General features: G+C 43.7%; 3 protein-coding genes and 1 pseudogene across 4 annotated transcripts in view; 2 read left to right on the forward strand and 2 right to left on the reverse strand.

Moving 5' to 3' along the window:
- The first annotated feature begins 58,624 nt into the window (after positions 1-58,624).
- LOC120937823 (carbohydrate sulfotransferase 11-like) lies at positions 58,625-81,784 on the forward strand. 2 transcript variants are annotated; one of them, XM_040351323.1, is made up of 2 exons: positions 58,625-58,880; positions 80,678-81,784. In XM_040351323.1, the coding sequence occupies exons 1-2, from the start codon at positions 58,769-58,771 to the stop codon at positions 81,478-81,480; spliced, it is 915 nt and encodes a 304-aa protein (XP_040207257.1). In that variant the 5' UTR covers positions 58,625-58,768; the 3' UTR covers positions 81,481-81,784. The 2 variants fall into 2 exon arrangements, with proteins under 2 accessions (XP_040207257.1, XP_040207256.1); XM_040351322.1 differs by lacking the exon at positions 58,625-58,880 and adding an exon at positions 79,321-79,580.
- A 15,512-nt stretch (positions 81,785-97,296) lies between these two features.
- On the reverse strand, positions 97,297-222,761 carry XDH (xanthine dehydrogenase). The gene is made up of 36 exons (XM_040351324.1): positions 222,564-222,761; positions 211,715-211,772; positions 205,878-205,974; positions 201,264-201,372; positions 198,723-198,849; positions 195,368-195,429; positions 188,206-188,268; positions 187,648-187,734; positions 185,613-185,754; positions 183,254-183,346; positions 180,826-180,977; positions 176,912-177,005; positions 166,131-166,240; positions 164,231-164,415; positions 162,638-162,812; positions 156,918-157,007; positions 154,508-154,677; positions 151,665-151,788; positions 148,375-148,494; positions 143,418-143,514; positions 138,290-138,414; positions 137,013-137,146; positions 135,516-135,603; positions 131,178-131,264; positions 130,625-130,816; positions 130,296-130,441; positions 126,901-126,982; positions 123,580-123,675; positions 120,318-120,446; positions 116,239-116,313; positions 113,108-113,160; positions 106,314-106,428; positions 102,791-102,856; positions 102,493-102,681; positions 99,714-99,881; positions 97,297-97,360 (listed from the first exon to the last, which is right to left on the reverse strand). The coding sequence occupies exons 1-36, from the start codon at positions 222,642-222,644 to the stop codon at positions 97,310-97,312; spliced, it is 4,032 nt and encodes a 1,343-aa protein (XP_040207258.1). The 5' UTR covers positions 222,645-222,761; the 3' UTR covers positions 97,297-97,309.
- LOC120938404 lies at positions 212,051-212,175 on the reverse strand (annotated as a pseudogene).
- A 60,584-nt stretch (positions 222,762-283,345) lies between the features above and the next one.
- CIAO2B (cytosolic iron-sulfur assembly component 2B) overlaps positions 283,346-288,358 on the forward strand; it is a 14,292-nt gene continuing 9,279 nt past the window's right edge. The window contains exons 1-2 of the mRNA XM_040351325.1: positions 283,346-283,633; positions 286,069-286,148. Coding sequence (XP_040207259.1) covers positions 283,507-283,633; positions 286,069-286,148 — 207 coding nt within the window. The 5' untranslated portion in view covers positions 283,346-283,506. The remainder of the gene's footprint in view (positions 283,634-286,068; positions 286,149-288,358) is intronic.

Raw genomic sequence — 288,358 nt, forward strand, 5'->3', positions numbered from 1 at the left:
GTCAATTGACTTTGGGTGCAGGCACCGGCATTGTAAGGCCTCGTACACACGACCGAGGAACTCGACGGGCGATACACAACGTTTTGCTCGTCGAGTTCCTTGTGAAGCCGTCGAGAAACTCGACCAGCCAATTTTCTCCATTCCCGTCAAGGAAATAGAGAACATGCTCTCTTTTTGGCTCGTCGAGTTTCTCGACAGTTTCCTCGACGAAAATGTACACACGACCGGTTTCCTCGGCAAAAAAATATCTCCCAGCAAGTTTCTTGCTGGTTTTTGCCGAGAAACTCGGTCGTGTGTATGAGGCCTCAGTAAGGAAAACCGGCAGTGAAGCCTTCAGGCATGAGTCCCTTTGCACTTTCTGAATGGTTCCATCATCTTCTGGGACCGGTGTGTGTCCCAGAAGGCAGCAGGGGGAAGGAGGAGGTCCGAAAATGTCATTAATCAAAGATGTTCTTCTTCCTTATATATTCTGGGCAGGAAGTGAGGGAAAATTTATACACAAGCCTCGTACACACGACCGTTGGACAAACTGCCAGGAGAGCATTTGGCCGGGAATCTCGGCCGTGTGCATGCTCACTAGCATTTTTCCAATCAGGAAAACAGCCAAGAATCCCGACAGGAAAATAGAGAACCCTGCCCTCTATTTTCTCGTTGGTTTCCCGGCAGAGTGTTTCCTGCCGAGAAAACCGGTGGTCTGTATGCTTACCTGTCCCAGGTAAATCCGCGCATTGCTTGATAAGAGTTTGACGCATACGTGATAGCATACAAGCTTAGTGTGGGGTGTAGCAAGATGGCATCGAATGTGACAAACGCCGGCTCGTCGTTGTCGATGTCACCTCATTCTTGCCATTCTTGCTCCCTACTCTATTGAAAACAAAAAGATTTGACCATCCGTAAACTTTAAGGTTGGGTTTACACTATTGCGAATTGGATGCGCCCCCCTCCGCATCCAATTTGCATGTCAGGAGATTGTGACTGGATCTCTATGGAGTCGGCTCACACATCTCCAGAACGGCTCCGGTGCAATTTACACAGGAGTCCTGTGAGGCCCCGTACACACGACAGAGTTTCTCGGCAGAATTCACCGAGAAACTCGGTCAAAACCCGGATTCTGCCGAGAAACTCTGTCGTCTGTACAGTTTTGGCTCGATGGAGCCGCCAAGGAGCTCGACGAGAAAATAGAGAACATGTTCTCTATTTTCTCGTTGTTCTATGGGAGAAGGCGGCCCGCCGAGCTCCTCGGCGGCTTCATCCCAGAACTCGACGTGCTTGGCACGTCGAGTTCCTCGGCCGTGTGTACGGGGCCTCAGTCTTCTGGTCCATTCCAGGCCTGAAATCAGACTGAAATCGGACCTGAAACGATGAATGGTGATGCACCGGACCCCTGCTGTGAGCCGCTCCGTGCTGTGATATGAACCCAGCCTAAAGGACACATCACTGTAAGGTTTGCAGCTGGGTTGCTACTATACTTAGTTTATGTAAGAACTCCACTGTATTAGTGCTAACTGTAATCGCCCCACACCCAGGTAACAATTCTCTAACCCTTGTGCACCCAGAAATATATTTTGTATAAAATGCATCCCCGTGCCATGTCTTCAGTTGGTTGGGCCACTCAATGAAGTATCGGTTTCTACAAGCAGATAGTGATTGTGTTGATAGTGTCGCTATGTATACACTGTATAATACAGACAGAACCAAGGTTGATTGACGCAGGTAATGAGGTGGCTGTGATCACCATGGCTATTGATGACTTAACCTGCACACCCTGATGGGGCGTACTTCTTACTGATGGTTTTATGAATAAAATGTAACATATAATGATTAATAAAATAAACATATTTACATTCCAATCCTTTGTATTTTTTTTTCCTTTTTTTAACTGAGCTCTGCAGTACATAATATTGCAAAGGGCTAATGCCAGATCAAATTCAGGTACACGCTGCTTACATTTAAAAATAAATACATTTAATGTATTAAAGTGGAACTAAACTCTCTAAATAAACTTTAATTGTTTCCTGGTTTACTGCTCATACAACCCAGGAGTCTTCATGGGCATTTTTTTTTTCTTTCATCTGGAGGAGTTTTCTAATCTAAGCACACCCTCCTGCCTGCATGCCTGAGCTAAGGGCATATTGATTCCAGGAAGTACATGCTAAACAAATTATCTGTCCTTACTGACTATGGCCATGGCCAGAAATGCTAGGGGGGTGTTTTTCAAAGTGATTGCTCAAAAAGATGGGTGAATGTGCTTTGAATTTATAAAATGAATTAAAGCGGGAGTTCACCCGAAAACATTTTTTTAACATTAGATTGAGGCTAATTACGGGAAGCAGAATCGGGTGTTTTTTTTTTTAAACCAATGCAGTACTTACCGTTTTCGAGATAGATGTTCTCCGCCGCTTCCGGGTATGATCTTCGGGACTGGGCGTTCCTATTTGATTGACAGCCTTCCGACGGTCGCATACAGCGCGTCATGAGTTGCCGAATGTCGGTGAGGCTCTATACGGCGCCTGCACACTGACGTTTGGCTACTTTCGGAAACTCGTGACGCGTTTTATGCGACGGTCGGAAGGCTGTCAATCAAGTAGGGACGCCCAGTCCCGCAGCCCATACCCAGAAGCAGGGGAGAACATCTATCTCGAAAACGGTAAGTACTGCATTGATTTAAAAAAAAAACACCCGATTCTGCTTCTCGTAATTAGCCTCAATCTAATGTTAAAAATTGTTTTTTTTGGGTGAACCTCCACTTTAAAGAGCGTTTGCAGTTTGTGGTGCTTAGATACAGATTAGTTCCATTTTAATGACGAAGCGACATTATTCTGTGCCTTCTATATCTACCTGGGGTTCAGCTTTAAAGCCATATGCCGCGTACACACAATCACTATTTGTCATGAAAGAAAACAACGTTTTTCATCATGAAAAAAAACAAAGTTTTTCCAACTTCATCATAAAAAACGACGTTGCCCACACACCATAGTTTTTTCAAAATGCTCTAGCAAAGCGCGGTGACGTACAACACGTACGACGGCACTATAAAGGGGAAGTTCCATTCACCTTTGGGCTGCTTTAGCTGATTCCGTGTTAGTAAAAGACGATTTGCGCTTTTTTGTCTGTTACAGCGTGATGAATGTGCTTACTCCATTACGAACGCTAGCTTTACCAGAACAAGCGCTCCCGTCTCATAACTTGCTTCTGAGCATGCGCGGGTTTAAAACGTCATTTTAGCCCACACACGATCATTTTTTACAGCACAAAAAAACGACATTTTCAAAAACGACATAAAAAATTGAAGCATGTTCGAATTTTTTTTTTGTCGTTTTTCAGAAGACGGAAAACATTGTGAAGCCCACACACAATCATTTTAAATGACGTTTTTAAAAATGTCATTTTATTTCATGCCAAAAAACGACATCAAGGTTAGTCAACTGTAACAAAGAAAGGGCAGATATGTCACCACCCATCAATCTCAGAGATATATCGGCTCACCTATGGCTAACTTAAAGCTGAACAATGCAAACAGCTAAGCACACAGATGAAATTCATATAACTGTTTTACGTGCCAAAGCATTTCTTCGACTATCCATGTCAATCAGCCAATGACATCATCAGGAGACCTGATATTTTTCTGCTGCAGTTAAGTTATACTTATGGGTCTTACACCTCCCGCAGCCTGTGACTGGACACAAGCAGTAGACTGATAAACTAATTTCTCTGTCACTTTGCTCTCTCCTTCTCTTGGCACGCAGCACAATGGTATGGTCATTGTGCTGCTTCTCTGAACTCTTCTCTACAGAGGCATTGCAAGAAACTGATATTGGGTCAAATTTAGGTACTGGCACTGCATTGTTTTAAATTTTTTATATTTAATGATTTGCGTTTAAATCTGCATAGAGTTCAGCTCTAATGCCGCGTACACACCATCACTTTATGTGATGAAAAAAAACGACACTTTCTGTGAAGTAAAAAATGACGTTTTTGAAACTTCAATTTTCAAAGACGAAGTTGCCTACACACCATCGTTTTTCTCACAATGTTCTTGCAAAGTGAGGTTACGTTCCACCACGTTTTACCATTGAAGTAGCTTCTGGGCATGCGTGGATGAAAAAACGTCTTACAAAACGAAGTTTTTTGCTACACACGGTCAATTTCTGTGAAGTAAAAAGTGCACTTTTGAAAAACGACACATAAAATTGAAGCATGCTTCAATTTTTTTGGGTCGTTTTTTACAAGACATAAAACGACGTTTTCCCCCACACACAGTCAATTAAAGTGACGTTTTTAAAAACGTCATTTTTTTTCATCACATAAAGCGATGGTGTGTACGCGGCATAAGAGATCGGCAACCCAAAAATGGCTCAGTCCATAGAATGGCAGCAATAGGTATTCATAAATACAGTGTCAATCATATCCTCAGCTGGTTTTCTATCCCATTTCCATCCTTTTATGAGTTTAGAGACACAGAGTAAGAAAATATTCCAGATCTCAGAGAATGAATACATGAGAGTTGGATATTATCTTCCAGACCCCAAGGGATGCTGGGTAATGCAGTGTGTGCTAGATATGTGCATTCCCGTTCGTACGAATGTTATTTTCGTATGAAAATGTTCATTTTCGTACCCGCAGAATAATTCGACGGGATTACGAATGAGCCGCATAACGAACAACCGCAAATACGAACGAACGATCCGACAAAAATACGACAAAACGAAAACGGGAAAAGAACAAAAATGACATCTATAACAAAAGATTTGCATTCTGTATCCTGTTTGAACCCCCCCCCCTTGCTCGTATCCTCAGCCACATGTCCACATGACACCTACAACAAAAGATTTGCATTCTGTATTTTGTTTGAATCCCCTCTCTGTTCGTATCCTCAGCCGACATCCACAACAAAAGATTTGCATTCTGTATCCTGTTTGAATCCCTTCTCTGCTTGTATCCTCAGCCGTATGTTCACACGACATCCACAACAAAAGATTTGCACTCTGTATCTTGTTTGAATCCCTTCTCTGTTCGCACCCTCAGTCGTATGCTCATATGACATCCACAACAAAAGATTTGCACTCTGTATCTTGTTTGAATCCCTTCTCTGTTCGCACCCTCAGTCGTATGCACACATGACATCCACAACAAAAGACCCCTGTATTTTGAATTCCTTTTTTCTGTTCATATTTTGGATTCAACAGAATGCAAATCTTTTGCCACAGATGTCACACGAACACACAACCGAAAACACCAAATGAAAAAGGACCCAAAACACAGAATGCAAATCCCTTGCCACAGATGTAATTTTCGTTTTTTTTGAATGGGCAGTGAGTGTAGTTAGCAGCTTCTCTTTTGTGCTGAGTAGTACAGTAAAGCCAAATAAACTTTTCTGTGGATTTTCATCTGAAGGGAGATCAGTTGGCCAGACTTTTGAACCCAAAAATGGTTTTCTGATGGAGTTTAAAAACGAACAAATTTTCTGAGAACAAACGGAAAACGATCGTTTTTATGTTTGTTGTTAAAGAAGTCTGACCAAGTGTATGGGGCTTAACAATAGTTAATATGGATGAGCCACGTGTTGAAAGTGCCGCAAATCCCGCAATATATTTACGAAAGTACAAAATTACGAAAATCCTTTTTCTGTTCGTATTTTCAGTCGCATGCCCACATGACATCCACAACAAATTGTCATAGATGTCACACGAACACACGACCGAAAACACGAACAGAAAAAGGAATCCAAAACACAGAATGCAAATCATTGACGGAAATTCACGAAAATTATTGTCTAACAAGTAACGAACAGGAATTAAACAGAATAACGAACCATCCCGCATGTACGAAAATAAAACGGTAACGAAAATACGAAACGATCGGAATACGAAAAAATCTCGTCGTACGAAAAACGAACGGGAACAAACCTACGGAACGATACAAAACAGAACAAAAAAAAAAGAATTTTTTTTCTGTGCACATGTCTAGTGTGTGCTGAGTCAGATTTAAAAGAAATATAAAGAGCTTTAAGCATCCTACTCCAGGAGGGTGATAATAAGAGGAATACTGTGCTTCCTCTGCTTTTTTTTGTTAAAATGTCATAATGATCCTTAAAAACGTAAAGAAGGAATTAATTCAAAAAGTGAAGATTTGTTATATTATATTTGTTATATTGAGAAAGTGTAGAAATGCAGTACCCTTTGGTCCTAAACTACCCCTGAAGAAGAAAAGCAACTTCTGGTATATGAGTGTGCATAGGCACTCTTGTTATATAGCCTCATAGCTATTTATCTACAGGGTGAGGCCTAAAGAACTGCTGTATCTTACTGCTAGTCTCTTCAAATATGGAGAAATGTGGTTATGGCATTTTATGAAATCCGGTGGCAGGTGGTTCTCCGTTTTGGGGGTGAGGGGGCGGAAAACAAACCACACACCACCCCTATTCGTTTGGCTGATCAGTCAAACTCCCCATGCCCCCGTTGCTCGCTCGTCCACCCACCAGACCCGCACTTACCCCATCTAGGTCGTGGGCAGCTTCAGCTCCTTCCTGCATCTCCTCTTCCTCGGTGGCTTCACCATGTGTCTCCTGCTCCTCGGCGGCCAATACAATCGCTTCTCCTTTCAGCCAATCGGGTCTTAAGACACGCTTCCTGATTGGTCGGGAGGAGAATTAGGAAGACAATAGCAAATTTTAAATTGCGATTTTCACACAACTGGGTGGGCTCAGGGCTCTGCGCCCTTAGCTCACCCTTTAGTGAAGCCAATTAATGCCTCAGGCTCTAACCATGTGCTTAAAAAAAAAAAAAAACGTTGAAATCCTTGCATCCAGTGGCCTGCATGTACATTAGGGACCGAGCACATGGATTAGGGGGGATGCGCCCCTGTGCCCCTTATGAACAGGCCACTACTGACCAAATCCTTAATAGAGGTTCTAGTACCCCAGTGCCCAAAATGTAGCCTGCAGGCCACATGCAGCCTCTGCTGTGACCGTCGGGATATTGGGCCCTGTTTATTTAGCAGATTGGCAGAAGGGTGCCTGGAACTGGAATGTTATCTGTGTTTTAGCACCAGGCACTGAAAAAAGTGCACTGTGGATGGGTCTGTGCCCACGGTACAAGTAAAGTCCCCGCCTAGGGAGAGAGAGCAGTGCAGGAGGTAAGGGTGCAGGAGGTTAAAGTTCACTGCCATGGCCACCACAGGGGGAGGGAAGGGGTAATAACTTTCACTGGAGAGGTAAGGGAGGGGTGATAACTTTCACTGTCCTGACCACCGATTAAATACCAACTTATTTAGTGTGCATTGCAATTTCCTTCAAAAATTGCAACAGGAGTGAAATTTCTGGGCATTAAGGTGCATTTCAGCCCGTTCATTTTGAGTAAACAGCCTAACTTGAAACAATGCACCTCAAAGCATGAAAATGCACAGCGATTGTGTGGCCCTCTGGAAGTATTGGGTTTGCAGTTGAGGCCCTCTATCATTTTCAAATTGACCACCACTGCTCTAACATAAATAATCAAAGCATTGTCTCTACACAGAGACACAGTTTAGAACAAGGCTTGGTATGTCAGTTACGGGGGAACTAAATAGCTGCAGGGAAACCACTGGCAATACTTGTGACCACTCCTTTATTCTCTGCATTTTTGGGCACAGTTTTCAGTGTTGAGTTCCTCTTTAAATCACACATTAAGTCATAAGTCATAAGAAAAGTAAGGGAGCTTCCATTGCTGGCCTCTTTTTGAAAATGCAGGTTGCCTGGCAGTGGTGTATTTAGGTTTTGTGCTGCCCTAGGCCTGACTAAACTCGTACACCCCTACTTTAAAAATGACCCACCCCTTCCTGACAAGGCCACACCCCTTGCTGTTTAAGACCCGCCCTGAAATTTTCGAGTGGGGACTCGAGTAGTTCTGAGGGCCGGGGGGAGGCAATGTATTCCCTTAATTTGCATAGATTTCCTCTCACTTCCTGTTTGGCTATGGGGCAGGAAGTGAAGGGAAGTCTCTGCAATGGGACAGGGATGGTAAGAAATAAACTGACATGGGCTATAACCCTTCCTTACTCTCCAAAATGAAAAAAAAAAGTGTTGCCTATAGTTCTACTTTAACGGTCAATAGACAATTGACATCCGGGAAGTGGTTCTGAAATCCTGACTGGATGTCTATTGACGTCCAGCAGGATAACATGCCGGCGCGCGCCCGTGGGGGCGCGCAGCGTTCGGTGGTGCGGGGTATTAGTCTGACACCCTGCATCTCCGATCTCGGTAAAGAGCCTCCGGCGAAGGCTCTTTACCACGTGATCAGCCGTGTCCAATCATGGCTGATCACAATGTAAAAAGGAAGAGCCGTTGATCGGCTCTTCCTCACTCGCGTGTAACAGACGCGAGTAGAGGAGAGCCGATCGGCGGCTCTCTTGACAGGGAGGGTATACGCTGATTGTTTATCAGTGTAGCCCCCCTGTGGATGCCCACACTGGACCACCAGGGAAGCCACCAGGACCACCAGGGAAGGGGGCAACATGGATGGCCAGGTATGTACCACATGGCTATCCACATGTTAAAAAAATATTTGCAATAGATGCCAATCAGTGCCCACAAATGGGCACTAACTGGCAACATGGGCACAGCATAGGAACATTTAAAAAGTGATGCCCAGCAATGCCACCATCAGTGCCACCCCTCAGTGTCCATCAGTGCCACCTCTCAGTGACCATCCATGCCCATCAGTGCCCACCTATCAGTGCCCATCTGTGCCACCTATCAGTGCCACCCATAAGTACCCATCAGTGCCACCCATAAGTAGCCATCAGTGCCGCCTATGAGTGCCCATCAGTGCTGCCTATGGGTGCCCATCAGTGCCGCATACCAGCGCCGCCTATCAGTGCCCATCAGTGCCGCCTATCAGTGACCATAATCAGTGCCCATCAGTGCCACCTTTATCAGTCCCACCTCATTGGTGCCACCTTATCGGTGCCCATCAGTGCCGCCTTATCAGTGCCTGTAATTGAAGAAGAAAATTTACTTATTTACAAAAAAAATAACAGAAAAAAATTAAAACTTAATTTTTTAAAAAAATTCTGTATTTTTTTAGTTGTTGCGCAAAAAATAAAAATCGCAGAGGTGATCAAATACCACCAAAAGAAAGCTCTATTTGTGGGAACAAAATTATAAAAAAATAGTTTGGGTACAGTGTAGCATGACCGCGCAATTGTCATTCAAATTGTGACAGCGCTGAAAGCTGAAAATTGGCCTGGGCAGGAAGGTGCGTAAGTGCCTGGTATGGAAGTGGTTAAGCACAAATTTCTGATAATTTTATAGAGAGGACTAAGAAGATATAACCATGCCAGTGGTGCAGCAGAAAACATATAGCACAGTGAGGAAGGTTTGTGGTCCAGGATGATATGAGAGTCAAAATTATAAGCGGCGCCCCCCCACCCCCCAAACAGTTGCGGAATGCCGCAAGCCCGCATACCAGAAGCAGTGTGGCCGATTTATGGGGGCGCTAGACTAATTTGCCTCTCAGCCCAGTCCGCCCCATAAGACTGGCAGTGTAGCGCAAGCCGGGGGGGACTCTTTCCGTGCTGCCCCCCTGCAAAATGCTGCCCTAGGCCTGGGCCTTGTTGGCCTAGGCCAGGATACAGCGCTGTTGCCTGGCCATATCTGGCTTTAGTCTTTTTGAGTCAAGTACGTGGAACAAGCACGATGAAAATGAGAACTGCTTCTCCCTGTACTTGTTCCATGCCAGTGACACAGTGACTCATGCCAGGAACCCTACTGCCGACATCGCTGGACTCCAGGACAGGTAAGTGTTCATTTATTAAAAGCCAGCAGCTGCAGTATGTGTAGCTGCTGGCTTTTATTTTTTTTTCCCGGACCTCCTCTTTACAGGGGTTGTAAAGGTTTGTTTTTTATTTTCTAAATTGGTTCCTTTAAGCTAGTGCATTGTTGGTTCACTTACCTCTCCCTTCCATTTCCCTTCTAAATGTTTTTTTTTCTTTGTTTTCTTTGTCTGAATTTCTCACTTCCTGCTCCTCCTCAGTAAGCTATTCTGACTGACTAACCCCCAGCCAGAACGGCTCGGATGATGGGGGAAAGCTTACTGAGGAGAAACAGGAAGTGAGAAATTCAGACAAAGAAAAAAAAAACATTTAGAAGGGAAATCAAAGGAAAAGGTAAGTGAACCAACAATGCACTAGCTTAAAGGAACCTATTTAGAAAATAAAAAATGAACCTTTACAACCCCTTTAAAGAGGTTCTCCACCCTAAAGTGGAGTCCCGCTGATCGGAACCCTCCCCCCCCTCCGGTGTCACATTTGACACCTTTCAGGGGGAGGGGGGTGCAGATACCTGTCTAAAGACAGGTATTTGCACCCACTTCCGGCTACGGGCAAAAGACGGGCATTCCGTCACATCCCGTCGCCCCCCCCCCTGTTGTGTGCTGGTAACACTCGGCTCCCAGCACACAGCGGGAGCCAATCGGCGGGCGCGGCGCGACTCGCGCATGCGCCGTAGGGAACCGGGCAGTGAAGTCGCAGCGCTTCACTTCCTGGTTCCCTCAGCGTGGATGGCGGGGGGAGCAGCAGAGAGACGAGCGATCGCTCATCCTCTGCTGCGATCGGCGCTGGATTCCAGGACAGGTAAGTGTCCTAATATTAAAAGTCAGCAGCTGCAGTATTTGTAGCTGCTGGCTTTTAATATTATTTTCCCATGACACATCCGCTTTAAGGAATGGTCATGGGGAGTACTGTGTTCTCTGTTAGAGGTAGTAAAAGCCTGAAAGTGTTACAATGACACATACAACTTATAATAAATACATCTGATGTTGGCTCCTTTAAAACAGAAGGCTAGTGGTAATATTCGGTGAAAATTGGTACAGACAAAGTTCATACACATATCTGCATTTTTCTTCGGCATGGCATGTTACAGCATGGAGGATTGCCCATTTTGCGCAATATTTTAATACTATGGTTGAAAGAACAATCCAGGTAAATATTTTTTATAACTTTTGATTTAGATGGGATCTCATCCAAACATTCTTTCAATTCCGAGAAATGTCTTTCTTGAGGAGACACATCTAGAAACATTTATATCATATTAACCAAGCAGGATCTTGCTCATGCACGGGATACATACAATAAATCATAACTGAAGATGGGGGTAGGAGGAGGGTAAAATTTCCTTTTACAATAAGAACAATTAGTGCTTCTTGTTCTAAAGAATAATAAAAAATATCTCTCAAAATCATATCATCAAAATCATCAGAGGCCTCAAAACCTTCTCACAATAAACATAACACATTGTAGAACAAAATGGAGGCATGTCACTCCCAGATGTTAAACTGCTGTATACCAGACTGCTGTACACTTGATGAGAGCTTTGGATTGGCACAGACACTACAACACAAAACAGTGAGTTGGTATGGAACAATCAGTCTACACCTTTAACTTCCCTGGCGGTATGATTCTGTCTGGAATTACGTACGAAAAGCAGTATAATTATTTTGCAAGGAAATTTGGTGTTTTATACTGTAGGCCTGTAATTCTTAGGAATAACAAATTTAAATTAGGGTTGTCCCGATACCGATACTAGTATCGGTATCGGGACCGATTCTGAGTATTTGCGGGAGTACTCGTACTCCCGCAAATACCCCCGATACCGAAATAGAATACTCCCCCCCCCGCCGCCAACGCCGCCGCCAACGCATCCCGCCGCTACGCCGCATCCCCGCTGCCGCCGCCACTTGGTTAATACGGGCGGGGAACATTACAGCATTCATTTGAATAGCTGTAGTCTTTCCCGCCGCGCCGCGTATAGACACTCCCCCTTGCTCGGGTCAACTGTCCAATCCCGAGCAAGGGGGAGTGTCTATACGCAGCGCGGCGCGAATCATTACAGCTATTAAAATGAAAGCTGTGATGTTCCCCGCGCGTATTAACCAGTCGGCGGCAGCGGGGATGCGGCGGGATGCAGGTAAGGGGGACATGGCTGCATATGGGGGACATGGTTGCATATGGGGGACATGGCTGTATATGGGAGACATGGCTGGATATGGGGGGGGAGACATGGCTGCAAATGGGGGACATGGCTGCATATGGGGGGACATGGCTGGATATGGGGGTGAGACACGGCTGGATATGGGGGGAGACATGGCTGCATATGGGGGACATGGCTGGATATGGGGGGAGACATGGCTGGATATTGGGGGAAACATGGCTGGATATGGGGGGACATGGCTGGATATGGGGGGGACATGGCTGCATATGGGGGGGACATGGCTGGATATGGGGGGGACATGGCTGGATATGGGGGGGACATGGCTGGATATCGGGGGGGACATGGCTGGATATGGGGGGGGCATGGCTGGATATGGGGGGGACATGGCTGCATATATGGGGGGGACATGGCTGCATTTGTGGGGGGACATGGCTGCATTTGGGGACACATTTAAAAAAAAGTATCGGTATTCGGTATCGGCGAGTACTTGAAAAAAAGTATCGGAACTCGTACTCGGTCCTAAAAAAGTGGTATCGGGACAACCCTACTTTAAATCTGACCAAACAAGAGTCTAGTAGGCATCCCGGGTATGAATTTTTTTTAAAAACAAAATTATAAATTATAATATAATAAATAATTATAAATAATTATAACAAATAATAATATAATTATAATAAAAATTATTCAATAATGTAATCAACTCAAAATCACTGAAATTTGCTCAGTTGCAGAATTGTCGCTGTCATTACTTTTATTTTTTTATGACGAATTTCCCCACAAATCGCTATCGCACAATTCTGCAAGTGATTATAATTTATTATCGCTGTTTTCTAGCTACTCTAAAACCATTTTTGACATAAAGGGACACTTTTGGTTGCTATGGACAATCTACAGTTTTCAGGCAGAAATAAACGTTTTTATTATATAAAAGAACATGTAGGGCACTGGGCAGACCACTAGGGACAAGGGGTGTGTGTATTTTTTACATACAGTACTGTAATCTATAAGATTACAGTATACTGTATGTAATGTGTTTGTTTACTTTTTTGAATTTGGCGCCATTCTCCGCCCCCGTGCGTCGTAACGTCGCAGGGAACGGAGATTGGCGGCACACGGGGACACTGTGAATCGAGCGAGGACCCGCTCGCTCACACAGCGGGGATGCATCGCAGGATCCAGGGACAAGGTAAGTAACTTTGTCTGTGGATGCTGCGAAAGGTAAGCCGCGCACATCTACCCCGAGTGTGACTCGGGGATACCGATAGTAGCATAGAAAAACCACCCCGAGTCACGCTCGGGGATACCGCTAAGCAGGTTAAAGGGGTTTTAAAGGTACAATTTTTTTTTCCTAGATAGCTTCCTTTACCTTAGTGCAGTCCTCCTTCACTTGCCTCATCCTTCCATTTTGCTTTTAAATGTCCTTATTTCTTCTGAGAAATCCTCACTTCCTGTTCTTCTGTCTGTAACTCACCACAGTAATGCAAGGCTTTCTCCCTGGTGTGGAGTGTTGTGCTCGCCCCCTCCCTTGGACTACAGGAGAGTCAGAATGGCCACTAACACATAGCTCCTTTATCTGCAACGTAGAGAGCGTCCTCACCCGTCTGTAGTCCAAGGGAGGGGGCGAGCATGACACTCCATACCAGGGAGAAAGCCTTGCATTACTGTGTGGAGTTACAGACAGAAGAACAGGAAGTGAGGATTTCTCAGAAGAAATAAGGACATTTTAAAGCAAAATGGAAGGATGAGGTAAGTGAAGGAGGACTGCACTAAGGTAAAGGAAGCTATTTAGGGATTTTTTTTTTTACCTTTACAACCCCTTTAAATGATTCAAATCATCAAACAAATTTTATTATTACACGTCCAGCGTGTCCATCTGCGAGTCCATCCGCACCTTGCCCGGGGTTGCAGCAGTGTTTGTTTTTGGATTTGGCACCGAGAGGAGCCGGATATCCTGTGTGTTCAACTCCTCTCGTCTTGTCTCGGCTTCTCTCGATTCCTCTCGCGTGGCTGCGGGCGGAGCCGAGCGTGGCCGAGCCTAGCCGAGTGCGCAGTACACTCGGCTCGGCTCTAGGCTGCGGTGCTCAGAGACAGCGGGGATCGGCGTATATCGCGCACCCACGATTTCCCCCTGATTTTAAGGGGAAAAAAGTGCGCGTTATACGCCGATAAATACGGTAATATTTGCCAATATTCAAAGTTTGTAACCCTTACAAAAACCAACAAAAAACATTTAATTTCCCCTTTCTCCAAAGCTTTTTGCCAAAATTACACATTTCACCAAAATCTTTTAATTTCACTCATTCCTAATAGGCAGAGATAGATACATAGATATTATATTACTCTTGTGTTAGGATACATGCTTTTGTCAAACGTCTGAATTGTTGGTGAAAAGTTAGTTGATATGTTTATCTTTATGTGCCATGCATCCTGTGTGTATTTGTTTGCACAGATAAGCATCAGACTCCTGAACGAGTTAGCTGTGCCAACATATTTTTCTAAATCAGGGTCCCTTTCACATTATTGCTTACCGCATTCTCCAATCAATCTGTCACTGCAGAAAACATGAAGTTATTTTAAGTCTTTTCCTTCCCGCAGCTGCTCCAGCCCTTCCCCTGCTGCAGCGCGGCCCACAGAGCAAGTGTCCTGGACAAGGCAGCAAGTTCAAGGTGAGTTCATTCCCAAAACACGCAGAGTTTACTTTTTCCACAATCGAGCCACCGCTAGCAATGTATGGACACTATATAAACACAGCTGGGATTCTCCTAGTACAGTAAAGTCATGGGTGTCACTCGATATTCCTCCACACTATAGGTACACTTTATAAAGGGGCTTTTTTAACTCCATTGGAAGATATTGACAATCAACTCTTGAAAATTAAAAGTTAAAGCAGAACTCCATCTGTCATGCCTCCAGCAAACATGTTATAATGTTTGTTGTTTATATATTAAAGCGGATCTCCCACGCCAAAAACGATTCTTTCTGAATGGCTATTTAAAAGTTAATTTACCCTAATATGCGCAACTCACGTGTCCTGTCTCCGCATGCCGCTCCGCTGCTATACAGTGTGAAATAAAAACGTATATTCCCCCTTCCGGTTTCGGCACCATTTTAACTGTGGGCATAAGCTCACAGCCCGGCATTTCCTTGTTGCGGTGGATGCTGATGTCCCAGCATCCACCGCTCGATCTCGCGCATGCGCGCGAGCAACGGGGACCAGCGGAGAATTTTCAAACGGCCCGCCCTTTCTTTTGTTTACATCCGCGTCACCTGCAAAACGAAGTCGCGCGATGTTTGTGCTAACAGAACGGAATATGATAATCAGGGAGCTCTGACACAGGCTCCCTCCCAGCAGACACAGCGCGGAACAGGAAGCCAGAGAAAACCAGAAGGAAACCCGAGGGGCTGCAGACCGGAAGGCTCTATTTGTCACAAGGTATTGTAACACTGTTTAATATGAAAATAGCCGATTATGCATTATTTAGGAGCATTAGGAATATTAAGCGAAAGTTAAATTTAGGGTGGAGCTCCGCTTTAAATTTATCTTGAGCGCCACCTAGTGGTCAAAGTGTGCAACCCTACATTAGGGTGACCCTGCCACGCTGAATCACGTACATGTATGTGATTTTGTATTCCTGGGTAGGGAGCGTGCACCCACCACCCCGGCTGTGCTGTCATTCGCTACAGCACAAGGCGATCTGCAGGTCCTGGCCAATGATTTATGGCCAGAACCCACCAATTGGCTGAGCAAACGACAGAAGTCAGCCCTGTGTAGGTAAGCAACACAGAGCTCTCTACTGACAGCAGCGATGTGCCGGGTTTTTTCTCTCCCTGAAAAGTAAGGCGTAAAAACCAGCACATTGCATAGTAAAAACAGAACACAGTACACAACTAACAGTGTTAGGCACACATCTAACCCTTTGAGCGCCCTAGGTGTTAACCCCTTACCAGCCAGTGTCATTAGTACAGTGAAAGTGCATATTATTAGCACTGATCACTGGTGAGGTCAGTGGCAGTCAGTCTGTATCAGGTTGTCCACCGCACATCGTAATCCCATTTTGCGTCTCTGATCACCGCCATTAGTATTATAAAAAGTAAAAAAAAGTTGAAAAAGTATTCATACTCCTTGTAATTTTCCAAAAATTACAACCAAAAGCGTAAATGTATTTTATTGGGATTTTATGTGCCAGCTAGACCAACACAAAGTGGCACATAATTGTGTAGTGGAAGGAAAATTATAAATGTTTTTTTTTACAAATAAATATCTGAAAGTGTGGCGTGCGTTTGTATTCAGCCCCTTTTACTCTGATACCCCTAACTACATTCTAGTGGAACCAATTGCCTTCAGAAGTCACCTATTTAGTAAATAGAGTACACCTGTGTGTAATTTAATCTCATTATAAATACAGCTGTTCTGTGAAGTGGACCTTGTTAGAGGACCTTAGTGAACAAACGGCATCATGAAGGCCAAGGAACACACCAGACAGGTCAGGGATAAAGTTGTGGAGAAGTTTAAAGCAGGGTTAGGTTATAAAAAAATATTCCAAGCTTTGAACATCTCACAGACCACTGTTTAATCCATCATCTGAAAATGGAGAGTATGGCACAACTGCAAACCTACCAAGACTTGGCCGTCCACCTAAACTGACAGGCTGGGCAAGGAGAGCATTAATCAGAAGCAGCCAAGAGGTCCATGGGAACTGTGGAGGAGCTGCAGAGATCCACAGCTCAGGTGGGAGAATCTGTCCACAGGACAACTATCATGCCGCGTACACACGATCAGTCCATCCAATGAGAACGGACCGATGGACCGTTTTCATCGGTTAACCGATGAAACTGACTGATGGTCCGTCGCGCCTACACACCATCGGTTAAAAAAACGATCGTGTCAGAACGCGGTGACGTAAAACACAACGATGTGCTGAAAAAAACAAACTTTAATGCTTCCAAGCATGCGTCGACTTGATTCTGAGCATGCATGGATTTTTAACCGATGGTTGTGCCTACTGACGATCGTTTTTTTCCCATCGGCTAGGAATCCATCGGTTAAATTTAAAGCAAGTTGGCTTTTTTTAACCGATGGTTAAATAACCGATGGCGCCCACACACGATCGGTTTTGACCGATGAAAACGGTCCATCAGACCGTTGTCCTCTGTTTAACCTATCCTGTGTACGAGGCCTCAGTCGTGCACTCCACAAATCTGGTCTTTATGGAAGAGTGGCAAGAAGAAACACATTGTTGAAAGAAACCCATAGGAAGCCCCATTTGCAGTTTGCCATGTGGGGGACACAGCAAACATTTAAAGGAAGAAGGTGTTCTGGTCAGGTGAGACCGAAATTGAACTTATTGGTCTAAAAGCAAAGCGCTATCTGTGGCGGAAGACTAACACTACATATCATCCTGAACAAGCCATGAAACATGGTGGTGGCAGCATCATGTTGTGGGGATGCTTTTCTTAAGCAGGGGCAGGGACAGGGAAGCTGGTCAGATTTGATGGGAAGATGGATGGAGCCAAATACAGGGGAATCTGTTAGGCCCTGTACACACGATCAGTCCAAACTGATGAAAACGGACTGAAGTTCAGTTTCATCGGTTAACCGATGAAGCGGACTGATGGTCTGATGTGCCTACACACCATCAGTTCAAAAAACGATCGAGTCCAATGCGGTGACGTAAAACACAACGACGTGCAGAGAAAAATGAAGTTCAATGCTTCCAAGCATGCGTCGACTTGATTCTGCGCATGCCCGGGTTTGGAACCGATGCTTTTGCGTACTAACCATCGGTTTTGACCGATCGGTCAGGCGGCCATCGGTTCAATTTTTAAGCAAGACCGATGGGGCCCACACACACGGTCGGATTGGACCGATGAAACTGAACTCCAGTCCGTTTTCATCGGTTTGGTCCAACCGTGTGTACAAGGCCTTAGAGTCTGCAAAAGACTTGAGACTGGGGTGGAGGTTCACCTTCCAGCAGGACAACAACCCTAAACATACAGCCAGAGCTACAATGACATTGTTTACATCAAAGCATATTCATGTGTTAGAATGGTCCAGACCAAAATCCAATTGGGAATCTGTGGCAAGACTTGAAAATTGCTGTCCACAGACGCTCTCCATCCAATCGGACAGAGCTTGAGCTACTTTGCAAAGAAGAATGGACAACATTTTACTCTCTAGATGTGCAAAGCTGGTAGAGACATCCCCAAAAAGACTTGCAGCTGTAATTGCAGTGAAACGTAGTTCTAAAAAGTATTGACTAATTTTCCTTCCACTTCACAATTACACGCCACTTCGTGTTGGTCTCTCACATAAAATCCCAATAAAATACATTTACGTTTTTGTTTGTAACATAACAAAATGTGGACAATTTCAAGGGGTATGAATACTTTTTCAAGGCACTGTACCTATAGCAGTGGATTTTAATTTATTATATTGATTTATTATACTTGGACTTTGATTCACGCATTTATTATACTGATTTATTATACTTCATTACAATGTTTTGTTCTTAAAGGGATAGATCCCCATACATTTACTTGGATTCATGGTGGAAGCCTTGTTGTTATTTTGGTCATTCTTTGTTTTTTTGCCACGGCACTCTATAAATAAAATACACTTTAGCCTGTAAAAAAAATTGGGGGCACATAGGATACTTTTAGCTGCTATTGTGTATTTGTTGGACTGTCACAGGGGCATGTTGGAAGCTTTTTCTTGATCAGTGACCATAGTCAGTGAGCTGCAGCAGCTGATCAGTGCATTCCAACAGCTGCTCGTGCGGAAAAGTGTTGCTTTATTGATTTCCATAGAACAAAGGGTTGCAGGAACGAAAGGTAAGTATTTGTACTCTTTCCTTTCTCCCTTAGCAAAACAAGTGTTTAATCCATGGGGGGGGGGGAGGGGGGCAGGGTCTACTGCATGGGTAATAAAACAGCAGCACTGAGTTGGGTTTTCAAGCTAAACTCCAGGCAGATATAAAAGAAACAAATTAAAGGAGCTACTGCAGGCAGTGCAAGTACCTGAATTTTCCTCAGCATGAGCCTCCTGCAATCCTTCCACAGCAGAGCTCATATTGGGAGAGGGAGAAACAGCACCAGGAGCCAATCAGTTTTGCTAAAGTGCTCATGTGCTAAAGAGAAACGTGCTGATAGGGGGGGAAGAGCGATGTGCCAGAAAGATGAATCTATCAGTCTGCTGCTTCACCTTTTACTGTCCAAATGCAGGCTGAGGGAAGGGACAAGACCTGTAAGGCCTCGTACACACGACCGAGGAACTCGACGGGCGAAACACATCGTTTTGCTCGTCGAGTTCCTTGTTAGGCTGTCGAGGAACTCGACAAGGCAAGTTTCTCCATTCCCGTCAAGGAAATAGAGAACATGCTCTCTTTTTGGCTCGACGAGTTCCTCGACAGTTTCCTCGTCGAAAAATGTACACACGACCCGTTTCCTTGGCAAAAAAAAAACAGCAAGTTTCTTGCTGGTTTTTGCAGAGAAACTCGGTCATGTGTACGAGGCCTAAGTGTTACTGAACTGCAGCAGTGGAAAATCAGGCCTGCTGCCCCACAAGGTGTGTCAGAGCTGTGTAAATGTCAGGGCTGGATGGACAGGAAAACAAATTCTTTGGCTGGTAAAACAGCCCCCATATATGTACAGTAAAACCTTGGATTGTGAGCATAATTCCGGAAACATGCTTGTAATCCAAAGCACTTGTATATCAAAGCAAATTTCTCTATAAGAAATAATGGAAACTCAGATGATTCGTTCCACAACCATTTATTCATAAATCCTTCAGTTTATAGTCCATATAAAAAGATTATAGCAATGTGATAAGTTGTGTAACCATAAAATGTCTATCCACAAATGGAAGCCTCCACAAAGGGATTAGAAGCAAAATCCAGCAGGAGCTACAGAGTATAAAAGAGATGAGAGGCACCTCCTAAGTGTAGCAATAAGTTGTTAAATGTTGTACCTCCATTAAATGTAACCATATTGCTACACTTAGAGGCGCCTCTCTTCTCTTTTATACTCAGTTGTGACATGACGCTACTCTTATATCAAGACATCGCTTGTATATCAAGTCAAAATGTATTTAAAAATGTTACTTGCCTTGCAAAATGCTCTCAAACCAAGGTTTTGCTGTATTTAATTTGTGTATCTAGCTAATTGCCTGGAGCTTAGCTTTAATGCAACACATATTTATAATTTATTATTTGGCCTGCACTCAGAATAGATTCGCCCAGTGTTATCCTATCTTGTCCCTGTTATCTGACATCCTGTCTCCCGCTGTGACTTCTATATACACATCTCGGCCTATCCTGAGGGTTTGGTGTTCCTGTGTCAGGAGCAATGACCTGAAAAGCTCCGTACTGTACACTGCATGCCCTCTGCACTCCCCCCGCTGTCACCTGGTGATCCAGTGACGTCTTCTACCATTATTTATATATACCAGGGAGGGCTACGTCCTTGGCTGCATGCCAGACGCAGCGAGGATGTGAGAAAGAGCCGCTGGAGTAAATAAATATTAGAAGGTATCAGGGGACAACCCAGGGAAGTGCTGAACATATAGAACATTTTGACAGTGTGAGTTTTAAGAGAATACTCTAAAAGAAAAGTAAACACAAAAGTATTGATACAAAGAAGCAAATAAAGCAAAAGTTTGAATAGAAGTAGGGTTTGTTGGGACCCCAGAGGCCCAAAAAAGCCAAAAAGGTAGGTAGGGGCAGGGGGACTATAGCGGTACTAGATAAGAGAATTTGGAGGAGAATTATAGAGAGAAAGAAGCGCCGCTCCAGATGATGTACCTCAGTGGTAAGTAGATAGCCCAAAATCCGGTGGGTGCAGGCAATGCACAGAGCATAAATGGAAGAAGGGGGAATTATAGACAGCCGCACTCCAATGAAAAGTAAAAAGGTTGTGCCTTTTAATTCTGGTAAAAAACACTACAAAAGCAAAAAAAATAGCAGACAGTGGGGTAATAGAGCTAACGCATTTCACATTGATAACCAATGCTTAGTCATGAGCTATGAATAAGCATTGGTTATCAATGTGAAACGCGTTAGCTCTATTACCCCACTGTCTGCTGTTTTTTTTGCTTTTGTAGTGTTTTTTACCAGAATTAAAAGGCACAACCTTTTTACCAGAATAAAAAGGCACAACTTTTTTACTTTTCATTGGAGTGCGGCTGTCCATAATTCCCCCTTCTTCCATTTATGGAGGAGAATTATAATGAAGGTATAATACGTCTATTTTATATTGCTGTTGATGTATTTTATAAAAACTGTGTATTTCCTGTTTTGTTGATGTTACTTTCAATAAATTGATTCATTTTTTACCTTCATTATAATTCTCCTCCAAATTCTCTTATCTAGTACCGCTATAGTCCCCCTGCCCCTACCTACCTTTTTGGCTTTTTTGGGCCTCTGGGGTCCCAACAAACCCTACTTCTATTCAAACGTATTGCTTAGGATGATGGTACTATAATTTTTTGTTTATCTTATTTCTTACACTGAGAGGCTTTCATACAATCAAATAAAGCAAAAGGTTAAAACAAAAAGGTGTACCTTAACTACATAGAATAAATTCGGATTTTAATAGAAAAGAATAAAAAAAAATAGAATAGAAAGAATATAACAATTTAACTGTTTCCTGAAATTGGAATTTCAAATAGAATAAATTTGAATAGAATAGAAAATAATAGAATATAAAATAAAAGAATAGAAGAGAAAAAACAAACAATAAAATATAATAGAAAGAATATAACCATACTCCAAAATTAGAATTTTTAATAGAAAAAATTCAATTTAGAATGGAATTCAATTCAAATGCAATTTGATAAAATTTTTACTGGAATTCGAAAAATGTTAATTGATTTGAATTTGAATAAATTCAACAAATTCCGAAAACTAATTAAACAATTTTTTCATTCTGCACATGTCTTTGACAAACAGAAAAAAAATATATGAAAAATTGCAATCTTATTCTTATAGGGAAAACAATCATATATCCTCTGTGCATTTACAAAGTGAATAAAGTGCTAAATTCAATCACAAAATAAGTAAGTAAAAAGTCCCAAATTCATAAACTATCTCAAGATTGGTGTGCAAATCCAACCAGAGAAATTCTTGTCAAGTGCCGCGCCACCTACAGTATATGCATATTCCTAATGTGAAGTGAACTTTTACCATCAGCTCTTTCCTCAAAATTAATGCCCTTTATATCACATGCCCTCACTTTGGATCCGCCTACTCAGCCAGGGTTTTTTTGAACTCTAGGGGTCCTCCAGAGCAGCGTTTCCCAACCAGTGTGCCGCGGCACACTGGTGTGCCGTGAAGAGTCCCCTGGTGTGCCGCGGCAAAATGACCCCCAATATAGGCAGCTATCTGATAGCTGTGCTAGCTGTGCGGGCCTCCCGACCGCGTCTTGCCAACCGAATACGTCATCGGTTGGTATGGGAGGGTCGGGCGCACGCACTGTTACGTGTGACGTGAGAGCCGCGGGTACAGGAGAAGACTCTTCCTGGCGCGCTTTTCCCTGAGGCCTCGTACAGACGAGGGGACTTGTCCGATGAAAACGGTCCGCCGGACCGTTTTCATCTGACATGTCCGCTTGGAGATTTCGGTCTGATGGTTGTACACACCATCAAACCGAAATCCCCGCGGACAGACAGTGCGGTGACGTTGCGGTGACATTGACGCCGCCACGTCCGCAAACCAGGAAGTAAAATACTTCCACGCATTCGTCGAATCCATTACTTTAGGTGTACTAACCAGCGGACATGTCGGACGGACGGGTTTCCAGCCGACAAGTTTTAAAGCCTGCTTTAAAACTTTTGTCTGCTGGAAACGTGTCTGCTAGGCTGTACACACGGTCGGATCTGTCCGCTGAAACTGGTCTGCGGACCAGTTTCAGCAGACATGTTCGGTCGTGTGTACGAGGCCTGAGAGGGAAGAAGAACGAGTGAGTAATAGAGGTGAAACTATTTGTACCTGTCACTATGAATGTGAATGTGAATAGTTTTATTGCAGGCATGGTGTGTATAAAAAAAAAAACTACATAACACTTGGCACTTTCACAGTGACTCACTTCATTGCAGACATGGTGATTTTTTTTAAATGTTATATATTTACATGGGCTATGTGGGTTCTTATTGATAATGATAACTGTATACTTCAATACTGCAGTTTGGCCGCAGTGCAGGTGTAGCGCCGTGTACCTGCGGTTTTCATGTGGTTTCTCAGACTTATATTATGTCCCTCATTTTTGGTGTGCTTTCAGAAAATGTACCAAAAATTAATAGACATAATAGAAGTTTATGAGAAACCACATGAAAACCGCTACACCTGCGCTGCGGCCAAACTGCAGTATTGAAGTATACAGTTATCATTATCAACAATAACCCATATAACCCATCTATAATATATAAAGGAAATATTAAATCACCATGTCTGCAATGGAATGAGTCAATGTAAAAGTGTAACAAGTGTTATGTAGGTTTTTTTTTTTTTCTCACAAGAGCACAAAATTACAGATTTTAAATTGTTTGCCTGGGGTTATGGCTGAAGATATCAGCCATAACCTTGGTATTGTTTTTTTACAGACAGTGGCTGGCTTTCTCATGAACAAGAAAAGAAGTTGGGACTTTAAATGAGATGCAATTTGATGCAAACAGTAGTAAAGTAATAAATGCGTAATAACCAAGCTCAAACTTACCACCCAAACAGCAAGCCACCTTTAACTGTCTAACTGTATGTTAAAAGCAGAGGATTGGTTGCACACATTTGCAAATGCATGGATAAGCTACAGGCCACTCCATGGCTCTCTGCGTTTCTGTAGTCCTAACTAAACTGATATAGTTTCCTCAATAGGAGGAATACAAATACTAATTCCTAGGTGTCCCCGCCTCCACCTAGGAATGGTATGGTAGTGAGAAGCATTGGAAAAGACGCATAAGGGTAAATATATATATAAAAAAAATATATATATATCAAAATCGCATCTCCATCCCTGTAATATGACATAGAAATGGTTGGGGACTTTGAAGCTTGTGGGCTTCACAATGCCCAGAAGCAAGATGGAAAACGCCTGGCAGCATTTTTAAAAGTTTATCTTTTTGACGGAAACTGATCGCAACCTATATCTATAAACATATTGATTGAACATAAATAGAAAAAAAAAACGTGGAACCTCCACTTTAACGTAAGAAAATAAGTGAGATGGTAAAATCTTTTTAGTTGCATAATATTTCTGCGCACTAATAGTTGCCCAATACTTGTGTACAAACAGATATTCTCCTAAGAAAGACAAAACCTCACTTTTACTTTCGTAAATATTCAGTTTAGAGGTTTATTAACATTTTGGATTGACCGAGAGCAAAAATACAACTTGTCTAATAATTATGCACACAGTGTATCTTTATCTTCATTTATTCTTTCCTAGAATTGATTCTGACATTTGAAGCCAAAAACTGTTTTAAAGTGATATGCTGGGATTTCGCTGGGAACGAAGAAGAAAGCCTTCTATGGCTCTGGAAAATGTTGAGTTTAAAAATAAGCCAAACATTCTTTTTTTAGGCAGAAAAAAAAAAAAGAACATCGTTCATGAAAAGAGGAAAACGAGAATAATTCTCAATATTGTACAATGACATTCTTATCGCGGGGACAGACACTTGTGAGATAGCAGAGACTGAGCCTGCGCTTGTTTTTTCCCGTACTGCGCTCCCCTCCCAGGCCCGAGCCCGGAGCCTGACGCCCGCCAAATGCCATTAATTATTCCTGAGCAACTAGTGACAGCAGCAGGAACACTAACTAACACTTCCACTTGGCAGTAGGACTTCCTGAGAAGTTGATAAGCACTTCCTGTTATTTCTGTAAATGCACTATGTATCTGGGAGCTGAGACAACTGCCTGACACACCTGCGACATCAAATCTTAGAAAGATATCTCCATCCTACACCAAGCCGATGTTCACAAATGTTGGAGCAACTGTCCACTGAACAGTGGCTGCATCCAATTAGATGCAGCCACTGTTTGGGCGTTTCGGTGGTTCCGGCTGTCTGAATACAATAGCCACCAAGTAAAATTGGTCCATGCATGCTGTTTAGTGTGGATGGAGGAATCTACTGGCATTCTCTCCTTAAAGTGGTTGTATTTGTCTTCCTGACTTTTCCCTATGGGTAAGCCTAAAATAAGGCTTACCTATAGGGTGCCCACGTGTCCTGGATTGCCCGGGACTGTCCCGCAATTGACATGTCTGTCCTGGGTCCCGGGCACCTTCATTCTGGGACAATACAATGTCCCGGAATGAAATAGAGGACACAGCCACCCCTACTAACTAATAACTACATTTCCGGAACTGGTTGCTAGGGCCAGTGCTGCCTGGTATCTTGCAACCAGTAACAATTTTCTCTCAGACAGTGAGACCGGGAGCGAGGCCTGCGCCTAGTTCAGCATGGCTGTCCCCACCCACCTCGGCACCTCCTCCTTCTCCGGCACCCAGCGGCAAGCAGCAGGGACTGGTGTGATCTTAACTCTCCAGATAGTGACTCCACTCCTTCCTTCTACGCACGTGGGTCATGCAGAGGGAGTGACAGCAGCACTGCGTCTGGTGGCAGGCTATGGGTGGCAAGCGGCACTGCATCTGGTGGCAGGCTATGGGTGGCAAGCGGCACTGCATCTGGTGGCAAATGGCACATTTACCTGACAAATAACCCGCCACCAAATTCCCCATCAACCCAGAGACTACATTACCAACCGCCCCCCCCCCCCTCGTCTTTTTTGGGGGGAGGTGAGAGAGGGTGTGTGTCCCTATAAGGCAGTTTGGAAATGTGGTCACCCTACTTACCTATAGGTAGTGTAAATATCTCCTAAACTTGTGCCATTTGGAGATATCTCCCTTGTAGTGTGCTGATGATGTCATCGGCGGCGGCACATGCGCTGTGAAGAAACAGACCTCCCTGCCGTTTCTTCCCCAGCATGTGCCGTGACTGATGGCTCCCACGCGGCTCTGGCCAGTCACAAAGCCGGAGTCAGCGGCCCGGAAAGGAAAAGGGTCCAAAGATGGACGCAACCTGCACAAGGGACAGTGTGGGATTCGTTTGCAGGTAAGGGTCCCATAATGGGTTAGTAAGTATGCAATGCATACTAGCCCATTATGCTTTTAATATGCAGGGTTTGCAGGGAGCAATCAGGGTTTACTTCCTCTTTAAGTCCTCAGACTGAACAAGAGAAATCTCTAACTGTATGAACAGCTTTAGTGGACAAGTTTTCGCTTTGTAGCTTAAAGTGACTTTAAAGGTTCCTTTTTTATTTATTTTTTAAATAACGAACAAGTCATACTTACTTCCCCTGTGCAGCTAATTTTGCACAGAGTGGCCCCAAACATCCTCTTCTGGGGTCCCTCGTCAGCTCTCGCGGCTCCTCCCTGCATTAGATAACCCCCTTGGAGAAGAGCTCTCCTGAGGGGGTTACCTTGTGGGTGCGCTCCCGAGTCATACACTCGGTGTCTATAGACACCGAGTGTATGACTTGGCTCCGCCCCCGGCGCGGCTGCATCATTGGATTTGATTGACAGCAGTGGCAGCCAATGGCTGTGCTGCTATCAATCTATCAAATCAACGCCAGGACTCCGTCGAGAAAAGGATGCCGGAGACGCTTTAAGCAGGTTAACTGGCTTAGGTGAGTAAAACTGGGGGGCTGGGGGGCCGGTGATTGCCAGGTGTTTTTTCACCTTAATGCATAGGATGTATTAAGGTGAAAAAACACGAACCTTTACAACCCCTTTAACCAATTGCTATTTTTTTTTTAATTACTGTTGTAGCGCCGGGTTACTTCCAAGTACCGGTGCTGTCCAAATTTAAGGGGTACTCAGAGTGTAAGGACTCTGGGTTCAATTGCAATTTCTTAGTTAAGGTCTCTGTCTCAGCTTGGCTGTGCTGTGGGCTCATTCTGTCGCTTCTGGGGTGCTGATGCTACCCCGGGACGGCAGGTGGCAGCAGTGGAGTCGAGGTTTGAGTGCTTTCCCCAGCAGCCTATCAGGAGGGGTTTTTCCTCGCTGTGCATGCTGAGGGAGGGTATTTATGAGGCAGACGCCATTTAGGCGGGGTTCTTCTGGAGTGTGGCGCCCACCTTTAGGATGACCACATCACGGCCCCCGGTATAATGGCCTTCCAGGCTGGGGTGCGCATGCCAATGCGGTGCTCCCGGATCCGGGACCACATATGTCCGAAACCCAAAATGTAATATATCGCCATTTACCAATCATTAGATGCAGTGGCTGAGTTTGTTTTATTTTTTTAGGCCTTTTTTTTTTCTGTTTTCACCTGTGATCTGGCCATTAATACACCTCCTGTGCCCCCACTCTGGATGAATGAGAAAGGGGGGCATATTTGGACATATTTGTTAATTCTCTGACTTGTCATTTCCCGACTTAGTTGGGGTAGGGGTGGGTCAGCCACGCCTCGTGACCATGGACCTCTGGGAACCCGCCTTCTGACCTTTGACCTCTGGGGGAGGTCCCTATTCCAATTCCTGAGTCCAAGCCTTATTCTTCAAGGGGAAACCCTAACCCCAACCCTAATCCTAACCCTAACCCTAATGCCTAACCAGTTCTAACCCTAACTCTAACCCTAAGTTCCAACCCTAACCCTAAGTGCATCTCCACTTAGTGACTCTCCCCACCCTAAAACTCCTACCTTTCCCAGATCCCGCTTGGTTTGTCGGAAAAAGGGTAAAAAAAAAAAAATATTTGTCTCACTCGCTTCGCATTCTTGCCCCATAGAAACTCGTAGGATGCGCCTCTCTTTACTCGGCAGCCTTATTATTGTCAGCCTTGTAACAGAAGCAAATGGCACAGGGAGGACCCATCCCTGCAATAAACCATTGCACCCAGGGCAGCTGTCCCTCCTGCCCACCCCTTGTCCCGGCCCTGAATACAGGCATCACATCTAAGAATTGGTAAGCTGTAATATAATAAATGTTTGCTTTTGGGTTCAATATCACTTTAACACAATGTATACATAAATGTATGTATGATGCTGTTTCACACTATTATACTAGAGTATTACAGCAGACCAGGGACACTAACGTATTTTCTGGCGTATAAGACGACCTTTTAAGCTTAAAAATATCCCCCAAAAATCGGGGGTCGTCTTATACGCCGGGTATTATACCTGTATGCAGAGTCAGTCTATTGTTCAAAAGCCGCGCCTCCTCCTATTCCTGTTCCGTGATAGGTGGAACACTCAGTTTACCAGCAGAGCCTGTGTTCCGCCTATAACGGAAGCCCTCTTATCCTCGGCCTTGGACGAGAGGACCTCCATGATAGGCAGAACACTGAACACAGGCTCTGCTGGGAAACTGAGTGTTCCGCCTATCACGGAACAAGAATAGGAGGAGGCGCGCCTTTTGAACAATGGACGCCCACAGTCTGACTCTGCATGACAAGGGATAAGGTATGGAGATCGGCAAAGTGAGGCATGTAATGGGCAAAGTGAGGTGAGGCATGTAATTGGCACAGTGAGGTGAGGCATGTAATGGGCACAGTGAGGTGACGCATGTAATGGGCACAGTGAGGTGAGGCATGTAATTGGCACAGTGAGGTGAGGCATGTAATGGGCACAGTGAGGCATGTAATGGGCACAGTGAGGTGAGGCATGTAATGGGCACAGTGAGGTGAGGCATGTAATTGGCACAGTGAGGTGAGGCATGTAATGGGTACAGTGAGGTGAGGCATGTAATTGGCACAGTGAGGTGAGGCATGTAATTGGCACAGTGAGGTGAGGCATGTAATGGGCACAGTGAGGCATGTAATGGGCACAGTGAGGTGAGGCATGTAATAGGCACAGTGAGGTGAGGCATGTAATTGGCACAGTGAGGTGAGGCATGTAATGGGCACAGTGAGGCATGTAATGGGCACAGTGAGGTGAGGCATGTAATAGGCACAGTGAGGTGAGGCATGTAATTGGCACAGTGAGGTGAGGCATGTAATTGGTACTAGTCGAAAGGGGGGTAGTCTTATCTGGCGGGTATATCCCAAAACCAACCTTTTAGCTGGAAAATTAAGGGGTCGTCTTATACGCCCAGTCGCCTTATACGCCAGCAAATACGGTATATATATTCTAATGTATTTTGACTTAGCAATTGTTCTAGCTTGTTATAGGGGAAATCATTCAGATTTGTTAATATAAAGTATACCTCAGTTCACACAGGAGGCCATGGCAGCGCCACCCTTGCTCTCAGTACTGGCGGTCCGCTAATACTGATGGTGTGGGTGGCAGTGTGGTGGTCTGGTGTGCATTTTTTCTTTTCTACAGCCTAGAAATATTCAATTGCCAGACCCGCTAGATCTAAACTCACATAGCGTCCGTTTAATTTTAGAAAGAATGCTGTGTATTTTGTCACGGAATTCTTCTGTATAAATACAAATTTCCTGTGGAGCGCGGCTCCGATTCCTGTTATGGTTTCTACACCTCCATCCCAAACTGACTTCTGCTGATTGATGACGGTTCTTCATTTTGGGGCAAATCCTCCTTCCAGGATTTTTTTTTGTGTGCAAACCAGCAAATCTAAACACATTTTTTTCTGTGTATATTTTTAGACATGCCTGAGGTTTATTTTGTCCGGAAAAAAGATTTATCTGGAATTCCAGAAATAAGATGCAGGCATCATTTGTATGGCAGACGCATGTACTTACATAGGATGGAGTGTCTTCCCTTTCCTTTTGCCCTTTGCCATATATACATTAATTCATGTATGAGGAAGAAAGATGAAGAGCCCATTTCCACCCAAAACAGATATTTTACACAGTTGCTGGCAGGGTAAATCTTGTGTTGCGTTAGCCTCACCTGAATTCCCAGTTCAGACATTGCAAAGGCAAATGATAGTGCCATCTCCCCCAATGGGTTCTCCATAAAGTGGAAAAAATACATATTTGGGTGATTCAGTTCAGAGGGAGTGACAACTTGCTAATGAGGTTGTGGGAGGATCCAAGGCACAAACTTTCAGATGATGGGTATGAGTGAACATGCTGGGTTTCACCCAAAACAAAATGTATTAGTTCAGTGTGGCGTTCATCTTGGAAACGCTCCAGAAAGCATGATATCGTTTAGCAGAAAGAGACATACATTTTTTTTTAAATGTAAAGTAGCATTAAAATGATACTAAAGACTTTTTTTATAACAAAAAAACAAAAAAAAAGGTAATACTTACCTATTCTGTGCAAAGATATTGCACAGAAGGTTGCTTACATCCTGCTCTGGCAGTCGCCCTGTCCCCCTCTGGTGCTGTCATTTTTTTCCTTCTCCAAGTGCCTCCTGTAGCAAGTCAGGTGCTAAGATGTCACCTGTGCTTTCACACTCCCAGCCCAGACTGAGTGCATCTATGAAAATAATAAAATAATAATTAATAGTGCGCTAAAACCAACCTATTAATATTGCACAGTGCATAGTAATTAGTATGGCCCGGATTCACAAAGCACTTACGCCGACGTATCTCGAGATACGCCGCGTAAGTGTAAATATGCGCTGTCGTATCTATGCGCCGGACTCTGCAACCAAGATACGCCTGAAAATAGGCTTCATCCGACCGACGTAACTTTCCTACGCCGGCGTATCGTTGGCGCATATTTACGCTGGGCGCAAGTGGCGCTCCCATTGATTTCCTATTCAAATATGGAAAAGAGGGAGATACGTCGATTCACGAACGTACTTGCGCCCGGCCCATAATATACGTGGTTTGCGTAAGTCGTATGTCCGATGTAAAGTTATTCCCCATATATGAGGTGCAACTCATTCATCTCTGGTGAAGGTGGATGAATCCTGGATCTTATCTCTTCATTGGATTGTTTTTTTCTTCCACCATTGTTTTTTCACAAACTTTTTGTTATATGGACTCAATTTGTTTTGTTATTTTTTTCATTAACCTCCCTGGCGGTATGATTCTTTCAGATTTTAGGTGCTGAAAGCGGTACAATTATTTTGCATAGAAATTTGGCGTTTTAGATTGCAAGCCTGTAATTCTTAGGCCTCGTACACACCACCGGATCTATCCGCTGGAATTGATCCGCGGATCAGTTCCAGCGGATAAATCCGGTCGTCTGTACGGCCTAGCGGATATTTATACGTGGACATTTCTCGGCCAGATCGATTTCAAGCGGATATAAATTTCTTAGCATGCTAAGAAATTTATCCGCTTGAATCGGGTCCAGCGGATTGATCCGGTGGTCTGTACAGACTCACCGGATCAATCCGTCCGCTCCCTTCCCTCGCATGCGTCGTAATGATTCGACGCATGCGTGGAGGTACTTACATTCCAGCGTCGCGCACGTCGCCGCGTCATCATCGCGGCAATGGCGCGACACGTCACCGCGGATGAATTCCGCGCGGATTTTGATCCGATGGTGAGTACAGCCATCGGATCCAAATCCGGAGGAGGAATTTCCTAAGGCCTCGTGTGTACGGGGCCTTAGGAAAAACTCACCTAAATCTGTCCAAACCAGAGTCTAGTAGACGTCTCGGGTATGATAAAGTTTGAAACACAAAATCATAAATTATAATATATCAAATAATAACAAATAATAATTTAATAATAACAATACTTTTTATTCAATACATTTTAGTAAATAATATAATCAAAAACTCAGAATTTTTTCTGGGTGCATTATTAGTGGTCAGTAAATGTCTCGGGTATGGAAAATTTTAAAACAAAGTACAGCACAAAGTCGAACATCACAGTCGGGACAATAGAAACGGGTTTCTTTTCGGATTTTTCTTCCGGTGTCGTCACGCTTGGAGCAGCAAACCACACACATCCTTGTGGGTGCTGTTTTCTTTTCAGTGGGTGGAATGTGGTCCATAAAGTGACGACCAGTCAGTCGTTCAGGGTTCACAACACCAGCAGCCGACGTCCAGAACGGTTTACAGCCATTGACGTCTGGTGCTTTAGAAAGATGAGTTCTGCAACCTTCCACACAAAGTCCGCATGGACCATAGGCCTGTCACTCTTTTTTTTCAGAAGATTGAAGGCATTCCACAGGCACTGTTCCAGAAGATGCCTGAGGATTTTTTTATAATATTTTTTTTGTTGCTTCCTCATGGCTAGATAAAAGGTCATGGCCTGGTCAGCTCTGTCCACACCTCCCATGGTGTGGTTGTAGTCCAACACAACCTGTGGCTTCATCAGATCCTTTCCACCTTTGGTGTGTACCATTATGGTCGAGGTGTTATGAATTGTACTCTTAAAGCACACGTCTTTTTTGTCCCACCACTTCAGTGCCATCATTTTCCCTTTCTGCCATGCAGCTACTTCTCTTGCCCCAAGCTTTTTGTTGGCAAATGTTGATGGCATGTCTTGCCGTTTAGGCCTCACGGTCCCATATGCGTCCGTCTTGTTCAGAAGAAGGAAATCATAGAGTTCTGGGGACGTATAAAAATTGTCAGCAATGGCTCAATCAAGGAAAGAACCGAAGCGGTTGCCATTCCAAAACTACTGAATCGCTGGCAGAATTTGGTCCCTTTCCTTTCAGGACTGAATTCCAGATGTACCCAGAGCTGGATTCACATAGCATAAATGACTTAATGCCAAAGCGAGCACGCTTTGATGCAATGAACTGTATCCAGCTGAGTCTACCTTTGTAGGCCATGAGACTTTTGTCAATAGTTATGTCTCTCTCTCTGGAACATAGGTCTGCTGAAAATGATTCAAAATAAGTTTGTAAATCTTCCAAATTTTTTTCAGTTTTGGAGCTGGATGAGAACTCTCATCAAAGTCTTCATTATTTGCAAAGTGCAAATATTACATAATCAGCGAAAAAAATTATTCCGACATAACGGTGCCAAAAAAAGGAGTGGCCAATAATTTGTTGGTTGTCCAGTACCATTTCTGCAAGGGTTTCCCCACCACTCCCTGTAAAATTATAAGGCCAAGAAACTTCCAGATGTCCTCTCTGGTTCTTGATTCACATTTTCTGCGCCTTGAAAATCGCTGATGGGTAGCAGCTTGTTGCTCCTGGTAGCAGTTTGTCTCCAAAACAATTTTGGCGATAACTTCATCAGTCAAAAAAAGTTGGAGGTATGCCAAGGGATTGTCATCCTCAACATCCACTTTGATCCCAGGTGCTCCTGTAAACGGAAATCTTGGGGGCGCTACGTGCTCCGTACCGCAATCAATTGAGCACCAAGTCCGCACATCGCTGGGCACAGTCGCAGGATCATCGCTGAAATCGCTTTCTGAGTCTGATGACGAACTTCCCCATGAGTCGCTGTCACTCAACTCCTCTGCAAGCGATTCTGTATCACTGTCGCTGTTTTCCAGCAGGTTTTGAGGTGGAGGCGCGCTTTTTTGATGCCATGTTCAATGTGCAGTTTACAGTCACAAAGTACAGTAAATCTGCAGACAAGGGCACTGGGGGACAATCTAAGGTCACTGCATTTTATTTTTTATTGTAATCCAATAGGATTACATTGTATCAGTGTGTTTTCACTTTATACTTTTGAATTTGCCGCCGTTCCGCCCCCCTGCGCCGAGACGCTTGCAGGAAAGGGAATCAAGGGAACACACAGTGCATCGGGGGAAGATCCAGCCGCCGTGCACTGCGAAAATACATCGCTGGATCCCTGGGAAAAGGTAAGTCACCTCTTCCAGCATCCAGCGAGGCAATCCCGAGTGTGGCTCGGGGTTACGAATAATAGCACAAAAATATCACCCCAAGCCACACTCGGGAATACCGCCAGGCAGGTTAAGTATTTATGACTATTTATGTCATTTCATTTTTGTGATTATTCACACTACGAGCGCAACTTATGTTTATATAGTTATTTATGCACTATAGAGATATTTGATGGTTTTTGTTGCAGCTGTACACTTATGTTTTATCTCTAGTGCAGTATAACCCCCCTTATTTTTACAACCCCTTTAAAAGACCAGCTAACAGTTGCTTCGGAGTGTGTACATTCAACTGCTACTCGGGCTGATGATTTGCAAGAGCAGTGTGCAGCCCTTATGACCAGATTAATTATTGCCTTTAGGAAAAGGAAGGGCCGTAAACCTGTTAGTAAAGCCAGGGTACTTGCCATTATTACATCCCAAAACTGGGATTGTGAAGATGTGCTCTCCTCAAATGAGGATGTGGAGAGTTTGATATTTCAGACGATGATCTGCTAGTGGGAAAGAAAAAAAGTGCCAGACCTTTCATTACTAATGTCGCGTACACGCGATCATTTTTCGGCATTGAAAAAAACGTTGTTTTTAAAAAATGTCATTTAAAATGATCGTGTGTGGGCTTCACATCATTTTTCGGGTTCTGAAAAACGACAAAAGAAAAATTCCAACATGCTGCATTTTTTTACGTCGTTTTTCGGGTTGTAAAAAATGAGCGTGTGTGGGCTAAAACGACATTAAAAACCCACGCATGCTCAGAAGCAAGTTATGAGACGGGAGCGCTCGTTCTGGTAAAACTACCGTTCGTAATGGAGTAAGCACATTCATCACGCTGTAACAGACAGAAAAGCGTAAATCGTGTAACAGACACAAAATCAGCTAAAGCAGCCCAAAGGGTGGCGTCATCCGCATGGAACTTCCCCTTTATAGTGCCGTCGTACGTATTGTACGTCACCGCGCTTTGCTAGAGCTTTTTTTTTTCTAGAGGCTGAAAAACTTTGTTTTTTACATGCCGAAAAATGATCGTGTGTACGCGGCATTAGTATAGGAAAAGGCAACATGATAGAGAGGATATGGCAGATGGAGAGGTGCATTATCGCAATCCTAGAGATGTGGAATTTGAAGAAATAAGGGAGTTTACACAAACTGAACTCCATGAGCTGGCAGAACAATGCAAACAGAGGTCCGGGGAACCCCCATTGAGTTGGCTCTTATGTTTATGGGATGAAATGGCGGACAATGTTGTTTTGTCAGGCAAGGAAGCAGTGGCTATGGGAGTGTTAACACATGATCCACAATTGCATCAGGCCATGCGAAGAGCCAGAGAGTTTACTGTGAATTTTTCACTATTAGACCTCGTGAGAAATAGGATAGTCCGAGTCAGTGTTGCCAACCTACTAGATTTGAAATTTACTGACACAACACCCACAATTTACTGGCACAGCCAAGTTTTTACTGGCATATCCAAAAGTTACAAAATTACAGTTTTAAGTGCAAATTTCAGTATTTAGGCTACAAGCAAGTTACAATATGCAATTAGCAAAGTGATTTAAGGTAGATATTAAAGCGGAGTTCCACCTAAAAATGGAACTTCCGCTTAATCCACTCCTTCCCCCCTTACATGCCACATTTGGCATGTAATTTTTGTGGGGGTTTCAGGAGGAGTGGGACTTCCTGTCCCACTTCCTCCTTCCGCCGAGGGGCTGGTAAGGCGAATAGCTTAATCACCTTATTGCAGCCCCTCCCTGTAGGCGAGCGCCTGTCCAATCGGACGACGCCGCGCCACTCGCGCATGCGCAGTGGGTGCCCGGCCGTGAAGCCGAAAGCTGTCACTGCCGGGTGCCCACACTAGGAATAAAGACGTCGGCCGGCGAGGGGGGGCGAGGAGCGGAGCCCCGGCCAGCGCGTCGCTGGAACCGTGGAGCAGGTAAGTGTCTGTTTATTAAAAGCCAGCAGCTACACTTTTTGTAGCTGCTGACTTTTAATAAACTTAAAAAAAGGCTGGAACACCCCTTTAAGGCAAAAACATATTTATTTTATTTTCGATATAGTAAATAAGTAGCTCAGAAACAGGAATCGAGAGGGCAAGAAATTAGAATGGGTGGCACACACGCATGAAATTGACTCTCACAGTGACACTGACAGCAGAGTGCAGCAGCACAGATGATGGTACCTCACCAACATGACACGTCCCCTTCTGAGTCACCGTGATTCTCCCTCTCTATGGCAGGTGGTCCCTTCAGTTCACTACCGGCTTGCATTCCTCCTGTCCTGCAGACCTACACATGAGGCTCCGGCTGCTCTATTCCCTTGCGCCATGACTTCATGTGACACACTGCTGGCACAGTCCGAACACACTGTAGCAGGCACCTGGATGGTCTCGGTCAAACGGAACAGCCATATTTTTTACTGGCAACCTTTTTCTTTTACTGGCATTTACTGGCAGGAGAAAAGTGCCCATTTTTTACTGGCTGCCAGTAAAAATACTGGCGGTTGGCAACACTGGTCCGAGTATACGCTAATCTTAGTGATCTTGAAAATACCTACTCATGGAGAACAATAGGGGAGTGTATTTCCAGATTACGATGAGTTGTGTAAACAGATTAAATACGTTTCCAGAATGGATGGGTCCAGATATGAAACCCTTCACGTCTGCTCTGCACTCTAAGCTGATGAAGTCTGCGCCACTTAATCTCAGGGCTCCATTATTGTCCTTGCTGGGAGGCCTGGGATTAACCACGTGCTTACTTGGCACTTATACCCCCTGCTTGACCAGGCCAATTTTCAGCTTTAAGCGCTCTCACAATTTGAATGACAATTGCACGGTCATGCAACACTGTACCCAAATGAATTTTTTATTGTTTGTTTCACGCAAATAGAGCTTTATTTTGGTGGTATTTAATCACCAGTGTTTTTTTTTTTTGCTAAACAAAAAAACATTTTTTATATTTTGTTATACAATTTTGCAAACAGGTAATTTTTCTCCTTCACTGATGGGCACTGATAGGCTTCACTGATGAGGCAGCACTAATGGGCAGTGATGGGGCAGCACTGATCAGGAGGCACTGATGAGGCTGAACTGATGGGTGGCACTGATAAGCACTGATACTGTAGGTGGAGGTGGGCACTGATAGATGGCACTAATGGTAACCGATAGGCGGCGTTGATGGGCACTGATAGGCACTGGTAGGCATCACTAATAGGCAACATTAATACGTGACACTAATGATGAGGCACTAATTGGCAGCACTGATGGGTGGCACTGATGAGCACTGATAGGTGGCACTGATGGTCACTGATAGGCGGCACTGATAGGTGGCACTGATGGGCAGTGATAGGTGGCACTAATGCAAACTGATAGATGGCATTGATGGGCACTGATAGGCATTAATAAGCAGCATTGATAAGTGACACTGATTATCCCAGTGGGGGAGAAGACTTGGAAGGAGTGGAGGTAAGTACATTTTCTTTAATTGTTACCTACACCTAAACAAGCAATTAATTCTTGCAGTGCGCTCCGGTGTAGCTCCACTTCATAGATCATTTTTTTAGTTGCGCAGAGTTGGGTTTTAAATAAGCATTTTAATGGGCATAAAGGAGTCTATTTCATCAACCAAAGAATTAGTATTTTTCAAAACCAGTCCTGGAATTTGCAGAACAGTGCCAGACAGTAAAGCTAGATTGGTGATCACAATTTGTTCTTTTGCAATTAACAGATCTTGGACTCCTCCCCACCCCAGCCTGTAAATGGTCAGTAAAGGAGCAGCAGTACACTAATAAGGTCTTCTTTGTACTCTCCTTCTGTCAAACCCAATTGACTTCTTGTCTTGACTTCTGCCCCGGATAATGCCAAGTCCAAATTAAGCACTTCCTCTTTATTACGCTGACATTTAAAAATACATTGATTTATGTTTTAGGCTTCTTGCACACTAGAAAGCTAAAAACGACTTAAAAAATGCTGGACAAAAAATTGCTGGTGTTTAGTAGTGTTTAGCACCGTGTGTAAGCTACATTTAGTTAGCGATAAGAAGCAGGACTACTGGCATCCCTAACAACCAGTGAATAGCTAGTTGTTAAGAAGCGGGACTGGGAATGCAACCTTAACTGAGTCATCAGCTGTCAGCGGGGTTCCAGCTGAATGTAAAAAAAATTGGTGGCAATTAAAAATTGTGAAAAAAACAGCGTGGGGCGTCTCCCCCAATCCATACCAGGCCCTTCAGGTCTGGTATGGATATTAAGGGAACCCTACGCCAATTTGTTTTAAAAAAATGGCGTGAGATCTCCCTGCCTAAATCCATACCAGACCCATATCTGAGCAAGCAGCCTGGCAGGCTAGGAAAGGGGGGGGCTGAACCATACCAGGTCACAAGCACTCAACATGGAGGCAACGTGGGGGGTGCCCCCAAAGCACTTTGGCCCAGATCCACAGTGAGAAATTTCCCACGTTGTATCTTTAGTTTGAATCCTCAAACCAAGATACAACGGCATCTGGGTTTGATCTGACAGGCGTATGGCTTTGTGCGCCTTCGGAACGTAGATGCAATACTTCGGCGTCCGCTGGGTGGAGTTCGCGTCGTTTTCCGCGTCGGGTATGCTAATTAGCTATTTCCGACGATCCACGAACGTACGCGCGGCCGTCGCATTCTCTTACGTCGTCTCTAGTCGGCTTTTTCCAGCGTATAGTTAAAGCTGGTATTTTGCGGCGTATAGATAGACTTGCCATGTTAAGTATGGCGTCGTTCCCGCGTCGAAATTTGAATTTTTTTTTGGCGTAAGTCGTCCGTGAATCGGGATGGACGTAAATCACGTCTAAGTTAAAAAAATGACGTAGTTGCAACGTCATTTCGCGCAATGCACGGCGGGAAATTTTGAAACGGAGCATGCGCAGTTCATTCGGCGTGGGGACGCGCTTCATTTAAATGAAACACGCCCCCTAATCCCCGATTTGAATTCCGCCGCCAGAAATACACTACTCCGCCGTAACTTACAGCGCAAAATCTTTGAGGATTTGAAAGAATGCCAGGTAAGGTACGGCGGCGTAGCGTATCTCTGATACTCTGCGCGGGTGCAGATCTATGTGGATCTGCCCCTTTGTCCTCATGTTGATGAGGGCAAGTGCCTCTTCCCCACAACCATGGCCCGGTGGTTGTGGGGATGCAGAGGGTGACTTATCGGAATCTAGAAGCCCCCTTTAACAAGGGGGCCTTCAGATAGTGCCCCCTCCCCTATGTGAATGATACCCTAAAAAAATTGCAAAAAGCAACGCCCCTGGTTGGTAAGGATGACGGCGGCCCATCTTCTTAACGCTAATGTTACTAAACATAGCTTACGCACTGTGCTAAACACTACTAAACACTGGCAAAAAAAAAGTAAAACATTAGGGTTTTTTGTCCAGCGTTTTTAGCTTTCTAGTGTGAATAAAACCTTTGCATACATAAACTTAAATAAATTATCTTTGCAGTAAATAAAATTGAATAAAGCTATTTTGTGAAAATGTATTGTTGTCACAAGCTGCAGTGATAATGTACGCTAGCAGAAATACAAATCAATAGTGAGAAAAAAAGACATTGCGCTCAGTGCAAAAGCGCAGTGTCTTTTTCTTACTTATGAATAAAAAACTGCGAACAACTGTGTTTTTTTCTGAAGTTCAGCTCTTATGACAAAAGTAATCTCAATACATTTCTGACTGGCTGCTCTGTTTGTTCCCCTTTGCCCTCTGTTATAATTTAGTAAATACGCACAGATACATTTATTGTTCCAAAACGACGACTTCTCGCACATTTTACTCAGCATAATGGCAGACATATTTACTAACCTTGAAGTGATACAAACAAGTTATTGAAATAAAAAGTCACGGAAATTCCAGCTGTGTTGGCAAAAAGTTACATATTTTAATGGAAAGTTCTCAAAGCTGATCCAGCATTTTCTGAATACAGATGGTATCTCTGCGTGTCTAGAGTTCAGTGTCAGTATAGCCATGGTGAAAAAAGGACCCAGACCTATGGTCTAAATATAAGGGCTATAGTTGGCAGCTATATGGTTTATAAATGGTAGGACCACTATATAAGAGAAAATGATATACTGTATAGTGACAGTTCTTGCGCCTTGTCACAGTGTCAGAAAAGTGTGGTGTCACCCTGGGTTCTCACCATGCAGGTTGAGGGGCTCTAGAATATCTGTTCTGAGTGTAGAAGGTGGGTTTTGTAGTTTTCTTCAGGACTGACAACTCTGGGATTACATATACAGGGCCAGATCCACAGAGAGAGTACACCGGCGTATCTACTGATACGCCGTCGTACTTTCAAATTTCCCGTGTCGTATCTTTAGTTTGAATCCTCAAACCAAGATACCACGGCATCTGGGTTCGATCCGACAGGCGTACGGCTTCGTACGCCTTCGGATCGTAGATGTAATACTTCCGCTGGGTGGAGTTTGCGACATTTTCCGCAAATTTGCTTTTTCAGACGAACGTACGCGCGGCCGTCGCATTCTCTTACGTCGTCTCTAGTCGGCTTTTTCCGGCGTATAGTTAAAGCTGGTATTTTGCGGCGTATAGTTAGACTTGCCATGTTAAGTATGGCCGTCGTTCCCGCGTCGAAATTTGATTTTTTTTTTGCGTAAGTCGTCCGTGAATAGGGATGGACGTAATTCACGTCTAAGTTAAAAAAATGAATAAAGTGAACCTGTCACTTTACCCTGCAAAGGCAAGGGATAGTTTCTCTTTCATCCCCATTGATAACGTCAGCCTATGACGAAACGCCTCTGTGACGTGCGCTCAGTGACGCCACCGCGCTTTATACGAAACGAGGAAGGGCTCTCGTTGCCGGCCGGAAAATGCTTTTATGTCTGATTGTCTTTACATTATTGTAAGTACATTCTTTTTTATCTATTAAAATCCCTCATACGGTATCACACTATTGGTCCATTCTTTCATTCTTGGGTTAACGGGACCACGTGATCCCCCCGAGTGGACAGGCTGTCACTCTGCTTTGGTGGACTCGTTGGATAGCAGGCGCTTCCCCTCTGGAGACACCTTCCCTGGATAATTAGCGATCAGGATCCCAGAGAGAGTGGTGCACCTTATTTATGGCTATTCCCTTTTAGCCATCTGGTAAGAGGCTGTCTGTGTGGTGGTGGCTTCACTGATCAAGTATTACCCTCACCGTGGTGTTATCTGAACTGAAGTGCCAGAATTTTGCTACTCATTTTGGTGCCCTTTGCTTTTATTTGGACATCTCATATGGACTTATTCACTTATTTTGCACATATTTTTATATTGATTATTGTTCCAGCATCACGGGCTGGTTATTAGAGTTGGCGCAGTTTTTTATTTTTCTAGTTTCTCTTTAGAGCTTGTGTACAGCTTCTCAAACGCATGTGTTCAATTGCAAAATCCAGTGCTTGGCAAGAAAGGGTTGTGTTTAATGTGTTTATCTGCTTTGTTTGCAATACATACTGAAATCGAATTGAAAATCTGTGCAATGACTTGAAGGCTGTGCACAGAAGATGCCCTCCCAAGCTGACAGATTTGGAGCACTTTTGCAAGGAAGAGTGGGCAAAGATTCCCATGGCAAGATGTGCCATGCTGATAGACTCCTACACTAAAATAATTAATGCTGTCATAAAATCAAATGATGCTTCAACAAAATATTAGTTTAGGGGGGTTTTTATTTGTGCAACCACATGATCTACTTGTGGACAGTCTGCTTGCTTATCTACAGTGGGGATCGAAAGTTTGGGCACCCCAGGTAAAAATTTGTATTAATGTGCATAACGAAGCCAAGGAAAGATGGAAAAATCTCCAAAAGGCATCAAATTACAGATTAGACATTCTTATAATATGTCAAAAAAAGTAAGATTTTATTTCCATCATTTACACTTTCACAATTACAGAAAACAAAAAAATGGCGTCTGCAAAAGTTTGGGCACCCTGCAGAGTTAATATCTTGTACTGCCCCCTTTGGCAAGTATCACAGCTTGTAAACGTTTTTTTGTAGCCAGCCACGAGTCTTTCAATTCTTGTTTGAGGTATCTTTTCCCATTCTTCCTTACAAAAGTCTTCCAGTTCTTTGAGATATCTGGGCTGTCTGTCACGCACTGCTCTTTTAAGGTCTATCCATAGATTTTCAATTGTGTTGAGGTCAGGAGATTGTGAAGGCCATGGCAAAACCTTCAGTTTACGCCTCTTGATGTAATCCCCCGTGGATTTTGAGGTGTGTTTAGGATCATTATCCATTTGTAGAAGCCATCCTCTCTTTAACTTCAGCTTTTTCACAGATGGCATCAAGTTACCATCCAAAATTTGCTGAAATGTTATTGAATACGTTTTTCCTTCTACTCATGAAATGTTCCCTGTGCCACTGGCTGCAATACAACCCCAAAGCATGATTGATCCACCCCCATGCTTAACAGTTGGACAGAGGTTCTTTTCATTAAATTCTGTGCCCTTTCTTCTCCAAACGTACCTTTGCTCATTCCGGCCAAAAAGTTCTATTTTAACCTCATCGGTCCACAGAACTTGTTTCCAAAATGCATCAGGCTTGTCTATATGTTCATTTGCAAAGTTCAAAGGCTGCTTTTTGTGGTGAGGACGTAGAAGAGGTTTTCTTCTGATGACTCTTCCATGAAGACCATATTTGTACAAGTATCTCTTTATAGTGGAATAGTGTACCACAACTCCAGTGTCTGCCAATTCTTTCTGGAGGGATCGTGCAGTCAAACATGGGTTTTGAATTGCTTTTCTCACAACCCTGATAGCTGTTCTGTCTGATATTTTTCTTGGTCTTCCAGATCTTGCTTTTACTTCCACTGTTCCTGATGACTGACATTTCTTAATTACATTCCGAACAGAGGATATTGACATCTGAAAACGCTTTGCTATCTTCTTATAGCCTTCTCCAGCTTTGTGAGCGTCAACTATTTTCAGTTTCAGTTTTCTAGACAACTGCTTAGAAGAACCCATGGTGCTGATTGTTGGGGAAAGGTCAGATGAGTCTGGGCATTTAAAACCTTTGAGATTGACATCACCTGGTTTTCCCAGACAATGATTGAGAACAATCCATGACACTGGCAGGTCTCAGCTTTGCAAAGGGGGCAGTGCATGCTATAAATTCTGCAGGGTGCCCAAACTTTTGCAGACGCCATTTTTTTGTTTTCTGTAATTTTGAAAGTGTAAATGATGGAAAAAAATCTAACTTTTTTTGACATATTATAAGAATGTCTAATCTGTAATTTGATGCCTTTTGGAGATTTTTCCATCTTTCCTTGGCTTCGTTATGCACATTAATACAAATTTTTACCTGGGGTGCCCAAACTTTCGATTCCCACTGTATTTATTAGTGGACAATCAGTGCAAAGCGATGTAACTGGTTATCATTCCAATTGTGACTTTTTTTTGAGAAATCTCATTTCTACATGTTACGCTTTCAGTTCATAGTTGGAACATTGAATCTTTTCCAAACAATCTCAGAAATGGTTTTATACTAAAAAAAAATCCTATGTCTAAAGCCGTGTTAAAACGCATACAAGAAGATAAAATTCTTGAGCTCGCATCCCCCATGAGTGACATCTAAGGCTTTACTCCATTAGAATAGGATTACAAAAGGACTGAACAATGAAGGCCTATTTTTAGTTCCAGTATATATTTAAGGACTTGGCCCGTTTTCTTTGTGTATTAGAGTTGCACATCCTGATGCCCTTGTAAAACTTAATATTATTTTCCTGCCAGGATGAGAGATTCAATAATAAACGACTTAATCATGGCTCCTGTTTGGACAGAAAACAGGATAAAGGGGATCGGGGTGTTCTCGAAAAAGAGCCTTTATTCACTCCAAACTTATCTAATTATTCAACTGTTCCAAGATCAAGGTTTGTGCCAACATCTCTTTGTGAACTGCAGGGCAAAAAGTCTAACACCAACTGATGGAGTTTTAGAACAAAATTGGAAATCAGTGCTCTAGCATCACATGAGGAATTACAAATTCCAGAATGCATTAGAAATTTAAGGCTGGCAGAGTACTCTGAGATTTGTAGGTCTTCAACAGACTATTGGTTGCCATTTGTAGGTGTTTCAATGAGACCTAACATCAGATATACAGTGCCTTGAAAAAGTATTCATACCCCTTGAAATCTTGCCACATTTTATCATGTTACAACCAAAAACATAAATGTATTTTATTGGGATTTTATGTGAAGGACCAACACAAAGTGGCACATAATTGTGAAGTGGAAGGAAAATGATAAATGGTTTTCAAAAATGTTCACAAATAAATATGTGAAAAGTGTGGCGTGCATTTGTATTCATCCCCCCTAAATCAATACTTTGTAGAACCATTTTTCGCTGCAATTACAGCTGCAAGTCTTTTTGGGGATGTCTCTACCAGCTTTGCACATCTAGAGAGGGACATTTTTGCCCATTCTTCTTTGCAAAATAGCTCAAGCTCTGTCACATTGGATAGAGAGGGTCTTTGAACAGCAATTTTCAAGACTTGCCACAGATTCTCAATTGGATTTAGGTCAGGACTTTGATTGGGCCATTCTAACACATGAATATGCTTTGATCTAAACCATTCCATTGTAGCTCTGGCTGTATGTTTAGGGTCGTTGTCCTGCTGGAAGGTGAACCTCTGCCCTAGTCTCAAGTCTTTTGCAGACTATAACAGGTTTTCTTCTAAGATTGCCTTGTATATGGCTCTATTCACTCTATTCACCCTGCTGAATTGGGCTTCAGACTATTGGTACCTCAAAGTGATCCTTTTGGGACATGCATGGTCCATCAGAAGTCCCCCATCTTCTCTGATACATTTCCATTTATTTTGCCTCACACTGAGGTAAAGAAAGCATATACTCATGCTTTCCGCAAGTCACTAGTGTCGCAAAGTGCTGCTGTGCCAGTCTCTGAATGCGAGAGATTTCAGGGCAGGTGCTCGCCCCTCTTATGTTCATGAAGAGGAACAGCTTGCGGAGGCTAGTTTTAGACCTTGCACACCTAAAACAATTTTCAGCAAAGGAGAAGTTCAAGGTGGAAACATCATACCTGATTTATAGGGGGTCCAGTCAGGTGACTGTTTTTTTTCCAATAGACTTAAGATGCTTACCTTCATGTGCCCATTGTAGAAGACTTCTGCAAGACCATCTCCATCTCCAGCCATTCCGACTTTCAACATCTTCCTGTGTGTTTTCAGGGTCTTATTGGTTGTTATAGTCTTTATCAAAAACAAGGAGCATATGCCTGCCTAATTACATGGATGTCCTTGTTCTATTGTCCCAAGACAGAGGTCAGGTCGTTTCTATGCTCGGCTGGCTACTGAATCTGGTAAGGAGACACCTGTAGCCCACTCGGTCTCTTGTGGGCCTCTGGGCTCAGTTCAATAAAATCTTGGATCATTGCCTTGGCTCTGGATCCCGATATTTTGGATCTGAATATTCCTGGCCCGGTCTTCTTCCCACCTGCGTGCCTTTTAGTGACTAAAATGGTTGATACAATGGTGTCTACGGATCCGAGGATCAAGTGGAAGCTGGAGAAGGCGGTCTTTCTGGAAGGGATTTCTCCAACAGTGGGAGCCAGGAAGCAGATTTCAGGCCTTTCACCATAAATCAAAGGCAGCGTCAGTGCTCTTAGGTTAGTCAACACTATGGTGGTCTCCTATGTTAAAAGACAGCCTGAGGACTCACAGCTTGTTCTCTATTACAGGAAGCGGAGACAACGAATGGTCTCTACATGTGGAGGTTTTCAGATGCAGATGCCCTGATGGATCTTTGAAAAATGCGGTAGGACCTCTGCATTTCTTCCAGTCCTGGTCAACCTCTGGTTTTCTACGAAGACTATGGTGGACTCCTATGTTAAAAGACAGCCTGAGGACTCACAGCTGGTTCTCTATTACAGGAAGCGGAGACAACCAGAGCTTGAGCTATTTTGCAAAGAAGAATGGGCAAAAATGTCACTCTCTAGATATACAAAACTGGTAGAGACATCCCCAAAAAGACTTGCAGCTGTAATTGCAGCGAAAAATGGTTCTACAAAGTATTGATTTAGGGGGGCTGAATACAAATGCACGCCACACTTTTCACATATTTATTTGTGAACATTTTTGAAAACCATTTATCATTTTCCTTCCACTTCACAATTATGTGCCACTTTGTGTTGGTCCTTCACATAAAATCCCAATAAAATACATTTACGTTTTTGGTTGTAACAGAGGTTGTAGTGTAGTGGCAGTGATGTGCCCTTTATCGGCCAATTGGGTCATGGTTCCCCTTGCTAGCACAGTTCAGCTGCTGGAACCCAGTTCACCTTTTCCTTAGGCACGCCTTCTGTCATTGAGTTCAATTCTATATCCATGTCTAGCACGGTTGCATCTGACAGTCTGGTTCTCAAGATTGGAGGTCCTCGACTGCTCTTCCAGTGTCATCTCCACTCTCTTGAATACTAAAAGAATGAATGCAGACAACATTTATCTAGTCAAAGTTGTGTAATACATGTCTGCTGCTGACAGATCATGTGGTGATCTAGAAGTTTTAGATGTTCTAGGCTTCCTCCAGTTGGATTTAGTTCTGGCTCTATCGGTCAGCTTGTAACAGCCGCTTCCGCTGGAAGTGCGCCGCACACGTCGCTTTGCTTGAATCAGTGTTTATGCACTGCACCTGGACTACTCCTCTGCTCCATATAAAGGCATTCACTTGGCTTCCATGCCTTGTTCTATTATTGTCAGCCGTAGCTTGTCAGCTGTAGCCTGTCAGCCGTAGCCTGTCAGTCGTAGCCTGTCAGCCGTAGCTTGTCAGCCTAGCCTGTCAGCTGTAGCTCAGCTACTTTACACATGCAGCTGCCTTTACTCCCTTTGCCGGAACACCGCTCCAGGAAACGAGTACTACTTTGCTGCTAAATCTTCCTCCACAACAACATCATTGCTAGGAACTACCTTCATGCCTTGTACACCTTGCACCATGGATATTCCATCTCCTGCATTAAGATACTTACAAACGGATAAGTAGTCATTCCTTCACTTGTAGTTCTATAGGAAGATCTAATGCTAATGTTTCATCTATTACAATTGTAGTATTACAAATACCGTGTGGATATTAAGATATCTTCTGGGAGATACTATTGTGCTAAAGCTTATTTGCAAAGGAGTACCTTAAAGGGACAGCTTCCTCTAAATTACTACAGCAATGTTTACTTCACGTATGCTACTATAAATTCCTGAGCTATATTGCCTCTCATATGTAACCATTGCTACGTCTACAAATATAGCTCATGTCTGCAACTATATATACCTGAGCTATACTGCCTCTCATACGCAAGTACTATTACTCAACTAAAGTACCTGTCATATGCAAGTAAGAGTAGTCACTACTACTTCTATTTACTACGAGCTTGACATAAATACAAATCCTCATAGGCCTTGTCCTAATTGTTTTAACATGTTCGCTCTACCTTTTCCATGCTAAAGGTTGATACTATTTCATAGCATCTCCCCTAGTGGCCTAATACATCTCTACATGTTTAAGTTGATAAGATCTAGAGAACCCCAAAACTCCTGTTGCTAGGAGGGACGCCTGGGGTCCCTTACTGATAAGCACTTGCATGTAGTTGTGTATTGGGATATTGACCTTTAACTATAATCGTAAACGCTAAGCTCTGGTCGCATGTTGTAATGCGTCCATGCTTAGTAGCTCAACACCTTTTCTTGTGTGACAAAGAGATGATAGATCCCCCAAACTCCTGTTGCGAGGAGTGACGCCTGGGGCCTAATACTGAGTTGTCGCATAGAGAATCGCATTGAAATCCTTGCTAAACGCAGTTGTGGTTCACTCCGTTGACCAGTGCTCCCTCAGAGTTCAAGTGTCAGCTTTATCGGCCTTCACAGGGGTTTTCCGGTCTAGTCATCTTTCCTGTCAAAACAATTCTTCAAGGAAGCAGCTAGGCTCAGACCTCGGAGTAAGCAGAGGTTTTCCAATGGAGTCTCCCTCTTGTTCTCAATTCCCCCTTGGAAATTGGAGCGGAGTGTTTTAGGGCTGTCTCCGTTAGAGGCCTCTCTTCAAGTTCAAGTTCAAGTTTCCCGGTTATCACGTTGGCATAAAAAGCCTCAGAGATTGGTTCACTGGTCATGGAGAACTTTCTTACGTTCTTTCCAGTTGAACGAGTGGTTACCTATGCTTGACTCAATTCCCAAGGGTGAATCAATCTTCGTGGGAGCCAAGGAATTGTTCTGCCAACCTTAGAGTTCTAAATTACGTGGGAGAAAGCGTGCTGTGGCTTAGTTGGTTAAATTGCATTTCTAGTAAACAGGGAATACTGATTTGACTTCCAGCAATGCCTTCCTTAAATTTTAGGAATACCTCAGATATTGAAAAGTCATATCTACAAGCTACAACTTCCTTCAGGCTTCAGCATGACTGTTCATTCTTTTGCCAGAAAGGACAGAGAAACGTGCCTCATCTAGGGCGATTGTGGCACGGATTGTCATGGATGTTGTGTTTCTTTAAATGCAACTCTATGCATCTCTGTTGTACTCAACTTCCTGTGTGGTGTTTCCTGTTCTTGTTGGTTATTACTCAATGAACATGGCTTCTGTACAGTAATGGCTTGTGCGGTAAGTAACGGCTTGTGCTGTTTTTACTTATATCACATCAAACACGGATTGCCTAGGTCATCCAACTGACTCAAAGAGCCAAGGGCTTGGCTCCTTTTGGAGGTAATGTCTGCTCACTCAACCAGGAGTAGATCTACATCTTGGGCAGCTTTGTGTCAAGTAGCTCCCAAAGTAATTTGCAGGGCAGCTTCCTGTTCGTCTATGAACATGTTTGTGTCCCATTACTGTGTTGAACCAGCTGCCCTATCTTCAGTTAATTTTGGTTTACAAGTACTGTCGGTTGAACTCTCTTTGCTCAACATTTATTATTGTTATTTCCCACACGTATGCTGCCATGGATTCTGTCAGGAAATTTCTTATTGAATACTTACCGTAATTTTCCTTTCCTGATAGATTCCATGGTAGCAGGAGTTCCCTCCCAAATGTCTGGAGTAGGCTAGTTACAGAAAAGATTTATGGGAGAGGGGTCCTATAGGGGAGGAGTGGAGGCGGGGTTAACCCACACATATGCTGCCATGGAGTCTATCAGGAAAGGAAAATTACGATAAGTATTTGAAAGGAAATTTTCAGTTTTATTGGAGTCAAAGTAAAATGAAAAGCAATTGAGGCCTTACAATGGCCACTTGTGGTTGGTAAGTGTGCATTTTACTCTCACTTTGGTGGAGCATCTTGAATGAATGTGAATGTAATAATCTTGCGAGCTACCCAATACACCAACAAACTATTTAGTGTATATGCTGTGAAAAAAATTGTATATATATGCATGATAAATTTAGGAAGACCAGATGCTAACACTGGTCACATCCCCAAATACATGTGCAAATCAATAAATATATAGAAAGTGCAGCGCTAAGTCATGAGATAGCAGAGTGCATCTAACAAAAATAATCAATAAAAAAGCCATTAACACATAGGAAGTGCATATTGAACAAAAAATCCATAACAAAATAAGAACACACTATAAAAACTTTAGGCTTAACTGTGTAACACATCCAAATATATCAATCAGCTCCTAAATCTCTGTAAAGCCCGAGAGCCTTTACCTAGGGGAGGGCCCAGGACGGTGAAGGTATGTTTTTATTGTGTATTGCGCTGGAAGCACCTACAACATGTGAGTACCTTGTATATTTACAAATCTATTTTTAAGCTTTATGGATAGCATAGGGAAGGGTTATCACCCCTGTAACAATTGTTATGCTGTCTGTGCACCTGTTCAGAAGATTTCACCTCACTTCCGGTCCCAATGACAATTGGATTTTGAAAATTCGGGGTTATAAGGAAACAAGGATTGGTGATGAAGCATCAGTGGAAACACCCTTTTCTCATATTAACTCTTACAGGAGAGAATTTCCCTTCCTATGGGTAGATTTACTCTCACTTCCTGTTGTCTCCCTCCGTTTGTAAGTAAAAGTCGTTTGAAAGTCAGATGTTTGTAAGTAGGGGACCGCCTGTATACACTTTCTGTCACGTACTTGGTAGGAGTCTGGAATGACAAGCTTGGTCTCCCTTGTGTCTCCAACCCAAGCCCCACTGAAGGTGGAACAGATGGTGGCTAGGGTGAGGAGGAACACTAGTGCCTGTAGGTGTTGCGTGCAGAATTTGTAAGTGGAGTTGCAGGCTTGGAGGTGCAGGCAGAGCATCCGGTAAGGAGCTGGACCCAGGAAAGCTGATAGGATGGATAGCCAGCACAGGCACTCGGAGACAGCATTGAGCAAAGCAGGAGACAGGAGCAGGGTCACAAGGATAGCCGAGTTCAGTAACAAGCGGGCAGCGAGGTTACAAGGCATAGGCAGGAGCAAGGTCAGATGGGAAGCCAGGATCAGGAACCAGTAATCAGAGTAATCAGAGTCCAAAAGCAGGGTCAAGGAAAGCCAAGTTTCAGCAACAGGAATCAAGCCAGGTTTAACAGAGTTCAGAATATCAGGATACAGGGGAAGACCAGTCAGCACTTGTCAGAAGTCAGGACATCCTTTAAATAGGCCGTTTGGCACCAATTGTGGCTAAGGGCGCGTGCACGCCGTGCGATGCGCACGCATGTGCATTGGCACTTGTGAGAATGCAAGCATGCGCACATGTGCATGCCGGGTGCATTCTAACAGTCCTCTTACACTTGCTATGTGTTAATGACCTGGATTGAATATACAAGTCACATTCTTTCTGAAGCACAGTGATTGCAAAAGCTGTGAAGGACTTAGAAGTTATATATACAATTTATAATATTCTATATTTAATTGGACTGTTTGATCACTTAGACTGTTTGCTACGGAGTAGCGCCATACCTTTATATGTTTAAACAGAGTTTCACCCACATTTTTTCACTCCCCAGCATGCGGCACTAATGTGCATCCTTAAAACCAATTGCCATTTTTTTTTCCATTCACTTACTGTATTTCTCCCTCCCACTTTTTTGTCACTTTCTCCTTCAGTGGCCTGGCAATGTATGTAATTCCCAGCTTTGCATTGTCACCTGCTAGATGTGTGTCATCAATCCCAGGGGGCAATGGGCTTCGCCGGTTCGTACAAGCTATTGTACTCGCTTACGCCGCACTGCGCATGCACGAGATTGCCAGGTGCAAGCTGGGTAGCCAGCATGCACGGAATCCAGGAAGAAGGACGCTGTGGCTTCAGATGCCCATGCTGGAGATGACCGTGTTCATGTGTTGCCAACCGCCAGTATTTTTACTGGCAGCCAGTAAAAAAAAGGCAATTTTCGCCTGCCAGTAAATGTAAAAGGTTGCCAGTAAAAAATATAGCTGTGGCGCTTGGCTTGGTCCGGAGCCGGCTGGGGCCATCCGAGTGCTTGCTATAGTGTGATTGGGCAGCTCTGGCGGAGGCGGTGCCTGAGCATGTCATGTGATGTCTTGGTGCAATGGAGCCAAGCAGAGCGACCAGAGCCTCGTGTGCAGGTCTGCGATATGGGAGCAAGGCAGGCTGGGACCGGGACCGTCAGTGCTGTTTAGACTGCAGTAGACTGAAGGGACCACTGGGCTTGGAGAGAGACTGTCTCTGTGACTCAGGAGGGTATGTGTCGTGTCAGTGAGGTCTCATCATCATCTGTGTTGCTGCACACTGCTGTCTGTGACACTTTGAGAGTCAATTTAATTTGTGTGTGCCGCCCATTCTAATTTCTCGCTCCCCTGAGGCCGGTCCCTAAGCTACTTACTATATCAAAAATAAAATAGGAAATATGTTTTTGCCTTATTATCTACCTATATGCTAATTGCATATTGTATTTGTTTGTAGCCTAAATACTCAAATTTGCATTTAAAACCATAATTTTGTAAAATGTTGGGAAACGCTAGTAAAAACTTGGCTCTGCCAGTAAGTTTTGGGTGTTGTGTCAGTAAATTTCAATCTGGTAGGTTGGCAACACTGGCCGTGTTGTACAGGAACTTTACAAAGTAAGAAAAAGATGCTGCACAGATAGAAAACTGGCTATAGTTTCCAGCATACCTTTATTACACTGAAAGAGGCATCAGTATTCTCTATTCTAAAATGCATGTGGTGGCTTCCTGAAGCTTGATATTGAAAATGTTACTGTAAATGTAATCTTGACCAATTTTCTGAGACAGTCTTGAGTTTTGATGCCTGGTCGTCCTGACATGTGCAGAAGTATGTTTGCTTAATAATAGTTATGGAGAATCATGTCTAATCAATGAATCAATTGATGATGATTTTTATACGTCACATTTACAGCTAATTTTACCAGAGAAGTATTTTTATACAAAAGTCTTAAATTAAGATCTACAATAAAAAATAAAATATCTCAGGGACATCTATTCCTAATGGCCCTGAAAAATATAAAAATACCACAAGCTGGAAGACATGGGAGTCACTTCAGTGCTTCCCGACTACATCCTCCATACTCCTACATGGCGGCCGGAATCTCACATTTCTCAGTAGATTTATATCTGTTGTTTATAAAGAAAAAAAATGCTATTTAAAATTGTGTGCGACAAGCTGCAACTTACATGTTATACAACACTCAACAAATATAAAAAAGAAAAAAGTTGCGCTAAAAAAATGATATATGAAGTGCTAGTCCAACTAGCACTAATGTAACTGCACTACACCAAAAAATGTAAAAAACATAAGGTGAACACTCATGCAAAAATAACCACACACACGGAGGTGACTATGTGGTTAGAAAACCGATGAAAAGGGAAAAATCATATAAAAATTCAACTGAGTGTAATAAATAAACGCACACAGTGAAGTATAATAAACCTCCCAGGAGTGACACTTTAAAGATATGAGCATGAGAGTGTATATAAATAAAAAACTCAATAGTCCATAAATTGTGATGATCGATCCTCCACAGTGACGCAAAATCCAAAAACAAGCCTGAGGAGGAGGCGCGGCTTTTGAATAATGGATGCCCGCAGCCTGAGAAACTCTGCAAACAGGAGAAGATAGGGAGATCGTTGAGGCAGGCATAATGGCACAGTGAGGCAGGCATGCTGGCACAGTGAGGCAGGCAGACTGGCACAGTGAGGCAGGCATACTGGCACAGTGAGGCAGGCATACTGGCACAGTGAGGCATGTAATGTAATGTAATGGCACAGTGAGATTTGAAAAAAGCCTGTTTCTGTCAGTGTTTTTTCCTGTCAGCGGTTGTTCTGGCTACCCCTTAGCTTCCAGACAGACTAGTCGGAGGGGGGTCGTCTTATACGGTGAGTATATCCCAAAACCAACATTTTAGCTGGAAAATTAGGGGGTCGTCTTATACACCCAGTCGTCTTATCTGCCCAGTCGTCTTATACGCTGGCAAATACGGTAATGGGTACAAAGGTGTGAAAGCTGAAGTGGTTGAGATTACTTCTGCAAAGCATTTCATGTTGTAAACATATGATATGTACGGGGATAATTATACACCAAGACTGGAAGCTATGTAGAACATTATAAGATCCTGAATAGTGATTGTGGTTGATGAGTGTGGATTTACTGTAAGTGCAGACAGTAGTGAGCCTTGATCGCTTGTGCCATCTAGTGGACAGAGTTGGTAGTACAATACATTTGTTTGAAAAAATAGCGCTGGGCGTACGTAAATTTGTGAATCGGCGTATCTAGGTCATTTGCATATTCTACGCCGAAAACGACGGAATCGCCACCTAGCGGCCATCCTAAATATGCACCCTAAGATACGACGGTGAATGAGACTTACGCCAGTCGGATCTTAGGCTAATGTCGGCGTATCTTGCTTTCTGAATACAGAAAGAAGATACGCCGGCGCAGCTTTGAATTTACGTGGCGTATCTATAGATACGCCGGCGTAATTCAATGCTGAATGCCCTATATATTTTTTTAACTCTGTTACGATTAGAATAAATTATTAAGTGTATATACACATATATGTGATTCACCAGCAAGTTTAAACTATTTACATGAGTTTTAGCCCCCGTTCACACCTAGGCGTATATACGCCTGTAGTGTGACGCCGCTCCATCCCCAGAGGGATGATTTAACATGCACCTCTATGGAGATGGTTCACATCTCCACGCCGAACGCCAAACGACGTACGCCTGCCGCCTGAAAAAAATTCCCGGACCTTTTTTTCAGGCAGCTTTCGGCATTCGGCATAGGAGATGTGAACCATCTCCATAGAGGGGGTGAGGCTGCATTCACAATCACGGCATTTTGTCGCCGCAAATCGTGGTACAAAACGCCGCAATTTGTCGCCGCAATTCGCGGGACAAAACGCCGCGATTTTGTACGCCTAGATGTGAATGCAGCCTTAAAGTGAACCTGACAGGTAAGAAATACAGGACCCACTGCTGCTGATTTCGTTTTTTGTTTGTTACAGGGTGTGCTGCTGATCAGATTTGGGTAGGATGTTCATAGGGATGAAGAAAGGAAAAAAAGGACTTTGGCCACAAAAAGAAAAGTAAATATTTGGTGCGGCTTTATGTAAACAGCAGTTAAGCTGTAATGGTTTTAAAAAATTTACTTGACACCAATGATGTTCTTTTTTATGGAAGAGCCCTGGGGCCATCATAAAAAAAAAATACTAAATTCTGAGTTTCAAAGTCAGAATTCTGAGATTAAAAAGACAGAATTCTGTGTTTCAAAGTCAGAATTCTGAGATTAAATCTCAGAATTCTGTGTTTCAAAGTCAGAATTCTGAGATTAAATGTCAGAATTCTGAGATTAAATGTCAGAATTCTGTGTTTCAAAGTCAGAATTCTGAGATTAAAAAGACAGAATTCTGAGTTTCAAAGTCAGAATTCTGAGATTAAATGTCAGAATTCTGAGATTAAAAAGACAGAATTCTGAGTTTCAAAGTCAGAATTCTGAGATTAAATGTCAGAATTCTGAGTTTCTAAATATAGCAGTCTCTATTAGGAGGATTTTAGGAGCAATTAGCAATAATGTAATGTATTGATCTGTAAATCTATCTTAGTTACAGCATACAGTATGGGGAAGCAGGCAGTGCTGGGCTCTCTGGTTCCTCTACAGTCCCACAGTTTACTGTCATCTGCTCTAACATAAAGAGGGATGCTGAAAACGAGTGTATTGTGTGTCTGTCTGTGGGGGGGGGGGGCTGATGACACAGCTTCCATAGATAACAGAACACAATGCACCCCAACTTTTAGGAAACATTGCACTGTTGCCCCAACAAGAGGGAATTGTGAGCACCATGTGTGTCTTTGTTCAGAATGGCTTGATCATAGCAATTACATGTCTGGACTAATTCTTACAGAAAATGAACCTCATATTACACAAATCGATACCGGTATAGTGCTTGAGAAATAGCTCAATGCATAGGGTGACAGACTTGGGTTTCATATTTTGTGGGTTCGAATCCAGGAGACAGCACAATTTGTTTTTAAGTTATATATATATATACATATTATTTTATACATTGCTCTTAGATTAAAATAGAGATGTCCCAATACCAATATTAGTAAATCAATATATTGAAAATGTATATGTCTTCAAAAAATTAAGCTCTGAGCTGGATTCGAACCCAAAACTTAAAAACACAGAAGTCTATTACTCTAACCACTGAGCTATAACCCAAGTCATAAATCTCTACCGTTTTTTAGGTTTAATATGGGGTTCATTCTCTGTAAGAATTAGTCCAGACATGTAATTGCTATGATTAAGCCGTTCTGACCATAGAGACACTGCCTTCTAGCCATTCACAATTCCCTCATGTTGGGGCAACAGTGCAATGTTTCCTTAAAGTTGGGGTGCATTGTGTTCTGTTATCTATGGAAGCTGTGTCATCAACCCCCCCCACACACACACAGACACACAATACACTCGTTTTCAGCATCCCTCTTTATGTTAGAGCAGATGACAGCAAATGGAGGAACCAGAGAGCCCAGCACTGCCTGCTTCCCCATACTGTATGCTGTAACTTAAATAGATTTACAGATCTATATACAGAGCAAAAGACTTGTATGTCTGCAGAATGATGGTCTATGGGTGTTACTACATTATTCTTAATTGCTCCTAAAATCCTCCTAATAGAGACTACTATATTTAGAAACTCAGAATTCTGATATTAAATCTCTGAATTCTGACTTTGAATCTCAGAATTCTGACTTTGAAACTCAGAATTCTGACTTTGAATCTCAGAATTCTGACTTTGAATCTCAGAATTCTGACTTTGAAACTCAGAATTCTGACTTTGAAACTCAGAATTCTGACTTTTAATCTCAGAATTCTGACTTTTAATCTCAGAATTCTGACTTTTAATCTCAGAATTCTGACTTTTAATCTCAGAATTCTGACTTTGAATCTCAGAATTCTGACTTTGAAACTCAGAATTCTGACTTTTAATCTCAGAATTCTGACTTTGAAACTCAGAATTCTGACTTTTAATCTCAGAATTCAGAGTTTCGAAGTCAGAATTCAGAGATTTAATATCAGAATTCTGAGTTTCTAAATATAGTAGTCTCTATTAGGAGGATTTTAGGAGCAATTAAGAATAATGTAGTAACACCCATAGACCATCATTCTGCAGACATACAAGTCTTTTGCTCTGTATATAGATCTGTAAATCTATTTAAGTTACAGCATACAGTATGGGGAAGCAGGCAGTGCTGGGCTCTCTGGTTCCTCCATTTGCTGTCATCTGCTCTAACATAAAGAGGGATGCTGAAAACGAGTGTATTGTGTGTCTGTGTGTGTGTGGGGGGGGTTGATGACACAGCTTCCATAGATAACAGAACACAATGCACCCCAACTTTAAGGAAACATTGCACTGTTGCCCCAACATGAGGGAATTGTGAATGGCTAGAAGGCAGTGTCTCTATGGTCAGAACGGCTTAATCATAGCAATTACATGTCTGGACTAATTCTTACAGAGAATGAACCCCATATTAAACCTAAAAAACAGTAGAGATTTATGACTTGGGTTATAGCTCAGTGGTTAGAGTAATAGACTTCTGTGTTTTTAAGTTTTGGGTTCGAATCCAGCTCAGAGCTTAATTTTTTGAAGACATATACATTTTCAATATATTGATTTACTAATATTGGTATTGGGACATCTCTATTTTAATCTAAGAGCAATGTATAAAATAATATGTATATATATATATAACTTAAAAACAAATTGTGCTGTCTCCTGGATTCGAACCCACAAAATATGAAACCCAAGTCTGTCACCCAATGCATTGAGCTATTTCTCAAGCACTATACCTGTATCGATTTGTGTAATATGAGGTTCATTTTCTGTAAGAATTAGTCCAGACATGTAATTGCTATGATCAAGCCATTCTGAACAAAGACACACATTGTGCTCACAATTCCCTCTTGTTGGGGCAACAGTGCAATGTTTCCTAAAAGTTGGGGTGCATTGTGTTCTGTTATCTATGGAAGCTGTGTCATCAGCCCCCCCCCCCACAGACAGACACACAATACACTCGTTTTCAGCATCCCTCTTTATGTTAGAGCAGATGACAGTAAACTGTGGGACTGTAGAGGAACCAGAGAGCCCAGCACTGCCTGCTTCCCCATACTGTATGCTGTAACTAAGATAGATTTACAGATCAATACATTACATTATTGCTAATTGCTCCTAAAATCCTCCTAATAGAGACTGCTATATTTAGAAACTCAGAATTCTGACATTTAATCTCAGAATTCTGACTTTGAAACTCAGAATTCTGTCTTTTTAATCTCAGAATTCTGACTTTGAAACACAGAATTCTGACATTTAATCTCAGAATTCTGACATTTAATCTCAGAATTCTGACATTTAATCTCAGAATTCTGACTTTGAAACACAGAATTCTGTCTTTTTAATCTCAGAATTCTGACTTTGAAACACAGAATTCTGACATTTAATCTCAGAATTCTGACATTTAATCTCAGAATTCTGACATTTAATCTCAGAATTCTGACTTTGAAACACAGAATTCTGAGATTTAATCTCAGAATTCTGACTTTGAAACACAGAATTCTGTCTTTTTAATCTCAGAATTCTGACTTTGAAACTCAGAATTTAGTATTTTTTTTTTTTATGATGGCCCCAGGGCTCTTCCATACTTTTTTTCTAAATGTATTTGTAAAATTTGTATTAAAACATTTTTATTTTTTATTTGTTGTTAAAAGAATGGGTTTTGGCGGTGGGTGTAGCACAATAAAAAGTACTTCTTTACAGCAATGCTTGTGATTTTTCAGGAATTGCTCCAGGATTACATTATTTAGTAACATTGGGCCAGATTCACGTAGAATCGGGGAAATCTGCGGCGGCGTAACGTATCACATTTACGTTACGCCGCCGCAAGTTTTACGGGCAAGTGCTTGATTCACAAAGCACTTGACTGTAAAGTTGCGGCGACGTACCGTAAATCCCCTGGCGCAAGCCCGCCTAATTCAAATGATCCGGGTAGGGGGCGTGGATCATTTAAATTAGGCGCGTTCCCGCGACGATTGTACTGCGCATGCGCCGTCCCTAAAATTTCCCAACGTGCATTGCGCTTAATGACATCGCAAGGACGTCATTGGTTTCAACGTTAACGTAAATGGCGTCCAGCGCCATTCACGGACAACTTACGCAAACAACGGAAAATTTTCAAATTTCGATGCGGGAACGACGGCCATACTTAACATTGGATACGCCACCTAGGGGGCATGTTTATCTTTATGCCGCATATCTCTTACCAAACGTCGTAAATTTACTGTGACGGGCAAGCGTACGTTCGTGAATCAGCGTAACAACTCATTTGCATATTCTACGCCGACCGCAATGGAAGCGCCACCTAGCGGCCAGCATAAATATTGCACCCTAGGATTCGACGGCGCAGGCCGTCGTATCTTAGGCATGTTTAAGTGTATCTCAGTTTGAGAATACATTTAAACATACGACGGGCTTAGATTCGGAGTTACTGATACGCTGGCGTAACTCTTTGAGAATCTGGCCCAGTGAATATACATCCAGCTAGGTGAAGTGTAGGATTGTTCCATTTTATCACATTGGAGAGCTTGGCCTCAGCAGGGAGTACAGAGGTGAGCTGGTCACACTGCGGAGAAACAAACAGAACTTTACCCCCATATCAGACACAGGAGAAGAAGCCAGCCTGATGTTGTAGCTTTTCGTTTGCACGTGTACAATGAAGTTTTTAGTCCGAATCTCTATATTACTACTTAGCCTTGGCTTCATTTGTTTCCGGATAAAGGTGATGAATCTCACATCGTTCCAGCAAACTATGACTACCCTGGCAAGTGAGTATTTCACTTTCATTGAGTATTTAACATTATATTTTGGCTTCCCTGGTTCCTCCTTTCCCCCTCATCAACATGCTAATGAAGTGTTTTGTTTCTATTTTTAATACATACCTTAAAGTGTTACTAAACCCGGGACCCGGCATGCACTATATCTGGTCTCCCACAGTACACAGAACATGGAGATGCAATTATTTTAGTAAATATAAAATACCTTTTCGCTTTAGCAGTATATGTGTGGTTCGTTTTGTTCCGAATTAATATTCAGACGTCTTTTTCAGATATATCCAAATTCCCGAATTACAATATAAACAAATTCTACCGAATGCTCCAAATAACGTAACTAAATTCATCCGAATTTCGGAAACTCGGACTGAAATTCTAATCAAATTTTACATTGAACTCTAACTGCACAAAATACTGAAATCAAAGACTGTGGGGCAGATTCACGTACCTCGGCGCATATTTCCGCCGGGCGCAGCGTATCTAAGATACACTACGCCGCCGTAGTGTATCTTTGGCGACGTAAGGGCGCGGAATTCAAATGGATGTGATGGGGGCGTGTTTTATGTAAATACGTTGTGACCCGACGTAAACAGCGTTTTTTTTTAACGGCGCATTCGCCGTCCGTGGGGGTATCCCAGTGTGCATGCTCGAAATTAAACCGGAACAAGCCAATGCTTACGACGGTGACGTCATTCTACGCAAATCCCTATTCGCGAACGACTTACGCAAACGACGTAAAAAATTCAAAAGGCGACGCGGGAACGAAGGCCATACTTAACATTGAGTAATAGCAGGGGTAACTATACGCCGGAAAAAGCTGAACGCAAACGACGTAAAAAAATGCGCCGGCCGGACGTACGTTCGTGGATCGCCGTAACTAGCTAATTTGCATACTCGAAGCGGAATTCGACGGAAACGCCACCTAGCGGCCGCCGAAATAATGCATCTAAGATCCAACGGCGTACTAAGACGTACGCCTATCGGATTGATCCGAGATGCAGTCGTATCATGTTTTGTAGATACAAAACAAAGATACGACGCGCAAAATTTGAAATTACGCGGCGTATGTTATTGGAGTACCATTTCGAAATAATGCTGTCTTTGTTAAGCCAAAGGTGATTTAAAGAGTCATTGCAATCATTTGAGAAAGATTTTTCTTTTGTTTCTTCACTTCACTGCTTTCAAATCGAAAAAAAATTTAACATTTTAGTTTCGACCGATTAGAAAATGTATAGATTTGAACATTTCTAATCTAAAAAAAACGAAAATTCCTAATACGAATTTCGAATACCAACTGAACGATTCAACCGAATTGAACTAAACAAAATAACTAGATTAACGAATCAAAATGAAACGACAAACCACAGGACCACTTAACTCTCTATAAAAAAAAGGAGTTGTCCCCCCCTCAGGCATGATACTCCTGCGACAGCGGGCAGTTCTACCAGTACCAGACTCGGAGAGACACTCAGGGTTCTATTCCCCAGTCTTCTTAGTCCCCAAGAAGTCGGGAGGATGGAGGCCCGTCCTGGACCTAAAGAGACTGAACAAATATATTTGAATAGGGTGAATGCTCACTCAACGCGGGGAATTTCTTCTTCTTGGGCAGCTTTGGCTCGGGTCTCTCCTGAGACAATTTACAGAGCGGCTAGTTGGTCATCCTTCAACACCTTCATGTCGCACTATAGCCTAGACCCAGCACCCAGCAGTCCTTACCTCCCAAGACTTTGGGAAAAGGACACTGGTGCTATCGGTTCTGTACTTCATTAAACTTATTATTGCAGTACCCTCCCTGTAAGCTAGTTATTTACCATTGGTATGCTGCCATGGAGGCACCAGGAAAACTGAAAATTGAATACTCATCTTTCCGTAATTTTCCTTTCCTGGTGCCTACCCATGGCAGCATACACCCTCCCAGGGGCGTACCCTGCCCCATACCCTGCTCTCCGTCTGCCCCATACCCTGCTCTCTCTCTCTGCCCCATACCCTGCCCTCTCTCTCTGCCCCATACCCTGCTCTCTCTCTCATTGCCCCATACCCTGTTCTCTCTCTCTGCCCCAAACCCTGCCCCATACCCTGCTATCTGCCCCATACTATGCTCTCTCTCTCTGCCACATACCCTGCTCTCTCTCTCTCTGTCCTATACCCTGCTCTCTCCCTCTCTACCCCATACCCTGCTATCTGCCCCATACCCTGCTCTCTCTCTCTCTCTGCCCCATACCCTGCTCTCTCTCTCTCTGCCCCATACCCTGCTATCTGCCCATACCCTGTTCTCTGCCCCATGCCCTGATATCTGCCAATTCCTTGCTCTCTGCCACATGCCCTGATATATTCCCCATGCCCTGATGTCTGCCCATGCCCTGCTCTGTGCCCCCATGCCCTGCTCTTTGCCTCATACTCTGATGTGTGCCCCTGTGGCCTGTTGTCTGCCCTGCTCCATGCCCTAATGTCTGCCCCCATGCCCTGCTCTTTGCCCCATGCTCTACTCTTTGCCCCCATGCCCTGCTCTATGTCCCCATGCCCTGATGTCTTCCCCATGCTCTGATGTCTACCCCATGCCATACTCTGTGCCCCCTTGCCCTGCTCTGTGCCCCCATGCCCTGCTATATACCCTATGCCCTGCTCTATGCCCCCATGCCCTGATGTCTGCCAAATGCTCTGATATCAACCCCATGCCATGCTCTGTGCCCCCTTGCCCTGTTGTCTACCCTATGCCCTGCTCTGTGACCCCATGCCCTAAAGTGTCTGTCCCCATGCCCTGATGTCTGCCCCATGCCCTTATCTGTGCCCCCATGCCCTGATGTCTGCCTTATGCCCTTCTCTCTGCCCCCATGTCCTGATGTCTGCCCCACACCCTGCTCTGTGTCCCATGCCCTACTGTCTGCCCCCATGCCCTGCTGTCTGCCCCCATGCCCTGATGTCTGCCTCCATGCTCTGATGTGTGCCCCCATGCCCTGCTCCTCGCCCCTAGGCCCTGTTGCCTGCCCCTAGGCCCTGCTGTGTGCCCCCATGATGTGTGTGTGTGTGTGTGGCTTGAGTGTAGGCAGGGATACAGGAGGCCCCATGATCTCCTGTTGCCCGGGAGCCCCATGAGTTGTCAGTCCACCCCTGCACCCTCCCTTTTGCATAATCCTATAAGTTCTGAGGACTAGTTACAAGAATGCCTGTGGGTTGGTCGAGGGCGGAGCCATGACCATTGGTATGCTGCCATGGGTAGGCACCAGGAAAGGAAAATTGTGGAAAGGTGAGTATTCAATTTTCCGTTTTTTCGTCATGCACATGTCTAGTATAAAGCAGTCTTGGGACTTCTTTCCAGGGCTGTCTTTAACACAGGGCAAAAGGCATTGTTGTAAGGCCCAAAGCAGCTGCCCCTTGAGCCCACACTGCTCACAAATATTTCATAAGTGGATTTGGGAGGGCACAAGAAAATGTTTGCCCTGGGTCCAATCAATAATAAAAACAGCCCTGCTTCTATCAGTGATTGGTTAAAGCTTGTAGGATGAGTTTTCATTGTACTCTGACTGTCCTATGAGGCTGCAGGACCCCTGATCCTCTGTCTGGGCAGTGCTGATTGGCCCTGTGCTGATCACATGCACTCTCCCAAGAAAAATAAAACTCTCTAGCAATACACACCAAACTAAGCATGCACACTGTCCACAAAGCTCACAGTGTGCAGTGAAATCAGAGTAAGAAATTTTCAGTACAGGAGAGGAGCCTGTGCAACTTTGCAAGACTGAAGGGAAGGCTGGAGTTCAGCCTTAAAATGGGAAAAGTCTAAAATAATAAATAAGTCTGTGATTTTAAAATAATAAATTAGTAAAGTTTACATTGATACAAATGGTATGAACATGCGTGGTCAGTGTTGAAGCCTCTGCAGTGTTTTGTTTTTCTTTTCATCCCTTTTCTACCTGAGATTAGCAGCATGTTTTCTACATCAGACAGCCCCCGTCTTTCTCTATAATAAAGAGATAAATGTCAGAATTTTTAATAAGCACGGGAGGTTGGGCGCAATGATCTCTGAATCGCGCCCTTGTCTTGCTGCGGGTGTGTCTTGCGTTTTTTCCCAGAATGCCTCAGATAAGCCTCAGATAAGTCAATGAATTGTTTTTCTATCCTGTATAGATCATCACACGTGCCAAATTGGGTTAGTCACCCGACAGAGAGAACACGCACGCCGAGTACAAAACACAACTGTACACTCCTAGTACAGTGTGCAATCCTCCTACTGTACATTGTATCCCAGGCTTTACCGCACATCCTAACATACCTATCATATCAAAAACAAAATCCTTACTCTGCAAAAAATGGATCTACTCGCAGGATTATCGGATACTAGAACAATGTTACAAGGAGGGCTCAGAAAAAAAAAACAGTCGGCCAGATTCAGATAGAGATACGACGGCGTATCTCCAGATACGCCGTCGTATCTCTGAGTTCCGTCGGTCGGATCTCTGCGGCTGATTCATAGAATCAGGTTCCGCATAGATCTCCCTAAGATCCGACAGGTGTAAGTGACTTACACCATCGGATCTTAGGCTGCAATCTCACGCTGGCCACTAGGTGGCGCTTCCGTTTGTATACACAAGGAATATGCAAATGAGGAGTTACGCCGATTCAGATGCGGACGCCTGCCCGTCGTTTTTTTTTTACGTCGTTTGCGTTCGGCTTTTTCCGGCGTATAGTTTCCCCTGCTATATGCGGTGTATCCTATGTTAAGTATGGCCGTCGTTCCCGGGTCGAATTTTGAATTTTTTACGTAGTTTGCGTAAGTCATTCGCGAGTACGGATGGCCGTAATTTACGTTCACGTCGAAACCAATGACGTCCTAGCAATGCACGCTGGGAAATTTAGCGGACGGCGCATGCGCAGTTCGTTCTGCACAGGGACGCACCTGATTTAAATTCTACACGCCCCCCTAGCCGCGGAATTCCGCCGGGGGATTTACGATACGCCGCCGCAACTTTAGAGGCAAGTGCTTTCTGAATTAAGCACTTGCCTCTAAAACTTGCGCCGGCGGATCGTAAATCAGATAGGTTACGCGGATCTAAAGACTATCATATATGTCATTTTTTTTTTTGTCATTAGTTACACTGTAGCCACTTTGCTACCAGAGTCAATTTTCTATTTTTGCACACGTTAACCACTTCAATACCGTGCACTTTTACCCCCCCCCCCCTATCCAGGACAATTTTCAGCTTTCAGCGCTGTCACACTTTGAATGACAGTCATGCAACACTGTACCCAAATGAAACTAGAGCTTTATTTTGGGGGTATTTAATCACCACTGTGTTTTTTTTTTGCCAAATAAACAAACCTGTTTCTGTTATATAATTTAGCAAATACATAATTGTTCTTCATTAACCACTTAAGGACCGCCTAACGCCAATATACGTTGGCAGAATGGCACGGCTGAGCACAATCACGTAAAGGGTACGTCCCCTTTAAGTGCTTGAAGCTCCGTGACCGCGGCCGCGGTACCCGATCACCGCCGGTGTCCCGCGATCGGTCACAGGAGCTGAAGAACGGAGAGAGGTGTGTGTAAACACACCTTCCCCGTTCTTCACAGTGGCACTGTCAGAGATCGTCTGTTCCCTGATATAGGGAAAGACGATCAATGATGTCACACATCCAGCCCCGCCCCCCTACAGTTAGAAACACATACGAGGTCACACTTAACCCCTACAGCACCCCCTAGTGGTTAACTCCTAAACTGCAATTGTCATTTTCACAGTAATCAGTGCATTTTTATAGCACTTTTCGCTTTGAAAATGACAATGGTCCCAAAAATGTGTCAAAATTTTCTGATGTGTCCGCCATAATGTCACAGTCATGAAAAAAATCGCTGATCGCCGCCATTAATAGTAAAAAATAAATTATTAATACAAATGCCATAAAACTATCCCCAATTTTGTAAACGCTATAAATTTTGCGCAAACCAATCGTTAAATGTTTATTGCGATTTTTTTTACCAAGAATAGGTAGAAGAATACGTATCGGCCTAAACTGAGGGAAAAAAATATATATTTTTTGGGGATATTTATTATAGCAAAAAGTTAAAAATATTGAATTTCTTTCAAAATTGTCGCTTTATTTTTGTTTATAGCGCCAAAAATAAAAACCGCAGAGGTGATCAAATACCACCAAAAGAAAACTCTATTTGTGGGAAAAAAAGGATGCCAATTTTGTTTGGGAGCCACTTCGCACGACCGCGCAATTGTCAGTTAAAGCGACGCAGTGCCGAATCGCAAAAAGGGGCATAATGGTCCGGGTCTTAAGTGGTTAAACCTTTAAAACCCCTTTAATTTCGGCCAAAATGTATTCTGCTAAATTTCTTTGGTGAAAATAACCCAAATCAGCATATCATATTTAATCCGTAGGAAAGTTATACAGTCCACAAACTATGATATATATATGAAAATTGATTAATCCTGATGTACTGAATGCCTATCTCATTTTTTGAGGCCCAAAAATGTCAGGACAGTACAAATATCCCCCAAACTACCCCCTTTTGGAATATAGACAGTCCAAGGTATTTAGTAAGGGGCTTGGCGATTTTTTTGAATTTGTAATTTGTTGTCATAATTTTTTGGAAAAGAAAGAGATTTTAATTGTTTTTTTTTGTTTGTTTTTTAACCAAAAATATTTAGAAGAATATATATCGGCCTAAACTGGAGAATAAATGTTTTTATATATATATATATATATATATATATATATATATATATATATATATATTTGGGGGGATATTTTTTTTCAATTGTCGCTCTTTGTTTGTTTATAGCGCAAAAAATAAAAACCGCAGAGGTGATAAAATACCACCAAAAGAAAGCGCTATTTGTGGGAAAAAGGGACGTTAATTTTGTTTGAGTACAACGTCGCACGACCGCGCAACTGTCGGTTAAAGCGACGCGGTGCCGTATCGCAAAAAATGGCCTGGTTATGAAGGGGGCAAGTCCTTCTGGGGCTGAAGTGGTTAAGCACCCACCTTGTCTCCTTATTATATCATATGCCAGCGTAGAGTTCTGTCCTAACACTAATACAGTATATGTGGTACTACAAGTTCTCTTATAGGAAAGTGAAGTTGTTGTGTCTGTGCACCGCCATCTATTCGGTTTATGGTAGTCGTTGTGTTATAAGGTGCCTGTGTATTGGTATTTAGCAGTTGATGAAATAATCCTGGTAATCCGTTTGTCCTCATTGGCACAGCCCCGGCCCTTTTGTATGACTAATTGTATCTGACCTGATTCCAGGGCCAGCAACTGGTCGAGGGACGTGATGATAATCAGGGCAGACCAGGTCGTGCAGAGAGATGCCAATGACGTAACTCGGTGTGAACCAAGCTGTGTGCCAAGTGTGTGCTTCTACAACTGATTTTTATCACACGTGAGGAAGTCAGCAATTCCTCAGCATGATACATTGCATGCTTACATTGTATGCTCATTGTTGTTGATTTTAATCACATGAACACAGAAAGTCAATTATTAGCATTGTGCAATATGACCATATAGAGGAAAGTTCGGGATAAAATCTGATGCAGCACATTTTTCAGCAACATGCATAAATGTTTTACAGAGCAGTTTGTTATTGCAAGGGATTTTAGTAAACGTTATTGGAGACCCTTACCTGCTTCTGTCCTGTAGATAAGCCATACTAATGCATTTGTTCACTTCTTTCAAGCTGGGTTCACACTGGAGCACGCAGCAGCTCACAGCAGGAGTCCGGTGCGTCTCCATTCAATGTTTCAGGTACGATTTCAGCCCGAATTTGTCGCTGAATTAAGAGGTAAAATGGACCAAAGACATGCAATTTGCACCGAAACCACTGCGGAGATGTGTAAACCAACTCCATAGAGAACCAGTCACAATCTCCCGCTATGCAAATTGCATGCGGGGAAACCCAAAGCAGTAAAATCAGTCTGTATATGCAACATAGCATGTTTGTTATACTCACTGTGCAACTTAATAGGTCAATCCTCTGCTTTGTCTAAAAAGGCTGTTTTATCCTGTATGCACAGATCCCCCATTCCTGCACTGTCTATCTGGGGAAGGCCAGCTAACACAGGCAGAGTGGCTGACCTGCACATGCTCAGTTGTGTCTTTTATGCTGGAGAGAACATTTACTTTGATCAGAGCTAGCCAAGTCACATGATGCATGACATCACACTTGTGGGCGTGTATACAGGCTGCACTTGAAATCTCCTCCTTCCTGAACTCTCGGGACTAGAGAAACTGTACAGTTTATCATGTAACCGTAGTATACAGATCATCCAAAAAGGTATATAGTGGCAATATTTTAAGGTAAAAATAATATTTATAAGCTGTGGGCACTGTCGGGGGGGGGGGGGGGGGGGGGCAGATGAACTATTTTCACACTACTGGGTTTAGTAACACTTTAAAGTAGAACTATAGGCAACACTTTTTTTTTTCATTTTGGATAGAGTGGGTTATAACCCCTGTCAGGTTTTTTTTCCGCCATCTGTTTGCAGAGATTTACCTTCACTTTCTGTTCCATAGGCAAACAGGAAGTGAGAGAAAATACCTGCAAATTAAGGGAATTATTTGGGGACCCCTAGTGTCCTTATTAGAAGAGTTCCCCTCTATTACTTTTGTGGGGACAACCCAAAATTTGGGGTTTTCTTTTACTTTCAATGATAATGGTAAACAGGACAAATATAGAGGGCGCATCTCCTTAACGGAGAGCACAGACAGCAATAAAAACTAACAGGGGGTCTAGTCACTTTATCCAAAACTAAAAAAAATGTGCCTTTAGTTATACTTTAAGTTTTAGTCTAAACACAAGTTTGGGATAATCCTTGGCTATTTGGGCATTTGGGCATTTCCAGGTTTCCTGGTTCAACAGGAACCAAACGTCAGGTTTAGGAGCAGTATTACTACTACTATTGTACATTTCAATTTCCCAATGTCAGATGTTGCTAAAGTGATTGAAGAAGCCTTAGTACTGCAGGATCCCCCCAGGCCTCCCTTATTCTTACCTGAGCCCGATCCGATCCAGCGACGTGCATGAGAGCATCGACTCTCACAGCTGTCACACTCCTCATTGGGCAAATTGATAGCCGTTGGCTCCCGCTGCTGTCAATCAAATGCGGTGACGAGGGAGCGCAGGGGCGTACCAACGCGGGGGTTTCACTCAGGGTGCCACACATTGGGGGGTGTCAGGCTGGTGCTGCTTAGGGGTGTCAGACCGGCACCGCTTATTCACTGGGGGTGTCTGGGCTGGCACCTGACAGTAGCTCATAGTATGTGTGCCCGTGCCAGTTACATATATTTTGGATGGCGCTGGGTTCTGAGCCGCAGTGCACGGAGGTGCTACACGTAACATCACTTGACATCGATGTCAGCATGTTGACATGCGGCCTGCTGCCTGCACGGGCCTGGATTTACTTTAAAAGGGAAGTATTTTTTTGTTATTATTATACTTACCTAGGTAGATGCAGCATAGGTCTGATGCTGCATCTGTCCCTCTGTGCCTCTAACACTGAGAACCAACCGATCGGACACCGTTGATCGCTCGGTTCTCACAGCTTCGTGAGTAGAGAGCTGCTGACTGTGAGCCAGCAGCTCTCTGCTCTGCCCCCCCCCCATGCTCACTGAAGAACTGAGCTGTGGAGGGGGCGGGAGCGGCCGGGTCAGACTCTCAGCAGTTCACTGAGAAGAAGGTGCCAGTCTAAGGTTTCTATGGTCGTGATGGCGCCCGAGTGTAACGCCGTCAGCGTTACTTCCTCCTCATGGAGCGCAGACTTGTCACTTATGACAGTTGCGCTCCATTCAGATACACGTCCGCGTCACTTCCGGTGCGCGGACGTCTGCGCTCCACGTTGGAACGCGGAAGTGCGTTCCAACGTGCGGCGCTCAGCTCAGCCACTGCCCGGGCTATTTAAACTCCCGGGGATGGCGGCAGGGTGTTCGGATATTCCTGTTGGACCCTGCCGCCATCTGGGAAACCCTGGACAAGCTACAGACTCGCTGTAGCACCTCTCTCCACTACTTACTCCTCCAAAGTCTCCTGTGTTTCACTATCCTGCTGGATACCATCACCACCTGTGCGGACTCCCTGGTATAGATTACCTCCTGAACTGCAAGTATATTTAAATACCAAACTACTGCTGTATATAGATACCACCACCACCTGTGCAGACATTCCGGTACAGACTACCTCCTAAAACCGCAAGTATACTTGAACCCAGCTATTACAATAACATTGATTCCTAGTATATTCCAGAACTGTGTCTCTTACCTTATACTTGTTATTATATACTAGCACCAGATACAGCAGACATATTTCACTCTATTGGTACCAGTGTGGAGATATCCTACATGTAATACTACTATCCTGATTGTTGAATCTACTTAGACAAAGACTTATACTTGTAGTATCCAGATTGTTCTCATTAGTTAAGCTTAAGAGGAATTAAGCTATTACTCTTGTGTTTTGTTCCACAGAGGATATGATGATATAACCCCAAACTCTTATTGTTCAGTGAGAGTGATCTGGTGGTTCATTTCTGATAAGCCTCTACAGCTGCGGTCTAATCTCATATAGAGTCCTCTCACTGTCAGGGTCATAACATAATATCCGAACCCAAAAAGATAAAGGATATAATTACATATATCTTTTAAATGGATCCAGCTGACCTTGCAAATCATTTAGTTGCACTCTCTCAAAGAGTTGATAATCTTACTAACAACATGAATGAGTTACGTATGCAGAATGATGCTTTAAGAGATCAAAATCTGGCACAAGCCAGGCAAAGACCTGAACCAAAGGCCTGTTCACCGGAACCATTTTTTGGAGATAGAAAAAATTACAGACAATTCATTAGTTCATGTCGATTGATGTTTGAACTACAGCCACGTACTTATCATTCTGATAGGATAAAGATCCTTACATTAATTTCTTTTCTTAAAGGTGAGCCCAGGGTATGGGCGGACACCTATGTAGAAGAACACGGAGATCTCTTAGGAGATTTTGACACATTTCTTGATGAGATGTCTTTGTTATATGAAGATCCCAACAAACAGTTAACAGCTGAGAATTCAATCAGGAGTCTTAGACAGGGAAGGCGTCCTGTTGAAGATTTTATTTCAGAATTCAAATGTTGGTGCAGAGAAACTCAATGGTCTGATATTTCTCTCAGAAACCAGTTCCGTTTGGGTTTATCTGAAGCTATGAAGGATGAGTTAGCCCGTGTTGACCTACCCACTACTTTGGAAGATCTTATGCACCTCTCGGTCACTATTGATCGTCGCCTTCGCGAAAGAAAGACCGAACGTGCCACTACCTATTCTGTCACTCCCTTCAGGAGATCTAGATCACCTCCCAAAGATTCTCCAATGGATCTTAGTGTTATTAAAGGACCTTTAACCTCTGCAGAGAAACAGCGTCGCAGAGCTAACAATCTTTGCCTATATTGCTCTGCTCCTGACCACATCGTTTCCACCTGCCCTCTTCTCAAGAAGAATTCAGAAGGTAATTTCTCCCACATTAATAAATTAAATTCACCCGGAACCATATCTAATCATTATATTTTTGTTCCTCTCACCCTACAGTGGGATCAAGGAAAGATTTCCATTGAAGCAATGGTCGACAGCGGCGCATGTGGCAACTTCATTGACTCAAATGTTGTAAAAGCAAATAAAATTCCCAGTGTGTTAAAGCAGATTCCAGTGTCACTCACATTTATTGATGGTTCTAACTCTTCTTTCGGTCCAGTTACATCTCAGACAGTTCCTTTAATAGTTTCTTGTGCCAATGGCCACACAGAGACTCTCAATTTTGATATTATTTCATCTCCAGTTTTCCCTATAGTTTTAGGTTTACCATGGTTGCATCTTCATCAGCCTACTATTCTTTGGCCCACAAGATCTCTTTCTTTACAGTCTACTTACTGTACAGAATTTTGTCATCCTCCATGTATCATCTCCTTCTCAGAGATTCATCCTACTAATTTACCAGATTACTTACAAGATTTTGCTGATGTGTTCAGTAAGACTAACGCGGAGAAACTCCCTCCACATAGGATTTACGATTGTCCTATTGACTTAATTCCTGACAGTCCTATCCCTACTGCTCGGATCTACCCCCTTTCTCAACCAGAGCTTATACACCTAAAAGATTACTTGGATGAGAACCTTAAAAAAGGATTTATAAGGCCCTCCACTTCTTCTGCCAGTGCAGCTCTATTTTTTGTAAAAAATAAGGATGGATCACTTCGACCGATAATAGATTATCGATCCCTCAATAACATCACAGTAAAGAATAGATATCCATTACCACTCATTCCAGAGCTTATTGAAAGGTTACAGACAGCTAGGATCTACACAAAGCTGGACCTTAGAGGTGCTTATAATCTTATAAGGATTCGCTCTGGAGATGAGTGGAAAACTGCTTTTAAAACTCGATACGGGCTTTTCGAGTACTGTGTAATGCCTTTCGGTTTATGTAATGCCCCAGCAACTTTTCAGTGGTTTATTAACGATATTTTTCATGATCTGCTTGACATTTGTGTTGTTATCTACTTAGATGACATATTAATTTATTCTGATACTCTCGAGGAACATCACAAACATGTGCGTTGGATTCTGGAGAGACTCAGAATTCCCTCTCTATACGCAAAACTTGAGAAGTGCGTCTTCAGTCAGACTACTATCTCCTTTCTTGGTTATCAGATCACTCCAGATGGAGTTCAGATGGACCATACTAAAGTGGATTGCATTTTGTCTTGGCCTTCTCCCCAGACCAGGAAGGCCCTTCAGAGATTCCTTGGATTCTCTAATTATTATAGAAAATTCATTAAAAATTTCTCATCAATTGTGAGACCACTTACTAGTCTAACCAGTTCTAAGATACCTTTCATTTGGTCCAAGGAAGCACAGAAATCATTTGAAACACTTAAGCTTAGTTACTCTTCAGCTCCCATTCTCCAACTCCCCAATCCAATGTTTCATTTTACGTTGGAAGTTGATGCTTCACATTTTGCCTTGGGTGCTGTACTTTCCCAACGACCCACATTATCACATCCACTACATCCTGTTGCCTTTTATTCCAGAACTTTATCACCAGCTGAAAAAAACTATCCGATTGGAGAAAAGGAACTGTTAGCAATAAAGGACGCTCTCGCAAACTGGAGACACCTTCTGGAGGGTTCTACACACCCTATCACTATCCTCACTGACCATCGTAATTTACAGCATCTCAAAACTTGTAAAACTCTTTCTGCCCGTCAAGTCAGATGGAGTTTATTTTTTGATCGTTTTGATTTTGTCATTTCATACCTCCCCGGTACTCAAAATATCAAAGCAGATTCTCTATCTCGTATGAATGAAGATCAATCCATGGACATTCCACCACTTTCCATTATTCCTTCCAACCGAATTATTGGAACAACTTTGACATTCGATAAATTGCTCATTCAAACTCTTTCTAAAGATAAATCTTAACTCCCTAAAGGTCTACAACAGCAGTCTAATGGACTATTTACTTTCAACGACAAGATCTACGTTCCACCAAGTTTACAACTCACACTATTAAAACAACTCCACGATGCCCCACTTGCAGGTCATCCTGGTATTAGTAAAACCATTCTTTTACTGAAGAGAAGTTATTGGTGGCCCCATATGACAAAGACTGTTCATGATTATGTGAGTTCTTGCCACACTTGTGCAATCAACAAACATTCGAGGAAACCACCCTATGGGTTATTAACCTCCATCCCAATACCTGACAGACCTTGGGATGTTATATCTATGGATTTCATAGTAGACCTTCCTAGATCAAATGGATTTAACACCATCATGGTCACTGTTGACATATTAACCAAGATGGCCCACTTTGTACCTTTGAAAAAGTTACCTACTTCTCAAGAAACAGCAAGGGCTTTTTTATCTAATATTCTTAAATTGCATGGCCTTCCATCCCAAATCATTTCGGATCGTGGGTCACAGTTTATTTCCAAGTTTTGGAGAGCCCTTTGCCAAACCTTACAAATAGATCATCGTAGATCTACTGCTTATCATCCCCAAACAAATGGGCAAACGGAACGTGTTAACCAAACTCCTGAGCAATATTTGCGCTGTTATTGCACCCATCTTCAAGATGACTGGGTTGACTTACTTCCACATGCAGAGTTTGCATATAACAATGCTTCCAATTCATCTTCTCAGTTTTCACCCTTTTACGCAAATTATGGGTTTCATCCTAATAGTTTACCTTCTACTTTTTCTCCAAGTAATGTTCCGGCTGTTGAGAATTTCTTATCAACCATAAAAAACACTCTAAACACTCTTCGTTCTAATCTAAAGACTGCTCAAATTAGACAAAAGAAATATTACGACTCTCATAGAACAATATCACCTCCATACAAAATTGGAGATTTGGTATGGTTATCCACTCGGAATTTACGACTTAATATTCCTTCAAAAAAGCTTGGTCGTCAATATACAGGACCTTTCTCAATTTCTCATGTAATAAATAAAAATGCTGTTAGATTACTTCTACCTCCAGATTGGAAGATTCATCCATCTTTTCATGTTTCACTAATCAAGCCTTATAAATCTAACCCTTTTCCAAATAGAGATCCACAACCTCCTCCTCCAATTCAAGTTTTTGGTGAAACTGAATATCAGGTAGAGAAGATTCTTGATTCTAGGAAAAGAGGATCCTCTATTCAATATTTGATTCGTTGGAAAGGCTATTCTCCCACAGATGATTCCGGGGAATGTTCTTCAAATATTCATGCTCCTCGGCTCATTAAGCAGTTTCATCATAAATATCCTGATAAACCATGTCTCACTGGGCGCTCCGGAGGTGCCCCCTTGAGGAGGGGGGTATGTAACGCCGTCAGCGTTACTTCCTCCTCATGGAGCGCAGACTTGTCACTTATGACAGTTGCGCTCCATTCAGATACACGTCCGCGTCACTTCCGGTGCGCGGACGTCTGCGCTCCACGTTGGAACGCGGAAGTGCGTTCCAACGTGCGGCGCTCAGCTCAGCCACTGCCCGGGCTATTTAAACTCCCGGGGATGGCGGCAGGGTGTTCGGATATTCCTGTTGGACCCTGCCGCCATCTGGGAAACCCTGGACAAGCTACAGACTCGCTGTAGCACCTCTCTCCACTACTTACTCCTCCAAAGTCTCCTGTGTTTCACTATCCTGCTGGATACCATCACCACCTGTGCGGACTCCCTGGTATAGATTACCTCCTGAACTGCAAGTATATTTAAATACCAAACTACTGCTGTATATAGATACCACCACCACCTGTGCAGACATTCCGGTACAGACTACCTCCTAAAACCGCAAGTATACTTGAACCCAGCTATTACAATAACATTGATTCCTAGTATATTCCAGAACTGTGTCTCTTACCTTATACTTGTTATTATATACTAGCACCAGATACAGCAGACATATTTCACTCTATTGGTACCAGTGTGGAGATATCCTACATGTAATACTACTATCCTGATTGTTGAATCTACTTAGACAAAGACTTATACTTGTAGTATCCAGATTGTTCTCATTAGTTAAGCTTAAGAGGAATTAAGCTATTACTCTTGTGTTTTGTTCCACAGAGGATATGATGATATAACCCCAAACTCTTATTGTTCAGTGAGAGTGATCTGGTGGTTCATTTCTGATAAGCCTCTACAGCTGCGGTCTAATCTCATATAGAGTCCTCTCACTGTCAGGGTCATAACACCGAGCTTGGGCCAGCTCTGTGACATCAGCACAGAGCGGACTTCAGCCTGCTCTCTGCTAAAAAGAATTGCTTCAACTGACTTCATCTGCAGATCGAAGTTCCCTTTGATCTGTAGATGAATAAACAAAAAGATACAAAATCTATTTTTTTTTTTTTGACAGCTCCTATTGCCGGGACTTCATTTGTACTTCAGCTGCCAACAGGGGAACCCCACTGACAGCTGACAGAGTCATTCTTTGTTAAGGAAGCAGCGGTCCGCTCCTTAACAAACGGTTGTTGCCGGACCGAGCCTGAAAGTATCAGTTTTGTGTTTTGGAGCATTTGCACGAGTACCGTTACTCATACAAATGCTTAGTATCGCCACAGATACCGGTATCAGAGCAACCCTAATGTAATGTAATTTCCCATATCTGTTCTGGGTGGAATGACTTTAGGCCCCGTACTCACGACCAAACATGTCTGCTAAAACTGGTCCGCGGACCATTTTCGGGCGGATCGGACAGGTTTCCAGGAGGACAACTGTTTCCTGGACTTGCTTTAAAACAGTCCGCTGGAAACCTGTCCACCCGGACATGTACGGTCGTCTGTACAGACCTACCGTACATGTCCGGCCGCCCGCCATCCCTTGCATGCGTCGAATGACTTCGACGCATGCGTGGAAGCATTTTAAAGGCAGGCCGCCCACGTCGCCGCGTCATTGTCGCGGCGACACTGCGTCATCGACGCAGCATCACCGCGGACACGCCCCGCGTATTGTTTACGCGCGGACCTCTGTTCGATGGTGTGTATAGCCATCGAACAGAAGTCCCCGGGCAGTCCCCGGGCAGACATGTCAGATGAAAACGGTCCGCAAACCGGTTTCATCGGACATGTCTGCTCGTGAGTACTCGGCCTTAGAGTTTACTTCCTTCTTTATATCATGAAAACAGTTTCATGATATATGGTGATAAAACTGTTACATTCTGAAGTATTATTTTAGGTGGAAAAAAAACGAAGGAAAAACGACTGCTCTGGACTCGGAGAAACATTGTAAATTGATATGTATTGCTTCCACCAAAGATGTCGTATTCACCATGCTATAGCCACAGCTTGCCCCTTTTACTTCCTTAGATTCTGTAATCTTTTTTTAAAGAAATGTCTCTACAAATCACTGTCAGCTTATTAACCACTTCAGCCCCAGAAAGATTTACCCCCTTAATGACCAGGCCATTTTTTGCGATACGGCACTGCGTTAATTTACCCAAATAAAATTGATGTCCTTTTTTTTCCCACAAATAGAGCTTTCTTTTGGTGGTATTTGATCGTCTTTGCGGTTTTCATTTTTTGCGCTATAAACAAAAAAAGACTGACAATTTTGAAAAAAAAACAAACAATATTTTTTACTTTTTACTATAATACATATCCAATAAAACAAAATGTAAAAAAACTAATTTCTTCATCAGTTTAGGCCAATATGTATTCTTCTACATATCGACGCATGCGTGGAAGCATTTTAAAGGCAGGCCGCCCACGTCGCCGCGTCATTGTCGCGGCGACACCGCATCATCGACGCAGCGACACCGCGGACACGCCCCGCGTATTGTTTACGCGCGGACCTCTGTTCGATGGTGTGTACAGCCATCGAACAGAAGTCCCCGGGCAGTCCCCGGGCAGACATGTCAGATGAAAACGGTCCGCGGACCGGTTTCATCGGACATGTCTGCTCGTGAGTAATCGGCCTTAGAGTTTACTTCCTTCTTTTTGTAGCTATGATCTGCACAGTAAGGATTTTGTTTTTGATATGATAGGTATGTTAGGATGTGCGGTGCAGCCTGGGATACAATGTACAGTAGGAGGGTTGCACACTGTACTAGGAGGGCACAGTTTATGATTCATATGGTGTCATTATACCAGCTCTCTGTGTTTTGTACTCGGCGTGCGTGTTCTCTCTGTCAGGTGACTAAACCGACTTGGCACATGTGATGATCACAGGATAGAAAAACAATTCTTCCAGTTTCCCTGACTTATGCGAGGCATTCTAGGACGCGCCGTGGTCTACAAAAATGCAAGACACACCCCCAGCAAGACAAAGGCGTCATTCTGGGGTGTGAGGGGAAATGTTATAAAATAGTCAGAGATCTATCTTTATATAGATTATAGAGAAGGCTGGGGGCAGTTTGGTGTTAAAAACATGCAGCTAATGTCAGGTAGGAAACTGATCTACTTCTGAAAAAAACACAACACAGAGGCTTCAACATTTACCACATGTCATTTGTATCAATGTATACTTTACCTATTTATTATTTTGAAATCACAGTAGACTTTAATAGCGGTCAGTAGACCCAAATTGGATCCGAATGTGGCATGGGGGTCCTAGGGACCTGGCCTGGAAGTCATGGGGGAGACAGGCCTTGAGGAGAATAAGACCGATATTACCCAAGATGGGAGCTTACAGGTGTATGTTAACAGACTCAATAAAGGGGAGTGACGGGTCACAAGCAGGTGGGGCCTGATGGCTATTCCACTACTGTACTAATGCAGGGCGGAAAAAGGGGATGCTTGCCCATGGTGTCTACAAAAGAGAGTTAAAGCGGGAGTTCACCCGAAAAACAATTTTTAACATTAGATTGCGGCTCATTTTGTCTAGGGGAATCGGGTGTTTTTTTTTTAAATCGATGCAGTACTTACCGTTTTAGAGATAGATCTTCTCCGCCGCTTCCGGGTATGGTCTTCGGGACTGGGCGTTCCTATTTGATTGACAGGCTTCCGACAGGCTTCCGACGGTCGCATACATCGCGTCAAGAGTAGCCGAAAGAAGCCGAATGTTGGTGCGGCTCTATACGGTGCCTGCGCACCGACGTTCGGCTACTTTCAGAAAATCATGACGGGATGTATGCGACCGTCGGAAGTCTGTCGGAAGCCTGTCAATCAAATAGGAATGCCCAGTCCCGCAGCCCATCCCCGGAAGTGGCGGAGAAGATCGCTCTCTAAAACGGTAAGTACTGCTTCGATTTAAAAAAAACACCCGATTCCCCTTGACAAAATGAGCCTCAATCTAATGTTAAAAATTAAGTTTTTGGGTGAACCTCCACTTTAAGAGAGAACAGTATGACTATGTAAGATGTAAGAGGAGTGCCTCTATAACGCTACCTCAAGCATTTGCCCTAGGTTTGCCACTTTTTCTTCAAGCCAACCCTGAACACTTTAGCGGCGCACAGGAAAATACATCTTTTTAGCATATACTATAGGATTGTAACAGACCTGAGATACCTTTGGGCACGCCAAAGAGAATACTAATGCAGTGTGCATAGTGTCCCCTCACCCTCCTGTCAGGCCCTGTACCAAGCCACATTCTTGTCTGAATATTGTGTCTGGGTTTCAACCCGGAAACGTGATTCAAAACCTGAACTGGGTGAATCCCGGACAGGTGGCAACCCTAGTTTGCCCACAGCCTGACAGTTCATGCCCCGCCTGTTTCATTCATTGTATTTCAGTTCTATCAATTATGGACATTTAGCATTACATGTTTCCTAGGGCAGTATGCATGCAAATATAGTCTGCCTAGGTAGGAATGACCACTCCTTCAAAGTGAAATCCACCCATCAAAGCATAATAATAATTTTGAAATGTGCAAAATTCCCCCCATGCCTACTGCTTGCATCAGGGCTGTGAAGTACTGAGGCAGGGTGCGGGGATGTTTTCTGGAAGCTAGCACCAACCCAGATTCTTCCATCTGCCATGATCTGCCTGCTTTACATCAAGAAGCACAGAGACCCAGAGATGACATTGCCGGCTTTAAAATAAGGTATGTATTAAAAAGAACAAAGTTTTATTAAAAAATATTATTAGCATGCTGATGAATGGGGAAATGAGGAACAAGGGAAGGCAAAATATAAATAGAATAAACTAAAGGGGTTGTAAAGGTAATTTTTTTCCCCCTAAATAGCTTAAAGTGGAGTTCCACCCATTTTTTTTATGTTTGTCTGTGCTGCATGCCCTAATCTCATAGTGTTCAGAATGGACAATTTGTATTTATTTTGTTGCTTATAAATACCTTTATTTTGTAGTCCTTCATTACTTCCTCCTCCTTATTAGCCTAGGCTATTAAGTCACAAGGCTATTCGCAAGGGTTTCTGGGATAGGCATCATGTGTCCCAGTAGTCCTTGCAAATAGCCTATTTGCATAGTGAAGGGGCGGCAACTTCCTCTGACACTCCCGTTGCTATGGAAACCTGACTGAAACCTATTACATCGCTTGTGCAGCACTGAGCATGTACGAGATCTGCAAGGCTGAAATCCAGGAAGTCATACATTCTGGCTTCATGATGCCCACACTTAAGATGGCCACGGTCTATTTCTAGATTATAAACTAACTAAATGCTCTAACAACCTAACAAAACGAACCTTAGTTTACAGACTAACTTTACTAGACTACATTAAGCTTGTGTATTACAGGGGTATTTATATTTAAAAAGTGAAATTGTGGGTGGAACTCCCCTTTAAGGACATTTAAAAGCAAAATGGAAGGATGAGGTAAGTGAAGGAGGACTGCACTAAGGTAAAGGAAGCTATTTAGGGAAAATAAATTGTACCTTTACAACCCCTTTAAGCTTTAATCCTTTTGTATAACTGTGTACCTACAATTTTTGAAGTAGCATATTTAGGGGGGGCTCAAAACAAAAATGTTCTGCCAGATGTCTGGGATGGCATGCAAACCTGCAAACTGAAGATTGCATCCCTTTCCTCCTCTAAGGCTGCTGTGAGTTGTGTTGCACATGGCTAGCAGTGACTAGAAGAATAGAGTGCCCTCGTCTACCTTTTGCTGTACATGGAGAATACCTGTGTGCATACCTCCCAACCCGCCCGGATTCTGTGGGAACTTCACGCACAGACTGCATCCTCCCGCAGTCCCGCGAAGTGGTTAACTTTCCCGCACAGGAAGGAGAAGAAACGTTCTGAGGGGAGACATGCGAGGAGAACTGACAGGCTGTGTAGTGGTGAGTGGCAAGAACTTCACATCCATCCACGTCAACCCCCCCCCCCCCGCTCACCCATGATCGTCGCCCCCCGCGATCGTCCGCCCCCCGCGATCGTCCGCCCCCCCCGCTGAACAACTTTCAACTTCGATTGGCCGCAGTGGATCGTTAAAATGTTGGGAGGTATGCCTGTGTCACCCATTGCAAGCAAACAATGTTAAAGGACAATCTTATGTAAAGTGAACTTGTCCTTTAAATAACCCCCTTACCACCCCCCCCCCCAACCACACTCAGTGACAGCATAGTTAAATTATTATCATTATTCCTGTTTTTCAATGTACAGCCCTGCCACAGTCGCATTAAGTCTTATTGGTGGTCTCAGCTCACGGTGCCCCCCAGTAATTTAGTGGAGTAAGGAGCATATTTAAACTGTAGGTATTGCCAAAACGTTTTTTTTTTTAGTAGTGGGGGGTTAACCCCCTGTAGGGTAGAGGTACTGAAGTGCGTAGTGTAATTCCCCAAACTAGTTTATTAGGCCGTGTACACACGATCGGTTAAACCGATGAGAATGGTCTGATGGACCGTTTTCATCGGTCAAAACCGATCGTGTGTGGGCGCCATCGGTTAAAAAAAAGCCAACTTGTTTTAAATTTAACCAATGGATTCCTAACCGATAGAAAAAAAACGATCGTTAGTACGCACAACTATGGGTTAAAAATCCACGCATGCTCAGAATCAAGTCGACGCATGCTTGGAGGCATTGAACTTCGTTTTTTTCAGCACGTCATTGTGTTTTACGTCACCGCGTTCTGACACGATCGTTTTTTTTTAACCAATGGTGTTTAGGCGCGACAGGCCATCAGTCAGCTTCATCGGTTAACCGATGAAAACGGTCCATCGGTCCGTTCTCATCGGATGGACTGATTGTGTGTACGCGGCATTAGATGTTGCCACAGGTAGGGCCAGGAGCCCTTGTAGTGAAAGTAGGCAGTATGTTACCTAGGTAGCCCCTAGAGTTCCCCCAGACTAGTGAGTGTAGTATAACATAGATAGTGAGGTAGTAGAAGCCTGCCCCTGCCAATGTATTTTTTTACATAAAAAATTTCTTCCGTCTTCAGGAGATATTGAGAAGGAAACAACGGCTCCAACCATTACCATTGACACGTTCCTACATGTTCAGCAACTCCGAAAAAAGAAACTAAGAAACTTTTGCCACCAGTTTCCAGAATTGAACAACATGAATGCATCAGAAAAAGCGGATCAGCTACTGTCCACCTTGGCTGTCAGCCCTAAACTGTTCATGGTTTACTGTAAACCTTCTGATCTGGTCATTGATGATTGGGAAGAGATGATACGACGTATGGAGGAAAGAGTTGACAAGACCATACAGGGCCCTCTCGTTGAAGGTCAACCCCAGTTGTTTTCCAACAAGCTAGGAGATTACAACACCTCCACATTGAAGCATGTCCTTCGAACTTTCACCAAGGTCCTCTTTGTCAGAGATCCATTTGAAAGGCTTGTATCTAGATACATGGATGGCCATGCTGGAGAGATTCCGTTTGATGAGTTTATCGATGACAGGCTCATCGAAGAGGTTGATGAGGACAGTCTATCTACTGATTCCACGGTTAGCTTGTGTCACCCTTGCTTTATCAGATACGACTACATAGTAACATATGATTTTTTAGAATCTGAACTTTATCACATTGTCCAGAGACTGGGTTTGCCAGGGAAGCTACATTTACCACGGTCTTCCAGGGGAAAGTCTAAATTAACCTCAAGATGGCTGGCAGAGAACTTGTTCCATGGACTGAGCAGACAACTGATAAACCGACTTTCCGTAGCCTACTGGTGCGACTTGGTTGCTTTCTCTCTACATAATAGTTTGCTGTGGAATGGGTCATTTGTCACAATCAGTTAGATTATTATCATCATTGTTAATGTTATTTATTATTGAAAACAGTTTCATGATATATGGTGATAAAACTGTTACATTCTGAAGTATTATTTTAGGTGGAAAAAAACGAAGGAAAAACGACTGCTCTGGACTCGGAGAAACATTGTAAATTGATATGTATTGCTTCCACCAAAGATGTCGTATTCACAATGCTATAGCCACAGCTTGCCCCTTTTACTTCCTTAGATTCTGTGATCTTTTTTTAAAGAAATGTCTCTACAAATCACTGTCAGCTTATTAACCACTTCAGTCCCAGAAAGATTTACCCCCTTAATGACAAGGCCATTTTTTGCGATACGGCACTGCGTTAATTTACCCTAATAAAATTGATGTCCTTTTTTTTCCACAAATACAGCTTTCTTTTGGTGGTATTTGATCATCTCTGCGGTTTTTATTTTTTGCGCTATAAACAAAAAAAGACTGACAATTTTGAAAAAAAAAAACCAATATTTTTTACTTTTTACTATAATACATATCCAATAAAACAAAATGTAAAAAAACGAATTTCTTCATCAGTTTAGGCCAATATGAATTCTTCTATATATTTTTGGTAAAAAATAAATCTCAATAAGCGTATATTGATTGCGCTACGCCGACGTAACATAGAGAGGCAAGTATAGTATTCACAAAGCACTTGCTCCCTAAGTTATGGCGGCGTAACGTAAATGGGCCGGCGTAAGCTCGCTTAATTCAAAGTAGGCAGGTAGTGGGCGTGTTGTATTATAATGAATCGTGACCCCATGTAAATGCATGGCCGTACGAACGGCGCATGCTCAGAATCACGTTGCATATACTCCCTAAGATACGACGGCTCAATGGCAACGACGTGAACGTAACCTACGCCCAGCCCCATTCACGTACGACTTACGTAAACAACATAAAATCCGACAGCAGTTCCGACGTCCATACCCTAAATGACTTAGACCAGCTTTTTGGTGGTTTATCTTTACGCCGGACGTACACCTTACATAAACGGCGTATACTCATGCGACGGGCACAAGTACGGCGTATTTTGGTCATTTGCATATTCAACACGTAAATCAATGGAAGCGGCCAGCGTAAATAGGCACCCAAGATACGATGGCGTAGGAGACTTACGTCGGTCGTAGGAAGCCAAAATTCAGACGTATCTTAGTACAAGAATACGGCGCATAGATACGACGGCGCATCCATGGACTTACGCGGCGTATCATTAGATACGCCGGCGTAAGTCTATCTGAATCTGGCTACTAGTGTTTACAAAATAGGGGCTAGTTATGGCATTTTTATTATTATTATTTTTTTTTTTTACTAGTAATGGCAGTGATCAGTGATTTTTAGCAGGACTGCGACATTGCGGCGGACAGATCAGATGCTTTTGACTCTTTTTTTGGGACCAGTGACATGGAAATTGTGTTTCTGAAATTTAATTGTGGCAAATACATTAGTTATATTGCCGCTTGGCGCTTCCATGACCTGCCGGAACTCTGTATGCAGGGGGAGGGCTGAGATCCCCTGCTGACAGCCGGGAGAAGAGGAGAAGAGCAGCGGGAGATCAGATGAGCGCCGAGTGCCACTGTAACAAAGATATTTGGTACAATTAGAATACAGAAACACACACATCTTACATTATATAATACTGTAATATAAAGGATTCTAGGATTTAAAAAGCACTTTAACCGCTTCAGCCCCAGACCATTTTGGTGATCAAAGACCAGGCCACTTTTTGCGATTCGGCACTGCGTCGCTTTAACTGACAATTGTGCGGTCGTGCGACCTGGCTCCCAAACAAAATTGACGCCTTTTTTTTTTTTTTTTATTTCCAATATTTTTTATTGAAAAAGAATTTTTTTCCAAACAACTCACAAGCATCTGATAAAACAAAAAAGATATCACATAGGGTATTGGGTACAGCAAGGACAACTCCAAGTATTTCTTATATACATATAATCATAGAATGTTCAGTCGAGAGATTGGACACGAGGTCGCCTCTCGCCCCCCCCTCGCGATCCTTCTCCATGGTCGCTCCAGGGAGTGCAACCAGCAACCCGCCCTCCTCCCGCTTGAAGATATGTCCCTTTTTATGGGTATAATGCTTATGACATTGGTACCTTACCCCATCTCGTGCATATGTGGTAGTTGGATATAGGACGAGCACTTAGGACTAATTTAACTGGGTTTCCTAATATACAAGTACTGTCCATGAAAACATAGTAAAACAAAATAGATAAAACAAACTAAAACAAAACAAGATTCTCCCACATTCAGTTCCAGGGTGACGTGCGCTTATAGACCATGACAGTATCAAGTGTTGCAGATTGACATCACAACGTATAACATTGTTCGGATCCCTTTACATACATGCCCCTCCCTCAAACCAGTTCAACCATTCTTTCCACTCTCGTGATATTTTATCATAGTTACCCATGGCCGATGAGTGAAGTATTTCATATGTGCCGTGGGTATGTATGATATGAATGATTTCTGTGAACGTGGGCACCTCTGTGGACTTCCAGTGTCTCAGGATAGCGAGGCGTGTCGCCAAGATAATGTTCGAAACTATGGTCCTAAACACTGGCGGTACATTATATAGGTCTAGTGAAAGTAGCGCCATAGCCGGCGATAACGTGCAATGTGCACCCATCACTACGGCTATCAATCTCTCAGTCTGTTGCCAGACTCGGTACAGTTTGGGACATGACCACAAAATGTGGCAAAGTGACCCTTTTTCGCCACAGGCCCTCCAACAAAGTGGTGAGGTTCCAGGGAAGGGTAAGGTACCATCTTAGTACGATTTTTTGTTGCATTTCTCTTAAATTGGTACTTCTCGTAGATGCGTAGGTAAGTTTAAATGATCTTTCCCATTCCCCGGCTGTGCACTCTATCCCCAGCTCTCTTTCCCAGGCTACCATATGTTGAGACTTCTCACACACTAATTTACCTTGTAGGGTGTTGTATACAATAGATATTCCACCTGTCGAGCCCTGGTATTCCCTGTAGAACTTCAAGATCCTCCTCGGTATACCGGTAAGCAAATTTGGTGTGGTTCTCCACAGGTGGTCTATTTGCATATAGGCATATTGGTCGGAGGTTGTGAGATTATGTTCTGTTTGGAGTCTGGCAAATGACCTAATGTGGGACCCTTCCACTATGTCCTCTACATACTGAAGCCCCCTATCCATCCAGGTTGAGATCTTTAAGCTAGGTATTAGAAGTCTCAGTGCCGACAATGGAAGTTCCACCGGCGACACGTCCACCTCCCTTTTTGTGTCTCTAGACAGATACATCCATGCTCTTACCGAGGCTTGGATAGGTGGGGCTAATTTCGTGGTGAGTGAACCTGCCTTATGGGCTGTCAGTAGGAAGTTCAATAAGTTCTTCTGTGGGACCTGAGTCTCTTCTAGGTTTTTCCATACAGCCTCGGAGTCTGGCAAGAACCATTGTTTAAGTTGAGTCAGTATGGCAGCAAAATAATAATCCTGAATGTGAACGTGGCCTATCCCCCCCACTTTTCTGTGTTTGATTAGCTTACTAAATGCACATCTCGCCCTCCCTCCCTGCCATAAGTAGTTGTTAATCAGGGATTGCATAGATTTAAAGTAGGAATTTGGTATGACTATGGGGAGCGTGCGGAACAGATACAACACTTGTGGGAGGATCTGCATTTTGAAGGCAGCCAGTCTACCCAGCCATGACAGTTCTGTTTTCGCTAAAGCCTTCAATTTGGTATTTAGTGTTTCGAGAAAGGGTGTAAAGTTGGACTTCAAGAGGTCTTTAGTGCTGGGGGTTAGGGTGATGCCTAAATAGGCGATGCCCTCTTTTTTCCATACAAAGGGAACCTTCTTTTTAAGATAGCCCTCATCCTCTGATGGAATGCCCAAGTTTAGTATAAATGATTTAGACTCGTTAACTTTATAGTACGAGACTGTATTAAATGCTTTTAGAGCCTCATGTACCGCAGGTAAGGAGGTTTCTGCTTTTGATAGCATCAGGATGACATCATCAGCAAAAAGGCTGATGACATGCTCCTTCCCCCCCGCTGTGATGCCTGAGATATCAGGGTGGCTACGTAAATAGGAAGCTAGTGGTTCCATCAACAGGTTAAAAATCAATGGCGAGAGGGGGCACCCCTGCCTTGTCCCATTAGATATGGTAAACGGAGTAGACAGGGCTCCTGCTACATACACCTGTGCGGAGGGAAGGGTATACAAAGCCATCACAGCCGAGTAGATGAATCCCCTGAACCCAAACTTATCCAATACCCTGGAGAGGAATTGCCAATGAATCCTATCGAACGCCTTCTCTGCATCCAGTGCCAGGAGCAGAGAAGGCGTTCCCCCATCAACCGCCGCATGTATCACGTTGATCAAACGGCGGGTGGCATCTGATGTCTGCCGCCCCCTAGTAAATCCCGATTGGTCCCTGTCAATTAATTTGGGCAATATGTCTACTAACCTATTCGCAAGTATTTTGGCGTATATCTTTATATCGTTGTTAAGCAGCGATATTGGTCTAAAATTTTGGGGGACATCTGGTTCCTTTCCGGGTTTTGGTAGTGCCACTATCATAGCCCTCAACATTTCTGGGGGAATCAGAGACTCTGTCGCCACTGAGTTAAAAAGTTTCTCCAGATGTGGAACTAAGGTATCTTGAAAGAATTTGTAATATTCTCCCGTGAAGCCATCTGGCCCCGGAGATTTATTGTTGGGGAGATTTTTGATGACCTTGCCCACCTCTGTTTCTGTAATGGGGGAATTTAACTCATCTAATTGTTCAGGAGTGAGTTTCGGGAGGTCTACTTGTTGCAGGAATGAATCTATCAGTGAGACGGTCGGTTGGGGAGTATTAGGGTCGTCTTTAAGATTATACAGCATGCTGTAGTATCGGCTAAAGGCATCTGCTATCTCCTGGGGGTGGTAAAGCCTAGTCTTCGTCACTGGGTGAATAATAAAAGGGATCTGCGTCTTGCGTCTTTGGCCCTTAATTTTATTAGCTAGCATTTTGCCTGCTCTGTTGCCGCTAGTGTAATATTGTAGTTTCAGTCTCCTTGAAGACTTCTCAAAGTCTTCTTGGAACAACAGGCGAAGTTCAGTACGGAGCTGTGACAGTCGGGCTGTATTATTGGGGGTCATTCTACTTTTGTTTTGCCTCTCAAGAGTCTCTATTTCTGAGATTAAGTCGGTCATATGTGCCTGCCTCAACCTCTTACTCCTTGCCCCCTGTTGGATCAATATCCCTCTTGCATATGCCTTGTGGGCATTCCAAAGCACCCCTGGATCAGACACCGATGGCCCTCAATCCTGGACCTGGTCGGACCATCCTGGAACAGCCTAGGGTTCGCTCTCCAGATGCGTGCGCCTCCCTTGTTATTATTCTTGCCAATAGACAATGTGATCGAGGCATGGTCCAACCAAGTAATGGTGTTAATATGGGCATCTGTGCAATCAAACAATAAGCGTTTATCTACTAAGAACAGATCAATTCTACTATACGTCCTATGGCAGTTGGAAAAAAAAGAAAAGTCCCTTTCCTCCGCATTGAGACACCTCCAGGAGTCAAACAGTTCATGAGCCCTCAGGGAGTCTCCCAAGGATACAGGAGTCCGTTTGTGAACTGCTGTGGAGTCCACTGAGGGGTCCGGGGTGATGTTGAAATCTCCACACAGTAGAACCCTACCCTTCTCCACAGCCTTTAATTTCTTCATAACTTTATTAAAGAAACGAATCTGTCCATAGTTTGGTGCATAAATGTTCCCTATAGTGTAGGCAGTGGAGTCAATGTCACAGGTCAGGATCAAAAAGCGACCCTGGGGGTCAGTCACCAGTGAGTGCAGCTTAAAAGCTACTGAATCTCTTATAGCTATCATCACACCTTTCTTTTTCGCATCCGCATTGGCATAAAAGTAGTGTTGGAATTGGGGATGACTGCATTTAGGGGGAGAGGTCAGGGTGAAGTGAGTCTCCTGAACGCACAAGATGTCACAATGCTGGTGTATGGCTTCCTTCCACAATGAGCGCCTCTTTGCCGGGTGGTTAAGGCCCTTGGCGTTGATTGACATGAACTTTAACGCCATTTGGATATGTGGTATGGTGAGGTGGAATGAGGTGAATATTTCTTACTCACTGTCAGAAGATTGATCGTCTTTGTTGGTATATGCTGTAGACACTTTTGAGGCCATCGTTTCTTCCTGTGACCAAATGGAATGGACTCAGTGCACTCGCCGAGACGTCGGTTGGATCCGAATGGGGAGAAAAACAAGAATATAACTACAAAAGAAAAAAAACAGTCAACATAGGCGAATAGCCCAACTGATGAAAATTGAACAAGAGTGTGGCTCATGGCCACTCAGATAAACTAGGGTAGGAAAGTCCGAGCTGTAAGTAGAGTACGGACCGTACGTACTTCTCCCTTAGCAGGAGGATATAAAACAAGTCATGCCCATCCGAGCTATTTATGGGTGCGAGCATTCCTCGAATTCACTTTGTGCCAATCCTGAGGCTGTGCAGAGCGTCCTGGATTTACTGGGTCCTGAGTTTGAGGGTCAGGTGTAATCCCCCATGTTTTAAGGAAGGTCAGGCCCCTGTTCATGGAGTCAATCACATAGTCCGTTCCTTCTTTAGTGACAATTAATTTCGTCGGGAAGCCCCACTTGTAGCTAAGGTTGTGGTTCCTGAGTGCTTTTGTTATTGTGTTTAAATTCCTGCGTTTTTGCAGCGTGAATTGCGACAAGTCCGCATAAAATTGCAGACTGTCGTATGGTGCAGGGATTTTCCCTTTTGCCCTTGATGCTGCCATCAACTGTTCCTTGGTGGAGTAAAAATGAAATCTCATAATAACATCCCTGGGTATGTTCTCTGACAGGTATGAGGGTTTGGGTAATCGGTGGATCCTGTCTATATTAAAGTCCAGCTCCTTCATGTCAGGGAGGGTGGCAGTCAGAAGTTGGGAGACATATTGACGTAGATCAGCTTGTTGCACTGTCTCAGGGATCCCCCTTATCTTAACGTTGTTCCTCCTGCTTAAGTCTTCTAAATCTGCCATTTTCGTTTTAAGTGCCTCCAGCTCATCCTCCCTCCCATCATTAGCATCCACCAGGTCGTTTATTGTGTCAGCAAATTCCCCCATTTTAACTTCCACATGCGTCACTCTTTCTGTAACTGATCCCAGTTCTCTGCTAAATTTGTGGAGGCATGACACCATGTCAGTGTGTAATGAGCTTCTCAGGGAAACCAGCATCTCCTTCAGGACCGTGTCCATTACAGGTTGATTGGCCGTGGGGAAGGTGTCAAGGGATTTCCCTCGTGTCCTCCCTAGATTCCTCCCCAGAAATAGATAAAGCGCTCACCTCCTCATCTGTGGCATCCACTCTGAATCTGGACTTCTCTGGGCTTCCCGAAGAGGGTGTAGGTGGAGGAGATGTGGATGACCGAGGAGGATTGCTCCTTTTGTTATTTCTGCCGTCCGTGTGTGCCTGCGAGCGCGGGCCCGCCGTCGGCGTGGAAGTCGCTCCGGCGCCATGTTGCTTGGCCTCGAGGGGATAGAACTCCGTTAGCTTTTGGGGAAGATTCCCCGTTTTTTTTGGCTTGGTCATGCCCGCTCTGTCCGGAGCCTGTTCTGCTACCGTTCCGCCGTGCAGGGTGATGAATTGGTCGCTCGGATGGGCTGATAATAGCCGTTGTCAGCCTGCTATCTCAGGAGCTCCGCTCTCAAGCGTCCATTGCGGTCCCCGGCTAGCTCCGCCCCCCAATTGACGCCTTTTTTTTCCACAAATAGAGATTTCTTTTGGTGGTATTTGATCACCTCTGCGGTTTTTATTTATTGCGCTATAAACAAAAAAAGAGCGACAATTTTGAAAAAATTGCAATATATTTTACTTTTTGCTATAATAAATATCCCCTAAAAATCTATAAAAAAAATATTATTTTTTCCACAGTTTAGGCCGATATGTATTCTTTTACATATTTTTGGTAAAAAAAAGCGCAATAAGCGTCTATTGATTGGTTTGCGCAAAATATATAGGGCAAAATTCTCAAAAAGCTGTGCAAATTTAGTATTACCTAACTTATGTCATTTAAGTTACGGCGCCCTAAGTTGGTGTCGTAAGTGCCGTATCCACAGCGCATTTGCGCACAAAATTGCACCATCCTTAACCTAAGTTCCAAGGCGTAAGGCGTGGTTATGGCAAGTGGGAATGAAGTGGGCGTGCTTCATTGTAATGAGCTGTGACCCCATGCAAATGAAGGGCCGGCCGTACTGCGCATGCGCGCACGAATCTGGACCTCACTGGGCATGTGCAGAACTTTGCTCCTCGCAATCAGTGAGATAGGTAAAAGGCCAAGCGTACTTAGTTTGAGGATCGCCCTGTGTCTAAATAGCCCCAGTCAAACACACTTCTATTGCAAAAGTATTTCCCTGTGTTCCCTTCCTAAAGCAAGTTGCTTCTGCTTTGAACGTTTGTCAGTGTTTGTTGGTAAGATGTGTTTGTGAGAAAAGTTGTTGAGGAGTTGGAGAGTATAGTTGGTGTTTGTTTTTGATAATTTGTTATTTGTTTTGATTGTTTGCCCGTTTGTTTTTGATAAGTGTTTCTTTTTTGGTGTGTGATTGTTTTTTGTTTCCCTTTTTTGCCTGTTTGTTTTAGAATTTATAGTAGCTGTCTGTTTTTTTTTTTTTTGCTTGTTTTTCTTTTCTTTGTTGTGTGTGTGTATTGTTGATTGTTTTTTGGGTGAGTTTTCTGTTGCTGGGTGTTGTCTGTCATGGCCCCCAAGCGCAGGAAGCTAAATTTTACAGTGGCAGAGAAGCATATTCTTGCTCAGGGCATCATAAAATATGGGCGCTTTCTCCATGGCCCTGAGAGCCACAACACCACCCCGGCCAGGAGGAAGGAGATCCTTAAAAAGATCACCGATCGGATCAATGCGGCGGGGGGGGGGGGAGACCAGGACCATCACTGGAGTTAAAAAAAAAATCAATGATTTGAAGAGCGTGTCCCGGAACAAGCTGGCAACGCTGCATGCCCATACCAGGGGCACTGGAGGAGGGGGACCCTGCCCAGTCAGGATGAGTGAGGAGGAATGGGCAGTGGCCCAGTGTTTCCACCCACAGCAGGTGGTGGGCCTGCCTGGCTTTGACTCTGATCCTCTTATGAGGACAGGTAATTTTTTTAATTTTCTATCTGGTGATTAGCATGTGTGGGTGGGGGAAGGGAAGATGTGCCAAGTGTGTGGATCCACCAACCTGTGATTGTTTTGTGTCCTCCCCAGATGGCCAGGAGGTTGCAGCCCCATCAGCCCAGGAGGTTGCTGGGTCATCAGCCCAGGAGGTGGCAGCCCCATCAGCCCAGGAGGTTGCTGGGTCATCAGCCCAGGAGGTGGCACCCCCTTCAGGGCAGGAGGTGGCAGCCCCATCAGGTCAGGAGGTGGCAGCCCCATCAGGGCAGGAGGTGGCAGCCCCATCAGGGCAGGAGGTTGCTGGCCCATCAGGGCAGGAGGTTGCTGGCCCATCAGTGCAGGCTGCTGCACCACCCCCAAGACAGGCTGATGCAGAGTCCCAAGAAGGGCAGGATTCGCCATGGGAGGGGAGTGCCCACAACTCCCCTAATTTGGATGTTGAGTGGGAGGAGGATGAGGGGGAGGAAGATGAGAATATTGATATTGGCCAGCAAATCCTGATGGGCCAAGATATGACCTTTGAGTCATCCCCTGAGGGAACCCCAGAGGCGCACAGCAGTCAGGCCACCATCATGGGTGGCCCCTCCCAACCCTCCTCCAACATGCAGCAGCACCCATGGGTCACTCCAACCCCTCCTCCAAGGCCACAAGCCTCAGGGGCAAGTAGGAGGCCGACCCCGGAAACCAGGGGGGGGTTTGTGCGTCTGCCGGTCAGTCTGTTGAGGGACAATGCCCGGCAGACCCGCAGTCTGGCTGAACTAAAAAAATCTATGAGCAAGGTGGAGCACAGCCTGGGTTTAATGAGGGAGTCACTGGGTGACGTGGCCACCAACTCAGTGGGGGTCATCACGTGTTTGTGGGACCTGAAAAACGCAACAACAGGCGTGGCCCAGGAGGTGACTGCCCTCACCCAGGCTGTGCAGGCCAATACCCGGGCTGTGCAGGCCAATACCCGGGCTGGCCAGGCTAATACGGCTGACATTACTGCCTGTCTGACAAGGATAGCCGTGGCCTTGGAGGGCAGGCCAGCAGGAGGACAGACACCAGGGGAGGCTCCTTCTTCCCCTGCACAGACCCCCCCCCATGAAAATACTCCCTCCCCTGCACAGACCCCCCCATGAAAATACTCCCTCCCCTGCACAGACCGCCCCCCCCGTGAAGATCCCCCAGTCGGCCGTGGCCGTCCCCGTGGCCGTGCCCGTGGTCAGCCCAGAAGGAGCACTCGGCAACATCATTAAGTTGCAGGGGTACTTTTGTTTATTTTTTTTTATACTGTACTTATGATTTGGTTTATGTGTGTGAATGATGTGTGAATGTGGGGGGGTGGCATTCCTGAAAACATAAGGGTGTCACCCTCAGTTTTGGTGGAGTATGGATCCCCAGAACCAGGGAGAAGTCATCCTAGGTTCCTGAATGGTGTATGAATGCACAGTGACATAATTGGAGCCGTGGCGGGGCGCTCCCAAGTACCAAAGGGGGGGGGGTACTTGGATCTAATCCAATTCGATGTGCATGTGATGTGTCTGTGCTAGGGACCACAGTGACGTGTATTCATGCATTCTCATTGTGAGATAATTAATGTGCATTTTGTATCAAAAAAGACATTCTCATTGACATATAAGTAATGTGCATTTTATGTGCAAAGAAAATGTTTAAAGGTCACATAATCTCTGTGATTTTTTCTTGGCAAAGCAAAAAAATAAAGATAATTAGGGTCCATTTACTGGGCAAAGATGCCTTCAGCCAGTTGTCTCCTTATTGCCTGGCCCTCAGCAGACCGGGTAGAGGTGGTTGGGGGGGGGGGGGGGGTTGCCTGGGTGGGGGGTTAGGTCAGGACATATCTCAACATGCAGGCCCCTTCTCAGAGCAAAATTATGGAGGATGCAACATGCCCCAATAATTTGACAGACAAAGTCTGGGGAATACAAGAGTGTACCCCCAGTCTTGTCAAGGCATCTGAATCTGGACTTGAGAAGGCCAAATGTCCGCTCTACTATTGACCGGGTCTGGATGTGCACCTCGTTGAATTTGCGTTCTCCGGGTGTTTGGGGGTTCCTAAAGGGGGTCATCAGGTGGGGTCCCAACGCATATCCAGAGTCACCTGTAAGGGAAAAGACAGGAGGATATTAGTCATGCATGTGCCCCTTGTGATGTCTGCATCATGGGGGGGGCATACCTGACACCAATGTCACTCACCAATCAGCCAGCTGTCTCCATACACATTCTGCTCCAAGTCTTGGTAGATCTTGGTCTGCCGTAGAATGAAGCTGTCGTGGCACGACCCTGGAAACTTGGCACAAACGTGCCAGATGAGGCCATGGGCATCTACAATCATCTGGACGTTGATCGAATGCCAGCCTTTTCTGTTTCTGAACAGGTGTTCAGTTTCATGTGAAAAATATATATATAATTCCAATGCGCTACTGTGAGTAGACCAAAGTGTAAAAATAGTGTAAATAATATATTAAATGAATAAATATATATATAGAATACCCGGGGCAGCTATATCTAAAAGTGTTCACATAACACAAAAAGTAATAAAAAAGTAAAAAAGTGATAAGCGCTCCAGGTATGTGCAAAATGCAACCAAGGTGTATACGTAAATGAATAAACCACAATCAAAGAGATAAAGTGACCAAGCTCAAAAAGTGCAGTACGTGCCGAAAAATGATTATAAAAAAGCATATAATCTGATGTGATACATAGAGAGGATATCCAGTCCTCTAGAAGTCCATAAGCTCTGTAAAGCTAACACATAGATATATAAAAATAATATACCGATAAACAAAGTGTATATAGGATGGTTTAAAGGTGAGTGAACAAGTGTATAAAAGTGCAACAGTGGTGTTGATGGGACAGTCTATAGGTAGAGATGGTGAGATGCATCCAAAGAAGATATCTATGTAGAAGGTAGCAGTGAAACAATCCTCATTAGTCTTGTAGTGCCCTTACCATGAAGGTGCTATATGTGCGCATATAGGGATATCCCTCCGGGTCTGCGATCGTTCCTGTTCTGGGGACAGTCAGTGTATGTTGTTCCAGCAGCTGTGTTCAGTTAAGCTCTCCTGGGCGTTTGAAGAAAGGCCTGGATTCTTTCCTAGATACCTAGATAGGTATCTAGGAAAGAATCCAGGCCTTTCTTCAAACGCCCAGGAGAGCTTAACTGAACACAGCTGCTGGAACAACATACACTGACTGTCCCCAGAACAGGAACGATCGCAGACCCGGAGGGATATCCCTATATGCGCACATATAGCACCTTCATGGTAAGGGCACTACAAGACTAATGAGGATTGTTTCACTGCTACCTTCTACATAGATATCTTCTTTGGATGCATCTCACCATCTCTACCTATAGACTGTCCCATCAACACCACTGTTGCACTTTTATACACTTGTTCACTCACCTTTAAACCATCCTATATACACTTTGTTTATCGGTATATTATTTTTATATATCTATGTGTTAGCTTTACAGAGCTTATGGACTTCTAGAGGACTGGATATCCTCTCTATGTATCACATCAGATTATATGCTTTTTTATAATCATTTTTCGGCACGTACTGCACTTTTTGAGCTTGGTCACTTTATCTCTTTGATTGTGGTTTATTCATTTACGTATACACCTTGGTTGCATTTTGCACATACCTGGAGCGCTTATCACTTTTTTACTTTTTTGTTCAGTTTCATGGGGGGGCTGTAGTGCCACATGGGTGCAGTCTATCGCCCCGATGTTCCTTGGGAAGCCAGCAATGCTGTAAAAGTCAGTCATGGCTTGCAGACGCTGCTCCTCCTGGGTGGGCTTCACAAATTGATTGGTCATGCGCCGCAGTATGGCAGGGACCACCTGATGGACACATCGGCTCATTGTCGACTGCACCATCCCAGCCAGACCTCCAGATGCACGCTGGAATGAGCCACTGGATAAAAAATGGAGGGTTGCCATCACTTTATGTAGAGGTGTCAGGGCATGGGAGCGTCTGGTTGGGGTGATAAGATCCTCCTGAAGTAGTTGGGTGATCTCCAGGATGGCTTCCCTATCAAACCTGTAGTTGCCATACACCTCATAATCTGGCATTTGAAAAAGATCACGCCGTGGCCGATAAACTCTCGCCTGTGCCCTCATCCTCCTCCTCTGTGCCCTCCTCCTCCTTTGTGCCTGTAAGGCGGCAAGTGCCGTCAGAATCATTGATGCCCCTGGCATTTTTAAAGACAGATCCTTCTCAACTATAGCTCTAGTCCATGGGTGCTCAACCTGTGGCTCTCCAGCTGTTGCAAAACTACAATTCCCATAATGCCTCAGCCTTTGGGAGACATGCTTGTACCTGTCAGCGGCTTGCAATGCCTCATGGGAATTGTAGTTCCGCAACAGCTGGAGAGCCACAGGTTGAGCACCCATGCTCTAGTCACTACCTACAGCAAACCCTTCCACGGCATGTGTAAAATTAGGGCTGCTTTTATAATGTGGAAATTTAGTCAGGGAAACTAACAGGTGCGCACAGGGCGGGAAATACGCCGCATACACTTAATTTTGAGAATCGCCCTAACTCCCTCATTTGCATCTTTGCCTATCAAAAACAGCGGCGAGACTAGCGTAATTTGCGCCCGGGGATGCGCAGGTGTAACTATTTTAGGTAGGACTGAAAATACGGAAATCTGGGCTTAACTCGTTTTGAAGATCGGGCGCAAAGATACGCGCCGTGTAAATTTAGAAAACTTGAGTTAAGTCCGCGTATCTCTTTTGAGAATTTGGCCCATAGCATCTACAAAATAGGGGACTGTTTTATGGCATTTTTATTAATATTTTTTTTTACTAGTTATGGCGGCGATCAGCGATTTTTATCAGGACTGTGACATTATGGCAGACACTTCGGACACTTTTGAGACCATTTTGGGACCATTGTCATTTTTACAGCGTTCAGTGCTATAAAAATGCACTGATTACTGTAAAAATGACACTGGCAGTGAAGGGGTTAACCACTAGGTGGCGCTGCAGGGGTTAAGCGTTCTCTAGGAAGTGATTCTTACTCTTAGGGGGCGTGGCTACACGTGACTCGTCACTGATGACCATTTCCGGTCACGGGGAACGGTCATCAGTGACAGTGTCACTAGGCAGAATAGGGGAATGCCTTGTTTACAAAGGCATTCCCCTGTTCTACCCTTGCCGACCGCAATCGCAGGACTCCCGGGAACTCCCTGGGCGGCAGATTTAAAGGGACGTACCTGTACGCCAATCTGCCTGCCGTGTCATTCTGTCAACGTAAATAGTCGTGCTGCGGTTGGCAAGCGGTTAACTTAAGGCCGGGTACTAACGAGCAAACATGTACGATGAAACCGGTCCGTCGGACCGTTTCACCGTACATGTCTGCCCGAGGGCTTCTGTACGATGGCTGTACTAACCATCGTACAGAAGTCCGCGCGTAAACAATACGCGGGGCGTGGCCGCGTCATCACCGCGACGATGACACGGCGACGTGGGCGGGCCTGCCATTTAAATGCTTCCACGCATGCGTTGAACTCATTCGACGCATGCGAGGGACGGCGGGTGCTCGGACATGTACGGTAGGTCTGTACTGACGACCGTACATGTCCGAGCGGGCAGGATTCCAGCGGACGGTTTTAAAACACGTCCAGGAATATTTGTCTGCTGGGAAAAGGCCCGGCGGGCAAATGTTTGCTGGAAATCTGCCCGCTCGCGCCTACACACGACCAAACATGTATGCTGAAACTGGTCCGCGGACCAGTTTCAGCATACATGTTTGGTCGTGTGTACGGGGCCTTAGGGCTTATATTTGGGGTGGGGCTTATATTGCAGCCCTCCCCAAAAATCACAGTAGGTCTTATTTTCAGGGTAGGTCTTATTTCCAGGGAAACACGGTACAAAAGTAAGCATAAAAAATATATTAAAAGATCTTGTTTTCTGTTAAAATGAAACAAGGATATATTAACCTGCTCTGTGCACCAATATTGCACATAGCAGTCCCTTACCTTCTCTTTGTCACTACCCCGCTAAGGCTGCCCGCTCCGCCATCCTCAGGGTGCCTTAGCAAGCCATGTGCTATGGGGGTACCTGTGCATGTACACTCCCGAACCGGGCTGTGTGCATCCATTGACATGCACAGTGCCAGTAAGCCACACCCCACTCCCTCCTCACAGGAGTTTTACTGACCGATATGGAAGCCCTTTTCAACTTTGAGGATTCAGGTGAAGCCCCTCTTTGAATATATTCCCTACATGCTATACTGTACATGAGCAATTTGTAGCATGAACACCCCTGGGCCCTGGCCTGTATCTCATTTTACTCATTGACCGCCAGACTGCTTTCACTCAATACTTCCTCTCTGCTTCTTGGTGGTAAGCTGGAGGACAGCTGAAATAAATTATACATAAAATATCCATTCAATTCAAGTAATTTTACATAAAGCATTGAGCATCAAAATCCCATTCTTTATTAGTCACAGATAAAACAAACTGAAATGTAGTCTTCTTGTCTTATGTGATTGTCTTATGTGATTGTCTTATGTGATTGCTATCATCCATATAACACAATATGTTCACAAATTCTGAAAAAAAATCCCAGTGCCGATTTCCAACAGCGGAATCCCTCGATTTATTCCTGTAGTCCATTCTGAGGTAAGGTGATCCATTATACTCTCACAGACCATGGTTTGAATGTTCCCGGTTCTGGTGCTGGACACTATGAAGAATAAAACATAAACAGTATGCTTCCACATACAATATATTCATATATTCAATATATGTCATCCCAGTGTTCATTAATTAGGACATCAAGGTTAGACATGTGCAATTCGTTTCGATCTGAATATAAATTCAGACAAATTTTTGTTTTTTCTGAGATTCGAATGTATCCAAATCTCTGAATGAAATAGTAACAAATGTTGAAATTCATTTACCGTATTTATCAGCGTATAACGCGCACTTTTTTGCCCTGAAAATCAAAGCAAAATCGTGGGTGCGCGATATACGCCGATACCAGCTTCCTGCACTGTGTTTGAACCACTGGGCAGGCTCGGCTCCTCTCGCGGTCACGTCCTGTGCGTCCTGTACGTCCTTTACGCGAGAGGAGCTGGGCCGGCCCGACTATATCCGAGTGTACTGCTCTCTGTATATGCCGGCGCAGTGGTTCAAACTCAGCGCGGGGAGCGGGGAGGACACCACGATGGACGCAGGACCGGACGAGGCCGCCGATGGACGACGGGCAGGACGCGATGGACGACGGGCAAGACACCGACGAGAGGCATCCAAACTGTAAGTATTTTTATTTTTTCCAGGAATTTTTCTTCAAGTTCGGGGGTGCGCGCTATACGCCAGGGCGCGCAATGGGCCGATAAATACGGTAATTTATTTTTCTATATTTGTTTTCTAACTTTTCTAGACTCAGGCTTCCAAGCTCGCTACAACCAGCTAATCTTCACACAGAATTCAAATCAGTCGATCATTTTTTGATCGATCCAAATTGGAATCATTCTGAGAGTTTGGAATTCGTAAAAAAAAATCCTAAATTAAACTTAATTTAATAAAAAACAAAACAAATTCTGAAACAAATCAACTAAACGAAATTAGTAACATATCCAAAACAAATTTTTGTCCGTTCTGCACATGTCTTATCAAGATTAACAGCAAAGTATTGTTCTATGTCAGAATGTAAAACATTTGGGGCTAGATTCAGAGAGAATTTATGCCGGCGTATCTATAGATATGCCGCGTGAATTCAAATCTGCGCCGGCATATCTACAGATACGCGCGTAAATTCAAATCTGCACCGGCGTATCTTCTTTCTGTATTTAGAAAGCAAGATACGCCGACATTAGCCTAAGATGCGACTGGCGTAAGTCTCTTAAACTGTCGTATCTTAGGGTGCATATTTACGCTGGCCGCTAGGTGGCACTTCCATCGTTTTCGGCTTAGAATATGCAAATGACCTAGATACGCAGATTCACAAATTTACGTACGCCCGGCGCTATTTTTTGTAGCCCCTACAGCCCCACCTAGTGGTTAACTCCTAAACTGCAATTGTCATTTTCACAGTAATCAATGCATTTTTATAGCATTTTTTGCTGTTAAAATGACAATGGTCCCAAAAATGTGTAAAAATTGTTCGATGTGTCCGCCATAATGTCTCAGTCACAAAAAAAATCGCTGATCGCCGCCATTACTAGTAAAAAAAAAAATATTAATAAAAATGCCATAAAACTATCCCCTATTTTGAAAACGCTATAAATTTTGCGCAAACCAATCGTTAAACGCTTATTGCGATTTTTTTTTACCAAAAATAGGTAGAAGAATACATATCGGCCTAAACTGAGGAAAAAAATATGTTTTTTTTATATCTTTTTTAGGGATATTTATTATAGCAAAAAGTAAAAAATATAGAATTTTTTTCAAAATTGTCGCTCTATTTTTGTTTATAGCGCAAAAAATAAAAACTGCAGAAGTAATCAAATACTACCAAAAGAAAGCTCTATTTCAGGGAAAAAAAGGACGCCAATTTTGTTTGGGAGCCACGTCGCACGACTGCGCAATCGTCAGTTAAAGCAACGCAGTGCCGAATCGCAAAAAGGAGCAAGGTCCTTTAGCTGCATAATGGTCCGGGTCTTAAGTGGTTAATGGCATCCCAGTGTTTGTCCGTAGGGTTCAATATTGAGTTGGCCACCCTTTGCAGCTATAAGACCCCTTTCACACTGAGGTGCTTTACAGGTATTATAGCGCTAAAAATAGCGCCTGCAAAGCGCCTGTAAAGCACCTCTCCCGGGGGTTTTCACAATGGAGCGGTGTGTTGGCAGGACACTCAAAAAAGTCCTGCAAGTAGCATCTTCGTCTAGTATTCAGCTTTAAATGGTAACAAATAGAATGATTTGTTTAGTGTTGTGTTGAACGGTGTAGTCTGGTAATTTTTAAACCCCATACATCGGCAATCCTTAGTTACAATACCTCACCGAAGCCATCAAGATAATAGGCTTGGGCAGTGAAGGATTCTAGTGACCTATTCCTGTTTACTGCACTGTGTAGATCTGTAAATACTCTCATACCAGTTTGGTGAATTGATCCACGCAGGCATTTCGTATTCTCTCCGGAGTGGCTGGACTGTCCAGTCTAAACGGCCCAGTAATGCCAGATTCTGTTCTGGCTGATGTGATGGCATCCTTAATGGCGTAGAATATGGAGGCTGACAAGAAAAGAGGAGGCTCTCCGACAGCCTGGAATATAAAAACACAAAAATCGCAACAATTCAATCAATAGGATGTAATGAAAGCAGAACTAAAGAATACATTTTCAGAGTTGTAACTTTTCCTCTGATTGAGAAATTCTCCATCCCATGTGTCCTAGTCACATGAGCAATGCCTCAGCATTGGTCACATGGTGTTTGCCAAACGGTATTGAGAGACTACTAGCCAGACATCAACTCTGCCTGAATGTTCCCTGAAGATCAGAGACTATGCTGCCAGTGCCAATACTGGGGCAATGGTCACATGACCTGGCACTGGTTTACTGGGAAAAATACCTCTATATGAATAATCCTTCTTGAAATATTTACATATCTTATTCAATTTTAAGACTGTTTCCCATGTACACTATATTCATGTGTAATTTCTTCCAGTAGGGCACATCATTTAAAATGGAAAATCTTCAAGGGTCTGTTCATGTGTAAAGATAAAAGACACGTTGTCAAATTGTCAAGAGGGACCAGCCAAATTTCGATCCATGCATAGGCACCCTGGTTGTGCACAAGTGAATCTATCAATTGTCTTGTGTACAACCAGCCTGTTGTTTTTTTTCCAGAATGATTAGTGCTGTTGACTTGTGCATTCGTTTTCGTCCGAATGCATTTTCGTCCAAATTTCAGGTATTTTCGTTATCGTTTTAACAAACGATAACGAAAGCACAGAAAACTAAAACCGAAAGATCCGACATAATCAAATGCTTTATTTTCGTTTTCGTCGAATGTGCCTAACCTTAACTCTATTAGTCCAATATTATTCTACATAAAGAGAAAAGATTTGACATAGAATGAAAAGATTCGACATTATAGAGACATGAAGAAGAGTCGACATAGAGAGAAAAGATTTGACATTGAGAGAAAAGATTCGACATTATAGAGACATGAAGAAGAGTCGACATAGAGAGAAAAGATTCGACATTGAGAGAAAAGATTCGACATTATAGAGACATGAAGAAGAGTCGACATAGAGAGAAAAGATTCGACATAGAGAGAAAAGATTTCGACATAGAGAAACATGAAGAGTCAACATTTTTTTTTTTTTAACGATTCTGTCGAATGTTCTTTTTTTTTTTCTTCTTAGAACATTCGACAGACACCATAAGCCTTCAATGACAGATTCGACCTTAATTGTGCCTAACCTTAACTCTATTGGTCCAATATTATTCTACATAAAGAGAAAAGATTCGACATAGAGAGAAAAGATTCGACATAGAGAGACATGAAGATTCGACATAGAGAGACATGAAGAGTCGTATTTTTTTTTCTTTTTTTTTTCTTTTTTTAAAGATTCTGTCGAATTTTTTTCTTTTTTTTTTTTTCTTCTTCTTCTTCTTCTTCTTAGAACATTCGACAGACACCATAAACCTTCAATGACAGATTCGACCTTAATTTGGATTTTCGTATGAATGCATTTTTTTAACGAAAAACAAAATAAATAAAAACGAATTTCAGGAGTAACTAAATAAATTTATTTTTCGGACAAAAACGAAATTACGAAACAAAATATTTCAGTGTGCACATGTCTAGTTGACTTTAGTCGGCAACGCTAATCATGGTGCACTGCTGGCAGGAAACGTTCCCCACTCCCCCCGCTGGCAGAACACATAAGCGAGAGGGATTCCCCCATCAACACTGAGGCCTCGTACACACGACAGAGTTTCTCGGCAGAATTCAGCGAGAAACTCGGTCAGAGCCGGATTCTGCCGAGAAACTCTGTCGTCTGTACACTTTTGGCCCGATGGAGCTGCCGAGGAACTCGTCGAGAAAATAGAGAACATGTTCTCTATTTTCTCGTTGTTCTATGGGAGAAGGCGGCCCGCCGAGCTCCTCGGCGGCTTCATCCCTGAACTCGACGAGGAACTCGATGTGTTTGGCACGTCGAGTTTCTCTGTCGTGTGTACGAGGCCTGACTGTGTTGATAGGGAATTTGAACAATTTTTTTTCCTCCCACCCATGGAGGAAGGAAAGAAAAATGCATAATCTATGTCCTGCCTTATTGCCTAGTACACACGATCGGTTTTCCCGTCGGGAAAACTGCCGTGTTTTCCATTGGCCGGGAAAACCGGCTGTGTGTTTGCTCCTTAGCAGATTTCCCGACAGGAAAACTGCAGTTTACAAAATGAAAACATGTTCGCTTTTTTCTCACCGTGAATCGCAGCGTTTTTTCCCCCGCAGTTTTCCTATGGGAAACACTGCAAGGGAGCATACACATGGCCGGTTTTCCCATCCAAAGCTCTCCCGCAGTTTTCCTGTCGGGAAAACCGGCCACGTATACAGGGGAAAAGGTACTGAGCCAGTTCTCAGTTTTCCCCTTGGTTTTCCCATCGGTCTTTTGACCGTCGGGAAAACCGATCGTGTGTACTAGGCATTATCCTTCAAATGCTGAAAATTCCACATTAAGTCAGTAATTTTCACCATCTTTGAATGGGGCAGTGACTGACCTCAATCAATATTCTTTGAAATATGTTGAGGAAAATTTCTATACTAGATACATTTTAAAAGATTTGTTATTTTCAGAGTAAGTTCCTTTCCTTACTGCTTTATCATTACCAATTCCCAAGTCAGAGACATTAATCTAAAATTCATACCTTGGAAGAGTAGATGGCTTTGCTGTTCGGACAATCACGCAGGAGGGATACATTGAATTCTGCTGGGATGTCACCAAAAGCTGGAATTTTGTACATCCCGGGGCCTCGTGTATATAGGTTGCCCTCTGGAGAATACTTCAGCTCTTCCATGGTGAACAGGCCAATGCCTTGTACAAAAGCTCCTTCAACCTGTGTGGACATATAGATAACTTCCATTCTGGTGCCACCATAGTGACCGGGTAGGTTTGGTTGTAGGGATAGCTAAATTAGCAACAACTAGCAGTTCTGAGTTACTCACCTGTCCTATGTCTATTGCAGGGTTAAGACTGGTGCCAACATCCATTACTATATCTGTGCGCAGGTTCTGTAAAAAGATTGGAATATTAATGTGGACCTGAACTCAAAAACTGAAGATTTTTTTCTTTCATAAGGAACGTTTAGAAATGTTAATTGTGCCTAAAGCAGAACCTGGAAAAGTCGACTTTTTGTCTTGAATTTCTCCTGATAAATAGCATTGAACTCCCTGGTATGTAAGTGTGCCTTGGCACTCCTGTTTTGTAGCTTTGTAGGTGTATATCCGAAGTGTGAGATTGCAGACACTATGGGCCAGATTCAGAGAGAATTACGTTGCTCCACGGCGGCGTAACGTATCTGATTTACGTTAAATCACCGCCGCAAGTGCCTGATTCACAAAGCTCTTACCTGTAAACTTGCGGCGGTGTAACGTAAATCCGCTCGGCGCAAGCCCGCCTAATTCAAATGGGGCGGGCACCATTTAAATTAGGCGGGTTCCCGCGCCGAACGTACTGCGCATGCTCCGTCGGGAAAATTACCCGACGTGCATTGCGCTAAATGACGTCGCACGGACGTCATTTGTTTAGACGTTAACATAAATGGCGTCCAGAGCCATTCACGGACGACTTACGCAAACGACGTGATTTTTTACATTTCGACGCGGGAACGACGGCCATACTTAACATTGCTTAGAACACCTAGGAGGCAGCCCTAACTTTACGACGCGTATCGCTACGGAAACAACGTAAATTTAGATCGACGGGCATTGCGGACGTTTTGTGAATCGCCGTAACTAGTCATTTGCATATTCTACGCCGACCGCAATGGCCTCGCCACCTAGCGGCCGGCCTAGAATTGCATCCTAAGATCCGACGGTGTAAATCAATTACACCTGTCGGATCTTAGGGCTATCTATGCGTAACTGATTCTACGAATCAGCCGCATAGTTAGGACGGGCGGATCACAGAGATACGACGGCGTATCAGGAGATACGCCGTCGTATCTCTTTTGTGAATCTGGCCCTATACTGCTTCTTCTAGTCTCAGGAGCTCTAAAAGGAGATTTGGTGATCTCACCACGTGCTGCTCACAGTTCTCTTTGTTGGAGGTCCTGACACGAGGAAGCAACACCCTGCCTCTACTAAGATGGCCACCTCTGCACAGAGACTGTGTATCCAGTAGTGTATTTAGGTTTTGTGCTGCCCTAGGCCTGACTAAACGTGTGCACCCCCTAATTTAAATATGACCCACCCATTCCTGTCAAGGTCACACCCCTTTCAGTTTAAGACCTGCCCTGAATTTTTTTCGAGTGGGGACACTAGTTCCGAGGGCCTGGGGGGGGTGAATTCCCTTCATTTGCATAGATTTCCTCTCACTTCCTGTTTGGCTTTGGGGCAGGAAGTGAAGGGAAATCTCTGCAATGGGACAGGGATGGTAAAAAATAAACTGACAGGGGCTATAACCCTCCCTTACTCTATCCAAAATGAAAAAAAAAAGTGTTGCCTAGTTCTACCTGTAGCACTACCCCCGGAGGAGCTGCTGGTTTGTTTTGGGTGGCACATTTACCTCGTGGCTCTCCGAATTCCTAGGGGTGTATGGTACATATAGCAGTAGTAAAGGAAAGTCCGCAACAGGTGTCTTTTGCTGTGCTCTTTATTACCCAGCCGGGTAAAAACAAAAAACTTGTGATGAAAGGATAGAGTTGAAGGAAGAAGGAGAACAGCAGATTCAGGCATAGTATTTGGAAACAGTCCTGCTCCCATATGTAACACTTTCTGCACCAGGCCTCTCTCACATGACCTGGCAGCCGGAGTATCATTTGAACCTTTTTCTGGGAAAAGTCTCTGCCACAGACCCTCCTGGTATGAACTTGAACTTGAGGAAAAGTCTCTGCCACAGACCCTCCTGGAATGGACTCAGGGAGGAATCTCTGCCACAGGCCCTCACTGACTGCAATTACGGAGACAATCCTCCTTGAAGAATTACGCCTGGATCTCCTTCTTATAGTCGCCCAAGTACCGACTGACAGGAGATTAATCCTTCAGTGTCCGGCTTGATCCCCGGTGGTTTGTCGTAATCCTCTTGGCCCTCCGCAGATGGACTCCCCACCAAACAGCTATTCCGCTTGGGATCTTCAAAAATGGGAACCCAGTCAATCACTGGGTCCCCGCCGCTGCTCAAATGTTCCGGACCAACATGGTCCCGGAACATTGCGTGGCACGCACGCCCCGGCCAAGTAGGCCATAGCGACGGGGCTCCGTGATGTGGTCACCCTAAAGGTGGGTGCCACACTGGAAGAAGAAGACCCAGACTCAATGGCGTCTGTCCCATAAATACCCTCTACCAGCATGCCCAGCGAGGAAACTCCCTCCTGATTAGCTGTTGGGAAAAAAAGCACCCAAGTCTCGACACCACTGCTGCCACCTATCGTCCTGGGGTGGAACATCACCCCAGTAACAACAGAATGAGCCCACAGCACAGCCAAGCTAAAACAGAGACGCTGTTTTGAACATAACAATTTGGATCAGAGTCTACTAATACTCTGATCGCCCTCTAAATTTCAATAGCACTGGTACTTGGAAGTAACCAGGCGCTACATACTGTAAGCCCAAATTTCTGATAATTTTATGGAGAGGACTAAGAAGATATAACCATGCCAGTGGTGCAGCAGAAAACATATAGCACAATGAGGAAGGTTTGTGGTCCAGGATGATAGGACAGTCAAAATTAGAAGCAGCCCCCCACAGTTGCGGAATGCCAGCTGCCCGCATACCGGAAGCACTGTGGCCGCTTTATGGGGGCGCCAGACTAATTTTCCTCTCAGCCCAGTCCACCCATAAGACTGGCGCTACCCTAACAGTGTAGCGTAAGCCGGCAGGGACTCTTTCCATGCTGCCCCCTTGCAAAGTGCTGCCCTAGGCCTGGGCCTTGTTGGCCTAGGCCAGGATACAGCGTTGTGTGTATCATTGAGAACCAACCACCACTTCTTTAGAACATCAGAGGGCTCAGCATGTCAAAGATTCAACACAACTGGAAGAAGTAGGAAGAGGCAGGACCACTAGGAGGAGGGGGAATAGGGGGGAGCCTGAAACACAGAGTTATGCTTATTAATGGGAGTTAATATTTAATTACCTTGCTTTTTTTTTTTTTTATTTCGAATATAAAATGTTTGCTAGTTCCATTTGAAGTTTCTGCTTCATGCTTAGAAGTACTGTGCATTGCTTACCCTATACTATTTCACTTTGCTAGGTCATCCAATACTTATCGACTTTTGGAAAACAGCTGACCCATTTAAAGAATGTGAGTGCCTGTGTGGCTAATAACTTATCTCTATAGTTGCTGAGAGAGAAAAAGAAATAGAGATACTATTTGCACTGAACCAAAGAGTGCTCCCTCTAGTGGCTAAGCTACAAATCTTCTATGGTATTGTTAGTGGTAATATGTCACCCAAATGCCGAAAACTGCTGGAGTCTGGTGTCAAGTAAACTCAAGAAAAACTTCCCTAAGTAACAATTTAGGTGTTGATACCTTGTGGTCACCAGTTAAACAGTCAATCTCAACTTCAGAACATGCGACTCCATAGCTGTAGTAGTTGCTGGGGTTGCCCTCATTCTTTATGGGGTCGTACCCGATTCCTTCAGTCCTGAAATGAACAAAAGGCAAATTAAAATGGATTCAGTCTATAATTTTTAAATGAGCAAGTTCATAAATAGTTTTTTTGAGTTTTTTCACTTTACATATAAAATATTAATAAACATATAAAGTGTGTGTCAAAGCAATTTTCTTTAGTTTAGATAAATTGGGGAGTGGTTAGAACCATCTGTCAAGTTTTTAATGCTGTGAGACAGCCAGAACAAGGAACCAAAAAATCTTTAATAATGGCGTTCGTTCACAACAAGATAAAATAAAACATCCAGCATATTTCATGGATACAAAGATCTCCCTTCAGGAGGAGTAGATCGATAGATAGATTTTATTTTTATTTTTTTATATATTACTGTATTTTGATTGTACAATATACAGTGCCTTGAAAAAGTATTCATACTCCTTGACATGTTCCACATTTTGTCATTTTACAACCAAAAACATAATTGTATTTTATTGGGATTTTATGTGATAGACCAACACAAAGTGGCACATAGTTGTGAAGTGGAAGGAAAATGATAAATGGTTTTCAAAATTTTTGACAAATAAATATGTGAAAAGTGTGGCGTGCATTTGTATTCAGAGCCCCTGAGTCAATACAATATTTTTGGGGATGTCTCTACCAGCTTTATACATCTAGAGAGTGACATTTTTGCCCATTCTTCTTTGCAAATTAGCTCAATCTTTGTCATATTGTATTGAGAGCGTCTGTGAACAGCAATTTTCAAGTCTTGCCACAGATTCTCAATTGGATTTAAGTCTGGACTTTGACTGGGCCATTCTAACACATGAATATGCTTTAATCTAAACCATTCCATTGTAGCTCTGGCTGTATATTTAGGGTTGTTGTCCTGCTGGAAGGTGAACCTCCACCCCAGTCTCTAACAGGTTTTCTTCTAGGATTGCCCTGTATTTTGCTCCATCTATCTTCCAATCATCTCTGACCAGCTTCGCTGTTCTTGCTGTAGATAAGCATCTCCACAACATAATGCTGCCACCACCATGTTTCACGGTGGGGATGGTGTGTTCAGGGTGATGTGCAGTGTTAGTTTTCCGCCACACATAACGTTTTGCTTTTAGGCCAAAAAGTAAAATGTTGGTCTCATCTGACCATAGCACCTTCTTCCATATGTTTGCTGTGTCCCCCACATGCACATGCATTTGCAAACTGCAAATGGGACTTCTTATGGCTTTCTTTCAACAATGGCTTTCTTCTTGCTACTCTTCCATAATGGCCAGATTTGTGGAGTGCACGACTAATAGTGGTTCTGTGGACAGATTTTCCCACCTCAGCTGTGGATCTCTACAGCTCCTCCAGAGTTACCATGGCACTTTTGTCTGCTTCTCTGATTAATGCTCTCCTTGCCCAGCCTGTCAGTTTAGGTGGATGGCCATGCTGGGGGGGTGTTAGGGGTGGGTTGGGGAGGCTGGAGCCCCGAATGGGTCAATGAAAAGCCCAGAGTCTCGGCCATAGAGCATTTAATAAATAGCCCCGAGTGCCACCGAGCAGGGACCATTTTGTTTCCGAGCGCCGCCGAGTGACAGAGCAGGTCCCGCCTTCTGGAGCCTGCAGCGCCTATGATGGACGTCCCACTGGTCCAATCCGGGACCGCGGGACGTGTGACGTTCATCATAGGCGCCGCAAGCTTAGAAGGCGGGAATTACAATGCCGTCCGGCATGCCATGAGACATCCCCGCTCTGTTCGGATGCTTTCCACAGCTCCTGAGCCTCCTCTCCTCTGGCTGACTGTGTGCATATGTATGACGGGCACACCACGGCTGTCCACCACGCCACATCCCCACTCCCTGCTTGGCGGCTCTCCTCTCCTCCTTGGCTCCATCGCTATGACGGGCACATTGGGTGTGCCGGCGCCGCACACCACGGCTGAGGTAGGTGATGTCAGTGATTGTGTATGTATGTAGGTCAGGTCAGTGTAGTCAGGTCAGTGTATGCAGGTCAGTGTGGTCAGGTCAGTGTAGTCAGGTCAGGTCAGTGTAGTCAGGTCAGGTCAAGTCAGTGTAGTCAGGTCAGGTCAGTGTAGTCAGGTCAGTGTAGTCAGGTCAGTGTAGTGTATGCAGGTCAGGTCAGTGTAGTCAGGTCAGTGTATGCAGGTCAGGTCAGTGTGGTCAGGTCAGTGTATGCAGGTCAGGTCAGGTCAGTGTAGTCAGGTCAGGTCAGTGTAGTCAGGTCATTATGGTCAGGTCAGGTCAGTGTGGTCAGGTCAGGTCAGTGTAGTCAGGTCAGGTCAGTGTAGTCAGGTTAGTGTAGTCAGGTCAGGTCAGTGTATGCATATCAGGTCAGTGTAGTCAGGTCAGGTCAGTGTAGTCAGGTCAGGTCAGTGTATTCAGGTCAGTGTGGTCAGGTCAGTGTATTTAGGTCAGGTCAGTGTGGTCAGGTCAGTGTAGTCAGGTCAGGTTATTGTAGTCAGGTCAGTGTAGTGTATGCAGGTCAGGTCAGTGTAGTCAGGTCAGTGTATGCAGGTCAGGTCAGTGTGGTCAGGTCAGTGTATGCAGGTCAGGTCAGTGTGGTCAGGTCAGGTCAGTGTAGTCAGGTCAGGTCAGTGTAGTCAGGTCAGGTCAGTGTGGTCAGGTCAGGTCAGTGTGGTCAGGTCAGGTCAGTGTAGTCAGGTCAGGTCAGTGTAGTCAGGTCAGTGTAGTGTATGCAGGTCTGGTCAGTATAGTCAGGTCAGTGTATGCAGGTCAGGTCAGTGTAGTCAGGTCAGTGTATGCAGGTCAGGTCAGTGTATGCAGGTCAGGTCAGTGTATGGAGGTCAGGTCAGTGATTGTGTATGTAGGTCAGGTCAGTGTAGTCAGGTCAGTGATTGTGTATGTAGGTCAGGTCAGTGTATGCAGGTCAGGTCAGTGGATGCAATGCAGGTCAGGTCAGTGTATGCAATGCAGGTCAGTGTAGTCAGGTCAGGTCAGTGTAGTCAGGTCAGTGATTGTGTATGTAGGTCAGGTCAGTGTAGTCAGGTCAGGGCAGTGTAGTCAGGTCAGGGCAGTGTAGTCAGGTCAGGGCAGTGTAGTCAGGTCAGTGTACCTGCGGCCATGTCTTGGTAGGTTTGCAGTTGTGCCATACTCTCCATTTTTGGATGATGGATTGAACAGTGCTCAGTGAGATCTTCAAAGCTTGAGATATTTGTATAACCTAACCTAGGTTTAAACTTCTCCACAACTTTATCCCTGACCTGTCTGATGTGTTCCTTGGCCTTCATGATGCTGTATGTTCACTAAGGTTCTTTAACAAACCTCTGAGGGCTTCACAGAACAGCTGTTTTTATACAATGATTAAATTACACACAGGTGGACTCTATTTACTAATTAGGTTACTTCTGAAGGCAATTGGTTCCACTGAATTCTAGTTAGGGGTATAAGAGTAAAGGGGGCTGAATACAAATGCACGCTACACTTTTCAGATATTTATTTGTAAAAAAAATGGAAAACCATTTTATCATTTTCATTCCACTCCACAATTATGTGCCACTCTGTGTTGGTCTATTAAATAAAATCCCAATAAAACACAATTGAAAATTTCAAGGGGTATGAATACTTTTTCAAGCCTTTTTATATGTAATGCGCTGCGTACATTAAAGGTGCTATATAAGTACCTGTAATAATAAATATCATTCTCTACAAATTTAAAAGTCTAAAGTGAACCTGGCAAAATATAAGTGTAACACATACCAGTGTATATATAAAAGGGTATTCCTGCGCTAATATGGACCAATAGTAACAATTGCTAGAGGGTGCCGCAAACACCATGAGGGTCAAACACTACCCATAAGGGAACAACAAATAATCAAATAATAGGTTTTGCGCTCCCACATCAAATAAAAATAAAACCTCTGTGAGTAAATCTAACAGTAAGTAGAAACAATAAAACATAGATATATAAAGAGTGAATAAAGTGCTGATGTGCTGGAATCAAGTGACTTGAAGTGGAGCAATAAATAGTGGAACAATAAATATGTATTGAAGTGGCGCAAAATATGTATTATAACATAAACATGAATAAGTCCATTGAGAGTGTTGCTGTGAGTGCTAGCGGGTCTCAGGCCTCGTACACACGACAGAGTTTCTCGGCAGAATTCAGCGAGAAACTCGGTCAGAGCCGGATTCTGCCAAGAAACTCTGTCGTGTGTACACTTTCAGCCCGATGGAGCCGCCGAGGAACTCGTCGAGAAAATAGAGAACATGTTCTCTATTTTCTCGTTGTTCTATGGGAGAACTCGGCCCGCCGAGCTCCTCTGCGGCTTCAGGGCTGAACTCGCCGAGGAACTCGATGTGTTTGGCACGTCGAGTTCTTCGGTCGTGTGTACGAGGCCTAAGAAGAGGAAATGGGGATACTTCTAGATCCATAGTGCAAAGTGCAATAATGCAGGTGCTCTGTAACAGTGACAGGTGGCACTCGTGACTTCGGTGATGAGTGGCTCTTCGGTGTGAGTAACACCCGGAGGTGTACTACCTTCTTACCCTCCTCCTGTAAGGTAAGCAGCATAAAAGGTATGGTGGAATGCTAGGTCATTCAGGATGGGAAGGGGGCTCCTTCCTTCTCTAGCGTTCCCAATGTTGTGCAGATAGAGGCTGGGAGGGAGCGCTCGGAGAGCCAGGTATAATGGAGAGATGAGAGAAACAGAGCCTCTTGGTGCAATACGTTTTTGGTTCAAAGTATTGGCAATTTATTAAAGCGGGAGTTCACCCGAAAGTTTTTTTTTTTAACATTAGATTGAGGCTCATTTTGTCAAGGGGAATCGGGTGTTTTTTTTTAAATCGAAGCAGTACTTACCGTTTTAGAGAGCGATCTTCTCCGCCGCTTCTGGGTATGGTCTTCGGGACTGGGCGTTCCTATTTGATTGACAGGCTTCCAACAGGCTTCCGACGGTCGCATACATCGCGTCACAAGTAGCCGAAAGAAGCCGAACGTCAGTGCGGCTCTATACGGCGCCTGCGCACCGACGTTCAGCTACTTTCGGAAAATCGTGACGCGATGTATGCGACCGTCAGAAGCCTGTCGGAAGCCTGTCAATCAAGTAAGAACGCCCAGTCACGCAGCCCATACCTGGAAGCGGCGGAGAAGATGCATCTCTAAAACGGTAAGTACTGCTTAGATTGTAAAAAAACACCCGATTCCCCTTGACAAAACGAGCCTCAATCTAATGTTAAAAAAAAAGGTTTTTGGGTGAACCTCCACTTTAAATAAAGAAAGTACTCACATTTAAAATAACATAAACCTTCATTGAATGAAACGAGCGGCGAGCTCGAGACCTGATCGCGTCACTTCCGGTGTCCGTATGCCTGTGTCCTACGCGTTACGTCACTGTCACGTGACATCAATGGTGATTTAAGGTTCCCCTATTTATTGCTCCACTTCAAGTCACTTGATTCCAGCACATCAGCACTTTATTCACTCTTTATATATCTATGTTTTATTGTTTATACCTACTGTTAGATTTACTCACAGAGGTTTTATTTTTATTTGATGTGGGAGTGCAACACCATTATTTGATTATTCGTTACATACCAGTGCATGCATTACTGATCACAGTACAGTATCTGACTATGCATAATTGTTGCTCTCTTTCCAGAAGGGCAGAGCCATCTTTGTTTAGGGGGTCTTGGGTCAGCATCTACTTCCTGGACTGAGTTACTGGCTCAGAGATGTGTTCACAAATGTCTGAACACAGATCAGCCTCTGACCTTGCGTTATTGGGCCAGATTCACGTAGGGAGCGCGTATTTGTGAGCGGGCGTAACGTATCCTATTTACGCTACCCCTCCGCAACTTTGACAGGCAAGTGCAGTATTCTCAAAGCAAAGTTGCGGCGGCGTAGCGTAAATAGGCCGGCGTAAGCCCGCCTAATTTAAATATGGAACATGTGGGCGAGTTTTGGCCGTTCGTGAAAGTATCCCAGTGCGCATGCTCCAAATCAACCCGCAAAAAGCCAATGCTTTCGTCGTGAACGTAAATGACGCACAGCTATATTCGCGAACGGCTTACGCAAACGACGTAATCAACATAAAATTCGACGCTGGCCCGACGTCCATACTTAACATTGGCTGCGCCTCATATAGCAGGGGTAACTTTACGCCGGAAAAAGCCTAACGTAAACGGCGTATCTGTACTGCGACGGCCAGGCGTACATTCGTGAATTGGCGTATCTAGCTGATTTACATATTCTAGGAGTAAATCAGCGTACACGCTCCTAGCGGCCAGCGTAAATATGCAGTTAAGATACGACGGCGTAGGAGACTTAGGCTGGTCGTATCTTAGAAAAATTCTGGCGTATCTGATTCTTTGAATCAGGCGCCAAGAAACGACGCCTCAGACTCAGAGATACAACGGTGTATCTGGAGATACGCCGTTGTATCTCCTACGTGAATCTGGCCCATAAAGTTGCAGTCTAACCACTCCGAGAGAGTAGACTAAGGAAATGCTTCCTCATGCCTGCAGCAGACTGATGGCATTAGCCTAGGCAAAGTTACCGGACTAGAGCTCAAGGTCAGCTTTTTAATGATAAAAAGGTGTAGCTAAAAATTATACTGTTTCTAGTTGTAGTTGTTGTTACAGAAAACTATGGAAAACCACAGACTATAACTATATGGAACTATAATACTGTATATAATAATATACAAAAAAGTAACAGAGCTGAATCAAATGTTAACAAGTTTTTAACATACTTGTAGAATCCTGTGACAGAGAGGCTCACACGGTCCTCATAAGCCGATTTTATCTGGAAAAGAGAATAAAAGATGAATCACCCCTATGCCATACCAATAACTCTGAAATTGCCAAAATGTATAATCAATATACAGACTTACCAGCAGAGGGCAACATTAGCCAGAAAATTTTGACTAGTTATTTAAGCTGTTCTAAACAGTTAACAATGCTGGTGTTAAAGCAGAGGTCCACCCGGAAAAAAAAAGCCGGCAGCTACAAATACTGCAGCTGTTGACTTTTAAAAAATGGACACTTACCTGTCCAGCGCGCCCGCGATGTCGGCAACCGAGGCCAAGCAATCGCTCCTCTCTCGGCTGCACCCGCCGCCATCCTCTGTGAGGGAATCAGGAAGTGAAACGTTGCGGCTCCACTGCCTGGTTCCCAGCTGCGCGAGTAGCGCGGCGCACCCTCACCGGTCCCCACTCTTTCCTGGGACCAGTGTGTTTCCCAGGAGACAGCGGGGGGGGGGGGGGGGGAGCGGGGAAGTGGCGTGACTCCCACAGGAGCATATGCCCTGAAGTGGGTGCAAATACCCCCCTCTTTCATTCCAATAGTTTTTTATTGGCGTAAACAGAAAAGAAAAGAACAACAACATTGCATTTTGACTTTCAGCATAACAGTTGTCATTTCTCAGCAAAAAAAAAAGCATGGAGACATGAATGGATGGGTGATTTTGTTTTGAATATTATAAATTAATTAAATTGCATTTTTGGTTTGTGGTGCAGTGTAGTTCTGCAGGGGGTGGGGATCTGATGTCACACATTGCACACTATAGAGCAGAGAGCTGAGCATAATCTGAGACCTGAGTGGAGTGGTCTTATAGGGAAACGTACACAGCTGAGGCTGTCAATCACCTTCTGTATGCTGGGGGATTGCAGGACCATCCCCCAGGATTCTGTGGTTTTGGCATAGACTGTCAGCAGTGACTCAGATAGCAGAGGAATGGGAAAGCAGAGAGAAATCACATGAAGTGCTTTGGATGAAGGCAGGTACATTCTATAGAAGGATATGCTTTGTTCATTTTTCATTTAGGAGGTTTATAACCACTTTAAATAGCCTTTTACAGACAGCATCAAACCTAATAGTCCTTTATACTAAAGGGGCTTATGTCCTAAGACCTTAGAACAGTGGTTCCCAACCTAGGGTCGGGGCCCCTTTGAGGGTCGACTGATGATTTGCCAGTGGTCACCGAACCTAGGCTGTTCCTGGAGCCTATGTCCGCCCACTCAGCCTCCTCAGAGCCGCCCATTCAGTTCATGGCATGGCTGGGGGGCAGAGACTAGAGGTCAGCTGATTGGTGAAGAATGTAAAGTGGGAGAGGATGGAGGAGACCTTATCTTCTGATTTCGGTGTTGGTGTCACTGCTACGAGACACCACAAAGTCGGAGACACAGTGAAGCCGGAGACACAGTGAGTAACATTACCTGTGATTAATAGTTGCCATTAAAAGTCCCCACTACAGTTCTGAGATCAGCAGATGACCTTGATCAAAAGCACCCAAGTTTGCTGATCAGAACTCCCCCTAACACTGCCACTCATCCCATTCCCCCCACCAAGGAGTAAGGGACGGAAATTGAGAATTCATGAACGGGAGCGGAAAAGAGGGGGGAGGAACAAAGAAAAGTGGAGAGAAAACAAGAAAGATAGCTAGAGAGAGGGATGGCGTAAAAAAAATACAAATAAATTAGTATAGAGAGATATAAAAGTTAACGAAGGGAGAACAAAGAGAGTGGTACATCCTAAAATGTACCATAATGGGTTTTAATACAAGTGGAAAGGACTCAAGGAGTGCAAATTGTACGTGGGTTAGGGACGCAAATGACTTGTCTTGCCTTGGGTGCTGACAACCCAATAATTTTACAGTTAGGGGTCCCCACAACTTGGGGAATTTTATCAAGGGGTCACGGCACTAGAAAGGTTGAGAACCACTGCCTTAGACGTTGATTATATGAGCAAGTATGATTTTACTGTCATGCTACATCTATGAACATAAAAAAGCAGGGTCACTACGTGGCTGAAGAGGAGGGAGTCTGGTCAGGTATCTAGTGTTGGTGTATATCAGGAAAAGCAACAGTGATTAGTAGGGCTGCAACTTTTCATAATCGATTAGTTGGCCGATTATTGTTTTGATTAATCGGATAATAGCATTAAAAAAAAAAAAAAATTGCATTTAAAAAAAAATTTGGGCCAATTTGTTGTTGGGCAGATTACAAAACACAAATTGCCGCAAAAACACATTACATGCTTTTCTGCAGCTTCTACATTGAAGTATATTGAACCAAAAAAAAAAAATAGCACCGTTTTGCGTTAAAAACTCCTTGCCCTTTCCAAATACGCAGCAGCTGAAAAAAAATCATGGATGTGAACGTGTCCCATAGGAAAACATGTAACTGAACTGTAGTGTGTTTCTGCAAAAAGCACCAAAAAACAGAGATGTGACCCGGGCCCGAGATGTTTAGTAACATAACGGGGTTAAAAAAACAAAAATAAGTACAAAAAAGAGCAAATAATCACTACTGTAAGGGGTTTATTTTTCTACTGTGGGACAGTGAAAGTAATATTTACAGTAGCAATGATTTGCTTTTTTGTACTATAAAGGGCTAATTTTATTTTTTTTAACCCCATTATGTTACCTACCGATTAATCGATTATGAAAATTGTAATCGATTAATTTCATAATCGATTAGTTGTCGATTAATCGATTAGTTATTTAGGCCCTAGTGCTTAGACAAGATTTTAAAACCTGTCCAACTAACCCTTACCCAACATTGGTCAGCCAAGAGTTCCCATAGTCATAGGATTGCCCCATGATACATTTTACTGCATATCTGTGGCCCGGTTTACCATCTAACATTCCTAGCATGGACATTGATCTATGCTTGTGCATCAAGGCCAGTTTTGGGTAAAAGCTGAGTGATTAACATACCAGTTAATTTTTAGACTTAGGGATCAAACCAGAGCACCTAATATAAACCTTCACAAACCACAGAACGCTTTATGCAGCTAGATCCCTGGTAGGAATCAAACCTAGGACTCCAATACTGCTATACAAGAGTAGAAAATGCTTAGCTGCCATGTATGATTTACATACCCAACTTTCCCATGAGCCATTTGGGTTAGATTTCTTGTAGGGTTCCAGCCTCTGCAGAAGTGTCTGACAAGCTTTCTATAGAACAAGAGAAATTGTTACACCACAACAAAGCATCATTGTAATTAAATAGGCCACCAAACGTCAATGATAGCCTTAAACAAATACGCATGAAAAAAGTACTAAGAGGTACCAATGCTGAATTCTAGGCAGATATTAAAGACACAAGTTAATACAGTGCTGTAATCATTAACCACTTCAGCCCTCCAAACAGACCCTGACATCTCCCCTTTGAGACAGACAAAGGGACTGAGGACACAGATTCCCCAGTCCCTTTCTCAGCACTGAAGATGAATGTGTATGGGTGTATGGGGACCACTGCAACAGCTTCGATCTAAGGTAAGTATTTCATAATATGTGATGCATTCTAGCTCATTATGTCTTTGTTATGCAGGTTTATAATTTTTTTGTTTATGTTTTAATGTTAACCCCTTCCCAGTCAGTGTCATTAGTACAGTGGCAGTGTATATTATTAGCACTGATCACTGTATAAGGCCGCGTACACACGATCGGTCCATCCGATGAGAATGGTCCGAAGGACCGTTGTCATCGGTTAACCGATGAAGTTGACTGATGGTCTGATGTGCCTACACACCATAGGTTAAATAACCGATCATGTCAGAACGCGGTGACGTAAAACACAACAACGTGCTGAAAAAAACGAAGTTCTATGCTTCCAAGCATGCGTCGACTTGATTCTGAGCATGCGCGGGTTTTTAACCGATGCTTTTGCATACTAACGATCGGTTTTGACCTATCGGTTAGGCGTCCATCGGTTTAATTTTAAAGCAAGTTCTCATTTTTTTGACCGAAAGATAACTGACCGATGGGGCCCACACACGATCGGTTTGGACCGATGAAAACGGTCCTTCAGTCCGTTTTCATCAGTTTTGACCGATCATGTGTACGCGGCCTTAGTGTCACTGGTGTCAGCGTAAGTTAATCAGTGCCCCCCCTGTGTCAGCTAGTGTCAGATTCTCCACCGCAGTATCACAGCCCCACTATAATTTGCTGATCACCATTACTAGTATTAATAAATAAATAAAAATCCCAAAATATATCCCATCCTTGGTAGACGCTATAGCTTTTTAATATACACTTATTTGGGCACTTTCAAATCATCCCAAATAGCCTCCCCGTACCACTGTTCACAGCGAGCTTGAATTTCCAGCACAAGTACCTTGGGTACATAAGGGAATTCCAAGCCATACTCGGTAGCTACCCTCTTCAGGAGTACTCGCTGTAAGCGGGCGAGCTTAGACAAAGTCTGGGAACTTCCCATCCCAGGCATTACACAAGAGTTCCGAACCAAGGGCTGAGCAAGTGAAGGCTGGATTCCTTCGCCAAGTACGGTCTCCCTAGTTGTATCTGGGACTTCCACCCGAGGTGTGGTGTCCCCAGTGTCCATGGAGAATATATCCGGGAGACTGCGTATTGGGGTGACACGTTTTAGATTGCTCCATCTAAGTTCCTGGGACATTGTTTCAAATAAGTCATCATCCCGACATCGGACGAAGAGTCTATGTCCGAGGAATTCCACTCCCCAGCAGGTAGATATGTGCGGGTAGATATAGTCAGGTTACCCCCAGCCTCCTTACCAGTTCCTGGCGTGGACTTCCCAGAGACATCGCCACTCACGAGGTCCGGTTCTGGCAGGGGCTGAGGTAGGCCTCGACTGCAGCCGCGGGAGGCCTTAACATAGCCCACCTTTCTTTTCGCAGGTGGGACAAAAGCACGGGTGGTAGCGGTAGCAGGGTCCGCTGCAATGTCCTCTGATGGCTCTGAAGTAACAGTGGCATCTACTCCAGATACACCTGTAGCAGCAGATGCGGTGCATGTAGGCCGGACCGAGGGGGCATAGACGACTTCCTCCGAAGTGACGGTGCCTGTTAGCCAGTTCACCCGATAAGCGCGGGGCGGCACAGTGGGCTGTTCCACCTCAAAGGGATACACCCCGCAGGATTGACATCGGCCGAATGGGCGCAGTTGGATGGACAGTCCCTCACATCCAGGGCAGAGTATGCTCCCCGGCCTCCACATCCCGACTGGTGTACAGCGTGAAGTGGCCTTGAGGCTTTAGTCAGAACCCCCTATCTGTGAGCGGGGCTCCGGACTGGGCAGCATCCGCAGTAGTAGGCACAGGGAACATCCTAGGTCCCGACATGGTAGGTGCCCAAGAAAAGGACGACATGCTGCTCGATCCACTCACTTGATCCAGCAACTCCTGGTCTTTGGCACGAAACACACTCACGCGGTTCACGCTGGTGGCGGGAACGCCTCCCAGTTTAGCTCTTATGGCACGTAGTTCGCAGGCTTTTTCCTTAACGACTCCACCCATGACCTACGCAGTAGGCAAAGTAGAGATTCTGCACCCCTTAACCCCTTCTTCTCAAAGCACAGTCCAACACTTTCTCAATAGCAGACTTCCCAAAAAGCGAAAAAAACATTACTCCAGTTTCCAAAGGCAACGGCAAATGATCCCGGACGAGCCCCCACGTGTAGCACTACCCCCGAAGGAGCTGCTGGTTAAATTTTGGGTTTGCACATTACCTTTATAGCTTCGTTGTCGGGGTGGGGAAATCCATAAGAAATGCAATGTCCAGACAGATGTAAAACCTTCAACAGTCAGGCTTTATTTTTACTGCATGGTAACTTGAAGTAGAGAAAGTAGAAGGGAGGAGAAGAGCAGGGGAGGGTTTAGGCAGGGGAAAGAGACCGCTGTTCCAGATGAGTGCACTTCGGTGGTGAGTCTGAACTCAGAGAGATCCAGTGGGTGCAGGCAATGCACGAAACATAAATGGAAGCAAAAAGGTATGGACAGTCGCACTCCAATAAAAAACAATAAAAGCCTTTAATCCAGTAAAAAAACACTGCACAAACAGAGAAACAGCAAACGGTGGGATAATAATATAGCTGACGCGTTTCACATTGTTATACAATGCTTAGTCATAGCTATGACTTACCTTTTTGCTTCCATTTATGGAGGGTTTAGGCACACGGTACAGAATGTTCAAAAATATTCAATCAGTCTTCACTCTCAGCTATTGAGTGGGAATTGCTCACTCTGACATGGCCTAGAACCCGGGATGATGCACAAACTAATGTCCAGACGGTCTCTGCCACAGACCTCTTGGAATGAACTTGGTCTCTGCCATAGACCTTTGAATGTACTTGGTCTCTGCCACAGACCCTTGAATGTAGGTGGATGCATCCAGGAATCCTCTGCCACAGGATTACAAAGTCCCGAACCTCCAGCCGTGCAGTAGAAGAACCTTTAAGCCAATACTGGCAGACTGCAGGGCTTTCAATATAGTGGATCTTAATTCGGTCACCAGGCCTCACCCGAGACGCTAGCACTTTGCCAGTCTCCTCCAGGGCATGTCCTCCCCCAGTTTCCTTTATTAGGACAGCTTCCTCCCTTGTGGACAGATAGCTTGGGATCCTCTTTTAGGATTGCAGGAACCAGCCAGCATAGCTGGGCTTACTAAACAGCGAAGCAACTCCGGGCCAACGTGGCTCCGAAGCTGGGCTCACGCACACCTCGCGCCAGGAGGGCCACGAGGTGAAGGACCCCAGACAATGGCGTCTGCCCCTTAAGTATCCTTTCCCAGCATGCACAGCGGGGTCACCACTCCCTCTGTACTGCTGCAGAGAAAGGACACTCAATATACCATGGTACACCTGTGTTCCAACATAAGGCCAGGATGGCAACACCACCTGCAAGCAACAAGGGAAACTACCAAGCAGTACCACAGCCAGAACAGAGGCAAATTTGTGTTAATCAAATAAGCCCAAGTACTGGTCCAGACTTCCCTTAAATTTTAAATAGCGCCCCTAGATATGGGGTTAGCGCTACAGTAAGATGAGCTTACAATCTACCGCATATGATGAGAGTCACAAACACCTTTTTTGAATAACAATGGTCTACATATCACCTGCTAGTCAAGTCTTCCTAGCACTGACATAACAACGGTTCTGCCTATACACCTACATAAAATGCCTTGGCATTTACAGCTGCTTACATAAATAGCCATTCCATTGAGGTCCGAGCTGGCGGAGGCAGCGGTTGGCGATGTATTGGGCACTGTGTTTGTGCTGGTCTCACTGATGTGTATTTTAGATGTTGGTATTCCCAGAGCCCTACTGGCCACCTACAGTATATGAGAATAAAAAAATGCATATCAGCACAATGATTTTCATGTACATATATTTTCTGCATTTTAATTAATTTTTAAAACATTTTTTTGCACAAGTAGCTATTTAAAATCACAAAAAAACAACCACCTTTACCCTCTTTTTTTACCTCTGACAGGAGAGAAATGAATATGCAGGCTAACATCTGACCCTGCCAAGCCTTGTACCTGTGCTTAATCTCCACTGCCAATTCACACTGAACACTTTACCCCAAGAAGAGAGAATTTCTCACTGCCACACAGGACTGTGTTTTTTTTTCTTTTGGTTTTTTGTGTTTTTTTTTTTTAGGAAGGAACAGTGCTTATACAAGAAACTTGAACTTGCAGAAATATTGGACGAGTGTCCTATTTGGAAGATTTTCTCGCTACTTGGTGAGCAGTCAAAATTTTCGAGTCGATTTTTCCTCAATATAATAAGTAACAAAGGTCATCGGGACAAATAAAGAATTTTCTCAGCGGGAACACAAACAGCAATGGAAACCAGACAGAGCTTCTAACCAGTGCTGGCACAAGATCATCCAGTGTTCAGGTTAAAGATGGAAGCCCCCCCCCCCCTTACCCCCAGGGCTAAAAGCATTGTGAGCAAAGAAATTCATGTAATGTTGGTGGTGTAACTGAAAATAAAAAATGTCCCTTCATCAGTGGTGTAACTGAAGGAAAAATTGTCCCTGCGTCAGTAGTGTCACTGGAAGGAAAAAATGTCCCTACTTTGTTGGTGTCCCTAGGTCTGTGGTGTCTGGCTGAAAAAAAGGGAAAAGCTGTCCCTGCATCAGTGGCGTCACTGGTAAGAAAAATTGTCCCAGCATTGGTGATGTCACTGGAAGGAAATAATGGGCCAGGTCCACGTACAGCGGGCTTAACTTAAATATTGGGATTTAAGTTACACCGCCGCAAAATTTCTACCTAAGTGCCCGATCCACAAAGCACTTACCTAGAAATTTGCAGCTGTGTAACTTAAATCCGTCCGGTGCAAGGCGTGCCCAATCTAATGGGGCGAGTCCCATTTAAATTAGGAGCGCTCCCGCGCCGGACGTACTGCGCATGCTCCCGACGCTATTTTCCCGACGTGCTTTGCGCGGATTTACGTTGCGCTGAGTTTTGAGAATCGCGACGGGTGTAAAAGGAAAAAAAAGAGTTGCAGCGGGAAATTATTATTTTTTTTTTAAATATAACAGCGACGCGGGAAAGAAGGGTCTACTTTTACATGGTGTACTAAGTTTACACTTTGTAAAAGCAGCCCTAATTTTGCGACGGCAAACTAACACTTACGGAAAAAAAACGAAGGGAAAAACCTTTGTGGATCTCCGTAAGTGCTAATTTGCATACCCGACGCGGAATTTCGACGAGAAATGCCCCCAGCGGCGGCCGAGGTACTGCATCCTAAGATCCGACAGTGTAAAACTATTACACCTGCCGGATCTTATGAAAATCTATGCGTAACTGATTCTCTGAATCAGCCGCATAGATAGAAACAGGGATACGACAGCGTATCAGCAGATACGCCTGCGTATCCCTTTTGAGGATCTGGCCCAATGTTCCTGCATTGGTGTGTCACTGGAAAGAAATATTGGGCCAGATCCACAAATAGCGGGCGTAACTTAACTTTTCCCATTTAAGTTACACTGCCGCAAATTGTCCAAGTTAGTGCCCGATCCACAAAGCACTTACCTAGAAATTTGCAGCTGTGTAACTTAAATCTGTCCGGCGCAAGGCGTGCCCAATCTAATGGGGCGAGTCCCATTTAAATTAGGCGCGCTCTAGCGCCGGACGTACTGCGCATGCTCCCGACGCGATTTTCCCGACGTGCTTTGCGCGGATTTACGTTGCCCCGAGTTTTGAGAATCGCGACGAGTGTAAAAGAAAAAAAAAGAGTTGCGGCGGGAAAAAAAAAATTAAAAAAAATTTGACAGCGACGCGGGAAAGAAGGGTATACTTTTACATGGTGTACTAAGTTTACACTTTGTAAAAGCAGCCCTAATTTTGCGACGGCAAACTAACACTTACGGAAAAAAAACGAAGGGAAAAAGCTTTGTGGATCTCCGTAAGTGCTAATTTGCATACCCGACGCGGAATTTCGACGAGAAATGCCCCCATCGGCGGCCGAGGTACTGCATCCTAAGATCCGACAGTGTAAAAGTATTACACCTGCCGGATCTTAGGAATATCTATGCGTAACTGATTCTATGAATCAGCCGCATAGATAGAAACAGGGATACGACGGCGTATCAGTAGATACGACGGCGTATCAGTAGATACGCCTGTGTATCCCTTTTGTGGATCTGGCCCATTGTCCCTACATGGTGGTGTTGCTAAGAGGGAAAATGGTACTGTGTCAGTGGGGAAAAATGCCCCTGCATCACTGCTAACAGTCTGACGAGGACTTATAGGCATCTATGTTAGTGGGATGAAGCAGGTGAGCTCTGAGGGGTGCATGGCACTAAAGGATTCTACAGAGGGCTCTGAGAAATGAAAGGGGACTGAAAGGGCTCTAATGGCTTATTCAGATGTGCATATCATTGCTACTCCTCTGAAAAGTAAAGTGGATTCCTTTTCAGAAGGCGGTGAAGTTTTGTTGTATTGCCTCCTCACCACATGTGGACAAATATTAAATCGTTCAACTCAAAGTACCATTTTGCTCCCAATGTCAGGGAGCCTTCTGCTGGTGTCAGAGCTCATACTCTGAGGACAATAAAGCCATATCGGAATTGATGCATATACACTCTCCGGAAAAAAAATGTGTTACTTTTGACTATCACACTTACAACTATACGGCTAAGTACATCGCTCTCCCATGTACAGCTCTACCCTCTACTACAGGGAGGGGGCAAACCCATTATTAATGGCCATAGATTTGGAATGCGATGTCTAAAAAGTTTCTACAGGTGTGATGGTCAGGTAGCCACAAACTTATGGCCATAACTATTGTACGCTAGTATGCCATACTCTAGTATGGGTGTCAACTGCATATTAGAATGTTCCCAACACAGACACGAATACAAAAGAAATAAACGTATAATAATAAATGAAGTAAATCACATTCATCCTTCCTGCTAAACCAATTAAATACAGTACCATCAGGTATGCGTATTACCTGAACCATCTTGGTGTGCAGCCCCTGACCCATCTCTGTCCCACCATGGGTCAACAGAACCGACCCATCTGTGTACACATGGACCAGAGCTCCAGCCTGTAAAACAGAAGACACAAAGAGCATATGAAAAAGTCTCAAGGGCTTGCGAATGTGACCCTTTATCGATTTCCAATTTATTATGACTTCATTCCAAAAACTGTCTTGGCCTAAGTAATCCTATAACTAAACATTACGGGGCAGATCCACAAAGAGAGTACGCCGGCGTATCTAGTGATACGCCGGCGTACTTTCAAATTTCCTGCGTCGTATCTTTGTTTTGAATCCTCAAAACAAGATACAATGGCATCTGGGTTAGATCCGACAGGCGTACGTCTTCGTACGCCTTCGGATCTTAGATGCAATTCTTCGGCATCCGCTGGGTGGCGTTCCCGTTGTTTTCCGCGTCGAGTATGCAAATTAGCCATTTCCGACGATCCACGAACGTACGAGCGTCCGTTGCATTTTTTTACGTCGTCTCTAGTTGGCTTTTTTCGGCGTATAGTTAAAGCTGGTATTTGGTGGCATACGCAATGTTAAGTATGGCCGTCGTTCCCGCGTATAATTTTTAAAATGTTATTTTGTTTGCGTAAGTCGTCCGTGAATCGGGCTGGACATAATTTACGTCCACATAAAAAAAAATTACGTCCTTGCGACGTCATTTAGCGCAATGCACGGCTGGGACGCGCTTCATTTAAATGAAACACGCCCCCTACTCGCCGATTTGAATTACGCGCCGTTACGCCGCGAGAAATATACTACGCCGCCGTAACTTACGGCACGAATTCTTTCTGGATTCAAAGCTACAAAAAGTAAGTTACAGCAGCGTAGCGTATCTCACATACGCTGCGCCCATGCAATTCTACGTGGATCTGCCCCTACCTATCCATCTGGGATAGATATAAATTTAAACACAATTTGCAATCTCCACACAACCCTCTCCTTCCTCAAAAACGCAACCTTTTAACCGTCTTGGATATATCCTTTATCTTTTAAAGCATGGTCTTCCTTGGATTAACTGAAATTCCACAATTTTGTTAACTCATCATCCTTTATCCCCTTCCCGTCTCTCTGCAAAACATATGTTATCACACAATCGGAAATGTTCCGATACAAATAAAAAAATTCTTTACACCTTATACCACTTCAAACACGCCTCTGAACCAATTCACTAGTTTTGAATCCGCTTGCAAAAACGACCCACACGCTAGAGGACTAATCTCCTCCCTCTATTCTCAATTACTAATTAATGGCCAGTCACCTAAACTGGCAGTCTGGGCAAGGAGAGCATTAATCAGAGAAGCAGCCAAGAGGCCCATGGTAACTGCAGAGATCCACAACTTAGGTGGGAGAATCTGTCCACAGGACAACTATTAGACGTGCGCTCGAAAAAATCTGGCCTTTATGGTAGAGTGGCAAAAAGAAAGCCATCATTGTAAGAAAGCCATAAGAAGTCCCATTTGCAGTTTGCGAGAAGCCATGTGGGGGACACAGAAAACATGTGGAAGAAGGTGTTCTGGGCAGAGAAGACCTAAAAATGTTTGGCCTAAAACCAAAACACTATGGCCTGGATTCACGTAGCTCTTACGCCGACGTAGATACGTGTAGATACGCCGTGTAAGTGCACAGATGCGCCGTCGTATCTATGCGCCGGATTCTTAATACAAGATACGCCTGAGTTTTGGCTTCATCCGACCGACGTAAGTTTCCTACGCCGTCGGAGCCTGGGCGCATATTTACGCTGGCCGCAAAGGGCGCTTCCATTGATTTACGCATTGAATATGCAAATGACCGAGATACGCCAATTCACGAACGTACTTGCGCCCGTCGCAGTAGTATACGCCGTTTACGTAAGGCGTACGTCCGGCGTAAAGTTATTCCGCCTATAGGAGGCGCATCCCATGCAAAGGTATGGACGACGGAACATCCGTCGGATTTTACGTTGTTTACGTAAGTTGTACGTGAATGGGGCTGGGCGTAGGTTACGTTCACGTCGTAGGCATTGAGCCGTCGTATCTTAGGGAGTAAATTCGACGTGATTTTGAGCATGCGCTGTTCGTTTGGCCCATCATTTGCATGAGGTCAAGCTTCATTTAAATGGATCACGCCCACTTCCTTACTACTTTGAATTAGGCGGGCTTACGCCGGACAATTTACGTTACGCCGGCATAACGTTGGGAGCGAGTGCTTTGTGAATACTGTTCTTGCCTCTCAATGTTACGTCGGCGTAGCGCATATGAGATGCGCTACGCCCGCACAAATATACGCCGCTCTACGTGAATCCGGGCCATACTGTGGGAGAAAACTAACACTGCACATCACCCTGAACACACCATCCCCACCATGAAACATGGTGGTGGCAGCATCATGTGGTGAGGATGCATTTTTTTCAGGAGTGACAGGGAAGCTGGTCAGAGTTGATGGGAAGATGGATGGAGCCAAATACAGGGCAATCTTAGACAAAAACCTGTTAGAAACTGCAAAAGACTTGAGACTGGGGCGGAGGTTCACCTTCCAGCAGGACAACGACCCTAAACATATAGCCAGAGCTACAATGGAATGGTTTAGATCAAAGCATATTCATGTGTTAGAATGGCCCAGTCAAAGTCCAGACCTAAATCCAATTGAGAATCTGTGGCTAGACTTGAAAATTGCTGTTCACAGACACCCTTCATCCAATCTGGCAGAGCTTGAGCTATTTTGCAAAAAAGAATGGGCAAAAATGTCACTCTCTAGATGTGCAAAGCTGGTAGAGACGTCCCCAAAAAAAACGTCAGCTGTAATTGCTGGAAAAGGTGGTTCTACAAAGTATTAACTCAGAGGGGATGAATACAAATGCACACCACACTTTTCAGATATTTATTTGTAAAAAAAAAAATGGAAAACCATTTATCATTTTCCTTCCACTTCACAATTATGTGCCACTTTGTGTTGGTCTATCACATAAAATCCCAATAAAATGTATGGCACTGTATGTATGTGTTGTAACACATATACCAGAAAATAATTGAAAAGGATATACAATCACTTTACACGAAATAGCATTGTTGTAGCAGGGAGGTCCTGGGTGAAAAGAGACAGCCTGCAGTTCCTGAACCCAAGGAGAGTGCTGTATGCACCAACCATTCTGCAAGTCTGAGTTAAAGCATCCTTCCTCCCGTATCCCACGGTTCAATGCAGGCCCCTTTGCTTCATGTTAGGAGGCATCCGCATGGCACCGTTTCCCAGTTGCTTGCAAAATTCCCCTTCTAAGCAGAGGAAACTCTTGTTTTCTCTAAAACAAACCTGGTTGAGGAGGAGAAGGGTGAAACTGATGCCGAACTTGGTTGGGATGATAGCGATTCCCCTCTTCTTCCATCGATGTTGTCTGTGTGACAATACACAAACACATTTCAGATATATAACGTTTTTTTTTGGGCTATACAGTGACACAGGCAGGGCCATCTAAATAGCATCATGGACCCATGGGCAAAGTAATGCGCTGGGGCCCCCTACTAGCTTGCCCCAATTTACACTACTTTCAAGAAATAAAGTATAAATAGTTGATAGAATTAAACATATATTCATTAGTGCTTTCAATAAAATAGATTTTACAAAATGAAAACATTCCATAAATCAAAGACTAGTTAACACAAACACAGTACAGGGGGGGTCAAGAGGGCACAACACTGGGATCAGGAGGGCACAGTACAGGGCGGGGTCAGGATGGCACAACACTGGGATCAGGAGGGCACAGTACTGGGGGGTCAGGAGGGCACAACACTGTGATCAGGAGGGCACAGTATAGGGGGGTCAGGCGGGCACAACACTGGGATCAGGAGGGCACAGTATAGGGGGTTAGGAGGGCACAACACTGGGATCAGGAGGGCACAACACTGCGATCAGGAGGGCACAGTACAGGGGGGTCAGGAGGGCACAACACTGGGATCAGGAAGGCACAGTATAGGGGGGTCGGGAGGGCACAACACTGGGATCAGGAGGGCACAGTACAGGGGGGTCAGGAGGACACAACACTGGGATCAGGAGGGCACAGTATAGGGGGTTAAGAGGGCACAACACTGGGACCAGGAGGGCACAGTACAGGAGGGTCAGGAGGGCATAACACTGCGATCAGGAGGGCACAGTACAGGGGGGTCAGGAGGGCACATTACTGGGATCAAGAGGGCACAGTATAGAGGGGTCAGGAGGGCACAGTATAGGGGGGTCAGGAGGGCACAGTATAGGGGGGTCAGGAGGGCACAGTATAGGGGGGTCAGGAGGGCACAATATAGGTTCTGGGACGCTTTCTGGGACACGACCATATCAGGACAGTTTAGTAAAAAGCATGACTGTCCCAGCAAATCCAGGACAGTTGGGAAGCATGATGTAATGTAAGATTATTGTGGGGCCCCCCATGTACCTGGGGCCCCTGCGCAGTGCCCAGGAGTGCCCTTGGACTAAGATGGCCATGGACACAGGTAAAACCCAGACCCTGAGTTCTAAATCACTTATACACACTGAAACAATAGTGTAAAAAAACATCCTGACACTTTTGATTTCACTCATAAGCCTTATGCCGCGTACACACGATTGGACATTCCGACAACAAAACCATGGATTTTATTCCGACGGATGTCGGTTCAACTTGTCTCGCATACACACGGTCACACAAATGTTGTGGGAAATTGCGAACGTCAAGAACGCGGTGACATACAACACATACGATGAGCAGAGAAAAAAAGAATTTCAATAGCCAGTGTGGCTCTTTTGCTCGATTCTAAGCATGCATGGAATTTTGTGCGTCGGAATTTTGTACACACGCTCAGAATTTCCGACAACAAATGTCCGATGGAGCCTACACGAGGTCAGAATTTCCGACAACAAGCTCCCATCGAACATTTGTTGTTGGAAATACAGAGAGTATACGCGGCATTATGATTATGTGCTCCAGCATAAAATGCATCAAAGCATTCCTACACTATCATTGTGCATGAAAGCTGTTCAACCAATCTGCTGTATGGACTCATAATTGAAAAACTTATGTCATTTAATTTCTGCCTAATGCACTAGAAATCAGATTTCATTATTATTATGGCAATGAAACTTCACAAGCTTTGCAGCACACACCTTCCCTAATCAGGAAAGCTTCATTAGACTGCTGGACATTTAGCCTGTGCCTGATGAACAGGTATCCTGCTCATAAGCTGGATTCAGGCCTGTCCGACATCTGTCTGTTCATTCCCTCAACTGCTCTTGCTAAATTTTTGGACATCTTTATTACTCAGCTTGTCTGTGCTAATTCTGATCACCCCATGTTGTCTCTGCTACTGTGAGTCATTGCTTTGTCTACCTGTGTGTATAACCTGGATACTGTTTAAGATCAGTTTGTCTGCACCGGATAAGACTGCTGACTCTGTTACCATTTGAAAGAAAGAAAGTTACCGCTCCAGGTGGATTGTGTTAGGATGATCAGTATGGTCTCAGAAGATCAAGGGTGCTGGCAATGCACAAGGCAACAAATGGAAAAAGAAATATATGGACAGCCGCACTCCAAAAAACCTTGATGGCTGTCTTTATTTAAAAAAGGAAAAATGCACTACAAGTCACAGCACACAACACGGGAATAAAACAGCTGATGCGTTTCACACTATAAATTAGTGCTTAATCATAGCTATGATTAAAGCGGAGTTCCAGTCCCCCCAAAAAAAAATTTTTAACGACTGCACTGTAATATTTAAAACCTGGAAAATAACATTTCTAACATGGCATATTTTATTGCTCTTTCACTTTCTTGAAAAATAATCTTTTACTCACAGATTTTGGAAGCAGGCAGATTCCATTTTGGCTGTGGGCATCTGAAGCCGTTCTGTGTTCATTTCCTGGACTTTTGTGATGCCTGAGCGGTTGCTATAGCAATGTCGATTCATGTAACATACGGAGGGAGCTGGATTCATGGGACTAGAGCCGTTTGAGAAGCGGGTGGGGGGGGGGGGTTGCTGCTAAAGTTGTTAAGGGGGGGGTTTGGGTGCTGCTGCCAAATGAGAAAAAAAGTTGTTAGGCGGGGGGTTGCTGCTGCCGCCAAACAAGCACTTTTACGCCGCCACCTCGGACCTCCCCTTCTACCGCTGGGAGGTATAGTAGCGGGTGCTGTCAAGCCGTCACCTCATTCCCCCCCCCCCCAGACAGCGGCCGTGTGGGAGGAGGCGAGCTGTGGGCTGTCAGAATGTTTCAATACCCGCTTGCACCCTCCTCCCTTTCTCCTGTCATTGGCCATTTGCGTCATCTGCAAATAACGCAAGATCTCGGCAGTATGCGATATCCCAGAAACCCTTGTAATCGCCTAGGCTATTAGGGGCGGAAGTCAAGAAGAAATAAAGTTAAAAAGGTATTTCTAGGCAGAAAAATAAAGAAATAAATGCCAATGTGAAAAGGATTAGCTCAGGAGATTGAATATAGATTAAGTTAAAAAAATGGGTGGAACTCCTCTTTAAGCACTAATTTATAGTGTGAAATGCGTTCATATTTTCTTTTTCCATCTGTTACCATTTGCTCCGACCTTCTAAGGGCTTACATTGCTCTAACATCTGCTTGTTAGTCAGCTGTCATCCCGGTGGAAAAGTAGGTCCACCAAGCTCTGTGACAAAACTCCAGTTAGTACAGTTGCTGCCACCTAGTCATGAATATATTATGGGTGCTGTTACCTGTTAAACTTCTCAATGGTCACTTTCCTCTCCTGGTACAAGCTGTTTCTCAGACACTCGTCCCAACATCGTCGAATGTTGAATCCCTCCAGCTTCTGACTGAAATGCGTTAGGTCACCCTCCTTGTACATGTTAAGCTTCCTGACCTGCTCACAGAAACAACATGTGTCATGATAATGAGAATCTTGAGATTAGAAAACACAATTTACGGTAATTTTGACAATTAGATAACAGCTCAATTAACCCACAACTCTTCTTTTAAAAAAAACGTCCAGCCCTTAATATGACCATCTGACCAGCATAATGTACTGTAGCTTCATTCTACATACATGTTCTTGTGGCAATTTGCTCACTTCGGCGATGTCACTCATCCATGCCTCCGCCACCATCATTCCCTGAGGACCACCGAAGCCTCGTAACGCAGTGTTTGAAGGTAAGTTGGTTTTGCACAAATATCCAGTACCTCTGATGTTTGGAATTTTGTAAGCATTGTCCATGTGGAATAAACTTCTATCAATAATCTAGAGAGGAAAAGTGAACCTGTCATTAAAATTGAGCAGTATCATATCATATCATGAACAAAACTCTGCTTCATTCCTGCCATGTATAAACAAAAGGCCCAAAAGCTAAGCAGTTTGATGACATGGTCTCCGACTACCAGGAGCATTGCAAACAAATAAAAACTTCAACTGAAGGTGTTTTCTTTAAATGACCCAACATGTTAAGATTTCTATGGAGTTCCACCTAAAGCCAGGATAGCATGCAATCCATTTACAACAACACGTGGCCAGCTCAACATTTCAATGGTTTATTCCAATTTAGGGAATACATGTCGTTTTAAACGCAAAATACATTACACAGAAGTCATAGGAGGGGGCTTACTGCATGAGATAGGTCCAAAGAGTTTCCAGTATTTGCATAGTAAGAAACTTCTAGGGAAGTTACTTCTCCACTTTTCTTGAATCCAACCTGCAATTGTGAGATGAAACAAGATGTTGTTCATGTCAATTAATCAACTCCAAATTTTAAAGTGTTGCTGTCATGAGAGAAGCATTAGAGCTTCCATTGTTGGCTTCTTTATCCAATTGCTTGTTGCTCTGCTGAGCCAAACATCAATACACTGAGTCACAGAGTCAGAACAAGCATGTTATAGAGAGACGTCACCTTTATGCTGGCGAGGATGTGGGCTGGAGGTAACTCATGCCCACATCTGGTGGCAGTGTCCTCGGATACAGATATTCTGGAAAGAGGTCTTAGGTCTGATAAAACAGATCAGCGGGATAGAGGTAAAAAGCGATCCTTGGGCTTGTTTGTTCCACTGCGCGATGATCCCAAGGAAAAAAATATAGAATGTCCCTGGTCCCTTACTTGCTGAATGGAGCAAAGGCAGTAATACCAAAGAATTGGAAGGAAGAAAAGGCTCCATCAGTGGGGGAATGGATCAGGGAGGTGGGTAAGATGGGAGATATGGAGGAACTATTGTCAATCCAAACTGAATGCAGGGCAAGATATGAAGAGACCTGGAGAGGCTGGAGAGAGTTCAGGAAGACAGAAACCTTTATCAATATTCTAGGCCATTAGGGGCCGGGAGGTGGGGGAGAGAATAAGGGATCTTCCCTCCCCCCCTTTTTTTTTCTCTTTAGAATTTACTGCACAAACACAAGTACTTTAGAGACTTGACATTCTAGTACTTAGACCCGGACCGTAAGAGGACCAGGATAAGGTGATGTCTAGTTTATACACATGGGGGAGTGTCTGGGTGGGTATGCCTAGCCCTGTTAACTATTTTTTTTTCTCGTAGAGTTAACAGCTTTACACACTCTACACCTTAATCAACAATGGGTGGGGTTCTCCCCCTCTTTTTTTTTTCTTTTTCTTTTTTAACATGAATATAAGAGGCAAGACCCGTTGGGTCAGAACCACATACACAGGGATTAATATGTATAGTTTTACTAAGTGGATCCCCCCTTAGGCAATGGCTTATGGCACCTTATTTTAACACGGGGGACTTTCCCTCTCTCTCCCATTTGTTTTTCTCTTTCCCTCGTTTGTTTCCTTTTTCCCTTCTCTCCCACTACATTTAGATTGATTTATTGCACAGGCACTTTGTCACTTTATAAGAGCGGGTAACTCAATTCTTAAATACGAATATAAGAGGCAAAACCCTAATGGGTCCGGCCCACATACACGGGGACTAAATAGTTATAATTTCACAAAGTAGGTTTCCCTCGGGTAACGGCTACATGCACTTAGTCTAACACAGGGGACTTTCCTTCCCCCCCCCCCCCCCTCTTTTTCTCCTCTCTTTTTTCTTGCCTCCCTGGGCCTCTCTCTTGCCTTTTCCAGGAACCACGGAAGTCATGACCTCCTAGCAGAGAAATAATACTGTCTAACCCAAAGCCAAGAGTAGAGGACAGTACCACAGAGCAGACTAGGAACCCGGGATCCCGAGGTATCTCTTATGCTAAAAATGTTTTTTATGAAGGTTAAGGAGAATATGTTGAGACCGGTTAGAATGGGGATGGGGTTTGTAAGTTAAATTATATGTTTAGATGTGGAAGATAGAATGTAAATGTTTTTGTAATAGTGTCGAAATGAAAATCAATAAAGAAATTTATATTAAAAAAAAGAACAAGCATGTTATTGAGTGTGAAAAAGTGACAGGTTTCCTTAACTCTATACTAGTTCCAGGTCACTGATTAAACTTTTAAAGCCTTTGAATAAATATGACAGGCAGTCAACTAGCATTTAAAGAAGGAATGATAAGTGATGGCAGCCTCCATCAGGGCCCTATAGGCTCACTATGCAAGCCGGTTAGGGCCCCGCAAAGCTGCGGAGGGCCCCCTAAATTACTAGAGGCCCCGCCTGGTGAGAAGTCATTTTCGACCCCTCACCCTGCTTCTCAGCTTGCTTTCTGCATGGGAGAAGAGGTAAGAAGTCAGCACCCGCTGCTTCTCACTTTAATGTAAGATGTCATTTCCGACAGCAGAACACCCCCTCCCCCCGCTTCTTAACTTTAATCTTTAATGTGACATGTCATTTTCGGCAGCCCCTCCCGCTTCTCAACTGTGACATGTAATTTTTTGCTTAGGGCCCCAGGGAGGTCTCCATAATTCTTTTATGATAGGTTTAATTTCAAGGGACAAATGATCAGCTGATGCTGCAGACTAGACTATGACTACATGGGTGGCAAAGTGTGCAGTTCCTCCTGGAAACGGCTGCCTACTCATAGCTGATCACCAGTCTGTATTTAAAGAATATATAGAATAAACCTATCATTTTATATTCATGTTTTTTCCACACTAAACCTTTGTGTGTGGCATTCCTACCGGTCCCCTTTTTATTAAAAACTGAGCACATTGAGCAGGAGAACATACCGTGGTCAGTTCTCTAGCTGTGCTGGGTACTCATCCCTCAATGATCAGACTTGTCCTGACCCCCCCCCCCCCCCCATCACCAAGAAGTTCAGTATACTGCTGTTTCTCCTCCCCCCAGCTCTTATGCAGCTGAGAACAGAGGAAATGTGATTACTTATAAAAAAGAGAAACAAGTAGCCGGATTCAGGTAGATTTAGGCAGGCATAGGGTATCTCAGATACACTACGCCGCCGTAAGTCAGAGCAGCAGGTCCTGTATTCACAAAGAAGTTGTGCTCTAACTTACGGCAGCGTAGTGTAACTGGGCCGGCGTAAGCCCGCCTAATTCAAATGTGTAAGATGTGGGCGTGTTGTATGTAAATTCATTGTGACCCCACGTAAATTACGTTTTTTACTAACGGCGCATGCGCCGTCCGTGGACGTATCCCAGTGCGCATGCTCCAAATTACGCCGCAAAGACTCATTGGTTTCGATGTGAAAGTAACTTACGTCCAGCCCCATTCACGGACGACTTACGCAAACAACGTAAAGTGTGAAAAATTTAATGCAGTCCCGACGTCCATACTTAACATTGGCTATACCATCTTTTTGGTGGTTTATCTTTACGCCTGAAAACGCCTTACGTAAACGGCCCTAGCCCCTAGCGGCCAGCGTAAATAGGCAGCTAAGATACGACAGCGTAGGAGGTCGTATCTTAGAAACATTTAAGCGTATCTCAGTTTGAGCATATGCTTAATGTTACGACGGCACGGATTCAGAGTTACGACGGCATATCTACTGATACGCCTTCGTAACTGTACCTGAATCCGGCTAAAGGTATTTATAAAACTGAATGTGGTGTTTTACAAGGTTATCATTTGCAATCACTTTAGCATTGCACTATATTCTGAAAAGATCAACGATCATTCTTTTTTTTACCTGCCTTTGGTGTGTTTATGGACAAAAAAGTTGGTAGTGGCTAATCTTAATGGAATGTAATTAGTTAGGGTTTTGTAAGCTTAGATTCAGCAGCAGGACCCTGCCCATTTAGCAGTTAAAGACCAGCTTCTGTCAAGCGGTCCTGCTGGAAAACCAGGATTCCATCAATGCTTGCAGCCAATGGCTGCAGTGCTGATCTGTGTATTCTGATTAGATAAAGGGGGGGATCCCCACTGTCAGAACACAATAGTGCAGTGTGGGAGATCTTTACATTCACATTGCTTGTGTAGATGCAGGAAACTGAGTTTCTTTCGTTCAACCTGCTAGTTGAACAAGAAAAAAAGTCTGTGAGTATACCCTTCTTAAGACAGGGACACACTGTAACTGATACTTTTGCTAGACTACTTGGTTTATTATAGTTAGTGGAAAGTAATGGATCCACTGAGGAACAAGTTCCAGGAGAAACGTTTTTAGCACTGTTTTTTCCACCTCTAAGCACCCCTGCATGTTAGCCTATGTGTCCATGCACACATAGGCATTTAAGGGCAGGGGCATTTAGAAGCAGAAAAAAAACCATGCCAGCACATCTAGGAGCAACAGTGTTTTGCCCAAAAAAAAATACGCTTGAGGCATGTAAACACGCAGTAACGCTAGGCGTGTTTAGTACTTCAACGTTAATTCATTTCAATGGCTAGGATATAATATTATTCGGGCCAATTAAATGAATTAATGCATATGTGCTTGATTTACAAGTGTCAAGTGTTTTTTTTTGCCAAAATGCTGCTTCCAGGAGGAAAGACACCTAGGAGAGATGGCCCAACAATCTGCGTGCGCATGAGGCCTTATTCAGCTTACAATTACACTTTAAAAATGTATTTTTATTTGTAATTATTTTCATTAAACCAGGCTGTAAAATACAAGAGTACCTTGTAGCGTCCCAGATATGGATGTCTCCCACCAGTGATAAGCATGTCCTCATCTCTATCCAGCATGCACCGGACCGGCCGGCCGGTCCTACATCAACAGAGGGATTGGTTTAATCCAGCAGAACAGAACGCTAGAACTACTAAATCAATGACTATACAAAGTACTGTCTTTATGCCCCTCCACTCCCTAACTGTAATATTCTGTTACAATATTTCTGTGCTTTAACACAGTCGGGGGACAGGAGAGATGCTGCTGTTTCAAATTCTATATTCAAAAGTTAACAGGAACAAAATACAAAGGAATAACTGGAAATACATATAGGGCCAGATTCACGTAGAATCGCGGCGGCGTAACGTATCGTAGATACGTTACACCGCCGCAAGTTTTCATCGCAAGTGCATGATTCACAAAGCACTTGCATGAAAACTTAAGCCGGCGGCCTCCGGCGTAAGCCCGCGTAATTCAAAGGGGCGGACGTCTTACGCAAGAACAAAATTTTTTTACATTTCGACGCGGGAACGACGGCCATACTTTATACAGCACATACGTGTGCTGTGTAAAGTTAGGGCAGCTAAAACGACGACTAACTTTGCGACGGGAAACTAGACTAGCAGCAACGTAGCGAACGCGAAAAACCGCTGTGGATCGCCGTAACTACTCATTTGCATACCCGACGCTGGTTTACGACGCAAACTCCCTCCAGCGGTGGCCGAGGAGGGAGTTTGTAATTCAATTACACCTGTCGGATCTTAGGGCTAACTATGCGTAACTGATTCTATGAATCAGTCGCATAGTTAGGAAGACCCTAAAACAGAGATACGACGGCGTATCCGGAGATACGCCGTCGTATCTCTTTTGTGAATCTGGGCCTAAGTCCCTTAGGCTGCATTCACATCTAGGCGGACGAAATCGCGGCGTTTTGTCGCCGCAAATCGCGGTAAAAATAGCGGCGTTTTGTACCGCGATTTGCGGCGACAAAACGCCGGTATTGTCCGCCTAGATGTGCCCCAAGATGACCCCCTCTATGGAGATGATTCCCATCTCCTAGCCGAACGCTCGAAGACGCCTGAAAAAAAGGTCCGGGACCTTTTTTCACGCGGCAGGCGACAGGCGTCCGGCGTTTGGCGCCGAGATGTGAACCATCTCCATAGAGGGACATCTGTTTTCAGCCCTCTGGCGGCAGCGGCGTAGCGCTACAGGCGTAAAAACGCCTAGGTGTGAATGCAGTCTTACCAGTAAATTGAAGACGTTACAAATATATCACAAATCAACCCATTTGTTATAAAAAATATGTAAAAATTCTCAAATATTGCTTATATTACACATTAAGATACAATGTTGATTCCACAACGAGGTAATGTAAAGGGAGGAATTGTTACATGGCCACTCATTTTAGCAGTGGCTATTGAGTAAGTAGGAACTATCACATTTCTTTAGAGGTTCCTAACCTAAGGCTGGATCTGTTAAAACTGCTGTAAGCATAATTTACATCTTACTTGTAGGCAGCCAATGCTACTACTGTAGAGACCACAACACTTCTGGACTCTTTTCCTCCGAATCCTCCTCCCATCCTTTTAACACGGACCACAATCCTATTAGATGGCACCCCCAGAGCATGGGCAGCAAATGCCTAAAAAAAAATACAAAAATAAGCTGAAAAAGGTTACCAGACTGAATGGTATATATTTCAGTTGATGGTTCTACCCCAAAAGCCTGTTCAATACTCCACTTGCCAGTAACTGGGTTTGAAATGGTTATGCTGACCCTGAAAATTAGACATCTCTACCCTCAAGACTGCAGCTTTAGCCATTTCTGGGTTATGGGTATTTGCTTCGTTTTGGCCTTGGCAGGCTTTAAAGTGAACCAAACTTTGTGCAAAGGAGCAGGTTCCTATTAAAGTAGGCCCCTTCAGTATCTCATTCTGTTCTTCTAAACACAGGGCTCACGCATAGGCTTGCGCACAGGGTGTGCCAGATGTGCCCAGGCACACCCTAATCACCTTGTGCAGCACAGATCCCCCCTACTGCACTGCCACCCCCCCCCCCCTATCCTTCCACCCACAGTGCTGGCGGCTTCCCTCCTCTCCTCTCCTCTCCTGCCAGATGTTGACGTGGTGGTGTTTTAGGATGAGTGGGGGAAGGCACCGGTAAATATGTAATTTACCAGTCCTTTCCCTTTCTGAATAAACATTGTGGGTGATTGGTAGTGTGGTGCACACCCTAATGCAATAGGCTGCACACACCTATGGGCTCACGTGAAGGGGCCAAGCACCAGAGCTGCCATGAGTGAGAAAAGGTGTGAATCACAGGAGCTAATATACATGGAAGTACCAGGTATTTTCTTTTCACTCAAAAGGGAGAGCAAAAGAAAGGGCATAAGGGGTGCTTGCATTAAGGTGAACCTGTTGCTTTTTTCAGCATGGGTAGGGAACACTTTTATTTTCATTACCATGAGGCACTCATAAGCTTGAGCCTTAGGGAAGCATGGCATAAAGGCATGGTCAATTCTGAGTAAATCTAGCAGCACTGGAGTGAACTGTGGTAAAAATGTGAAAGTCATATGACTTGTAATGAGCAGCTCCATCTTTACAGGACACAGTGGGTGGCTGAAAAGCATGTAGAGATTAAGCCATGTCCCTTTTGTCAGACCGTAATATTACTGGGAAAACAGCTCCAAAAATAGCAAGCAATTATGAGAAATATTGTGGAGATGTAACAGTAAAGGTTGAAAGCTTTGATCTCCTGCTGGCATGTTTGTGATGAAGGATGGGTACCTGTGTCTCAGTCGTATTCTGGGTAGAGGCAAAGAGCTCCATCTCTCCATCCTCACCCTTGGGTACCGCAATGCAGCAGTTTGTTTCCAGGTAAAAGTGCTCCTGTCCTCCAATATGTATCTCCCCTGTGAAGAGGCCAATTGGAAAGCAATTATTTTAAAAGTGTACCAAAATAAACGCACCCATATGAAAAATACACTAAAGAAAATAGTAAAATTCTGAGCATTTAAAGAAAATGTAAATCTTAACTGGATAACATTTACAGGGTGGGCATTTATATGGATACATCTTACTAAATGGGAATGGTTGGTGATATTAACTTCCTGTTTGTGGCACATTAGTATATGTGAGGGGGGAAACTTTTCAAGATGGGTGGTGACCATGGCGGCCATTTTGAAGTCGGCCATTTTGAATCCAACTTTTTTTTTTTCAATAGGAAGAGGGTCATGTGACACATCAAACTTATTGGGAATTTCACAAGAACATGTGGCGAGTGCTACGCTGTGGGCTTTTGCTGAATGAAGCTAGGACAGCCACTGATGTTTCTTCATTAGACCCCTTTCACACTGGATACGCCTATAGCGGAGCGTTAAAATCACGGTAAAATAGCAGTGTTTTACCGCGATTTTTTAACGCTCCGCTATAGGCATATTCAGTGTGAAAGGGCCCCAATGAACAAACATCAGTGGCTGTGCTAGCTTCATTCAGCAAGAGCCCACAGCGTAGCACTCGCCACATGTCACTGGAGAGCACATTGAACACATTTTATAAGTGGTCAGAAACTTGTAAATAACTCATGAAAGAATAAAGTTACGTTAAAACTAAGCACACCATTGTTTTTCTTGTGAAATTCCCAATAAGTTTGATGTCACATGACCCTCTTCCTATTGAAAAAACAAAAGTTGGATTCAAAATGGCCGACTTCAAAATGGCCGCCATGGTCACCACCCATCTTGAAAAGTTTCCCCCCTCACATATACTAATATGCCACAAACAGGAAGTTAATATCACCAACCATTCCCATTTTATTAAGGTGTATCCATATAAATGGCCCACCCTATAATTTGATAAAGCATGATAAACAATGAGAAGAGACAGAACTCCAGACACTTTTTGTCTACGTGCACCTACTTAAGTGTCTGCTGAAGATCGTTCGTCTGGACCAGGGCCGGATTAACAATGGGGCTGATGGAGCTGCAGCTCCAGGCCCCTTTCTCAAGATAGGCCCATTTGCCCAAAAAAAAAAAAAATTTTTTTTTTTTTTTAAGAGTTTTTTTTTTTCTAAGATCGAATTTGGGGGGTTGTAGCTCGATGACCAGAGGTCACAGAAACCCCACATTTGGGGGTAGGCATGGGAAGAGCTACCCCACAACTGGTTAAAATATGGGACGGCTATCATTTATGGTACCGGAGATACGGGCCTGCTTGCACAGCCTGTCAGAAGCTACATTCAGAGCGGCCAATATAAATACAAGCTGACACACTACAGCAGACTGATAGGATCACAGTGCTTATAATAATTATTTGTATATTACTCATGGTAATTAACCCCTTGCCACCCAGCCCAATTCTGACACTTCTCTACTACATGTAAAAATCATCATTTGTTTTTTGCTAGAAAAGAAAGACTCTATGGTGGTCTTTGCACTTTTTATGTTGCAGGGTACAGAGCTGCACGATTCTGGCTAAAATGAGAATTGCAATTTTTTTGCTTAGAAGATAGATCACGATTCTCTCACGATTGTTGCGGCGTAACATCATCTTTCACATTAAAACAAAAAAAAAAAATAATGGGCTAACTTCACTGTTTTGTTTTTATGGTTTTTATTATTCATTGAAGTGGGAAAATGCAGTGTGACATAACATATTGCAGCAATAGCCATTGTATTCCCTAAAGTCTCTGCTAAAATATATATAATGTTTGGCAGTTCCAAGTAATTTTCTAGCAAATAATATTGCTTTCTAACTTAAGAAACAAGTGTTGGACTTTAAGTGGTTAAATTTAGTTACAATGTTAGTTAGTTACAATGTTTCATTTTGTTTACAAACTTCGCAGACTGCCCAGATTTGTTCTTTACACACAGAAGTGTATCCCTTTGATCTAAGAAGGAAGTGTCAGTTACAATGTTTCCTGTTAAAAACTTGGCAGACTGCCCAGATATTTTCTTTTGACAGCTGAAAGTCTCTCCACTTGTTATATGAAAGAATCAGCAAACTCTGCATTGAAGATCGTCAGGGGGGTTGAATCGAGATCACGATTTTTTTTAACAATTAATTGTGCAGCTCTAGCACGGTATTTGCGCAGCAATTTTTCAAACATGTTTTTTTGGAAAAAAATGTTTCATTCATTAAAAAAACACTAGTTAGTTAAGTTAGCACAATTTTTTTTGGTATCCTAAGCGATGCTTTACATTTTTTTAGGTTACATGTTTAGAGTTATAGAGGAGGTCTAGTACTAGAATTATTGTTCTCGCTCTAACAATCGTGGCGTATGTAACCTGTGTGTATCTGGCTCTGATACTACCAGTGCCTACCCAGCCACTGACTAGTATCTCTCCCCAGCCTGTCCCCACATACCCTCTCACCTGCTGACCTGTGGATGGGGGAATCACTCCTGCAGTGTTATTGTGTTCTGCCAGTGCGTACAATGATCAGTGTTGCTAACTTTAGCTGGCAGCACTGATTGTTTTAAGAAAAAAAAACAGGCTGGTTGTACTCAAGTTGATTAATATATTGACTTGTGTAAAACCAGCTAGCCCATACATAGATTGACTATGGCTGGTCTCTGCATAATTGGCGTAATTTCAATCCATGTATGACCCGCTTAACCACTACTCAGTCCCTAAATATCCTTCCACTCCTGTACATAGTGCTCACTGTCATACTCTCCACACTCCTCTCCTGTACATAGTGCCCACTGTCATACTCTCCACACTTCTCTCCTATACATAGTACCCACTGTCATACCCTACACACTCCTCTCCTGTACATAGTGCCCACTGTCATACCCTCCACACTCCTCTCCTATACATAGCGCCCACTGTCATACCCTTCACACTCCTCTCCTGTACATAGTGCCTGCTGTCATACACTTCTCTCCTGTACTTAGTGCCCACTGTCGCACCCTCCACACTCCTCTCCTGTACATACTGCTCACTGTCATACCCTCCACACTCCTCTCCTATACATAGTGCCCACTATCATACCCTCCACACTCCTCTCCTATACATAGTGTTCACTGTCATACCGTCCACACTCCTCTCCTATACATAGAGCCCACTATCATACCGTCTACATTCCTCTCCTGTACATACTGCCCACTGTCATACCCTCCACACTCCTCTCCTGTACATACTGCCCCATCATACCCTCCACACTTCTCTCTGGTACGTACTACCCTCTGTCATACCCCCTCACTCTACCTGTACATACTGCCCATTGTCATACCCTTCACACTCCTCTCCTGTACATAGTGCTTTTTTCCATACCCTTTGTACTCCTCTCCTGTACATAGTGCCCACTGTTAGACCCTCCACATTCCTCCCCCTCACCTGCACATACTTCCCACTTATATACCGTCCATACTCCTCCCCTATGTCGCTTACCCACAAAAACAGTTCTTTAAAATTATACTGAATATCCTCAATGTTACCAGCTCTAGAATGGACACACTTTTGTTAGTTCAACTAAAGGAAATATCAGTTCTCATATTTGTTCTGCCCCATTATTAGTACTCATTTAATTTTGTGATTACTACTATGATGTATAGAGGAACATCGGGGATCTCAGCTACTCTAAATATAGCACTTATATAAAAAAGTGGCTCTGAAAATATTTTTTAAATGTTGGCAACTGTGCACTTAGGCACTGCCCAAGGGCCACCGTCCACCGGGTCAGTAGGGGGCCCCATGAGAGGCTCCTGGGATCCTGTGATAATAAAGCGGTAGTAAACTTTCCTGACATTACTACTTTTTAGAGGCCCTGGGGTAGGTTATGCCACAACGTACAAGTATGCACAGCATATTAGCACATTAGTGTACACTTCAATTTTCAGACTGAGCCCTCCAGTGCTGCGCTGTGATGAATCGGGCGGGGCCCGGGCACTTCCATCTTCACCCGGTCTTCCTTCTGGGTTCTGTGCCTATGGTCACATGCCTTGGCTGGGCTGCGTTCATGTCATTCCCACGCATTTATTTATATCCCCCCCTATTCACACCTCCGCGACAAAACGCCCGACGCCGGCCGCTCGTGCCGCTGGAGGGGAGAATTCCCATTGCTGTCTATGAGATGGTTCACATCTCATAGACGCTGTACACCTGCGGCATGAAAAAAAGTCCCGGACCCTTTTTTTCAGGCGGCATTGGCGTTCGGCCATACAAAGCAATAGGAAGGATTTGTAAAAAAAAAGTTACACTATTCGTGGCAAAATACGCCGCGTATGCGGCGTTACTTGTCGCGGAGGTGTGAATGCAGCCTAAAAGGCCCCACCAAAATCCTCAGCACCAGGCCCATGATGTTCTTAATCTGGCCCTGGTCTGGACCATCCTCCTGGTGAACCATACCTCCACAATATGTGATTTCACAGCCACTTCTACTATATGGCCAAAGATTTGAGGAGACCCCTTCAAATTAGTGTAGTCAGAGTTGTGTGTTTCCAGTGATGTGTACTGTTAATGTTACAGCATACAAAGACATTTTAGACAACTATGTGCTTCCAACCTTGTGGGCAGTATTAGGAAGGCTCTTTTCTGTTCCAGCATCACTATAGCCTGACGCCCAAAGCAAGCTCCACGATGACATGGTTTGATGAGTATGGTTTGGAGAAACATAAGTGCCCTTCATAGAACCCTGACCTCAAACCTAATAAACATCTTTGGTATGAATTGGAATGCCGATTGTGGGCCAGAGCTTCTAATCCAACATCAGTAACTGTCCTCACAAATTCTGTGTTGGACAAGTAGTCACAAATTCCTACAGGCACACCCTGGAAGAAAAGCATTCCCAAAAGAGCAGAGCTTGCTATTGCCCCAAGGGGGGAATGGGGGAAACTTTACCACCACCACATAGACATAAACACTCATGTTTACATGCAAAATATAGACACAGAAAATCTTGCTGCTTGTCTCACCTTCAATGATGTGATCTGCCTCCTGAAAGCCTTTCTCGATATTCCCATTTTCCATCTTCTTGATAGGCGGATAAAAAGATTGTTTGTCTATAGCTTCCTGAAGTCAGATAGAGAAAAAGAGACTTAGGGTGCATTCACACCACGATTTTGTCATCCGTTTTTTACTCACGATTTTAGCTTTAAAATCGTACAAATCTGTATGGCAAAACGGATCCATTCACTGCCATTCATTAATTTAGGTCCCCAAGTGCATCCGATTTGATCCGCATACGATTTAATACGATTTAAAATCGTATCAAAAAACGTGTCTGCCCACGATTTTTGGTCCTGATTTGAAATCGTATTACAATCGTGTCCGTTTTTTTTTTATATTGTGGTCAATGTAAATCGTACTGAATCGGATGACTGTGCGATAAATGTACCCGATTTTTTATTACTAGGGTTGAGGGAACCCGAACGGAGGTCCCCGCAAATTCAATAACCAGACCCTTTAGGTCTGGTATGGATATTCAGGGGAACCCCGCCGTCAATTTAAAACAAAAATGACGTGCGGTTCCCGGTAAATATCCATAACCAGACCCTTCAGGTCTGGTATGGATATTCAGGGGAACCCCGCCGTCAATTTAAAACAAAAATGACTGCGGTTCCCCCTAAATATCCATAACCAGACCCATTATCCGAGCACGTTGACCTGGCCGGCCGCAGAAAAGAGGGGGGGACAGAGTGCGGCCCCCCCTCTCTCCTGAACCGCACCAGGCCACATGCCCTCAACATGGGGAGGATGTCCCCATGTTGATGGGGACAAGGGTCTCATCCCCACAACCCTTGCCCGGTGGTTGTGGAGGTATGCGGGCGGGAGGTTTATCAGAATCTGGAAGACCCCTTTAACAAAGGGGACCCCCAGATCCTGACCCCCCCCCTGTGTGAAATGGTAATGGGGTACACTGTACCTCTACCATTTCACGAAGGAAGTAAAAAGTATTGTAAAAAAACACACTGACACAAAAGAATAAAGTCCTTTATTAAAAAAAAATAAAAAATAAATCCAGCGCTGAAAAATCCACTCGTTCCCGGCTTCCAGCGTTGTCCTGATCCTGCGACGGGTGCGGGTGATCTCCCGCGATGAGAAGATCCAGCGTCGGGTGATCTCCGCTCCGGCGATGTGAAGATCTATTCATCCGGCGCAGCAGCATCCCAGACCTCCTCTCACCGCTGGGCACAGCCCAGCGAATGAGCGGCTGAAGCGGTGACATTTCTTATATAGAGGAGGCAGAGCCACCCGTCACGTGACCCTGCCCCCTCTGACGTACCTCTGCTACGTCACTGGGGAAGACCATGAAGAGGAAAGACCTTTCCTCTTCATGGTCTTCCCCAGTGACGTAGCAGAGGTACGTCAGAGGGGGCAGGGTCACGTGACGGGTGGCTCTGCCTCCTCTATATAAGAAATGTCACCGCTTCAGCCGCTCATTCGCTGGGCTGTGCCCAGCGGTGAGAGGAGGTCCGGGATGCTGCTGCGCCGGATGAATAGATCTTCACATCGCCGGAGCGGAGATCACCCGACGCTGGATCTTCTCATCGCGGGAGATCACCCGCACCCGTCGCAGGATCAGGACAACGCTGGAAGCCGGGAACGAGTGGATTTTTCAGCGCTGGAGTTTTTTTTTTATTTTTTTAATAAAGGACTTTATTCTTTTGTGTCAGTGTGTTTTTTTACAATACTTTTTACTTCCTTCGTGAAATGGTAGAGGTACAGTGTACCCCATTACCATTTCACACAGGGGGGGGGTCAGGATCTGGGGGTCCCCTTTGTTAAAGGGGTCTTCCAGATTCTGATAAACCTCCCGCCCGCATACCTCCACAACCACCGGGCAAGGGTTGTGGGGATGAGACCCTTGTCCCCATCAACATGGGGACATCCTCCCCATGTTGAGGGCATGTGGCCTGGTGCGGTTCAGGAGAGAGGGGGGGCCGCACTCTGTCCCCCCCTCTTTTCTGCGGCCGGCCAGGTCAACGTGCTCGGATAATGGGTCTGGTTATGGATATTTACCGGGAACCGCACGTCATTTTTGTTTTAAATTGACGGCGGGGTTCCCCTGAATATCCATACCAGACCTGAAGGGTCTGGTTATGGATATTTACCGGGAACCGCACGTCATTTTTGTTTTAAATTGCCGGCGGGGTTCCCCTGAATATCCATAACTTCAAAAATCTTCTTTTTCCCAGACATTATTTAAAATCAGGATCCGATTTTTTAGTGACAATTTTGACATACGATTACATACGATTTTGTCACATACGATTCCATCCGATTTAACGGTCCGTTTATCGGATGGTAAAATCGTGGTGTGAACCTAGCCTTAGATAGTTCTTAGTTTCATAATCATTATTATTATTATTATACAGGATTTATATAGCACCAACAGTTTGCGCAGAGCCTTACAACATGGGGGCAGACAGTACAGTTACAATACACTTCAATACAGGAGGAATCAGAGGGCCAAGCTCGTTAGAGCTTACAATCTAGGATAATGCAAAGAAACCATAAAACATATCAAAATGTGTATAATTATTTTTCAAAATACTTCACAAATCAATAGGGATTTAATTGCAGTCTACAAAAACTGCTTACTTTTCTAGTGTTATTCAAGTTCATACTGTAATTCATAAGGCTCCAGTTTGCTGAGTCTACATGTGGGAAAACTCACAAACAGTGGCAGCTGGTGCTCAAAATTTTTAGGGGGGCGCAAACAAATGAAAAAAAAAAAGAGACAATTGCAGCCTCACTGTGCCCATCAAAGGCAGCCACTGTGCCCATCAAATGCAGCCACTGTGCCATGCCATCAATTGTCGCCACTGTGCCATCAATTGTCGCCACTGTGTCATCAATTGTCACCACTGTGCCATCAATTGTCACCACTGTGCCATGCCAAACGCAGCCACTGTGCCATGCCATCAATTGTCCCCACTGTGCCCACATCAATTGTCCCCACTGTGCCCACATCAATTGTCGCCACTGTGTCCACATCAATTGTCGCCACTGTGCCCACATAAATTGTCCCCACTGTGCCCACATCAATTGTCCCCACTGTGCCCACATCAATTGTCCCCACTGTGCCCACATCAATTGTCACCACTGTGCCCACATCAGTTGTCCCCACTGTGCCTACATCAATTGTCGCCACTGTGCCCACATCAATTGTCGCCACTGTGCCCACATCAATAGTCGCCACTGTGCCCACATCAATTGTCCCCACTGTGCCCACATCAATTGTCCCCACTGTGCCCACATCAATTGTCCTCCACTGTGCCCACATCAATTGTCCCCACTGTGCCCACATCAATTGTCCCCACTGTGCCCACATCAATTGTCCCCACATCAATTGTCCCCACTGTGCCCTGTAAAATGCCGCCAGTCAGATTACCCCCCCCCCCCCCCCGCCCGGCACTTACCTTTTTGGGGTTCGCAAACCTCCTTCCACGGTCCCTCGATGTCTTCTGCCGCCCTCGATGACGCTTCAGCCAATCAGGTTACTGATAACCAGAATCAGTGAACCTGATTGGCTGAGACGGCAGTCAGTCTTATCCAAGGGACGTAGCCCACTACGTTCCGAGGATAAGACATCCGAGAGCTGAAGGGCTGTACTGGGAAAGCCTATCAGAGCCGCTGGCTCTGATAGGCACTTCCGCACAGCCAACCAGCTGTCCTTATTCAGATAATCGGCGCCCAATGTCCGGTTTTGCGCGGCGCTGCAAAACAAATTTTTAAAAGTTTTTTTTTTATGACTACAGGGGGGGGGGGGGGGTGCGGCGCCCGGGCGCCCCCTATGGACGGGCCGCCACTGCTCACAAAACCTTTATACATTGGTTGAGTAATGTATATAGAGCCATCATTAAAAGGTTCAGATGTGGCTCAAATGGTTTCACCATTAGCATCCAGATTTTTTATCATATAAACTTTATGGTCAAGAATTTGTGGACAACTGAACAACACACCTACTATATGACCGAAAGTATGTGGGCACCTCTCCAAATTATTAAGTTCAGGTTTCCACTGAAAAGTTTAGTGGTAAAGTTACAATGCGCAAAGACATTTTAGACCATTGTGTGCTTCAAACCTCATGGCTACAATTTGGAAAATATCTTTTTTTGTTCCATCATGACTGTGCCATTGTGTACAAAGCCAGCACCATAAAACACAGGTACAATATATGAGTATATAGTAGAGAAATTGAGAGACCCGCACAGAGCCCTGTCCTCAAACTACTGAACACCTTTGGGATGAATTGGAATATCTCTTGTGATTGAGGTTTCCTCACCCAGCATCGGTACCTGACCTCACAAATGCTTTTTTGGCTAAATGGGCACAAATTCCCACAAACACGCTCCGCAATTTTGTGGAAAGCCTTCCCAGAATAGTGGAGGCTTTTACAGCTGCAAAGGAGGACCAAATTAATTTGAAATCCCACGGTTTTGGAATGGATATTCCAAAGAGGTGTGATAGCCAGGTGTCCACAAGTTTCTTGTGTATGTATATATATATATATATATATATATATATATATATATATATATATATATATATATATATATATATAAATTTGACAATTTTTTCGATATGAGTTTATTGAATATGACAAAGTCCTAAACAATAAACAACAAGCCCCAACGGGGCTGATGTGACGTAGCCAGGGCATTAATGTACCAATAAAAATCTGAGAGAGATTCTAACCCTTCAACACTTTATCTAAAAAGAAAAATGGTTTTAGCTAGAGATCAACCAAATGATTATGGTCCTATCGTTTATGTCTACCTCTACCCTAAAAATGCCAATCAGCAGCTGTCAAAAAATGCTAAGTAGGCAATAAATGTAATTTATATGATGTTATAATAACTGGCTAAAAGATTAAGTCATGCTTCAGATACAAGTCTAGAAAAGGAAGGGACACATTTAATATACCTGGATAGTAATAATTGGCTCCAGTTCTTCGTAAGTCACCTTCACAGCTTTTGCTGCCTGTTGTGCGTGTTCCTGAGTGTCAGCAACTACCGCACCAATAACATGGCCAACGCAAGTCACCTTTTGGAGTAGAAGATTTAGTTACTCCCAAATTATCATCCTTTTTCAATAACTAGCACTTGATTATACAAAACAGAAGAGTGTATATGACCCATTGCAATGAAATCCAAGATTAGTATCAGTTTATCCCAAACTGATAGATACCAGTTAAAGGCTTTAATTAGTTTAATGAATAAGTTATTCATGTGCATGTAAATATTGAAGTCAATTCTCGACCTTCATTTCAACTCAAGAAGATATTCAGTTGAGTGATAAAACATAAAACTTATATCACACAGTGGACAGTCGTCATATAAGTGAAACAGACACACCAAAACACCATATAGTGACAGGTACTCTTAGTTGACCAAGCCGTGCTTCACCTTCACTCATGTGAGAAAATTGCAGACTCACCAGATGAAAAGAGGATACTTTATAGGCTCAAGTCCTTTTGGAGGGTATTTTTTATATTCATAGGGCTATATGACTTGATGTAAACAAAAAACATCACATAGCGCAATATGTTTGACTATAAATCAAACACCAGTAAGGACATAAAAGTGCTCACTCACATATTAAGGTGCTCGTGTGCTAGTACTAGTATAAACAGCGATCTTTGGCCAGAGCAGAGATACAATCTCTCCATGCCTCAGTGTGCGTTCCACCCCAACAAAAAGCGGAAATTACATCAGAAGAAGAGAGTGTGCAGCCTCAATGCATTTCGTGATCAACATGTCATCAGGAAGCTAGTGGTTTTGCACAGAGAGGGCCAGAGCCTCCTCTTTCGGGTCCCACAGCGGCACTCCTGGCTCCTCCCTCCTGTCAGGTGCCCCCAAAGCAAGCAGCTTGCTATGTGGGCACCCAAGCCAAGCCGCTGCTCGGTGTGTCCATTCACACATGGAGCTGTAATCAGGCCACGCCCCCTCCATCTCCTGATTGGCTTGATGTCTGTGATTGACAGCATCAAGAGCCAATGGCTCACACTGCTGCCAATAGCCAATCAGGAGTGCGAGTCCCCATAGAGGCAAGGGTCTCGTGGACATCGCTGGATCAAGAGGGGGCCTCGCGGAAATATTAAGGGGGCTGCTGCACATAGAAGGTTTTTTACTTTCATGCATAGACTGCATGAAGGTAAAAAACCGTGTGCCTTTACAACCACTTTAAATTTGCTCACACTCGTAAATTGGCAACAAATGTCGACACCCCAAAATTGTTCATAGGTGATGCTTTAAAGACATTTACAGGTAATCATGTTAAAGTTAACCAAGAATGTCCCAATAATTATTGCTCTTGCCCTAACATGTGAGATGATATGTAACATACTTATTGAATATGCTGTTTATGTTTTTATGTACATATGTGCAGCTTTAAAATAATGACATCTAATGTCACTTTTGTGCTCCACTTGCTGCTGTGGCTGGGGAAAAAGATAATCAAGCTTGATCTGTGCCTGATGTCAGTTGCAGCAAAAGGTTTGAAACAGAGCCCCTGGGTTTTTATATGCCTTTGATGTTCCAATAGAGGGATCTGTTACTGTCCAGCTGTGTTTTTTGGGTGTTGTCTCCCCTCTGCAACCTTTGTGTGTTCTACCTCCTCCTTTTTTCATAATATTAAATAAACTTCCAGCAAAGATGAATGAGGATGTCCCCTTACCTTACTGCTGTAAGGTAACAGCATATAGATCCAACCACATTAGATGGTTATCCAGATGGGCTCTGATCCAGAAACAGACAGGTCCTCCTTGGAAGTCTCGTCCCAGATTGATCAGTATCTCGCCCTGGCCTGGGTGGTGGACACCTGGCGGCGAAGGAGCAGGTGAAATCCAGCTTGCTGCCTCCACAATGACTTTTCCGCATTGTGGAGGCAGCAAGCTGGATTTCACCTGCTCCTTCGCCGCCAGGCGAAGGAGCAGGACGAGACTTCCAAGGAGGACCTGTCGTTTCTGGATCAGAGCCCATCTGGATAACCATCTAATGTGGTTGGATCTATATGCTGTTACCTTACAGCAGTAAGGTAAGGGGACATCCTCATTCATCTTAAAAGGATCACTGGATACCCATCCCCCTTCCACCTCATACTGCGGACCTACATTAGCACTTTTTCTTATTTCTTGGACTTTTAAACTATTATTCATATATATTTTTTGCTGACACAGCTTAAGCCTTGTTTATGGACTGTTTACCACCAGTTTAATACTGTTACCCATCACAGATATTTGGGTGTTGTGTTATACAAATTTTTTTTGCACTATCCATTACCTTATTTCATAGTGTATTTTATCACATTAAGAGAAATGTGTGGAGTTATATGATTTGCACCAGTATTGTTCACTGATCATCTTTTTGTTTATGCTATTTTGGTTATACTGTTCCTATTCTCAGTTATACCATCTTCCATTCCCTTCCCCCACTTGTCCATACACCTGCCCATCCACCACCCACTAGCGCAGCACTACCTTCCCCATTAACAATTACGTATGGTTTGATACACCTTTCAGTGCCGCAGCTGTACCCTCACCCCTCCCCACTTCCCTTCCCCCCCCCCTTTTTCTCCCCTGATAAGCGCGGTAATATTCACTCTTTTCAAACTTCCAGCAAAGATGCTGCCTTGGGCCCAACTGAGTATTGATGCTGGTTTGTACAAGCTCCGCCCCTTATGTTATGTGCCTATTTTTATTTAAAAATCTGCTAGATTGAACTGTTGGAGGTAGCATGCTGTTTATGTTCTTACATGTTCCTTATACAGACCACAAGATACTTCATTTTCTGCACTTCCTTCCCCGTATACTGTAGTCTCTTGCTGAATTAGCCACAAATGTACAGAAATAGACAGGAAAAAAAAAAATATATATATTTTTTTAATCTGTAAATTTTAAAGATTTGTGCTAACTCAGCTCTGCTACTATAAGCACTGCCCCACGTGTGCCACTATGGTAAATATAGCCCTTCATAGATGTTGGGAACCCATCGTAATAGGCACAGCAAAACAGCAGACTACACAACTTAGCATTGAGATCTCACCAGAAGTGCCCAAGAAATAGAAGAACCAAACATAAAAAAAATATAAAAATATGGTTATTTCGTTTTTTTTCATAAGTTTTCGATGGACTGACCCTTTACAGTTGGGATAAAAATGTGTCTTAGAAAGGAAAGATGCGTGATTAGGGCATGGGGGTTGCCTATTTTGCTTACCAAATCTTCTGCAAATATTGTCTCGTCATTTCTGACCCCGGTAACATTACTTCCTGGAACATCTTTTGTAAAAAGAAAGCACACAAACCCGGCTTTGAGTTGGGCTTCTGAGACATCAATTGAGCTGTATTTAAGTAAGCAAAAAAATTATACCTGAATTAATAAACATAATTTTAATTGGTTTTCCATGCAGCATTACAAATAAGCAGTGCAAATAAGAAACTGTGTAAAAAGACTGAAAACCCTAACTGCATGACAAATCCCTTTGGTGTCATAAATAATTAGCATTACATTTTTTTTACAAAACATTTGTGTTCACGATCACCATATTGCAATTCTTTGTTGGATGTTAGTGCTACTGATTCCTTGTGGCCTCTTTGCAACCACTTGTTTACAGGTACTCCAGTGATGAATCCATGACAGTTCTAAAGGTGGGTTTCCTGGTGGTGATAACAATGGATCATGCCTGTATAATGTGTGTGTCATTTATATCAATAAGAGACCTGCTGTTGGCTAGAACAGGGTTCCCCAAAGTGCTCAATATTATTTATTTATTTATTTATTTAAAATGCTTATTGAGAGCGCAGTCATTACCAGCAGGCCTCGATGCGCTCATAGAACCAACATATGAAAAAATACAGAACACATCTCTCATACTATAAGATAACAATATAAAATACATAATAACATTTAAAAAAGCTAAAATACCATACCAATACTAATATCTTACCCTAATTAGGGCCATACACTTGAACAAATAGGAACGTTTTTAAAAATTTCCTGAATTTTAGTAAATCCTTCTCACGTCTTATATATAGAGGTAGAGAATTCCAGAATATTGAGCCCTGCGCATCCAACGTCCTCCCTCCACATTTAGTTCTTCTAAATTTAGGGACAGTCAGATTTGCCTGATCAGCAGATCTCAGTGATCTGTTGGGAACGTAACAGGTACATTTTTCTTGCAGATACCCTGGGCCTATCTTATGGATGGCTTTATGGACGATACAACCCACTTTGAACAAGACCCGCTCAGCCACCGGTAGCCAATGCAGGGCTTTCAGAGAAGGTGTAATATGGTCCCGACGACCCACACCCGTTAATAACCTTGCTGCGGCATTTTGAATCAGTTGAAGCTTATGCAGAAGGGTTTTTGGACGCCCCATGTATAACGCGTTACAATAGTCCAGCCGACTACCAATAAAAGCATTGATCACTTGGACTTTATCCACCTCGTCAATGAAATGCAATGTAGAGCGCAGGAGTTTCAGTTGGTAGTAACATGCGCTTACCACCTGATTTACCTGCGCCTTCAATGACAATTTGGAATCCACAATGATTCCCAAGTTCCGAACTTGGGTAGCCCGGGTCGGGGATGGCATAAACGAAACCGGCCAAGACGGAAAATCAGTCACACTGATTTTGCTCTGATTACTGATAATAATACATTCTGTTTTGGAGCCATTAAGTTTTAAATAATTGGCTCCCATCCAGGACTGTATTTCATCCAGGCAGGATGCCAAATCTACCTGAACTTCCTCATTTTTAGGTAGCCTAAAATAGATTTGCGTATCATCTGCATAAACATGAAAGCTAAGATTATGGCGCCGAATAATATATAGTAGTGGCCTTATGTAGATATTAAATAATATCGGCCTTGACCCCAAGGGCCGGTGAGACTATCCAAGGGATTGATAAATTGGCTCACAAGTGAGTGAGTGAGTGAGTAACTTATATAGCGCTACAAATGCAAACTAAATCGCCTCAAGGCGCTGTAACCAATGTGGTCGTCCAGCCATGCTTCAGAATAGATGAGTCTTACGTATTTTTCTGAAGGCCCGATGATTTTCTTCTAACCGAATGTCTGCGGGTAGAGCGTTCCATAACTGAGGTCCTTGGACAGCGAATCTTCGTTCTCCTTTTGTTATGTAGCGAGATTTGGGTATGTGGAGAAGGTTCTGATTAGTTGATCGGAGGACCCGATTTGGGGTGTAGTGTTTTATTTTCTCACATAGCTATTGCGGCGTGTTTCCTTGCGTGCATTTGTGGCGCTGGGGAGCAATAAATGCCTGGGGGTCAATAAGTGATTGATAAATGATGGAAGGCCAATTGCGGGTCAAATAGACTTTTAAGAACTCCGTAGAGCACAAACCAGTCATTAGTTCTGACGGTGAGGTCGCTAGGAGCTAGACAGTGTTAACCAAGGTTGTCTGGCCTTGAGTTGTCTCTTTGAGCTGTGTGTTATCACTGACCTCAATTATTAGCATGCTTTGCGTTGTGTGTTTGAAACCTTCCATCCTCTCCCTTTCGAAAAGAACTTGTGTTGCCCAACTTCACTTCCTATACTGAACATACTCCCCCACCATAAAACCTTTTGCAGAGTCAGTGAACACATCCAGATAAAACTCGTAAATACACCCACCTCAAACTCTGATGGAGCACCAGTGAGTACACAACCTCACACTCTATTGGAGAGACAGTAAATAAACCTACATCAATCTCTGTTGGACTTGGAGAGCCAGTGAGTACACCCAACATACTTTGTATGAGCAGCAGTGAGCACACAACTTCATACTTTGTTGGAGCCCCATCGAGTATACAACAGTAGTACGAAGATTCAGTTGTTGATACCAAGAGGAAGTGTCAACAGTGTTCACAAGAATACTATTATCTATTGCGTTGTAATATTATTCATAGAACTATTTTTTTTAAAGTAGTAATTTAAAAAAAAATGTATGCAATAAATGTTTGCGTGTTGATGAACAATCTAAACATCATCAAGAGGTCAACGAGATAAAAAAAAGGTAACAAGTACATTCTCAGGTTTAACACAATTCAGTGCTTACATTATTTTAGCATGTGCTTTGGTGCTGGTTATCAGAGCCAAATACAGCTCATTTTCATAATGTGGGATGTCATCACAGTACACAGCTTCTCCTGTTGCTTGTTTCACGGCTGAGAGGTGCATTATGGGGCGCCCCACAAAATCCTCCGGGTCCTGCCCTGCTGGAACCTCCTGAAATGAAAGCAGGTTTAATGATACTTTTCCACCATTCTGGCTAGGATTAGGCAAACTAATACAGGGAGGGACTAATAATCGAATAAAGGGATGAGTTGAGTGGTTTTACTGCAAAATCAAAATTTTAAAGTTTATTGAAGCACAAAATGCAAAAACTGTAAATGTTGCTTCGGTGCGTAGGTTAAATCTGATTTATTAAGAGGGTGCTTTTTTTGTTGGGGGGGGGGGGGTGGTTTGGGGCAGTTTAGTTTACTTTATTTAGTGTTCTTTGCATTGCTTTTTTCTTCTTTTTTTGTGCAATAAATTTCTGTACAGCTGCTTTAATTTATTTTTACCTTTTTAGCTTTCTGTTTTTTGATTCTGTTAGTAAAATAGTGAAGAAAACTAGGGTCCATTTTTGGTCCCTAAATGCCCTGGATAATTGAAAGGAGCTTCTGTAGCCCTTAAGAGCCATTGCAAGGCCATCACTCCCCTAAAAAAACTGCCCAAACAATTTTGCTTTTTTCATTGTTGCCTCCAGTGAATTTTACAAAAATCACAAAATTTGGCCAAAATCTTCTTATTGCCACTGAAGTTTTTGAGTTTAAAAATCTCTCAATTTCGCTCATCCCTACCAGCAGGCCCGGACTGGGACAAAAAATAGGCATTGTACACATCGCTGGATCGAATCAGGTTTAGGTAAGAAAAAGCTGCACATAATTGTGAAATGAAAGGACAATTATAAATGTTTTTCAAAATTTTATTTGTATTCAGACCCCCTAAATCAATACTTTGTAGAATCACCTTTCACATTTTTGCACATTCTTCTTTTCAAAAAAGCTCAAGCTCTGTCAGATTGGATGGAGAGTGTCTGTGAACAGCAATTTTCCGGTCTTGTCATAAAATTCCCAATTGGATTTAGGTCTGGACTTTGACTGGGCCATTCTAACACATGAATATGTGTTGATCTATCTATACCACTACATTGTAGCTCTGGCTGTATGTTTTGGGTCGTTGTCCTGCTGGAAGGTGAACCTCCACCCTAGTCTCAAGTCTTTTTCAGACTCTAACAGGTTTTCTTCTAAGATTGCCCTGTATTTGGCTCCATCCATCTTCCAATCAACTCTGACCAGCTTCCCTATCCCTGCTGAAGAAAACCATCCCCACAACATGATGCTGCCACCACCATGTTTCACAGTGGGGATGATGTGCAGTATTAGTTTTCCGCCACACATAGCGTTTTTCTTTTTAGATCAAAAAGTAAAATGTTGGTCTCATCTGACCAGAGCACCTTTTTCCACAAGTTTTCTGTGTCCCCCCACATGGCTTCTAGCAAACTGAAAATGGGACTTCTTACGGCATTTTTTCAACAATGGCTTTCTTCTTGCCACTCTTCCATAAAGGTCAGTTTTGTGGAGTACACGACTAATAGTTGTCCTATGGACAGATTCTCCCACCTGAGCTATGGTTCTCTGCAGCTCCTCCAGAGTTAGCTGTCAGTTTAGGTGGACGGCCATGTCTTGGTAGGTTTGCAGTTGTGCCATACTCTTTCCATATTTGAATGATGGATTGAACAGAGCTCCGTGAGATATTCAAAGCTTGGGATATTTTATCATAACCTAACCCTGATTTAAACTTATCCAAAACTTTATCCCTGACCTGTCTGATGTGTTCCTTGGCCTTTATGATACTGTTTGTTCACTAAGGTTCTCTAACAAACCTATGAAGGCTTCACAGAACAGCTGTATATATATACTGAGATTAAATTACACACAGGTTGACTCTATTTACTAATTTAGATGATTTATGAAGGTAATTAGTTCCACTAGATTTTAGTTAGGGGTATCAGGGTAAAGGGAGCTGAATACAAATGCATACCAAACTTTTCAGATATTTATTTGTAAAAAAAAAAATGAAAAGAATTTATCATTTTCCTTCCACTTCACAATTATGTGCCACTTTGTGTTGGTCTATCACATAAAATAAATTTATGTTTTTGGTTGTAGCATGACAAAATGTGGAAAATTTCAAGGGGTATGATTTAAAAAAAAGGAAAACAATATATATATAATATATATATATATATATATATATATATATATATATATATTTTTTATCTATACACAAATGTTTTGCCTTTCATTTCTATTTTAAACTGAAAGGGTTGTTTTATAAGGTGAGGGTATACAATCACTTTAACATTTTCAGTTTCTTATTCCTCAGGTCCCGTTACTACACACAATACTCAAATATTTTACCTGAAACAGATGCACGCTGGACAGTTCAGTTTTGTGGAACAGTTCAGTGGCACTTTTGTAGTTCAGAGGAACCATCTTTTCAATGTTGTTCTAAATCAAGAATATCAAAAACAAAATGTCAGTTATACCACTGTCTTAAAAACCTTTACCCCAAAAATGAGCGCTTAACCTGCCTGGCGGTCTTCCCGAGTCTGACTCGGGGTTAGATTTTCCTGCTGCGAGCGGAAACCCCGAGTCAGACTCGGGCTTGCCTCGCTAGATCCACAGGCACAAGTTACTTACCTTGTCCCTGGATCCAGCGATGCCACCGCGCTGTGTGAGCGAGGAGGACCTCGCTCGATTCACACAGTGCCTCCGTGTGACGCCGATCTCCGTTCCCTGCGACGTTACGACGCACGGGGACGGAGAACAGCGTCAAATTCAAAAAAGTAAACAAACACATTACATACAGTATACTGTAATCTTATAGATTACAGTACTGTATGTAAAAAAAACACACCCCCCCTGTCCCTAGTGGTCTGTCCAGTGTCATGCATGTCATTTTATATAATAAAAACGTTTCTTTCTGCCTGCAAACTGTAGATTGTCCATAGCAACCAAAAGTGTCCCTTTATGTCAAAAATAGTTTTAGATCAGCTAAAAAACAGCGATAATAAATTATAATCACTTGCAGAATTGTGCGATAGCGATTTGTGGGGAAATTCGTCATAAAAAAAAAAAAATAATGACAGCAACAATTCTGCAACTGAGCAAATTTCAGTGATTTTGATTTGATTACATTATTGAATAATTTTTATTATAATTATATTATTATTTGTTATAATTATTTATAATTATTTATTATATTATAATTTATAATTTTGTTTTTAAAAAAATGTCATACCTGGGATGCCTATTAGAATCTTGTTTGGTCAGATTTAAGTGAGTTATTTCTAAAAATTACAGACCTACAATATAAAACGCCAAATTTCCTTGCAAATAATGGTACCGCTTTTAGCATGTTTTTTCTGACAGAATCATACCGCCAGGGAGGTTAACACTTAGGGCCAGATCCACATAGAAATAGATTGGCGCAGCGTATCAGAGATACGCTACGCCGCCGTACCTTACATGGCGGAATTTCGAATCCTCAAAGATTTTGCGCCGTAAGTTACGGCGGCGTAGTGTATCTCTGGCGGCGGAATTCAAATCGGCGATTAGGGGGCGGGTTTCATTTAAATGAAGCACGTCCCCGCGCCGAATGAACTGCGCATGCGTCGTTCCGAAATTTCCCGCCGTGCATTGCGCTAAATGACGTCGCTAGAACGTCATTTTTTTTAACTTAGACGTGAGTTACGTCCATCCCGATTCACGGACGACTTACGCAAAAAAAAAAATTCAAATTTCGACGCGGGAACGACGGCCATACTTAACATGGCAATTCTAACTATACGCCGCAAAATACCAGCTTTAACTATACGCCGGAAAAAGCCGACTAGAGACGACGTAAGAGAATGCGACGGCCGCGCGTACGTTCGACGGAAATAGCTAATTTGCATACCCGACGCGGAAAACGACGAGAACTCCACCCAGCGGGCGCCGAAGTATTGCATCTACAATCCGAAGGCGTACGAAGCCGTACGCCTGTCGGATCAAACCCAGATGCCGTCGTATCTTGGTTTGAGGATTCAAACTAAAGATACGACCGGGTAATTTGAAAGTACGCCGGCGTATCAGTAGATACGCCGGCGTACTCGCTCTGAGGATCTGGCCCTTAAGTCTTAATACTAAACCTACTGTAATTTCTAAAATTTATGTAACCTCCTCCCACCATTTTAAATCAGTAGCTTTCTTGTTCTGTCTAAACATACAGCATTTTTTTTTTTTTTTTTTTTTTTTTTTTTAATTTTCCTTTTTTTTTATTTCGTTTCTTTTCCAAGAAAACAAAAAGCAAGAAAGTGATACAGGAAACATAAGAAGAGGACTGAGCATAGTCCTATACATCAACATATATATGAGAATTATATTTATTCTCTCTCTTCAACTCTATTTACTATTCATAGTATCTGTATCACTACTAGTTTCAATCCGTTCCTCTATGATAGACCAAATACTTTCTACTTCTAAACTAATTTTCAGACTACCCGAGTATTCCATCTCCCACTAAGTATCCATTTATTCTTTATCTAAAGTACTAATTCCCTCCTTAGTCCCGCAGCACTTCCTTCCTCATTTTATCCCCCCCTTCCCTCCCCCCTCATCCCTACCTCTAGACCCCCTTCTTCCCCCATTCCCCTCCTCCAGCCGTCTATCCTCAGGCCGGAGAGAAGAATTAGGAGAAGAGGAAAAAAAAAAAAAAAAAAAAAAAAAAAGGGGAAGAAAAATTTTTCTTAACAAGACAATACAAAACACCCCTCCTCTCCTCCGCTATCCTCCATCCGTGCGCAAAATGTTCTCTCTCCTATTTTCCTTCTTTCATCCATCTACTGCCCTTTATCTTATTCTCCTATTAACTTTTTACCTTCCTCCGACTGTAAAAATAATTCCCAAGGTGCCCATATCATTTTAATTTGCTCTTTCTTATCTATTGTTTTTGGGAGGAGTTTCTCCATTATCCCTATTTTCCTTACTTTTTTCAGCCACATAGATATTGGAGGTGCCTCGGGATCTTTCCATTTTGTTGCAATGCAGCTTTTCGCCGCATTTATCAAATGACACATCATTGATCCCTTATATCTCACCGGATATATTTCAGCATGATGTAGTAGAAAAAACGATGGGTCAACTGGAATATGATATTCCGTAAATACTTGTGTAATTCTCCGTACTGTTTCCCAGAATTGTTGTATTATTGGACATCCCCAAAATGTATGTAGCATTGTCCCTTTCTCCCCACAGCCTCTCCAACATCTATCTGACATTTCAGGAAAAAATGTATTTAAACGCGCTGGCGTATAGTACCATCTTGTTAATATTTTATAATTTAATTCTTGTATTTTCGTGCATCTTGAAGAGTTTAATGCTAAATTTATAATATTTTGGCTTTGTATTGGGGAAAAAACTTGGCCTAAATCTCTCTCCCATTTTACTAGGCTCGACATTCTAAAGTCTTCTGGTGGTGCAGTCAATAATGTGTACATTTTAGAGATCATATGGGCTAGTGGTTCCTTTCCTCCACAGTACTCCTCAAACTTTGTAAGTGCCCGTTTATACTTTTCTGCACCATCCAGAGTCTCCAGAAAGTGTCGTACCTGTCGCGCTTGCCATATCGGTATCTCGCCGCTCCCTCCCCTTTGTGCTATTTCTCCTATTGTCATCCACCCCCTTTCCCCCAGAAAGTGGGAGGCTTGAAATCTACTTGGGCTTGGGATATCAGCACCGGATATGTTAAAGTACTATCACGCAGTCCAGTTGGGCAGGATAGCAGATTGGAGTAGACATGGGGATTATAAATTGTGGATCACTATAGAGCAACAAACGTGCCCTGTACCGTTAGATAGGGCAATATGGTGCTATTCTGCGTTACCCCTTACAGTTAAAACTCACCCAACGATAGGACCAACTTTATGGACTGGAAATAAAATATGTCATAATCCGAACTTCTCAACTAATAATTCCCCCCTCTACCCAATAATAGGAAATCCAGAATTCCAGCCTGGTATGGAATCCCATATACTCAAGAAATTAAAAGAAAAGGGTAGATTACATACAGCATTTTTTAATCTTTTTTTTTTTGGTTCAATCTGAATTTTTGAGCACAATTGCAAATATTTATTCTACCAATTCACATCTGTATAGCCCCTAGGCTCCAGAACAATTTTTACTGTTAACTATGGGCTTGTTTATTTGACAATAACTTCATCATCACTTTAGATAGCAAAGCAATACATATACACTGTTTTTGTAATGAAAACATTTATATTTTTTATTCTTTAATAAAATGTTACAATAAAGTAACAACATAAAAAAACTTTTTTTTTTTTTTATCAGTGTTAAAAATGTATTACTTTAGATAAAATATTCCCATTCTAAGCCTATTCTAACTATACTATGAAGAGAAGGGGGCAGATCCACAGAGAGAGTACGCCGGCGTATCTACTGATACGCCGGCATACTTTCAAATTACCCACGTCGTATCTCTGTTTTGAATCCTCAAAACAAGATACGACGGCATCTGGGTTAGATCCGACAGGCATACGTCTTCGTACGCCTTCGGATCTAAGATGCAATTCTTCGGCGTCCGCTGGGTGGCGTTCCCGTCGTTTTCCGCGTCGAGTATGCAAATTAGCCATTTCCGACGATCCACGAACGTCGCATTTTTTTACGTCGTCTCTAGTCGGCTTTTTTCGGCGTATAGTTAAACCTGCTATCTGGTGGCGTACTCAATGTTAAGTATGGCTGTCGTTCCCGCGTATAATTTGAATTTTTTTCTTTTCGCGTAAGTCGTCCGTGAATCGGGATGGACGTAATTCACGCCTATGTTAAAAAAAATAATGTCCTTGCGACGTCATTTAGCGCAATGCACAGCGGGAAATTTAGGGACGGCGCATGCGCAGTTCGTTTGGCGCGGGGACGCGCTTCATTTAAATGAAACACGCCCCCTAATCGCCGATTTGAATTACGCGCCGTTACGCCGCCAGAGATAGACTACGCCGCCGTAACTTACGGCGCAAAATCTTTAAGGATTCGAACCAAAGCCGGGAAAGTTACGGTGGCGTAGCGTATCTCTGATACGCTGCGCGTGTGCAGATCTCTGTGGATCTGCCCCAAGATGTCTATACTTACCTATTCTGAGGATGCTCTGGTCCAGTCACATGATTGGTTCCCAGCACTGGCTTCAGTCTAGAGGAGGGAAACTCTACAACGGCTCCCCTATAGTAAGCCTATGGGTGACATATTTGCACAGGCTCTGCAGCCATTGCAGGTGATCTCTCCTATTCACTGAAGCCAGCTTCTGGAGAGATGATGTGATTAGCCAAAGCACCCTCAGAATACATAAGTCTACACATCTCTCCTTTACAGGGTAGTTAGAATAGGCTTATGCCCTGTACACACGATCGGAAATTCCGACAAGAAAATTGTGGAAACTTGTGTTGCATACACACGGTCACACAAATCTTGTCTGAAATTCTAACGCGGTAACGTACAAGGCGTACGACGAGCCGAGATCAATGAAGTTCAATAGGCAGTTCTGCTTGATTCTGAGCATGCATGTTTTTTTGCGCGGCGGAATTGCATACACGCGGTCGGAATTTCCGACCAAAAGCTCACATCCAACTTTTTTTGACGGAAAATCTGATCGTGTGTATGGGGCATTAGAATGGGAGTGGGAGAAGATTTAGGTATATTGACTGGAATTCTTCTTTAAAGTATTGGAAAAAATGTGTTTCTTGATTTTTTTTCCCTTCATTTTATGAAAATTATGTTTGTTTTATATTAAGTTCTCATTCAATCCATTTTCATTCAATAATTTTTTTGGGCACAATCTATTAAAGTGAAAATCATACAAGAATACCCTACTATGCTGTTAAAAACACTGGAAACTTCTTGGACCACTTTTATGGTTTCCAATAGAACATGATCTATTAAAAAATTGATTCAAGGTGATCAGAAAATTCCCATATTTCACAGATATAGGCATAATAAGTCAATAGAATGATCATATGAGTTGCCTGAAATTTACATAGGTCTCCCTTTTGTTTTCCAACTCCAAGGAAAAATGGTCATAAATCTGCACTTACATTTCCATTCAGATCTTGTTCCAGCTTCTGCAGAACGGTGAGATAAAATTTGAAGAAAAAGCTGAGGGTTAGCGCCTGTCGAAATTCCACCATCCCGCCTGGAGCGCTGGGGGACAGTGTCATCTCTTTAGACAGGATTCGGCAGGCATCTTGTAGCAAACTGTCGTTCCATTCCCTGCATGGTTAGAAAGGTGATTGGATGAAGAGAATTATTTTGCCTGCTACTCTATACCTCTTCCAACAGTCTTGGTAGCTCAAACCCACGTACAGCCCAGGGCTGAACTACTCAAGACCTTGAAAGCCACAAATTCAAAAATGTTGTTATGTGGTTAAAAGAGAGCAGTAATTGAGTAATGCTCAAAACTTGCTAAATCTTTTTATTTCATTTGGATACAGCTGGGAAGGGTTAGAGGCAGTTTTTAATGCCATCTCTATTTCTATTGGAGAGATAGCCCTTCGCTACCTATCACAATTTTGGAGGATGGAGCATATGAAATATGAACAAAACATATCTCTCTATAGTGTGTACTTGTCCCAGTCCAGAGCACTAAGTGCCATTTCTGTCTGCTGCTTCATTCCTCTGCTATCAGCTTGAATCACTTCTGACAAGCTTCTGACAAGTTTTCCTGACACCAGAGAAGAGGTGACAGGGGAGGGACCTCCAGGTGTTTAACAGCCTCAGCTCTGTTCATGGGTGCTGTGTGAAGGGGGGTCCCTTCCCTCCAATCAGAGACTCTCCTTACTGTTGTAACTTCAACTCCCCGCCCCCTGATTTTCAGAGCTGGGAGATCCTGTGTAAATTCAGCACTTTGAATGAATGTAGGGAAAAGACAGCTGCAGATAAACAGGTACAATCAATGTAGGAGGATTTGTTTAATCTATGTGTATCACCTGAGGCCAGTCACTTCACTGGGTGTATGTAAGGGTTTACAACCACTTTAAGTTGGGCTTTAAAGTGTTACTAAACCCACAACAGTAAAATCTGTCTGTATATGCAGTAAAGCATGCTTGTTATTCTCACTGTGGAACCTAAGGAGTTAATCCTCTGTATTGTGTAAAAAGGCTGATTTATCCTATATTCTCTGATCCTCCCCTTCTTCCAGGGTCCTCAAACCATCTCCGGATAGTACAGAGGCTAGGGGGCAAGCTGCACATGCTCAGTTTGGTGTGTATTGCTAGAGTTTTTTTATTTATTTTTATTTGGGAGAGTGCATGTGATCAGCACAGGGCCAATCAGCACTGTCCAGATAGAGGGTCAGGGATCCTGCAGCCTCATAGGACAATCGGGGGAGACTGAAAACTCCTCCTACAAGCTTTAACCAGGCACTGATAGAAGTCATAGGGCTGCTCTAACTGCTTATGAGAAAAGGTATTTAGCAGTTTATATTTACTAAAACTATTGCATTTTCATGTTCTGTGTACTGTGGGAGATCAGATATAGTGAATGAAGGGTCCTGGGTTTAGTAACACTTTAACTGAAGTGTGGTGGAGTAAAATGACTGTCTTTCCTTAATTCCCAGCCTGCATGTGGCTCTTGAGGGCTTTACTGGACACCCATCATCTGAAAAGACTATCTGATCTGCAGTGTATTACCTCCCAGCTAGTTCCTTGCAGGTATCTTTTGCCAGGACAGTGACCGGTGCCATCCCTCCATAGCTAAGCTGGATCGTTTCCACCTGACGGCTGTCCTGTTTAAACTCCACCATCATCCCAGTGGTGACAATAGCGATGTCGTCCTCCCGCCGCGAGGCTTGTTTGAAGGCAGAGAAATATTGCCACTGTAAAACCATCCAACCAACTGTCAGTGAGACTTTAATGAATTCATTAACATCACAGTGAGAAACATAGAACAAGTTCAATGAATGATGTTCATTCCATTAGTAGAGGTGGTGACTTTCATTTCAATTCCATCATACATCATATTATTTTCAAACAAAAGACAATTCCAAGAACTACCCTAAAGTATCTCTAAACCCAAGAACAAAAATGTAAAGCTTTCCAGTCCTTAGTTATGGTGGCTGCATTTGTTTTCTTTATTTTCAGGATTTTTTTCTTTATTTTTACCTGGTCATCCTGCCAGTAACACACTTCCTGTCCTAGGGTGACAATGCTCAATCACAGTATTTATGGTGGATATATTAACACATTTATTAAGGAGCAGCTTTGCCACCTGTAGCCAGTAGCGGTGCAAGTGGGGGGGGGGCTTATTATATAAAAGTGCATGTAGGGCACTGGGCGCAGACCACTAGGGACAAAGGGGGTGTGTATTTTTTTCATACAGTACTGTAATCTATAAGATTACAGTATACTGTTTGTATTGTGTGTATTTACTTTTTTGAATTTGGCGCCGATCTCCGCCCCCGTGCGTCGTAACATCGCAGGGAATGGAGCTCGGAGGCACACGGGCACTGTGTGAATCGAGCAAGGACACAGCTCGATCACACAGCGGGGAGGCATCGCAAGATCCAGGGACAAGGTAAGTATCTCCCTGCCTGTGGACACTGCGAGGCGATCCCGAGTCTGACTCGGGGCTACCGCTTTTGGTTCTGAAATTCCACCCCGAGCCAGACTCGGGAATACCGCCAGGGGGGTTAATGAAGGTACAACATTTAGCAACTTATTTCTACACTTAGAGGTGCCTCTCTTCTCTTTCATACCCTGTAAAAAAATGCTTTGATATACAAGTGCTTTGGATTACAAGCATGTATCTGGAACTAAATATGCTCGCAATCCAAGGTTTTACTGTATAGAGGAATCAGGACCTCCTTCCTCCTGCTGGAGATCCCGCTATTGGTGCATCTCAGGCCTCGTACACACAACCGAGTTTCTCGGCAAAAACCAGCAAGAAACTTTCTGGGATTTTTTTTTTGCCGGGGAAACCGGTCGTGTGTACATTTTTTGACGAGGAAACTGTCAAGGATCCTGTCGAGCCAAAAACAAAGCATGTCTTCTTTTTCCTCGACAGGAATGGAGAAACTTGCCTTGTCGAGTTCCTCGACAGCCTAACAAGGATCTCGACGAGCAAAACGATGTGTTTCGCCCGTCGAGTTCCTCGGCCGTGTGTACGAGGCTTCAGAATTATATTCACTTTTCCCACTGCCTGATCACATTGTTTGCTCATTTTGCAATCATCTGAAATAAGTACCCCCAAATCTATTCCTTCTGTAGTGCTGGCCAACACTGTACCCCCAATGTTGTACTCTCTCAAGGGATTATTTTTCCCATAGTTGGTAAATATAACACATACAGATTCTTATTTCAGCTACTTGCTCTACATGCAATGAGAAGGTAAACACTAAATAGGGGGGTCAGATACCGTCAGAAATGTAAAATATGAACGAAATCGGGTCAGATCCATAGTCAACTCAGATTCAAATCTCAATCTATGGAATGCCTCACATAACTTTTAGTGCTTACAATTGCAGAGGAAATAGTTGCTGAGCTGTTTGATTGTCGAGCTGTATAGGGGAGATGTACAAGTTACACAACTGACCTTTTTTGAGAATGGAATTTCAATAGAGAGAAGGATCTCCTGAGGTTTTAATATTGTTTTTCTGTATCCGGCAAAGAAATTTTCATCCATCTGTACAATCCTTTCATTGTCTGCAAATACAGTTTCATGAAATGAAAGAGGAATTGACAAAGTCACACTTTTCTGTCATATGAGGGACACAAACTGGCAGCTCAAAATATTAAGACATAATGACGTCTTCAAAAGAAAGAACTAATTTTAAAAGGCTTCTGTCATCATCACAAATGATATGCCAACTTCATGGATGTAATCACTGCTCTGGACAGACGGAGAGTAGGCAATACAAATACTCTGATTTGAACAACTTGTATAACCTGAACTAAGTCCGTTACATCCTATATCATTTCCATTGGTTCTACAATGCTGCCCATGAAAATAACTTGATCATCTGAAACCTGCTGACAGAAGAAGTTATTTCCAGTCATTGGGAAGTCATCCAGTCCCACCGTTTAATATGCATCCTCTTGTGCTGAAAATTACTGAAACTATTTTTTTTTTTCTTTCTTGGATAGAGTAGTAAGGGTTTTGATGTGGCTAGCTACATGCATTTCTGTTGAATTATATTTTGTTATGATGTATTCTGCAATCTTTCATGATTTTTCCTATCATTAAAAACTTAAATTATTGTTTTTTGTTTTTACTGTAACCCTGATGAAAGGGGAGCGTTGGTGCCCCTGAAAAAGCATTGACTGTTCTAAGTTTTGAGTCAGGCTGGGTTCACACTGATACGACACGACTGTTGTATGACTATCATCCTACTTTGCCCTGCTACATCTGTCCTACATCGGTCCTACTTCCATCTGACTTGAAGGAACAAGATAAGATTTTACTCCAACTTTGAGATAGTATAACTTGTCTTTTGACCAATCAAAACAATCCCAGAGTGACATAAATAATTTTTACTGCTACTGTAATCACCATGTCGGATGTCACAAGTCGGATGGTTAGGACAAGGATCCTACTTTGATCTGACTTCAATAATATTCAATGGGCTGAATTAGGACCAAAGTTGGACCAAAGTAGTGCAGGGAGCATTTTCTTTTTTTATATAATCTGTATTTATAGAAAAAAAAATATTTTGAGACATTACAGTCAGACATGACAAAATAGAAAATATCCATCATAATAAAACCACAAAAAATAAAATACAGTGAGAGACAGTGATACAGAACTGTCCAACCGTGTATCAATGCAATATACAAAACAATAGGCCCGATTGGCTGTCCAACAAGGAGGATATAAGGAGACGGAGGCGTCAACTACGTGGTCATAGAAACATATGAATCATATCATTATTAAAGCGGATGTGCCATGGGGAAAAAATATTAAAAGCCAGCAGCTACAAATACTGCAGCTGCTGACTTTTAATATTAGGACACTTACCTGTCCTGGAGTCCAGCGCTGATCGCAGCAGAGCACGAGCGATCGCTCGTCTCTCTGCTGCTCCCCCCGCCATCCACGCTGAGGGAACCAGGAAGTGAAGCGCTGCGGCTTCACTGCCCGGTTCCCTATGGCGCATACGCGAGTCGCGCTGCGCCCGCCGATTGGCTCACACGCTGTGTGCTGGGAGCCGAGTGTTCCCAGCACACAACGGGCGACAGACTGGAAGTCAGAAAAACACGTCTTTCGCCCGTAGCGTGTGGCCGGAAGTGGGTGCAAATACCTGTCTTTAGACAGGTATCTGCACCCCCCTCCCCCCTGAATGGTGTCAAATGTGACACCGGAGGGGGGGCGGGTTCCGATCAGCGGGACTCCACTTTAGGGTGGAGAACCGCTTTAAGGTGTCCCCAATTCCTCTGACAGACAACAGTGGCAATTATGGGTAGACATCACCAAGTCGGACAGATGAATTAAACCAAAAAGGGAGAATGTAACAAAGAAACAAACAAAGAATAGTGCACTAATGCAAATTACGTGAGCATACCTGCGGCAATTAATACAGATGTATAAATCGGATCAAGAATCAGTCTGACAATTACTTCCCTCCTATCGGAGAGGACATTACTTCCCTCCTGTCGGTCTGTTGTTCGTGTGTCCGTAGCAACCCCCTCAGCATAGTGAATCCATGTGGCCCATACACTATATGCAGGGAGCATTTTTAAAGTCGGACCGACTTGTGTCGGACCAGTTAAGACGCCTCTCATAGGGAATCATTGATTTGCACACTCATTGATTTGCACACGTCATGCGACATGAGCTCCCAACGTCGGAGCGTTTGTCATACAAGTGTGAACCCAGCCTTAGCACTGATATTTAGGCTGGGTTCACACTGGTACAACAAACGCTCCGACTTTGGAAGCTCATGTCGCATTACGTGTGAAAATCAATAGTTCCCTATGAGAGCTGTCTTAACTCGTCCGACACAAGTCGGTCCGCCATTAAAAATGCTCCCTGTATTACTTTGGTACTTCTTCAGCCCATTAAATATCATTGAAGTCGGCTCAAAGTAGGATCCTTGTCCTAACCATCTGACTTGTGACATTCGACATGGTGATTACAGCAGCAGTAAAAGGAATTTATCTCACTATAGGATTGTTTTGATTGGTCAAATGACAAGTCAGACTATCACAAAGCTGGATCAAAGTAGTATCCTGTTCATTCAAGTTGGATGGATGTAGGACCGATGTAGGACTGATGTCGCAGAGCAAAGTAGGATGACAATCATATGGTATGACTGTTGTGTAGTATCCGTGTGAACCCAGCCTAAAAGATTTTGGACTTCAGGGTTGATTTACTAAAACTGGAGAGTGCAAAATCTGGTGCAGCTGTGCATGGTAGCCAATCAGCTTCTAAGGCCGGCCATACAAGGGTCGAATTCTAAAAACTTTCGTTTGAATTTGGCACCATTAGTGGGCTGCAGCAACAGGCAATTTTCATGCATCGTGATGATTGGGGTATCAAAAAACTGCGCCCGACTGATAACCCACTACTGCGCCAGATGGAAAGAAGTTAAAGCGCCTAGCTGCTGCTTAAATAGATAGTATGTGAAATAAAGGAATATATTTTGTACATAAAGTGTCAATATAAAACCACAGCGCTATGAGAATAAATTAATATTCAAATCTAAATATACAAACACAAGTGTACAATGTGATATCACAATGATAAGTAAATAACTTATAAACTTGTAAACATGCAAAATAAGTGAAAAAAAGGTGAGAAAAAGTTCGTGATGCTACAGAATACGTAACGTATTCAAAAAAGAGAATTCATGTGACTTCAAAAGTAGTTGATCCACTATCCAGGACTTCCACCACACCTCAGTGTTCAGTGCTCCAATCCCCCTCACAGTGGACACTCACCACAATCATATGCCTCCCACTCTCGTGTTTGGCTAACGAGCTTGTAATAAGAGTATCTCCAGGGTATCACCAATATAAATCCAAGTGTTAATTCCGAGAAGTTTCCAAAGTGATAATGCAAAACAAGAGAAAAATGCACAATAGTGTAAAAACGTAAGACCAGTTTATTAAAACACTCAAATGAACCTTCAAAAGTTGCACTCACAAATCAGAATCACAAAAACAGCTTTGTGTGATAGCAGATCACTGCACACTTCAAACTCCTTAACTGTAGATAATAGTGGTCACGGCGGACCCTCGATTAACCGAATGATCTCACCGCAATCCTTGGCACAGCACACCACCTCAAATGATAACTCCTTCACTCGATAACACAAAACAGCTGAAAGATGGCTGCAAACACTCCTAGATGTAACTTGGAACTTCTTTTCTCTCTTTCCTTTTCAAACATGGATTAGGCCACGCCCCGACATGTTTCGACTTCCTGTCTTATTCATGGGTATGGCCAAACCCCCCACTTCCCTCTTTTATATATACTTGGGGTTATATAGCAGCGAATCAGAGCAGAGAGTGACGGAACGCCATCCTCTGCTTGTGTGTATCGCTCTGTCTGGCAGCGAATACGTCACCGGGTCACGTGTAATGGCGCGTCCAATAGGGTGAAAGCATCGCCGTATCTATGGGCGGGAGCTGTGTGTGGCGTCTCACTCGTCAGTCCAGCAGCACTGAGCGCAGCCAATCATGCTGCGTGTCTCTTGTGTCAAATTACCTTGCCGGAAATGACGGGTGAGTGTTGTCTATCGTCAAGGTGCCGCGTTGTCCTAGCAACGGGGGACGCGACCAACTGGTCACATGCACACCGCGGCCAATAAACATTAATCGCAGCAATAGCCCAGACGGAAATGCAATGTACATATGGTACATTGACATATTACACAGCGGTTTATTAATTGTTAAAGAAGGACCATAATAGCAGATTAGTATTAAAATTATTAAGTTGTGTGAGTGTAACAGTATTTACTCAAAAACTAGGGGAACTTTAATCTTAAATAAGGGGACGGTCTCTCGAGAGTCCCCATGACCACCAATCCCCAGTTATTACACACTAAATAAAAAATACATTCAGTATTTAAAATTAAATATAAAATTAGCACTATAACTTAGATCTGATATACAAGTACCACTACTAGCATTATCTTTAATAAATTAATCTAGACTAAATCAATTCATCAAACATAATGTATACATATACTCACTACTATAAGAATATTAAGCATCATGCATGTGAGTAAGTACACAAACTAACTGCATTTAGATTAAAAATACTACTTAATTTGATCAAGGAATGAATGGTTAATGGTGACTATTGATCACAAATGATCCAATAATTCATGGGTAGAACATTTCTGACATCACAATAGTAAGACCAATTAAATTAACATTTAAATAAACATACAAAATGTATGAAAATTTAAACTAGGTGTCTGACCACATACTGACAATTGCAGAGACAAGGGTTTAACTGGTATCACCCATGCTACTTAGCTCATAGTCCTGCATTCCAGTAATCTGGTACAGTCCAGATACGAACTATACGACACATTGTATATTAAGGCCAGTGTTCACCTATAGCATATATCAATGACACAGATAAACAATGAGAACAAAAAAGAAAAGAAAAAAATTGGAGAAATTATATCTGTCAAGAGTTGTTAATAAAACAGTTGAGGTCAACCTCTATGTTTAAACCACGAGGCTGAAGACATCTAAGCAGGTATATCCACTGGGTTTCGCGTTGTGAGAGGTCCCTAATTCTATTTGAACCCCTCCACCCGAAATATACCACGTCAATACCACAGAATTGAATCAAAGATGGATCCTGCTTGTGTCTTTTCTTAAAATGCATTGAGACGCTATGATATTCAAAGCCCTTTTTAATGTTCGCTAAATGTTCAGCAATTCGCACCCTAAGCAATCTCTTTGTCCTCCCCACATAGAGTAGACCACATGGACACCATAATAGATAAACCACGTAAGAGGAGTTACATGTGCTAAATTCTTTAATCTCAAAAGGACTACCATCACTTCCTCTTACTTGACATATCCCCCTGTTGTGTATTTTGACTGTTCGACAACATATACATCTTCCACAGGGAAAAAAACCTTTCAAGTCAATTTTAATGGAGGAAGTTGGGGGGTCCAGAATTTTCCGGACAACTTTATCTCCGAAATTTGGTGCCTTTCGGTAGATAAACCGAGGGTGATCCGGTATTATAGTACCCAAATGTGTGTCTCTGGCCAGGATGTGCCAATGTTTACGAAAAATCGTTTCAACATCCTTGTATTGGGAATGAAAGCCTGTTAGAAAACCCCATTGATGCTGGCTGTTAGACTCAACAGATACCCTCTTCCTTAAACATTGTTCCCTCGGTACTTCTGCTACATCTCTTATGATGTTATTCAATTTCGCTTCATTGTACCCCTTCTGTACAAATCTCTGTTTCAACATAGTTGCTTGTTCTAGATAGTCTGATTCCTCAGTACAATTTCTCCTTACTCTTAGGAACTGTCCTTTCGGGATATTACTTATCCACGCCGGATGATGTCCACTCCGGATCGACAAGTAGCTGTTACGATCGGTTGTTTTGAAATGTACTTTCGTCTTCAATTTCCCATTTAGATGTTCGATGTTGACATCAAGAAAATCTACTGAATTCATACTAATATTATATTCAAGCTTGATGTTGTTCTTATTGTTGTTGAGATCTGTCAGGAACAATCCGAGATCCACCTCCGATCCCTCCCAAATAAGTAAGAGATCGTCGATGAATCTGCGATAGAAGATGAGCTGTTGTCTCTGATTGCAGAAGATATATCTATCCTCCCACTCCGCCATAAACAGGTTGGCGAGGCTGGGGGCAAACTTAGCCCCCATAGCCACGCCAACCTGTTGCGAGAAGAAAAAGCCATTGAACCAAAAATAGTTGTGCGCCATGCAGAACTCCAGAGCTTGGCCTAAAAATTTCTTTTGGACATGGGGAATGTCATCCCTCCTACTCAGTGCCCAGTTTAATGCCAGCGCAGCGTCCTCATGCTGGATTATAGTATAAAGGGACGCTACGTCCGCTGTTACCAATATGATGTTGGACCCAGGGTTGATATTTAATAACTCTAAAGATGTTAATAAATCCGTTGTGTCTTTCAGGAACGCCCTGGTATTACGGACACTCGGCTGGAGAAACTTATCTAAGTATTCTCCCAACCTAGCAGTCACAGAACCAATCCCATTTACAATGGGTCGGGCTGGTGGGACTGTTGGATGTTTATGTATCTTAGGTAACGTGTATATCACTGGAGTCCTACATACAGAGGGGGCTAGATAAGCTTTTTCTTTGGCATTAAGAGCCTGCGTCCGGTATCCCCAACAAACTAGAGCATCCAATTGCGATTTGTAGTCCTCAGTAGGGTCTGAACCCAATCTCCTGTAGGTAGCAGGGTCGCTTAACAGTGTGGTCAATTGATTCAGATAAAACTCTTTATCCATAACGACCACTCCGCCTCCCTTATCTGCAGGGCGGATGATGATCTCCTTGTTGTTTTCAAGGCTTTTTATTCCTTCTTTTATAAATTCAGGGTTCACCTTCTTCTTTTGAGGTAATTCATCAATATCCTTCAACACCAAATGCTTGAAGACCTCGATGTAATGATCATTTGAGGTGGTGTGCTGTGCCAAGGATTGCGGTGAGATCATTCGGTTAATCGAGGGTCCGCCGTGACCACTATTATCTACAGTTAAGGAGTTTGAAGTGTGCAGTGATCTGCTATCACACAAAGCTGTTTTTGCGATTCTGATTTGTGAGTGCAACTTTTGAAGGTTCATTTGAGTGTTTTAATAAACTGGTCTTACGTTTTTACACTATTGTGCATTTTTCTCTTGTTTTGCATTATCACTTTGGAAACTTCTCGGAATTAACACTTGGATTTATATTGGTGATACCCTGGAGATACTCTTATTACAAGCTCGTTAGCCAAACACGAGAGTGGGAGGCATATGATTGTGGTGAGTGTCCACTGTGAGGGGGATTGGAGCACTGAACACTGAGGTGTGGTGGAAGTCCTGGATAGTGGATCAACTACTTTTGAAGTCACATGAATTCTCTTTTTTGAATACGTTACGTATTCTGTAGCATCACAAACTTTTTCTCACCTTTTTTTCACTTATTTTGCATGTTTACAAGTTTATAAGTTATTTACTTATCATTGTGATATCACATTGTACACTTAAATTTTCATGCATCACAAGTCAGATGGTTAGGAGAAGGATCCTATTTTGATCCGACTTCAATGATATTCAATGGGCTGAAGTAGGACCAAAGTCAGACCAAAGTAGTGCAGGGAGCATTTTCAAAGTCTGAGCGGCTTGTGTCGGACCAGTTAACTGCTTGCCAACCAGCACACGACGATATACGTCGACGGCATGGAGAGGCAGAAGGACGTATATATACGTCCCCTTTAAGAAGCGGCATTGTGGACACGAATATGTATCGGCCTAAACTGAGGAAAAAATAATGTTTTGTATATTTTTGGGGATATTTATTATAGCAAAAAGTTAAAAATATAGAATTTTTTTCAAAATTGTCGCTCTATTTTTGTTTATAGTGCAAAAAATAAAAACCGCAGAGGTGATCAAATACCAGCAAAAGAAAGCTCTATTTGTGGGAAAAAAAGGACGTAAATTTTATTTGGGAGCCACGTCGCACGACCGCGCAATTGTTAGTTAAAGCGACGCAGTGCCAAATCGCAAAAAGTTGCCTTGTCTTTGGCCAGCAAAGTGGTTAAGACGTTGTGCGACATGAGCTCCCAAAGTTAAAGCATTTGTCTTATCAGTGTGAACCCGGTCTAAATATCAGTGCTAACTCAAAACCTAGAACAGACAATGCTTTTTCAGGGGTACCAACGCTCCCCTTTCATCAGGGTTACAGTAGAAAGAAAAAACAATAATTGAAGTATTTAAATGAAAGGAACAATCGTGAAAGATTGCAGAATACATCATAACAAAATATAATTCAACAGAAATTCATGTAGCTATCCACATCAAAACCTTTACTACTCTAAAAAATAAAGTAAAAGTTTCAGTAATTTTCAGCACAAGAGGATGCATATTAAACGGTGGGACTGGATGACTTCCCAATGACTGGAAATAACTTCTTCTGTCAGCAGACTTCAGATGATCAAGTTATTTTCATGGTCAGCATTGTAGAACCAATGGAAATGATATAGGATGTAATAGACTTAGTTCAGGTTATACAAGCTGTTCAAATCAGAGTATTTGTATTGCCTACTCTCCGTCTGTCCAGAGCAGTGATTACATCCATCATTTTTTTTTTCCTGCAACCAAAGAAAATTGCTTTGTCTATGGCCAGATTTAGGGCCATATCATCAAAAGAGATACGACGGCGTATCTACTGATACGCCGTCGTATCCCTGTTTCTATCTTTGGAACTGATCCACAGAATCAGTTTCCAAGAGATAGACAGAAGGGGCCAGATTCACAAAGAGATACGACGGTGTATCTCCTGATACGCCGTCGTATCTCTGACTTACACCGGTCTTATCTATGCGCCTGATTCATAGAATCAGTTACGCATAGATATGGCTAAGATCCGACAGGTGTAACTGTGTTACACCGTCGGATCTTATTTGTAATTTAAAAATGGCGCGGGGGGCGTTCCCGCTGATTTACGTTGAATAATATGTAAATCAGCGAAATTCACGACGCAGTGTTGTTACGACGTTTCCGTAGCGGCTTTCCCGGCGTATACTTACCCCTGCTTCCATGAGGCGCAGCCAATGTTAAGTATAGGCGTCGTTCCCGCGTCGATTTTGAATTTTTTTACGTCGTTTGCGTCGCGCGTCGCAAGTTACGCTCACGTCGAAACCACTGACGTCCTAGTGACGTCAGTGGGAGCAATGCACGCCGGGAAATTTCACGGACGGCGCATGCTCATTTAAATCGGCGCGTGAACGCGCCTGATTTAAATAGTACACTCCCCCTAGCCGCGGAATTTGAATTCCGCCGGGGGATTTGCGAGACGCCGCCGCAAGTTTGGAGGTAAGTGGTTTGTGAATTACCCACTTGCCTCTCAAACTTGCGGCAGGGTATCTTAAATCAGATAGATCACGCGGATATAAAGATCCGCTGATCTACCTGAATCTAGCCCAAGATCCGGCATGTGTAAGGGACTTACACTGCCGGATCTTAGGATGCAGTACCGCATCCGCCGCTGGGGGCATTTTGCGCCGAAATGCCGCCTCGGGTATGCAAATTAGCACTTTTCAGCTTCGTTTTTTCTCCGTAAGTATTAAGTTGCATGTGTAAAATTAGGGCTGCTTTTACAAAGTGTAAACTGTTTACACCTTGTAAAAGCAGACCCTTCTGTCCAGCGACGCGTTTTTTTTTTTGTTTTAAATTTTTTTTTCCCGCCGTATCTTTTTTTTTTCCCGACGCAACTTTATTGACCCATCGCGATCCACAAAGCTTGGCGTAACGTAATTTCGCGCTATGCACGTCGGGAAAATGACGTCGCGAGCATGCGCAGTACGGCCGGCGCGGGAGCGTGGGAATCGCCCCCATTTGAAGAGGAACGCCTTGCGCCGGCCGGATTTAAGTTACACCGCTCAAAATTTCTAGGTAAGTGCTTTGTGGATCGGGCACTTAGTTAGAGATTTTGCGGCGGTGTAACTTAAATGGAAAAAGTTACGTTGCGCCAGGTTTTTGAGGATTAGGCCCTTAGTTCTTTAGTCTGGTGCTCTCAATAGACTTTTTACATGTAGGTTTTTACTGCTGTCTTTGTCCTAACTATGTAGACTCACCTTCTCTCTATTTGTAATGGAGGCCAATGTCATTGGAACAGAAAGTGATAGGATGCCCAAAAAATGTATGGGAATAGAGGGGAAACATAGGGACACTTTTTCTGTTAATACCTGTCCAATGAGGGATTTCCACTAATTTCCAACAAATTTCCTCTTTCTCCCATGAAAAATAAAACCTCTCTAGCAATACACACCAAACTGAGCACCTGTTCTATCAGGAGATGAATTGAGGACAGTGGGAGAAGGTGAGTATCGAAGATGACAGGATCACAGGATTATTGTTGTGGGTTTAGTAACACTTTAAGGCCAGTTTGGCAAATCATTTCATTCCTACATAGCAGCAAGCAATCAAGAATAAAGATGAATTGGAATAAAAATCTCCCAATTTTTTATCCCCTCCATGCAAGTTAGGCAGTATTGGGAGTTAACTACACATGCCTTCCTCCTCTCCATAGACTCCAACTACCAGTCTAGTTCAGGAGTTTGAATCTGACTGCTAGTTCATTGGTCCATTCAACAGATGGTGGTTGGTATTGTCCCTGACACAAACTGTATTCTGATTGGTACCTTGAGAGATGAGGTGCAGTTTGCTGCTGCTTGCCATGAACACTGGGTTCAGGTCAGAAATCGGACTGGCCGTCATGATATTTCCTCCAATAGCCTATAAATGACCACCAGGGACAATACAGACAAGTGTCAAATTCAATGCAAATACTATATAAAACAATTCAAGATACTATAAGGGACACAAAAGTATTGAAGCCTGAGGGTCAACGTGACAGACAGAAAACTAGCAACTTAAAGAAGAGGCCCGGAATGGCAAACGGCATTTCAAAAAGTACAAATTGTAAACCCGTAAACCATTTCTTGCTACAAGAAACTGTTTAAAAACAACAGGCATAGGCTAATAAGAGCTGGTAAAGCTCAGGTATATGGATTTGCGCTAGTATTGCATTTGTGTATTTCAGTCGAGCATCAAAATGTTTGTTAATAACCAGGGCTTTTTTTCAGGGGGAACTTGGGGGAACTCAGTTCCACCACCTCTGGCTCAGACCCTTTGGTGCCTGCTCACCACAATCACTTGTAAACACAGAAGTCTGGTTTCTGTGTTTACAAGTGACAGCTTTGTAACCCCTTGAACTCTGCACTATGTATGTAATGCAATTCTGGTATTTAATTCCCCCATTGTTTGTGAAATCTGAACGGGTCGTGGTTGAGTTCCTGCACCTATTTTCTGAGAAAAAAAGCTCTGTTAATAACCACTTCAGCCAGAAGATTTGGATGCTCAATGACCAGGCCATTTTTTGCGATACGGCACTGCGTCTCTTTAACTGACAATAGCGCGGTGTTGTACCCAAACAAAACTGGCGTCCTTTTTTTCCAACAAATAGAGCTTTCTTTTGGTGGTATTTTATCACCTCTGCGGTTTTTATTTTTTGCGCTATAAACAAAAAAAGACCGACACCGACTGAAAAAAAACACAATATTTTTTTCATTTTTGCTATAATAAATATCCCCATTTAAAAAAAAAAATTTCCTCAGTTTAGGCCGATGTGTATTCTTCTAGATATTTTCGGTAATAAAAATCGTAATAAGCGTATCTACAAGTTATAACGTCTACAAAATAGGGGAAATATTTATGGCATTTTTGTTATTATAATTTTTTTACTAGTAATGGTGGTGATCAGGACTTGGACATTATGGCGGACAGATCGACACTTTTGACACATTTTTGGGACCATTGGCATTTATACAGCAATCAGTGCTATAAAAATGCACTGATTACTGTGTAAATGTCACTGGCAGAGAAGGGGTTAACAGTGGGGCGATCAAGGGGTTAACTGTGTGTCCTAGGGAGTGATTCTAACTGTGGGGGGATGGGACTGAAGGAGGAGGACGATAGTTGTTCATACTTAGTATGATCGCGGGTGCCCAGCAGTCATCGTGCCCGGCTCTGGCGCATCAGCTTCAACATCGCGCCTCCGGCGCCCGCTATTGGTCAAAAGGTGAACCGACGAACAGCTACGCCGGTTCGCTCAGGGGAGCCAATCTGCCGCAGTAAAACTGCAGCGGCTGGTCCAGAAGGGGTTAAAGGGGTTGTGCATAATTGGGAAAAAATAAGGGGGTGGAGGTGGAAGTTGCATAACAAACACATGTATAGAGTAGAAGAAGTAAGAAAGGTAGAAAAGGAAAGGCCAACAAGAAGGAGAATACAGGACCAATATGGAAAGTAATTATAAACCAACAAACCAAGAAGTATACTAAAGCAAAACAATTGTGGACCCTAGTGTACTGTTAATGCTTTGGCATACAAAGACATTTCAGACAATTAAGTGCTTACAACCTTGTGATAGCAGTTTCTGTTCCACCATGCTTGTACCCCTGTGGCTTAGTTTGACACCAGTTTGGTATGGAGAAACTTGACTGGTTTGCACCGACCCCTTACCTCATCTCTGCTGAACACCTTTTAGAATGAATTAGAATGCCAGTTGTGAGCCAGGTGATCTTCTCATCCAGCATGAGTACATTACCCCACAAATACTCATTTGGCTGAATGGGCAAAAATTCTAACAAACACACTCCAAAATCTTGTTGAAAGCCATCCTAGAAGAGTGGAGGCCAATGTGGAGGCCAATGTTAATTTTGGCAGCAAATTTCGATTTAGTTTTAGTCTTAGTCTTATGCCGCATACACACGATCGGAAATTCCGACAAGAAATTGGATTGGAGTGGATTTTTTTCCCGACGGAATGTTGGCTCAAACTTGTGTTGCATACACACGGTCACACAAAATTTTGACTGTCAGGAACACGGTGACGTACAACACTACAACGAGCTGAGAAAAATTAAGTTCAATGATTCCGAGCATGCGTCGAATTGTTTCGAGCATGCGTGTATGTTTGCACATCGGAATTGCATACAGACGATCGGAATTTCCGACAAGAACTTTTCCCGTTGGAAAAATTGAGAACCAGCATTCAAATTTTTGCTGTCGGAAATTCCGACAGAAAAAGTCCGATGGAGCCTACGCACGGTCAGAATTTTCGACCAAAAGCTCACATCGGACTTTTCATGTCGGAAATGGCATTTTAGTTTTAGTCCCATTTTAGTCTTCTGCAATTGTTTTAGTTTTAGTCGTATTTAGTCGACTAAAATCTTCAGTACATTTTAGTCATATAAAATCAAATGGGTGTAATTAAATTGTAATGCATTAGTGAACATTTCTCTACAATTTCTAAACTCATTATATACTGCTGGAACGAAAAATCGAATATGTTATTATTTATGGTATTGAGATATGAACATGCACTACAGAAGACCAGTGTTAATTTTGAAGTTAAAGTTCAATTTAGCTTTAGACCCCTTTCACATTGAGGCGTTTTTCATGCGGTACAGCGCTAAAAATAGCGCTGCTATACCGCATGAAAAAACCTGCCCTGTAGTGTTCAATGTGAAAGCCCGAAGGCTTTCACACTGAAGCGGTGCGCTAGCAGGAGCTCTCCAAAAGTCCTGCTAGCCGCATCTTTACCGCGGTATAGGAGCGGGGTGTTTACCGCTCCTATACCGCGCCTTCCCATTGAAATCAATGGAAAAGCGCGGTAATACCGCCCGCAACGCGGGCGGTATTAACCCTTTTTGGCTGCTAGCAGGGGTTAAAACCTCACCGCTATTGCCCGAATATTGCGGTAAATACGACGGTATAGCCGCGCTACAAATAGCGCGGCTATACCGTCACCGCGGCTCCACGCCTCAATGTGAAAAAGGTCTAAGTCTCATGCCGCTGACTTTTTTCATCGGAAATTCCGATTGTGTGTGGGCCCCATCCGACTTTTTTTCATCGGTGTTTAGAAATAGAACATGTTTTATTTTTTTACGAAAAAAAAAAAAAAAAAACGATAGAAAATTCCTATCGTCTGTGTGCAACTCCGACAGAGAAAAAACCCACGCATGCTCAGAATCAAGTCGACGCATGCTCAGAAGCATTGAACTTAATTTTTCGCGGCTCATCGTAATGTTTTAAGTCACCGCGTTTTGGACGGTCGGAATTTGGTCTGATGGTGTGTATGCAAGACAGCTTGAACGAAATTCAGACGAAAAATTCCATCGGATTTTAGGCCATCGGAAATTCCGATCGTGTGTACGGGGCATTAGTCTTTTGACTAAAAATGCCATTTTAGTTTTAGTCATATTTTAGTCATCTCAATTGTTTTAGTTTTAGTCATATTTTAGTCAACTAAAATAGTATTTATTTAGTCGACTTATTTTTTTTTAGTAGTTTTAGTTGACAAAATTAACACTGGTGGAGGCTGTCATAACGCCAAAGAATCAGGGCCAACTTCATAATAATGAATATGGGTTGGTGTAATGGTCAGGTATCCACAAACTTTTGTTGATATTGAATATATGCAGACCCTTCAAAGGTGAGTTGAGCTTAGTCCCAGCTTTGCATGTTTGCGTTCATAGCTTTGTGCATATCCTTACAGCAACATTACGGATCTGCTGCCCAGCAAACCACCTCAGCTGCTCCAGGACAGCGCAGAACACTTCTGTTTTGTACGCTGGAAGCTCTGCAACTGCTTTCTGAAGGACCTCGCCAATCATGGTCAAGGTACACGATGCGCCAAAACAAATGCCTAGAAAAGAAAGCACAAGTAGTTGATTGTACATAGAGTTTGCAGGAAAGTCCGCTCACCACGCACTACAGCTATTTAGAAATGAAAAGCCGGTTTACAGTTTATTTTTGTGCACAGCTTTTCATGCAGGTGTTCAGGCGCTGATAATACGGCACCTTGTAAATGGGTGTCAAAGCTGGTACCCCATTCATTTCGGATATGATATTATTTTTGTTGCTGTTACTGCCACAACAAAATATACATGACTGCCCACCTTTCCTTTGGCTGCCAGAAGAGAGGAAAAAAGGCCCCACTTAAAGGGGTGGTTCACCCTAAAAAATACTTTTTTTTATTACACTGGCCCCCCACATTACAATACGATTAAGGCTATTATTTTTTTTTTTATGCTGTACATACCTTTGTACAGCATATTCACCCGTGGCTTCCGGCTTGCGAGTCCCGCGGGAGTGGGCGTTCCTAACATGTCTGTGATTGACGTTTTGACCAAAAACGAGCCCCCCCCCGTCGCGTAAGCCGCGTCACGATTGGCGAAAGGAGCCGAACGGCGATGCGCATGCGCAGTATAGCGCCGACTCGCCGTTCGGCTCCTTTCGCCAACTGTGACGCGGCTTACGCGACGGGGGGAGCTCGTTTTTGGTCAAAACGTCAATCACAGACATGTTAGGAACGCCCACTCCCGCGGGACTCGCAACCCCGAAGCCAAAGGTATGTACAGCATCAAAAAAATAATAATAGCCTTAATCGTATTGTAATGTGGGGGGCCAGTGTAATAAAAAAAAGTAGTTTTTAGGGTGAACCACCCCTTTAAGTCACAACTCTTACACGGGAGTGAGGACTCCCAACCCTTACAGCACTTGGGGCCAGATTCACAAAAGAGATACGACGGCGTTCATAGAATCAGTTACGCATAGCTGGCCCTAAGATCCGACAGGTGTAATTGAATTACACCGTCGGATCCTAGGATGCAATACTTCGGCCGCCGCTGGGGGGAGTTTGCGTCGTAAACCAGTGTCGGGTATGCAAATTAGCAGTTACGGCGATCCACAAAGGTTTTTCCCGACGTTACGTCGGCGCAAGTCTTAGTTTCCCGTCGCAAAGTTAGGGGTACTTTAACATGGTGTAAAATTACTCCACCATGTTAAAGTATGCCCGTCTTTCCCGCGTCGCTTTTGAATTTTTTTGTTTTCCCGGCGTAAGTACGTTACGCACGTTGCGATTCTCAACATGTCGGCGCGTCGTAATTTCGCGCAAAGCACGTCGGGAAATTTGCGAACGGAGCATGCGCAGTACGTCCGGCGCGGGAGCGCGCCTAATTTAAATGGTACCCGCCCCATTTGAATTGCGCCGGACGTGTTTACCATACACCGCCGCAAGTTTACAGGTAAGTGCTTTGTGGATCTGGCACTTAGACTGAAAACTTGCGGCGGTGTAACGTAAACGGGTTACGTTACGCTGCGCCGCAGGTACGAGAATCTGGCCCTTGGTGCCTGAGCAGTCAATCACTAAGCACCAGTGCTGTCAGATGGGAGAAAGGGGAGTGAGTACAATGCCCAGGGAGTAGGCACTGCTGTACACACCTTTCACAGAGCCTGCCACCTGAGCTACAGAGATGTTGAAAGGAAGAGTTCCAGGAGGCGCGTTCAGTACAGGAATCACTGCTTGCTGTTAGCAAGGTACCATGGGATATGTAGTCCTTACAGATTGAAACTAAACAGCACTGGTGATGCAAAGCATGCAGGAAGTTGTGGAAAACAGACAGGCAGCACTTTACAATATGAAAGGAGATTTTTTGCAAGTAAGCGTATAGTGATTGCCAATAATAAATGTTGTTTGCATTGCTATTACAATGCTGATGTTATAAAATTACAGTGTATGATGTGATCATATAACTCCTTTTAATAGTTTGACTGATGTTTAGGAAGGTCCAGACAATTAGTGGCTCTGCCTGAGCAGCCATCCCCCTTGTCAGCCGGGGGAATTGACCACATGATCGCCCACTGGGAGGAGTGGGAACTTTGGTGGCTACAGTGGCACACATATTTTAAGACCTCTTACATTTCGTTGAATTTATAGTTACACAAGCAACTCAGTCACCCTATTCTAATGATCAAGGTGTTGAAAATTGTCTGGAGACTTTAGTTATCTGAGAAAAGGACAGGGAGTTAAGAACGTTTCTAAAACCACCTTGTTCTACTTTCACAATCAAATCATCAGTAGCAAGAAGTTGTTTTATAAGAAATGGCCCACTTCCAAAGAAAATAAAATGTAATACTTACCATCCTGGGTGTGCTCAACCTTATTTAACTCTGAAATCCAATTGGGGGAGATAATTACTGGATAACGCAGGTTTTTGAACTTGGTCTCAATACCTGAGAAGAATAACAAATTAATCACATATGACACAAACATTTTAGATAAAAACATTTCTGCATTTTTTAATGTTGGAGCTAAAACAGACTTTTTCTGTCAAATAATGGTTTATTGCTAAAGGCTAGATTAAAGACAGAAACAAAGGCCCAGATTCTCGTAGACGCGCCTATCTATAGGCGGGCGTAGCGTATCTCAGATACACTACGCCGCGGTAACTTAGTGAGGCAGGTCCCGTATTCACACATAACTTGCGCCCAAAGTTACAGTGGCGTAGTATAACTGTGCCGGCGTAAGCACGCGCAATTCAAAGTAGGCTGGTGTGGGCGTGTTTTATGGTAATGAATAGTGACCCAACGTGATTGACGCTTTTATCGAACGGCGTATGCGTACGGCGTATGCGCATGCGCATGCTCAAAATTACGCCGCAAATAGTCAATGCTTTCGACGTGAACGTAACTTACGTCCAGCCCCATTCACGGACGACTTACGCAAACAATGTAAAATACGACGCTGTTCGTATGTTTCTGACGTCCATACCTAACATGACTTACCCCTGCTTTATGAGGGGTAACTTTACGCCGGCGTATGTCTTACGTAAACGACGTATCTTGATACGCCGGGCGCACGTACGTTCGTGAATCGGCGTATCTAGCTAATTTGCATATTTGACACGGAAATCTACGGAAGCGCCACCTAGCGGCCAGCGTAAATATGCAACTAAGATACGATGGCGTAAGAGACTTACGCTGCTCGTATCTAAGCCAAATTTATGCATAACTGATTCTAAGAATCAGGCGCATTGATACGACTGCTCTCATTTGGACTTACGACGGCGTACGTGGCGATACGCCGTGGTAAGTCCTTTGAGAATCTGGGCCAGATTGTTTATGCCACTGTGTTTCAAATTCATCACAAAAGAAGAGATTGAAATTAAGCAGATTTCAGGTAATGATCCCTGGGAGATGTATGAAAACAAGCAGCCCTTTTGGGTCCGGACATTGAAGAGTTCCCTACTTTAATGTCGGAATCCACCCAGATATCTGATGGGCAGCTGGCTCAGCCTCTCAGCATGCTGCTGAGAGGCTGGACCACCCGCTCCTTCACAGCCCAGCGCTCCAGTGAGTACTGGTAGGGCAGAGCAGAGAGCCGGTGACTGTCAGTTACTGTCTCTCTGCTCACTAAAGACAGAGAACCAAGCAATTAAAAGTGTTTGCATTCTCAGGATCAGTCTTAGGGCTCGTACACACGATCGAGGAATCGTCAGAAAAGACACATCGTTTTCCTGGACGAGTTCCTTGTTAGGATTGTCGAGAAACTTGACAAGCTTGCTTTGCGTACACACGGTCAAGACCAAATCTCCTCGTTCTCAAATGCGGTGACGTACAACACATACAACGACAGGGGAAGTTTGATTCCACTGGCACAACCCTTGGGGCTGCTTTTGCTAATCTCATGTTACTGCGTGTTAAAGTGGAAGTAAACCCTCCTATCGTTTTCAGCCATGGAAGCGGATATCTTGGCCTCTGTTTAATCTGCAGCTGCCATGATGCTGTACATGTGATCCGTTATGAAACCAGCCATTGGATGGTTTGACAGTTTGGTTTAGAGCACAAGCAAATGTGACAGCTAGCACTTCCGGCATGCCGGGAATGTTAACTGTTTTTTGTAACTATCAAATTGAAGGGTTTACTTCCGCTTTAAGTAAAGGTTTGGTAAGAGACGATTTGCACTTTTCATACTGTTACTTCGTGACGAATGTGCTATCTCCATTACAAACGCTATCATATTTTTTCTTAAGGCGTTGTTTACTTTGCTTCTATATATAAAAGACATTTTGCTTTTGATGCACAGTTTATTTATTGTGGTGTCACCATATATTTTTGTGCAATCACATTTGATAACTATTCACATAACGTGTGCTATATTGGGCTTATTATATTTCACTTGTTCAATTTAATATATTTTTATTTATGATTAGCGCAGCACTTTTGGGGAATTATCATCTGAAACATTTGTAGCATTTGCCCCAATTTAAAAATTTCCCCTCACTTCCTGCTCCAGTGACAATTTTAAACCTTTTGTATTTTCCACCACTTTATTTCTCAGTGACAGTGTTCAGCAGATAAAATAGCGGGAGGTCTTTCTCAGTTGGACATAATCAAGATTTGTCACAAGACAAATAAAGATTTATTTGTTATTTTATTTTTTAATATAACTGCTCCCTAGTCGTGGACAAAAAAATGGGACAACGTGTTCATGACTCACCCACTTCAGTGTTGCCCACCACCAGCTTGGCCTCTGGATATTGAGCTTTAAGATTCAGAAGTTCATCTAGACTGGAGGGCTGAAGCCACATCACATCTTCACCTTTAAAGCACAACTGTCTACGAGGAGAGTTCTTATGCAACTGTAAGAAAGACAGTTCACACAAATCTTCAGCCTTGTTTAAAGTCACAGACATGGACATAGACTCATAGACAATGTCAATAACGACCTCCCTTTTCGTAGTTTTACCTCCTCTTTCTTTCTACAGCATTTATGTATTGAATCTAAGTATGACTGTGCAGTCTTATAGGCACCAGAGTTAAGCTGGCCATAGATGATTTAAAATGTGTCTGGTTCAACAGGGACCAGACACATTTCAATCAGTGTGTGTCTGTCCCTGTTTGACAGAAATTAATCATGTGATCAATGTCTGTCATAGGAGAATGTTGGAAAACCTTTCATGATTAGCAGCTGCAGCCACTGACCAGTGTATTGTGAAAGAAGTGAGTCCCGCTGTCAGAATACAACTCTTCTAGGAAGGGTGTCCACAAGGTTTAAGAGTGTCTCTATGTGAATTAAGGCAGGTATCCCAATACTTTTGGTAATATAGGGCCAGATTTACAGAAGAGATACGACGGCGTATCTCCTGATACGCCGTCGTATCTCTGTGATCCGCCTGTCCTAACTATGCGACTGATTCATAGAATCAGTTACGCATAGATAGCCATAAGATCCGACAGGTGTAATTGACTTGCAATTCTATGCCGGCCGCTAGGTGGCGATTCCATTGCGCTCGGCGTAGAATATGCAAATGACTAGTTACGGCGATCCACGAAGATCCGCGCGTTCATAGTTACATAGTTACATAGTTACATAGTTAGTCAGGTTGAAAAAAGACACAAGTCCATCCAGTTCAACCACAAAAAATAAAAAAACAAAAATAAAAAACACAGTAAAATCCTATACACCCAACTCCATTCCCACAGTTGATCCAGAGGAAGGCAAAAAACCCCAGCAGAGCATGATCCAATTTGCTACAGCAGGGGAAAAAATTCCTTCCTGACCCCCCGAGAGGCAATCGGATTAATGCGTTCGGACAATGCGTTCGTCGCAATCCCATACGTTGCCGCTAGTCGTTTTTACCCGTCGCAAAGTTACACCTGCTTTAACATGGCTTATCTTTAGATCAGCCATGTTAAAGTATGGCCGTCGTTCCCGCGTCGAATTTCGAAAAAAAAATTTTTGCGTAAGACGTCCGGGAATACGAAACGCCGTAACGCATGTCACATTTAAAAAAAAACGTCGGGGCACCGTAATTTCGCGCAATGCATGTCGGGAAATTTGAACACGGACCATGCGCAGAACGTTCGGCGCGGGAACGCGCCTAATTTAAATGGTGCCTGCCCCATTTGAATTTGGCGGGCTTGCGCCGAGCGCATTTACGTTACACCGCCGCAAGTTTACAGGTAAGAGCTTTGTGAATCAGGCACTTACGCTGTAAACCTGCGGCGGTGTAACGTAAATCTCTGTGAATCTGGCCCATAGTGTATATAATATATATATATATATATAAATATATATATATATATATATATATATATATATACACACAAAGGTTATATCAATTTAAAAAGGTATATACTGTATTCAGGAATAAAAAAATACACCACATTTCCTTAAAATATATATACATCTCACATGTGTTCACTTAGATATTATATCTATCTATAGCTTACATTATTATTCTAAAACTGTATAGTCCATTTATCATCATATGAGCATTTTAAAAATGAATGTAGGAATGTCGATCATTAATGACTGTATTATTCTATAATTTAAAACTGTTAACACATAATATGACCTGTAAATGTAATTAAATGGATTTTTTTGTGTTAACAATTTTATATTATTTTTACTAGTACTGTGTGCAGATTTGGCACTTTTATTTCTTTTCACACTGATGGTTGTTCAACAGTGAGATGCACTACATTACGATCATCTGTGCCCAAATTGTTTATCTCCAGCTAACTCTTACCAGTAGTTCTGGAGGAAAAATTAGCTCTTGTGTCGGGTCCAAAGGTCTGAATTCTGATGGGTCAAACAAAGCTGAGGACGTGTTTGTCTGTACAGAAAACAAAATTAATTTTACAACATTACATGTGTATTTCTGTTTTAATCAATATTTATTTTTTAAGCAATGAAGATGCATTTGTCAGTCATGCCATCATCTTTATGAAATTATAGTCATGACCAGGGCAGGACTTAGGGTGGTGGGGACCCCTGGGCTTGAGTCACTTTTGGCCCTACCTTCTATTTAAGCAGTAATGATACATTTGGTTGAATGTCAGTTATGGTATCATGTTTATGAAATTATAGTCTTGACTGTTTAAAGCCAATTCCTTATTACAGCAAAAAGAAACAGCATACGATCAAACAGAGATTTCCTGACCGGCTGGATTAGGGTGCCGGTAAGTGCCGGTAATTAGGGTCAGTGAAATTCTGGTATGGGGACCTGTAATTTGTATTTATGCCCCTGGTTGAAAATGTATTAAAATATACATAACAAAAAAAAAAAATGTTATGTAGAACTCACCTCATTTTCCTCCTTCTTGTCCATACAACAACCATTGGTCATCTTTTTGCCACAACAGCTGCCCTAAGAGAATATATATTTGGGGTTAATTATTATATTAAAACTGGCATCTCAGCTACAAAGTCCTCAAAGTCTCATGCTTGGAAGGTCACGCTTGGGTCTTTCACAGATTTGTTTTATCAGCTTTCTGGATGTTCTGGCTGTGCTGTGTCTGCTACACATTGAAATGGATTTGGGGTTGTGGTGCACAGTGTTGGGACAAGACTATTTGGCGCCCAGGGCTAAATTGCCAAACTGCGCCTCCCCCCATTTTTAAGCAAGAATCAATGTCTTAGGAAATATGTGCCCCTGCCCCACATAGTAGCAGGGGGATGGAACAGAGCGCGCACGTGATTTCACACCCAGCCGGGCACTCTAGTCACAGAAAACCGGGAGCTGCGTGTAGCATGACAGAAGTTTGGGAGTGAGAGCCGCGGTGAGGAGGCAGGGGCGCACACACGCAACATCACTGCTTGATGGGAAAAATGCAGTCCCAGCAAGCCAGTAAAACAATATATATTTTGGAGAATATGCATGCATGCCTTATCAAGATTTGTTCTTTATATCGTTTTGTTGTAAATTATATGTGCTAATGTGTACTTTTTCTTTTTACATCTAAAGTTGGATTTCTCTTGTAAAATTCATTACAGTGTTTTTCTGCGTCCAATCCTGATGAAGCCCTATCGGCGAAACTGTTGAACAAAAATGGACGATACTTTCAACTGTATACAATCAATTACTGTTACATGTTAGGTAGTAGATGTATACCTGTAGCGATAATGATTTGTATTTTTACGTTTTTTAATTGCTGTTATTAATAATTGTTTTATTTTTATAAGTCTCGTTGTACCAACTATTATATCTAGCACCTTTAAAATCCCATATCCCATTCTTTCAATATTTTTAATACATATTTAACTTTATTTTCGAAGTTACATAGTTGCATAGTTAGTCAAGTTGAAAAAAGACTTAAGTCCATCTATGTAATTACTAAAATAAACAGGAAACCTCTATATACACAATTCTATACTCACAGGTTATCCAGAGGAAGGCAAAACGACCCAATAAAAATAAAGCATGAACCAATTTTCTTCAGTGGGGGAGAACTGATCCCCCAAAGGGCCAGTGGATAGTCCCTGGATCAACAATCTTTTGTGTTGTTAGCTATAAATGTTAATAACATGTTAAATTGTGTGTACCGAGGCGTGCATCCAGCTCTGAGCTGGCCAGTACTAATTCTTAAGGGAGAGTATTCCATATTTTCACAGCTCTTACTGTGAAGAAGCCTTTCCATATGCAGAGGTTAAATCTCTTTTCCTTCAGATGTAAAGAGTGCCCCCTTGTCTTATGTAATGACCTGAAAGTGAATTAACTCTACACCAAGTTCACTAAATAAGTATTTAAGTATTTTATACATGTTGATTATACACTATCTACCCTTAATCTCCTCTTCTCAAGAGAGAGTCAATTATGTTCAGCTAATCTTTCCTCAAAGCTGAGCTCCTCCATCCCTCTTATCAGTTTGGTTTCCCTTCTCGGCACTTCTTTCTCCAGTACCCCCATATTTGTTTTGTGAACTGGTGCCCAAAATGGAATTGCGTATTCCAGGTGAGATCTTACTAATGATTTGTACAGGGGCAAAATGATCTCTCTCTCTGGAGTCCATGCCTCTGTTAAAGTGGTTGTACACCCTGTATAACCACTTTTCCCTAGAGGTAAGCTTATAATAAGGCTCACCTGTAGGTACTAGAAATATCTCCTAAACCTTTATAGTTTAGGAGATATTCGCCATAGAAGCCGGTGCCGACATAATCAGCGCATGCGCACTAAAGAAAGGGCACGATCCGTGCTGTTTCTATAGAGCCCGTGCCATGACCGTCAACTCCTGCGCGCAACTCCGGACAATAGCAGATCCGGAATCCCCGGACCCAGAAGGAAGAGGGGTTGAAGATGGACGCAATGAAAGAGAGGGGACATTGCTGACATCACGGGCTTCTTCTGCAGGTAAGTGGCACATAATGGGCTACTATGCGATGCATAGTAGCCCATTATGCTTTTACTTTGCAGGGAACAAAGAGGAAGTAAAACTCATCAGGGTTTTACTTCCTCTTTAATACAAGAAAGTATTTTCCTTGCTAGCTTTAGAAACCACAGCTTGGCACTGCATGATAGTATTAAAGTTTAGTTTAAAAAAATCAGCACAAGGGACATAACTTGCTAATTATCTGATGTGTACCTTGAGCTGCTGGCTCCTGCATACCTTGTAATCTTCATCCTCTGATGCCCCCCCCCCTCCCCAACTGCTGTAATTTTCCAATGTGGCAGGGGTTAATAGAATTGAGGGAGCTTGACAGACATAAAATATTGTTTTCTAGCATGAACTAATTTATGTGGTTATTGATTAAACTCTCAAGTATATTCCCAACTATTAAAGTTAAACTAACCGGTCTGTAGTTACTTGGTAAAGACTTTGATCCCTTTTTAAATAAAAGAACCACATTGGCCTTATGCCAGTCATTAAAAAGTCTCTAAAGATTAGAAACATTGGTTTTAAAATAACAGAGCTCAACTTTTTGATTTCACCTGGGTGTAAGCCATCTGGTCGAGGTGCTTTATTTACCTTTATTTCGTCTAAGTGTTTCTGGGCCATATCAATTTTGAGCCATTTGGGTCAATACTGTCTCTATTATGGGGCATTCCCCATTATCCATTGCCTACACAGAGCTAAAGAAAGTATTTAATAAATTTTTCTCCTTTCTATCCTCAGATACCAACTCTAAATTATTTTGTAAAGGGCCTACATGATCAGATCTGACCTTTTTACTTTTAACCACTTCAATACAGGGCTTTAATACACACCTCCATACCGGGCCTATTCTGGCACTTCTCTACTACATGTACAAATCATCATTATTTTGCTAGAAAATTACTCAGAACCCCCAAACATTATATATGTTTTTTTAGCAGACACCCTAGGGAATAAAATGGCGGTCATTGCAACTTTTTATCTTGCAAGGTATTTGCGCAATAATTTTTCAATTTTGTAAAACAATGGTTTCATGAATTAAAAAACAACAAAACGGTAAAGTTAGCCCAATTATTTTGTAAAATATGAAAGATGATGTTATGCCGAGTAAATAGATACCTAACATGTCACGCTTTAAAATTTCACACACTCATGAAATGGTGCCAAACTTCGTTACTTAAAAATCTCCATAGGTGACGCTTTAAAATTTTTACAGGTTACCAGTTTAGAGTTACAGAAGAGGTCTGTTGCTAGAATTGTTGTACATGCTCTAACGCACGCCGCGACACCTCACATGTGTGGTTTGAACGACGTTTACATACGTGGGCGGGACTTACGTGTGCTTTCGCTTCTGGGTGCGAGGTACCGGGGACAGGGGCGTTTTAATTTATTTATTTATTTATTTTTCATTTTACTTATTTATTTATTTTTTACACTTTAAAAAAAAAAAAATGATCGCTTTAATTCCTATTACAAGGAATGCAAACATCCCTTGTAATAGAAATAGTGTGTGACAGGTCCTCTTAAAGGAGAAATGCGGGGTCAATAAGACCCCCCATCTCTCTTCCAGGCTGGAAAGAATGAGATTGTGAAAAAAAATTAACAGATCTTATTCTTACTAGTCGCAATTGCGGTTTGTTTACTTACGGGTACATCGAGCCCGTTCCTCCGATGGTCATAGAGATGACTGGTGACCATCTGGTCACCAGTCATCTCTATGCCTCCCATCCGACGGACGGCGATCATCTCTCTGGGCCCCCGATGGCACGGGAGAGCCCGGAGAAGCACAGGATGGCGGCGGGAGGGGGGATGTCCCCTCCCGCCGCCTATAAGAATGATCAAGCGGTGGAACCACCGCTATGATCGTTCTTATGGTGCGCAGGATCGCCGCCGGAACAAAATGATATCTGAATGATGCCTCTAGCTGCAGGCATCATTCAGATATCACCGCACAAAGTACAGGACGTCATATGACGTTCACCCGGGATAAGAGATCCCCTTTTTGGACGTCATATGACTGTGTGCGGTTTTGAAGTGGTTAATATACTACAACAGGGGTCTCCAAACTTTTGAAATGAAGGGCCAGTTTACCATCATTCAAGCCCCATACACACTATCAGTTTTCCTGATGGTTTTCTCTTCAGGTTTACCAAAACCATCTAATATGAGGTCAAACCTTAAGCGTTTCAATTTGAATGCAATCAGGCAGGTCCTTGTACTACATGGTTTTGGTAAACCTGAAGAGAAAACCAGCAGGAAAACTGATAGTGTGTATGGGGTTTCAGACAAACATGTCATACTTACCTCTACTGTTTTTCACAGATTGGCCCTAATTATCCTTTTCTGGGGACCCCTGGTGGCGCTATCAGCTCCTCCCCGCATTATATAACCCCCTAGGTGAAGCGCTCCCCCCAGGGGTTACCTTGTGGGCATGCTCCCGAGTCCAGCATTTGTGTTCATAGACGCAGAATGTAGGACTCGGCCACGCCCCCCAGTGTCCATGTCATTAGATTTGATTGACAGCAGCAGGAGCCAATGGCTGCACTGCTATCAATCTATACAATCAAGAGCCGTGAACCCTGGGCAGAGAGGTATAGTGCGTCTCCAATGCAAGTAAAATGGGGGGGGGGGCTAGGGGGCCGGTCACTGTGAGAATTTTTTTGACCTTAATGCATAGGGTGCATTAAGGTGAAAAACTCCTTTAACCCCCCTGGCGGTGTTCCCGAGTCTGACTCGGGGTGAGATTTTTTGGCTACGATCGGTAACCCCGAGTTAGACTCGGGCTCGCCTCGCTGAATCCACAGGCACAAGTTACTTACCTTGTCCCTGGATCCAGCGATGCCACCGCGCTGTGTGAGCGAGCGGGACGTTACGACGCACAGGGCGGAGAACGGCGCCAAATTCAAAAAGATAAACAAACACAATACATACAGTATACTGTAATCCCTTAGATTACAGTACTGTATGTAAAAAATACACACACCCCTTGTCCCTAGTGGTCTGCCCAGTGTCCTACATGTCATTTTATATAATAAAAACTTTTCTTTCTGCCTGCAAACTGTAGATTGTCCATAGCAACCAAAAGTGTCCCTTTATGTCAAAAATGGTTTTAGAGCAGCTAGAAAACAGCGATAATAAATTTTTAATCACTTGCAGAATTGTGCGATAGCGATTTGTGGGGAAATTCGTCATAAAAAAATAAAAGTAATGACAGCGACAATTCTGCAACTGAGCAAATTTCAGTGATTTTGAGTTGATTACATTATTGAATAATTTTTATTATAATTATTTTATTATTTGCTATAATTATTTATAATTATTTATTATATTATAGTTTATAATTTTGTTTTTAAAAAGATTTCATACCCGGGATGCCTACTAGACTCTTGTTTGGTCAGATTTAAGTGAGTTATTCCTAAGAATTACAGGCCTACAGTATAAAACTCCAAATTTCCTTGCAAATAATGGTACCGCTTTCAGCACCTTTTTTTATAACCTAACCCTGATTTAAACTTTTCCAAAACGTTATCCCTGACCTGTCTGGTGTGTTCCTTGACCTTCATGATGCTGTTTGTTCACTAAAGTTCTCTCTAAAACCTCTGAGGGCTTCACAGAACAGTTGTATTTATACTGAGATTACATTACATACAGGAGGACACTAATTACTAATTAGATGACTTCTGAAGGCAATTGGTTCAACTAGATTTTAGTTAGGGGTATCAGAGTAAAGGGGACTCAAATATTTAGTTGTAAAAAAACGTAGAAAACCATTTATTATTTTTAGTGCTGTCAGTTAAACGCATTATTAACGGCGTTAACACAAACCCATTTTAACGCCGTAAATTTTTTTATCGCGCGATTAACGAGGTTCACCCTTTAAAACATTTTTTTTTTTTTGTCAGCACGTACCTCTTAACCCTTTCACGCCGACGGGACGCATATATGCGTCCTCGGCATTCGGGGGTTATACCGGGATGATACCTGCAGCCGCAGGCATCATCCCGGTAACGTTGTTTAGAGCGGGCGATCGGCTATCCAAACATAACAACCGATGCGGCTAAAAGCCGCTCGGTTGTTATGCCGGAGGAGCGGGAGGGGACATCCCCCCCTCCCGCCGCCTTTCGCCGCTCTGACCGGGCCTCCCGTCCCACCGGGAGACCCGATCCTCCATCCGCCGCGTTCTGTGTTCAGGCGGAGACTGACACTAAGCCGTAAAAGGCTTTGATTCAGTCTCTGCATTGAAACCACGGAAGCGGCGTCATGACGTCACTTCCGGGTTTCTCGGCTGCCAATGGCGCCGGACTTAAAAAAGTACACAGTATTCAGAATCGCCGTTTTCGGCGATCTGAATACTTTGAAGTGCAAAGGAGGGCTCGGAGGTCTTTTAGACCCCGATCCCTCCATAAAGAGTACCTGTCACCACCTATTGCTGTCACAAGGGATGTTTACATTCCTTGTGACAGCAATAAAAGTGATCAAAATGTAAAAAAATAAAAAAACACAATTTAATATTATAAAAAAAAAAAAAAAAATAAGAAAAAAAAAAAAATGTTTTAAAGGGTGAACCTCCTTAATCGCGCGATTAATCGTGAGTTAACTATGACATTAATGCGATTAATCGCGATTAGAAATTTTAATCGCTTGAGATGAATAATTATTTTCCTTCCACTTCACAATTATGTGTCACTTTGTTTTGATCTATCACATAAAATCCCAATAAAATACTCTTAGGCCTCGTACACACGACAGAGTTTCTCGGCAGAATTCAGCGAGAAACTCGGTCAGAGCCGGATTCTGCCGAGAAACTCTGTCGTCTGTACACTTTCGGCCCGATGGAGCCACCGAGGAACATGTTCTCTATTTTCTCGTTGTTCTATGGGAGAAGGCGGCCCGCCCGAGCTCCTCGGCGGCTTCAGGGCTGAACTCGCTGAGGAACTCGATGTGTTTGGCACGTCGAGTTCCTCGGCCGTGTGTACGAGGCCTTAGGTTTTTGGTTGTAAGATGACAAAATGGGATGTATCCGGAATTTGAAACGTTGGGGTAGCATACACTTTAATCTAGGGAGTAAAAACACTCCCAAGCAAAGATAAAACTCACTTTGGCAAACGTCTTGAAGCCCTGAAGAATAGGACGATATCCAGTACAGCGACAGAGATTCCCTGATTGGGTGACAGTAATTAGAATATCAGATCGTGTGGTCACTACAGATAAATCAATCAGTAAATACTACATACAGTATATGACCATTTCCATTAATGTTCCATGTAATCTGAGCTTCATACAATTAATATACTCTTTATTTTACTGATTTATACAACACTACTTCATGTAGAACTTGGCAGAGAAAACAAAACCATTTACACATGTTTATAACCTGAAAATAAATAATAATCTAAACAGATTCCTCTATCCATGCTACATAATGCGGTTGGACAAATCCACTTCCTGGGTTTATATGGGATCTGAAATCTATGCATTGGGGCTGATTTTAGGGCCCTTTCACACACACGGACAAACGGTCCGTTTATTACAAGTCCGTTTACGGACTTGTAATGTATCCCTATGGGATTGCAGACGTTAGCGGATGATGCATCCGCTAACGTCCGCAACCATCCGCCTCCGCAAAGATCCGCTTTTGCGGACGGAAGAAAACCCTATTTTTCTTCCGTCAGGCGGAGCGGATCGGATGAATACGGACACGCGGTCCGTATTCATCCGATTCCCCATAGGGGAGAGCGGAGGAGAGACAGAGCGGTCTCTGCACAGTGTGTGGGGACCGCCCTGTCCGCCGACAGCTCAGCGGGGATTTACGGAGGATTACGGATCCGCTCCGTGTGAAAGAGCCCTTAGGCATAGACAAATCGAAAATTGGGTTGGTTCAGCAGAAACCGGACTAATTTCAATCCGTGTGTGACCATCCTCGTTCGACAGAACTCGACCAAAGTTTTTTGAATATGTTGACATCAAATCTCCCTATTTATACTGTTGTGATGTCTGAAATACTTCCATTCCCTAGAGAAAATGTTATCAAAGTCTGAAATCCTTGGCACTTGGTCATGTGATATCTCACAAAGGGGAAGACTGGCTGATCTACCCTTATAACAAAGAAATCACAGGAGCAGGTTTAAAGCAGAGCTCCACCCTAAAGTGGAACTTCCACTCATCGGAACCCTCCCCCCCTCCGGTGCCACAATTGGCACCTTTCAGGGGGAGGGGGGTGCAGATACCTGTCTAAGACAGGTTTTTGCACCCACTTCCGGGGAGAGACTTTGCGGGAAACTGCGGGTAGTTCATCAGTCCCCCCCCCCCCCCCAGTTGTGTTCTGGGAAACACTCGGCTCCCAGGACACAGCGGGGACCAGTGAGCACGGCGCAGCGTGACTCGCGAATGCGCACTTGGGAAACGGGCAGTGAAACCGCAACGCTTCACTTCCTTGTTCCCTCACCGCTGATGGCGGTGGCGGCAGCTGAGAGATAAGCGATTGCTCGTCTTCTGCGGCCGACGTCGCTGGACTCCAGGACAGGTAAGTGTCCATTTATTAAAAGTCAGCAGCTGTATTTGTAGCTGCTGGCTTTTAATATTTGTTTTACAGCGGAGCTCCGCTTTAAGCACATTCAGACTTTAAACACATTGGGGGTTATTTACTAAAGTCAAAGTGCACTTGAAAATGCACTTGGAAGTGCAGTCGCTGTAGATCCGAGGGGGACACGCAAGAAAAATAAAAAACAGCATTTTAGCTTGCACATGATTGGATGATAAACTCAGCAGAGCTTCCCCTCATTTCAGACCTACCCCTCAGATTTACAGCGACTGCACTTCCAAGTGTACTTTCAGTGCAATTTCAAGTGCACTTTGCACTTGTAGTTTGCACTTCTAGTGCAAAGTGGATTTGCCTTCTGTAAATAACCGCCATTGTCAGTCCAGGAGGGAGCCTGGGCAGCATTTTCCCCAGCAAAAATATTTCCAGTCCTTTTCATTTTGTTTACTTATCCAATCTAAAAATAACTTGAATTTAGGTGCACCTTTAAAAGAATTAAAGTGGTATTAAACTCGAAACCCAAATTTTAATCTATTTCATCTTACCAGTGGTTAGATGTCGTGGCTGCATTCGTTTTCTGTTTTTAGGCTTTTTCCCTCTGTTTTGTTCTGGTATTCTGGCCAGTAACACACCTCCTGTATTATACAGACACCACTCTGGGTGAAGGAGCACAAGGGGCAGATTTGGACAGCAGCACTGTCAGTCGGGGGGGAGGGCATACTAACAGATTTAAATACAGTAACAAATTGAAGCTGAACTTTTTTCCTTTTGAGTTAAAGGCTTCACATGAATAAATAAAAGCTGATCATTTTAAGCCAGTGTTAAATGATCTGTTTCATCCTTGTAATTGCAAGAGAGGTTCTCTGTTGAAAAGCAACAGACTTACTGGATGGATCACCAGATAAAAATAGAAGAAAGGAAGCCTAAAAGGGGAAATTAAAGTGATTGTAAAGTCTCGTTAAAAAAACAAAACAAAAAAACAAACATGTTATACTTACCTTCTCTGTGTAGTGGTTTTGCACAGAGCAGCCCAGATCCTCCTCTTCTCGGGTCCCTCTTTGCAGCTAGGTAAGAGAGCTGCCGCTCCAGGTGAGCTCACTAGGGTAATTGATGTCCACTCAGAAGCAGATGGGTGCTGGCAATGCACAGGATGTGCAAAAACAATAAGGATATGGACAGCCGCACTCCAGTAACTTGAAAAAGACGTGCACTACTATAGCTAGGATTAAGCATTGACACTCAATGCAAAACGCGTCAGCTGTTTATCCCACTGTGTGCTGATACCTGTAGTGCATTTTTTCCTGTACCCAATAAAGGGCACGTCTTTTTCAAGTTACTGGAGTGCGGCTGTCTATATCCTTATTGTTTTTGCACATCCCTCTTTGCAGCTCCTGGCCCCTCCCTCCTATCGAGTGCCCCCACAGTCAGCAGCTTCCTATGGGGGCACTGGAGCCGACTCAAAGCTCTGTGTGTCCATTCAGACATGGAGCCTCTCTCCCCTGATTGGTTGACTGATTTTGATTGTAAGCCACAGGAGCCAATGGCGCCGCTGCTGTGTCTCAGACAATCAGCAGGAGTATCCCGGGCGGCTTAGACATTTGTGTACATCGCTGGAGAGAGAGGGGGCTCAGGTAAGTAATTAGGGGGGTGCTGGGGTGGCTGCTACACACAAAGGGTCTTTTATCTTAAGGCATAAAATGCCTTAAGATAAAAAACCTTCTGCCTTTACAACTCCTTTAATACAGTCACCATATCTAAGAATTTGTAAGCTGCAGTATAATGAATGTTTGCTTTTGGGTTTAATACTGCTTTAGCTAAGGTTTATCCATTACTCAGAAATAATATTTGCTGATTAAACACATAACTATCATCATGACAGAAGATCCGGGACTGTATATCCAACTAAAATTCTACCTTGGAAAGCATCTTCAATTTCTTCCATGCTTGGCTGGGGTGTGTTGCGCAGTAAGGCGTACATTGACATGACAATTCCTGGCGTGCAGAATCCACATTGTGAACCATGACTCTTCGCTATTCTCTCCTACAAGTCCCGACACAAATAGATAGAGCATTTCAGCCACAGGATTTAGAGTCTTAATCTAGATAGTGGTGAATAACTGGATCCACTTCCAGATACTAATACATTAGTAGTGTTAGTGCATAGCATTCAGATCCTTATACCAATGTTATGGTTGTATCATTTTTTAGAGCTAAATGTTCATCTTATCATTCAGTGCTGCTTAAAGTGATGCTAAACAATATCCTTATTCTCCAACAATAATCCATATACGTCCACAACTTAATGGTGCTCTAATCTATTTTGCATTAAATCATTTTTACTGTGTTTTGTCCTCCGTGAGCTCCAGGAGATCTTTTTTTTTCCCAGCTGACTTTCATGTGTTTGGAACAAGCAATGCATGTTAGTTGTGGCCATGTGCCTTGCTCTATTTACACCAGGGATCTTCAAACTACGGCCTTCCAGCTGTTAAGGAACTACATATCCCATGAGGCGTTGCAAGACTCTGAAGCCTCGTACACACGGCCGAGGAACTCGACGTGCCAAACACATCGAGTTCCTCGGCCAGTTCAGCACTGAAGCCGCCGAGGAGCTCGGCGGGACGAGAGCTCCCATAGAACAACGAGGAAATAGAGAACATGTTCTCTATTTCCTCGCCGAGCTCCTCGTCGGCTTCCTCGGCCGAAAGTGTACACACGGCCGGGTTTCTCGGCAGAATTCAGCCAGAAACTCGGTCGGAAGCTGAATTCTGCCGAGGAAACTGGTCGTGTGTACGGGGCCTGACATTCACTGACATGACTAGGCATGATGGGAATTGTAGTTCCTGAACAACTGAAGGGCCATAGTTTGAGGACCCCTGATTTACACCATCAATCCCATAGTTCATAGTCCATCTCTGGAGCCAGCAAGGGTGGCTACAATCCTACTAGGGTTTCCAGATTCCCGGATTTGAATCATGTGTCCGGGTTTCAACCCGGAAACATGATTCAAATCCGGGAATTATTCAGACAGAAATGTAGCTCGGAACAGGGTCTGACAGAAGGGTGAGGGGACACTGTGCGTGCCACATTACTATTCTCTTTGGAGCACCCAAAGGTGTCCCAGGTCTGTAACAATCCTATAGAATATACTAAAAAGAAAAAAAATTGCTGTGCACCGCTAAAGTGCATGAGTTTGGCTTGAAGAAAAAGTGGCAACCCTAAGGGCCGGTTCACACTGGGGCGGCACGACTTCGGGGGCGACTCGGCAAGGCGTCCTGTAGACGACTTCAGAGGCAACTTGCAAAATGACTTCTGTATAGAAGTCAATGCAAGTCGCCCCGAGTCGCCCTCAAAGTCGTACAAGAACCTTTTTCTAAGTCGGAGCGACTTGCGTCGCTCCTATTAGAACGGTTCTTAATTCCTACATAGAGTGCGACCATGGAGAACAAACACAGCCACTCTCCAATAGAAATTCTCCATACAGCAACAACAAAAAATTGGGAATTTGGAGATTTGGAGGAGTAGGAGAGCAATAGAAGGCACTTTTTTGAGTTTAGAGAACTTACTTGAATAACATTTTCTTTTTTGAAAACAAAATCTGGTGTTAAAAGGCAAACCAGGTAGTGCTGCCCCAAGCCTCTCATGTAAAGCCTCTTGGCTCCACTTCCACACCAAGTGCTGGTCCCAAAAAGGAAGCACACCCCACTCCACACAAATGCTGCATTTAAAAACCCATGGCATTGAAAGACTTCAGCACAGTCCCCACTTTTGAACACGCCCCTTAGAGGGAGTGGCCTATGTGGAACAGGCAGGGCTTTTTTTTCTCAAATAATAGGTGCAGGAACTTAACCATGCCCTGCACTCACCCCGGGCACCTGCATCCCCCTTCTCCATATCCTGCATTTAGTGGGAGCCACTCAGGAGATCAGATCTGAGAGAGCCAAGCTGTCACTTGTAAACACAGAAGTTCGGCTTCTGTGTTTACAAGTAATAGCTTGGCTGCCACAGAGCGACAGTGGTGAACAGGGAGCAGAGGGCCTGAGCGGGAGGTGGTGGAACTGAGTTCCACCAAGTTCAAGCTGAAAAAAAGCCCTGGGAATGGGTGTGTAACAGCAGAGCAGCGGATCCCTACACAACACTACTGGATTGCTGGGTGTGTAAGTATGTTTTTTGGGCAGAACAAAGTTGTAGAGGAATAAGGAAGAAAAAAAAATAGTTGAGACAGGGAAAGGAAGGGGAAGGAGTAGTGAAGACCCTTTTTTTAGTTAGGTGTGATGATCAGGGGCCCAGCAATTTCTGTCAATATAGTATATCTTCTTACAGCAGTTTAGAGCTCACGTGTGGTCACCGAAACTAAGCTTTAAAGAAAAAAACAGTCAGTATGATTAGTTTAGATTATTTGCTGTCTTTGCGTGCACTGGTTAATTGTGTTATCAGAGACTAAAAATTGCTACTTACCTGAATGGGATGAAGTCTAGTCTTGGTGCTTCCAATCCCTTCCACTGTGGTGACAGAGGTATGGTGCAGAGAGCAGACAGGAGCTAAGCAAGCATTAACTGAAAAGTGTCTGAATCCCAGTGTATAGAAAATCATAACATAGTTACTTAGTTGTAAAGGTTGAATAATGGCACAGTACATTCAGTTCAACCTGTGTATGTGCGCGTGTGTGTGTTTATGTCACTACCATTTTCCATATCCCTGTATATTGCGTTGGCTAAGAAACGTTAAATGTATCCACACCGGCCGCTGATAACACCAACTGTGGAAGGGAGTTCACAGCCTAAGGCCTCGTACACACGACCGAGTTTCTCAGCAAAAACCAGCAAGAAACTTGCTGGGATTTTTTTTTTGCCGAGGAAACAGGTCGTGTGTACATTTTTCGACGAGGAAACTGTCGAGGATCTTGGCGAGCCAAAAGGAGAGCATGTCTTCTTTTTCCTCGAGGGGAATGGAGAAACTTGCCTTGCCGAGTTCCTCGACAGCCTAACAAGGAACTCGACAAGGAAAACGATGTGTTTCGCCCGTCGAGTTCCTCGGTCGTGTGTACGAGGCTTTACTGTTCCAACAGCAAAAAATCCTGTATGCAGTTTAAGATTGAACCTCCTCTCTTACAACTTCATTGTGCGGCAGTTTGGCTTCTTTAGAGAGCTTGGGTTAATTAGTTTCCTTTCAATGCTGGAGTCACCATTTAAAAATGTGTATATTGTAATCATATGCCCTCTTAAGCCGTGTACACACGATCGGTTTGTCCGGTGTAAAAAAAATAGAACATGTTTTACATTTTTCCTATGGATAAAAAAACGATAGGAAATGCCGATCGTCTGTGTGGAACTCCATCGGAGAAAAATCCACGCATGCTCAGAATCAAGTCGACGCATTGAACTTCATTTTTTTAGGCTCGTCGTAGTGTTTTACGTCACGCGTTTTGGCACGGTCGGAATTTAGTCTGATAGTGTGTAAGACTGATGAAAGTCAGCTTCATCGGATATCCGACGAAAAAAATCCATCGGATTTGATTACATCAGAAATCCGATCGTGTGTACACGGCTTTAGACAATTCTTTTCCAGGGAGAATAAGTTTAACGTTTGTAGTCGTTCGGTCCTCCAGCCCCCTTTTTAGCTTTGATGAACAATATTATTTCAATATTAAACCCCATTAAACCCCATTAAACCCCATTAACTGCCTAGCCCTCTAGTTTAACTGGGTCTTCTTGTAAAGTTGTTATTTCCTGTTAGGCTGGGTTCACACTACGGTTTTCCCGTCCGTCAGCCGCATACGATTTATATGAAAAAACGTATGCGGCTGAAACGGACGGGAACGTATGGCACCGCACATATGTACGTTTTCCATTGACATTAATGTTAAAGGAAAACGTATGCGGTTGCCATACTGTTTTAAAAACGACCGCAAAACCGTGGTTGAACACGGTTTTGCGGACGTTTAAAAAACGTTTTGCCAGCAAATCGTACGCACCCGGATGCATCTGAGTGCATACGATTTGCAATGCATTCTCTATCTATACGTTTTCCCGTCCGGGCCCGTACGTTTTCAATACTGAAATCGTATGCGGCTGACGGACGGGAAAACCGTAGTGTGAACCCAGCCTTATAAAGTTATTGCAATGCTTAGCTTTGTTTCATCAGCAAACAACGAGATTAACATATTTATTCCAACCTCTATATGATTTATTGACAAGTTAAACAGAATTGGTCCCAGAACAGGGCCCTGGGGCACCCCAGTCATAACTCTACACCATTCAGGGAATATGCCATTAATCACTACTCTTTGGAAACGCTCCACAAACAGTTTTCCATCCAGGTACATATTATATCATCAATGCCAACAAACCCTAGCTTTTGTTTGTGAGGTACTGTATCAAATGCCTTAGCGAAATTTACTATATCAAGTGCCTTAGAAAATCTAGATACACTACATCCACAGACCTTCCTGTATACAAATTGCAGCTAACCTCCTCATAGCATGCCAGGTTGGTCTGGCAAAAACAGTTGTTAAATCCATGTCGATAACTACTAATGATATTATTTTCATCATCAAATTCTTAGATATGGTCCCTTATAAAACCTTCCAATAGTTTACATACTAATGATGTTAGGTTGACAGGTCTATACCTATATATATATATATATATATATATATATATATATATATATATATATATATATATATATATATATATATATATATATATATATTGGAAATGTTTCTTTAATTGAACTATGTTTTCTTTTTGCCAGTTTGCTGGAACCATTCCAGTCAGTAAGCTAGCCTCAAAAATTAAGAATAATAGTATGTCTAAGTTATTTGAAGACTCTCATGTGTAAGCCAACCAGTTCTGGTTATTTATTCTTATTAAAGTGGTTGTAAAAGTAATTTTTTTTTTTAAAATAACAAACATGTCATACTTACCTCCACTGTGCAGTTAGTTTTGCACAGAGTGGCCCTGATCCTCCTGTTCTGGGGTCCCACCGCGGCTCCTCCCTGCAATAGCTGACCCCCTCTGGGAAGCTCTCTCCGGATGGGGTTACCAATGACCGGGCCACTTTTTGCAATACGACACTGAGTTGCTTTAACTGACAATTGCGCGGCCGTGCGACATGGCTCCCAAAAAAAATTGGCGTCCTTTTTTTCCCACAAATAGAGCTTTCTTTTGGTGGTATTTGATCACCTGTGCAGTTTTTATTTTTTGCGCTATAAACAAAAATAGAGCGACAATTTTGAAAAAAAAATAATATTTTTTACTTTTTGCTGTAATAAATATCCCCAGAAAATATATATAAAAAAAAATTCTCAGTTTAGGCCGATACGTATTCTACATATTTTTCGTAAAAAAAATCGCACTAAGCATTTATTGATTGGTTTGCGCAAAAGTTATAGCGTCTACAAAATAGGGGATAGATTTATGGCATTTTTAATAATATTTTTTTTCTTACTAGTAATGGTGGCGATCTGCGATTTTTATCGGTACTGCGACCTTATGGCTGACACTTCGGACACTTTTGACACATCTTTGGGACCATTGGCATTTTTATAGCGATCAGTGCTATAAAAATGCATTGATTACTGTAAAAATGGCACTGGCCGGGAAGGGGTTAACACTAGGGGGCTAGGAAGGGGTTAATTATGTTCCCTCATTGTGTTCTAACTGAAGGGGGGGTGGGACTGACTAGGGGAACATTGTATGAACATACGATCAGTCATTTCTCCCCCTGAAAGGACCGGGAGCTGTGTGTTTACACACACAGCTCCCAGTTCTCGCTCTGTAGCGAGCGATCGCGGGTGCCCGGCGGTGATCGCGCCCGCCGGGCACTCGAATCGGCACCAGTGGCGAGCAGGGGGCGCGCGCGCTCCTAGTGGCTGCAATGCAAAATCACGTTATGGGTGGTCGGCAAGAGGATAAGGTGAAAAAACACAAACCTCTACAACCCCTTTTTTTTTTCTTTTTTGAACACTGGTTTCTGTTAGCCACAGAGGCACATTCAAAATAAAAATTTCTGTCTTGTTTATTATACATTTAATTTGTATAAAATAAGGAGAAGAATGTATTAAAGCGGAAGTAAACTCAATGATTTAATAGTTTCCAAAGACAGTAACATTTCCAGCATGCCGGATATGCTAACTGTCTCATTGGCTGTGCTCTCAACCAAACTGTCAGGCCCCGTACACGCGTCCGAAAAACTTGACGGGCAAAACTCATCGTTTTGCTCGTCGAGTTCTGTGTGAAGCCGCCGAGGATCTCGGCGAGCCAACTTTCCTCATTGAACAACGAGGAAATAGAGAACATGTTCTCTATTTGGCTCAACGAGGAACTCGTCGGCTTCCTCGGCCGAAAGTGTTCACACGGCCGGGTTTCTCGGCAGAATTCAGCTCCGATCGAGTTTCTGGCTGAATTCTGCCGAGAAACTCGGTCGTGTGTACCGGGCCTCACACCATCCAATGGCTGGTGTTATAACTGATCACATGTGCAGCATCATGGCAGTTGAAGATTAAACAGAGGCGGGTTTACTTCCACTTTAATACAGTTGCCTTCTTCCAGTCACTTCTGACTAACTTCCCTGGTCACCTTTTTGAGGCCAGTATGTTTTGACCTCGCTTTTTTTTATCATTAATATATTTAAAAAAAATGTTGCTCTCCTTAGTAATGTGTCTTTTGTAGCCTATTTTAGCTGGCCTTATTATACTTTTGCATTTCTTGCTGCATTTTTTGGTAGCTTTGGAATGCCGATAGTAACCCTTTGGCCTTCAATTTATTAACTATATTTTTTTTAGCTAATATGCCTTTTTTTGTGAGTATTTAGCCACCCAGCATCCTTTTATATAACATCATGCAATGGTAATCCCCCTAGCTGCCTTTTGCACACACAGATTAAATCTCTAATAAAAAAAAGAGCCACTCTTAATAAAGTGGATGTATGCCCTACAATTTTGATTTCCAATGATGGCACATCAAGGGCAGAAGGTTTAATGTACAGAAAGTTCGAAAAATTAATAAAGGCAAACTTTAACAATCGGGGGGCAGTTATCATGCCTATAACTCTTTAATAAAAGGATACAGGATTCTCTGCTGGAACGGGCAGAATCTGGACACCATGACGGTGCATGCTCCGCAGCCTCCTTCCCCGCAGCCCAGTTTGGTTCCTGGTAATGCCACTGTATGTCAGATGGTTAAGAAAAAGCCACAATCACAGAATCCTTTAAAATATTGCCATATACAAGAACAAAGAATCCCTGCTTTTATGTAAAAGTTTGTTAGAAGCATTTAACCTCCCTGGCGGTATGATTATTTCAGATTTTAGGTGCTGAAAGCGGTACCATTATTTGCAAGGAAATTTGGCGTTTTATACTGTAGGCCTGTAATTCTTAGGAATAACTCACTTAAATCTGACCAAACAAGAGTCTTGTAGACATCCCGGGTATGAATTTTTTTTAAAAACAAAATTATAAATTATAATATAATAAATAATTATAAATAATTATAACAAATAATAATATAATTATAATAAAAATTATTTAATAATGTAATCAACTCAAAATCACAGAAATTTGCTCAGTTGCAGAATTGTCGCTGTCATTACTTTTATTTTTTTATGATGAATTTCCCCACAAATCGCTATCGCACTATTCTGGAAGTGATTATAATTTATTATCGCTGTTTTCTAGGTGCTCTAAAACCATTTTTGACATAAAGGGACATTTTTTGTTGCTATTAGCAATCTACAGTTTGCAGGCAGAAAGAACAGTTTTTATGATATAAAAGAACACGTAGGACACTGGGCAGACCACTAGAGACAAGGGGGGTGTGTATTTTTTACATACAGTACTGTAATCTATAAGATTACAGTATACTGTATGTAAGGTGTTTGTTTACCTTTTTGAATTTGGCGCCGTTCTCCGCCCCCGTGCGTCGTAACGTCGCAGGGAACGGAGATCGGCGGCACACAGAGGCACTGTGTGAATCGAGCTAGCACCCAATTTTTCGTTTTCAGCGCTGTTGTACTTTGAATGACAACTGTACCCAAATCTTCATGTTTATTTTCCCACAAATAGAGCTTTCGTTTGGTGGTATTTGATCATCTCTGCGGTTTTTATTTTTTGCGCTATAAACAAAAGAAGAGCGACAATTTTGAAAAAAACACAATGGGCCAGATTCACGTAGAATCGCGGCGGCGTAACGTATCGTAGATACGTTACACCGCCGCAAGTTTTCATCGCAAGTGCCTGATTCACAAAGCACTTGCGATGAAAACTACGCCCGCGGCCTCCGGCGCAAGGCGGGCCAATTCAAATGGGCGCCGTCGTATCCCTTTTGTGAATCTGGCCCAATATTTTTAATGTTTTACTTTTTGATTTAATAAATATCACAATTTTTTTTTAAAAAAACTTTTTTTTTTCTCAGTTTAGACCGATACGTATTCTTCTACATATTTTTGGTAAAAAAAAAAATCACAATAAGCGTATATTGACTGGTTTGCACAAAAGTTATAGCGTCCACAAAATAGGGGATAGATTTATGTCATTTTTATTTATCTTAATTTTTTTACTAGTAATGGCGGCGATCTGCGATTTTTATTGTGACCGTGACATTGTGGCGGACATATCGGACACTTTTGACACGTTTTTGGGACCATTCACCTATAAAACCGCACTGATTACTGTGTAAATGTGACTGGCAGGGAAGGGGTTTACACTAGGGGCGCAAAAGGGGTAAATATGTTCCCTATTGAGTGATTCTAACTGTAGGGGGAGGGGGACTCACAAGGGGAGGAGACCGATGTGTGTTCCTCTGTACTGGGAACACACATCGGTCTCCTCACCTCTGACAGGAGGTGGATCTGTGTGTTTACACACACAGATCCACACTCCTGCCGTGATCGAGGGCAATCGCGGGTGCCCGGCGGACATCGCGGCCGCCGGGCACGCTCACCGGTTCACGAGCAGTGCCATGGGCCCCCTAGATGGCTGCGAAGAAAGGACGTAATATGACGTCCACCCGAAAGGAGGGAGGGTTCCTGCACGCGTTATATTATTATGGCCCGGTAAGGAAGGGGTTAAAGGCACCTCAATACGCTAAGGCAGCGCAGCTCCAAGGGACATGTGTTGCAGCACACCACAACATTCAAAGGGTTATTTACTAAAATTGAAGAGTGCAAAATCTGCTGCCCGTCTGCATAGAAACCAATCAGCTTCCAGGTTTTATCACCAAACTGAACAAGCTGAAGTTAGATGCACCAGATTCTGAGTGCACCAGTTTTAGTAAATTTACCCCATAGTAATGCAGTAATGGTGGTGCGCTGCATTGCCAGAAACGGCGCATTTAATTTTTTTGGGGTGTTTTGGCCCATTGATTTGACTAGGATACCTCAATGCAAAGCACGGTAATGTGTGCAAAAAATTCAACACGTTAAAGCAACATACCAAAATTTATTTTTACAGATTGGCTCAGGCATTGGAGTAAACTGCTTAGGAGGCTTTTGGACCCCTCACCTGTTCATTTTTGTGATGAGAGGTGGATTGGGCAATGAGCCTTCCCCTGTTATTAAAAAAATGTGTTGCATCTTGACGAACTTGTCCACACTTATTTGGTGCTTCCTAACATAAAATTTTACTTGTTAGCATTTGAAATGTTTAAAGGATCCCTTTACCAGCATTATGTAACATGTGTAACACAATCAACGTTTTTGTACATTAAAGGGGTTGAAAAGGATAATTTTTAAATAACAAACATGTCATACTTACCTCCACTGTGCAGCTCATTTTGTACAGAGTGGCCCCGATCCTGCTGCTCTGGGGTCCCACGGCGGCTCTCGCGGCTCCTTCATGCATAGCTAACCCCCTCTGGGAAGCTCTCTCCCGAGGGGGCTACCTTGCGGGCGTGCTTCTGAGTCATACACATATACTTTTTTATACAAGTACACTGTATAACATGCACGTATCAGGAATATGAAATGTTGGGTTTAACCCCCCTGACAGTAAACCCGAGCGTGACTCGGGGTTGGTTTTCAATGCTAAGATCGATATCCCTGAGTCACGCTCGGGGTGGACGTGCAGCGGCGCGGCTTACCTTTCGCTGGATCCACAGGCAAGTTACTTACCTTGTCCCTGGATTCAGCGATGCCACCCCGCTGTGTGAGCGAGCGGGTCCTCCTCGCTCGATTCACAGTGTCCCCGTGTGCCGCCGATCTCCGTTCCCTGCGACGTTACGACGCACGGGGGCGGAGAACGGCGCCAAATTCAAAAAAGTAAACATACACTTTACATACAGTATACTGTAATCTTATAGATTACAGTACTGTATGTAAAAAATACACACCCCCCTTGTCCCTAGTGGTCTGCCCAGTGCCCTGCATGTACTTTTATATAATAAAAAAAATTCTTTCTGCCTAAAAACTGTAGATTGTCCAAAAGTGTCCCTTAATGTCAAAAATGGTTTTAGATCAGCTAGAAAACAGCGATAATAAATTATAATCACTTGCAGAAATGTGCAATAGCGATTTGCGGGGAAATTCGTCATAAAAAAAAAAATAATGACAGCGACAATTCTGCAACTGCAAATTTCAGTGATTTTGAGTTGATTACATTATTGAATAATTTTTATTATAATTATATTATTATTTGTTATAATTATTTATAATTATTTATTATATTATAATTTATAATTTTGTTTTAAAAAAAAAATCATACCCGGGATGCCTACAAGACTCTTGCTTGGTCAGATTTAAGTGAGTTATTTCTAAAAATTACAGGCCTACAGTATAAAACGCCAAATTTCCTTGCAAAATAATTGTACCGCTTTTGGTACGTAATTCCAGACAGAATCATACCGCCAGGGAGGTTAACCAACTCAATATTGGACACTTTCACCCCCTTTCTGCCCAGGTTATTTTTCATCTTTCAGCGCTGTCACACTTTGAATGACAATTACTCAGTCATGTACACAAATTAAATTTTTATCTTTTTTTTAGACAGATAGCGCTTTCTCTTGGAGGAGGTATTTAATCACCACTGGGTTTTTTATTTTTTGCTAAAAAAAGAAAAAAGACTGAACATTTTGAAATAAATGTTTTTTTCTTTGCAAATGTTATTTTGCAAATAAATAATCTTTCTTCATAAATTTAGGACAAAACATATTTTCTGCTACATTTCTTTTGTAAAAAATAATGCAAATCAGTGTATTTACTTAGTCTGTAGAAAAGGTATAGAGTCTACAAACTATGCTATATAATCTATATATATATAAAAATTGATCAATCCTGATGTACTAATGGTCCACCTAGTTTCTTGCGAAATGCCAGGACAGTACAAATATCCCCCAAATTACCTCCTTTTGGAAGATATTTAGTAAGTTGGAGTTTTTTGAAGCTGTAATTTGTCCAAATTTTTTGAAAATTAAGTAATTAAATAAAGTGTGTTTTTTTTCCACATTTATTTTTATTTTTTTTACATACTGTCACCAGAGCAGTACAGCATCACCAACCGACTGGTGTGGCAGTGACACTATATGTGACAGTATGTAAAAAAATATATAAAATTGTGGGGGAAAAAAACAATTTTTCAATTTCAATTTTAATTTTTTTTAAAACATTTTTTTCTTAATTTTATAATATAGCTTTCTTTTATTTAAAAAATGTTTTTTTACATACTGTGACCAGAACAGTGCAGTGTTACCATAGTGGCACTGTACTACTCTGTGAAGTGATCCGGGTTTTATTTCACACTATGTTTGCTTATAACAGTGAAGATCACTGTTATAAGCAATCATTTTTATGAATGGCATCCATTCATTCATTGTGTACTATTGTAAAGCTGCGATTAGCCACAGCTATCACATGGTACAGATGCCCTGTATGTACCATGTGATCACTGTGACCAATCACAGATCAACACAATAGTACACAATGAATGGCTATGAATGAAAACCATTCATTGTGTACAGCCATTCAATCACTGTGATTGGTTACAGCAATCACATGGTGCCAGCACCGGCCCAGTACAATGATCTGTTATTCACTGTGCCTGATCCAAACAGCAGGTCACAGATCGCGCTGCAGCATGGCCCCTAGGGTGTGTGTGACTGGTAGGACATCATATGGTGTCCACCCAGAATGGGAAAGCTCCCATTACTTGACAATAATCCGGACAGGAAGCATTTAAAGCCGGAGTTCACCCAAAAATAAATTTTTAACATTACATTCAGCCGAGTTGTCCTAACTGTCCTTTTTTTTTCCCCCGTACATACTGACTTTCACCGCCGCTTCCGGGTATGTCGTCTTCGGGACTGGGCGTTCCTATCTGATTGACAGGCTTCCGACCGTCGCATACAGCGCGTCACGGGTTGCCGAAAGAAGCCGAACGTCGGTGCGGCTCTATACGGCGCCTGCGCACCGACGTTCGGCTTCCTTCGGCAACTCGTGACGAGCAGTATGCGACGGTCGGAAGCCTGTCAATCAGATAGGGACGCTCAGTCCCGCACAAGACATACCCGGAGGCGGCAGTGAAAGTCGGTATGTACGGGGGGGAAAAAAAAAAATGCCGATTGTCATTAGGACAACTAGGCTAAATGTAATGTTAAAAACATATTTTTTGGGTGAACCTCTACTTTAAGTGCTTCGGTAGAACTATAATTTTTTTAACTTTTTAAAAACATTTTTGTCTAAAATGTGATGATCTTTTGTTGACACATTCTCTTTAATGAGACATCAGGGGGTGTAAAACACATAACATAATTTACCAAAACCCCCAAAAAACTCACCTAATAAAATAGAGCAAAAGATTTCAAATTTTGGCAAAATTGGTCATTTCAATGCAAAATACAGTAAGTTTCACCAAAAGCACTCTGCATGTCCCTAATCACAATATATAAATATGAAGCTTAAAACTATCAGGAGGATACATTTTCTTCGCAGGTAGGTCAGCAAAGTCATTTTTGGATCTACATTTTTCTCAGTAACCTGCAAATAAAAAATAGTAATAATACGATAACAATATTATTCTCTTAACAAATTTTCTTTACTGTGTCACCATGTAATGTACTGTGATGAAATGCAAACACAAGATGATCTTTTACCTACTACATCAAAGAATCTAAAGTTTGCCCACTGAACAGTGTACACACATTCCATGGTTACCTGTACAAACCAACATCAGATGTGACCCACTCTATATGTTCACTTGAATAACGGGGACTCTGTCCCATTAGATAGATTTACCTTTGCTTTCTTTTTTTTGTTTCAGAATCGCACCACCCTGAGTTGTCATTCAGAGCGGTGGGGGAGATCGGTGTAATCAGCGCTCATCCTCCACCATTCATCATTTCTGTAGGTAAGGAGGAATAGGTAAGGATTAAAGTGGAGGTTCACCCAAAAACTTAGGGGCAGATCCAGAGAGAGAGTACGCCGGCGTATCTACTGATACGCCGGCGTACTTTCAAACTACCCGCGTCGTATCTTTAGTTTGAATTCTCAAACCAAGATACGACGGCATCTGGGTTAGATCCAACAGGTGTACGTCCTCGTACGCCTTCGGATCTAAGATGCAATACTTCGGCGTCTGCTGGGTGGCGTCCGCGTCGGGTATGCAAATTAGCTATTTCCGACGATCCACGAACGTACGAGCGGCCGGCGCATTTTTTTCCGGCGTCTTTAGTCGGCTTTTTCCGGCGTATAGTTAAAGCTGGTATTTTGCGGCGTATAGTTAGACTTGCCATGTTAAGTATGGCTGTAGTTCCCGCGTAGAAATTCAATTTTTATTTTTTTTGCGTAAGTCGTCCGTGAATCGGGATGGACGTAATTCACGTCTAAGTTTAAAAAAATGACGTTGTTGCAACGTCATTTATCGCAATGCACGGCGGGAAATTTAGAAACGGAGCATGCGCAGTTCATTCGGCGCGGGGACGCGCTTCATTTAAATGAAACACGCCCCCTAATCGCCAATTTGAATTCCGCCGCCAGAGATACACTACGCCGCCGTAACTTACGGCGCAAAATCTTTAAGGATTCGAAATTACGCCAGGTAAGGTACGGCGGCGTAGCGTATTTCTGATACGATGCGCCGATCTATTTATATGTGGATCTGGCCCTTAATTTTAATTTTAATTTTTAACATTAGATTGAGGCTCGTTTTGTCAAGGGGAATCGGGTGTTTTTTTTTAAATCGAAGCAGTACTTACCGTTTTAGAGATAGATCTTCTCTGCCGCTTCCGGGTATGGGCTGCGGGACTGGGCGTTCCTATTTGATCGACAGGCTTCCGACGGTCGCATACATCGCGTCACGATTTTCTGAAAGTAGCCGAACGTCGGTGCGCAGGCGCCGTATAGAGCCGCACCGACGTTCGGCTTCTTTCAGCTACTCGTAACGCGATGTATGCGACCGTCGGAAGCCTGTCAATCAAATAGGAACACCCAGTCCCGAAGACCATACCCGGAAGCGGCGGAGAAGATCGCTCTCTAAAACGGTAAGTACTGCTTCGATTTAAAAAAAAACACCCGATTCCCCTTGACAAAATGAGCCTCAATCTAATGTTAAAAATTGTTTTTCGGGTGAACTCCCGCTTTAACCTCACTGACAATTTACCTTCACTTTCTGTGCTGTAAACACAACAGGAAGTAAAAGAAAATCTCTCCAAAGTGAATGATCCTTCTGTTGGTTTTCACCAGAACATGCGACTCTGGTGATCCAGGTGATAAGGTGGCCCATGTTATAATGGTCACCAAGACAAAAAGAGAGGGAGAACCTCTACTGCAGGGAAACAGACATCAAAAAATACCTTCTAACTCTTCCCTATTCTACTATCCAAAACAAAAAAAGTTATGCCTTTACACTGTAAGGTAAAAGGTAAAAGGAGTAACTGTTCTTTGCATGAAAGTATATTGACCCTTTAAATCTGAACCTTAGGCAGATAATATACAAAGATCAATATTCTGCAATATTATTCACTGTGCATTCATTATAAAATGTTTTAATGATTATGACAGCTAATCAAAGTTGTTGAAGCTTTATATTTACTCCCTGCAATGCCCTGCACAGATTGGAAGGAGAAGGAGGACTGGCACTCTGAGTGAGTCAAACTCTAGTCTACTATATCTACCAGTCAGTGGCAGCTGGTGCTCAAAGCAGGGGGGTGGCAAACAAACCACCCTCCACCCGAAGCCCCCCCCCCCTACACTATGGATACTCACGCAGTCAGGCTCACTAGGACAGCTACCTCTCGGATCTTCCCGTACATCCTCTATGGCATTGACAGCGATGCAGAGAGATCACTCTGATGAGGACAGCGGCGGCCATTTCCCAGATCTCCCCGTACATCCTCCACTGGTACCGGCCAATACAGTCGCTTCTACTCTCGGTAAATCGGGTCTCAGGACCCGCTTCCTGATGGACCGGGAGATGTAGCAGAAAGACAATAGCGAATATTAATTTGCTATTGTCACACAACTGGGTGGGTTCAGGGCCAGTAATTTCAGGAGTGTCACCAGACCCGTTTAGTCCAATTGGACATCATCTGAGAGACACACCCCAGATGATGTCCAATTGGAAGAAACGCTTTGGCTGATGCTCCTGAAATTACTGCACATTGCTGTTTTTATAACTGAAGAATACCAGACTTTTATGGGACTTTTTGATTTTTTTACTCCATGTTTTTACAATAAAACCCACTATACAGTGTCACACTATGTATGGTTTTCATTTTTTATCCATTTTCATGGATCACCAATTTCACTTTTGATGTGGATCACTGCACCCAGGGCTGGACTGGGACAAAAATGTGGCCCTGGACTTCATCCAGACTGGCCCACTTTGACAGGTCTCTCCCACAGCGGCCGGACAAATCCCGCACCCCCCCCCCAGCCACCCAAGCCCCCTCTCCCCCTTCACTAGCCACTAGCCATTTTACTTTATTAGAGTAGAAAGGCTGGTACTGGTACTCTTATAGGCAGTACCAGTGGGGAAGCTAGATATTATTTCTTCCGGGGCAAAGAATCAGTTTGGTGCCCCCCCTTATGGGACAAGATTAGGCCGAAGTGAGAAACTCCCAGGCCGCTGTCACTGAAGCCGGCCCACTGAGCCATTGGCCCACCGGGAAACTCCCTGTTGTCCCAATGGCCAGTCCATCCCTGACTGCACCCCATGGAGTTCATCTTCTGATGTTGGATCCTCTCTGTCGATACTGGAAGTGGCTCTGTCTCAGATTATCGACTCCACGTGCCGAATCCTGTTGAGGTGTCTCCTCACGACTGCCTATCTGACTCCTATGCTGTACAGTATACAAGTCAATCAAGTCTGGTACGCGTGCCACTTTATCCTTTGTTTATACACAAGATTCAGTTTGATATCACCGGAAGAAGTGTGAGGCCTCGTACACACGACCGTTTTCTTCGACAGAATCCATCAAGAAACTTGGTGGCAGAGCTTTTTTGCCGAGGAAAACGGTCGTGTGTTTTTCATCGAGGAAACTGTCGAGGAACTCGACGAGAAAAAAAGAGAACAAGTTCTCTTTTTCCTCGACGGGAGTCTCAATTTCCTTGTCGTGTTCCTCGTCGGGCTCGATGCACAAATCATTAAAGCGGTAGTTCACCCTCCTTCACAGCATTAGACCATTACTTTCGGCATCGTAGCGCGAGCTACGGTATGCCGGTCTTAAATTTTTAATCCCCGTACTCACTGTGCTATCGATGATTGAAGATTCTGACTCCCGCGGGGAATGGGCGTGCCTATGGAGAGGGAGGATGATTGACGGCCGGCTCTGGCACGTCACGCTCCCCGAAGACAGCCGGAGTAGGTCTCGGCTATTCACGGCGCCTGCGCACAGGCTATGCGCAGGCGCCGTGAAGAGCCAAGCCTATTTCGGCTATTTCCGGAGAAGCGTGACGTGCCAGGGCCGGCCGTCAATCACCTTCTCTCACCATAGGAACGCCCATTCCCCGGATTCTTCAATCATCGATACCACAGTGAGTACGGGGATAAAAAATGTAAGACCGGCATACCGTAGCTCGCGCTACGATGCCGAATGTAATGGTCTAATAAAAAAAAACATTTTTTTTTTTTTTAACAGGGTGAACCCCCGCTTTAACTATAGTTGTTGTTGTGTATACACTGCGTAGTTGCTGCTGCAATTATTTATACTTTTGTTTTTGGAAGACTTGATTCACTTAGTAGCGCAGAAGCTTTTTTACACTGTTAGGCCAGTTATAGGTCGACGATGATTTGGGTCTTTGGGGTCGAGGTTGTTTTTTTTTAGAATGGGTTTAATTATGCCTTGTTTCAGGGAGGTCGGTACCGTGCCTTCCTTGAATGATTGGTTTATGTTAAAAAGCATAGTGCTTGTGCAGTGTCATTTGTCCCTTTCTATGAAAATTGTGTAAGTGTCTGCGCTGTAAAAACCTGGAATGGGGGAGGAAGAGGTGAGTGGACAAAAATCCGTGGACCAGTGGGGTGGTGAGGTGTACTAACACAATGGAAGTGACCTACAATTGGAAATAAAGTGGTTGTAGTCTAGCCCAAACTGTGTAACAGAAAACACACATAAAAGTCTTCAAATGTCAATAATATGTGAACAGTTCAGACAAGAGACCTCCTTGGGTGAATGATGGAAGTAAGCAAAAGTAAAATTGGCAGGACTTGAAGAAAAAGTGGAATCTTATAAACAGGGGCGGACTGACCATTGAGTCACTCGGGCACTGCCCGAGGGCCCCATGCCACTAGGGGGCCCCATCCGGGTTGCCAGGCTCAGTAAAACCAGGGACAGTATGTAAAAATCTGTGTTTTTTTTAGATCTGTCCCTGATATGTCCGAAAATGACATGCTTTTAATGTGAATATCCCAAGATTTTAGCTGCCCGCCTCTGCACTACCTCCTGGCGTGGTGGTCATCTGTAATCCAGAGGGGCCCCATAATATTCTATTGCCCAGGGGCCCCATGAGTTGTCAGTCCGCCCCTGCTTATAAACAATAATGGAGTGCAGTCCAAATAACAAACAAATAAAAAAAGTGACAGGTAGGTGAATAAGTGATTGAGTGTAGGAGATACCAAGCTCAGGTGAGTGAAGGTGTGTGATCAGGTAAAGTCCACACACCGTGCACCCTTCACCGATAGTGAATCAAACAGCTTACCTCCCTACTCACATACAGACCCAGATGAATCACTGTACCAGCTAGCTGTTAGATGGATATCTGCTTGTCTCAATCGTGGTACATACATGTAAAGACAACGGTATAGGTGTTGTAGCTTTATCTTCTTACAGGCAACGAGGAGACAAAATACCCAAAATAAGGGGTGACTGGCTGTCCACTTACACAACTTACAAGAGTGTGTAGGGAGCGTGTGCCTATCTCCACGAGCGCCGAACTCGTATCGTGTTCTCCAGCCAGCAGATGAATGACAGGCTAGGAGGGAAGCTGGGCTCAAGAGCTGACAGTTCCTAGGTTTTATAAAGGATACGAGTTCGGCGCTCGTGGAGATAGGCACACGCTCCCTACACACTCTTGTAAGTTGTGTAAGTGGACAGCCAGTCACCCCTTATTTTGGGTATTTTGTCTCCTCGTTGCCTGTAAGAAGATAAAGCTACAACACCTATACCGTTGTCTTTACATGTATGTACCACGATTGAGACAAGCAGATATCCATCTAACAGCTAGCTGGTACAGTGATTCATCTGGGTCTGTATGTGAGTAGGGAGGTAAGCTGTTTGATTCACTATCGGTGAAGGGTGCACGGTGTGTGGACTTTACCTGATCACACACCTTCACTCACCTGAGCTTGGTATCTCCTACACTCAATCACTTATTCACCTACCTGTCACTTTTTTTATTTGTTTGTTTTTTGGACTGCACTCCATTATTGTTTATAAGATTCCACTTTTTCTTCAAGTCCTGCCAATTTTACTTTTGCTTACTTCCATCATTCACCCAAGGAGGTCTCTTGTCTGAACTGTTCACATATTATTGACATTTGAAGACTTTTATGTGTGTTTTCTGTTACACAGTTTGGGCTAGACTACAACCACTTTATTTCCAATTGTAGGTCACTTCCATTGTGTTAGTACACCTCACCACCCCACTGGTCCACGGATTTTTGTCCACTCACCCCTCCCTCTCTTCCTCCCCCATTCCAGGTTTTTACAGCGCAGACACTTACACAATTTTCACAGTATTATTCCTTGTCTTGAGAGGACAACATTCTTGCTGTTTGCTGCAGTATTCACGCCCATTCACCCCACTGCCCTTTTTTCTGGCCCACTCCCCCTCACCTATATCCCATACAGCGCAGGAGTTTCACCTAGTACATTTGTCCCTTTCTATGCTGTAAAATACCTGGTTGATCCTGTCTGTTCCTGTGTCCTGCTAAGTGTGCTGACTACGGTAATCATGTCTGCTGATCCATGATACCATGGTCAGTTTACGTTCCTTCGTCATCCTGCTGTGTTTAGAGTATCCCCCTCTCCCCCTTCCTCCCTCCCTCCCTCCCTGCCTGTCACTTTCTAGTGTGTGAGCTGATCTCCAAACCCTCCCCTCCTGCCGCAATTCCATGTGGCAGCAAAGTTAGTGTTAGTGCTCACAGTTACTACCAGCCCCTCTGTTAAAAATTATATACTACACAGTGTCTGTTTTTTTTAATTCTGCAGCTAAATATGTGATTTCACATCGCCGATGTGCGGTCACGTGATCACTCGGCTGATGTCAGAGGGAAATCTCAGCCCTTCCCACTGTAGTCCTTAGATACGGGAAGAAGAGCGGCGTCATGTGACCGCACATTGGTGGAAAGAGGTATTTGGCTGTAGAATTTTAAATACGCACACTGTGGTTAATTTACTAAAACTGGAGTACAAAATCTGGTGCAGCTCTGCATAGAAACTCAGTTTCCATTTTTTTTTCCCCAAAGCTTAACCACTTCAGCCCCGGAAGAATTTACCTGACCAGAGCACTTTTTGCGATACGGCACTGCAATGCTTTAATTGACAATTGACAATTGCGCAGTTGTGCGACGTTGCTCCCAAACAAAATTAATGTCCTTTTTTCTACCACAAATAGAGCTTTCTGTTGGTGGTATTTGTTCACCTCTGTGGGTTTTTATGTGCTATAACCCAAAAAAGAGCGGCAATTTTGAAGAAAAGCAATATTTTTTACTTTTTGCTTTGTTTAAATATCCCCAAAAATATAAAAAAAAGTATTTTTTTCCTCAGTTTAGGCCGATATGTATTCCTCTACATATTTTTGGTTAAAAAAAAAAATCGCAATAAGTGTATTTTGATTGGTTTGCGCAAAAGTTTGAGTGTCTACAAAATAGGGGATAGATTTATAGCATTTTTTTTATTATTATTTTTTTATTAGTAATGGCGGCAATCTGTGATTTTTATCATGACTGCAACATTATGGCGGACACATCGGACACTTTTGGACACTATTTTGGGACCATTGCCATTTATACAGCGATCAATGCTAGAAAAATGCACAGATTGCTGTGTAAATGACACTGGCAGGGAAGGGGTTAAACACTAGGGGGCGATGAAGGGGTTAAGTGTGTCCTAGCTGTGGGGGGGATGGGCTACCAGTGACATGACATAGATCACTGCTTCCGATGACAGGGAGCAGTAGATCCTTGTCATGTCGCTAGTCAGAACAGGGAAATGCCTTGTTTACATAGGCATTTCCCTTTTCTGCAGCTCCGTGACTTGATTGCAGGACACCGGCGGACATCGAGTCTGCGTGTGCCCACTATGCTGCGATTTAAAGGGGACGTACCTGTGAAATCGCCCCTGAAGTGGCCAAAAGTAGGGCAGAAACTACTTTTGGGACAGGGCCGTTAATAGGCTGCAAAATAGCATGCCGTCTGACATGTCAAATAGTTTGTTAAATCACGCCAATGTGAACGGGGGCTTAGAAGCCGATTGGCGACAATGCACAGCAGCACCAGATTTTGCACTCTCCATTTTTAGTAAATCAACTCCACTGTGTAGTATAGCTTGTTAAAACAGAGGGGCTTGGCAGTAATTGTGATCACTGACTTTACAACCACTAAGTTTACACATTTAAAAGTTGAAACCCACTAAAAGGTTACAAAAACATTTTACAGATACAATTTTACTAGAAAATGCCAAATCCACCACCACATTTTCTTTTCTTTTTTTTTTTTTTTAAGCATATCCTAGCAACAAAATGGATATATTCTACAAACAACAGCAGACTTATCAGCATTCTGAAAATGTCTTCAAACAGAAACACAGGGCCAGATTCTTGTACATCCGCGTATCTTTGCGCGGGCGTAACGTATCCGATTGACGTTACGCCTCCGCAACTTAGATGGGCTGTATTCTCAAAGCACTTGCTCCTTAAGTTGCGGCGGCGTAGCATAAATCGGCCGGCGTAAGCCCGCCTAATTAAAATGTGGGACAGGGGGGCGTGTTTTATGTTAATGTTCTGTGACCCGACGTGATTGACGTTTTTCATGCGCCGTCCGTGGAAATCTCCCAGTGTGCATTGCTCCTAATACGCCGCAAGGACGTATTGGTTTTGACGTGAACGTAAATTACGTCCAGCTCCATTCACGGACGAGTTACGCAAACAACGTAAAATTTTCAAATTTCGTCGCAGGAACGACGACCATACTTAACATTGGTACGCCGCACTTACGCCACCATATAGCAGGGGTAACTTTACGCCGGGAAAAGCCTAACGTAAACGGCGTAACTGTACTGCGTCGGCCGGGCGTACGTTCGTGAATTCACGTATCTAGCTGATTTATATATTTTGATGCGTAAATCAGCATACACGCCCCTAGCGGCCAGCGTAAATATGCAGTTACGATCCGACGGCGTAAGAGACTTACGCCTGTCGGATCTAAGGGAAATCTATGCGTAACTGAATCAGGCGCATAGATACGACGGCACAACTCAGAGATACGACGGCGTATCTGGAGATACGCCGTCGTATCTCTTTTGAGAATCTGGCCCAGAGACTCTAAAATGACTGATTTATCCAGAGCTTTTTTTCACAAACAACACTTGCATGTCCAGGTACCGTAAACATTGCAGAAAATTGTGTAATAATAGATCAGTTGCCCCTTGACTCCTCTTCCATAAGATATTTTATCTAGCCAACGGCACCACATACCCGACAAATTACGCTGAGAAGCTTAATAAAGACGGTAATAAATTAATGATGGTGTTTATAAATGTGTACGGTCTGGTTTAGCTTCTGATGCTATCACTACCACTTTCCAAAATACTAGTTGCCTGGCCCGGAACAAGCATGCAGCAATAAAACCTGGGACCTGCCAGAATGCTTGATTTGTCTATTTGTTCCAGGTCAGAGACTGAGAAAGCATTGACCCCTTCGAATCAACATAAGAGCCAGACAACAAGCATTTTCAAAAAGAGTTCTCAGCAATTGCAGCCTATCAACAATAAGCGGTCATTCACTGGAACATTAGAATTTCAGAGAATAACAACCAGGCCAATAGGTTTCTGGGCAGATACCTGTGAGGCCTCGTACACACGACCGAGATTTCTCTGCAAAAACCAGCAAGAACCTTGCTGGGAGATATTTTTTTGCAGAGGAAACCGGTCGTGTGTACATTTTCGTCGAGGAAACTGTCGAGAACCTTGACTAGCCAAAAAGAGAGCAAGTTCTCTATTTCCTCGACGGGAGTCCGAATTGGCTCGTCGTGTTCCTCGACGGGCTGGTTTTCGACGAGAAACTCGAACGTCTGTATGCTAAGAAACCCGCGCTTGCTCAGATTAAAGTATGAGACGGGAGTAAAAGTAGCATTTGTAATGGAGATAACACATTTGTCACGCTGTAACAGACTGAAAAGTGCAAATCGTCTCTTACCAAACTTTTATTTAACACGCAAACACATGAAATTAGCAAAAGCAGCCCCAAGAGTTTAGCCAGTGGAATCGAACTTCCCCTGCCGTTGTATGTGTTGTATGTCACCGTGTTTGAGAACGAGGAGATTTTGGCTTGACAGTGTGTACGCAAAGCAAGCTTGTCAAGTTCTTCGACAAGCCTAACAAGGAACTCAACGAGGAAAACGATGTGTTTCGCCCGTCGAGTTTCTCGGTCGTGTGTACGAGGCCTCAGTCATCTGTGAGATTGCATGTCAGAAAACCGGACGGACAGTCAAGTACATTTTTTGGGTGTTTTTCCTGTTTGGCCCTTTTTTAGTATCCTAACTTATATATTAAAGCGGTGGTTCACCCTCAGTAACAACATTATAGCATAGTAGCGCGAGCTACAGTATGCCTTTATTTATTTGTTTTGCCCCGTACTCACTGTGTAATCCTATAGTGAAGATTCCGACTCCCCGCGGAGAATGGGCGTTCCTATCCAGAGGGAAGATGATTGACGGCCGGCTGTGGCACGTCACGCTCCCCGAAGATAGCCGGAGTAGGTCTCGGCTCTTCCCGGCGCTATACGGCGCCTGCGCACAGACATCGGAGCTGACTGCGCAGGCGTCGTGAAGAGCAAACACCGATTTTGGCTATTTCCGTGAAGCGGAAGCCGGCCGTCAATCACGAGCCCTCTGAATAGGAGCGCCCATTCCCCGGAAACTTTAGTACGCGATTACACAGTGAGTACGGCGCCAAAAAAATATATAAAGGCATACTGTAGCTCACGCTACTATGCTGAATGAGATGCTAGAAAAAAAGATTTTTTAGGGAGAACCCCCGCTTTAACTCCTAAAATAGACAATAATAATAATAGATAAATATTTCAATAAAGATAAAAATATATATTTTTTTTTACCTTTTTTCCATTTACAAAAAATAAAAGTTCATCCACAGACTCCCCCAAATGTGTTGCATCCTGCGGGGTTCGAACCATCATTGCAGACAAAGGCCCTTTTACTTTTGCCTCCAGCAAAGCAAATGCAAGTGTTCAGTCCCTGCCAGGTCACCAGCTCAGCAGTATCTCAGTTATATCTGACACTCAGTACTATAAGGTTAACTTGTCAAGTTTAGGTTTATTACTTGATGGGGAGGAGCAGTCACGGCCCTCTCCTGAAGCCAATGAATATTATCACAAAGTACATTTGCATTTGGCAGGAACTTCAGCCTTGTCAGCTCAAACAATTTGTGATGCTCTTAAACGCTGTATGGTTAAATATCGCATTTTCACGGGCAGACTGGTCCAGGAAGTCACTCTGATCCAAGTCAAATGTTCTTTTCAAGCCTGCTACAACAAATTCAACAACCTTTTGTGGCTGCAACAAAAAGGGCTCATGTTGTGCCTCTGAATATATGTGTGTTTTTGAGGTTATCTTGGTCAGTGAACAGACGTTCCGCTGATGAAAAATATCACATGATCAGCCATAATAGTAAGATATTGAGATAGTGAGGTCATAGGATACTGGGTCAGGTTGGAGGAGGTAGACGTATAAAAGCATGGAGTCTTATGATCTGAACTGTCAAAAAAGTGATCAAAGTTCACGCGCTGTGCAATAATAAAGTGACAGCCCAGATTCACACTGGGCTGCGGGAGTGAAGCCGTACGAGTTCAGCTCGTCAGTCCCGATTTTGGCTGCGATTACAGAGACATCTGTGCAGAAATCGCAAAAAGTAGTACAGAAACTATCATCCATACATATCCACTACCATGGGCGTCCGCTCCATAGGGCAAGGGAGGGCACTTGCCCCCCCTAGAAACCAGTGCCATGATCCTCAGGGAGAAAAACAGCAGGCAGGAAGCAAGGCGGCGGCACGCCGAATCCAATTAGAGCTGCTCTCTCTCTCTCTTCTAGCTCCAGCTGACAGAGAGGGGGAAGAGAGCGATCAGGGGAGATATACAGTACAGCCAGCCCGCGGCTCTCCTCTCCCTGTCACGGCACCGCTGCTCCATTTACCAGAGAACTCGGCAGCGTCACTGTGACAGGGAGAGGAGAGCCGCGGGCTGGCCGTACTGTATATCTCTCCCGATTGCCCCCCTCCCCCTCTCTGTCAGCTGGAGCTAGAAGAGAGAGAGAGCGGCTCTAATTGGATTTGCCTTGCTTCCTGCTTTCCTCGCCATGATTGGCCACAGCAGAGGGCCAATCAGAAGATTTGGGGGACTGAGGGCATCATGGGAAATGTAGTCCCTTAAGAGTGGCGGCCCCAGCGTGTCCACAGACACCATGCTAAAGCCCCCAGCATGCAAGCACTCTGCTGGGGGGGGGGGGTTACAAGAGGAGAAAAGAGAATACTGTGCTCATGCTGGGGGAAGCCAGAGAGAGAGCCACGCTGTACTCGCACCAACCAGAGAGCCACGCTGTACCCACACCAACTAGAGAGCCACGCTGTACCCGCACCAACCAGAGAGCCATGCTGTACCCGCACTAACCAGAGAGCCATGCTGTACCCGCACCAACCAAAGAGCCATGCTGTACCTGCACCAACCAGAGAGCCACGCTGTACCCGCACCAACCAGAGAGCCACGCTGTACCCGCACCAACCAGAGAGCCACGCTGTACCCACACCAATGACTAAGCCCCCCCTTCATGACATTGTCAAAAAGGGACCCAGCATGGATGACCTTAAAATGATGCCCCCCCTGAAAAAAGTTCAGCGGACGCCCATGTCCACTACTACCATTTTTCATTAAATCGTTTCTGACTGTGTTTTTCTTCCTCCTTGTATTGTCCTCCATAAGCTACCAAATCTCTACTTTTCCCCTTCGCCTCTATTTCTTTGAAAGGAGCAGTGCACATTTGATTAATTCGTACATTTCTGGTCGAATGTTGCGCCTACAAGCTATAGAAGAATTCTAATGTTGTATGACACTAGTAATAATTATATTTATAAATTATTATTACTATACAAGCAACATTCAAATTCTTCTATAGCCTATGGGCCGAGCATTTGACAGGAAATGTACGATTGCGGCGTCGTACAGTTTAGCTGCTTGTCGAATCTTCTTATAACTTTCGACAGACACCATAAGTCTTCAATGACAGATTTGACAGTTGTATGTTTTTCGCTGCTTCGTTGAATCTTCGTCGTTCATGTCGAATGGTCTACCCCAACACTGTCTCTATAATGTCAAATCTTTTCTCTCTATGTCGAATCTTTCCGCCCTATGTAGAATAATCTTGGACTAATAGAGTTAAAGGGTATGTAAAGAATTTTTTTATTTTTTTTAAAAAACAAACATGTTATATTTACCTCCACTGTGCGGCTCGTTTTACACAGAGTGACCCCGATCCTGGTCTTCTGGGGTCCCTCGGGGGCTGTCTTGGCTCCCCCTTCGCAAGAACTCCTCACCTAAAAGCGAGCAAGCGAGCGAGCATGGTGATGAGTTCTTGCGGGCGCGCTCCTGTAATACAGCCGGAGGCCAATGCCACTCACTGTACCACTTGGTCCCCGCCACCCGGCGCACCGCGTCATTGGATGTTATTGACAGCAGCGCCAGCCAATGGCTGCACTGCTTTCAATCAACCAATAAATGAGCCGAGAAGCAAGCGCGTTCACTGCGCAGGACTTTCAAGGGGCCAGGTAAGTAAAGGGGGGCTCGGGGGGGGCGCTAATCCGCAGATGTTTTTTCACCTTAATGCATTGAATGCAATAAAGTGAAAAAACATTTACCTTTACAACCCCTTTAAGGTTAGGCACATTCGACCACAGGTTCGATAGACACAGATTGCTATTGTCAGCGTCATGTCGAATCTCCTATCTATATCGAACTGTAGTAACAACGAAAATGAAAATAAAGCATTTTTTTATGTCAGATCTTTCGGATTTCGGATTCTGTGCGTTCGTTTTCGTTTGTTAAAACGATAATAAATATACCCGAAATTCGAACGAAAATGCATTCGGAAGAAAACTAATGCACATGTCTAGTCCATAGTCCTTCTCAGGAGAAAGCAAGAGAGGATGGTTCCATTCTTACATACAGGGGGATCACGGAGATCGAACATAGCCACCTTCTAACAGAAAGTCTGAAAGAAAAAAGAACTTAAAGGAAGCTGAAAACAATAGAAGGTACTTTTCTGAGTAAATACAGTATCCCACAAAAGTGAGTGCACCCCTCACATTTTTGTAAATATTTTATTATATCTTTTCATGTGACAACACTGAAGAAATGACACTTTGCTACAATGTAAAGTAGTGAGTGTACAGCTTGTATAACAGTGTAAATTTGCTTTCCCCTCAAAATAACTCAACACTCAGCCATTAATGTCTAAACCGCTGGCAACAAAAGTGAGTACACCCCTAAGTAAAAATGTCCAAATTGGGCCCAAATTGTCAATATTTTGTGTGGCCACCAAAATGTTCCAGTACTGCCTTAAACCTCTTGGGCATGGAATTCACCAGAGCTTCACAGGTTGCCACTGGAGTCCTCTTCCACTCCTCCATGACAACATTATGGAGCTGGTGGATGTTAGAGGCCTTGCGCTCCTCCACCTTCTATTTGAGGATGCCCCACAGATGCTAAATAGGGTTTAGGTCTGGAGACATGCTTGGCCAGCCCATCAGTTTTACCCTCAGCTGCTTTAGCAAGGCAGTGGTCATCTTGGAGGTGTGTTTGGGGTCGTTATCATGTTGGAATACTGCCCTGCGGACCAGTCTCTGAAGGGAGGGGATCATGCTCTGCTTTAGTATGTCACAGTACATGTTGGCATTCATGGTTCCCTCAATGAACTATAGCTCCCCAGTGCACTCATGCAGCCCCAGACCATGACACTCCCACCGCCATGCTTGACTGTAGGCAAGACACACTTGTCTTTGTACTCCTCATCTGGTTACCGCCACACACGATTGACACCATCTGAACCAAATAAGTTTATATTGGTCTCATCAGACCACAGGACATGGTTCCAGTAATCCATGTCCTTAGTCTGCTTGTCTTCAGAAAACTGTTTGTTTGTGGGCTTTCTTGTTCATCATATTTAGCAGAGGCTTCCTTCCATGCAGAACAATTTGATGCAGTGTGCAGAGTATGGTCTGAGCACTGACAGGCTGACCCCCCACCCCTTCAACCTCTGCAGCAATGCTGGCAGCACTCATACATCTATTTCCCTAAGACAACCTCTGGATATGACACTGAGCATGTGCAATCAACTTCTTTGGTCGACCATGGCGAAGCCTGTTCTGAGTGGAACCTGTCCTGTTAAACCGCTGTATGGTCTTCTCCACCGTGGTGCAGCTCAGTTTCAGGGTCTTGAAAATCTTCTTATAGCCTAGGCCATCTTTATGTAGAGCAACAATTCTTTTTTTTCAGATCTTCAGAGAGTTCTTTGCCATGAGGTTCCATGTTGAACTTTCAGTGACCAGTATGAGAGCGTGAGAGCGAAAACACCAAATTTAACACACCTGCTCCCCTTTCACATCTGAGACCTTGTTACACTAACGAGTCACATGATACCGGGAAAGGGAAAATAGCTTATTATGCCCAATTAGAACATTTTCACTTAGGGGTGTACTCACTTTTGTTGCCAGTGGTTTAAACATTAATGGCTGTGTGTTGAGTTATTTTGAGGGGACAGAAAATGTACACTGTTATACAAGATGACAAATAGTGAAATGTGGTTCGAGTGTCCTCACTAGATATGGCACCTCATCCCGAATAATAATTGAAACAAAAAAAGGGGGATGGGAATTGGGATTATAGCGGTGCCTCAAAAATGAAAATAGAAATTTCATTTTAAAAATGTTATTACACATATATTATTGACATACAATACAATCACGGGTGCATAAAAACAGTAGAGAAAAGATTTAGTATTTAATACTGGCCAAAGTATTTGTGGCCATCTAAGGTTATGGGTCAATAATCCCTACATGTTTCGCCAAAGGTTGGCTTCTTCAGGGAAGATGATCGTAACCAGTATTGTGTAAATAGCTCTAGAGAAACAGAAATACAACATATTAAATAATCTTGGCCATCATACATTTTAATTTTAATCATTTACATACTTCAGTGTGTTAAACTGACAATGCAACATGGCTCATAATGTCTCCCATCCCGGAACATCCCAATCCCCCAACAGACACCCTGCAATTGGCACTGAGACAGCCCAGAGACCGCAGTTCTGCACCACAACAGTGTGGCTGCAGGGGGCAGAAGAGGACCTTGCTTAATCTGGAGGTGAAAAGAACAGCTTTTTTTGAGATAAGGACAATTATTGTCCCAAAAAATAGGGCTAACATTGTCTCAATACTTACACTTATTGCATAGAAATTAAGTTTGGGTACTTGGCCGCTGATAATGTCCAGAGATGACAAAACAGGCGAAAATTATTGTGATTAGGATAAATCTGAATAGAATAAGATAAAAAAGAGAGAAAGCATAGAGTAAAGCATGGAAAAGAGTACTGGTGTCTGCATCCTAATAGACCATGGTGTGGTGAATTAAAATCATTTACCTAAAGTATCCTTAATGCACAATCCTGTGTCAAGATGGTTGACCAGACTAAGGGGATGCAGGTGTTATAGCAAATCACTATAGCGTAATGGGCCAAATGAGAGTAGCCAGACAAAGTAATGGTAGCACGGTAACTGGATGTCCCCCTCCTCCCGCCGCCATCCGGTGTTTCCTCGAGCTCTCCCGTGCCATCGGGGGCCCGGAGAGCGAATCGGTCGGCGCTGCCTGGAAAGCATAGAGATGACTGGTGACCAGATGGTCACGAGTCATCTCTATGACCGTCAGAGGCCCGGGCGCGATGTTATGAAGTCATGCCCGGTACCCGGAAGTAAACAAAGCCGCAATCGCGGCTGTCGGCATGTGATCGGTGATTTTTTCTTCACCGATTTCATGCTTGTAAGCCTGGAGGAGAGATGTGGTGTCTTTTTGACCCCACATCTCTCCATAAAGATGACCTGTCACACTGATTCCTATTACAAGGGATGTTTACATTCCTTTTAATAGGAATAAATGTGGTAAAAAAAAAGTGTAAAAATAAAAAAATTAAGTAAAATAAAAATTCAATTTAATTTTTTTTTTAAACGCCCCTGTCCCTGTTATCTCGCGCGCAACACGCATGCAAGTCCCACCCACATATGTAAACGCCGTTCAAACCCCACATGTGAGGTATCGTCGCGTGCATTAGAGCGTGTGCAACAATTCCAGCACTGGACCTTCTCTGTAACTCGAAAATAGTAACCTGTAAAAAATGTTAAAGCGTCGCCTATGGAGATTTTTAAGTACCGAAGTTTGGCACCATTCCATGAGTGTGCGCAATTTTAAAGTGTGACATGTTAGGTATCTATTTACTCGGCGTAACATCATCTTTCACATTATACAAAAAAATTGGGCTAACTTTACTGTTTTGTTATTTTTTAATTCATGAAACCGTTTTTTTTCCCAAATAAAGGCGTTTGAAAAATGATTGTGCAAATACCGTGCGAGAAACAAAGTTGCAATGACCGCCATTTTATTCCCTAGGGTGTCTGCTAAAAAAAATATATAATGTTTGGGGGTTCTGATTAATTTTCTAGCAAAAAAAAATGTCATTTTTACATGAAGAAGAGAAGTGCCAAAATTAGCCCGGGTGGTTAGAAAGGGCCAGGCTTCATTTGTGTTGTTTTTTTTGTCTGTGCGCGATACATCCGGGCTGGGCTCCCCGCTATCTGAGGGTCCATACATCTGATGTGCCTCCTCCATTTTTGCTTATATATGCAAACATTCTATGGGATGTAAGTATCATGCACGTTATTAACTAACACACCCCAAAAGATTATTGGTTGTCATGTCATGGAATGATATGTAAATCACATGTTTTATGAGAGATTTAAAGAAACAAATTATTCAATTTTTATATTGATATCATGTTCTCTCGCTTTTTTCATTAGAAAAATTAAATATTTTTTTTGCCCAAACATAAACCCTGAAGAAGGAATTATACACATGTGCTTTGAATAAACCCAGCCATTGTGTCTCCGAAACATGTCGGGTATCATCCACTCTTTTGTGTATTGACCCACCAGTCAACATTTGGGTGTGCAATTTATGTATTTTGGCAATTTGCATGTCAGTTTGTTGTTTTTAACTAACTGTTTCTACAATTTTTATCGTACATACCTTATTTTCACCGCCGCTTCCAGGTATGTCTTCTCCGGGACTGGGCGTTCCTATCTGATTGGCAGGCTTCCAACCGTCGCATACTACGCGTCACGAGTTGTCGAAAGAAGCCGAACATCGGTGCGGCTCTATACGGCGCCTGCGCACCGACGTTCGGCTTCTTTCGGCAACTCGTGACGCGCAGTATGCGACGGTCGGAAGCCTGCCAATCAGATAGGAACGCCCAGTCCCGCAGAAGACATACCTGGAAGCGGCGGGAGAAAATAAGGTATGTACGAGAAAAAAAAAAAAAAAAAATTGTCATTAGGACAACTCGGCTGAATGTAATGTTAAAAATTTATTTTTTGGGTGAACCTCCACTTAAATGACGTAATTTTATGTCCTACACAGACCACACAATTCAAAAGATAGGTTGCAAGGCCCTGACGAAGCACGTCTGTGCGAAACTTGTTGGCCACCTGCATACTATTACTTATCCTGCTTTTGTAACTATTGTGGTCGATGCTAATACTTGAATTATTGTTTTTAACATTTATTATTACATTTTGATATACTTTTTTGAACAATCTGTGTTCAGTGTGCTTACCTTTATACAGTATTGACATCTCTCACTCTTAGGCCTTGTACACACGGTCGGACCAAACCGTTTTCAGCGGTTCACCTCTGAAGTGGCCTGACGGCCTGATATGTGTACACACCATCAGTCCAAAATCCGAGCAGGTCAGAACGCGGTGACGTAAAACACACGACGTGCTGAATAAAACGAAGTTCAATGCTTCCAAGCATGCGTCGACTTGATTCTGAGCAGGCGCGGGTTTTGAACCGATGCTTTTCTGTACTAACCATCGGTTTGGTCCGATCGCCCAGCGGTCCAGCGGTTCGGTTTTGAAGCATGTTTAGAAATTATGGACCAAAGGAAACCAGACCGCTAGCCTATACACACGGTCGGTTTGGTCCGATGAAACTGAACTTCGGTTCATTCTCAGCGGACCAAACCGACCGTGTGTACGAGGCCTTAAAATCCCTCATTTTGGGAGAGCGACTGTCTCTCTCAACTGTCTCCTTTCTTTTATTGTATCAAATAATGGGATAGTGAGATGATGTCATCTGTGTCTGGAAACAATCCCACTACCTTCTTTTTATACTATTGTTATCATTGTGTCCATCATATTTAATAAATACTTTCTATTTTTGATATATACTTGTCTGTCAACTCCATATTATTGTCTGTGACGGTATTAGAATGATATCCCCGTCAAAGATTCCCTTCTTCCCATAAAGAAAATCACCCAATATTCCATGAGGAGGAATATTCCTGGGATCGCACAATAAGCCACAAATGAGTCAGAGCTTACTGCTGGAACAAGACAGATTTTAATGGTACAACACACAGCTTATATGTAATTTACAAAACTGTTACAATGACAATCTCCGCCCCCTCACACAGTGGGGGCTCCCATACAGATGATAAGCAGACACTTCGGAGTCGACCCTGAAGACATTTCTTTAGATAATGACATCAGTGAAGGTAATTACTAGTTGTAACAGAATACATTATCTAGACAGCCTGGCCCCACATATAGAAGAGATAATTACCACAATGAAGCAATCAGAATAATTAACATGAGCCACTTCTAATCACAGTAAACAGTAAACACAGGTCTCCTTCACACACACAATAGATCAATTATCCTTTGAAATAGGGAGCTGGCTGAAGAAGGGTCATTAACATTTCAACAGCCTGTTAGCAGAGGAGTGAGTCCCACCTGAAATCACCTTCCCTCTAACACACACACAGCATTAAACTAGCAGGGAGAATTACACTGAAGCATATCCTTCACATTGTCCTAGTCCGTATCATCCCTTTCCAAATTTCCAGATTTAATTGGGATGCGATTAGGTGCACTGGAATTGCATAACCACTGGCTAGCTTCATCTCATAGGGTTCATTTGAAGAAGTCCTGAGCAACGAAACTGGTCTAGGAGTGGTTACACGGCATACCAGGAAAACGTTCGGAATACCGACCACCTTGTGTGTAGTGCTTTGACGTGAAGAGGGGAACGAACGGAGCAGGGGGTGAGACTGACGGTTTACCTTAGGTCTGCCGAGACCATAATACAACAAGCTTATTACGAAATTGTCTGTGGTTTGGAGCCCACTGCCAAGTTCATTGTTGAAGTGCCTCTATTTGTTTTGCTAAATGTGAGTGCAATGTGTGAAGTTTTTTTTACTGTTTTTAATAAATTAGTTTTGATATACTTCATTATTGGAGCCACTTTTACTTTTTCATGTGGAGCAACTTCTGATTTATGGGAACACTGGTGGAATTGATTATTTAGTTTGGAGATTTATTCAGCTCTATTGCCAAGCATGCGAATGCAAGGCATATTTTATTGGTAAGCGCAATTACTTTGGGTGTGGGTGGAGTCACTGAGCACTATGGTGTGGTGAAAGGTTTCAAGCAAGATTGTTTAAGAAGATTTTTTGGACACATAGGGGCAGATTCTGTTAGATTTGCGTAAAAATGCGGCGGCGTAACGTATCTCATTTACGATACGCCGCCGCAAGTTTTACGGGCAAGTGCTTGATTCACAAAGCACTTGCCTGTAAAGTTGCGGCGGCGTAGCGTAAATCCCCTGGCGCAAGCCCGCCTAATTCAAATGATCCGGGTAGGGGGCGTGGATCATTTAAATTAGGCTCGTTCCCGCGCCGAACGTACTGCGCATGCGCCGTCCCAAAAATTTCCCGACGTGCATTGCGCAAAATGACGTCGCAAGGACGTCATTGGCTTCGACGTTAACGTAAATGGCGTCCAGCGCCATTCACGGACGACTTACGCAAACGACGTACATTTTTAAATTTCGACGCTGGAACGACGGCCATACTTAACATTGGTTGCCCCTCATATAGCAGGGGCAACTTTCCGCGTTGCAAAAGATATGGAAACGTCGTAACTTCACTGCGTCGACCGCGCGTACGTTCGGGAATTTCGCGTAAATAGCTAATTTGCATAGACGACGGGGAAAACAACGGAGGCGACACCTAGCGGCGGAAAAAAAATTGCATTTAGGATCTGACAGCGTAAGAGCCTTACGCCTGTCAGATCTAATGGATATCTATGCGTAACTGATTCTAAGAATCAGTCGCATAGATACGACGGCCCAGATTAGGACTTACGACGGGCGCAAATGGCGTTGCGCCGTCGTAAGCCCTTTCAGAATCTGGGCCTTTAAAGTGGAGGTTCACCCACAAATGTTAATTTTTAACCTTAGATGGATGCTCATTTTGTCTAGGGGAATCGGCTAGTTTTTTTAAAATCGAAGCTGTACTTACCGTTTTAGAGAGCGATCTTCTCCGCCGCTTCCGGGTATGGGCTGTGGGACTGGGCGTTCCTATTTTGATTGACAGTCTTCCGACAGGCTTCCGACGGTCGCATCCATCGCGTCACGATTTTCCGAAAATAGCCGAACGTCGGTGCGCAGGCGCTGTATAGAGCCGCACCGACGTTCGGCTTCTTTCGGCTACTCGTGACGCGATGTATGCGACCGTCGGAAGCCTCTCGGAAGACTGTCAATCAAAATAGGAACACCCAGTCCTGAAGACCATACCCGGAAGCGGCGGAGAAGATCGCTCTCTAAAACGGTAAGTACAGCTTCGATTTTAAAAAAAATAGCTGATTCCCCTAGACAAAATGAGCATCCATCTAAGGTTAAAAAAATTTTTAGGGTGAACTCCCGCTTTAAGTTTAATCACTTGGATTTTAATCACTTATGGACTTGTCTTGTTAAAATGATCCTTTTTATTACTGGATGAACGTTTTTTTCTTGGAATACTTTATTATTTATATTGTTTTTTTTTCATTAATATATGTCTTTTCACTTCTCACATATACTTATTATAGTTTAATATGTGTTTATTTTGTCACAGATTTATTTTCACATTTATTTTCGGATTGTTCAAAAAAAAATTGCACATAGCGCTACTATTTTGTCCATTCAGAATTTTTCACATATCATTCGCATTTTTTAAGTAGCTGCCTTTTTTGGGGTTTGTATATTAATTGGCGCAGTGAGGTGGAAGAAGGTTGAAGGGTGCATATAATTTCCTTTTTTCACTATTTGTTTATTACTTATTGTATTGTATTGTATAATGCCGCGTACACACCATCACTTTATGTGATGAAAAAAAACTAAGTTTTTAAAAACGTCACTTTAAATGACCGTGTGTGGGAGAAAACGTAGTTTTATGTCTTCTGAAAAACGACAAAAAAAAATTGAAGCATGCTTCAATTTTATGTGTCGTTTTTTAAAACGTCGTTTTTTACTTCACAGAAATTGACCGTGTGTAGCAAAAAACATTGTTTAAAACAACGTTTTTACACCCGCGCATGCCCAGAAGCTAGTTATGAAGCAAGCTTCAATGGAAAAACGTGGTGAACGTAACCTCGCTTTGCTAGAACATTGTGAGAAAAACGATGGTGTGTAGGCAACTTCGTCTTTGAAAATTGAAGTTTCAAAAACGTAGTTTTTTACTTCACAGAAAATGTCTTTTTTTTTCATCACATAAAGTGACGGTGTGTATGCGGCATTAGTCTTTTAATGTAGAACTATATGCAAAACTTTTTTTTTTTTTTTTGGATGGAGCAAGGGAGGGTTATAACCCATGTCAATTTTTTTTCCACCATCTGTGTCCCAAAACGTGGTTGTGCCAAAGTCAGTTTCACACTCCCAGCCGAAGAGTGCTCCACTATCTCTAATTTGGATATCTTATCCAATTGACTCTCTGAACTGTTTTCAGACAATTTGTCATGGACTTGGAAGTGGACTAACATTGATGAAGAGAAACTGTGTGATTTAGGGGAGGATGAAATTCCCTCTGTGCCAGCTTCCAGTGTCAAAATTGAGTTGTCTGCCAGTGCTGCTCTCTTCTCATGCATTGCCAAGTCCTTTGAGGAGGATCGCTGGGCAAGATAGGTTCCTAAAATTGCATTGACTACACTAACACAGTTGACTAAGTTTGATTGTAAACCAGACATTATTGCAGGATACCCAGTTCAGTGTGCACCAGATGCACGGGTCCTAACTGGGTATGGAAAGAAAATCTTTTTTTTTTTTGGGGGGGACTTTAAATGAGATGCATGTTGCCATGCATTTCCATCCCTAAATCTGATACATAGAGGGGGTTTCGGGACTTTGAATGAGGTATTGTGATGGGACTCGACAAATAAAACCAGGTAATAAGCAATGTGTTTATTGTCTAAAACACACAACAATGACATGCAGCAGTGGATAAAGTATAGTAAACACGTGAACAGCATATTACAAACCATCAGCATATAATTGTCAAATCGTACATTATGTCGTTTAAAAAATAATCCTCCATGAAAGATTCCTGAGAACACAAGGTAGTGGCCTATGAGTATAAAACATATGCATCATTGTAAGCCCGGCGCGTTTCATGGCAATAAAGGCACTTTTCAGGAGCGAATGTGTAATAATATAATATATGTCAGCAGCTTGTAACGATATCTGTACTGGAGCAATTGGGCCAGCATAATTGTCTGTACCAGGAGCTGAGGTGGAGTTTGCAGCAAAGCAGGGAACATGCATGTGATATCCAACCTGGGGTGCAGCAGGGGCTCCTATCCGGCGTAGCAAAACAGGACTCAACCAGCATCACGCTGGTGTGCCATGGAGGGGAAGCGTCTACCCGGGTATGGAGACCCTAAAACACTGCCCAAGCTGTCCAAAATACAGCTCATAATTATTAAGAAAGTGGCTGAGGAGTATGGTTATCTGTATCCCTACATACCGGCCCATCTAGAGGAAGAGATCCAAGACAAGGAAACCCAATGTGTAGATGAAGCTGTGTGGAGTTTCCTTCGGATCCCTTGGTGGGTGGATTTTCAAAAGTTGTCATCCAAGATGGATGATGCCCTGTACACACGATCGGTCCATCCGATGAAAACGGTCTGATGGACCGTTTGCATCGGTTAACCGATGAAGCTGACTGATGGTCAGTCGTGCCTACACACCATCGGTTAAAAAAACGATTGTGTCAGAACGCGGTGACGTAAAAAAAACCACAACGACGTGCTGAAAAAAACGAAGTTCAATGCTTCCAAGCATGCGTCGACTTGATTCTGAGCATGCGTGGATTTTTAACCGATGGTCGTGCCTACTAACGATCGGTTTGTTTCTATCGGTTAGGAATCCATCGGTTAAATTTAAAACAAGTTGGCTTTTTTCAACCGATGGTTAAATAACCGATGGCGCCCACACACGATCGGTTTGGACCGATGAAAACAGTCCATCAGACCGTTCTTGTCGGTTTAACCGATCATGTGTACGCGGCCTTAGAGGTATACCTCCGTATTGCAGACCTGGGGCTATGGTTTCAAAATTAACTCAAACATTGTGATTATCCACAAGCCAAACAAGAAAGACATTCAACATTACATTACTACGGTAAATGACAAAGGAGAAACCCTGAAATTGTTGGACCCCAGATATTGCTGGTGAATGCTCTTCAATTGTGTTACATTGACGCCATACGAATGAAAAATGCTGAAAGCCCCGCCACCTTTTGTGCAGAAAGTGTTGCTAGTGTAGAACATTCCTGTTGGCTGTATTGCTGGGTCTGTGTTGGACTGTATGCTGCAAGCAGATACAGGGAGTGCCCACTTGAGTCATACTAGCTAGTGCTCTAGAATTGACAGTAATATGTTGATCGGATATTCAGCGTGATTATTTCTTCAACCAATGAGCAACTTCGTTCTCAGTCCCTGGCTGTTGTGTGGACAGACTGAGATTACCACTGCAAGGGGACCTATGTCAAGAAGTGCAGTCCCTTGCACCATGGCTTGGCTGCTTGTTGCCTGATTGCAGCCATGCCTCCTGTTCCCGGAGTTGTCGCTGAGAAGAAGGGAAACTGCTGGGAAATGTTGTTCCACTGCAAGTGAAAAAAAATATTTTTGATTGACTTTGAGGCTTTAAGGACACTGGGGTGTTTAGTTAAGCCTCATACACACGATCAGTCCATCAGATGAGAACGCCCTGATGGACCGTTGTCGTCGGTTAACCGATGAAGCTGACTGATGGTCCGTCGCGCCTACACACCGTCGGTTAAAAAAAACGATCGTGTCAGAACGCGGTGACGTAAAACACAACGACGTGCTGAAAAAAAATAAGTTCAATGCTTCCAAGCATGCGTCGACTTGATTCTGAGCATGCGTGGATTTTTAACCGATGGTTGTGCCTACTAACGATCGTTTTTTTCCCATCGGTTAGGAATCCATCGGTTAAATTTAAAGCAAGTTGGCTTTTTTTTAACCGATGGTTAAATAACCTATGGGGCCCACACACGATCGGTTTTGACCGATGAAAACGGTCCATCAGACCGTTGTCCTCTGGTTAACCTATCGTGTGTACGAGGCCTAACTTAGGTAGAATAGGTTGTGGCAAAAGCGGCAAATTCTTATCTTGCAAATTGAATGATGGGCTGTCAAGTGTACCAGGATTGTCTTTATATACTGGCCACCAGGTGGCGTGAGCCCTGCCAGCCTGAGTGAGCCCTTGTTCATATTATGTGTTTTTCTGATAGAAAATGCTGAGAGTTTTTGTAAGATAGCTATGGAAAGGGATGAGGATGGGGCCCAATTTCACTTGTACAGTATTCATGTTTAGCTATAGAGATCTAAACATGAATACATGGCTTGTTAGGGTCTCAAGTACATCAGGTGTGATCAATTTTCAGTGATTGGCACCATAGCTTGTAGACTCTATAATTTTAATAAAGACCAAATAATATACAATGGTTTTGGTTATTTTTTACCAAAGATATGTAGCAGTATAATTTTTGGCCAAAATTTATGAAGAAAAATGACTGATTTGCAAAATTTTATAACAGAAAAAAAATGTTTTTTTTTTTTTTACAACATTTTTGGTCTCTTTTTATTTATAGCTGTAATACCTGCAATAGTATATATATTCTCTATTGTAACCTATAATATATATAGCTATCACATACATGTATTAATGTGTATGAGTCCCTTGTTTGCTAATATATATATAACCAGAGTGTATTAGGCTTAAGGCTATAATGCTAGTTATAAAGACAGACGCATTTGAGTAAAACAGTTACATTTATTCCTTTAAAAATAGGAAACATGTCCTAACAACAAATATCCATACATCCTACAACAATACTGGTAAAAATAATGAAAGGTACTTAACACTTCCTTTCGGCTATCTCCTCACTGACTGAGCTCAGATATTCAAAAGAGAGGCCTCGGCTTTGACCACATGTCTTAGACCCCAAAAATGGCTTCCATGAGGCCTTCACCAGCCGAGGTCCTCACTCAAACTTGCGTCAAAGAGAATAGAGTGCTCTGTGTTACAACCAAACTCACTCATCACTCATTCAAACTCCCTCCCTTTGCCTTTGAACCAATCACTGTTCATAGGGCAGGCTTTTCTCCAGCTGGCTGGTTCTTACTGTAAGTATATGGACACGAGAAAAGAGATCTATTTACCAAATGGACGACATTTTTTCTCCAGACATTATTCCAACTGCCAAACGACCAATGTGGTATATTTACTCCTTTGCAGTTGCAATTGTTTCTATGTGGGGAAAACGGTACAAAAGTTGTGGCAGAGACTATATCGCCACATTAGGGAAATGCAAATGGCAGATCCAGATCTGCCATATGGAAGGCATGTTATCCAGACCCATGCTGGCATCTGTCCCAAGAGATCCGTTTTGGTACTGGACCGGGGTCCATCTGAGACCCCGGGGAGGTGATTTTAATAAGAATCTCCTCCAGCGAGAGCTTCGCTGGATATCAAATCTTAATGCAACATCACCACCTGGCCTCAACGAGGCATTTAATCTGATGCCGCGTACACACCATCACTTTATGTGATGAAAAAAAACGACATTTTTAAAAACGTCAATTTAAATGACCGTGTTTGGGGGAAAACTTAGTTTTATGTCTTGTGAAAAACGACAAAAAAAATTGAAGCATGCTTTAATTTTTTGTGTCGTTTTTCAAAACGTTGTTTTTTGTTTACCAAAAAACGACGTTTAAAACAACGTTTTTAAACCCGCGCATGCCCAGAAGCTAGTTATGAAGCGAGCTTCAATGGAAAAAAGTGGTGAACGTAACCTCGCTTTGCTAGAGCATTGTGAAAAAACGATGGTGTGTAGGCAACGTCGTTTTTGAAAATTGAAGTTTCAAAAACGTCGTTTTTTACTTCACAGAAAATGTCATTTTTTTCCATCACATAAAGTGATGGTGTGTACGCGGCATTAGACATTTTTTGCCGGGTTTTTCAACTGGAGGGTTTGATAAGGATCAATGAGATACCAACTCTATTTTGGGTTGCGCTTCTGCCAATCTTTGCTATAATTCTACCTTGTCTCTCCCCTTGGTCTTGATAAAGACACTGAACCATTTCAATTTATACTTACCTTTATTTTTATTCACACTATGACATGTTCAGTATGTCCGAAAACTTCTATGGGTGTTCATACCTATACCAAGGGGTTTTCAAATTCACGGTCTCTTTCTTATTCTTCAATCTTATTTGTATAGATCTTCCATTATTCACTTATATATATTGCTGTTGATATATATACTGTATATTACATATATAAACTGTATCCCTTATATGCCGTGAATGGTGTACATATTCCTGCATTTTAAATATGTTGTACTATTGTGATGCATCTGGATGTTCCGCATTTCATTTGTTCTAATTCACATTTGAAATTTAGAGGCCTTTTCGTTTCTCCCTATATCTATATAATTTTTTTTATATATATATACTTTGAAGAAGCAGATCTGCAGTTCTCCATTTCCTGCCTGTTAGGTGTTGTGGCTTGTCGGATCTCCCCGACACAGGGGGGCCTCCACGCCAGTTCCATCGTGGGTGGAGGCTTCCCCATTATGGAGCGAGGTGTATTCACGCATATGCCGGACTGTTTATGTCCCTCGGATTGGTCTATTGTCCGACTCCAGCACCGCCTCCCGTTCTTCTGTGTCGGCGGCCACTGTCAACGTCTGACGTCGCCGCGCATGATGCCGGATGCCGCATTTGGCCGGGGAACCTCAGCATAGGGACGGAATCTTCTAACCAGCTGTACTCACAAGACGTCAGACTCACTACCACAGGTGAATGACATGACGTAATTCTAGCAACACAAACGAAAATTTAACAAGGATTGGTCAACAATGGTAGGACACTCCCACCTTGTCAGTTATTTAATTCAGGCAGGTGCAGCATACCATTGCTGCACAGCCAGAATGGTCTTTGGGATCACACTTCTATGCCAGAGACACCTCATTTAGGTAAGGAACATATACCCCAGTTCTTTACCTGTGCACTCTACGGTGAGTTCAATGCTGACCTTATCCCAGACAACTAACATACTCTAATATATTTTTGGTTGTTCTGTTTTTTTTTGTTTTGTTTCGTTTTTTATACGTTAGGTTCCTGTTTCCCTTTGCTGTTTTGGCTCCCGTGAGCTCTGAGTTGGTGCTTTACGTTCTCTGTCGGGGGACTGAAAACGCAGATCTAGAGAATCCTAACATAAAGCCAGTAATTGTGTCTTAGAGAGCCCTGAAATGATGCCTGGGGAATAAGCCATTAGGTATTTTTACCTCATTCTGAGGCTCAACGAAAAACCACCACAAGCCACTCTTTTTCTGGCCCCTCTCATTTTTTGATATGTAATTACATCCATTTGCAATAACGCTGTGTATCCTATATACTGTCGGAATATATCATCTGTAAGTACCCATTCTTTATGACATACTAGCTGAATACCCGGCGTTGCCCGGTCTTCCTATCTTAACCTTTTGGGGAGGAAAATCATAGTAATATAAATATACCCATCTTTTATATAAGGGTGTAGGTAAGGGTTAATTTAACTGTCATATATTTTTATTTGGCATATAAGTAATATGTGTACCAGGTATTATTGAAATATCTCCAGGCGTACAGAAGTTATGTGGGAACATACATTTCCCATTGATTTGCATGGGACTTTAAACAAAAACCCCGACCCTCACAAATGGGGGTAGTTAAGGGATAAATTAACTATCCTATAGTTTAAGTGGACATATAAGTAACATGTGACCAAGTGTTATCGAAATATCTACAGCCGTTTGGAAGTTATGAAGTAACATGTATTTCCCATAGAGTTGAATGGGACTTTAAAGAAAAACCCCGACCATGGCAAATGGGGGTGGGTAAGGGTTAAACCACCTATCCTATGTTTGTTGCTGACATATAAGTAACATGTGTGCCAAGTTTCATGTTAATATCTTTAGCCGTTTGGACGTGATGCTGGAACATGAAGTAACATGTATTTCCCATAGAGTTGAATGGGACTTTAAAGAAAAACCCCGACCATGGCAAATGGGGGTGGGTAAGGGTTAAACCACCTATCCTATGCTTGTTGCTGACATATAAGTAACATGTGTGCCAAGTTTCATGTTAATATCTTTAGCCGTTTGGACGTGATGTGGAACATACATACATACATACATACATACATACACACACAGACACGTTGAGTTTTATATATATAGATTTTTCTGCCATCTTTTTTCAAGAAAGAATGGCACTCTTTCTTTTCCTTTCCCCTTTCTTTTCTTTCTTCCTCTCTCTCTTCTCCTTTCCCCTTTTCTTTTCTTTTCTTCTTTGTCTTAGCACTTTCTTACTAAAAACCTAATTGGTTAAAGGTAAAAAAATCTAAAAATTTAAAATCATTGTTTATTGTCATATTTACCTATTTACATATATTTTCTCTATAGAAATATAACAGCCAGCTCACGCTCAACTCCTAAAGAAGGAACTGTACCCATCATAACAGGAATTGTATGCCTCTTATGTTGATCCGAAATATGTAGGGTTGTTACTGCAATCACGATCTGTTTTTGACTTATGTCTAATAGTACAATTGTGAATTGCGGCAATTGAGTAGCTGTACCTTATTATTTTTTTAATTATATTGTTTTTAAACATTTACCTGTTTTATAATAAAATGTATACTTTTATATATATTTTTGTACTTTTTCACGGTATCCTGTTTTGGCTTCCTACCCGCACTATCCCTTGGGGTTCTCCTCTGTTTTCTCAAATCATTTTGGGATGTGGCAGTAAGGCCCCTTTCACATTGAGGAGTTTTTCAGGCGGTACAGCGCTAAAAATAGCGCTGCTATCGCGCCTGAAAAACTCCTTCACTGCAGACTCAATGTGAAAGCCCGAGCGGTATAGCGCCGCTATTTTTAGCGGCGTTATACCGCCACCGCAGCTCCCGCCCCAGTCTGAAAGGGGCCTAAGTCTCAGGATTAACCGAAGCTCAATCTAGTTTCTCTTTCATAATTTTCTTATGTCAGTGTATGTAGGTCATGTCAGTGTATGTAGGTCAGTGAGTGTATGTAGGTCATGTCAGTGTATGTAGGTCAGGTCAGTGTATGTAGGTCAGGCAGGTCAGTGTATGTAGGTCAGTGAGTGTATGTAGGTCATGTCAGTGCATGTAGGTCAGGTCAGTGTATGTAGGTCAGGTCAGTGTATGTAGGTCAGGTCAGTGTATGTAGGTCAGGTCAGTGTATGTAGGTCAGTGAGTGTATGTAGGTCATGTCAGTGTATGTAGGTCAGGTCAGTGTATGTAGGTCAGTAAGTGTATGTAGGTCAGGTCAGTGTATGTAGGTCAGGTCAGTGTATGTAGGTCAGGCAGGTCAGTCTATGTAGGTCAGGTCAGTGTATGTAGGTCAGTGAGTGTATGTAGGTCATGTCAGTGTATGTAGGTCAGTGAGTGTATGTAGGTCAGTGAGTGTATGTAGGTCATGTCAGTGTATGTAGGTCAGTGTATGTAGGTCAGTGTATGTAGGTCATGTCAGTGTATGTAGGTCAGTGTATGTAGGTCAGTGTATGTAGGTCATGTCAGTGTATGTAGGTCAGGTCAGTGTATGTAGGTCAGTGTATGTAGGTCATGTCAGTGTATATAGGTCATGTCAGTGTATGTAGGTCATATCAGTGTATGTAGGTCAGTGTATGTAGGTCAGGCAGGTCAGTGTACGTATGTAGGTCAGGCAGGTCAGTGTAATGGTCAGTGTGTCAGGCAGGTGAGTTTAGTGGTCAGCATTGGTAAGCCACACCCCCGCCCACATACACCACACACACACCCCCGCCTTGGACTTTGGGCTGAAGCCCCTGGTCTTTTTGCCACCTAGCAACGCCCCTGGTTGCGTGACTGAGTAATTGTCATTCAAAATGTGAGAGCAGTGAAAGCTGTAAATTGGTCTGGTTAGGAAGGGGGTTTAAGTACCCAGGGGGAAAGTGGTTTAGCTTTGCCAATAAAACCTGGAAGCTGATTGGTTACTATGTACAGCTGCACCAGATTCTGTGTGCTCCAGTTTTAGTTAATCTTCCCCTTGGGGTCCAAAAAACAATGACCCACTGATACTTGGGGTCCAAGAAGAACTACAAACGAAAACCTCGGGTCCAAATGACAGTGGGGTGGATTTACTAAATATAAATAGACTGAGCACTTTGCGCCAGAGCTTTGTAAATGAGGAGAGCTCTGCTGACTTCTATCATCCATGTATGAGTTTGGGTAGTCTTTGCAAAGAGAAGCTTCATTTGCCAAGCTGTGGAGCAGCTGCACTTGCAGAGCACACCATCTATTTGTATAGTAAATCCACCCCAATGAAGCATTGACACTCAGGATTCAAGAACAACGACACCCTGACATTTTGGTCCCAGAACACAATGACACAATGACACTTGCCGGTGGATTTACTAAAACTGGAGTGCAAAATCAGGTGCAGCTTTGCATAGAAATCAATCGGCTTCCAGGTTTTTTTTGTCAAAGCTTATTTGAACAAGCTGAAGTTAGAAGCTGATTGATTACCATGCACAGCTGCACCAAATTTTTGCACACTCCAGTTTTAGTAAATTAATCGCTTGGGGTCTAAGAAAAATGACACATTGACACTTGAAGTCTCAGAAGTGACTTCATTCAATAACTGGTAAAACAAGGTCTTATATAACCCTTGTGTAATAGAAATGTGCAGTTAGGCAGAACATTTTTCTGCTTGAAAAGTGAACTGGCATTCATCCATCATCACTTACTTTGGTGCCAATGAATGATATGCAAATAAGCCAAGCCCTTTTTAATTAAACCGGTACAACTAAGCCAATGTAATTCAATATAATAATAAAATGCAAACAAGACTGCACAGGTTGCTGTTTCATATAGTGTGATTGAGAAAAGGAAAAGTATGTCGTCCTTTGCAACCAGAGTCCCCTTTCACAGCAGCGGACCGATCGGGTCCGCCTATCCGTTTTTCAGGCAGCCCCCAACCGGACCACCCATTGTTCTCTATGGGTCGGCGGATGTCAGCGGACATCCGATCTGATAAAATTCGATAAAAACAGACATGTGGAGATACATCTGCCATCAGTCTGGCGGATTGGAATTGGAGGACTATCGGATGGAAATGGACATGCATCGGAGAGATCCCCCGCTGAGCAGGCGGATCCACTTGGATTTCGTCTGAAAGGGACCTACGAGAAATTTCTGAAATTTCCTCCTATCACAGATGCCTTCTCATCCTCGAACGAGAGGACGTCCGTGATAGGGGGAACACAGAACAGAGGCGCTGCTGGGAAAATTTGTGTTCCGCCTATCACAGGACATGCTGAGAAGAAGGCGCGGCTTTCAAATCATGGACGCTCGCAGCACGGAGACTGTCACCGGCCTGGAAACAAATCAGCAAGTGATGGCACAGTGGGGGCAAGTGATGGCACAGTGGGGGCAAGTGATGGCACAGTGGGGGCAAGTGATGGCACAGTGTAGGCAAGTGATGGCACAGTGGGGGCAAGTGATGGCACAGTGGGGGCATGTGATGGCACAGTGGAGGCATGTAATGTGATGGCACAGTGAGATTTGAAAAAAGCCTGTTTCTGTCAGCGGTTCCGGCTACCCCTCAGCTTCCAGAAAGACTAGTAGGAAGGGGGTCGTCTTATATGGTGAGTATATCCCAAAACCAACATTTTACCTGGAAAATTAGGGGGTCGTCTTATACGCTGGCAAATACGGTACAGGTCTGTTTGGCTTGTGATCGGAGTTGGACTTCTGGCCCATAGGTTATTGTACAGTTAGGGTCATGACAAAATGTAACTCACAACAAGTTAGCATTAGCTGATTAATAGATTATTCTCGAGGGAGAGTTTACACAGAAAAGAACAGTTAGTCAATAACTTTCCCTGCAAACCAAAATCATGGAGAAAAACAGGACATTTTTTATAATTAATTAAATCACCAGCACACATCAAAACAACATGTGGGCATTGACAAGATATTGTCACACTGTATACAATGGCTTCATGATGTGCTTTGTAATTTAAATCTGAGCTCCACAAATGATACACAGATATAAAAGCTGTTTTACCCGCCAAAGGATTTTTTTTATTCCTGTTCATTCAGTCTTGATTTGTACACAGCTCTGCCACACATCACAACCTGGTCTGGGTGGGTGATCCTACTCTGCTACAGTTTCACTTTCACTTACAGGTCTCCTCACCCACCCTGTCACTCTGCAGTCTTCTGCTATCAGTATGCTAATTGCACTTCAGCACATCGAATTGGCTCCTTGTGCTGATTCTTCCCCACCCACACTACCCTACATTACTGTTAGGGTGGAAACAACTACTTTCATAATCGATTAGTTGGTCAGCCAATAAGTTGTCCTGCATACAGAATGCAAGATATTTGTTTACATTGTGTGGTGTCAGGCGTGTGTGGCTGTGACTAGGTGAGGAGTACAAGAGTGTCTTGCCTACAGTCAAGCATGGTGGTGGGAGTGTCATGGTCTGGGGCTGCATGAGTGCTGTCAGCTAGAGTTTATTGTGGGACCCATGAATGCCAACATGTACTGTGACATACTGAAGCAAAGCATGATACCCTCTCTTTGGAAATTGAGCCGCAGGGCAGTATTCCAACATGATAACGACCCCAAACTCACCTCCAAGACAACCACTGCCTTGCTAAAGGAGCTGAGGGTAAAGGTGATGGACTGGCCAAGCATGTCTCCAGATCTAAACCTTATTGAGCGTCTGTGGGGAATCCTCATACGGAAGGTGGAGGAGCGCAAGATCTCTAACATCCACCAGCTCTGTGATGTCGTCATGGAGGAGTGGAAGAGGACACCAGTGGTAACCTGTGAAGCTCTGGTGAACTCCATGCCCAAGAGGGTTAAGGTAGTGCTGGAAAATAATGGTGGCCACACAAAATATTGACACTTTGGGCCCAATTTTGACATTTTCACTTAGGGGTGTACTCACTTTTGTTGCCAGCAGTTTAGACATTAAAGCGGTAGTTCACCCTCCTTCACCCCATTATTCCATTACTTTCGGCATCGTAGCGCGAGCTACGGTATGCCGGTCTTAAATTTTTAAACCCCGTACTCACTGTGCTATTGTTGATTGAAGAATCCGACTCCCGCGGGGAATGGGCGTGCCTATGGAGAGGGAGGATGATTGACGGCCGGCTCTGGCACGTCACGCTCCCCGAAGACAGCCGGAGTAGGTCTCGGCTATTCACAGCGCCTGCGCACAGGCTATGCGCAGGCGCCGTGAATAGCCAAGCCTATTTCGGCTATTTCCGGAGAAGCGTGACGTGCCAGGGCCGGCCGTCAATCACCTTCTCTCACCAGAGGAACGCCCATTCCCCGGATTCTTCAATCAACGATACCGCAGTGAGTACGGGCATAAAAAATGTAAGACCGGCATACCGTAGCTCGCGCTACGATGCCGAATTTAATTGTCTAATAAAAAAAAACTTTTTTTTTTTTTTTTACAGGGCGAACCCCCGCTTTAATGGCTGTGTGTTGAGTTATTTTGAGGGGACAGCAAATTTACACTGTTATACAAGCTGTACACTCACTACTTTACATTGTAGCAAAGTGTAATTTCTTCAGTGTCGTCACATGAAAAGATATAATACAATATTTACAAAAATGTGAGATACTGTATATATATATATATATATATATATATATATATATATATATATATATATATAGCAGGTACTTCTCCAGACTGATCTAATCTATGATGGGAGAACTGTATGCTGCAGCAGTGTGGGCCTTTTCACCCCCCCCCTTTCTCTCTTCACCCACACAGACACTCAGAACTGCTTGTCTGTAAACTCCCTATTGGAAGAGCCTGAGCCAATCACCAGGCAGCAGCAAAGGACAGTGGGGGAGGGGATAAAAAGCCAGAGGAACTAAGCCAGAGCAATCAATGTGTGTGTGGAATCGCGGCCTACCAAGGGGCACACAACCTGCAACTCCAGCCCAGAGGAACAGATTGTTCATGCAGCTCCAGCCCAAAGGAACAGATTGTTCATGCAGCTCCAGCCCAGAGGAACAGATGGTTCATGCAGCTCCAGCCCAGAGGAATAGACTGTCCATGCTAAAGAAGGACACCCTGCAACAGCTCAAGGACTGAATGCCACTGTGACACACCTACATCTAAGATCGATCGATCGCTCAGGGGAGGACTGCTGACTGTGTACAGGATTTGGTAAGAGGGCTTTGCCCAGGAACCTTTAATGCTTTTCAGAGAATACCACATCCAAATATTGTCCACAGAGCTCCTACATTGCCGGTGAAGATAATAAAATGCAAAGCTTTGCTTCCAGGACATTAACACGGTTGCTCTTAAAGGGGACACACCACGGGTATTAGGATTATTTCACTGGGTGTGTACTAGAGGTATCGTAGGCCGGCCTGGGGTTCACCTTTAGTCACAGCATCCCACACACACCACAAGTAGTTGGGCAGTCTGTTTAATCTGTGCATATTGTTACTTATTGCTTTCATTGGTTGCATAGTGTTCCTGATTGTTTCTTTAACCTCCCTGGCTGTATGATTATGTCTGGAATTTTGTACCAAAAGCGGTACAATTTTTTGCATGGAAATTTGGAGATACGTATTATAGGCCTGCAATTCTAAGTAATTACTTACTTAAACCGGACCAAACAAGACTCTAGTAGACATCTCAGATGTGATCAATTTGAAACACAAAATCATGAATTATAATCTAATAAATAATATAATTTTATTCAATAATGTAATAAAAAATAATGAAATTTGTCAAACAAAGAAAATTCAATTAAAATCCTGAGTGTGATAAATTTTGAAGCATGGAACTGGACAAAGTCCGACGTTAAAATCAGGACAATGGAACTTTGTTTCTTTTTGGACTTTCTTTCCATTGCCATCTCTCTTTTAACAGCAAAGCACGCACATCCTGGTAGGTGCTGCCTTTTTTGCAGTTGGCGGTATGTAGTCCATAAAATGACGAACAGTCAGGCGTTCTGGGTTGACAACGTCAACAGCACGTCGTCCGGGTCTGTTCACAGCTACTGCTCAGCCACCTTCCAGATAAAGTAAGAATGAACAAGAGGCATGTCACTCTTTGCTCTATACAGCAGTGGTCCCCAACCTTTTTGGCACCGAGGACCGGTGTTGTGGCATAGAATCGGGCCAAGGCCCGGGAGGTTGGGTTATTATGTAGCTTTTCGCGGGCAATTTGTCGAGGAAATGGCTGGTGTTAGCGCTTCAATCATCACAGAACAATGGCTGATATGGTGTTGGGATGATTGAAGTGCATTGTTTCTGTCATTGCATTGTAATGTAAAATGAAATAGTTCAAACTCACCATAATGCAGAATCTGCCACCAGATGCAGTTTGTCACTTGCTTTTTTCGTGTGACACCTGTTCAGGAGAGTGCATAACGTATTTGCTTCAGGGCTTAGGATACTGCACAGAGTGAAGGGGTCTGGAGTGCGTGGGGCACAAAGTGCAGGGGTGCATAATACAGAGTGCAGGGGTCAGTACACACCACCTCCTCACTACAAACCCCCAGTACAGACCACCTCCTCTCCTTAATACAGGCCATCTTTTTAGTACAGACCACCTCTTCAGTACAAGTCACCAGAACTAACCACCTCCTCGGTGCAGACCATCTCCTCAGTACAGACCCCCAGTGCAGACCATCTCCTCAGTACAGACCCCCAGTGCAGACCATCTCCTCAGTACAGACCCCCAGTGCAGACCATCTCCTCAGTACAGACCCCCAGTGCAGACCATCTCCTCAGTACAGACCCCCAGTGCAGACCATCTCCTCAGTACAGACTCCCAGTGCAGACCATCTCCTCAGTACAGACCCCCAGTGCAGACCGTCTCCTCGGTACAGGCCACCTCCTCTGTACAGACCCCCAGTGCAGACCATTTCCTTTGATTTCCCTTCTGGGCGGAAGTGCCGTGTTCCAGTATTGCAGCTCCGCTGTATGGGCGGAAGTGCCGTGTTCCGGGCGGGCGGCGAGAGATGATATCATCTGCTCCCGCACCTCGCTGCAGTGTAGCAGCCCCGCTGTGTTGGTGGAAGTGCCGTGATCCAGGCGGGCGGTGAGAGATGTCATCTCTCTGTTTGCCCGCCGCCGCACCAAACACAGTGCAGCCTTCGCGGCCCGGCTGCAAATAGCCCACGGCCCGGCAGTGGGCCGCGGACCGGGGGTTGGGGAACACTGGATAGGATATAAGAATTCCAAAGGCATTGTTCCAGAAGATGCCTGAAAATCTTCTTATAATATTTTTTTTGCTGTTTACGCATAGCCGGGTAAAATATCATTGCCTGATCGGCTCTGTCGACACCTCCCATTGTGTTGTTATAGTCAATCACGACTTGCGGCTTCAGCACATCTTTCCCACCTTTGTGCGGACCATGGCAGTGGATGTATTGTGCACAGTAATCATGAGACACACGTCCTTCTTGTCTCGCCTTCGCATTGCCATCATCTTACCCTTCTGAAAGGCAACCATTTCTCCGGTTTTTTGTTTTTTCTTGGCAAACATAGATGGCATGTCACGTCGGTTAGGCCTAATGGTACCATACGCATTAGTTTTGTTTTGTAGCAAAACCTCATACAGTTCCGGAGACGTGTAGAAATTGTCCGTTGTCACACAATATCCTTGGTTCAGCAATGGCTCCAGCAGTGTAAGGACAGATGATGTGGCCATCCCATAGCCGCTGTACCTGGGGTTGAACTTTGCGCCTTTACCGGTGTAAATGACTGAATTCCAGATGCATTCAGTGGCTGACTCACAGAGCATGTAGAATTTGATGCCAAACCGCGCTCTTTTGGATGCAATAAACTGTATCCAGCTTAGGCGTCCCTTGTAGGCCATCAGACTTTCATCCACACTGACGTCCCTTTCTTGCACTTAGGCCTGCTGATAATTGGTCACAATCATTTGGCATACCTCCCAGATTTTTTTTAGTTTGGGGCGCAGGGTGCCTGGCCTCATCAAATTCTTCATTGTTCGTGAAGTGGAAATACTTCATGATGAGAGAAAAACGTTATTCTGACATCACGGTGCCAAAAAACGGAGTGGCCAGTAACATATTGGTGGTCCAGTACCTTTTCTGGAGCGGTTTCCCCACCACCCCCTGAAGAATGATGAGTCCGAGAAACTGCCAGATGTCCTCTTTAGTCACCGGTTCCCACTTTCTGCTTCTGGAAAACCTGGCATGCAGCGTAGTGGATTGCTGATCATAGTAGCGACTAGTCTCTGTGACAATTTTTTCAATTACCTCCTCAGAGAGGAATAATTGCAGGTATGCCAGAGGGTTGTCACGCTCAACATCTACCTTCATCCCAGGTGATCCAGTGAATGGGAATCTCGGAATCTACCTGGTCCGTATCGCAGTCTATAGGGCACCAAGTGCGCACATCACTGAGGTCAGGTGCAGGATCATCGCCGTTATAACTTGCCGAATCAGTGTCAGTGTCAGACGACAAGTCTCCCCACGACTCACTATCGCTCAGTTCTGCGAGCAACTCCGTGTCGCTGCCGATGTCACTCAACTGGTCCAAAAGCGCCTTTGTAGCAAAGTGGCGCTTTTTTAATGCCATGTTCTAAATATTTTTTATGGGCACAAATGACACTAAAATGTCAGGCAAGGGGCACTGTACAGTGATGGTGTCAGATCCTAAGGTGATGCAGTGTAATCCTCTCACATTACAATGTATCACCTCCTTTTATGTGTGTGTTTTACTTTTTTTAATTTTGAGTTACCCGCCCAGTTCCGCTCCCATGCACCGCTGCTGCTCCCAGGGAACGGAACCAGGAAGTCAGGTGACGGTCGCCGAGAGCGGCGGTGATCTCGCTGGCGATCAAAGCAATAGGATATCATCGCTGGATCACCAGGAGAAGGTAAGAGGACGCCGCTGCAGGTTCTGCAAAGCTACCCCGAGCGTGACTCGGGGTAACCGCTCCTAGCAGGAAAAATCAACCCTGTGTCACGCTCGGGATTACCGCCAAGGAGGTTAAACTGTTTCAGCCAAGTTCTGGGTACTTATACAGGTCTTGGCTGACAAATGTTAACCTGAACTTTGCTTTTCTTTAAGTAAACTACAAACGGAACTGTGTTGTGTATTCCTGTGGAGTTATTCCATTAATAACATTGCTAGGTGTGCCAGACAGGCTGGGACAGTTCATTGGGGTTGAAAGGCAGAGTAACAAACAAAAGCAGCTTCCTCTGGGGTTTGCTACATATATTTACCTGTACTTTCACTTTTTCACAATATAAATTAACCCCATATAGTAGTAATTATCTTCTGTTTTTGTACTACAAAGGACTAATTTTTGTTTTTTTAACCCCATTATGAAAGGTGATGCTGCTGCTACTAAATGTCTTATGCTGGCCACACACACACTTCGATTTTCGGACTTTGTACATTCAATGAATGAACGAATGTCGTTCGAAAATTTCACTTGCTTTTAATATTCTATTTTAAACTGAATGCAATTTCTGAACGAAAACCACATACACTGTCTGAAAATTTGTTTGACCAAGAAAAGTTTTCTATTCTGCTCCCTCAAATTTTCCCATCACTGTGGTCCAAAAACAAAAAAGGTTTATTTGTATCAAGCTACCTGTCTATGACAAGGGAGTCTGTCATGCATAATATTATATTACAATCCTGTCTGAAAATCATTTAAGGCAGTGGTTTTCAACCTTCTAGTGCCGTGACCCCTTGATAAAATTTCCCAAGTTGTGGAAAACCCCTAAAAGTAAAATCATTTTCGTAGCGTGGGTTGTCAGCACCCAAGGCAAGACAAGTAATTTGCACCCCTAACCCACGGACATTTAGCGCTCCCTGAGTCCCTTCCACTCGTACAATATTAACACCCCTTATGGTACATTTTAGGATGTACCACCCTTTTTTCTTTGTTTCTACTTTCTTTCCCTTATTTCTCTCTCTATCCTAAATTTCTTGTCCCCCCCCCCCCCCCCCATCTCTCTCTCTCTCTCTCTCTCTCTATAGCTCTATTCCTTGTTCTTTCTCTCCCCATTTCTTTGTTCCTCCCCATCTTTTTCTCTCCCTTTCATGTATTCTCTATTTTTATTATATGGGGGGGGGGTGGGGGGGAATAGGATGAGTGACAGTGCTGGCGGGCAGGCGGTTGGGATAAATGGCAGTGCTGGCAGGCGGTTGGGATCAGTGGCAATGCTGGAGGGGAGTTCTGATCAGCCAACTTAGGCGCTCTTGATCAAGGTCATCTGCTGATCTGAGAACTGTAGTGGAGATTTTTAATGGCAACTCTAATCACAGGTAGTGTTACTCACTGTGTCTCCGGCTTCACTGTGTCTCCGACTTTGTGGTGTCTCGTAGCAGTGACACCTATGCTGAAATCAGGAGATAGGGTCTCCTCCAGCCCCTCCCACTAGAGGTCAGCTGACCTCTAGTCTCTGCCCCCCACCCATGCCGATGTTCTATCAGATAGTGCCTGATATCGAGAAGTGCCCAGGACAAACTGCGCATGCGCCGTACGGAACAGCACAACAGCTGATTTTACGATCAGCTGTTGTGACGGCGAGACTGGTGCCTGCGCACAATAGGGGACGGAAGAAATTTTTGTGTCACATTGAGCCTCGCACTGCCGAGGCATGTTGATGACGGTGAGGGACTTTTTTTAAAAGATGAGCATGTATGTCCCTTTAAAAGGATAGCTGTCTACAACTGTAGATACCTTCTTCAAAGTACCCAGGAAAACTTCCCTTGCAAATGACATCAGTGCTATACTCCACCCTTTATGTATAAATGGGACTGCAGGATTCACTACCAAGCCTAATCAGGCACGAGGTGGAAGCCCATACTGCGCAGGGAATATCACAACCCCATTAAGAACTTAATAGGAATATCCATTTAAAGGGACATACATCTAGCATTGCAAGTGATATCATCCATCCCCGCAGCTCGAGCTCCCAAGGGGTTCACATACAGGAGTACTATCTTTGGTAGATTCCATTGGTAATCCTCATATGGCGTTTAACCGTGGTAGTACCCTGTAGTAGAATACTTGGCGTACAAAACTTTTGGTATTTTTGTTTTATGTTGGTGGTGTTTTTGTTATATGTAAGCATGCTAGACATGCAATGCCCAAGTGGATTTGTGTAATTTCCCTGTCGGGGAATTTGTTTTGCAGTACTGTTAAAATGATTTTAACTGGAAGTTATTTTTTGATACTAATAAAATGTATCTAACTTTTTGTACCCAATATAGTCACTTTCCTTCACTGTCTCTTGATACAGGGTCTATTTTTTCTGTATATTGACTTTATGTCCTGCATTTTATATTGGACTTTGTTCCCACATTCTACATTGGACTTTGGTCTCACATTCTACGTTGACCTTAGGTTCCTCGTGGGACATTGACATTAGGTTCCACATTCTACATAGACTTTGGTACCACATTCTACATTGACCTTAAGTTCTTAAGTTCCTCATGGTACATTGACATTAGATCCCACATTCTACATTGGACTTCAGTCTCACATTCTACATTGGACTTCAGTCTCACATTCTACATTGGACTTTAATCATATATGCTGCATTTTTCTTATATTCATCATGCTATATTGACTTTAAAGCGAAGTTCCACCCAAAAGTGTAATTTTCGCTGATTTGTCTCCTCGCATCCTCAGGTGCCCCATTTGGCACCTTTCAGGGGGAGGGGGCAGCCGATACCTGTCTTTGACAGGTATCCTGTGTCCACTTCCGGGAGTCCGGGCCGCAGCCCATGACATCACTGCTCGGCCCCCTCCTCCCCCCCTTGCCGCCGGGCCAGTAGGGGACCATTTAATATTTTTAATAAATGTTTTCATTTTGAAATGGAATTATACCATGTGGCCCAATCTTTTTCCTTCTACTTTATGTTACATTGGGAGGATTTATATGTGAAGTACTGCTGCTCCATCCATATTCATTGATGTCAATTCTGTCATATATCTCTGCCTGGTTCCATTTGAAGTCGTACTTGTTTAATTCATCCTGAGTGAGATACACCAACAAGCCCGTTTGACTCATCAGGCGTAAGCCTCGCTGGGTCCAACTCGTTTGGTAAGCCTTCAATCTTCACAGTGGTGGATTACCTACCGACAACTGATTATATAGTTATTTTCATTTCAGTGGAATTTTTTGGACTTTATACTCACTTGTTTACCAACACACTTGGTTTATTGTCACTTTGGTGTTTACTAACACAATCACCTTGATGTTCAATATAGATATTTATCTATCTCTTTGTACATCCTTACACTTTGTTTATTAGGATTTTTGTTTTTTATGTTTTATGCACCATCAATTTTGGTTGTTTTATTAATATTAATTTATTATCTTCTGTGTGTAGATTGAAATTTGCACAATAATGCAGTCTAATGGTTTAATTCATATAGATAGCACCCTCTTATTCACCTATTTATATGTTTTTTGATCACATCCTATTATTAAAAGCCAGCAGCTGCATTATGTGTAGCTGCTGGCTTTTAATTTTTGCAGTGGTGGGCGGAACACCACTTTAATCCCACATTCTACGTACATCTTATGTCACACTCTACATATCCCAAAGCATCTTTCCAAATAGTATACATTGTTTTTTTTTTTCAAAAGGCAAATCCACTTTGCACTACAAGTGCATACTACAAGTGCAAAGTGCACTTGAAATTGTACTGAGGGGTAGATTTGAAACAAGGGGAAGCTCTGATAATTTTATTATCCAATCATGTGCAAGATAAAATGCTGTTTTTCTTTTCCTATGTCCCCCTCGGATTTACAGCGACTGCACTTCGAAGTGCACTTTCAGTGCAATTTCAAGTGCTCTTTGCACTTGTAGGCCCAGATTCTCAAAAGAGATACGACGGCGCATCTCCAGATACGCTGTCGTATCTCTGCCTAGCGCCGTCGTATCTATGCGACTGATTCTTAGAATCAGTTACGCATAGATATCCCTTAGATCCGACAGGCGTAAGTCTCTTACGCCGTCGGATCTTAACTGCAATTTTTTTTTGTCTGCTAGGTGGCGCTTTCGTCGATTTCCCCGTTGAGTATGCAAATTAGCTAGATACGCAAAAATTTCCGAACTTACGCGCGGCCGACGCAGTAAAGTTACGACGTTTACGTTAGGCTTTTCCCGGCGTACAGTTGCCCCTGGGTCTATGAGGCGTAGACAATGTTAAGCATGGCCGTCGTTCCCGCGTCGAAAAATAAAAAATTTACGTTGTTTGCATAAGTCGTCCGTGAATGGTGCTGGACGTAATTTACGTCCACGTCAAAACCAATGACGTCCTTGCGACGTCATTTAGAGCAATGCACACCGGGATATTTTAGGGACGGCGCATGCGCAGTTCGTTCGGCGCGGGGACGCGCTTCATTTAAATGAAACACGCCCCTTACCTGCCAAATTTGAATTCCGCCAGGTGTTTTACGCTACGCCGCCGCAACTTTACAGGCAAGTGCTTTGTGAATAAAGCACTTGCCTGAAAAACTTGCGGCGGCGTAACGTAAAACAGATACGTTACGCCCGCCCAAATTTACGCCCATCTACGTGAATCTGCCCCGTAGTTTGCACTTGTAGTGCAAAGTGGATTTGCCTTTAGTAAATAACCCCCATAGTAACAAATTACCAATGTGTTTTGTAAAATGTTATATAAGGTACAGTTTGCCAGGATGTACCATAACTGTGTTTTATAAATTCAGCTACGCCTTTTCCTGATTATAACACGCTTTACAAATTTTCATGCAGCAAATTTCCCACGTAGTAATGAATAGACTTGTTTTTAAGATGTCCTTATGAAATATCAGCTAAATGTGTGAATCTCACTAGCAAAGTCAGCAGGTCACTCTGTGACAGGACCACATGACCTTACCCTAATTATTGTATTTTGTGATGGACTCTTATGAAAGGTTTAGGAAGAGCAATGATAAAAATATAACTTGTAAGATCTAACCAGATTACATCTTAAAATGTCCTAAAAATTGGGAAGGAATTTCTGCATATGAAATGCTTGAACTGGCTTGTTTTCCCTCTCTATACCAAAGTGAATTTAGTGCACTAAAACAAAACACTATAAACTCTGCCCTATAATAATATACAGTAGGTACGTAAAACATTTTTGTATTCTGTATTTCCAAAGTGTTTTCTGTTCTTAAAAATGTTGCCAATTTGTTGCTAATCATTCTGCAAGTTTTAATTCCATCTTTAAAATGTATACTTAGAACTGAACTCCAGGCAGATATGAAATACATGAATATATGAATATTCGCTTTTCTAACATTGAGCCGCCAATCATGAGGCGTGGGTCTAATACCCATCACCTGATTGGCAGGAGGCACAGGCGCTTCGATTGGACACCTAGCAGGAGCCAGGAAGGAAGACGAGACAAATGGAGGACACAGGAACCATCGCCTGACATGCTGCTCAACCCACCATCCCACAGCTGCCTTCACCCGCTGCCTGATCCCCCACCAAGATGGGCGTGCGGGTGGTCAGAGTGGCTGCATTTGAAGGGCACAGTGGCAGCATTTGAAGGGCACAGTGGCGGCATTTGACGGGCACAGTGGCGGCATTTGATAGGCACAGTGGCTGCAAATGATGGGCACAGTGGCTGCATTTGATGTTTTTTTTCCAGTATTTTTCAAAAAAAAATTGTTTGTTTGCGCCCCCCAAACATTTTGAGCACCAGCCGCCACTGGACACCACCTTTCCCTCTAGCTCAAGCTTCCAATGGGTTCACACATACAGGAGCACTACCATTAGCAGATTTTGGTGGTAATTTTTATACAGCTTTTAGCCGTGGTAGTACCCTGTGTGTTTGAACACTTAGCGTCCGTGTAAGCATGCAAGACATGCAATTTTCTAGTGGTTTTGTGTATTTCCCGGTCGGGGGAGCCTGAACCCTTGGTATAAACTCTTTTAATTGGAATTTTGATACTAATAAAATGTATTTAAAGCGGAAGTAAATCCATCCATTTACCAGTTTTATACCAGTGCATGGATTCCAATGAGGAGGTGCTGTTTTTTGGAAGCACCAATTAGAGCCAGAGGCTCTAATAGGCTTCAATATAGGGTGGGCTTTGGTTGCAGAGAGTGCGCTCCGAGCCCACCCAGGTGTGTTACAACAGTGAATCAATATTCGCTGTTGTAACACGAATCCTCCTCCTGGCCATTCAGGAAGCGGGTTTTCACACCGGTCACGCGATCTGTAAATGTAGAAATGTATCTGGAGTTCAGTCTTGAAGTGTAAAGGTGAACTAACCCTTTACACCCTTACCACGCTCCCCCCCCCCCCCCCCCAGCTGCACTTACCTCTGTAAATGAATAGTTTTAATTGTACACTTAATGGGCAATGGTCTTCTTCCAGGATGGATCAGAGAGATTTTGATTGGCCAGGTGCTGGTACATGGTTGTCCCGGCATCCCTAAGGAATGGAGAGGAAGAAGACTGCAGCTTTCAAATCTCCTGACCCCTGCACCAGCTGCATGAGAAGTGAAAGCTAATCATCCACAGTATTGGTTCACCTTTTCAATTTTTGTGAAAAGGTGAACTTACACTTTAAAGTTTATATGGGGTAAATCACTTTCATAAAGTTATAGCTCTAGAAATGTCACAATTAGGGATGAGCCAAATGTTCGATCCAAACGTAAGTTTAGACCGAACATTCGTTGTTCAGATGTTTGGACAAAATCCAAACTTTCAGTCTGATACACAGCAACTCCGATCGTGGTATGAAGTCTCTGACAGAGGCTTCTTGCCACGTAATCAGTTGTGACCAATCACAGCTGATCATCGTGTGAACCAGGAAGTGCCGGTAAACGGTTTTCCTCAGTTCACGATGACAGGGAGAGTCGATTGGCAGCTCTCCCTGTCAGAGGGGGGGTCTGTGCTGATAATCAGCACATTGATTACCAGCACAGCCCCCATCAAAAGGTACCCATCAGCTGCCAATCAGTGCCCATAACCTACCAGCCTGTCTCAATAGAAAATGGATGCCAGTACCGATCAGTGCCCACAACAGTGCCCAAAAAATTTGGTGCCTCATCATTAATGCCTCTCAGTGCCCCATCAAAGTGCCAATCAGTTCCACTCACTAATGTCTGTCAGTAGGTCCTCGTCAGTGCTGCCTATCCAGTGCCACCTATCAGTACCCATCAGTGCCGCCTATCAGTGCCCATCAGCAGGGCTGTCTTAATGAGAGGGCACACTGCCCAGGGGCCCCAGCTGCATGGGGGGCCCCTGAACTTTCCCCAAAGCACCTGGTCCTTGAGCCCACGCTGCCCCGAAATTGGGGGCCCCATGATGGCACTGAGAGTGATAGATACACAGGGGAGGCAGTCTGCCTCCTACCTACTTGATGTCTGTTTACCTTCACTGTCATAATTTTAGGGGCCCCAGAGCATTACTTTGCCCAGGGGCCCATGATGCTATTAAGACGACCCTGCCCATTAGTGCCACCAATCAGTGCTATCAATGCAGCCTACCAGTGCCGCCAGTGTTGTCTATCAGTGCCCATCTGTTTTTTTTTTTAAATTGTCTATATTTTTCCGTTTATAGCACAAAAATTCAAAATCAAAGAGGTGATCAAGTACCACCAAAAGAAAGCTCTATTTGTGGGAATAAAATGCAAAGAATTTAGTTTGGGTACATGACCACGCAATTGTCATTCAAATTGCCGACAGCGCTGAAAGCTGAAAATTGTCCTGGGCAGGAAGGGGGAAAAGTGCCTTGTATTGAAGTGGTTAAACATGCTGTTTAGCAGTAGTAAAAACCTGTATACTATTTCTATCTTTGGTGTCCAAATAAAACACAGCCTCTGTACTGCATAATAGCAATAAATCTTCACATTAAGCTTTTATGATGGAGAGTAGCTGCTTTTTTTATTTTTTTTTGTTAGGTGATTATGTATGCTATTTCCACGGGAACGACGGCCATACTTAAGATTGGTACGCCGCATATACGCCTCATATAGCAGGGGTAACTTTACGCTGGGAAAAGCCTAACGTAAACGGCGTGACTGTACTGCGTCGGCCGGGCGTACGTTCGTGAATTCGCGTATCTAGCTGATTTACATATTCTAGGCGTAAATCAGCGTACACGCCCCTAGCGGCCAGCGTAAATATGCAGTTAAGATCCGACGGCGTAAGAGACTTACGCTGGTCGGATCTATCAGAAATCTATGCGTAACTGATTCTATGAATCAGGCGCATAGATACGACCGGCCAGACTCAGAGATACGAAGGCGTATCTGGAGATACGCCATCGTATCTCCTTTGTGAATCTACCCCATTGTGATTTGTTTATCCCAGTTCAGGCCTGCAAAAAAGGAGTACACACACACAGTTTTTCTGGCTTGTTGCTCTGAAAAAGCACACACAATTTATGTTTATGATTTAGGATCAAACCTGCCTTGTCTCTCCATGTTGCATTGCGGCCTAGTAAAAGCACTTACATGGTGTGCTGCATGTCCGTACAATATTTGTGGCTCTTGCCTGTGACATAATAAATCTATATCTTTTTATCTAAATAAAATATGCCACATCTCTTCCTCTGACATAGTGGCCAAGTTAATATGCTTGTCTAATGACCCAATATTTAGGGCTGCCGTGTTTGTAATATCATACCTAATTGTTTTTTATTGGAAATATTTAATGGTCTCCCTCTCTCTTACATTGCTGCCCTAGGCCCCAATCAAACTGCTTGCATGCTCTTCAACTACTGTGTAAAAAATGTTGCTTTTGTCTTTGAAAAACAGCATTGTAATTTTTTTTCTTGTTTGGCATTACAACTTCCTCAGCTCTGCAATTTGAGTTTGTGGGATGTAGTTTGTGATAGAAGAGCTATGTCCTATTAATTGTGAAATAAATTAATTATATGCTATAACTTGCTTTTCCAAAACTATAATTGTCCATAAACTGTAGATAAATCAATAAATCTAATTTAATGTTCCACCAGTGATGTGCAAACTCCATGCAAGTTAAAGTGCTCTGCCAAATAGTCTTTTTTTTCCCTTATGCCTACAAACTAACGAGACTTTTAGACCCAACCTTTAAATGGGTCTAATAGCACTTGTGTTACAATTCCAGATCCTGAGTATCTGATCCTCCACCTTCCCTGTGGTACTAAGGTCTTCATTCATTAACTGATTGATTGGGTGCATAGCCCCTGTATCTCCTCCTGTGGCCCAGTGCTAATGCCTAGGTCAGCATAAATAATAGCAGCACCACCTGAAGTGCAACAGTGAGCAGCAATGAAGCCTGATCTAGCTAATTGCTGGGACTATGCTGACAGTGTGCACTAATGGGGGCTGTGCTAGGCCTAAACCGACTGATTAGGCATTGTAGTAGAAGCTAAGGAAAGGGGAAAAGTGAAGAAAGGGGATTTGCTGGATCGTTTTATGGGAGGGGCAGACCTTTATTTTGTTGTTCTGCTGGCTATCATTGGGGCCCATTAAGAAGTGTTTGTGCACTAAACAACAGCTTTAGTAAGCTAGCATGTAATATTAGTGCAGTAAGAAGAAATAAAGGTGCATATAGGTGCAGTATAGGTATATACTTAATGTCCTACTGCCAGTAAATCAGTTCCTACTAGCAGTGTGAACAATGGGCATAGAGCCCTCTCAGCAGTCCCTGGGGTGTACTCTCGCTGTAGAATGGGCCCCTCAGTCTCTCCACAGAATGCCTCCGGTAATCAGCTGTGGAAAGTAAAAGGTGAGAGGATTTTCCATTCTCCCTGTGGTAGCAGTGCAGATGTGATTGCTTAGGTCTGTGCTATGTTGATCCGGATGTCTCTGCTCCCAGGTCTCAGTCTCTGGCTTTGGTCACTCTCACCGTGGATGATCCGCGTGCACCGGGACTGATGTGCACATCTTGGCTTCTGTGCTGCAGAAAGGAAGAGATTTCCAGTGCAGTCTGGTAAAAGATGTTCCTCTACTCCCCTTCCTCTTCAATATCCTATGGGAACTGTATTGTAAGGGTCCATAAAACCTATTCTGTGATTGACGTTTCAGGCCCCGTACACACGACCGAGTTTCTCGGCAGAATTCAGCCAGAAACTCGATCGGAGCTGAATTCTGCCAAGAAACGTGGCTGTGTGTACACTTTCGGCCGAGGAAGCCGATGAGTTCCTCGGCGAGCCAAATAGAGAACATGTTCTCTATTTCCTCGTTGTTCAATGAGGAAAGTTGGCTCGCCGAGATCCTCGGCGGCTTCACACATAACTCGACGAGCAAAACAATGAGTTTTGCCCGTCGAGTTCCTCGGACGTGTGTACGGGGCCTCAGACTACTATTTCCATGATCCTCAGCTTTCTGCATAGAGGTCCATAGGCTATAGTTCTCCCTCTGCTGATCAACCATTACAATAATAGATTAAACTATAATTTACAAAAATTGATCAATCATTCATCTAGGTTAATAACCAAAAGATGCAGTCCTAGCGACCCTAAAAATCAAGAGGGCCAAGCAAAGGACACTGTGATTGATTTAATTGATTTATTAAATAGAAAAATTCCACACTTTAATTAAAAAAGAGACTGATTACATAGCCCACAGACAAGTTTAACCTCTTCCATACAGGGCTTTTATACACACCTCCATACCGGGCCTATTCTGGCACTTCTCTCCTACATGTACAAATCATAATTTTTTTGCTAGAAAATTACGCAGAACCCCCAAACATTATATATGTTTTTTTAGCAGACACCCTAGGGAATAAAACGACGGTCATTGAAACGTTTTATCTTGCACGGTATTTGCGCAATAATTTTTCAAACGCCTTTTTTTTGGAAAAAAATTGTTTCATGAATTAAAAAAATAACAAAACAGTAAAGTTAGCCCAATTTTTTTGTAAAATATGAAAGATTATGTTACACCGAGTAAATAGATACCTAACATGTCACGCTTTAAAATTGCGCACACTCGTGGAATGGCGCCAAACTTCGTTACTTAAAAATCTCCATAGGCAAAGCTTTGAAAATTTTTACAGGTTACCAGTTTAGATTTACAGAGGAGATCTAGTGCTAGAATTGTTGCTGGCACTCTAGCGCACGCGGCGATACCTCACATATGTGGTTTAAACGGCGTTTACATATGTCGGCGGGACTTGCGTGTGCGTTCGCTTCTGCGCGCAAGCTACTGGGGACAGGGGCGTTAAAAAAAAAAATTTTTTTTTTTTCCTTTTTTTTTTTTTTTACATATTTATTTATTTTTTTACACTTTTTTTTTTTTTATTATCACTTTTATTCCTATTACAAGGAATGTAAACATCCCTTGTAATAGGAATGTGTGTGACAGGTACTCTTTATGGAGAGATGCGGGGTCAATAAGACCTCACATCTCTCCTCCAGGCCTGAAAGCATGAGATCGTGAAAAAAAATTCACAGATCTCATGTTTACCGTTGCTTAGCAGCCGCAATCAGGGCTTTGTTTACTTACGGGGACCCGGGCGTGACGTCATCACATCGCGCCCGGGTCCTCCGACGGTCATAGAGATGACTGGTGACCATCTGGTCACCAGTCATCTCTATGCTTCCTGCGAGCGCCGGACGATTCGTTCTCCGGGCCCCCGATGGCACGGGAGAGCCCGGAGAAGCACCGGATGGCGGCGGGAGGGGGGGATGTCCCCTCCCGCCGCCTGTAAGAACGATCTAGCGGCGGAACCACCGGCACAAGAGAAGGATATCTGAATGATGCCTCTAGCTGCAGGCATCATTCAGATATCCACCCGGAAAGCCCAGGACGTCATATGACGTCCACTCTGAACGGCAGAGGTTCTTTGTGGACGTCATTTTACTATGGGCCGGTAGGGAAGTGGTTAAAAAGACAATGTCCACAGAGTTCAGTATTGAGTTGGCCCACCCTTTGCAGCTATAACAGCTTCAACTCTTCTGGGAAGGCTGTCCACAAGGTTTAGGAGTGTGTCTATGGGAATGTTTGACCATTCTTCCAGAAGCGCATTTGTGATGTCAGGCACCAAATCACTTGGTGGAGGGGGGATTATGGTGTGGGGTGTTTTTAGGGGCTGGGCTTGGCCCCTTAGTTCCAGGGAAGGGAACTCTTAACCACTTAAGCCCCGGACCTTTAGGCAGCTTAATGCCCAGGCCAGGTTTTGCGATTCGGCACTGCGTCGCTTTAACAGACAATTGCGCGGTCGTGCGACGTGGCTCCTAAACAAAATTGGCGTCCTTTTTTCCCCACAAATAGAGCTTTCTTTTGGTGGTATTTGATCACCTCTGCGGTTTTTATTTTTTGCGCTATAAACAAAAATAGAGCGACAATTTTGAAAAAAAAACAATATTTTTTACTTTTTGCTATAATAAATATCCCCCAAAAACATATATAAAAATTATTTTTTTCCTCAGTTTAGGCCGATACGTATTCTTCTACCTATTTTTGGTAAAAAAAATCGCAATAGGCGTTTATCGATGGTTTGCGCAAAATTTATAGCGTTTACAAAATAGGGGATAGTTTTATTGCATTTTTATTAATTTATTTTTTTTACTACTAATGGCGGCGATCAGCGATTTTTTTCGTGACTGCGACATTATGGCGGACACTTTGGACAATTTTGACACATTTTTGGGACCATTGTCATTTTCACAGCAAAAAATGCATTTAAATTGCATTGTTTATTGAGAAAATTACAGTTGCAGTTTGGGAGTTAACCACAGGGGGTGCTGTAGGAGTTAGTGTTCACTTAGTGTGGGTTTACAACTGTAGGGGGGTGTGGCTGTAGGACTGACGTCATCGATCGAGTCTCCCTACATAAGGGATCACTCGATCGATGCAGCGCCATAGTGAAGCACGGGAAAGCCGTGTTTACATACGGCTCTCCCCGTTCTTCAGCTCCGGGGAGCGATCGCGACGGAGCGGCTATAAACGAATAGCCGCGCCGTCGTCCCGGATCGCTCCCCGCGGGAATCCGACCGCCGCATGTAGCGGGGGGGGTCCCGATCGGACCCCCCACCCGCTAGAAGGCAAGGACGTACATGTACGCCCATGTGTCTGTACGTGGCATTCTGTGGACGTACATTTACATGCGGCGGTCGGGAAGTGGTTAAGGGGTCAGCATAAGACATTTTGGACAATTTCATGTTCCCAACTTTGTGATATGACCAGGGCCGTCTTAAATATTTATTGGGCCTTGGGCAAACATTCCCCCCCCCCCCCCAAAGCCTTCACTCTAAGACATACAATAAATAGCAGCTATACTCAAAATCAGTTCACTGCAGCAGATCAGACAGCGATTGGTTACTAGAGGTTACAGCACACATTACGGCTCAGTGATTAGTTGCTCGAACTTACAGAACACAATTTCTGCTTGCTGATTGGTTGTTAAAGGTTACTGCACATTAATACTGCTCACTGATTGGTTGCTAGAGGTTACTGCACATCCTTACCACTCACTGATTGGTTGCTAGAGGTTACTGCACATTAATACTGCTCACTGATTGGTTGCCAGAGATTACTGCACATCCTTACCACTCACTGATTGGTTGCTAGAGGTTACTGCACATCATTACCGCTCACCAATTGGTTGCTAGAGGCTGTGCATGGAGTGCAGGGCTGAGGGGTGCACGGAGTGCAGGGCTGAGGGGTGCGCTATGCATGGAGTGCAGGACTGAGGGGTGCGCTGTGCGTGGAGTGCAGGCCAGAGGGGTACGCTGTGCGCAGAGTGCAGGGTGGTGGGGTGTGCTGTGCGTGGAGTGCAGGGCGGAGGGGTGTGCTGTGCGTGGAGTGCAGGGTGGAGGGGTGCGCTGTGCGTGGAGTGCAGGCCAGAGGGGTACGCTGTGCGCAGAGTGCAGGGTGGTGGGGTGTGCTGTGCGTGGAGTGCAGGGCGGAGGGGTGTGCTGTGCGTGGAGTGCAGGGTGGAGGGGTGCGCTGTGCGTGGAGTGCAGGGCGGTGGGGTGTGCTGTGCGTGGAGTGCAGGGTGGAGGGGTGCGCTGTGCGTGGAGTGCAGGGCGGAGGGATGCATGTGTATGGGGTGTGCAGTGCTGTGTGAATCTCCCCCTTCTACAGTACAAAGCTCTCTTCCCCAGTTCAGAGTTCCCCCCAGTTCCTCTCCTGCCTCCTAGAAAACGTCAGAGTGGAGCTGCAGAGTACTCACAGTGTGTCCGTGCAGGCTGCCACTCAGGAGGAGCTTCTCTATGTATAGATTCCTGCCCCTCCCTCCTCTGTTGTCCTATAGTATTCGGAGCTTGTATATATTCCCCCGCCCCTCCCTCCTCTGTTGTCCTATAGTATTCGGAGCTTGTATATATTCCCCCGCCCCTCCCTCCTCTGTTGTCCTATAGTGTTCGGCGCTTGTGTATATTCCCCCGCCCCTCCCTCATCTGCTCTCCTATAGCGCGTGGCACTGGTGTAGCTAGATCGATGTATAGAGGAGGGAGGGGTTTGAGTGGCCGTGGAGAGAGGAGTTGTAAATACAGAGGCAGCGCTTCTGCATTTACAAGTGACGGAACTGAGAAGCGCCGGAGGACACCGCGGCATTAAAGGGGCAGCTGTTTGGGCCCCCCAACAATGACTAGGCCCTGGGCAGCTGCCCGTTTTGCCCTGCGGTAAAGACGGCCCTGGATATGACTGCCAACCAGTGCACAAAGCAGGGTCCATAAAGACATGGATGAGTGAGTTTGGGGTGAGGGAACTTGACTGGCCTGCACAAAGTCCTGACCTTAACCCCTTTTGGATAAATTAGAGTGGAGACTGAGAGCCAGGCCTTCTCGTCCAATATCAGTGCCTGACCTCACAAATGTTCTTCTGGAAGAATGGTCAAACATTCCCATAGATACACTCCTAAACCTTGTGGACAGCCTTCCCAGAAGAGTTGAAGCTGTAAAGGGTTGGCCAACTCAATAAGACTGAGATGCTATCAAAGTTCATGTGCGTGTAAAGGCAGGTGTCCCAATACTTTTGACAATATAGCATACCTTACAACTTTTTAAGATGGGAATGAGGGACACTTATTAGCAAAAGTATGTAGTCATGGACATGGACATCCGCTGAAATCTTTTCAGGGAGGAGCGATTCGGCAGCAGCGATACAGTCGCATTAAACCCTTTCTTCAAACGCTAGCGGGGGTTAAACGTGCCCTGCAAGCGACCAAATAGCGCATCTAAAACTATGGTAAAGCGCCACTTTTTAGTACTGCTTTACCGATAATACAGCTTCACTCCATGCCCATTTAAATATAGCCTAGAGAATGTACAGACCCCCCCTTCAGCAAAGATGGACCCCCGTTTCAGCACAGACCCCCCCCTTCAGCACAGACCCCCCCATTCCTCACAAACCCCTCCATTCAGCACAGATGGACCCCCCCTTCCGCACAGACCCCCCTTCAGTACAGACCCCCCCCTTCAGCACAGATGGACCCCCCTCCCCTCATCCCATTCAGTACCTCAGATCAGCCATCAGAGCTGCACAGGCACAGCAGGTTCCCTCCCCCTGTGTATACATAAACACTGGAGGGGGAGGCGGCTTCACTCTGTTTGCTGTGCCTGTGTGACATCCGACCCGACCCGGGACCGCTCAAACAGCCGTGGCCACAAAACTCTTCAACACCTTCTCGATTTTCCAGGGGGGGGTCAATTGCCCCCCCTGTAACGCCATTAGCGTTATACTATGTAAGACGAGTGCAGCTTTACCTGACTCATACAGCTGCGCTCGTCTCCCTGACTCCGCCGCGTCACTTCCGGTGCGCCGCGGCTTGCGTTCCACGCTGGAACGCGGAAGCGCGCCCCAGCGTGGTTCCTCCTTTCCCGCGCTGCGCGGGCTATTTAAACCTACAGCAATGACGGCAGGGTGTTCCGCTATTTTGTTGGACCCCTGCCGTCACCCGGGACCTGTTCTCAAGACCCCTGAATGACTGCTCGTGCTGACGCCCGAACCCTCGTCCTGGTCTGCGCCCAGCATCCCCTACAGGCTCTCCTCTCCACTTCCAGCCTCCAGCTCACCCTTACCAGCTTTCAGGGTTACAGACATCCCTCCACAGCATTCCAGATTACAGCTGACACCCTCACCAGCCTTCAGCGTTCCAGGCATTCCTTCATAGCACTCCAGCTCACAGCTATCTCCTGTGGAAGACCAGCAGTACCACAAGTATTTGTATCAATGATGTAATTGTTACTAGGGGATTATATGCCCACCTTCTATGGAACTCTGTAGATGCATGCTACCCTATCTGCATACTTGACACCTGCCACAAGGTACATCGGTTAATGCTATGACTGACCAATAATCAGATTTACTAATACTGCTCTTGAACCATAGACTTTTGTTTGAATCAAGTTAACGCTTAATATATGATTTATGTGTTTTGGCGCAACCCTGTGCTGCTAATACTAGCTTACGGAATCAGAAGCTCCTTGATTGTATTGGTATTCCATCAGAGGTTGTGATGATATAAACCATCAACTCTTACCAAATAATAGAGTGACTATTGGTTTACACCTGAGAAACCTCCGCAGCTGAGATCCAATAAATCAATCAGATATATATATTAGACAGGATCGTCACACCCCCTTGCCCTATGGAGTGGACGCCCATGGTCATAGAACACACACCCCTGCCACCCCCCCTTAAAAGAGAATTATACAAAAAAAGGATTAGTAAAACCCACAAGTGAATTTTTTCATTACCACTACTATTTCTTTTTTTCAATTTTTCAAATGCAGCAGTTTAGAAATTGGATGAAAGGTTTAGCTCTGGGAACCACTTTTTGAAAGACAAAAAGTGCATTTTATATATAACTATATAGATCAGACCAAAATGAGGGACAAATAAGGAGTGAAGAGGGGCTTTGTTCCAAATCAGAGACAGTCCCTCGAAATCAGGGACATTTGGGAGTTATGAATATAGTGGGCCAGATCCACATACATTTAGTTCCGCGCAGCATATCAGAGATACGCTACGCCGCCGTACCTTACCTGGCGCATTTTCGAATCCTCAGCGAGTTTGCGCCGTAAGTTACGGCAGCGTAGTGTATTTCTGGCGGCGTATTTCAAATTGGGCGGGTTGGGGGCGGGTTTCATTTAAATGAAGCGCGTCCCCGCGCCAAATGAAATGCGCATGCGGCGTCCAGAAATTTCCCGCCGTGCTTTGCGCGAAATGACGTCGCAACGACGTCATTTTTTGAACTTAGACGTGAGTTACGTCCATCCCTATTCACGGAGGACTTACGCAAAAAAAAAACGAGAACGACGGCCATACTTAACATGGCAAGTCTATCTATACGCCGCAAAATACCAGCTTTAACTATACGCTGGAAAAAGCCGACTACAGACGTTGTTAGAAAATGCGACGGCCGCGCGTACGTTCGTGGATCGTCGTAAATTGCTAATTTGCATACCCGACGCGGAAAACGCCACCCAGCGGACGCCGAAGTATTGCATCTTAGATCCGAAGGCGTACAAAGACGTACACTTGTCGGATCTAACCCCGAAGCCGTCGTATCTTGTTTTGAGGATTCAAAACAACGATACGACGCGGGAAATTTGAAAGTACGCCGGCATATCAGTAGATACGCCGGCGTACTTGCTCTGTGGATCTGGCCCAGTGTAGTTATTTATACTGTATAATGCTGCTCTACTTTGCAAATCCTTTATAGATTTTGTAAAAACAGCATTGAAAAATGTATTGAATTTTCTCTGCCTCTTTAGGATTCTGTGCTATGATTCAGCATCCATTCCTGTACTATGTAAACTAAATATACTATTGTGGAATACGGCATTTCAGAGGCACCTGAACTTTGCATTCTGTCAATGACCTGCCCTGTGCTTTTCCTCGCTACTGTTTAACTTTTTTTGACCTTACAGGGCAATATGCAATAGATGCTGGCACGTGACAAGAATATTTGTAATGTATATATAGCTTAGGGTTGGCAATATTTTGATAAATTTAAGCAACCCTCTCATTAAAGTGTATCTATAGCCCAAACTTATTTTTACTTTTTTTTTTTTAGTTTTAGATAGAGTTGGAAAGAATCCCAAACTAGGAAAAAATATTTTAGCTATACATATACTTTAAATTGCAACTCCAGTTTTTTATTATTATTATTATTATTATTATTATTATTATTATTATTATTATTATTATTATTATTTAATATTATTATTTTATTTATTATTATTTTTAATCACACATCCCCTTGTGTTAAATGTTTTAATTCCTATTTCTACTTACCCTCTACTTAGACTTTCTCAACCTTAGTAACATGTAAGAACCCTTAAATAACTCTGCGCAGGCCATAGGGCACACCGGGCGTTTTCCCGGTGGGCCGCGGTCCCTGGGCTGCATTTTGTAGGAGGAGCGGCCTCTCGATGAGTGGGCCGCACAGCGTGAGGTGAGTGGGGACCGCGGTCAGGGCAGGGTTAACACAGACCGTGGCCGCCGCTCACCTCCTGCTATACGGGCATTCCTAAAGGCAGAAGAGAAGACTCCTGTCCTGTGACAGGAAGTGCATGCAGGGGACAGACACCGCGCGGGCCAGCCGCGCTGGAGTTATATCTACACTAAAGGAGACAGGCAAGCAGCCTCTCTCCTAACACCGGCCGGGACATTGTGAAGGCTGCACAGGGAGTGGATTGGGGCTGTCTCTTTACTGGTATGGAGCTGTCTGTATGGGGCTGTCTCTTTACAGTTATGGTGCTATCTCTTTACAGGTATGACACTGTCTCTTTACAGGTATGGGGCTGTCTCTTTGTTGGTCCTGGGGGCTGCCTCTTTGCTGGTCCTGTGGGCTGTCTCTTTGCTGGTCCTGGAGGCTGCCTCTTTGCTGGTCCTGTGGGCTGTCTCTTTGCTGGTCCTGTGGGCTGTCTCTTTGCTGGTCCTGGGGGCTGTCTCTTTGCTGGTCCTGGGTGGTGTCTCTTTGCTGGTCCTGTGGGCTGTCTCTTTGCTGGTCTGGAGCCATCTTTGCTGGTCTGGGGATGTCTCTTTGCTGGTCTAGGGACTGTCTCTTTGCTGGTCCTGGGGGCTGTCTCTTTACTGGTCTGGTTGCTGTCTCTTTGCTGGTCTGGGGGCTGTCTCTTTGTTGGTCTGGGGGCTGTCTCTTTGCTGGTCTGGAGCCATTTTTGCTGGTCTGGGGATATCTCTTTGCTGGTTTGGGGGCTGTCTCTTTGCTGGTCCTGGGGGCTGTCTCTTTGCTGGTCCTGGGGGCTGTCTCTTTGCTGGTCTGTGGACTGTCTCTTTGCTGGTCTGGAGCCATCTTTGCTGGTCTGGGGATGTCTCTTTGCTGGTCTGGGGCCGTCTCTTTGCTGGTCTGGGGGCCATATCTTTGCTGGTCTGGGGGCTGTCTCTTTGCTGGTCTGGGGGATGTCTCTTTGCTGGTCTGGGGGCTGTCTCTTTGCTGGTCTGGGGGCCATCTCGTTGCTGGTCTGGGGGCCGTCTCTTTGCTGGTCTGCAGGCCGTCTCTTTGCTGGTCTGGGGGCCTTCTCTTTGCTGGTCCTGGGGGCCTTCTCTTTGCTGGTCCTGGGGGCTGTCTCTTTGCTGGTCCTGGGGGCTGTCTCTTTGGTGTCTCTTTGCTGGTCTCTTTGCTGGTCTGGGGATGTCTAGGGATGGCTCTTTTCTGGTCTGGGGGCTGTCTCTTTGCTGGTCCTGGGATGTCTCTTTGCTGGTCTGGGGGATGTCTCTTTGCTGGTCCTGGGATGTCTCTTTGCTGGTCTGGGGGATGTCTCTTTGCTGGTCTGGAGCCATCTTTGCTGGTCTGGGGATGTCTCTTTGCTGGTCTGGGGCCGTCTCTTTGCTGGTCTGGGGGCCATATCTTTGCTGGTCTGGGGGCTGTCTCTTTGCTGGTCTGGGGGATGTCTCTTTGCTCGTCTGGGGGCTGTCTCTTTGCTGGTCTGGGGGCCATCTCGTTGCTGGTCTGGGGGCCGTCTCTTTGCTGGTCTGCAGGCCGTCTCTTTGCTGGTCTGGGGGCCTTCTCTTTGCTGGTCCTGGGGGCCTTCTCTTTGCTGGTCCTGGGGGCTGTCTCTTTGCTGGTCCTGGGGGCTGTCTCTTTAGTGTCTCTTTGCTGGTCTTTTTGCTGGTCTGGGGATGTCTAGGGATGACTCTTTTCTGGTCTGGGGGCTGTCTCTTTACTGGTCCTGGGATGTCTCTTTGCTGGTCTGGGGGATGTCTCTTTGCTGGTCCTGGGGGCTGTCTCTTTGCTTGTCTGGAGCCATCTTTGCTGGTCTGGGGATGTCTCTTTGCTGGTCTGGGGATGTCTCTTTGCTGGTCTGGAGCCATCTTTGCTGGTCTAGGGATGTCTCTTTGCTGGTCTGGGGATGTCTCTTTGCTGGTCTGGAGCCATCTTTGCTGGTCTGGGGGCTGTCTCTTTGCTGGTCTGGGGGCTGTCTCTTTGCTGATCTGGTGATGTCTTTTTGCTGTTCTGAGGATGTCTCTTTGTATAATTGGGGATGGTTCTTGGGATGAATATCTGGTCACCAACCACCCCCGCGAACGCCCGCCCCCCATCTCCGACCTACTCCCCCAGGGACAGGACTGCCCATTTTAAAATGCCCGGGCCTATTTCTTGTCCCAGTCCGGACCTGCTCTGCGGTCTCAAGGAATCCCTGCTGATAATTACTACACCTATAGCTCATGGTCCATTGGTGCAAACATGTAGCATACTAAAGCCTCATACACACGATCGGACTTCCATCTGACTTTTCCATGGATTTTGCTCCGAATAGGCGTTGGCCGTGAACTTGGTATGTAGACACACCGCAGGACTTTTTCAGCCAACTTTCACCAAATCACGGGTTTTTCAGCTCTTTACCGCCCCCCTGTGGGCAACATCTGTGATTGTTGTCTGATTTGAGCCCATTCATTTTGTATGAGCTCAAATCGCACCGCAAAGGTATCAGTTTCAGGTATCGGAGTATTTGCACGAGTACTCATACAAATGCTTAGTATCTGCACCAATACCGGTATCGGTGCAACCCTAGTGACAATGCTCACTCACTGTGCTGTATCTATGGAGGAGCAGTGTTTTAGTCAGGACTACAGAAACCCCCTCACCACCACTCCTCTTCCATGTACCCGAGTGTACTCTGCTCGGTATATGTTGCTCGGTATATGTCGGCGCAGGCATTCAAACACGGCACGGGAAGTGGGTATCGGCGTATATCGCACACCCACAATTTTGCCCTGGGGCAAAAAAGCATGCGGTATACACCGATAAATACGGTATTTACCGGCCTCTTCCCCGCTCTCCATTCTGAAACAATGGGAGGGAGGGACAATTTAGAGGAATGAATTTGGGACTTTAAAGGTGCAAAACACACAGAAAATATCAAAAATTATTTTTATTTTATAAAGGTTAAAATTTGACAAAATATAATCCATCTGAATAATGCTAAAAAATTTCAGAGTGTGCAGAATGACAAAATTCTCAACATGTTTCACCACTGTATAGTAGCTTCCTCAGGAGATTTATATTTGTCAGGCACTGTCTACTGAAAAAATAAAAATAAATGAACAATACATATATTTACAATAATTATACAAAAGATACACAGGGCATGAAGTTATAAGCAGTACATGTATCAAATCCCAAATTTGGCTGGGGTCACAAGAATCAGTACATGGAGGAAGAAAACATTTACCTTTTCATACAGGTAAATGTTGCTTCCTCCATGTATTGATTCTTGTGACCCCAGCCAAATTTGGGATTTGATACATGTACTGCGTATAACTTCATGCCTTGTGTACAGTATCGTTTGTATATTTATATAAGATACTGTACATTTATATAATATATATTGTTTGTTATTGTAAATATATGTATTATTAATTTCTTTTTCTTTTTTCAGTAGACAGTGCCTGACAAATGTAAATCTCCTGAGGAAGCTACTATACAGTGGTGAAACATGTTGAGAATGTTGTCATTCTGCACACTCTGAAATTGTTTAGCATTATTCAGATGGATTGAATTCTGTCAAATTATAACTTTTATAAAATAAAAAATATTTTTGATATTTTCTGTGTGTTTTGCACCTTTAAAGTCCTAAATTCCTTCCTCTAAATTGTTATTAATCAAAGGGATGTGGGGCCAATAACTTATTGATGACAAGCAATCAAAACTATTCTACAATGGGGGGGGGGGAGAGAGTGAGCAAGGGAACACATGGGGGACCCAGGCAACAGAAGAAAATGGAACCGAGAAAAGAGGGTTTCCATATATTAGTACCGATCCCCTATATTTTCCTCCTGTGGCAGCTGAATGTTGACAAAAGGGAGAGTAGGAGAAGCCTACCTTCAGCTGCTGCAGAAGGAAAATACAGATCAGTTCCACTAAATTCCACCCCCACCACCTCTCCTGTCCAGGTTCTGAGGGTCGGCAAGGAAGGATTGTGGTTTACCTGTCACCTGCCCACCATTGACAGGTTGCCAACCCCAGGATTAGGGTGTGCCCAGGCACACCTGGCACACCCATTGTACACGCCTATGTATATATATATATATATATATATATATATATATATATATATATATAAAAGTGCTGCGTAAATTGATGGCGTTATATAAGTACCTGAAATAAATAAATAAAAATAAAACAAACCTTGCCTCTTTGCAACTACTTATTGTTACCAGGTGAATTAGACTCCTTTCACACTGAGGCCCTTTACAGGCGCTATAGCGCTAAAAATAGCGCCTGCAAAGTGCCTGTAAAACGCCTCTCCTTTCACTCCAATGTAAAAGTTCAAGTGCTTTCACAATGGAGCGGTGCGCTGGCAGGACACTCAAAAAAATCCTGCAAGCAGCATCTTTGAGGCGCTGTAGGAGCGGTGTATACACCGCCCCTGCCCATTGAAATCAATGGGCAGCTCCGGCAAAGTGCCGCTGCAGCGGTGTTTGCGGGTGCTTTTAACCATTTACCGCCGACCCCTGGCGCTGCTCAGTGTGAAGGTGGCGTTATAATTCAGCTTTTATTTGCTCATAAGGCTGGGTTCACACATGCCCAGCTGCGGTTTGCAGTCCAGAGTCCGGTGCGTTTCTGTTCACCGATTCAGATACAAATTTTTGCCTGAATTACCAACTTAACCAGACCCAAAAACACACAGGATCCTTTCCAAAACCGCACTGCGGCCCCCCAGACATATTGATCTGGCTCCATTGAGAGCCGGTCACATTCACGCTATACGAATTGGATGCAATTAAAACACATCCAATTTGCATATATGTGAACCATGCCTAAATGATAAAGAATATCTCCAGATTCTTATGAGTTTCATGATCAAAGGAAAACTGAAATAGTAAAAAGTAAATATCATGTACTAAACTTTAGCTGTACATTTTTTGACATTATCTTGACTCACTACTAAAAAAACAAAAAACAAACAAAAAAAAATCTCTTGTAATCCCCACGTGCATGTGGATATCACATATTTGTGCATTATATGTTGTTTGTACCTGTAGTAGGGCCCAGATAAAATAATGCACCTTTTGATTTATTTGTTTTATCCCACCTAAACACACATACACTAAGGGCCAGATTCAGGTACATTTGCGGCGGCGCAACGTAACCCGTTTACGTTACAACGCCGCAAGTTTTCAGTGTAAGTGCTTGATCCACAAAGCACTTACCTGTAAATTTGCGGCGGTGTATCGTAAACACGTCCGGCTCAAGCCCGCCCAATTCAAATGGGGCGTGTACCATTTAAATTAGGCACGCTCCCACGCTGGACGTACTGCGCATGCTCAGTTTAGAAATTCCCGCCGTGCTTTGCGCGATGTGACGTCATTTTTTAGAACGGCGACGTGCGTAGCGTCCATTCGTATTCACGGACGTCTTACGCCAAAACAAAAAAAAATTGAAATTCGACCTGGGAACGACGGCCATACTTTAACATGGCTCGACTAAAGTTAAGCCATGTTAAAGCAGGTGTAACTTTGCGACGGGGAAAAAATTACTAGTGACGACGTAACGAACGCGAAAACCGTAACTAGTCATTTGCATATTCTACGCCGACCGCAATGGAATCGCCACCTAGCGTCCGGCCTAGAATTGCATCCTAAGATCCGACGGTGTAAGTTACACCTGTCGGATCTTAGGGCTATCTATGCGGAACTGATTCTATGAATCAGCCGCATTGATACGACAGGAGATACGACGGTGTATCAGGAGATACGCCGTCGTATCTCCTCTGTGAATCTGGCCCTAAGTACTCAACAGTGCAGTACTCTATGTATAGAAATATGTGTTGTTCAGATGTGACAAGCATTCGCACAATCAGGGCAAAAATGCAGTTCTTCCATTATTTTGTGTGACTGCTATGTTGTCAGCGCCATCTAGTGGACAAAATCATTTCTATTTTCCTAATTGAGGTGTTTTTGAAACAAAAATGCATTATAGTCCCTAGGTGTCCCTAACGACAATAGAAAAAGTATAAATGTGTGAATGTTTGTCAGCCTTTAGGCCCTTCCAGAGTCCAGCAGTGCATCTGCACAAGAAAAGTGGAATTTCCATGCACGTGCAAAGACAAGGAAGGTTTCAGGCTTCCATAATAGCCATCTTTCCGCATGCATAGATGGTTGGGTACCCGACACATGCGTAGATGGTTGGGTACCCGACACATGCGTAGATGGTTGGGTACCCGACACATGCGTAGATGGTTGGGTACTCGACACATGCGTAGATGGTTGGGTACCCGACACATGCGTAGATGGTTGGGTACGCGACACATGCGTAGATGGTTGGGTACCCGACACATGCGTAGATGGTTGGGTACCCGACACATGCGTAGATGGTTGGGTACCCGAAACATGCGTAGATGGTTGGGTTCCCGACACATGCGTAGATGGTTGGGTACCCGACACATGCGTAGATGGTTGGGTACCCGACACATGCGTAGATGGCTGGGTACCCGACACATGCGTAGATGGTTGGGTACCCAACACATGCGTAGATGGTTGGGTACCCGACACATGCGTAGATGGTTGGGTACCCGAAACATGCGTTGATGGTTGGGTACCCGACACATGCGTAGATGGTTGGGTACCCGACACATGCGTAGATGGTTGGGTACCCGACACATGCGTAGATGGTTGGGTACCCGAAACATGCATAGATGGTTGGGTTCCCGACACATGCATAGATGGTTGGGTACCCGACACATGCGTAGATGGTTGGGTACCCGCCACATGCGTAGATGGTTGGGTACCCGAAACATGCGTAGATGGTTGGGTTCCCGACACATGCGTAGATGGTTGGGTACCCGACACATGCGTAGATGGTTGGGTACCCGCCACATGCGTAGATGGTTGGGTACCCGACACATGCGTAGATGGTTGGGTACCCGACACATGCGTAGATTGTTGGGTTCCCGACACATGCGTAGATGGTTGGGTACCCGACACATGCGTAGATGGTTGGGTACCCGACACATGCGTAGATGGTTGGGTACCCGACACATGCGTAGATGGTTGGGTACCCGCCACATGCGTAGATGGTTGGGTACCCAACACATGCGTAGATGGTTGGGTACCCGACACATGCGTAGATGGTTGGGTACCCGACACATGCGTAGATGGCTGGGTACCCGACACATGCGTAGATGGTTGGGTACCCGACACATGCGTAGATGGTTGGGTACCCGCCACATGCGTAGATGGTTGGGTACCCGACACATGCGTAGATGGTTGGGTACCCGCCACATGCGTAGATGGTTGGGTACCCGACACATGCGTAGATGGTTGGGTACCCGACACATGCGTAGATGGTTGGGTACCCGCCACATGCGTAGATGGTTGGGTACCCGACACATGCGTAGATGGTTGGGTACACGACACATGCGTAGATGGTTGGGTACCCGACACATGCGTAGATGGTTGGGTACCCGCCACATGCGTAGATGGTTGGGTACCCGACACATGCGTAGATGGTTGGGTACCCGACACATGCGTAGATGGTTGGGTACCCGACACATGCGTAGATGGTTGGGTACCCGCCACATGCGTAGATGGTTGGGTACCCGCCACATGCGTAGATGGTTGGGTACCCGCCACATGCGTAGATGGTTGGGTACCCGACACATGCATATCTGCAGCTCAAATAAATGCCTTTATGAAAAATGAATGTCCATAAGCGAGGGAGGGGAGAGGAGGCAGGGAGGACAAGTTAGGGTGAAGGTTCTCTTTAAGTTGTGACATCACTGTAAGACTTCCACTGCATTCCAGTTTGTGCGACAACTCAAAAGGTTGTGATTTCCTTCACTTTCAGTGGCAGTGACAATGTCCACCAGGACTGAGAGGGTGAATCTCCCTGATTGGGTTCTCTCAGAATCAAATGTTTGGCCAAAGTTGGGATTTAACAACTTGCCGCCTGCCCACAGAACATTTAGACCCCTTTCATACTGAGCCGCGGCCGCGTTAGCGCTAAGGCGCCACTCGTTTTAACGGCGATTTACCGCTTTTCAGCCGCTAGTGGGGTGCTTTTAATTCCGAAGAAGGGGTTAAAAGCGCACGTGTTGCGGCGCTTCCAAATCGCTTTTCAGCCACTTTGGAAGCGCAGTCCATTCATTTCAATGGGCAGGGCGTTTTGGGAGCGCTCCCAAACCGCCCCAAAGATGCTTCTTGCAGGACTTTTCCTAACATCTTTTTTCAGGCGCTTTACAGGCGATATTTCTAGCGCTAAAATGCCTGAAAACCACCTCAATATGAAAGGGGTCTTACTGCGGAAAGGCGGCAGCTGCAGGTTAGACAACGCAACTGTATGTTAACGCTGAACTTCCCCGTTAAGGGCACACATGTGTGAACTCCCTGCTGGCCTGTGCTGTGGACACAGCACAAATTTGTCGGCAGGTTACAGCCAATGATCATGGCTGTAGGCAGAGCTTTTTTTCTCAGAAAATAGGTGCAGGAACTCAACCACGACCCAGTTCAGATTTCATAAACAGTAAAAGGGTCTTAAAATGGCATTAAATACCAGGATTGCATTATATACAGAGTGCAGAGTTTAGGGGGGTTACATACAGAGTGCAGAATTGTCACTTGTAAACCCAGAAACCAGACTTCTGTGTTTACAAGTGATTGTGGTGAGCAGGCACCAAAGGGTCTGAGCCAAAGGTGGTGGAACTGAGTTCCCCCAAGTTCCCCCTGAAAAAAAGCCCTGGCTGTAGGCATAGGCGTGCGCAGGCTATTGCATTAGGGTGTGCACCCGAAAGCTCAAGCACTGAGGTTGGTGAAAGGAGAATTTGCAGATTCAGGCCTATGGATAACGGAAGCAGTCCTGCCTCCAATGGGACTTTAACTCACGTCGCCACGTAAAGTGTACCTGGACAGGCCTCTCACACCGACCTGGCAGCCAGAGTATCACTTAGAACTTCTGGGAAGGAACAAGTCTCTGCCACGACTTGGCTCTAATAGGATTAGAATTTAGAGTGGAACCTCTGCCACAGGCCCTCTACTCAGGAACGTGGATAATAAAGCGAATCCTCTCAATGAATATAATTTTGCCTGAATCTCCCTCAGGTAGACTTATTGATTTTGGGGTCACCCATTGACAAGTTGCAGCATACAACTTCTCAGTGTCTGGCCACCCAGATCCCCGATGGATTGTCTAGCCCTATTGGATCACCTGCCTCGGGGCTCACCTCAGACCGACGCCCCACCGAACAGCACAACTCGCTTGGGATCTTCTTCATGGAATGTGGGGACCCAGTAAGTCACTGGGGCCCCTTTGCAGCTTTAGTTAGGGCCCAGAGTCAGGAACTCCACGTAGCACGTGCGCCCCGGCCTGGTAGGCCATCTCGCCGGGACCCGTGATGTGCGCACACCCTAAAGGTGGGTGCCACACCTGGAACCAGGAACGAGCGAAGACCCCACAAAAATGGCGTCTGCCCAAGAAATACCCTCCCCCAGCATGCCCCGCGAGGGAAACACTCCTCTGATTGGCTGCTGGAGAAAACGGCTGCTTAGAACAACTAGGGCTCAGCCCTAATTTTACGCGGCGAAACTACGTAAAGTTAGATCGACGGGCAGCGTGGACGTTTGGGGATCGCCGTAACTAGTCATTTGCATATTCTACGCCGACCGCAATGGCCTCGCCACCTAGTGGCCGGCCTAGAATTGCATCCTTAAGATCCGACAGTGTAAGTCAATTACACCTGTCGGATCTTAGGGCTAGCTATGCGTAACCTGATCGCATAGTTAGGACGGGCGGATCACAGAGATACGACGCCGTATCAGAAGATACGCCGTCGTATCTCTTTTGTGAATCTGGCCCCCTGTGCCTATCTAGACCGCTGTAATGACGGTCACCCATCTGTGGTAAGGAGACTACATCTTACTCGCTGGGTGTCCTCTTGGTGGAAGAAGATTTTTTCTCTTTACTCATCCAACCTTTACTTATGTGAATCACAGTTTATGGACTTTAATATTTATAGTTTGGAACTTTCTCTTCACAGTTGTATGTTTCAACCCACGTTATTTATTCTTTGTCATTTATTAATATTTTAGACACGTTATTCATATATTTCACAATTTGGTTTCAAGATTTTTTCACTTAGCGCTGTACCTTATATTTATATATTGTTTATTTACTTTTGGTCTCTTAGGTAATTGGTACTGGCAGCTTTTTCCCTTATATCAATTTGGGACTTCCTCACGTTCACATATTAATTTGTTAGCGCAGTGTTTTTTCCCAATTGGGAAAAAAAATGTATGTGTTGTAATGTATTTCTATTGTATTTTTGGAAGACAACTATACTGATTAAATGAAAATCAGACGATCTGGTATTGTCCGAGAATTTGTTTTTGTGTTTGTCCGATTGGATAATATCTGATGAACTGTCGTGATCGGCTCTCGAAAGCTCTGTACTAACGATCCGATTATCTGTATTTTTTATCTGATTTTCGGATCGTGTGTACGGGCCATAAGTGTCACTAGCGACGTCAGTATTGGTCAGTTATGGCCCGTACACACGATCCGAAAATTGTACGAAAAATACCGCTTTCGAAGCAATTGTACGATAAACGGATCGTTAGTACAGAGCTTTCGAGAGACAATCACGACAGTTTATCCGATATTATCCGATTGGACAAGCAGGAAAATAATTTTCGTACAATACCAAATTGTACGATTTTGGTTTAATCAGTACAGTTGTCGTCTGAAAATACAATAGAAATACACATATAACATCACTTCCGATCTTTTATTCTGTCGTACGAGAATTTTCACAACTTTAGTAAATTCTTCATGTTCGATATACGACTAGCATGCAAAAAAAAAGTACCATCTGTCGTCCAATTTTTGGATCATGTGTAAGGAGGGACTCCGCTGGTGGCACCTGATGTAAGGAGGGACTCTTCTGGGGGCACCTGGTGTAAGGAGGGACTCCGCTGGGGGCACCTGGTGTAAGGAGGGACTCTGCTGGGGGCACCTGATCTAAGGAGGGACTCCTCTGGGGGGGCACCTGATGTAAGGAGGGACTCCGCTGGGGCACCTGATGTAAGTATGAACTCTGCTGGGGGCACCTGGTGTAAGGAGGCACCTGATGGCAGGCGACGTGGCGAGTGACACGCTCAGGGTTCCCACTGATTTGGCATTATGGTGAGTTGAATGATTTTGTTTTATATTACAATGTAATAATATAAATATTGCGCTTCCATCGCAATAAAGCGCTAACATCAGGTGTATGAATTCTCTTTATCTGCTGATTGTTAAACTCTGGAATACACATATTTCTATTGTGGTGTAGGATCTGGGCCGGCTGTCCTTCCCTCCCTCTTTCCTTCCTTCTCTCTCCTTCCCTCCCTATCTCTTTCTCTCTCTCCCTCCCTCTTTCCCCCTTCATCCCTCGTTCATTTCATACTCTAACCACACCCCAATTTGAGCCACGCCCACTATTTCACTTAAACCACCAGCCTACAGATGAATGCCCCACCCCTAATTATAATAAGTCTCCGCCTACAGGAAAAAAGTGTCCCTATACATTTTTTTACAATGTTGCCAAATACCGTATTAATCGGGGTATTGCGCGCTCCGGTGCATAGCGCGCACTCCTAAAGTGGACCCCACATTCCTGTAAAAAACATTTTAGTACTTACAGTTTTGGTGTCTTGCGCGGCCTCGTCGGGTCCGGCGTCCGTCTGCGGCTTCGGGTGTCCTCTTCGTCGGGTCCGGCGTCCTTCTGCGGCAACCTCCCCGCTCGATTCCCGCGCCGAGTTTGAATACTGCGCCGGCATATACCGAGCACAGTACACTTGTGTATAGTCGGGCAGGCTCGGCTACTCTCGCACTCACGTCCTGTACTTCCAGGATGTGAGCGCGAGAGGAGCCGAGCCTGCCCGACTATACACGAGTGTACTGCACTCGGTATATGCCGGCGCAGTATTCAAACTCGTCACGGGGATCGAGCAGGGAGGACGCCGCAGAAGGACGTCGGACCCCACGAAGAGGACACCCGAAGCCGCAGACGGACGCCGGACCCGACGAGCCGCCGCGCAAGACACCAAAACTGTAAGCACGCGGGAAAGCGGGTATCGGCGTATATCGTGCACCCACAATTTTGCCCTGATTTTCAGGGCAAAAAAGTGTGCGGTATACGCCGATAAATACGGTATGTGGATGTGGTTTGCCTGCATCCAATTCGAATGTCAGGAGATTGTGACCGGCTCTCTATGGAGCCCGTTCACTTATCTCCGCCGCGGCTCCGGTGCGATTTGCACAAGAGTCCCGTGTGTCTTTTTTTGGTCTGTTTCAGGTCCGAATTCAGTCTAAAATTCGGGATAAGATCGGGCCTGAAACCATAGCTCCCAACTGTCCCTGAATTCGAAGGACTGTCCCTGATTTGGAGTAATGTCCCTCTGTCCCCCATTCCCCCATTCCTCCTGATCTATATATAGATGTATATAAAATGCACTTTTTATCTATCAAAAAGCGTTTTTCAGCACTAAACCTTTCATCTGATTTCTAAATTGCTGCATTTGTAAATTCCAAACGCCAATATAAAGGAATAGTAGTGGTAAAAAACGCACTTGTGGGTTTAACCAATCCTGTTTTTTTTATAATTCTCCTTTAAGGGGGCGTGGCAAGGGGTGTGTCCTATGCCTGCATACATTTGCTGATAGGTGTCCCTCATTCCCATCTCAAAAAGTTGGGAGCAGGGTTGCCAACTTTCAGTAAATTTACGAACAGTTTGTAAAAACTGGACTTTTTGCATCTGTCCTTGATTGTCCGTTATGGACATGTAGGCTGCATGTCTGTAACTGACATCCATTACCAGATGCAACAATTATGGATTTTACAAACTGTTTGTATAGTCACTGAAAGTTGGCAACCCTGGTTGGGAGGTATGCTGAAACGTTAAGGCTGCATTCACACCTGAGCGTTTTGTCGCCTGAAGCGCGACGCTCAAAAACACTAGAGGGGAAAAAATACATTATTCCCAATGGAGATGGTTCACATCTCCACTCCAATACGCCTGACGCCGGATGCCTGAAGCTCAAACAAGTTCCAGACCCTTTTTTGTTGCACGTATCGGGCGGTTTGGTAGTTTTTGAGCGTTTCCATTTCCCATAGAAAGTAATGGAAACGCTCGATTCAAGCGACTAGCGCAACAACGTGCGTTTGCTACGGGCGTTTCGTCGCTTTAATCAATAGAACATTTCACCCATGCAGAAGATTAAAAAAATACACCAACATAGCAACAAGTGAGATCATTTTTCCTATTGGCTAAAATAAAAAACTTCAAAGTACAAAAACGTCGGACGACGTTGTATGCAAACGTGCAAATAAGCATGAATACGTGTGACAAAACGACGGAAAAAACGACCGAACGACCGACGCTCAGGTGTGAATGAAGCCTAAACGCACAGGACCTCCTCCATACGACAGTGTGACCCCAGCCTTACTGTTTACAAAACATTTTCTGCATTGCCTTATTTCATCCACCCCTTGCAGTGTATACCTGCAATCTGTATAGACAATGTGTGACTTACAATCAAGATCCTCTTTATTTTCATAGAAAACATAGGCAGCCAGCAAAACCTAAAAAAAATGTGTCTGCTGTCAGGAAAAAAAAAGACAAGTAAAGTTTCCGTTTTCCAGAGACAAACATGGCTGCCAAACACTTCCGCCCTTATAAGGATGGAAAGGCGGAGCTTGCTTTTTCAGTCTCCAATAGGCTCTGGAAAAGCAAGCTCCGCCTACGCTGCTTCTGCGAGCGTATCCCAGAGCTTGGACGGCCAATGAATAGAGAGACGAACCCTAAAGGCGGCCAATGAGGAAAAGCGCTGCGCTGGTCACGTGAAGTGTCTCGGTATGGTTTCCGGGAAGTGCAGGTAGTGTGTACTGTAGCCGGAGATGGTGGGTGGCAGCCAGCTCGAGAATGCCAATCCGCTCATCTACCAGCGGAGCGGGGAGCGCCGGGTGACCGCACAGGACGAGGATGAGGAGCTGCACGACAAGATCGACGATCGGGAGATATTTGATATCCTTTCGGTGACCGCTGGAGGGCGCCATCCCCGCACTGCTGGGGGCGCACGGTCTTATGTTCTACTAACATGGACCGAGTTCACATGGTGGAGGGGGGGGAGGGGTTCTACACTCATCAGCCATAACATTAGGACCAGTGACAGGGAAAGTTTTTATCTGGTTACACTATCACCTGAAAGAGATATGTTGGGCAGGAAGTGAACATGTTGTCCCTGAAGTTGATGATTTGAAAGCAGAAAAATTGGGCAAGCGTAAAGATTTGAGTGACTTTGAGAATAGCCAAGATGTAATGACTAGATGCAGGGCCAATCCGCCCTATAGGCTCACTATGCAAGCTGCTTAGGGCCCCACGGACTGCGGAGGGCCCCTTAAATTACTAGAGGCCCCGCCTGCTGAGAAGTCATTTTCGGCCCCTCACCCCGCTTCTCCACTGGCTGGCTGCATGGGAGAAGAGGTAAGAAGTCGGCACCGCCCGCTTCTCACTGTAATGTAAGATGTCATTTCCGACAGAAGAACGTTTTTGCGATTCGGCACTGCGTCGCTTTAACTGACAATTGTGTGACGTGGCTCCCAAACAAAATTGGCGTCCTTTTTTTCCCCACAAATAGAGCTTTCTTTTGGTGGTATTTGATCACCTCCTGCGGTTTTTATTTTTTGAGTTATAAACAAAAATAGAGCGACAATTTAGAAAAAATGCAATTTTTTATTTTTTTTGTTTAGGCCGATACGTATTCTTCTACCTATTTTTGGTAAAAAAAATTTGCAATAAGCGTTCATCGATTGGTTTGCGCAAAATTTATACAAAATAGGGGATGGTTTTATTGCATTTTTATTATATATATATATATATATATATATATATATATATATATATATATATATATATATAATTATATTTTTTATTATTATTAATTTTTTACTAATGGCGGCGATCAGCGTTTTTATTATTATTAATTTTTCTCGTGACTGCGACATTATGGCGGACACATCGGACAATTATGACACATTTTTGGGACCACTGTCATTTTCACAGCAAAAAATGCTATAAAAATGCATTGTTTACTGTGAAAATGACAATTGCAGTTTGGGAGTTAACCACTAGGGGGCGCTGAAGGGGGTTAAGTGTGACCTCATATGTGTTTCTAACTGTAGGGGGGTGGGGCTGGACGTGTGACATCATTGATCGTCTTTCCCTATATCAGGGAACAGACGATCAATGACGGAGCCACAGTGAAGCTGTGTTTTCCCTCGCCTCTCCCGTTCTTCAGCTCCGGGGACCGATCGCGGGACTCCGGCGGCGATCGGGTCCCGCGGTCACGGAGCTTCGGACCGGGGCGCGCGCCCGCGACCTACGGCTGGTTCTAAGTAATTTTCGAGCAAAAAAAAATGATTTTAACTTGAAAAGAGCTGTCTGAAAAAGGTTTGGTGGTTAAATGTTTTTAATTTACATACAGAAGTCAATTCCTTTGATGTACAAGTCAATGTGATACAATGTTTAGACTTAACATTCCACTGATAAAGAATTGTTTTCAAAACTTGGCAGGCTGCCCAGACTTTGACTTTTGGCTGAGAGCAAAGAGGAAATTCTTTTCATGTCAAAGATCGAAACCCTGTGTCGCCGGAGAGTTTCGGAAATACTCTGGGACAACTCGGCTGATCTCTGAAAGGTTCGGGAGTATTTCCATGTGTCAAAACTGATTGCAGGAGAACTGGCATAAAGATGCAGGGGGTGCAGAATCAATTGTATATACGTTGAATTGAGTCACTGGGCAGGGCAGAGCCCATATAAGGATGGCACTGAAAGCCGTGTTATATGAGGGTACTGCCATTCCTGTATCTCCCGTATGAGTGCTATGCTGCGGGGGATGCAGAATGTCATAACACTGATTGTAGGAGAACCGGCATCCCCAAACCTCCTATGTGAGCTCTGTACTGCCTAGGGGGGGGGGGGGGGGTGGGCACAATTTCAGTTACATGTACTTCTGTATCTTTAGGCAGGACAAGAATACAGGGATGCCAGCCTTCCTGCAAGAAGTGTTTCATGACGAACTTGACGTCTGCCAAATGGGTACGGCTCTTCGAGAGCTTCAGTACTCCCCACCTGAGCGTTGGGCAGCCTGGGGGTGCGGAATGTCATGTAGCACGGCTTCTAGGAGACTCCACATCCCAAAATCTCCAGGCAAGGAATGCAGAGGAGCGCCGTTTTCTATAGTGGGCTGGCAGTGCTTGCAGAGGGGTGGGGGTGCAAGGAGGTCTGCTTATTTTGGGAGCAGTGTAATAATATGGGGCAACTGGCAATATAGCAACCCCCCCCCCATGTCATCTTCAACTTTAAACTAGGAAAAAGATGCAAAGTGTGTCGCTGTTGAAAAGAACTGACTGCAAGAGATGCAATATAATGTAATCCCCTCATTATCCTTAACGTGTTACATCTCATTCGCTCCATCAATGACCCGGAACACCCGCTGAGCCTGGAGGAGCTGAATGTTTTGGAGGAAGTCCGGGTCAAGGTACAGTGCATGTCTGTATATTCATTGCTGTGATTTTTATTTATATATATATATATATATATAATTTTTTTCTCGCTCTTAAATGGCACCTTAGTCCGTAGGGTTCAATATTGATTGACGCGCCCTTTGCAGCTTCAACTCTCCTGGGAAGGCTGTCCACAAAGTTTGTCAGAAGCGCAATTGTGAGGTCAGAAACTGATGTTGGACAAGAAGGCCTGGCTCGCAGTCTCCGCTCTAATTCACCCCAAAGGTGTTCTATAGGGTTGCAGGCAGAACATTGTGCAGGCCTGTCAAGTTCCTCCACACCAAACTCGCTCATCCATGTCTTTATGGACCTAAAGAAAAAGGGGGTTCACCTGGGTGGACTTTTAAGGCACTGATAGTATTAATTCCAAATATACGGGATATTAAAGTAAATAGAGCTTTTATTCACAATTATACATATTTGTCAAAAAAAAATGAAATATGGAATTAAAATATACAGTTCCAAAGCTTCTCACCATATAGGTAAATACATGATTGCATGCAGCATTCTTTGCTGGATTGTCATGGTGTGAGGTTGACTCTGTCAATAATACAGTGTACTGTTTGACAGCGGACATTATTGGGTCTGTTGCAGATCTTATATACTCGGGGACCTCCGTCCCAATATATCCCTTCTGGCTGATCCACCGGCTTCTCGATCTTTGGAATATCTCCCTAACGGGATGAATGCCTGTTCCTTATAAATGTCCTTCTCAAACCTGCATTAATGGTATATTCTGATATCCACTTCTTGCTTGACTGGCAACCTCATTGACAGAACCCAGCGTGCGGTTTATATTTTCAATGCTTTTAAAAAAAATTGCATCCGATGTAGGGGTGCAACGGATCGTCACCGATCCGTGATCCGAACGGGTCACCCCGTTCGCATCAGCACACCACGCGATCCACGGAGCGCTCCGGAGCCTCGGCCGTAGGAAAGTCCCCGGCTTCGGCCTAGCTCCGGAGCAGCGGCCATCTTGCTTCCACCCCAACCAATCACAGATCGGCTGTGATTGGTTGGATGGGATGTCCCTTCTCTGCACCTGATTGGCCCACGTGATGAGCGCCCTCTCTGATTGGAAGGCTGCCCGGTTTGGCTGGCTTACTTGGCGGCGCTCTGGGAATCATCTCTGCTGACCTGTCTTCATTCTGGTGCCTTGGCTTCCACTGTAGCTCTGATTAGAATAACGTCTGTGATGTGTTTACCATGTAAGTAAATGAGCTCCAAAAATGTATTCCGAACCCACAGCTCCGGCTGATTCATACAGACTGTGCAAGGGAGCAAAATGCTGCCACAAACCTCTTAAGAGTACTGCATATTTCAATAGTACATGCCTCTATACCACCGCTGTGCACACTCCATGCAATCTGCCTGCACACTGATTAAACTTCTCCTGCAAACAGACCAGGTGGATAGGAAGGATGGCACAGGTCAGTGATGTAGCCCAGGAGGGTACCAGCAGTTATAGAGCTTGAAATGAAGCCATAAAAGGTTTTGGGCAATTTATAAAAAAAAAATTAAAAGTTTACAAAAAAATATATTAACAGTATATTTATATAAAATCTCATATACGTATATACTGTTTACATGTTAAATTTTAAAAGCCGCAGCAAACCTTACATGTTTGCTAATGTGACAGAACACCTCTGATTTTCAAACATGTAAGGTTTGCTGCGGCTTTTAAAATTTAACATGTAAACAGTCTGTCAGATTTACATATACTGTATTTAAGCACATAAGCTACACTTTGTGTTGAAAATAACTGAATCTAAAATCCACCACCTTGTGACACGGTTCAAAAGCGCCTCTTACCAGATCAGCTGGCTCATGTTATAAATGGTCAAAATGAGCTCAGCAAAACCTATCCAAGGATGTCACCAATGGATGCAAAGTAAACCGTCTGCCATCGAAGTATGTTTTTTTTTTTTTAAATTTTCATTCTTTATTTGTCTTTTTTCTTAATCACATTTGATTATTAAACAAATCATTTATAAAAAATTTCAGGAATCAACATTATTCCTTATATATATCTTAATGTAACACACAGCTAATATAAAAGGTATATACCCATTGCTTATCTTGTTTGTATAAAAAAGAGGGAAGGCGGCATCCCAAAAAAAAGAGAAAAAATGCTCAGATCACGTCCACCAATCAGGGGAATTATTTCTTTAGCTATAGACGGTGT

Source organism: Rana temporaria, chromosome 4 (assembly GCF_905171775.1).
Source record: "Rana temporaria chromosome 4, aRanTem1.1, whole genome shotgun sequence".
Classification (NCBI taxonomy): Eukaryota; Metazoa; Chordata; class Amphibia; order Anura; family Ranidae; genus Rana; species Rana temporaria.

What these genes read in the sequence shown, in the direction of transcription:
- XDH (XM_040351324.1), bottom strand. Translation starts at nt 222,644, where the DNA reads ATGATGGTTCGAACCCCGCAGGATGCAACACATTTGGGGGAGTCTGTG. An exon ending in GACCTACCTGCGAAGAAAAT is followed by an intron (nt 205,975 to 211,714) that starts GTATCCTCCTGA and finishes TCTGACATACAG; the next exon opens with TGGCATTACCAGGAACCAAA. An exon ending in CTAGACTTCATCCCATTCAG is followed by an intron (nt 198,850 to 201,263) that starts GTAAGTAGCAAT and finishes CGGGACTTGTAG; the next exon opens with GAGAGAATAGCGAAGAGTCA.
- LOC120937823 (XM_040351322.1), top strand. Translation starts at nt 79,412, where the DNA reads ATGGAGAATACCTGTGTGCATACCTCCCAACCCGCCCGGATTCTGTGG. An exon ending in AACTGACAGGCTGTGTAGTG is followed by an intron (nt 79,581 to 80,677) that starts GTGAGTGGCAAG and finishes TTCCGTCTTCAG; the next exon opens with GAGATATTGAGAAGGAAACA.